Raw genomic sequence first — 288,358 nt, 5'->3', positions numbered from 1 at the left:
TTAATAATATGAGAGGACAATAGATTTTTTAAAAAATGTTTTGTGGACTTGGAAAAAGCATTTGGCCACGTCTCTCAGGGTGTGTTGTTGTCATGTGCCATTGGGTCTCTGTACAACCACAGCAACAGCTTTGTCTGCATTGCTGGCAATAAGTCGGACTCATACCCGGTTTGTGTATTTGACAGCAATGCCCTCTGTTGCCAGGCTTCCACTTTGGTGGCCTCAGAATCTCATATCTGCCTTTTACGGATAATGTGGTTCTATTGGCTTCATCAGGTGGTGGCCTCCAGCACTGCAGGGTTTTGCAGCCAAGTGAGAATTAGAGGGCAAAGTTCTCCGCAGTAAAAGGGTGGAATGCCCACTTTGAGTCAGGGATAAGTTGCTGCCCCAGGTGGAGCAGTTTAGGTACATTGGGGTCTTGTTCAGAAGTGAGGGTATAGGGGAGCGGGAGATTAGATCGACAGACTGGTGCAGCATCTGATGTTGACACTCTACCACTCTGATGTGGTGAAGAGAGAGCTGAGAATAAAAGCATCTAAAGTCACAAGCTTTGGGTAATGACCAAACGAATGAGATTTTGGATACACCCCTTTATCCAAAAAGAAACAAAGGTGTCTGGACTCAGCTTTAGAAACTTGGTGAGAAGCTCAATTTTGGAGGGACTGCCGCGACTCCTCCACCAAGGAGTAAACTGAAATTGTTGGGGCATTTAATTAGGGTGGCTCCTGGGTACCTCCTCCCAGGTGAGATGTTATAGGCATGTCCTACTGGGAGGAGGCTGGAGCCTATCCCAGCTGTCATATCATCATAGAGCCAAGAGGTAGGGTACACAAGCCTGTCATGGAGCCAACAGAGAAGTTCACAAATCACAACTATGGCCAGTTTAGAATTCCCATTTAATCTAACATGCATGCATGCAAGCACAGGTAGAACATGCAAACTCCAGAAAGAAAGGTCCCAGATGGAGTCAAACCCCAAACCCTCTAATAAGCACTAATCACTGCACCACGGTCCCATCCCATTTTCATATCATAAACTGTGAGCATAGCTTTTATGTTGCAAAGGTGAACTCCTCTGGTTGCAAAAAAGCAGTGTGACTGTATAAAGGTCTATAGGTGAACAACCTTTCAGATGCCCTGATCTATGACTTCATTTAGCACTTTCTTGATAAATTTATGGCATAAATCAATAGGTTCATGTCTTACTGAGTAGACCATGTTCATTTTGAAATTATGCTCCCTTTACAGTAAACAAAAAGAACAATAAAGATGGGTATGGTCAGCTTGGGGTCCCAGATAAGACTTCACTTAGCTTCATGGTGGCCAAATTGTCTTTTAAATACAGTCTGTATTCTTATATCTGTTTATAAAATTATTCATATGTAGGCAGCAGTGTAATGCTCCGTTTTAGTTTCATCTATAAAAATTCATATTTGCAAGTAAGATGGATAATATGCTGTATAAATGTTGATTCTGCAACGTAAGCATTAACAGTGGATACACAATTTAGTAAAGAAAAACAAAACAGCACCTCATGTCACTTTAAAGGCAGACATGCAGATGATATTTAGAAAGTGCAGCATGAGCTCTACAGTTCTCTTTCCACTGAATGTAACTGGAGCAAACTAGTTTCAAACCCATCGGAAGCTGGAGACAGGAAAATCCTGGAAACATCCATTTTATTCCACAAGCACATACTGCATCTCCATGTTGTCTCTTTTTTTCCTGCACAATATTGATCCCTTCAACAAAGAGAAATCCTTGACTGCTTACTGAAGCAGAAACATATATTTCCATTTGGGCGCATTACTGTTGCTCTTGCACATGTGCTCCAACCAGCATCCAGAGTTCTGCACGTGTGATTTTGTGTTCAATCACTTTCTCATTCCTGCACATTCAAATCCCAAATCTGCCAGAGGAGGCAAGAGTAGAAGTTGAAAAAGAGGATATGTAATTGTATAACTACGCAGCATTTTAGCCCTCTTCAGTGGCGTTACATCAAATAACTTCCCTCCGACCGATCTTTTTGGCACTCTTTTCAGGACCCCTGAGAGAACCAGAACAGGTGTCTCCAGAAAACCTCCCAGTGTTTCACTGACAGTCGGATGTGTGGATGTGTCAGGTGGGGCCCACAGTTACTTTGACCCATGCTAGAAGCCAAGCGCCTTGAGAAACCGACACTGCATGCATCAGGATCTCATTACTAGCTTACTGTGCATATACACTGTGTCAAATAGGGCTTAGGCCTCAGGCTATGTTGTCACTTTATCTGAACTGTATTTTTCCCCTCTATATATTCAAGAGCCTAAAACATTCATTTAGAAAACCTGATCCCATTATCTTTTTTCATGAGTATCCAACATGTAGACAGCTGCTCATCAAATTTAGCACCTTATTTACTAAATGTCCGCAGCTTTTTCCAAGTCAAGGTTTTTCATGATTGTTCTGCCGGGGCAACTCTTTTGACTGAGACTCGTCACGCAGCTGTTTACTGTGCTCTAGAAAAGCGCTACACTGTTTTCCTTCGACTTTCAAAGCAGTTTGTACCATCACGTGCATATCAAGTTACCAAGCCACGCATCGCACAATCATAAATAAATTCACTGCATTAAAAGGAAGAAGCGGTTTCTCATACCAAGACCCAACACTGCTGGATGAATGAGAAACATATGCTGATAGAACTATTACCTTAAAGAGTTATGCAAAGTGGTTGAATGAGCGTCAATTTGTCGAAGCCAGTCACAGCCTGTTGACGCAAAACGGTTCATAAATCACACGATCGCAGCGATTTCACCTAATCCTCGCTGCATTCTTCATACAGCATGCTCATCCAAATCGCCCCACGCTGCCGAGCCAAAAGTAAAGATCGTCCTGGCTACAAACTTTTGGCTTTGGCCAGCTGCATCAACCTGATTCACTCTTGACTGAGATATTTCAGCTGCGTCTGATTTTTACGAGAGTAATCAATTAGTTTCCCCAAATAAACATAAAAAGGGGAAATAAAGTTGCAGGCTATTTAAAAATTATTCCGCATTCCTAATAGGGTGATAACAAAGATTTTCAAGATTAAAGTTGATGTTTTGTGGTAGGTTGGCCAGCTTTCTCACATGTCAAGGAAGCATGTAGTCCAGCTTCATTACATCTGCTCTTTGGTTTAATCTTGTAGGGAAGCTTTTTTTTCCCCTAAAAAATTATTTTTATAGCCTCTCTGCTTGATTTAACAGTGGGCAATAAATAAGAGAAGGGAGATGTCATGCAAAAAACGTCAAGAGCTGCACTCAAACTCACAACATTGCTCTTGTATGGTCTCCAGTTGCCTGATGTACCAAGAAGGGGCCAAAGGAGGGCAACGTTTAACAGCAACATATAACTCAGTGAATGAAAGCTGACATCTCTTGGAATGGGCAAACTTGTTGTGGTTCGGTAGCCCCGCATCACTTCTTCAAAACCAGTAACCACATATCAGTTCACTTTTCTTCTGAGAAATGGGAAGACACACACACACACACCCCAACACTCTCACACACATACACACTTTCTGGCTGCCTACTTTGGATGAGATGCACTCTGATAGATAGCGTTTTTTGGTTTAGCAGCAAATTTCAAGGCACATGTTTCCACCCCGATGCAGAGTGATTCTCATGTATTCGCCTCTTGCAAGCTGATTTGGCTTTATCCTGCAGTGTTTCTGCTAAGACGGGTGAACCGTTATTTTAGTTTACTTTGATTCGACCGAGGCATCCAAAATGTCTGTCACTGTGAAATAACTAGTTGAAGTGTGCTGCTATTAAGTCCCCATATATTCAGAAATATGTTTTGTTTATTTTTACTTCGCTGCCATGTTTCACCTTCACTGCACATAATGATTTTTTCTCAGACTCTCTCTGCAGAGCTTAAACCCGAGTTTAACACACACATATGGAAGAAGGATTTTTATGGAAACACAAAATGACTGGAAATTAGTCCAATGTGCTGCTTATGTTGAAACCTGAGAAAAGCGTTTCAAGAAAGTGGGAAAAATCTCTCAAAATTGTTGCCTACGAGTATTTTAAATATGTAGTAGTGCAGACTAAGATTCTGAGATGCTTTGCCTCATACTTTCTGTGGTTACAAAGTGGCCTGCGTATCCTAGACTTCCCTACAGCCCCTTTACTCTGCTTGTGTTTAGCATTTGACGATAAGGGACTACCTGAGCCACTTTAATATTTATAAGATTGTCCTCTTATCTAAGTTTTTTGGCTGTAAAGGCCATGTGGATCTGATACATTATAGGACCTTAAAATTAGGGCCAGAAACACCTCATCAACCCACTAGGTTGGACTGTCATAAAACACCATCAGTCTTCTTACCGAAGCTTTGGGTTACAAAAGAAAAAATAGAAAAAAGAAATATATGTTTGTTGGCTTGATGGGTCCATTAAGGATGGCATATCACACTTTTGCAGATTAAATAGAAAACAGATTTGGTATTTATAGCATAGGGAATGACAGGACTATCTATCCTGAGACACTTTTCTTTTCTAATGGAGTCGTGTTTAGTGAATCTTTATTACCCTCTGGTGTCAGCAAGTGGTATTACGTATGTACGTGTATGACGTATTCTTTTTGCGGTTTCCACATCCCAGCTAATCAACAGATGCAAGGATACTGATGGTTACTGCCATTTAAGGAGGATGTACATTGTATCACAAGATAAAATAAGATAGTTGATCAAACTGTTTCACTAACTCATCTACACAAAGGATTTTGTAGAGGGTGTAGGAGCTGTGGCAGTTGTTGGAGGTAGTTGTTTGACTTAAAACGACAACTACAATTGCTACATTTTCACTTTATTCTCAAATAGTGCTTTGAGATTAATCTAAAAATTTCTGTGCTGTGCAGAGCAGCGGGGGAACTGTAGCTGAACTGAGCAGAGAGTCCAGAGTTTGGAGAACTAATACAAGCAGAGTGAAAGAGTGAAATCTAAAGTATATCAGCTGAATCAAATGGGTTTCAGGCATAGGAGCAGAGCTGAGACAGAACAGCAGCAGTGGTTGGGTGGACTGGTGGAGTTGAGGCAGTTGTGGACAAGATGTTAAACTTTCTTCTTCTGCTCAAATTTAGTTTTGTAAGGGGGCTGAAGCCCTGCTGCCACAGGTGACAGGGCAAGGTTCACCATGGAGGGGTCACCGTCGCAGGATTAACAAAGAGAGACATATAAATATTCACATTCACATTCATGCCTACAGGCAATGTCTGTCTATGATACACAGTATGATTTTCTACAATTTATCACAGTTAATTGTAGTATTATCAGAAATAGACTGCATCTGACTGCCAACCTGAGCCATTCAACTGCCTATGTATATCAGATTGATAGCAGACTTACTTCATCTGTTAGGAAAATTTATGGCAGGTTTTAGGTACAATGTTGGTATGCCTGACAGTCTCATTTTGCAACAGAAAAATAAAGTGAGATAACTTTATCTTACTGGATAAAACAGACACTGACGAAGTCTAACTTTACAGATATAACTTGCAGTTTAAAAAAAGGTGATAAATTGCAACATAGTTTAATAACTGTTAAAAGTTGGATGCAAACCCAGAACCTTCTTGTTGTGAGGCGACAGTCCTAACCACTGCAACATCATGCTACGCATGTGCTACTTTTACGATAATAAATTTACTAAAATATAATATTTAATTAAAGTCATTAAAATGTATTTATTATGTTGTCATCAGTGTTAACATAAATTTTTAAAATGCAGGCAACAGTTGGTCTGTTTTGTTCATAAAAATATGATATATTTTACCTTTGTGACCTGTAATTAAACGATATAAATAATTTCTAAAACTAATAAAATCCCTTAAATTTCTCAAATTTATTTTGAGATTGATTTGTTTGTTTGTTTGCTTGTTTTAATCAATTTTAAATCATGCTTTTTATTTGTTTTTGTTTTTAATGTCTCTGTAAAGCACTTTGAATCACCTTGTTGTTGAATAGTGCTATATAAATAAACTTGCCTTGCCTTGCCTAAGTAAACTTATTTCTTCTACGTACATACACTGCATTACCAGCAGGGGGAGCTGGCCGCACGCACTCCATTAGCTAGTGGCAACGAAAGTGATTTCAGCCAATTACATTCAAGGGACGCCCACTCTGTGTGCTGCTAAATGCTACATTAGACACGAGGACTCCTCAACGTCGTTACTACTCATACCCACTCAAATCGAAACAAGGAAGCGATTTACGACGTTTCTTGGGCTTCAGAAGAATTTATCACGTGTATGACGAAAGCGTTGCGCCGCCCATGCCTCCCACGCGCTTCCCGCTTTTCCTGTGACCAAATTTGGCATCAGGAGCTGGAAGGGAAAAGAAGAGGTCTCACTCAGCCCGAGTTTGTGAGACCAACAACAAAAAAGAGTGTAACCGCACCAGGAAATGCTGGAAATGTTGGGATATAGTATCTTTCTGTTAAAAACATTTTGTTTTTTAAAGGTTATATCAGGCATAATAACTATATGAGAAGAAGAAGTCTATTATTACTGCGTCATATTTGTCGTTGTATTAGTCATATGTTCCACTTTATTATGTAGGGAAAAACGCCGTTTCTCCTTCCTGTGTTTTGATTGGTCCAACAAAGAATAGACGATCTTCGCTCGAGGCTGTCTGTAGAGTTTCTAGAAGGTGGCGGAGGTTCACACATGTCTTCATCCCGCGGTCCAGGTTTGGCCGACGGATGGGTGCGGTTCCTCATGCTGAGGGACGTTTCACCAGATGGTCGGGTGGTGCATAGTTCTAGGCCTGCGCACTAACAGCTGAAGGACGAGGGATATCGCGAACTAGAGGTGGCATGGACGCGTAGTGGGATAGTGGTGTTTGGTTGTCTTTTAAATTTGTTCATTTGCACTGTTTGGAAAGTTAGAAAGGTGTCTGAGGCAGGAACTCTCGGCGCTAATACAGAATCAAGGTAAGTGTCACGTGTGTGCAGGTGTGTACATGGGTTTTGTGTTTAAGCAGTTTGGTCATTTTCCAGTCTTAGAGTGTTTCTCTGTGCTCTGAAACAGCCGCTAACCTAACAGTTTGCCTAAGGAAAACTCAGTAAACACAGAGAAGGCCGCTGTATAGTTATGGGATTGACTATGAATAGTTGGTGATACGGTTTTCCCTGTTCCTGAAAAGGTCATGTGTTGTTAGGAGCAAACACTTGCCCTCTGATTGGCTGTTTGGCTCTGGAGCGCATCTCAAAGGCACTATTCAACAGAGGGGGGGAGTAAAAACATTCAAAGAAATCCTTTATGTCAGACTCGATTCATGTTTTAAAAACTGTGAAAACAGAATGGATATATAATTCTTTATTATTCTTTTTCAAACGTTTCTGAAAACGTTTTAAAAAAGGAACTATTAGAAGGAAAGAGTTGGGAAATAGGCTAATATACTGAATCATGTGTCTATGTATGGAAAGACAGTATATGAGACAAAAACAGAGTTGGTACACTTACACAAGTTGATAATTGGTATGATCATCTTTATTCTTCAACACAGCGTGAATGCTTTTATGAAAGATTTCTTGTATTTTATTAAGCAGTCTTCGGGAATAGTTCTTCAGAGTTCTTGAAGGACATCCAAAGCTCTTTTTTGGATGTTGGCTGCCTTTTGTTACATTTTCAGTCAGGATGATCTCACGCTGTTTCAGTGTCGAGGTCCGGGCTCTGGGGAGACCAGTCTCTTGATCGAAGCTGCTGTAATATAGAAACTTCCCAGATGGTACTTCGTTGTGGATCAAAGTCTGATGACACTTTTCTGTCTTTATAATTTAAGTCATTCCTACACCACTGGCGGAAATGCAGCCCCAGACCATGACAGAGCCTCTGCCATGTTTTGCAGATAGCTGTTGATACTCCCGGTTGTACATCTGTCTACTGATCACTGAAACCTCATGAGAAGATCTCAGTTAAAGGGTGGCTTTCATTCTTAAGGAAACAGGGAGAAAAGGACTATAATGTGAATTGGACTGAAAGAAATATGGCAACTGGCCTGATGGAGTGATGAATCCAGATTTGAAATTTTTGGTTCAAATCGTTGTCAGTTGAGGAAGGCCCACATGCATCTCTCAGGTCCTGTGTCTGGTCATTTGTCTTTTGTTTGTTTTTTAAATATTTCTCAAGGACACAATTTTCGAGTACTGTCACTGTTTGCTATAAATAGTTTTTTAGTCCTGTCATTACTTCTTTTGTCCTACACTCGTCCAGTTTTCTCATTTGTTTGTTGATTTTTTTTTCCCTCCTTGATGGTGCAAAGATACTATTTTTATCCCTGTCAAACTGTGTTATCTTTGACATGTTTCATAGTTTCAACAAAAGAAATCGGAACAAATTATGTGTGTTTGCAACAGGCTGCTAGAATCAGAGAAACACGGCACTGGTTCTAGAGTTGGATCCTTTTTTTTTAGTGGCTTGACAAGCAAAAAAACCAAAAAACACTTCTTTTAAAGTGGTCATGTACAAGGACTGAAAAGCCTGGTGAATTGTTGCTCAAAGCTTCTTTTTAAAATATGAAAAGGTCGGGCTACTTGCAAAGTATAAACAAATGAGGTTGGTTCCAGACTTTAGGGCAGTACAATACTGTACATAGTTTCTCTACCTTTGAGACACAAGCAATCAGAAACCAACAAAGAAAAAGAGATGATTTTATTTTATTGTTGTTACCTGATGTAATTAAATGTCTTCTTATGAACTTTTACAGAACATGGGGCTTCTTCAGCTGCTAAAATCCCAGTTCTTGTGCCACCTGATCATCTGCTATGTCTTCCTGGTCAGCGGCCTTATTATCAACCTGTTGCAGCTTTGTACTTTACCTGTGTGGCTGGTCAGTAAGCAGCTGGCCCGCAGAATCAACATCAGACTGGCCTACTGCATCTCCAGCCGTATGTATAACCTTAGCTGTACCATTACAACCTGGCTGTTTCCCAGAAGCAGAAAAGTTTCTTCTTCTGCTTCTGGGAAGAAGAAACCTTTAGTTTCAGTGGTTTCAGTGGTGCTGTTGGTGTGATGTTGTGATAACCTTCTGCTGCACGAGTTCCCAGAACTCTGTACTGCATGGCATCATTTCACAAAAGCAATCCAGGTACCCTTTACTCACATGTACCTGTTTGCGTCTTTGTCCTTAGAGATGGTTGCTATCTTGGAGTGGTGGTCTGGGACAGAGTGCACACTCTACACTGACCCAAAGAGTTATCCACTGTATGGAAAAGAGAATGCCATTGTGGTTCTCAACCACGCTTTTGAGATAGACTTCCTGTGTGGTTGGACCTTCTGTGAGAGATTTGGAGTTCTTGGGGTAAGTGAAAGTAACCCAGAAAACTTCACCCACCCCTCAATTCAATGCTTCCCTCCAGTTCTTTTAATGTGTTCTCAACTTCCAGAGCTCAAAAGTGTTAGCCAAAAAACAGCTGGCTTATGTACCGATCATCGGCTGGATGTGGTACTTCTTGGAGATAGTTTTCTGCAAAAGGAAATGGGAGGAAGATCGAAGGACGGTGAATGAGAGTCTTCAGAAACTGCGGGATTACCCAGAAAACTTCTGGGTGGGTTTCAGTCTGTGGTAATTTTAGAATCAAGAGAAGTGAGAGTGATATTTTTGTGGCCATAATTATAATATAATTATATAACACCCAACTTTTTTTTTTTTTTTTGGCAAAAGTTCTTGCTTTATTGCGAAGGGACACGCTTCACACCAAAGAAGCACCAGGTCAGCATGCAGGTGGCTGAAAGCAAAGGGTTGCCCAAACTAAAGTATCATCTTTTGCCCAGAACCAAAGGATTCTGGGTAACAGTTCAGAGCCTCAGAGGGAAGGGTGAGTGTCTCTTTGTCTATGTATTTAAATGTGGCCACCAGAAAGTACCCGATCAGTTTTATGGGGCGAGGGGGTGGATTTGCAAATCAAATGAAAGGTGGCGATGACTAACCGCCGCGTGTTCCGTGTTGTGCAGCTGCGGCTGTTTACGATTCCACGCTGAACTTCAGAGACAATGAAATGCCGACTTTGCTGGGGCTTCTTAACGGGAAAAAATATCACGCAGATTTATATGTGAGGTAGGAACTGATGTTTCACACACTTGTTGCTTTTCATTTCCTGTGTGCTGGTGTAACCTTCATCTCTGTGACATGCAGGAGAATTCCTCTAGAGTTGATCCCAGAAGATGAGAAGGAGTGTGCTGAGTGGCTCCACAAACTTTACCAGGAGAAGGTGAGAGTCTTAAATATTCTGATGGATGCATGATTTCCAAAAGAGACGCATTAGGTAGAGGTACTAAATCACCCAGTTTCTTATTACTGAAATAGACGCCATACTGATTAAATATGTAGCCTAAAATAAGTGCCTCTTCTTTTTTCTTTTTTTTTCCCCTGAAGGCTGATGCACTGTTTCACACTGAATAGTAGTACTATAAATAAATGGGTGGCTCCATCCTCTTGTAGGGGTATTTTTGGTGCTGCAGGAACTGGTAAACAGTGTCTTTGAAATTTTTGATCCAGCCACTGATCTTGCAGATATGCCCAGACAGCCAAAACCTGGATCTGGAATCAGCTCGGATTTGAATTCCACATGAAAACAAAAAAATTTTGGTGTAATTTAAAGAAAGCAGCTCCAGTAGAGAACACAAACAATATTAAAAAGCTGGAAGCTTTTGCACTTGAGTAAAAGATTAGTGTGAGGAAACATTTATTGCTCACCACAAATGGCATTAGTGGTAAAAATTAACTTTGAGGGTAGGAACAGTTTGGCTCGCGGACCTTTTTATGGAGATAGAGTCAATGTCATTTAACAAATTGACCTATTATTATACACAGTTTTGAAGGTGTGGCGAGCTTATCTGTGGTTTTGGTTGACTGCCATGCCACCTTTTAATTACTTTTCAATCCATGCACTTTATAACTGAACTCTTGAATCTGAACTCGGGAATGTTAAACTTTGTACACACTTGGTCCCATTTTAGCTCTTACTGTTTTTTTAGACACACGGCAGCCACATGGCTTTAAAAGAACCAACTTTAGCCGTGCTTCCCTGTTGTGGGTTTTGGTATTGAGCTGTCTTTGCATTATTTTGTTAACAGGATAGCTTTCAAGAGCACTACGCAAAGACTGGGCGCTTCCCGGGCCCCATAATGAGTCCTCCTCGTCGACCGTGGTCCTTGATCAACTGGCTATTCTGGTCCTGCCTGCTCCTGTACCCTCTAGGCCTGCTGCTCACTCAGCTGATCAGCTCTGGATCAGTATTTACCATCGTAGCTTCCGTGGCTGTCTGCTCTGCAGGTTTGTGTCATCCATTCACAGGCAAGGTCAAGCCACCCTAATATGGCCTAATACGGCCCATCCCTCACTTTAACCAGCTCCTTTTTGTCCAAATGTTACATAAAGCAGCAGATTTGACACCTCCAATGTAAGTCTCCCTCTTTTATTTTATTTATTTATCAGTATTGGGAGCATGTCCATAACAGCATTCAGGCATGTGCTTAAAATATCAAAGTTAGACATCAAGTCATCCACCTGATTCTTTTTTTTTTTTTTTGTATTTTTTCACTGGGATGTTAAATGGAATTAATCACTCTAACAGCACGGGTTTTTCAAGAGCATGTTGCAGTTTCCACAATAAATAAGAGGCCTTGATACAGACTTGGAGGAGATGGCTTAGGTGTTATCAGTTATTTAAAAGAGCCAGTTAATGTGCAACTAAATGTTAACAGTTGTAACACTTTGCTTCTCATATCAAAGTGACAGATTCAGCCACGTCGCTAAATTGTCATAATAAAAACGCTTGATAATTATAGGGCATATGCACCAAATTCAAAGGGAAATTTACTGTGGAAATAAAAATGTCCCATTTCAAAACCTGTCAGCACTTCTTTGTGACTCACTCAAACAATGCTGTAGCTTCTCTGAATCCTGTGTTTTTTTGTTTTGTTTTGTTTTTTCTTCCCACAGCTTCACTGGGAGTTCGCTGGATGATTGGCCAGACTGAGATAAAAAGAGGCTCTAACTATGGGAATAAGGAGGTTTCTCTAAACAACAACTAGTGGATTCTGGAAACTGCCTCTTTTTTATTGCAGAGCTACTAATCTGCAAACTGCCCTCAGGAAAACTTGTACCAACACAGTCCTGCCAGACTGCCATTTACAAGTGCAGACCTGCTTCAAAGCAAGCGCAGACAGGGTAGTTTTATACTAACGCTATGCTACGGAAGGCTGGAGACTGGTGTGAGACACTGGACCTTGGTAAGCAGGTTAAACGAAGGAGTGCTAAGATGAAATGCAGATTAAAATCAGAGTGTATTTGAGTACAGCCAAGACCAACATTTGCTCTAGAAACAAATTGAATTCAACCAAAAGGCAAGTGGACTACCTCTATGATTGCACTGTAATGCACAGATGACATTTAGGAGGTGAGAGAAAATAAAAGTTTTGCACAAAAAAGTGGCCTTTTTGTTGTTTGTACTTAAAAAAAAAAAATGTAGTGAATGAATGGTATGAGGAAGATCAGGGCCTTTGTTTCTGCTTAAATTTGGCTACAATCCAGACAAAAGAACAGGACTTCACCAGCAAATAGTTTATTGTTTAAAAAAAACAAAACACCCTGAGCCTTCAAGTTGATATTTCCTCGTCGGCTAAGGCAAGGATGACTTAACTCTCAGTATGAGAATATTTTTGGAGCATTAAGACATTGAATAGATGCTAAAGCAGCATCTCAACCGCGACTACACTGGACGTAATGTAGAAACTCGTAGTCAGTTTATATTCTTCAAGTAATGAGTGAGATTCACCACCTAAATTACATCTAATTTACACGTGTGGCTTTCTTTTTCTCTAAATAAATCAGTAAGTGAATCGATGTGCCGCACAGTTCCAGAAATATAGTCCGTCTGTTTATATGTTGGCAGTAAAAACAAAAGTTCCAGTAACTTTTTGTTGACTTTCACTATCGCAGTCTTTCCATCTACGGCTGTGTGACAAAGTAATTGAAGTTGGTGCGATTTGCATGGTCTGAGAGGACAAAGCTCAAACTCCATGTGTCTCCTGTTTGCCCACGACCATCATCCTTAGCTCTTGTCCTGACCTTTCGTTCCGCATATGCTGATAAAGAATGAGAAAATGGTAAAAAAAATTAACTGTTAAACAGTGATGCAAGCATCCAGTGAGGAAAAGTAATCATGCAACAAGAAGAAAAAGAGAAAATGCCAAACCACAGAGACACCTGGTGGTAGCGCGCCAGCAGGACACAAGCTAAAATTTCTTACCTGCTGATCCTGATGTCCTCAGGTGCTGGTTTAATGTAAATAAGTAAACAGTGAATCAGTATCTTCAATAACAGAATTAAAAATATTAATAGGGAGGCTGATGCTGAACGCCTCGATTTAGACATATATGAGAAAGAAGTGGATCAGTAAGTTTGGATACAAACTCAAAGCTCAAGCAACATATTAGCTGATGTTATGAAAGATGGTATCTTTGCACAGCTCCATCAACTTTATTTTGGGAAAAGTGACCTACATGTGTAGGCAATGGTTAAATTAATAAATCAGTATGAATAATTTTATACAGGAAATGGTGAGTAAAAATCAAAACAAAGGATGAGTAAACCTCTTGACCTTTGAGAAAAAATCACTTAAAAAATTACTCAATTTGAGCCACTTGAAGCACATTAACACATGAGCTCTGTATGCATCACAGGTCTTTTAAAGTTCACACATTTGCAGGTCAGGCCTCTGAAGTGTTTATAGAACATTTTCCAATGCAAACAAACGTGCCCACAGTCCAGTAGTGATTCATCATAATGTAAACCCATTTTCCATTTACACGATATAAAACATGTAGTTAAACTATTAAAATCTAACCTTAACCTGGAGGAAATCCTCAGAAAATTTCACAGCATAGATATAGGTTGTTTTCTGATTAACTCTTAATCAAAAGATAAGATATGAAACCCTGGTCAAGTGCATAAAACAGAAATCTCTCACACAAAGTAAAAAGCCTTAAAGAACTCCTCATTTCTGTATATTTAACTAAAAAAATTAGGAATGTGTGCAGCACTGTACTGAATCATTTTCCAACATTTGTGGAAACATAGTATATAAGGCAAAACAGAGTTTGTACAATTCCAGCAAGCAGGAAAGTCAATATTCGGCATTACTGCCTTTATTCTTAACATGGCCTGAACTCTCTTATGCAAGCTTTCTTCTAATTTCTTTAAGCAGTCTTCAGGAATAGTTCTCCAGGCTTCTTGAAGCTCATCTTTGGATGTTTCTGCCTTTTGTTCAGTTATGTGTTAAGACCATCGCACACTGGTTCATTAATATTAAGGTCCATTCACCACTGACTTTCACAATTACAGTATTACACAAGAACTGCTGTTGTGTAATTTGACACAACAACCATATCATTTTTTTCTTTTGAGAAACGGTAAACTGTAAATTATTGAATTTTTTTTCTTATTTTTAAGGACATGACTATCAGAAACTGTCCATCTGCTGCAGATAATTTATTTTAGAACTAAAATGTCTTCTTTTGTTCTCCAATTCCCAGTGCATGATATGCCAGTGTTAAATGGCTTGATAAACAAGCAAACAAACAAAAAGCATTCTTGTGGAAATGGTCAGGACCACTAACTGGACTGAAAATGAGTGAAAAAGAAGCCAATGCCCAAAGAGAAACTTTAAAAAACCTTCAGTAAACCTGGAGAACTATTGCTCAAAACCACTTTGAAAAAAAGAAAGCCTGGCTTCTTGCAACCAAAACACAAAGAAATGAGTAGTGACTCACAGCGAATGGTGTCAGATTTCTTTCTTCAAGTTTAATCTTTATCTTTATGTCATAGTGGCCTGAGGTGCTGTCACACCTTATGAAAGCACTAGCCTTGAGCTGATAATGCTGTGCCTCGCCCATCAATCCAGGCGTGTGACATGAAGACGTGGCTGTGTTTTACAGCTTTGATTCGTTCAGTACAGCACAATAGACCTACTGCAGCTGCTAAAATCCCTCTTCCTGTGCAGTATAATCAGCATCAGAATGGCCTTTTGCATCACAAGCTGTGTACACTAATTCCATTCTCAGCTACACAGATCACACTTGGATGTTAGGTGTTGTTGCTTAAAGGAAGACTTGTGTAATTTTACCTTGTTGCAGTAAACAAGTTCAAAAAACAGTTTTGCATCCAAAGACATCAGTTTGCATGACACATGACACCAGTTAAACTACTTTAACAGCAGTACTCTAAAATAAAACCTTTAAAATGATAGCAGGCTTTCCAGCTTAGTGGTGGTTCATGACAGAATGTTCACTATTCCCAGATTGTTTATGGAAATTCCTGTGAATATGGTCACAGGTCTTTGAGCAGAAAATGCTAGCTGTGTATGTAAATCAAATGAATTTAACAAATGGTACTTCCAGTTGTGGTCAGAAATTTATATGCACACGTCATGGGCATGAATGTCATGGTAATTTGGGGTTTTTAATGATTTCTTCGAACTTGTATTTTTCCACAAGTCAGGAAGCTCTTTCAGAGACATTTCTACACAACTGCAGATTCCAAAATCATCAGTTCAAATAATCCTGCATAAGTAAAAGTTATGCAGATGTGTCACAACTTTGTCATGGTCTGGAAGAAACTGTTACCCTTAGAGAGGAAATTGGTTAGGAAAGTTCAAGCCCGCCATGAAACAGAAACTTGTAGAATGGCAGCAGTCACTGTCCAAAATGAAGCAAGTTTTACATAACTGTGGTCTGAGAGGGTGTTTCAAGAAAGAAACCCCTGCTCCAAAATAGACAGATTCAAGCGTAACTGAAATTTGCAGCTGCCCACATGGACAAACCAAATGTTTGCTGGAGAAACGTTTTATGGTGAGATGAGACAAAGATTGAGCTGTTTGGCCACAATGATGAGGCATGTTTGGAGTGAGGCTATCAAACCTAAGAACAATGTGCCGGATGTCAAGCATGGTGGTGGTAGCATCATGCTCCGGGACTGTTTTGCTGGTACTTCCTCAAATTCACCTCAAATCAACAGCCAGATAACTAAAACTGGAACACAGTTGGGTGTTCCAGCAGGACAATTATCCCAAACACACATCAAAACTGGTTTTGGAGTGGATAAAGCAGGCTAACATTAAGCTTCAGGAGTGGACTCCCTAACCTTAATCCTATTGAAGATTCTTTTGACTATGGACTAACTTCAAAGTTGGGCCCGTGCCAGGAAACCAACACGTTTAAATAAAATTTAGGGATTTTGCCAAGAGGAGTGGTCAAATATGCAACCAAAATCCAGAATGCCAGAAGCTTGTTGATGGCTACCAAAAGCCATACTAAGTTAGTTGAGATCCAACTTAGTATGGGACATTTTACCCAAATTTCTGTGCGGGTCTATGTATATATTTGACGCTGTGTAGATTATGGCCAACCCAAAATAATGCACGCAATTCTCATTTTCTAAAGTCATTAAAGATCTATCATTCCACCCTGGAAAAGAACAGTTCAAAGAAACCATTAAAAATCAGAAATTACGACATTCCTATGATGAGTGTATAAACTTCTGACCACTTCTGTAGCTGCTGCTGTCTTCGCTTGTGTGGCTACAGCTGTTTGCAATTGTGTGCTAAACTTCTGAATCAAAAGATGGCTTATTGGGGTGAAATACAGCAAACACTATCATACAGAAAATAAGACTAGCGAATTAAGGTCTATTCTTATCCGTTTATCTTATTTATTCACATGAAATGTAGTTTTCTAATGTCATTAGCTTGAGGAAACACAGAGTATTTATTGTAAATGCAAGGTCAAGGACACATTAAACTGATGGATTATTAAGAGTTGATACAGGCACAGACACAACTGGGTTCTTGACTCTGTGTTTTCTTCATGTATCATAGGAAAAATTCACATAAAAGAAATTTACTGTGGGAAACGTCCTGCGCAAAACTGTCCTCCCTTCATTCTGATTTGCGCATGTGAAATTCTAAATATACTCTCAGCTCCCCTAGAAGTTTGACTGAGACTGGCAGAGGCGCTTTGGTAATACAAAGTTCAACACTTTCCTCCAACTCAGAGATGATTTTACATTAACAGCTACCAGTTTCACCACTTGGGTTTTTCTTGGCACTGGTCTTCAGATGTTGAAAATGTAAGAGGAAGAAAAAGCACAGAGCTGTTTTGCTATGGATAAAAGATGGCATTATGAAATACACTCATGGTTCCACTGCTTGTTCACCAGTTTACATGGTAACAGCTCAGTGCAATTTGCCATGCAGGTCAAGATGACCGAACATCACAATAAGGAAGAAAGGTGATTTCAGTGACTTTTAATGTGGCATGGTTGGTTGTTGGTGACAGATTTGCCGGTCTGAGTATTTCAGAAACAGCTCATCTACTAGGATTTTCCTGCCCAGCCATCTCTAGGGTTTATAGTTGATAGAAAGGCAACAGCAACTCAAACAACCCCTTGTTGCAAACAAGGTATGAGGTAAAGTATCTCTGAATGCACAACACATCAAACCTTGAAGCAGATGGGCTACAACAGCAGCAGAAGACCACACCCCAACCACTCCTGTCAGCTAAGAGCAGGAAACTGAGGCTCTAATTCACACGGGTTCACCAAATCTAGACAACAAAAGTTCGGAAAATGTTGCCGGGTTTAATGAGTCTCAATATCTGCTGCGACATTCAGATGGTAGGCCCAGGTGCATAAGGTGGGGGATATTTTCTAAGCACACAGCCTACCTGAGTATTGTCGTTCCCCATTTCTATCCCCTTATAATGAAAGCACATCAATCTTCTTATGGCTACTTCAAACATGTCACAAAGCCTAAATTATGTCAAACTGTTTCTTTTGAACATGACAAAGAGTTCACTGTAGTCAGATCTCAATCCAATAGCGCACATTTGGGTGTGGTAGGAGGGGAGAGTCATGTCGTGGTTATACAACCGAAATCTCTGAGGAAAATTTCCATCACCTTGTTGAATCTAGGCCACAAAAAATTGAGGTATTTCTGAAGACTAAGTGGGTCTGACCCAGTACTAGTTACTGCTGAGTGTATAACACATAATAAGTTAAAATTTCACGGCGAGAGACAGACAGAACAAATTCTTTAAAAAAAGAGAGTTCATTTATTAATATTGTTTGTACATGGCAAACACTGTGAGAGCAGCAGAGAACCAGAAGTTGTGTGTCAGTGTCTGTGTTCGGCCGTGAGGATGTTTTATGTTCAGCAGCAGGGAGGAAGAGCAGGCCCCGTTTCTCCTCTTCTGTGTAACGCCCTAGTCACATGAACAGCTCTTCACTGGCGGCCAGTAGACTTGAACATTGCTCCAACTTGACATTTTCTCCTCAGCAAAGGCAAAGAAAAATACAATAACAAGAAAAAAAAATCCTTCCCAGTGCCCACGCTTGCCAAATAGCAAGCAATACGATTTGTTGATTACATTTGGATGGTTCATTTCATAAAGGTAAAGCAGCCTCTCCTTCCATTCTGTGAGGCCTACCACACCTTTTCAGTCTCAGAGGGACAGACAAGCGGTAACTCCACTGTCCCCATGGGTAAACAGTTTAAAAGTGCTATAGGTTTTGCCCCACCCCCACCCCCAACCACCTGTCCATTCCCCTTTGTTAAAAAAATGAAAGGAAAAAAACAAGTATTCTTCAATGCCTTTTCAGAGATCTCTTCACCTGTGAGAACAAACAAATGTGGCAATAGGTATTTAACTTTACAATATTGTTTATACAGGAATTAAAACTAATTCTTTTTTCTGTTTTTACAGTATGTACAGTCCCACCCGTCCTCTCTCAGTCCATAGATAAAGACACAACAAATCAATACTATATAGATCCAGTTGTCCTCTGAAATGATACTGTATTACTTCCTCAGTTTAAATCCATGTGCCTTCAGCAGTAACCTCCTGCTTCTCCGTGTCCACAGTTCTCTTTTCTTATTTGAACATGTACAGTAGTGCTTTAACTTGTAAACTTTAAAGCCACACAGGAGGTTTCGTTTATTCTTCATCCGTGCAGACCTGAAACAGATGCGAGGTAGGGGATATAATGTGAATTCCATGGAAATCTTTAATCACAACTTAGAAATGTTTAACCTTCCCAGCATCTCACCTTAACAAATGGGTGGTCAAGCAGCATGCTAGCTGTCCAGCGCCGTTTGGGTTCACTCTCCAGACAGTGACCGAGGAAGTCCTTCCCTTCTGTGCTCAGCTTCTCGGGGATGGGAGGTTTGTGGCCCATGCCCACTTTGTACATGATCTGAAAGTTGTGCTCGTACTCATGCCAGGGCCTCTGCAGACAGAAAAGTACGAACATGAGTTACTTTTTTTACTTGTGGCTTTGAATTTTGTTAAGTGAGTTTCCTGAAGTGGTTTACAAAAAAAAAAAGGTTAAGTCATGCTTAACAAGTATGTTTTGTAGTTTGGGGACAAACATGTCATTAGCAACAGTAACCATGCTCACTTCACTCTGGAAGTGGTTTTTGCACAAGTGGTCACAACTCAGACTGAAACAGCACCCTATAGCTAAACACTAAAGCTGCCAAAGTTGGCAGTTTAAAAACTGTGTAACTTTTCCTAAAATAGGATTATTCAAAAATACTGAATTTTAGACTTTAGACTTCAAAAAATAAGAAATTATGACCTTTACCTCAAACCATGGAGAATGTCATTTTGACGCCATAGAAAATAATGTAAAACCACTACTGCGGCATGCTGGTTTACAGATTGTTTACAGACATGATGTGCTGCCATAACATGAGCTACAGCTACATGTGATTGATACATAAATATGGAGAGGACTGTAGTTAGATAAAAGATGAATAATTGCTGCCAGGCTGAGGATGGGATTTTGAGCCAGAGCAGAGCGGGTCAGAGCGGAGGAGTGAGTGACTCAACATGTGGAGAACCGGGCGAGTTGCTGGCTTTTCTGAACAGCGGGGGAACCCTAGCCGAGTCCACAATGTGGAGAACAAATCTGAGCAAATAAAGAGTAAAATCCACAGAGCAGGGGCAAGGTGGAGCAGTGTGGAGGCTGCATGAGGTTGCATGTTTGGTGGCAGATGTGGACAAGATGATAAACTCTGAGTGTTGTTTTTTTTTTACTTTTCATTTTTTCCACTGTAATAATGTAATTGTTTAGATGTGTTAGCTGTTGTGTTATATGTTATATGCTTTGTTTATTAGTTTATTCTAATGTGTATTTTAACGTTACAATCAATGATCTAAATCATTGATAAAACTAATAAAACCTCTAAAAATTGAAACTTAAAACACTCATTTTGTAAAATCTAAGTTAAAATTAGAAAAGTTAAAATTAGAAAACAACAGCAGTGGTGGTCACTGCCACCAGGATGGCTCAAAATGACCCCTGCGGGCAAGCTCAACATTACATTTAATTTCCTTTCTATTGAAGTAGCTAACTAAAACTTGGAAAAATACCAGAGTGAAGCTTTGAATGTGCGAAAAGGAAAACCCTCTAAAACCCTTTAGCTTGTTACCTTTCCAGTCACCATCTCAATAAGGACGCAGCCCAAACTCCAAATGTCTGCTGCCCGCCCGTGACCTTCTCCCTTCGCTCTGGTGATAACTTCAGGTGCCATGTATGCTGAAAGAATATCAACACATCTGATATTAATAGCAATAGTATGATATAATGCATAATAACAATGCAATAATGATTTGACAGAAATATTAATGCAGCACATGAAAATGTGAAAATTATGTAAAACTGTAAAAATCACACATTTCTACAGGAGACTGCGAAAAAACAAGAACTTTCTGTTATTTAATTGTTTATCTATTACTTTTTTACTTTGGTGCTGTATTAATGGTCATGGGGGAGGTCTTTATCAGAAGCAAAAGCTGCAAAATGAATGAAAACACAGTGCTCTTTCACATTTTTCAAAGCCGTCCAGTGAGCCAGACTGAAGTCTGTGGCGGGACGATTATCATATTTTGACACTGCAGGTTTATTTAATGTGTTACCTGCTGTTCCCAGAGTGCTGTTCACCTCTCCTGGCATTGTGTGAGTGTTGTTTCTCAACTTCACTGAGCAGCCAAAGTCACCCAGCTTAATCAGGCCTGATGATGTCAGAAAGATGTTGGCTCCTGATGGGGACGAAAACAAAGAGGAGGGTGAGGAAACGGTTGCTGATCAAATAAAGAGAAAAACAAAAGTGAGATAGAATAAGTGCATGGCGCTGACCCTTAATATCCCGGTGGACAATGCCGTGTTCATGCAGGACGTTGATGGCTATAGTGATCTGTTTGCTGTAAAGCCTGATGACGTGCTCCTGCAGCCCCAGCCGGGATACCTCCTCCAGAGTGCCCTCGTCACAGTACTCCATGAAGATGTACATCTCCTCCTACAGGTGAGCACACAAGCATTAATACCACACCACTTCCATGTGCCACAGGTGGCTTCCTGAACTGACGCTTCTTACCCGGTGAAGCTCGACTCCGAAGTAGCGCACGAGATTCGGGTGTTTAATGCCTTCGAATATTTTCAGCTCGTCTGCAGTCTCCTTGATTGTTTTGTGATCATTTGGTTGGAATCGGATCTTAGTGGAGGCAAAAAAAAAGAGAATGAGAAATGTCTGTTAACATCAACAGTCACTATGACCTGTTAATACTATTGAATTCCAACTAGATGAAGCGCATACCTCCTTCATAGCCATCAGCTCGCCGGTGTCAACATTGATGCAGGTATACACCTTCCCATACTGGCCCTCACCTGTGATCAAGCACAAAGGCATCACATTTGTGTTTGCACGAGTGTTAAACTGCATCGTAATCAAAAACAGTCACACCAAAGTCGTACCTATCTTATTGCCCCTCTGCCACTTGAAGGTCACTTTCCTGAGCCCAACTTGCATGACGTTGTCGTACGACTTGGGTGTGTGGCACACCTGGCCGATGATGTTGCGTTGCTTCATCACGGCGTAGCGTTTCTCTTCGAACTTGCGAATGGAGAGACGGACGGCCTCCATGGGGCTTTGCCGCGCTGCTGTGTCTGAGAAAGGAGACAGGATTAATGTTTAAACCTCGGAAACATTTCTGCTGTGTGATTTAGTTAATAGTAGTTCTGTGACTTGTAGCACCAGATTTTGGTACCTATCCCTAAATCATCTCACCCTTGGACTGGCTGATGAAGGTGCGGAGCTCCCAGCTTCTGCGTGAAGAACTGTTAGGGTCTCCCTTAGGATACGAAGGTTCTAAAGTAAGAAAGGAAAAGAAAAGAAGATTCAGACAAGGAAGGCTAATATGCAAAGCAGATCAAACACCATAGATCGCTGAAAGTTCCCACCTTCTCTGTCCTCTGTAGGGCTGGAGTGGCGGCTCAGAGACCTGAAATTCAACTCTGCTGCAACTGATGACAGCCGGTCATTCTCATGGAAACTGGATCCTCTGCAAAGACAAAGAAGAAACTGATGCAATGCTGTGATTCAATCAAAAACTACTTATTCAGATGGAGTGTTTCGGTCTGGCGCAAGTTAGTGCAATCTCATCTACCAAGAAGTAACTTTACTTTATAAGCTTTTTAACAGTACACTCTAGATACATTTTGCACTGAATGTTTTCTTTATCTTTAAATAAACGGAGGAAAATGTAACATTTTTTCTAAAGGCATCTTAATTAAAGCATTTTTCCCAGACTTGTGTTCATAATGAAACTTAATACTGTAAATTACATGATTTAACAGATTACTACAAATTCAGAGGGAAAGAATCTGAATTCAGGAGATGTTGAAGATATAGATTAATTAGAGAGGGCCTTATGAAAGCCATTAACAGTTCAGCATTCATCAGTGGCATTCACACTTGAAGATAAGACCTTTAGTATGCATGCTCTGATTTCTGTACTAATGCACCAGGAATTCTAAAAGCAGTCAGTCACCAGCTTCAAAGCAAGACAGATGTGGATAACACTAAAAAGCAGAATTCATAGCCAACTCTTTCAGTGAGGTAGTGTTCGTTTTCACACCATGCACAACAATCACAGCCTCTTCCCTTAATCAGTAGACCTGTGGAAGTCTTCTTTTTTTGGAGTTGTTGACATTTTAGGAGGCTACATTTTAAATCTGTATTTTTTTTATAGCCATGCAAATCACTGTGTATCAAGCCTCACGACTAGAATAATTGTAATCTTACAGGCATGCTATGAATTAATTACACATACATTTAAGGTAAAATGGAAATGCCTTGTTATTTCATTTGATCTGAAGTCAAATAGCTTAAAAACGTAAGCAATTAAACTAAAACAAACAGACTGATCATCTGCATCTGTGATGCCCTGATGTGGAGCCTGTGCGTGATTTTCATTGTACAACAGTCAATCGAATATTTCACAGAATTTCCCAAATATTGTTGGTTTATATGCAATCAGAAGGTTAGAAGTGTTTCATTCTTTACATTTTTTTTAATTCACCGTTAAGGATATACACTGGCAGGACATCACAGATTTGATAAGTGGGTAAAATACTTTTTGGCTCTAAACTCATGCTTTTAAACTCTTCAGTACAGAACTAAATGTCCTGGATCTTGCAGTTAATAAATAACATGAAGCATTTCCTCCTTCCATTTACAGAAGCCTTACAAAAACATTTCTGACAGCTTTTGGGTTTTTTCCCCCTTTTTTTGACTGAGCTGAGCTCTGACAACAGTTTCTTCTTTGGGACGGGGCAAAGCTACCTGACGTCATTGGGGGTGCTGCCGGGTGCTTTGGTGTGGCTCTGTTCCCCTGGTCCCTGAGGGACAGGGCGAGGGCCGTTTGGGAACAGCTGGTTCCGGAGATCACAGGGGAGACTTCGAGAGCTGTGTGGTGAAAAAACAAACTGAGGAGCGCTGCCTTGGGAGGTAAAGTGGCTTGCATGGGATGTGTGTAGATATATGTAGGTGTGTGACTGGGTGGCTGGTTCACGGACAGATATGCACACTCACTCACACACACACAGAGCACACCACACACACCACACACACACGCACAAACAAAGAAGCTCAAATGTTTCACAAGCTTAACTAGCCAGAAAAAACATTAGAAGGTAAAAAAGCAAAGCCATGCAGGACAGAGTTTAAACATTAAAAGAAAAAGTGTTGAAAAACTTAAACTGCAGCCACCCACCTGAACCCTTCAGCATTAGGGATGATCAGAGGGGGGTTTGGTGGATCACTATGGCAACGACCCACCAACTTTACAGGGCGAGGACTATTTCTGGGACCTGAAAAGAAAAACAACAAATGTTAAATTTATTCAATTTGTCCAAACCCTCCCCCCAAAAAACAGATCATCACTGGGTGTAAATCATGGGAATGAGAAATTAGTTAGCAGTAACAAGATATCTAAGTCATGTTTTTATAACTCCAGTGCGAAAAAAGTTGGAACGTTGTATTAAAATGCAATGATTTACTAATCTCATTAAGTCATATTTTATTCCCAATAAAACACAGAAAACATCAAATGTTGAAAGTGAGGCATTTTACTATTTCATAAAAGTATTAGCTCATTAGCTAATACTTGATGGCAGAAATACATCTCAAAGATATTATATTGGGGTGAGAGGTAGAAGCGGCTGGAAAGGTAAGTGGTAATAAAATAAAACAGCTTGAGAAAGCTTTGCTCCTAATGAGATTAATTGGCAGCAGGTCAGTAAAGTATTTTAGAGAGGCAGGATTTCTCAAAAGTGAAGATCAGCAGAGGTTCACCAATCTGCAAAAGACTGTCTACAAATTACAGAGCAAAAATCTAACTTAATGTATTGGAAGTAATTTAACTGATGATGTAATTTAATGTAAACTTGAAAAGACTTTGAATATCTCATTATCTGCAGTTCATAATATCATCAAAGGATTCGAAGGGCACAAAGAGCAAGGTTGACAATCAATTGGATACCGGTAAACTTTGGGCCCCGAGGCCCAAAAACAGACATGATCCTGTCTGGCTGTGAACACAGTTTACTGTACCAGTCTCAAAAGCAGGTTAAAGCTCTAACATGCAAACATGAAGACGTGAACATTAACGTGTGATCTAGAGATGCTTTCGTCTTCTTTGGGCTAGAACTTTTTTTTAAATGAATTGAAGCAAAGCATTAAACTGTTCTGGGATCAGATGAATCATAATGTGAAAGTCTTTTAGAAAACCATGGATGCCACATCCTCTGGACTAAAGAGGAGAGGGGCCATCTGCCTTGTTATCCGTGCGCCGTTCATATCTGATGGGTAATTCCAGCGTCTATGGAACTGGCAGCATCAATGCAGGTTTTGGAGTAACATATGCTCCCATCCATATGACTTTTTTTTCAGGGATATTTCAGCAAGACAATGCTGAACCGCATACTGTAGCTATTACAACAGCGTAGCTTTCTAAAAGAAGAATCTAGGTGCTGAACTGGCCTCCCTGCTGCCTGGACCTTTCTCCAGCATAAAACATTTGGCACACCATGAAACCAAAAATATGACAAATAAGACCCAGGACTGTGGAGCAGCTAGAATCCAGACAGGACAATATCAGACAAGAATGGGACAACACGTCTCTCCCAAAAGTCCAGAAACCGGTCTCCTGAGTTCAGACATTTATGGAGCGTTTGTACAGGAAGAGGGGATGTTATGACTGCCCCCACTTTTTTGATTCATGTTGCTGTCATCAAAGTTAGTTAATCAATTTCAATAAATCTGTGTTTATGAGAAGTTTTCTTTACATTTTACACAACATCCCAACTTTACTGGAATTGGTGGTCTATAATCATATACCACTGTGCTGAACTACTTTACTCTATCAAAGACATACATGTAGCAACATTTTGCTTTATTCTGGTACTAGTTTGCCAACTTCATATCTAATTTTCCAACAACATAACACCTTTTACATAAAAACATTATTTGGTGGTAGAATTATTTTTCCATAAACACTTAATGTGCATTATGTAACAAGTAATGTCATAACAGGACTCCTCAGATTTTCATATTTTTACTCATTTACTTTAAAGAAGTTAAAGTCAACTTCAATTCACACACACGCTTTTTTAATATTCTATGTGAACTGAACCGTAATGTCACTGCTGCTGTGTCTGCTTTGTGTAGCAGTGTCCTCTCCATGGCATCCAGATTGTAAACTTGCAGCGTATAACCTGAAATCAATCCTGATATGGAAGATGCTATCGTGGAAAAGCTTCTTACCAAAGTACAGGCCAGTAACAGGGCTATGGGGTTTTCCAATCACATGTCCAATACATTCATTCATCAAGGCTTGTAAGTTCTGAAGAAACACAACATAAATTTTCAGTTAGTATAAAAATATTGTATTCCAAGCATGCCTATTGTGTATGTCGTAGGAAACTATACTTACCAGGAAGTCATCCTCTGGTAATGCTGATATAAAGGCAGGCTCAATAGCTTGAAGAAAGTCAAAACCCTGAGTCGCCCACCTGTGGAAGCGAAACATTGTTAATCCGTGCATGCAAAAACAAACAACAACAGAATGTTTAGTTAATGATTTATGGGGGGTGGTTTGGTTTTTTTTAAGCATTTAAGACAGGAAGCACTAATATGACAACTGACTCATACCCAGAGTTAAGTGGGACTGTTTTTGTTTGAGTATTTGTCACACTATTATTAGACACTATCCAAAATGTCATGCTTCTGTCAAAGTCTTCACTGCATTAAGAGTGCAAGGTTGCCATAGTAACAAGTCATGGCTCAAAGGAAAAGCTCTTGACAAAGAGGACATCTTTAATGAACATTGTGATTTTTCCACAGTAAATAAATATGGCAGCAGCAGAATAAAAATCTTATAGCTTAATACTCCACCAGTAGGCCTGTCTTTAGCTACAAAAAGCATCCCTGAGTAGCATATTGCAGACCAGAAGACTACCAAGCAGAGCACATACTCAGGAAGGAGCACAGTGAACAATTAGTGTTCAGCTGATAGGAACATCTTACCTGGGTTTGGTGCCCCTGCCACTCTCACATTTGGTCAGGACATAGGTCATCCATTTGCGGGCAAAAGCTATATAACGTTCCCCGATCCTCTGTCTGAACTCTCCTGACATCAGACGCACCACCTCCTTGTGATACTGGAAGCAAAAAAAGAGACTGATAAGATGCTAAACAACTGTGCAAAAGTCCTGAGTCATTCCTTCATTTCTTTGTATTTTGCTTCTAGGGAGCCAGACTACATTACAGTTACATTACAGTGGTTCTCCTGGCTTTTTGAAGGTCTTTCAAAGTTTTTCTTTGGGCACTGGCTCCTTTTTTCATTCATTTTCAGTCCAGTCTTTATGCCTGACCATTTTCAAAGGAAATCTGTTTCGTTATATTTATGAAATGAGTCATAAAAAACTGAAAAATTATCAAAGTACAGTCAAGTTGATTGAGAATGGAACAAAAGGCAGCCAACATCCAAAGAATGCCCTTCAAGAATCCTGAAAAACTATTCCTATGCCTTACACGCTGCATTTCCATGTATGTTTCAATAAATCACTGCTTCTGCTCAAAGCCTTTGCACAGTACTGTATGTAGCTGTACTTCTCAGTTTGAGTGCATTTATGTACTTAAAATAGCAAGCGTGCGGCAACAGGAATTGAGACACAGCATCTGCCACACTTTTCCATTTTTTCCAGTCTTTTACCTCGAAGGCAAAGTTGTAGCCTTGTGTCATCGCCTCCCTGTAGTAATGATTCAGAGTGGCTGACTCAGACTCGTCGATCTCGGCCTTAAACTCTGTGGTAAACATGTAATCTACGCGGTCAATGGCATGGCTTATCTTAATGCATAGCTGCAATGCCTCATTCTGTGAAAGGAGAGAGAAACACGAGAAAAGAAAGAGACATGTTTAAAACCTTTTTCATAAAAATGATTATTAATGCATGTATTTATCATCAAGTCCAACCGTGTGAGATTTTTATTTTGAAAGTAACAGATAAAGTTGCTGAAAGTTTAGTGGCTTCCATTTAGGAAGCACTTCTAAAATATGACCTGAAAATGACTCTGTTTCTTCTTTTTATCTAATGTTAATAGGGCAGAAACTCAGGGTAGCTGATAGCAGCTGCTATAAAAACAGATTTGAAAGTAGGACACCGACATGCACCTGTCTGCACAACAACACAGAATAAACCATGGGTTAGATGTCAAGCATGTGGTTATATAAGCACCTTGAGCTCTTCCAGAGCGCCCGCGATGAGAGGCTGACTCGATGTTTGCTCTCGGTTAGGAGTAAGCACATCCTCCATGGACTGCTGAAAAACCTTTCTCTGAACCACCAGGTGAGCTGACTGCATCACTATCAACAGCATGTTCTCTACCTGAAAGCATATCAAACCATCGTGAGGCACATAAGCGTCAGGTACAAACAGGCAGACGCACACGCTTGCATGCAGAGACTGAATTTAGAAATGCCACAAACCTTCATGGCCCTTAAAGTGTCAACAGTTTCCATCTGTGGGACCAGCTTGAGAAGCTCTCCATCCCACTGAGCCCAGTCAGAATCAGTAGTGGAATCCCCAGCTTTGTGTTTGCTCATGAGCAGGTAGGCCTCGTCCTCAGCGATTTCATCTGGCTCTTTAGAACAGTCTTTGCCAGCTGCAGCATTAAGAAGCTGCAGGATGACGGGTCGCTGATTCATCAAGCCACAGGGGACAAAAACCTGAAGCTCTTCCAAACCCGGTATCTGAACCTGAGTGGGGGGGAGGTTAAACAGTTACATAAATAACCCCAGGGCAGAAGGAAGATCAGAAACTGGGCAAAATAAAATGTAATAAAAGCAAAACAAAATAAACACCTTGACATAGTTTCTTTTCTTCAGTGCCTCGAGGAGACAAGTAACACCGTTAGTGATAGTGAAATCTGCAGCAACCTCCAAGTCCTGCAGAGAAGGGTGCAAACAAACTACGTGTCAAAACACACAATCCCGGTGCTTCGGTAAACAGAGAAAACAGGGTCACAGACAAACTACAAAGCCAGTACTGTTGCATCTTCTTTTTTTCTTTTTAAGTCAAGGAAGTGAATATTCTTTACTTTGTCAGTTTCTCACCTTACGAAGCATTTTGGCAAAGCCCAGCGCCTTAGATGCTCGCTCCCTGGCCTCGTGGAACAGCTCTTTAAGAGACCGACTAGTCTCAACAACGGACCGCCTGCAAAAATCAAAAGCTTCAGAGTTTAAAATCAAAATGCACTGGGACAAAAACATCAATAAAAACTTGACGAAATCTTGAAATCTAACAACTCCATCATCATCCTCACCTGATCTCATCTGAGGCGGTGCTGTCATCTGCACTTTCCCAGAATTCATTATCGCTCTTTTTCAGACCAGCATCGAGGAACTCTCCAGTGGATTTGAGCAGCATCCCAGCAATGTCACTGCAGAGAGCGGAACACTGCTCAGTTTTATATAAATGATTAATAAACTTCTGCAAGCAGGCGCCGTGACTAAAACAAGAATGCGGTCACTCGGTTTTAAAAATGGCACATTTCTGACCGACTGCAGGCTCACTCACCAGAAAAGCTTCCCAGACTGGGCCTCTCCTCCACGGATGTAAGGAGTGATGACCTTGGTGAAGTGCCACTCCTCTTCCAACAGGTTTTTTAAGCTATGAGAGGCCTGAGGCAGCTGCTGCAACATCTGGATCCAGCTGTGCATGTAGTCAAAGTAAACCTGCACAAAAAGCAGCACACGGTGAATAATCACAAACTACAGTTTGAAAACAGAGGCGGGTGAATGGCTGGGAAACTTACCACCAACATCTTGTGAAGATCTTCTTCAAACTCATCAATATTGGCGTTTATTTGCAAGCCCTGAGCGTCAGTCACCACACCATGCAGCATGAACTGATAATACTGCTTCATCAGAAGACCTCCTTTAAGGACCTCTTTACACTCGCGCACCAACTGCAGAGCACAAGCAAACGCATGTAAGAACACTTGTGTACAACAAATGTTAAGGCTAATTGTTCACCAAAAGTTTAAACTGCATGTTTGCAGGCATCACAGGACTGTTGAGAAGTAAAAGAAGAAGTAAAACCGAGGAGAAAAAAGCAAGGACTTGGACAGCTGCTTGCCTGTTTGATACTGAGCAGCGAGGGCTCTCCAGCGGGCCTCTGTTCAAGTCGCAGTTTAAGGCATTCATGAATGACGTTGAGGAGGACTCTACACAGTACGAGGAACGCTGGCCGGAAGGATGGAAGATCCATGTCCAGCAGATCCGCCCAGGACACCTGGTCCGCTCCGAGCTCAGGGTCAGCAGGACCGCTGCACTGATCGTGTCGTGACAGCTCAGGCAGGTAATCGCTGTACAGCATTGGGTCTGGAAAGTCTGCAAACTACAAGTGGAAGAGGAGTGTGAACTTAATTAAGAAAGTCTCGGGGGAAGGGGACTTCTCGTAAGCTCCTACCTGTAAGAACTTCTCGAAATGAGGTTTCCTCAAGTGACTAATTAAATTATATTAACATACAAACAATATAATGAGTTGCTACACTGCTTCTGTGGACAAAAATGCTATTCAGCTGTTTAGAACTAATTTACTGTATCATTGCTTTAACTGGGAAAGAAAAAAACACACACACTGAATTCTACTTTTGTCTGCTCTGTTATTTACAATGGGTTGCAACGGCAGGCAGCTCTGCATGTTTGATTTTTCTCACTGATGGAAACCCTAAAAGGAATTGTTTCTCCACGTGGGGTCAAATCAGGGATCTTTTGCTAGTGCAAAGCTCTATACTACGTACCCATTTGTCTTGATGCATGCTTAATCATCCAGGCAAGGAAATCCCAGAAAGCTGATTCTGTTTATCTGAACGTTACATTTTTAGTGGGAGAAACTTCACCGTTTCTCACCTGAATGACAAAATGTTTCACCCACTGAACAGAATCAACTTTCTGGGTATAGATCCGCTTAGAAAAATCACACATACTTAATAGCAAATACGTTTTTGCATGAATTATGAGGCCACTCAGTTGTCACGTTGCAATTCAGCTCTAGAGTGCAATGAATTAAACTTTTATTCCTTGAAATTAATTCTTGTAAATAATTGATTAAAAACAAAATTTTCATTTCCTAGCGTTTATCTACAAAGAACGTTATTACTGAAAAATGCATTTGATTATCTTGTTTCACTGTTTACAATAAATTATGATTGAACAGATGTTTGGGAAACAGTCTGTTGCAATCCACAGCATGCAAACAATGCATAATATATACCAATATATTAATTGGCAGAACCTCAAAGTATTTTACTTTAAATAAACTAAACAAAGGAAATAATTAGCCTTTCATCAGCATCTGAAAAAAAGTTGGCAAGCAGATGTGCATCTCACAGACTACACTCCTTAAAGGCAGCGCAAATATAATCCCCCTACTTAAAACTCTATACATATGCTAACGACGTGCCAGGTAATGCAGATGAGACAAGTCAGCCCTATTGTTTGTGACTTGACTTGAGTAGGGGGTTTTACCTGGGCCGACTTGTGAAAACCTTTTGAATATTTGGTGTTTACAAGCCATTACTATTCTCAATGACAACTTAAACTACCAATCCAATTTTAGAAATCAATGTACCAGTATTTATCAGTAGAATGATACTGATAAATCTTTTATATCTTTCTAATCTTTTCATCTTTTATATTAAAGATTCAAATGACCAAAACGGTCACAACAGCTTAATTAACCAATTATTTTTAACATACAATGACGATCACACTTCAAATAATTCTGTTGCAGAGCTTGTGGTAACATTAATTTGGTTTAAATTTGTTTAATCATTTCTATAACTTGGTTCTATTTTTATTTTGTTTAAAAATATTTTGTAAACAAGAAAAAGCTCGATCAGTAAAAAATGAAAAACAAACAAAACATCATATCGCTGTTAGTTACTTTTCTATACATCAATTAAGTCATTAACCAGCAGGGCCTGGATAGATGACACACCCAGATGTAGCTTTACTAATGTGACTCCTTTTTATTACCAGATTTCTTAGAATAACAGCCTCACCTCTAGTGCAAGAGTGTGGCGGAGCAGTGCTGCTCTGGACCTCTGAAGAGAGCGATCCATCAGTTTGTGCAGTCTGAGGATCAGTTTACGTAGTCCCATCTGTTTTAGAGCTTTATCCACAAATGGTCTGTAGATGGATGTTGGGCAGAACACCCCTCCTCCCACGGATGCTTCTGCATTTCCTGAAGTAGCATTTGGAAGAAATTCATCTTCGGACAACAAACGGGCAAATTTAGGAGTCAGGGTAGGAGACAACTCTCCCTCTGTGACAGGACTCGCTTCTCCGTTGTCCTCGCCATCTCTGTCCTCGACGTCACTTTCTGTGGTAAAAGTGGTTATCGAGTCGTTCTCGTCGTCGTCGTCGTTCTCTTCATCTTCGTTTCCGCGAGAACAGCGAGGTGAAGGGATCTCAAAGACGGGCCACCCGATACGGGATAAGTCATGGATGCCCAACACTGTGGCCATAACGCGCAGCTTCTGGTTTAGGTCCTGGGTGATATTGAGCCACAGACAGAGCGCCTGCACCCTGCCTTGAAAGTCTCGTGCTGCATACTTTTCGTAGTCCCTTTGTAAGGCCTGCAAAGAGGGGTACAAAGCTTCCACAGACTCCAGCAGTTCCATAACTCGCTTGACCTGCTCAAATGCCAGCCGCTGACGTTGAAGATGCTCCCTGCAATCAGCGCCAGAGCCGAGAGGCTCTGCTGCATTCATTGTTGATGAGGGGCAGGCCCTAAAGCCCCAGGGATCTACTCCACAGTGGTTGGTCTCTGCTACAGTAGGCTCCCTCTTCTCTTCACAAACTAGATCAGGGACTCTCTGATAGTCCTCCTGAATTGCTTGAGACTCTGAACACTGAGCCCCTCTCAGGCTGTCATAGTTGACTTTAAAGTGCAGAACCTCGTTAATGATGTCAGGGATAGCTTGGCGGGCAGTGAAAAGGAAAAGGTCTTGGTCACCGGTGGAACGCCGTGCGTGCCATGCCTGCAGCTCCAGCCAAATAACCTCATTGTTGTGACCCAAGTAAGGCATGTTCTCCAGGCCTCGCTGCTCCTTCTCTTTCCTCTTGGAGGACATAGACGTGAGCTTGAGCAGCAGCCGCAGAGTTTCAAAGAATTTGAGGCGATCAGCAGGACAGTCTGTCCTTGAGGTCTGCCGGTGGGTGCGGGACATATGGGGCATAGACACAGGAAGACTGCGACTGCTGCAGCCCAAACTCAAATAATGTTTTCTGGTTTCCATGAGGGGCTTTGAGAGGGGATCCAGCATAAATGAGCCTTCAAATGTCTTCTTGTGGTCTCTCTCTGTGGAGCGCTGTGCAGACCTCTGCTTCTTGCCCTGTTTGTAGCTGTGCTCCTTAGATGTCTCCACTGCCTTGGAACTGTCCTTCAGGGCAGATGAGCTGGCGTCAGCTGGGAAAAGAAACAGACTTCCAGTCAGAACACTGTGTGTAAAACATGTAATGCATGTAATGTGGGGTTTCTATGTACACATTTCTCTGTAAAATTGATTTACTAACTTACATTTGTTTGGAGACCCCCCAGCGCTCCTCCCCTGACTGTTCCTCAGGTGTTTGCTAGACATGTGTTTCATCTGACGGGCGTTATATGGAGGTGATGTCCCATACAGAGCTTCCTCTTCCTCACTGGGAGAGTCACAGGATTCAGCCACTTCTTGGCTCCGTAGGGATGCATCTTCCACTGGCTTGGCCTGCCTGTCAGGCATGAATGACAAAAGAAAAGACAACACACTGGTCTGAGCTAGATCTGCATATTTAAATTAGACTGGCCTATATGCATAAGAACTGTTACCTGGAACAGAAACTAGATTTGGAGACACAACGACTTGGCATTATGAAACCATTTCATTCATATCACTAGCACGACCTAAGAAATGTGTGCACAAGGTCAAACAGTGCTTGTCTGTTTGCACCAATAACAGACTGTGCAGCAAATCCCCAATACCACAGGAGACAGGCTGCTAAACTGCAGCTAGACTGAACGTCTGCTACTACCCACAGCAGTGTGACGACTTGTCTGCCCTGGAGGGGGGAGTCTCTCTGGCTGCCCCCTAAATGTATAACAGCAATAGTCTGTGCATGACCACAGGCATCCAGGTGCAGGATATCAAACTGTTTGTGTGTGTCTTGGTAAACATATAGCTTGACCAAAAAGGGAGTTATAGTAACCCATCATTAAATCTGTCTAAGTCATACTGCACAGTTGCATGCAAATATGGTTCTTGTGCAAAACATTATAACACCCCCAGGAGATTCCAGTAAATCTTGAGGAAACAATAATATTGGATACCACAGGCGCTTACCAGCATTCTGAAAGGCTGTAGCAGCTAGTTCTGCAGAAAGGAAAGATTACAAACACTTGAAACACTTCCTTGTGGGAAAAAAAAGGGAAAAAGGGGAGGGGTAGTAATGTGGAAGAGCACCACGCCTTTCCAGATTACAATGTCAAAGCTCTGTGCCCTAAGGCCTTTCTGAGAGGTTTTTTTTTAATAGGATTAGAGAGAAAGGTTACAAGGGCTGACCCTGCCAAAATAAAACAATGGGGACGAAGGGGAGGCGAATGAAAATGGGTGATATCTATTATATTTATGCAAGTCACCATGTGTGCCTCTGCTGATCATCTGACTCAAAGGCATTCCCCTACACGTGCCTGTTAGCCTGTGTGCCGGCAGCTTCAAACGGGGGATGGGTGTGTCGCTGTCACCTGGGGAGTGTGAGTATCTGCTGGGAGGGGGGGCTGCAGTTCTTTCACCCATCTGCCCCCCCGGCAGAATGCCTATGTGACTCTCCACACATACACATGCAGAGAGAGAGAGAGAGTGTGGGAGCAGCTGTGGAGCTACATGCAGGCAGACACAGGTCAGAACACCTGCTGAAAATGCTGCATGTGCAAGATTAGCTGCAATCACGAATACCTGTTCTCACAAAACAACCGTCATACTCAGGGTCACTGCAATAGTACAGCCAGTTTCTGTTCATGGAAAATGTCGAATTATTTAAGCACTTAGAAGCTCCCATCTTGTGAAACAGCCTATAAACTCAGATGTTAACTTGTTGGACCTACCAACTTGAATGCTTTAGATATGATGTTCTCGTAACTTCACTGGAATTAAGCCCTTTTGTTTTAAAATATTTGAAATTTTTTGTCAATAACTCTAACAACCCATTAATCTCCGTGACAGCACAACCAGCTTACCTACAACAGTCACAGAACAAATCGCAGATCAACCCTTAAATGAAAGCACACTGACTTCATTATGAATGTACTCTATGAATGTACTGTGAGGGAACTTGTTCTGCAAGAGACGGACAAAACGCCATGCAGTACTTTTCAGTGTGCATGCACAGTAGGCAACTGTGTTCCTTACAATAAAGGCATTAATCACAACAACAGACAAATGAGTTTGGTTTTTGTTATGCGATAATTGAGACAGGTATCAGGAAGCTGCAAGAAGAAAGCAGATTTACAAAAACTGCTGAACGCTGAAGTACACACCATACTCCTGCATTAGTACCAGAACGCATTTAAAAACCTGTTATGCTTCAAAAACTCCTACGGCATGTGTGTGCGTGCGTGTGTCACAAGTGATCAGATTGTGTGCGCATTTGTAAACATTCCAAAGCCTGGATGTGTGTGTGTGTGTGTGTCCATGTGAGAAAGAGGACAGAAATAGTACATACATGTGAGCGAGGGAATGAGACCAAGTTTTAAAAACGTACTCCTCTACGCAGAACAGAGTGATTCAATCATTCAGGAATGAGAGCGGAACCAATGACGCCACTGGGGCCGGTTGTTTGTTAGGTTGCCATGACACGCTTCGAGCACAGGCTGTGCCGTTGCAGGAAGGGATACGCAAATTTGTCTTGTGAATTTCTTAACCTACTTACAGGCTGCACAAAGTTACCAGCATGTGTGTCCTGCAGTTAACCATAGCAGCACTGTGGTCTTCAAGCTGTCCCTGCCTGGCTGCTGATAGTGAATAATCACTGCAGATGGTGTCTGGCTGCTCTCAATGGCTCATCTGATGGCTCATTGGGGCTCCCATAAAGGCCAGTGGAATGCTAAAGCCCCAGGCAGAACACTAAGTGAATAATAAACGGCACAAAAATCGAGAGTCTTTTCTGTATAGTGACTGAAGCAGAGATACCAAGGGCTGCCAGAGTCGCGGGGGGGCTGACCTTTGACACCAACCATCCACACTATTGTACCAGCAAGGGGCTCTCTATTGTATAACGGTGACACGTGGCCCGTGAGGCCCACGGCTGAATACCACACAGCTGGTTAGTGAGCACACTTGCTCACAATGCCCAAACTAAAGGGGACTTTTGTTTTTGTTTTTTTTCCACAGAGAGGAAAAGGAGGAGAAGGTGGTCGGGTTTTTGTAAGAGCACACTTTGCTTTAATTAGGTCATGCTGCCATAACTGATGCCTAACTGGTAGGCTAAATACAGTTTTGAATTACCCCACCACCACTGTAAAAAGCATGCATCTGCGGGGTACTAATTTCAAACCATCGTTCACCGCTGAGCGCATAAGATTAAAAAGCAATTGGTGTGCTCCGTGGAAATGCAGCACACGTGTGCGCAACATTAAGCATTCCTGACGTGCTGTTAACGCCTGATAAACTGGCAGAGCTGAAGCAGCAATCAGTTTTTGCATCGTAAGCTGACAGAATTCAGAAACAATGAACAAGATGTACTTCACCACACCCTTTGCTGGAACAGCGTGACCTCCCAACTTCTCCTGCATGCACTAACTATGCAAAGCACACTGTTAATGCACAACTAAGAAGTTTGATTTTGTCACTAAACGCACTCTGATTCATAGTTCCAGAAAAAAAAGTGAACTTATTTCTAAAACACTGCTTTGATTACTATCTGGACTTGTACTTTGCTCACCACAGGGAACAGTCTCGGTCTAAGAAAAGACTGCACCAGCGGCAGCTAAAGCAGACGCTGTTTGCACACTGTCGGCTGGAGCGCGAGTTAAACGCTAAATGGTGTAATGACATGTTTTTCACCTTATGACGCATGCATTATAAATGCGGTGAAAGCAGCAGTCTGCTCCACCTTTGAAACGTAATCTGAAACTGCAGAGAGAAACAAGCAACACCTCTTTTAGTTTCAAACTTGCACCCTGTCCTGCAGCTGTGCACATTATAAAGCATGTATTCAAAGTAGACAAACATGGTATTCAGCAGTGCTTAATCATTTTTATTACACGGTCGCTCTCCTGCATTAGCAACATCAGTTGCCACAGTTCAGCAGTTACAAAAGTGCTATTGTTTAAAAGGAAATGACAGATGAGAGTGGCAGCCTGTGAGAGTGTTAGTTTCTTTCTCTAAAGCAGGTGTGGGCAAAGACAGGATGCAGATAGGAAATGCTAGAGGATGGTCCATCTGTATTCTACAGCCTGTGCTCCTGGCAAAAGCGAGGCATTAATGAGTTCTGCCCAATGTGCGCCTACGGGGCTCCAGGCAGCTATCTACTGCACATAGCACACCACATCCTGAAATCTCTGGAATGCTTGTGAGCCACAGTGTCTTCAGACTGACTTTGAGAACGAGACATTATTGACAAAGGACCTCTGTACTTGCAAAGATAGGGATAGCCTTCAACTGCAGAGCGAGCACATAACTGATGTTTCTTAAAATAGCTGCTGGTGCGAAACAATCTTATATAAGCTCAAAGAGGTAGATAGCTGAGAAGACTAAAAGCAAACTTATTTGTTGTTGTCTCTTCAGTCTGCAGTTTAAATGTATATGCAGAGCCATGCATCATGGAGCATGCTAGATGTTGAACTAATGTCGCTTCTGTGCAAACCTTGCAGCCTGGAACATGTAAACTCTGCTGTTTACAAGTTTTGCTGGCAGTTTATAGTAGTCCCATTACTATAGAAACAGCAGGAAAGCAAACTCTGCAGGAGAGACAGATTTAGACTCACTTAAAACATTTGTTAACTGGTAAAACACCGCTGAGCGTTTGCGTGAGCTCCACTAGAGCAACGGTTACCTTTTCATGTGCTGGTGCACAAACTAAACGTGGTCTAATAAGCATGTAAGTAAAATCAACATAACCGACATGCTCTCAGCAATAATGTGGCCACTGGCTCATCAGTTTTCTTCATGCAGTCATGTCGGACAGCAATAACCCTAACTCAGGGCCAATGTTGCACAATCACGCGAGCTGTTTGTGTATCCACTTCGACTGAGTGACCACAAAAGCGTAAGGTAATAACAAGTGGCTGCTACGCAATCATTACCGAAATAGCCACCAAAAAGGAAAAGAAAAAGACTGGCTATTTACTCAAAAATGGGATTATGGCAGATGACAAGAGCTGATCCAACATGAAAAATGCTGCTCGCTCTGCCCCCCTCCCAAATAAAACTGCATGAGAGAAGGAGGAGGAGGAGGAGAGGGGAAGACACAACAGCAGATTCCTGAGGGTCTGTCGCCAGCGGTCAGGGGCAAACACTGCGGCATTTCGATTACCAGATGCGCCCATATCGAAATCTCCTGAGACTCTGGTTAAAACGCGGTCTCCTGCGCGATTGCACAAAATATATCGCGCACTAACTTTGCACTTGAGTGCATACAGTACGCCCAAACATCCGCAGCGCGGCACGTTTGCGACATGTTATCAACCGCACTCTTATTCCTGCAGTAATAGTGAGCCAACGTGAAATGCACCAAGTCTGAAAGCGCAGATTCAACGTCCAGCACCGGCGCCGAATGTACCCACTGAGTTAACAATAACAGTGAAGCAACATGCTAGCTACAGTAGCGAAGTTTTTGCTTTTCTGTTACTGGAAGGGAAATGCACAGCTCGGCGAGACAAAATAATAAAAAAAAAATATTCAAGTCTCCTTTAGAGCCCTGCAGTGCAAAACTAACGCAGTTTCAGCCTCGTCAGTTTCTGTCAACAAACTTGCGCCTGAACAATAAACTGACCAGCGGCTAATGTGGATGTTAGCTAGCTGGGACTGTTGCACTGTTATAGCGGTTGGTGATTGTTAATAACGTTACCTCAGCATTTGGTGAGCATTTTTGCCTCTCTCACGGCCAACCGAGGACTGCTTGGAAATAAATTATATGTGGCAAGCTCCCCCGGAAAGTGTTTCTCCAAAAAGTTTACAACTAGTGTTCTGCAAATGCATTAACTGCACGGGTATCACTATTTGACAGGAAGTCGATTTCTGCTGGATGCGCAAGCGCTCCGACTGCAGTGTCATGGCTAGCTCACTATTTGGCAACTACGAAATCCTGGCGTTAAAGTGTCTGTTCAACGAAATCGCTTACCTGCTGGGCTTGTTCCGATCCGGCGGCTCCATAACAAAGCGGTGGCTCCTTATTTCAAGCTGTGCATGGGCTATACCATGTCTTGGCTATATCAAACACACTTTGCACCGCTAAATCTCTGCAAAGGAGGTGGATTTTGTCTCTTTACAGCACTTTTTATCCGCCGGTACAGTCGACTCTCGCTTGTGCGTATGCTGTCGCCATCTTTCCACCGTTCATTGAAGGAGGAGTGCCACAGCCTTGCAGCGCTACGGCAACTCGGAGGGATCATCTTCGGCCATCAGTGCAGGGTCGGAGTGCTCGTTTTTATCCTCAGAGAGCAATCGCAGTTGTCGCACTTACAACAGTCATCACATTGTCACCACTTGACTGATATGATGAATTACACTTGAAACCACTTGTTATACAGAGCTGTGAAAAAAAAGTGTTCATTGCGTGAAAAGACTGTGGTTGCGTTTGGTTATTTTTAATTAAAAGTTCACGAGTGGGTGTGTTTGCGACAGGATAGAAAAAAATAAATAAATGAATTATTATTAATGAATTTCACTGTATCATCTTCATTGTCATGGATCCTGTGTAAAATCTGGTGAACATTCATTTGTAATTCGTGGACTAATTCGAGAATTTACCTAAATAAAGACAATATAAAAATACATGGCTTCCTTTCTTTCTGACCTTTGTAAAACAAAAATTCGTTCAACCAATGTATGAATCACAACACTGAGAATGATTGGATAAGTACCATTGGTTCTTTCTCTTTTAGCAGGAAAGTGAATTGCTGACATTACTGCTGAGATAAACAGCCCTCCCATTTTCCAGAGAAGACTGCAGTGATTACTTCTCTCTCTCTCTCTCTCTCTCTCTCTGTGCGCGCGTGTGTGTATTCATGTGGAGACACTTCACTTTTGCTCTGTAAAAATATTTTTAATATTGATATTTTTAAAAGTATGAATAAGAAGCGCAAGTCAAATCAAGTGCCTTTTGAATTAAGGAATGGCACAGGAAAACATGTTTTAAGGCAAGATAACAATCAGATTAGTCCTCATTAAAGAAGAAAATGGGCACAGTTTCATGAATGAAGTGCTAGTCTCCTTCTTCAGTGATTATTATCTTCATCTGTAACCAGATGAGGGACTAGGCCACCTTCGTGGCTACCAAGGCCTCCATAATCATGCGGTGTAATGAAAACAAAAGTTGTTTTCCTGTGGTTAATCACCTTCTTATCTGTTTAAATGAGCCCTGTGTTTTCTTGAGATAAGAAGATAAATCTCTTGCCTCATCAAAAGAACATGCATGGCAATAGATAATGTAATTAAGAAAAATCATTCCAACCAATCTCAAACCCAAACTCCGTCTGCATCACTTCTACTTGTCCATCTGTGAGAGTACAAGAGCATCTGATAAAGTTATAAGGCTTTCCCCGCATTGTTACTACAGCTTTATTAGCTGGAAGTTTAGTAGGAAATCACTTCAGTGTGAACTGCTGACACACAAAAACGTCTGCTGTCAGGATACATTAAAACACGAGTTATAAACCTGGAGTTGTCAAAATTAGAATCCTTAAATCAGAAACACTAGGCACATCGTTATGTTCTTATTCACACTGATAGAAAACTTCCTTGCTGACCAACTTAAATAAAATGTAGTGTTTATTTTTGCATAGGATTATTATGCAGATCTTAATCTATAGTCTTTGTATAAAAGTTTTCTTTATATGTAAAAAAAGAAATGAGAGTAGAGTCAGCTCAGTTCTATTTTTTTCTCTGGTCTTTGTATTGGAGTGTTTAATATATCTAACTTTTTATATTACTTAAAGTGATATCCTGCTTTTTTGCAACTCATTACTTTTGACTTGCATGAGAACATGAGATCATCTGTTCCTTGTGAATTTAGGAACTGGTCTTACTCATCGTGTCACGGATTTGCTGATGCAGGAAAATAAATCATCTGACCTGAGCAACTGAACTGTAAACACAATATTTATGAGGACAGTTTCCTTATGCTTTTATCCACAATGTTTTTTTTCTTTACCTTTAAAATAAGACAGAATATTCTGGAATTAAAAAAAATTAAATTAAAATAATTAAAATAATTACCGGCAACTGCAGAATTGTAGCAGAAAATGTGATCCAGGACAATCCCATCATATTCTCCCAGTTAGCAATTATACTGTAAAAGAGTAGGTTGAACAAGAGACTGTGTGTGTACCTGAAATGATTAGGATTACACATATCAATCGTCTTGTTTTTTGAAGAAATAAAGGTAACATCTAAAAAACGGTACATTCATGTAATTAGTACAGTAAGTATCTTTAATTTTGTGACAAAAACTCCCAGTGCCACAGTAAATGTTGCATGTAAAATAGGTTAGGTTAAGATTAAGGAAGTTTTTGTAAAGTAATCTGTCTCTAGGGGTGTAAGAAAAACAAACAAACCAAAAAAACCTTTTGTGAGCAAAAGTGTGACAGGAACAAAAAAACCACCCAAACAAACAAAAACACCCAGAAGCTGTTGGTGCTGATATGGTTAAAGAAAACATTTCATGTAATGAGATCCATATGTTAGACGAAATTTTTAAAAAATGCTAATTTTGCAGAAGATCTAATGATCTGTCATTATTTTTACTTTCTCAGTTTTAATCTAATGACAGCAACAGTTTTGGTCGTATAGAACTGAAGAAAGCCCTTCTAATTGTTGACTCTTGCCTGCCACCTGCAGGTCTCTTGCTGGTATGCCTCGCCTCTCAGTGACAATAGATTTGTGCTCTCTGCGTTCTGTTTTTGCAGCCGTGTACCTTGGTAGCCCACTGTTCCCTCTGCTGTTCCAGTATTACCTGGTATGTCATCTAATAGAGTTATTACTGTTTCATATCAAACCCAGCAGCATCTTCAATATCCTTCATCAGGCGCCTGTGGCTCAGGTAGTAGAGCAGGTTGTCTACCAATCAGACTGATGGTTTGATCACTAGTCCATATATCCTCAGGTAAGATACTGAACCCCAAGTTACCCCCACTGCATCCATCAGAGAGTGAGTTTGTGTGTGAATGTAAGAAAAAGTGCTTAGATGTAAAGGAAAAGAATTTTATGATTGGTTGAATAAGACTTGCAAATAGAAAGTGGTTTGAGTGCTCAAACTGAGTACAAAGGTAGTCACTCAGTTTACTTTCTAGCTGATATAATTATGTTATCTACATATTGCTAACTCAAGGCATCAACACCCTGCTGTATTTCAGATTGTAGTTAAATATTTTTATTTTGCAAACACAACATGGAGCCTCAAGATATAAATTCATCTTTTAAATTCATGCTTTATTAGGAGATTGGATGTATGCAACTGTATTCAAGATTCAGTGTGTTTATTGTCATGTGTCACAAGAAAAAAAGGCATTTCTCTGTGCAATGAAATTCTTTCTTTGCTGTTCACCCACAGATGCCGATTAATATATACAATAGAAATAGAACATATAAATACAAATAGTACAAATAAATAAATGAAGACAGAAAAGCAGACAAAATATGGAGGTGTGAAATGGAGATGTGCGCAAAAGAGCTTTAGCTTAATATGCTGGCTTAATTTGCAGGATGACTTGATGTGCAAAAAAAAAATTATTATTACTGTTCAAAAAAAGGTCAGCTGTTCAAGAGTCTGATGGCAGTGGGGAAGAGGGAGTTGTTGAGTCGAGATGTTGTGGATTTCACACTTCTGAACCTTCGTCCTGAGGGCAGAAGTATGAACAGTCCATGTTGGGGGTGTGTGGGGTCTTTGAGGATGGAGGCAGCTCTCCTCTGGACTCTGCGATGGTAGATGCTCTGCAGAGAGGGCAGCGGAGTTCTGATGATCTTCTCCGCAGTTGTTATCACTCTCTGCAGGCGTTTGCGGTCCATAGCAGTAGTGCTGCCGTACCATGCAGTGATGCAGCTAGTCAGTGTGCTCTCCACAATGCAGCTGTAGAACCTGCTGAGGATCTTGGCCGACATACCAAATTTCCTCAGCCTCCCCAGGAAATACAGCCGCTGCTGAGCCTTCTTGGCCAGCTGTGTGGTGTTCAGTGACCAGGTGAGGTCCTCAGAGATGTAGACACCCAGGTACCTAAAGCTGATCACCCTCTCCACTTCAAGGCCCCGGATAAACAGCGGCTGGTGAGGCCTCCTCTTCTTCCTTGTGTCCACTATCATGTAATGTAATTCCTGCACTTGTTACAAAGTGTGCATGACACAAAATCTGAGCCCTCATGCAGGAATAACACTGAGTGACTATCAGAAATGCCAATTTTTAGCTGGGTGCACAGTTCTCAGTATTTATACACTCAAAACTAATTATTTATGCCCAAAATGATGATTTTATGCAATTTAAGTACATGTAAATCTAGTAATTTTTTGCATTAGTACAATGTAAAACGTTAAATTAAATGGAATCGGGGTGCTCTACCGGTCTTTTTTGGATAGGTGGCGCTCTTATTTGAATTTGTGTTAACCTAGGTTAATTGCATAGTCTTTTAATGAATAATTTATTGTCATTCCTCTCCCATCGGTCTCAGTTACGTGATCAGGATCTCTCCTGTTCTGTGGTAAAAAGAGAAGCAATTAAAGATTTAACTACTCATTGCTCAGGCGTTGGAAACAAAGTGAAGAGTTTTATATAATCTGATTTTAAACGGTGTATTGTCTAGTACAAGCAATCCCGCAAAAACTTTTAAACACTTGAAAAACTTGAAAAAAAAATGCTGTGTGACAGGAAAACACTTCGAGTAACGCAAAACATATTTTCGAAGGGCAGGTAACTTTAAAGAAACAAAAGCAGATGTTTGACAGGGTAATCCATGCATAACGACGGTTGATGCATCGTTGTAAACCATACCACACCTTTGACTCAGTGGTAACACGCTGAATAGTATTTTTCCTTTCTATGTCATCAATGCAAAGAACACTCTCCAGTAAGTACAACTGTGATGTAGTCGCCCATATGTATTTCGACTGTATGTTGCCTGATGGTGACTCCAATATATTTACAATGGGACATATTGGACCTGTCACTTCTATCTGACATATTTAGTTGTTATGTCTTCCAAAAATATTATTGTTTCATTTTTAATAACAATGATGTAACACCCATTCTACCTGCATTAGCTTTAACTTTGATATTTTAGGTATTATGTCACCACAAACCTCTGTTCATGTGATTGAGATCTGGCAGCCAGGAGTGGACCAGCAATGGGCCGTCATTCTGTATGTAGGACAGAAGTAAGTGTTGGCTGTCACAAAACTGGGCCAATAATAATTTAGCCGTTTGGGACCTGAGTCTCCACGCCTCAGTTAACCCCAGGCGCCCCCTGTGGGTACACTGGGGCGTTTCTTCGCCTACCCAACATGACAGCCATCTGTGGTTAGCGAAAATATCTTTTCTGACGTCTCTCGATTGTTTTGACTAGAAATCGAAAGACAGGCTCGGCTACCTGAGAGGGGAGAAAGGGGAAGTTCTTGCGTCACACGCCCTTTGTCGCCGCCACATCATTTGATGCCTTCATAAGCGCTTGAAGCTCGGATTTTACCCCACAGAGTAAAAGCTAAACGCTTAGATTAGGAGTCAGCCTCTTAGCAATGTGCCTTTTTGGGGTTTTATCTATCCAAAGGGTCTCCAGTGACGACAGAGTACCAACTCGATACGCGTTTGTAGTATAAACACTCTTTTTGTAAAGGTATTACGTCGAGATTACCGACTGCACTTGAAAGCACCAAGTGGCAGGTTTCAGTCAGGGGAAAGCGGTTCCTCGTTTTGCTCTTTGTCTCTATTACATCCCTGCGTGTAGGATATATGCTGTCAATTTAGGACGTTAGACGGTCAAATTAACACCCGTAGACAAACGTAGCTTAGTATCACACCGGTGTGATACACCTCTTAAAAATGCTCCAGTCTTTAGCCAGCAATTCCTGTGTGCGTTTGATACAGACTCACAAATCGACGTGGTATTTCGTCTCCCTGGTGGTGGGCTACCTCCTCTATCTCATATTCGGCGCAGTTGTTTTCTCATCGGTCGAGCTGCCCTACGAAGACCTCCTGCGGCAGGACCTGAGGACCATTAAGAAGCAGTTCCTCCAGGAAAATGACTGCCTCTCCGAGGAGCGGCTGGAGCAGTTTCTTAGGAAGGCGCTGGAGGCGAGCAATTACGGGGTTTCCATCCTCAATAACGCCTCGGCCAACTGGAACTGGGACTTCACCTCAGCGCTGTTTTTCGCCAGCACGGTGCTGTCCACCACAGGTAGGTCCTGGGCAGGCCGGTGTGATGCTGCAGCCGAGCATGGCGTAGAATAGCGCAGAAAAGGCGCCTGACAAGGCCACACAAACCACGGGTCTTAGTACAAATGGGACTTTATATTTTGAAATATATAATTTATGTGTTTTGCGTTTATGTTGACACTGGAAACCCCGTTTACACACATTAACCCACTCTAAAAGAGCAACCCTTGCTGCAATACACACACACACACACACACACACACACACACACACACACACACACACACACACACAATATATGTATATATATATATATATATATACAGCTAGCGATAGAAATTTAAATATCTTCTTCTAACAGCTATAGCTGTAGAAGCAGGCCTTAACCCTCCCAGACAGCCACACATATTCTGCTTTAGGCAAGTGCATCAGACACGTGGTTTTCTGTCATTTTTTTCAAGGTGTAAGAAATAGCTTTGTTAAGTTAGAAGTTATGTATTTGTTTTCCCAAATAACTTCACAAAGGGCATGCGTGCCTTGCTGATCAGTCAGCGCACAGGAAGAACTTTAGCCTGACAGATTGGCAGCAGTGATGTTACAACATACACGGTAGTAAAGGTACCCTGTGCCCCAGTTGCTTCCTAAATGGGAAAAAAATTATCGTAGTATCTTGTTTTAAGTCTCAACAGAACTGATGACTGTAAACAGGACCTGACTGAGGTCTGCGTTTTTGCCTGCGTGTCATTTTACCATTCAGTGTCAGACACTCCCTGTTATTGTTGGATATTTTCTGTTGCCTTTGTTACCTTACAAAAACACATTACTCAATAGATGTGCAGTGACAGTTATGGTATTACCTAGGGCAGGTCCTTTTCTGAAGTGATGTAGTTACACTGTAGCTGCTAAATAACAAGCGGAAAGTGGAGGTGAACTATTTGGGATTTTTGTCACAAGGAAACAGTTTGATCATTTGCGTGTTGTGAGGCGGTAGTCCTGTGTTTTCAGGCTCTTTTTAGGTCTGGTATGTTTTCACACCATCAGAGATGCAGGTTTTTGAACTGATCACAAGCCAGATGGTCCCTCTCCTCTGTAGTCCAGAGGATCCAGTGTCCGCGTTTTTTTTTTTTTTTTTTTAAAAAGTAACTTTTTTTGTTACGTTTGTTACAAACTTACAAAATGAGATTTGTCTCAGACAGGACCTACTTTAACCTGAAAACTGTGTTTGCAGACAATGATTTCTGGAAGTGTTCCTGAGCAGATTCAGTGATTGTGACAACAAAATCATTCCTGTTTTTATTGCAGTTTCACCTGAGTGCTTGAAGATTATAGAAGTCTGCTACTGATTTGTAGCCTTGTCTCTTGCACACAGAGACTTCTTCAGACTCTTTTGATGACACTATGTGCTGTGTAGATAATGAGATGTTTACAGTCGTCACAGTCTTACGTTTAGGAACATTATTCTGAGATTGTTCCACAGATTGCAGATGCAGTTTTTTGCAGCTTGGTGAACCCGTGCTCATCTTTACTTCTGAGAAACTGTGCCGCTATAAGATGCTCTTTTTATACCCAAGCATGTTATCTACCTGTTGCCAATTAATGTAATTAGTTGGAATAAAATACTACTCACTTTTCAGACTTTTGAGATCTGTTACTGCTATAAAAGTCAGAATTAGCTCATATATATACTTTTTTTAATGAAATAAAAAAAAAATGTTCAGTTATCTTAAATTTAAATTGAAGTCCAAGACAAACTGCATTAAAAAAATAAAGGAAATTTGTTGCATGCCACAAAATACTAAAAGAAGAAGTCATAACTTTTATATCCTCCAAATGTTTGGTTTACTCAGTAACTGTGATGCAGGATGTTCCTGTTAGTTAAATTGAGCTCTCTTCCCATGAAATACAAACAAGCTACAATTTTACAGTGCATTTACGGATCGCCTTTCATTGTAAATATTTGCGTGGTTCTTTCCTGCAGTCACACCTGACGTGGCAGGAGAAAGAACAACAGACTATGATTTATAGCAGTGATTACAGAAGCGTTGCAATCCTACATTATTCTGCAGCTTTTGATGGTCGTAATGTTTTTCCTCTGCAGGATATGGGCACACAGCACCACTGTCAGACGGCGGCAAGGCCTTCTGCATTATTTACTCCGTGATCGGCATCCCCTTCACCCTTCTATTCCTCACTGCTGTGGTGCAACGGATCATGGTATTTAGCACACGGAGGCCGATCACATACATCCACACACACTGGGGCCTGTCCAAGCCACTGGTGGCCATTGTTCATGCCACTGTGCTCGCCACGTTGGCCGTCTCTTGCTTCTTCCTTATCCCTGCTGCCATCTTCTCGGCCCTGGAAGAAAACTGGAACTTCCTGGAGTCCTTCTACTTCTGCTTCATTTCGCTCAGCACCATTGGCCTCGGAGACTACGTGCCCGGAGAGGCTGCCAATCAGAAGTTCAGGGAGCTCTACAAAGTGGGCATCACTGGTGAGTGTCGCTTTTGAGAGTGTTATTAGCTGACTGTCCACTTTGATTCTTATCAGAGTTTTTTTAGTGATATTATATAACTAAATTATTCTGTAGATCTATTATTTTGGTATAATCACTATTAAGAAAATACATTTTTGGATTACGATATCGTTCTTAGCGCCTCTGTTCATAAACTAGGACCTGCTTTGTTTGCACTTAAAAACAGCACTCGCTTCCTAATTAAGCTATAAAGTGAGGAAAGAGCCTCAACAAGTCACACATAGTGTCAGAATGTGTAACATATGCTAAAGGGATAGTCTTTATTTGTTCAACTCTCATGTGGAAATAACAGCTGTAGAATACGGCCAGAGTTTGACATCTGAGCTCATTATCACGGATGGATTAAATTGAGGGTGGTGTAAGGGATAAAACAGCAGATAATGCAGGGCAGCAACAGGACTAACACGTCAGAGGGTGAGACAGGAACTTATGCTGTTTAAATAGACCAGCAGATCAGGAGGGCGTGTTTGGTACGATGAAAGCAGGGCAGTGTTATGTGTGGGTGAGCCAGTTGCCTGCCCAAATTAGCTCACAGGCTTCGCTTCATTTAAATTGCAAATGTGTCAGAACGAATGCTGTTATTTTTCCGATGTGAGAAAAATCACTTTTAGCGGGTTTTAATATGGCCAACTTTGATCTGCCTCTTTGTGACACAGTTAGCTGGGTCTATCTTTGACCTGTTTGTGAAAATTACACCATGCACCGTGTTGTGAGTGCATGCATCAGAATTACAGGCACACACGTTAGGATTTACAGTGCAGCTGTAGGTTTTATGTCATCATCAAAGAAGGGCCATATACACGTGGTGTCTAGGATATAGTTTTTCTACAGTAAAGTAGAAGTAATCACTGCCTTCTACTTGAGTCTGCACATTCAATTTCTTAAAACCTTCAGTTAAAATTGCCAGTTATATGCATGTTTTTTTTATGTGTTTAAAGCCATATTATTCTAATAAACAAGGTTAGAGCAGTTTTAAATCTGGACAATAACTTACTGGAGACAGCAGGAAGGTCTTGCCTGCGTTTTCTGGTTGTCTTGTGCAGGGTATTCTTAGCAGCACCGTTAAAGTTAATAGTAGCTAGAGTGCAAAAAAATGAAACTCAATTTAAACCCATAGAGTCTTGGCAGGGAGTGGGTGCACACGAATGTCAAATGTTACTCCACTCGACTGTCTCCAGCATTTGTGATGTGGGTGTGTGGTCAGAGAGCCAGAGAGAGAGAAAAATAGACGTCAATTTGTAGGCACAATGTGCCAGTCTGTAGGAGGAGACGAGGCAGGAACAGAACGCGTCTGCTTGCATGAATGGCTCCAGACACATTTGTACAACTTCCTCTGTGAAGAATTACATGCATCGGAAGTGATATGACCATAACTGTGTTACTGTTTTGATGTAAGTGCAACAACTAAAAAACAGCAGGCGTTTTGTTCAGTATATACTGAACAAACTACCTCATTTGCTAAAATCTCTTCAGTCTTGCCTTTGGGGTTAAGCAGCCACTCCTTCTCGGGATTTTGCACTATTCAGTGCATTCTGTATATGTGCATTTTGCCCCTACTTGAGGCTGAAGAAAATGCTCTTACTTAAATTGATACAAACAGTAAAGAATAGCATTTCCTACAAATGCCAGGCTCTGTTTTGATATGCAAAAAACCACCAACTATCAATGTTACACTATCCTTTCCGTTTTCTCTTTGTTTCAGTATTCTAAAGCATGCTCCATGTTTTTGTTAACATGGATGGTTTGCACTGCCCTCTTGTGTTGATCCATAAAACAACAGTGTTTATGAGTAAATCCACTGGGTTTGTATCAAGTAGCAAAACATCATCTGCAGCCACCATGCTGAAAAAATATGCTGCATTATAAATGATAAATATGCTGCAGGTATGAGATTAAGTCAGGCTTTAAACCTCTATTTAAATCCAGGGGAAGTGATTTCACATCAGGATTAAAGAAAATGCTTTTAATATGGTGTTAATTACACTAAGCACTGCAGATCATTACTCATATGCCTCCTAATCCCTGCCTGTTCTTTTTTTTGTCTCATCAGTCTACCTGATCTTGGGCCTCATAGTCATGCTAGTGGTGCTGGAGACCTTCTGTGAGCTGCAACAACTGAAGCAGCTCAGGAAAATGTTCTACCTGAAGAAGGAGAAGCCGGTCGACCGCCTCGCCATTTTGGAACACGATCAGCTCTCCTTCACTACGGTGTCCAACGGCGGCACAACCCAGAGCCAGGACAAATCCCAGACGTTTGTTTGCGTCCCGACTCTGGCCTCTCCCAACGACGATCCTATGATCCAGTAAAATTCACTTATTAAGGGATTAAAAATGTAGAAGTGAGGTGGCAAGGCTATTGGCAGAGAGAATGAGTAGATCTTAGCTGTAGGCTTTGTTTAACACTCAGCCCTGCAAATTTTAGTCGTAAAAGAAAAAAAAAAGAGACTTCTCAGATCAAGCAAACGTTTTCCTTTAGTGAACCACAATACTGACAATAGTGTTACGCAGCAGAGATTAAAATTATGTATATTAATAAGGCAGAAAATGAATATTGTAATAGTGGCTATAAATACAGAGGCAGTGATAAAAGAGAAAAAATCCTTCTGCTGTATTTCTGTCCTACAGACGCTCGGCACCATTGAAAGCTGCATTATTTATTGCATATTTAGGAATATTTTCAAAGTTAGGCTTTCTTGAATTTAGCTAAAATGCAGGACAAATCTCTGTTGTCTGTCTTAAAATAGTACATAAACATGTGTGCATCTTGTAAATAGAGATGCTTGACAGATATGTGGAATGTACATAATCAGGTTAATGTTTGAAAATGTAAATGTGCGGTGACACCTCCAATTATTCCACGCCGTGAAGATGATTCAAAGTGATGTTGATACATCTAAAAGGAAACTAATTATTTTAAGCTGTTTACTTGAAAAGTGTCATCACATTTTTATTTAAAAGTTGTATTTTTAAAAGTCAAATTAGTTTATTGCTCGGCACAGTTTGTGGCGCTCCTCGCTGTTGAATTGGCTCCTGCTGAGTTTCAGGTTCCTGTTTTCGTTGCACATTGTGTTTTTCACGATTGATTTATGAGGTTGACATCAGAATATATCCTGAGAACATGATCGTTTTGAGAAAGCTTTTTAAAAAACAGGCTTTTTCACCCCCAGCGGACTTCCAATTAGAAACACAAGCATGTTGTTTCTCTTTTTAAGTCTGCTTGGGTCATCTTCATAGAGGTGTTAAATATTCCGGTCGCACTCCACATTGTCATATTACATCGGGAAAAACATTTGTGGATTTTCTCATGCTGCAGCTCTGTTTGGGAGTTGTTACTGTGTCAAGCACTATAATTTATTGATTCATCTGAATGGCTTAACGTGTGCTAAAGTGTCTGAAAAGGGATGTGACATTAGCCTGGCTCGAACAGAGAACTGCAGAGGGCCGACCCGTGGCGTTTTACCTTCAACAAAGAGAGCTCAGTTTGCACAAGGACCCGAGTACAAGAATTCCTGAAAACCTTAGATTTTTTAATTTTTTTATTGGAAAGACTTTTTTTTTTGTTCATGGATACTTTGTAAAACTTGAGAATTGCTCGAAGCTAGAAAAGAATAGTGTTGAACAGCAAATTTTTTAGCGTATGTACAAAGTTTGAATAAAGTGTACGTTTTTTAATATTAACTGGGGAAGGTTTACAAAATATTCTCGGTAATTAATTCAAGCAATTCACGGTGCAATAGGAAAAGAGGAAATTATGAACTCCACAGTAGGAGCGCAGCTAAATCCCAGTTTTTATCCATTGTCTCAGATTTAAATCTAATTAAGTGACTTTAAATGAGCGAGTTTTAGGACTGAGGGAAAGTGTTATGTCAGATACAGTAGTTTCATGGTCATCATCCGTCCTCTAATCTGTTTGGTGCAAACAGACGACCACTCAAACAGTGACGCATGCTGCTGTAATGAAAAACCTCGTTTTCAATCACAGCACCTCCCGTTTCAGTGAACGGTGACACCGGCACAATCTGTTTTATGGAGATAATGTTCTGACCTCGTCTTTGGCATCAGGTTACAGCTTTTCATCAGGTTTTGAATGTAATGTTTTTTAATGCTTTTTTTTGCTACATGACATTTAAAGCCCCGTGAGAGCGCAGAAAAACTGACTGCTCTGCTGACTCTAATTTCAGTTTCATTTGTTTGGAACAGTGCATACAGGTGTCACGACCTGAAAGATTACCACTAGAGTTGGTTCACTGATCTGCAACAGTGTGTTCTGTAGATCAGTGGTTTTCTCTCTTTCTATTTTTATGCCAGTCTGGTCCTTCATGTGAACTGTGAAACACTGATTTTGTTCAGATTTCTTCAGGAGAAGAAGAACTTGAAACTTGGGGGTTACTCGCCTTATTTTTACTGTAAGATGTTTAATTGCTTTGTAGACAGATTAAGCTAATTGATGCTAAGGCTTTGATCCTACATGTTATATCAAAGGCAAAAGCTGTCAGGTGAGGTAGTTCTAGCTTTGATTCGGGAATAAACATTGTATGAAGGATTACAAATGGAAGTACACTGACGTTATTTATTCATGCTGAGAAATGGCATGTTTGGAGTATTTGTATTCATGAGTTTTTGTAGATATCTCTTCAGTGGTGGATGCTATAGATTCACATTTCTTGTTAAGTATTTTAGTGTTGCAATACTACGATTGTACATGAATACCATTGTGTATCAAGGTTTTACATGAACTTCATTTCAGCATAGGAATAAGAAACAAATAAACTGTAAAAGTGTGTCTTAAATAAAGTGTTTGTTATTAATTAATTGGAGTTCTTCGTTTTGTTTTGTGTCATGAATTGCAAAGTACAGACCCAAAAAGTACAGACCCAAATGCTGGCTCTCAGGATGACACAAGTAATATAAGATAAGATAAGATAAGATAACTCTTTGTTGTCATTTCACAGTCATACTTAGTACAATAGTACAACGAAATTGGAAACTGTCCATGTTGGCACTAAGCACAACTAAACACAACAAAACGCAACACAACACTTTAAAGTTGTGTTTTTAAAAAGTGTAAAAAATGTAACAAAACACTAACCTTTATTTTTGCAATTGCAAAGTCCAAAGCCAACAAAGTTAATAACAAAATCCAACACAAAGTTGGGCAAGTTAACTGAATCTAAAGTACAAAGCAGCTGGTTGAGAACAGTGGTTAGTACTGTTTTGTCACAGCAAGAAGGTCCTTGGTTCAAATACACCATCTGGCCGGAGCCTTTCTAGTTTATTGTCTCCCCATGTCAGTGTGAGTTCTCTCGGGATGCCTCTGCAGTTATTGGGGTTAGCTTAAGTGGTGATTCTACATTGGATGTTGGTGTGAATGCAAGTATGAGTGGTTGTCTGTCTCTTTGTGTTAGCCCCAAAACAGGCTGGCAACTCTCAGCCTACGGCGGCCAGGATAGGTTACAGCCACCTACCCGCAACCCTGAAATTGATAAGCAGAGGCGATTGGATAGCTGGGAGAACACGATGTGACTAAGACTAAAGGGGACACTGACCTCCCTTTACACAAGACGGCAATTAAGGGGGTAAGTGAACACAGCTGGGTAACGAGATGTAGGTGATAGTAATCAAAGACAACGAGACAGGAGAGAAGGTAAAACTAAATGTAAGATCCTAGAAATAAAAAACTGCCACAAGTGACTGAAGTGAGAATGGAAGTGATAACTAAACAGGGAAACAAAAACATGTAAGCGAACTTAATATAGGGGAATTGACACAAGAGGATGGAACAAAAAGCACTGCGGGAACAATTAAACTGTTATGCAAAGAGGATGTAAGAACTTACGAGTAAATTCCCTAAGCAAATACATAAAGTTGCAAATATAACCACCAAGCAAACGGAAAATATATAAATAAACAAAAGTTGTAATAAACTCAAAAACACCTGTTCAAAGACCCAGGACCATGAGAGGCATTTCATGCAAAAGGCTATAAAATTTAAACACAGGAAAATTAAGTGTTAGCTCATAGGAAATGTGCCCTGACACCTGTGTTCTCTTGTAGAAACACATGATTATATGAAGGGGAAATTTGCAGTCAGTTTCTGCTGGTTTTGTGTAGGAGGAATTGGAAAGTAAAAGCAGAACAAATAACCACAGGGTCTTTTCTAGGCTTTTTAAATATATATATATATATATATTGATGCTTGAATGCACCATTATGACCTTAAAAATGGATATGGGTGTTCATCACACTTTGTTTCTGCCAGTAATTCAAGCTGGAGGTGAATACAAGGCTGTGCAGGATCTGAAAGAAGTGATTAATCTGAAACTATTTCTCATTTCAGCAAAAAAAACCCAACAATAGTTAGGCTCCTGGGAAACTTTATGAGAGAAAGGACATTGGTAGCTGTTGAAAGACACGAGATTGCAATCAAAATCTTCCCACAACATCATGCAAAGGATTTGAATTTGCATAACATATAGAGACTCTGGGACCAGACAATATCTGATACAATGAAATATATAAAGCAAACACAGCAAAACTCTTGAAATATTTGTTTTGCATCTTGGTTTGTCCGTGATTTTGTGATGCCCTCCAGCCTCACCATTGATCCTACCTGCATATTATATTGTTTTATTGTTGTTGTTGCTGTTTTTTTTCCTAGCTGCAGGTGGCACATATCTCTCTAAGGAAAGTCAATTTAATTGTGCAGTGCTTTTTGTTTTATTAAGCAGCTGTAAGCAGCTTCATGTCAAAGAGAAGTGTAACCAACTTTGACATGCAGGCACCTCTCACTGCAGCAGCCACTGAGCTGACATCCATGTTATTAACTCTATGAATATAGAATACGCGCTCGAAGCAAGAATTTATTTGAAGCCAATTGTGAGAGTGCAATTATCTGTCTTCAAACTGTAACTGGAATAGCTGTGTCCTATCTATCTATCTATCTATCTATCTATCTATCTATCTATCTATCTATCTATCTATCTATCTATCTATCTATCTATCTATCTATCTATCTATCTATCTATCTATCTATCTATCTATCTATCCGTCTTCATTTTAATCAAATTCTCCATCTCCGCTGTTAAATAATGCCTGTAAATTATGGATGACATTTAACTGCCAACACAGAGAAAACAGTGCTGAATAAAAAGTAGCGAGATCGCCCCCTCACTGAAAATGAAATATCGTGCATGCACAAGCAACATCTGTGCTTACAGCAAAATGAGATTGGAGTCACTCCAGACTCCAGATACTCCAACCAAATAGCTTCCATCTTTGGCTAAAGCTCTACTTTCCCCTCTATATTTGCCTATTACCACTTAAGATGCTTCATCCATTGTCTCAGTTTTTTTGTGTGTGTGGTTTTTATTGCTATTAATTTGTACTCACACTGGCTGCGTCTTTTGACATACGTATAACTGTCAGAAGACGCAGCCGGGCTGTCAGTCAAGAATGTAACGGGGCAGAACAGAAGCACCCCCTGAAGGTTCATCTCTACACACTTGACTGAAGTTTACCAGCAGTTTCTTGTCATTAATATTGCCATTTGACCGTTTTGTTTTTAACATGATTTATGAGCGTACGGGAAGCTGTCTGAGGGATCCACATCCAAACAACCAGATATGAAGTCTCATCCTGACAGTATTACCTATCATGTAAAGTTTGTTTTTAAACAGTCCTCATCTGGTGTTAATTGCACGTCATTTAAGACTGATATGTTCCAGCTAAAATTAAACACTTGTTCTCACATAACTTAAAAGTAAAACTTGTTGTAGTAGCACCCAGTCATATATTGCATACTGCTTGACATTTCATCTTGAGTTTGCTTTTAGAACAATTTTGGTCCTCATATGCTCACAGTGCACTCAAGGGTCAGGCAGGACAGGGGTGGGTTGGGCTAGACTGAGGCGACTACTGGCATCTACCCTATAGCACCGCTTTCTGATGGTGGAGCAACTCTATTTATATCCTGAAACACACGCTCAGACACACAAACACAAACACACACACTGGGACAATGTGAACGCGAGAGGCCTCAAGCACAACTATTCCCCACTGCTAAGTCTGCAACTGCTGTCATTTGCTACAGCAAACACAACATGTTCATTTTACTGACATACAGTGGGTGTTATTTATACTTAAAAGGTACACAAGATTGATTCAACTGATTAAAATCACACCAAGCAATGTCTTTCAGGTTGCAGTTTTTTTTTTAAAGCTGTGTATATGTAAAGACATTTGCAGATTGCTCCAGTTAACTATGTGTTGAATGAATAAGAGGGGAGACAGACTGACAGTACCAGAAGGGAGGAGAGAAGAGAGGAAAGATGCTAATTGGATGATGTAGCCACAGGCGTTTGTTCTCTCGCAGCTATTCTGCAGTGAAAAACTATCTCTGTGGTGTGTGATTTTTGGAAGACATCAAGACTGAGCTCACATCAAGTTTCGTGCAGGCACATATACATATACTATATAACAAACATGAGTGGATGGGGAAAAAAAGCAACCGAGAGAAATTATTTGTAATCTGCTCTGGTTTTCATAGGAGATGAAAAAAAAAAGAACTATACTGGCAGTCGGATTAAATAGATATGAATACCCAGGAAATACAAAGAAACTCTTGGGAAAGCAACAGCAGAGGGCTCACTATTCTGTGTTTTCCTCCTTTATATCCCACTAAAGCTGTACTGAGATTTGATGTAGAGAAGATGCTGTGGATATTAATTAGATGACAAAGGTTACAAAATGATGCATTTAACAACACAACTGCCATCAAAAAATAAGAAGATGAAGAAAGTAAGCTGACAAATTGCCATGTAAATTTCTGATATGATCAGTGTGTCTTAAACTTAACCAATAACCTCAAAATGCTCTGATTTGCAGACTATCCTCACTCCCCACAACTTGCAAAAAAAGAAGAAATGAATAAAATAATAAACAATTGGCTATAAATATGAAGCCATTTGTCATACGCCTTTCTGGACCTGAAGCATGCTGCTAAGTGTTCCTTGTGCGGCATGGGGCGATTAGTTGTGACCAGCTATCAATAATACTAACATGGCTGTAATGGACATAATAATGTGTTTCAGCTGGGAGAGGCTAAAGTTCTGCCATTAACTGAATGACTGCTGTCTGACTGAATCTATAGAGGCATTCGTTTGTTGACTGTATACAACACAGAGGGAACTTTCTGTGGCTACTTTATTCATTTGTTTGTCAGCAAAAGTAAAAAGAGAATATCTAATAATGGAAATCAGGGCAGTTACATTTTGCCAGAAAAAGAAGACGGTTGATGCCAATCTTTTCGTCCCATCGGAGCTGTGCTGTCTGCGGCACACTGGTCCATGATGCTGACGCATAGTAGCATCAGCAGGAACTCTAATCCTTGAGGAATGTGCTTCTTCTCTCCAGCTGTGTGTCAGCCTTACCAGTAATGGCAGATGAATAACAATTGCACCCTAAAGAAATAACACAGGCCTTTGGAACTACAGGGTGCAAGCCAAAAGTTGTGACAGAATTCAGGGTTTTAAAATGAGAGAATATCTTACATCTGCTTTCGACAGGTGTGGGAGAGACGATCAGTGGTCCACCATATTACTTTGTTTTTTTCATAACTTCTTTTCATAGTTATGATTATGTAAATTATATTTTAAATACACCCAATTCACTCACACAACAGACAGATAAAGTCAATAGTTATTAATTAAATGATAATAAATATATTTATCTATTTTATTCATTCCAGTTTTAGACTTAAACCTTCAAGATGATGGCAAATGGACTCGTTCTTATATATTCTAACTCAGCTATTCACACAATCACTTTTTTTTTATGCAAGTGCTTTCTATCGAACATTCACACACATTCATATTCCAGTGGATGCATTAGAATGCACACAGACTGGAGCAGATGGGGATCGAACCACCAACCGTTTGAACAGTAGGTGACATGCTCTAACTCCTGAGCCGCAGCCACACCTGATGATCTGAAATGATGCATGTCAGATTTTGGTAGCAGAGTAAATAGATCACAGAACTCCACTAATGGAGGACAATCTGCTACTTCTAATTTGTCATCTGCACATCTTTTAGGGGAGAGGCTGACTCGGCAGGATTAATGACGAAACAGAAATTGTTACAGCAAAAACTGAGCCGCAAGAAATTCTTCTTGGGAAGAAGGGGCAGCTTTGACTGGATGCAGAGACTGCAGCACACATGACTAGATGTGTTAAGATCTCAGAGTGGAAATGATTAATAACAAAGCACTCAGGGAAACACAAAGGAAATTAAATATGACCACTCGGAATGTGAAAAAGAACAAGGCCTAAGGAGAAAATCGCACATCAGTCCATGCTCCCCTGAGCCTATGCCACTTAAATGTCATGAAAACAACGTTCAGTGCACCACAAATAATGCCTTTCAACAGTAACAAAAACGAGAGACGCCAATGTCAAAATGTCATCTGTTTTTTAATGCTTTTGAGAATAGTGTCAGTGCTACAGTTTCCTGCAGCAGTACATTAAAGGTCAACTTGTGAGATGCCGCCAGCACATCACTCCAGAGAGAGGATATGTTAAAGATAAAGCATATTACAGGAAAATGAGTAGGAAGTTGCATGTGCATTGAAAAGGGTCTCTGTCATCAGAATGGAAGATGAAAAGCTGTTTCTTCAGAGACTGCTCTGCACAAGTTAAACGAGCTTTAGCTCAAGGAGGAGTGGAGAACTTCAGAAGAGATCCCACCAGAAAGCCATATTCAATTACATCACACACGCATTCATTAAGAGACAAAGTGAAAAGTGCAGCGCACCCACTGTTTAGTGATATAAATGATATTTCATCACTGATAGCAAACAAAAGCGGAATAAAAACAAACAGCTTCACCGCAACTGGAAAACAAAGAAAACTCTGCACGGAATCAAAGAAAAGGAACATATTGAAACAGAGAGGATGACGTGACTCTGCTGCCGGGGACACAGACTGCATTTGCGTCACAGACACGAAGGCACGCAAAATAAACATATGTTTCGTGATGCAAAATGCTTTCTGCTTCGATTGTTTGTGGACGTACCAGCACAAATTGCGAAAGCAGATCTGCTCTGCACGACGTGGTCTCCAGCATCCAACAGCACTGCAGATTCATACATAAGAAAAGAGGCGTACGAGACAAAGAACATATGTTTTGTGATACGTGCTGGTTTCTGTTTTGATTGTGTGTTCTGAACGCATCAGGAAAGACTGTCAAAAAACCAGATCTGCTCTGCACCATGTGGTCTTGAGCATCCAACCATAAACAAAAAAGACAAAAGACTTTTAATAAACAACGAGGAAACCAGATGTGCCAGTGGGCAGCACACTGATCCAAATCAAGTCAAAGGAGGGCAGCTGGGATGTTACCAGCCGTGCTTTCTCAAAGCAAGTGAGCGCAGTGGAATCACCTGAAGAGGGCTTGATTGAGCTTAGGAGTCCTATTTTTCTTATGGAATATAGATAAGGAGAAAATTGTAAGGACTGGAGGTGACTAATTTATTGGAACAGAGGAGTGCTGGGGGAACCATTCTGAGACACAGCTCTTCAAGGACAGCCTCATTTGAAACGTATGTAGTTTTAAATGGGGATAAATGTTTCTCATTTCAGCCTCTCAGCAGCTCTTAGTTTGTTTCCTTGAGTCTCTACTGTGCTGCTTTCATAAAAGTTATGAGCCCTTCTTGTTGAAATAACTGTGTAACAGATGATGCCTTCTTCAGCGACAGAGAAATAGATATGCCTGTTTTCATTAGAACAAACCAAAATGCTCCTCAGTCAAACTACAGCGTGATGAGAAATGTAAAATGTCTATAAATCCTCTTAAATGCACAGTAATAAGTGTGACCTTTTTACTGGTTCAGGGTTTGTCTTCACTCTCATCATCGGCCAATCAGCAGTGGCCTGTCGCACTGTTTCCAGGCTGAATGTTGCATTAAATATTGATATCGAGCAGAGACAGGGTTTGCATCATTCTTTTTTTTAATGGTATAAAGCTGGACACCGAAAGAGGAATAACACAAAAGAGTGAGAAAGTAGATCAAAGCTCATAACGTGCAGAACAGAAAAAAGCTCAAATTGAGCTTCTGCTGAAGGATGGGAAAATCTATGACTACTTTTCTATCACTGCATCAGTGCTGCTACTTTTCCAGGAGCACCCTGTATTCAGGGAGAACAGTAATTTTGGATTCAGTGTCCTTTATTTTGCAGTCATTCACAAGGTCCACTGAGAAATGCGCTTTAAGAAAATAGACCTCAGTGGAAAAGAGAAGGTGTAAATTGACAAATTATTAGCTGATTTCCATTTCTCGCTGGCTCACTTGCTTTCTTTCTAGGACACTCGAACAGCGAGGATTCATGATTAATGCACCAGTAACACCTGTGCTTCTCACAATTAAATCTGTTCTCCTGTTGCATTCATGAAAACCACTGCGTACTTTCTAAGAGGATTTCTGAGTCCTTTATTAGGACCACAAACTACAAAACAAAGTTACCACAAAGACTTGTCACTTTAAAAAGGACAAAAACAAAAACATGCTGGGGCAATATGGGCCACCTCACAGCAAGATGTTCCTGGGTTTGAATCCACCAGAAAGCTGGGGACCTTTCTTTGTGGAGTTTACGTGTTCTCCAAGTGATCATGCTGGTTCCTCCCACTGTCCAAAGACATGCATGGGGTTAGGTTAACTGATCATTTTTAAGTGGCGCTGTATGTCTCTCTGTGTTAATCCAGTGATAGACTGGCAAACTGCCCAGGGTGTCCCCTGCCTTTTGTCCAGTGACAGCAGGGATAGGCTCCAGTAACCCTGAACTGGATAACTGGAAGAAAATGGATGGATGGATGGATGGATGGATGGATGGATGGATGGATGGATGGATGGATGGATGGATGGGGGAAATGTGTTACTTAATTTACACACGCATATCCTTATTAAGCCAAAGAAGCTTTTTTAAGAGTAAATCTAATCCACATGTAACATAGGATGATTTAAGGGAGCAGGAACTATGAAATAATAGTAAAACTGTAGATACTTTTTTCATGACTTACTATTCGACGTGTCACGTAGCAACAAAACCCACCACAGACGTCACATATTATTAATGACTGCGCTCTATTAAAGTGGGGCAGCTCCATGCAGGGCCCTGCCACTATGAAGGCGGGCTTTGACATTTAATGGAAGGGAGAAATTGTTAGTAACACCTCTGCTTTTCTTGAAATGGCAGGACAAAATGTCAGCTATGTAAAGGTTGATTGGACCTGCTTTTAGGGAAATAAATAGATTGTTTAAGAATTTATTTTAGCAAAAAAAAAAAAAAAACTGGGCTAATTTTATGTTTCTTGGCCTTGAGCTTTGGCTCTCATTTCAAGACAGAGCCATATTTAGAAAGGAGTGCAGTGCCCTGTAGATCAGGGCATCAATTAGATCACTATCAGAGGTCTGCTGGAGTGGAAGATGGTGTACTGGATAGCACAGAATGACTGCTTTGATATGTACGACCCGCACCTCACAGGGATGGTGTCCACATGATTACGTTTTGGCAAAGACGAAAGTCAAACTGTGAGAATCGATTTGGCCTGGGCTGAGCTGTGAAGTTGAGAGGTGCATTATACAAGATGAACTTGAGCCTCTCCTCCCTAAGGCTGTCAATGAGAGGTGTTGACCTCCTTATCGATGACTCGACTCTACTTTTTTTTTGCCTCAAGTAAAGGCAGGTGCCCTTGCCAACCACCTACCACAACTCTGTGTGAGGTGTGGCTGCATTGATCCATGCAAAACCCATCTTCAAAACACAGCCGGCACGCTGCAGTGAGGAGCTCACAGCATGCAGACGCAATGCAGCGGGTGGAGAACAGACCTAAGAGGTATGGACAACACTACCCAATTTAAGCAAGGTAGAGTTTCAGTCTTCGTGACTGCTGGACCTGCATGTGCTGTTTCAGTTTATTTAGGAAAGAAGAAGAAAATGAAAGACTTCATTTAAACTGTCAGATGTTTAGAGAACGAGCGACATGTTTAGGCTGAACAGTGAGGACGTTTCTCATTTAATAAATCCACATTCATTTTATACCTTGATAGTCAGGACTATTCTAGTAAGCTGATTTGAATTTCCTAGTTGATACAATCACCATCAGTGAGCAATTATCTCACTGAGTATACTTCTGATTGGATGTAATCAACCACATCAGACTGTGTTTGATTCTGTGTTTGTGAAGATAAGCCATATTTCTCCTCTTTTTGAATTTCTACCACTGTTCACTCAGAAATTTGAAGCGTAGGCCTTGCTATCGCCTTAAAACATTGTTGGAGATCTTAGGTAAAGTACTTATGAATAATAGAACAAAGCGAACCCCAGAGGCTTGTCAAATCCACAGTAATAGTTGCTGGACAAGATAGCCTGGTAAAGATGTTGGCAGCGTGCTAAGAAACATCTTGAACAGCCTGGACGTGTGCAGCTTATATTTCTGTGACAGCCCAAACATTCAAGAAGGAAAATTCAATCTATCCACTGTACTGGAAAAACAATGCAGGAAAGAAAAGCAGTACTGCGGGAGAGTGACTGAGACAATGTCAGATTTTTGTGCATTTCTGTAGGAAAAACACTTTTGTTTTTGTCAAGACAGTTGGGTTGATTTATTATTATTCTGCTTCACTGTCATTTAAAAAAAAGCTTCAGAGGAGTTGATAAGGCTCTGAGACAGAAATAGCTGACACAATTAGTAAATACAAGAAACACTTCACATTTAAAGCAAGTTTATTTGTCTATTTTTCCATCTTGAGCTTGGGGAGACTGACTGGTCCTGTTTAAACTATTTAGGGGAACTGTTAAAAAAGGAGAGACTAGTTCTAAAGTATTGTAGTTGCTACACCCTGTAAGCTGCAAATCGTGCTGCAATGTACAGCTGCCACACTTCACAAATGTCCACTCTGCATGTTCCACATGATGATGCTTCCCGTGAATCCGGCAGATGACGCTGTTGCTGTGCCTCCAGGACTCGGCATCATCCAGAGCGCAGCACTGCCTTTTAATGTTGAGACAGTGTGTGCTGTAGAAGCCAGGCAGGCATATGTTTGTGGTGGTGGGAAGAAGCAGGACGATGCTGCTTGTTTCCGTAAGCCTTGGTGAGGATTTGGATTCACAGTAGCTGCCCTGCTGCATGGCCCTGAGGATGTACGGCGATGGAGAGGGCACTGTGTGGGACCGGGTCGGACGGCCCCATCGGGACTGTATGTGCTACCTTGGACCTCCTACCACTTTAATGCCGCTGTAAGACATTTAAACTTTTACTAATGCAGTGAAGCCAATCGATAGGAGGCAGGACGACCTGTTGCGCACTTGATTTCATAGCTACAACTATCAAATAATTTGACTTTATTTCGCTGAGATGTAAAAAATACAAAAACAACAACATATCCAAATCCTGATTGATGCTTTATATTTAACTGCTTTTGCTGCCTCGTAGTAATTGTTTGGAGTCGTATTACAATTCTGCAATGGTTATACGGTCTGTGCTTTAAGAGATGTCTGCACAGGGGCAAATTTTCCACACCAATTTTCTCTGAGTGGGTCAGTAAATCATGTTTTGCTGTCACATTATGCCAGTAGAAGCTGTCAGGTCATCGTTACTTTTTGCGAGGTACTCCATACAGCAGAGCCATAGTAGTGCAGATTTCGACCGTTCTTCTTTGTGGTGTACAGACGGCACCAAGTATGCATCTCCTTTGCGTGATAAAAGCACATTTGTTGTAGGGTAGGCGCAGTTTTGTGGTCCAGTGCCTACACGAAGCTGTCACAAATGTCCCTTCTCCATCTCTACAAATCACTCGAGATCGATTCATTAGTTTCACACTCATATAAGTCTATAATAGGCGCTGCACAGTGCATAGTATACAACAAGTGCAGGAGCAGTCACTCTTGCTTAGTGTCTTCACAGTGTTGCCGTGCGCAGGGCCACTGAAGGATGATGATTTCTGTACTGTACGAAGGAGGCGTTGCAGCGGCCCTTAACCCCGGTCTCCGTGGAATATGCAACACCGACTTTCCTGTTTTACCCAAGGAGAAGTCTTGCATCATCGACTCATATACACGCTTTACGGACCCATTTCCCTTTGCCAACTGGCCTCACTTTGTCTCAACACCCCTTGTGCTCTCTTTCCAGCGGGATGCGCAAGTCGCCCGACGTGAGCCCGAGAAGGCTTTCGGACATCAGCCCTCAGCTCAGGCAGCTCAAGTACCTGGTGGTTGACGAGGCTATCAAAGAAGACCTCAAATCCTCCCGCTCAGTTGAGGACATCAACAGCGCGTCGATAGAGGAGCGAATATTGCGCATCACCGGATATTATGGATATCAGCCTTGGAGTGCAAGCTACAAGAGTGAGTTACACCTGGAGCTGTTACATTTCTCTAGCTGTCATGAATGGAGGGGTTTATGTAGTGGCCAGGGAGGTCAGGTAGCCCAAATATAAGTACTACCAGATTATAAAGTCCTTCTTATCTTGGACACTGGCTTGGCTTTCAGACTATGCTAATGTTGAGTCTTGACAGATTTAAGATGAGCCTGGTGTGTTCCCTTGAGTCCAACCCTCTGCTTCCCTTATGGTGACTCGGAGCTTGGTACTATAGCATGCCCAAGCACTGTACAATATGAGGCCTTCACAGAGAAAGCTCATCAGTCGGCATCTTCGTTATTATTTACACTAATATGTCAATGCAGTTTTGTTCCATTCAGAGAATTAACTGTTAAAGTCTGTGTTTCTGGTTGCTGCAGAAGGCGGAGCTGATGTTTGCTTCAGTGGAGCTGGCTGAGCTTGAAGTCAAACAGGGAGAATTTTGCTCAGAGCAATTCATTCTTTGAAGAAAGAAAAGTTGCTAACGTGGCTTTTATTTTCATCTTTCATTTCCTTCTCTGCATAGCTTCACTAGATTTGCATATTTTCTTTTACACAGAACATCAATTGCTTGTAACTGCTCTATAGCCTGTTACTGATGATGGCTTGATGATGTGCTGGATTGCAGTCTTGCTTCTAGCTTCACCTGCTCTGTGGCCTCCTGGACTTCCTTGGCATGGTGGTGTCATGACAAACCAGTTTCTCTCCATTTATCTTAATGAATGTTTCACTGGGGGTGAATATTTAGTAGATAACATTATGCTGACTGACACCAAATAGCTGAAAGGCACTTTTTTGCAAATTTCACACGAGACTGCAATATAAATCAGCTGCAAGGCTCCTTTAAAATTCATAGACCTATAGCCACCCTGAACTCAGAGCACTATAAAATTCAAAATACAGCTTCTCTTCACATTCAAATATATCCTTACAAAAATAACATCTATATAGTATGAAAAAATTATGCATGTTGATCAAAGGGAGCATGTGAGATGCTTCAATGATTCAAATAAAAAGTTTCAGGTAAATAATGGAATAAAAACACAGATATCAATAACTGACCCTAAGTAAATTATTTTTTAAAAAGCCCCACATTTTCTTCATAAAATCTTACCATCCATCCTTCCATTTCTTTCTGCTTATTCAGTTCATGGCTCCAGTGAGCGTGGGGTAGGGGGGCACCGAAGCCTATCTCAGCTATGATAAGGTGAGAGGGCAGGGTGCATGCTTGAACAGGCTGCCACCTTATCACAGGGCTAACATGCAGAGACAGAGAACCATTCACACTCAAATTCACACCTATAGCTAATTTAGAATCACCAATTAAACTAACCCCATGCATGTGTTTGGCTGTGGAAGAAAGCAGGTGAAAACCATGCTGAACATGCAAGGCAGAACGGCAGCAGCATGGGTTCAAGCCCAGGACTTTCTTGCTGTGAGGCGACAGTACTCAACACTGTGAGTGCTAACCCATACCAAGAGTAAACAAGACAAAAGACAAAGCAAATACAGAGAAATATTGGTCTTTAGAGCCTTATATGCATATAGCAGCAAGCAAAAGTCTCAAGCCTCCCATTATTTCTTCTTCATTTCAATAATTTTGAATTTATCTTGTCATTTTTAAAGTGGTCTTCAGCAATATTCTTCAGGATTTCTGAAAGTTTTTCTAGGGTTTGGTTTTGATTGTTTGCTTGTTTTTTTGGACATAGGCTATTATTTGCTCAGTTTCAGTCTAGTCCACATATCCAAACATTTTTTTTTTTTGTTTGCCACACTGACCTATGAGTGAATAAAAAAGCACCTATCTCAAGCGATGAACCAATTTAAAAAATTGTCTTTAGACACTTTGTTTCTAGCAGCCTGTTTCAAATCACATATTTATATAAAACCCATTTTGCAAGCAATGTTTTTTGTGTGCAGGTGACTTAAATACATCATTAAGAACTATGATTTAAACAATTTCAGCATTTCATTCTGCTCTATACAACTGTAGCTGCATAATTTTAATGTAATGTAATTATAATTATAGTAGCTGTTCTGGAACGACATCACTAAAAATAGCTTGTTAAACTGGAACTGTTTTTATATCAATTGATTGGTACCACAAATTGGATTCTTTTAGCTTTCTTCTGTTTCTAACAAAGCAGTCCAAAAGTAAAATTATTACAGGCCAAATCAATACAGCCTTCAGATCCTCTGAGACCACCGTGTCGCAGGTGTTTTTCGTGGGGACAGAGGTCCCGCTAGCCATCCTTTGCACACAGCTGCAGGCTACGTGTTGATCGGAGAGCAGCTCAAAATCTGTAGCTAATCGCTAAAGAGTGGAGGACTGATGCTGAAAGCAGCCAATTTCAAGACAGGTGGGGGGACTGAGTACATCTCAGCAGAGTGCAAAGAGTTGCCTGTTTGTTTCATTTACCACCAGCCTTACCAAACTGGCACATGTGCTCTTTAACACAGGAGTGAGCAGAGAGAGAGAGAGAGAAAGTGGGAGCTAGTAGTCAGGCATGACTCAGGCTGGGAAGGAAGGCTGTGTGTGTGACTTAATGGATAATAGCAATATCCTGAATATGAGTTTGCAGGGATCACACACATGCAGGATGCTGTAATAGCCCTCTGAGCATTACTGCATGTGCAACAGAGCACAGCATGAAAACCTTGCTTGTTTTTCAGGCCTGGCTCTGAGTTACTTTCCTGTTAGTGGTGTACATGCAAACTCACACTAGACACATTAATCTAGTGTTTTGCTTTTGATGTGTTAGATGCACGTAATTTAGCTTGCCAGTTTATCTCTTATTAGGGTGTGATGGAGCTACAGCCGGGCTGTGTTTAACACGTGTTGATGTTCACACTTCATGCTCATCTGGCTGCATACCATGTATCTTGAATCTCTTTTTAATTAATGTGGCATCTTTCACTTTAACCTTTTGACAAACACGGAAAATACCACTAATCAATTCCCCTCTTAGCGAAGATCAACAAATCGTTCCATTTTCCCTGCTTGGGATAAAAACACACATACTCTGGCCACAGATGGAGAAATTGATGTCTGGATCAAAGGAAATGTCACTGGTTACTGGGGAGAATATATTAAGCCGCGATATCTAAAGTCAATACATCATCAAAAAAATCCCAATTTTTCTATGCCTATGGTTTTTAGTAGGAAGTCCATATAATTGTGTACTTTGTAACTCAGATTAAAGAAGCAGTTACTGGACAGCACAGAAAGGAAAAAGACACTTTAACCAACTTCCTTTGCCACAAAGTAGAAGAGCAAATGTAGCCTCAGTGCTGCAGACATATCTTTTGACTTACCGCACTCATTTATGTGCACCACCAAGGGGCATTGGTTCTGCTGACTTTGAACAAAATGTACATTTATAAAACCTGCCCTCATCATGATTAATTAAGCGTAACTGAATGTCCTCTTCTAAGACTGATTAAAATTTTGAGTGAAGAGCGACTCCCTGAAGCAGGATAACGCTCAAAGGTACAAGAAAACTTTATTAAGAGAGTATCATCACTTTCTTCTTTACTCAGGAGCTCGCGAAACACACGCTAACAAAAAATAGACATATTTTACCACTTAATACCATTTAAACCATTTTAAACTAATTGTTTTTGGGCAGTTACTTAAACTTCTTTCACCTTTGCTGGATATATAAAATGTGCTAAAATGTGAAGTGGTAGCTTTTGAACATGTTGAGGATATTTTAATGCGCCATCATAAAAAGAGAGTTTCCTTGCTGCTGCTGCTCGCTTCAGAGTTTTGCTAAGACGGGTTTTCCAGGCATAAGTTTGGTCTGCTCGTCACACTTCATCCCCACAGAGAGAAGTGCTGTTCTCTAAGATTAGACCGTTTCTTTTTCTGTGTAATTGCCTCCTTTGGTTTCTCAGGTTCCACAGAGAAGGGAACAATTTGTCAGACAAACGGACTTTGTTCTTTCTTCTAATATACTTGCACTATCTATCACAAATGTAGTGTCCCCTCTGGTGCAAATTTAGAGCTTCACGAGGCATGAAATGAGGTTGGATTCTATTTTGAGATCAGGGTTTGGGCATGGTGAGACACAAACGCTGGAGCAGGTTGGAGAAAGTGCAGTCTATACGCATATACAGATTTGCTGCTCGCAGTAACAGGACAGCTGGAAGGGGTGGGCGAGGTGTGGCTTTACTGTGAGAATGACTCCTTTCAACTCTCTGGAAGCTGAAGGGAAAGATGGAAATAGTTATGCAGATGCACTCTCTCACCTGCCCAGCTGCCTATGGATGAATGCAGCTTGCACACTAGCTTAAAAACTCCTAAAAGACAGCTAAAGATTTCCTTTCTACATTAGTGTTCAACAAATGATGGAAGGCGTGAATGCAGTAAATGCAGCTTCAATCAACTAAGCAAAAATAGACATAGTGTACTTATCCATAGGTTGCAGCAATGTAGGGACCAGACTTTGATATTAGCTGATATCATCCCTGTTCATATTGATCTATCTGTTAATGAGAATTTACAGACTTTGTCATTTCACCAATTTTTTTTTGTTGGAAACATGTTCAAAGCTGCTGTGATGAAGAACTGACGCAAGAACCAACAAAAATGTTAAAAAAAAATAAAAATAAAACAAACAGGGGAAAAAAAATTGGCATTGGCAACTCTCCGTCACATTTTGCACGTCAGCAGTGATGTCGCCCCAGAATCAGTTCAGTCGAGCTTTTTTTTTTCTTATTTTAATATTTTATTTCTTGATTTTTATCCTCCCAAAGCATACACAAACACACCGACACTACCAGACACTAAAATATAGGCGACTGAAGATGATGTGACCGCCACGACAGTATTGACATTAAAGACATTATTTCATTTTTTAAGGTGTCCAAACCCTCCTGGCCATATGTTCAATTCAATTCAATTCAATTCAATTTTATTTATATAGCGCCAAATTGCAACAGCAGTCGCCTCAAGGCGCTTTATATTGTACAGTAGATCCTACAATAATACATACAGAGAAAAACCCAACATTCATATGACCCCTATGAGCAAGCACTTTGGCGACAGTGGGAAGGAAAAACTCCCTTTTAACAGGAAGAAACCTCCGGCAGAACCAGGCTCAGGGAGGGGCGGCCATCTGCTGCGACCGGTTAGGGTGAGAGAAGGAAAACAGGATGAAAGACATGCTGTGGAAGAAAGACAGAGATTAATAACAGGTACGATTCAATGCAGAGAATCAATCACTATTAACACATAGTGATTGAGAATGGTGACTGGAAAGGAAAAACTCAATGCATCATGGGAATCCCCCGGAAGTCTACATCTATTGCAGCATAACTAAGGGAGGATTCAGGGTCACCTGGTCCAGCCCTAACTATATGCTTTAGCAAAAAGAAAAGTTTAAGCCTAATCTTAAAAGTAGAGTTAGAGATGTGAAAAAGTAACTGTCCCCTAAACCTAATAACTGGTTGTCCTAACCTTGGCCTTATCTTTTTTGCTGAATTGTTTGAATTCAGTCACATTGGAGGATTTTTCAGGATGGACGGCTTGTTTAAGGTCATATCAAAGCAACTCAATCACATTTAAGGTCTGCCTCCCAAGCCTTCAGTGTTTTGAACCATTCACAGGTGGACTTGCTGGTTTGTTTTGGATCATTATGATATATATTTAGATATACCATCTCATTAATCCAGTGTGATAAGGTGCTTGGAGAGATAGACTTCCAGTTTAAAAGAATAAGCCACTTGGCATCATTTCTAGATGCAGAGCAATCTGGATGTCAGGTTAAGAGTTTCACCACAGCATCCAAAAACTGCCAGGTTTTGATCAGATTTAGTTAGTCTTCATTTTTATGTAGAAGTCTGGTCCACAGCTGAGTAGAACGGGTTTAAGGTTTTGTCTTAGAATTTTGAAAGGTAATCATTAGCTGGAAAAAATGAATAAATGAAAACAGATTTTTCTTATTTTATTCTCTGTGCCAATTGGAACTATCACTGTGAAACCTCAGCTTTCTCCAATCCTGTAGCCCCTGTTCAGGTCAAGGGACTCGGCGCACAGAGCAGGCACGGGTTGTGATCGTGTTCATTCGAAGGAGAGCATCTGTTTACAGATTCACTATTAAATTTCTGCCTGTTCACATGCAGAGTCATCCACAAAGAAGCATAAAGGGGTAACAGGAAATGAGAGGGCAGCAGAGCAGTGCTTAGGTAAACATTGGGTACCCTGCACAGCTTCTTCTGTGAACTATTCTTCTTCCTTCGTGCATTCATTATTAAAACACTGCTACATGTTTTAGTGATATGCATAACATAGAACACACTAAAAAAAACCTAGATACCCAGAGGACTTCAAAATCATGATATATTTATTATTTTATTATGTAAATGGTCTAACAGTGGAGCATGTACAGTATTTATGAGTTTGAAGCAACTATTAGATCGTTTTGGTGCAAATGCCATAATCTGACATGTTGCTACAGTGGGATTGTTGGCACACGCAGTGGGCTTTGCTACAATTCTGGGTATTTAAGAATCTATAACAGTGCAGTCTTACAAATTACCAAAGCAGCAGAGGCATTGTGTTTGCAGGAGTACCAGCACTTAACAGCAAATTACCCCGCTCGGCTCTCAGTCAGCCAAAGAGACTGAGAAATGAAGAGTAAAAAGAACTGGCTCACTATTCAGTCCGAGAGACATGTCTGACAGTTTGTCCTTATTTAAAACAAGCTATGTGTATTTTTAACACAGTTTTTTGGCCTGATTCTGTTGGAATATATCAGGAACACATTTTTTATTTTGGTCCAACATGATCTAATTGGGCTACAGCCAAAAGTTTCAAATTGCTGTCCCCGAGTAAAACAATGTCCCTACTGTGTTTCAACAAAACATACGTTGACTCGAATGTTTCTAGTCTTACGTTGCGCCCAAGTGCTGCAAGCAAAAGCTCCCCTGAACAAGTGTATTTTTGGCTTTTTACCATCTCCAGTATAGTAGATGCAGCTCCTCTTGCGTAACATCGCATCCATAATTGAGGAGGATGCATAGATCATCACACACCTGCTCCTGAAGTCCAGCTTGTGCTTATTGAACGGGTGGCGCTGCAGTTCAGCTACTGAAGAAGCACTTTGAAGATGGGGAAAAAAAAGGAAAAAAAATCCAATCTTGTCTTTGCTTTCAGTGTCATCCAAAGTGGTGCAGATTACTGCAGAGAAGTGGTGGATGCAGAGGAGTAAATGAGTGTGCAGGTCCAGTGGGTTTTGACATAGTATAGTGTTAGGATTTGGTGCTTCATGCAGAGGGACTCAGAGATGAGAGAGTTTCGAATGTATTGCATGCATGTGCGGTGTAGCTGTATAGCTGTTGTTGTTGGTGCTTGTGTTTTAAAGAATTAATCCTGACGACAACAACCCAAACTGAAGTACAGCTGTAGTGCTCGGTTCTCAGTGCTCGCCCTTCCTTGTAATGGAAATCCTGCCAGTTCAATGCCAAATCCGTTCTGCTGTCACCCCTTTCTTCTTCTCACTCCTTTTATCTGCTGTTAATTAGAAGTTGGGAAATGATGACTCCTACCTCTGCGTAATTAATCCAGGGTCTGCTGTGGCCCTGCACAGTGCATCATTGTCTACGCTGGCCACAAAAGAGCAGTGGCTGGGAGCCGGAAGAGCAAAGTGTAAATGGGGTTGTGCAAGTAATTAGGAGGCTTATTTTGGGCAGCTTGATATACAAGATGAATACAGATGGCAGCTCGTAACACCGATACACACAAACACAACGGTTCAGTAACTTCTCCAAACCACAACATGTTGATACATTGGTCTTGTGTTTCCACTCACTCTGCTCATCGCCTTTAGACATCATTAAAAAACTGGTGCCTCATTAAAAAACAAGACTGGAATTTAATCTTGATGCTTGGCACAGATGTAAGAGTCAAGAGTGAAAGTGTGGAAAACTTAGAAAGGAAGAAGTTCCTTCTATATGTCAGTCCTGTGGTTCTAGGGAGCAGTGTTATATCTAGTTATAAAAAGTCCTGGACTGTGTAATATCCTACGGCCTCTTTTCTCACCTCTTTCCATTTTTCGGTCACATTAAACAAAGATTTCTTTAATTTTCTGCCGGTTTTGCATGATCACCACATTATCCTCCCCAGTGCTCACTTTCTTACTACAGTCAGGCCTAAGAGTGCCGTAAAATCCAGCAATGACTCGGAGAAGTTAGTTACATACTCGGAAGAGAAGTATGTCTCAAAAAAATTCAAGCTGGTTGCAAAACAACTAACACAGTTGTATTTTTATAATCTTTGGAATATTTTTAAAAAATCCAATCTTTTTTCGAAACACTTAGAGACACAAACGTGCTCGTACGTGCTTTTATTTCTTCGCGCCTTAGCAGAAAATCTGTTGAACGACTGCAGCTGGCAGGCTTTTAACTAGAACAAAGAGACGGGATTACATCACTCCCCCTCCCATTTTGGTGTTTTTACGCTGTCTGCCAGTTTGTTTCAGAATCAATTTTAATACATTGATTATCTTTGAGACCCTACGTGGCCTTGCTCCCAGCTACACGCCTGACCTCTTAGCAACATATGCACTTTTGTTTTATTCTGTTGCTCCTATAAAGCACTTTGTCACATGGATTTTGAAAAGTGCTATACAAATAAAGTCATTATTATTATTTTTATTTATTAATTTGTTTTAATGGATCAAACAGCTATGTACTATATGAACTGCAAAATTTAGATTTTATATAAAAGATAGTTGTAGTCATCCTGACATCACCCACTGGTGGTCTAATATGTTAATCTAGCATAGAAATATATGAGAAACGTGTTTACTGAGGCAATAAAGTGAGATCTAATGGCTTTCTAACAAAAAACACATATAACTGTGCTTTCGCAACCAGATAAGTGCTCTCTGCTGCATATTAGAAAGAATGCAGGTTCAAGCCGCTTGCACATTCTCATTGCATTTCATTGCTTTTTTTGTACTAGCCATGCAGACTATCTGCCTAAAAATGAGAGGAAAACTAAAGTATCAACCAACTAATAAACATGGTTAAAAAGTTATTTTCCTGAGGATAAGAGAGGTAAAAGGGAAGGATGGATTGTTAGAAGTGGAATCACAAAATAATAAATATATTTGTGTATGTACTAAAATACTGCAAGAGTTTTGAAAACCTTCTTTTGTGAGTATAGTGGCCTAAAGATAATACTGTAGATAAATATATTACATGTGGAGGTACATTTTTAGCCAGCTTCCAGGAGCAGGACCACAGCTAATACTGTCATAAATCTATAAATGCCTACTTGTCCTGCACACCTGCTTAATCTCAGTTTAGAGTTTTCCTACCTTCCCCCTCCCTGACTCTTTTTTTCTTTCTCATGGGGGGATTCCCAGCAACACTTCGCAGCTTCATGCATCACTTCTCAGCATCACACGAAAGTCTGCTTCAAAGATCAGCTGTGTGCGAACATTAAGGCTTTATCAGTGAAAAAACATGCAGTAATGTGTGTCATCTACACCAAAAACACGGTAATTATTAAATAAGCAGAAAATGCAAAATGAGTCTGTTTACCGCCAGCGAATCAGAACAAAGGGCAGCGAATCTGCTGAACACTGTTGTGAGCACACTATCTACACACTCTGTACAGTTTCTCCAGGGTCAGCGCTCCTCTCATCTGCATTAGTGAGTCACGTTAACCAGAGGCACACAGCAAAGAGCTGATGACTCATTTTCAAGTTCTAATTTGTGTTTGTTTTAAACCTGATACTTTGTCCCCGGGAATAAACACCGATGTTGATAAATTGCATAAAGTATTCCAGCAGGATAAAGGGACAGCTTTTAAAGGTCATAGCTGATTATGATCACTTGTTGTTGATGTAAGCGAATAGTAATGTTGTGCTTCAGTGTGCTAAACTGATGTGTTGCTGCAGATATACGGTCAGTATTTAATTGTTTGTTAGAAATGGATACAACTTTGTTGATCATTAACATCGGGCTGTGAGACTGCATCATTGCAATCAAGACTGTGTGAATGGACCGGTTCTTATAAAGCGCTTTTCTACTCTACTTGAGCACTTTTATACAACATGTCTCATCCACTCATTCATAAGAATTTTTTTCCTATCTAACATTCACACACATTCATACATAGAGCAGTATCTGCACAGGTTCTCTTAGTTTTGAGGGCACAGTTACATCAAACCTTATTATACAGATTAAAAATACAGTATTTCATAATGGATCTATAGTTTTTATTTGGCAGCATTGCTGATTTACAAGCAACTTAAAAATGCCCAGCGACTGAACCAGTTATTGACTGACCTTAGCTGTGGCATTGACACACTCGGCATCGCTTTACCATACCAGAGGGCGTTATATGTTTGGATTACATACGGTCCAGATACAAGACTTTGCTGGTAGCAAAGATGCACAAAGCCATGGCCATATAGTTTATGGTGCATGATTATCCACAAAACTAAAGAACCTTTTAAAAAATGCACTATTATCTATTTTCTGGCACTGTAGTCATGCAAAATCTGCGTACACCTCTTTCTTATTTACCTATTTAATGTGTCTGGAAGTTATTTTTTATATATGTTAATGTATTTGTTACTGAAGCTTTGTAACAGAGCGAGGGCTGCAGTTTTATTGGACAAATGCCAGTGATATACTCTTGAAACTTGAAGTCCAGCCACTCCCAGCCACAAGTTCATCTGGCTTAGTATCTTTACTCTTAAAGAGAAACTGGTCTGTACCATCACTGCTGATCTCAGCATACAGTATGACACTTGAATGCATGTTCTGTGGTCTTTTGCAAGGGAAAGAACAGCCATGAATGCTGCAAGGTCTGGTAAACAGACTCATTTGGCATAATGTTTATTTATCAGCTGGTCTTTGCTGTGCTTTCTGTTGTCTTTAAAAGATGGCAAACAGTTAGTGCTCTGAAGCTGGAGGGTTGTAATCGTGCAGCCCGGGGGGAAGCAGGGATAAAACATTACAGTGAAAGCACAAGGAAGCTGTTGCAACTGACGGATAATTTTTCATGCTAACACTGTACATCACTCTTCACAATGAAGCAGCTTCACTCTTTGTCACTTTTCTTAATCCCAGGATTAATGGGCTTGTTTGACATTTTGGGAAATTTGCATACTTTTTTTTCACCTAGGCATAAAACCCCACATTTTCCTGCCTCGGTGTTTTGTACAGATTTGTTTACACAGACATCACTTTGGGTAATCCTCTTACCTGACTCTTAGGAAGAATGCGAGTAAGCACATTTCACCAAATGTCAAACTGTTCCTTCCAGTGTTACCTGATGATACTCGATGTGCAAGCTACTTGTGAATGTGTGAGACAGACTTGCTTCCTAAGAGAGGAACAAAAGCCACGAAAAGCCTGAACAGATCTGTCAGAGAAAAAGAGCGTGCTTTGGAAGAATAGCAACAATAAAGACTAACAGGATGAATCTATTTCTATATCTAGATGATAGAGACCTCCTATACACCCTGCATAACGTGTGATAGGCCACGGGCTATGATAGGCCAGCTAATGGGTGTCTCTGCAAGAGAAAATGATCACCGCTTATCACTGGTAAAACATTTGACAGCTGATTCCTTTTGTCTAAAATTGTTCAGAGGGGAATAATCATCAGTGAGCACTGCACAGGCAGCGCCTTTAATCTGTTTTGAAAGCGATATTTTGGTTTTATGGCCTGCTTAGAACAAGATCTAATTACCGTATTACAAGTTTGGACTTCAACCAGCCGAAAGGTTCAAATTAAATAGAAGGATGGCAGTGGTAAACTGAAATAGATAAGATTATACAGATGTAATACCACATCAGAATCACACTTATAAGGAGCACGCTGCTGTCAAGGCAAGTCTCTCAATCTCCTCTTCCATCTCACAGATTATTGGCATGCTCGCAGGAGTATCACTAATGAGTGAGTGTAAGCAGTTGATTTTCTGTGGACTCTAGAAGCTATGAGCCACCAGACATCCAGCTATCTCCCTGGTTTCTCGCTGCTTGAGTTCCTCAATGAGTTTCTCAGTGATGAACGATAGCCCCATGTAAGCTTCGAAAACTCCCCAGATGACTGGTTTTTATGAGTGTTGCTGTGCTTTAAAGTCTCAGTGCAGTATATTAATACATAATTGAAAGAAAATGATCTGTACTGTGATTATAGCAATATCAATGCATCTCAGTTTTCTTTAAAACATGTAGAAAGATTCAGTTTTATGCAAAGTCTGCACAGGGGGGATTAAAAAAGTATCTTCCTGATTTGGTTCAGATGGTTTCATCTGAACTGAAACTTTTTGGTGTCTTCCAAGAAAGTCAATTTTCTGTGAGAAACACTCTTCTATAGCATAATGGGAGGATTTAAGTATTAAATTAAGAGGTCTGTAATGGAGCTGTAGTTGGATGGTGAGAGTTGCGATAGCCGAGGGAGCGAATCTTCCCCATGCATGTCACTATAAGTCATTAATATAGCCTTCCAGCCCTCAGCGTACAAAGTATCCAACGCTGGGTCAGGAAATCAGGCAATTAAAGGAGCTGCGGACGTGGATCAGAACTGACAGCCAATGGGGGAGCGCAGAAGGAGCCGGGAAGGCTTAAACCTCCTCTACCCTCAGGGAACTGACTGGTCCACATCTCTCAGCCCACTACATGTACAGAGCAGCTACTTAATCAGAATGCTTATTCAAATCAAAGAAAGCAAAAGCCTCCATTTGCCCAAGCATCACACCGTCATTTAAAACCAGTACTCTGACAGATCAGTTCAAAGGATGAAAACTGTGTTGAGAATTTGCTGCTATTATTGTTTCCTGATCAAGAATAAATATGGTCACATTTAATGAAATGTGCAAAAGTTTCACGCCTTAATTTCTTTATATTTTGTTTCCACGGAGTCAGACTATCTTGTAACTTTTTAAAGTGGCCATGAGCAATAGTTCTCCAAGCTTATAGAGGGTTTTTTCCACATTTTTCTTTGGACATTGGCTACTTTTTCACTCATCTCAGTCTAATCCTTGTACCTGACCATTTTCAGAGGAATTTGAGTTTTTTTTTTTTCTTTCGACCAATCTTGTGTCTACACCTAACAGACAACTTAGCAAAGAATCAGTGTTAAATTGTATATTTAAACACTTGCAAACAAGCATGTTTATTTAGTGAAGCCTATGAAAAATGACAAAGATAAGACAGTTTAACGGGCATGAAGGAGAGTCCTAAAGAATGATATTAGCGAAAAGCTTCATATATTGGCGTGCCATGTGGACAAAGGAGAAACAGCAGATGAACAGTATCTAAAATGAACTCGAGAAATACGCGGGACACGGGACCTGCACGATCCAGGGATCTGGCCCTTCAGTTGATCCATCTACTGTTTGCTGAAGCTTCGTCAGAAATGGTCTCGAGTCGTTCTTAAGGAAGGAAATCAGGGAGAAAAGGGCGAGGTATTCCAAATTACACAAGAACTGGATGGAAATAATAGTCTTGTGGAGTGATGAATACCAATACGAAATTTCTGGCTCAAATATTTGTCAGTATGTATGGTAGATTTTTCCCCAACACTAAATGGAACACCACCTCGAAAGCATTTAATTGGCAACAGCTTAAATTTTCAGCATGGCAATGATCCCTAACATACTGCCAATGCAGTAAAAACATACCTGGGGAAAAAGAAACACAGTGGAGCAATGGTAGTGATGGACTGGCCTCCCTGAAGACTGCTTAAAGAAACTACAAGAAAGCTTGGCTAAGAGATTCAGTGTTTTTGCCTTATTTATATGCTGTATTTCCATATAGGTTCCAGCAAAATGCTGCACCTATTTCCCATTTTCCTAGAGAACTTTAGATTATATCAGTTTAATAATTTGTGTATTGAATTAGTGAGGAGCATAGTGTTTATGACAGGTTATTGAGTTTATTGAGTTGTCTGCTATTTTTAAATTAGAGTTTTACATTTCCCCAGCTTGAAAATGATCATTTTATATCCCGGCTAAATGGCGTAAATGGTCTGAAACGCAGATAAGCCCTGAAATGCAACGCACCTCTCTTTCCTTTCCTCAGCTTGAATCCAGGGTAATTACTGCAAAGAATGAAACATGATATTTTTCGCATATCTTTCTTACGCTACGCTTATAATGAGGAGACTTCCCTGTAATAAGATCTACTTTCAATTGAAGGATGAATTGCCTCATTTAGGAAACTCCATCAGCAGCTGATGAAGAAAGCAGCTCCTCCATAAATGCTATAACACGCACACAAAGCTGTGCATTTTACAGCTATGGGAACACAAAGGCATCAAGCTCTATTTTTGTCCAGCACTGACTGCTCACTCACTGCCTGGCTGCTCTCAGTGTTTGAGGTTGGAGTGAAAAAGGGGAGCTGGAGGAGAAAAAGAGTGTGAATATTACACTGATGACAGCACGCACACCTGCTGGTCTTTTGAAGGCTCTCCAAACACCTTCTGCTGTAGTGGATGGGATGATAGGTTTTGCTAGTGTTCAGAAAACCAGTTTGATCAGTGGTGAAAGCGATCTAGCTGGACCCGGCAACTAATCAACACTTCAAAGACAAAGACTAACAGATCAGAAGCTAAATAATAAATCTCTTTTTTTCGTTTGGCCTCTAACAAGAAAACACTTTTCCCTCCCTGGGAAAGGCTATTATATTGTCGCTGCTGCAACTGACAACTGTTTTTAACTGCTGCTTTCTGTTGTTTGAGCCTGTTCCCCGTCTTTGAATTATTAACCACAGACGATAGAGCCCTATGCCCAGTTTTTGTGAGTCTGTCAGGCTCAATTACATTCAAGCAAATCACCAAATCTGGGTGTAATTGAGGTGTAGAGTCTCAGGTGTATTGTTTCACTGTTATTCACCATTCTCATTTTGTGCCGAGGATGCGCGCACAGCTGTCGGGAGTCTCCATCGCGCCATTTGGAACAAAGATGAAGATTAGTTGAATCCCTCATCTAAGGTCTCATGTTAAAGGCTGTTTCTGTAGGAGCACCGAGTGAAAGTTTTCAACAGGTTCTCTATTTCATATGCAGGATCCTGGGCTTAGCTGCTGATTGTCACTGTCATTTAAAGCTGATGTGCAGGATATGACTGGCAGCGAGCCAGGGTGTTTTCTGATTTGCATGTTTGGGGTTTGATCACCTGCCTATAAGTGTTGAGGAGACATAAATAACTCCTCACGCCTTCTGCAACCCTTTTAATCGACTGTGGTTTCCCAGTTTTTCAGTGCTGCATGTCAAATTAGAGAGAGAGGGTAAAATGCTTATGCTTTATGCTTGAGGGATCAATAAAACTATATCAAAAGTTCTGGGGATAAAAGACAGTCAGCGAAGCCTTATTTTGAAATTCGACTTGCCAAACTCTATTCATGTTATAATGAATCTTTTATTCAACTGCAACTTGGTGTAAAATAACCTTCAGCGTGCCTGTACATGAAAGCTGCTGAGATACATGAAGATTCCTCACATATCCAGGGTGCACCAGTTATATCTTATATATCCATAATGTACTTGTTATTTATTTATCACCCTGTTATGCAGTTGATATCTCTTATTTTTTTATTATTATTCTATTTTTTATAAGCAAGCCCATGAAAAGGTGAATACAAACATGAATTGTCTCTGGAGCTGCAGTGTGATATTGCTTTTTTCTCTGTGCCAGACTGTGCCGGAACCATATGTGCAACATTTGATTAACATCTACTGTGTCCAGCTGTTTAAATTAAGCTTTCTGACCTTTTAAATACATTTTGCTAATACCACATTTGGCTGCCAATCGAGTAACATCTAACGTTATGCTCTTTTTTGGTACTGAAAGCTGTAAGGTTATCGTTTTTTATATGTATATAATTGTTTTCCATTTATAGAAACTCATTAAAATTCACCTGTCTCTGTTTTATTGTGTCAATCTGGAGTCTCTGTAGCCTTTATGTCACCTCACCTCAATGTCTGGTGGAAAAGAGAACGAAACACAAACCCTCAAATACAAAATTGGAGTGATTGCCTCACAGCATGACAGAGCTTTAACCATGTCCCCACAAAGGACAAGAAAGTGAGTACAGAGAGCTGACATGGCTTTTGTTGCTATTTTTACCTGCGTGTGCGTGTGTGTGCATGTGTTTATTCATTTAGGATCTTGTCTTTTCTTCACCGTGTGCTAAAGGTGTTTATTGGTTCTTACATAAGTGAAGTGTACAGGTTATATGTGTGTGTGTCTCTGTCTGCTATTTCCTGTGTATGTGGGTCACTTCATCACCTTTCGTTACTGCTATTCCACTTTTTTTCTTCCACTGCTGGGCTGTATTTGGATTTCTTGGTCATTTTTCATCCACAGCTTGAGCAAGTGTCATTTATGTATCAGCGAGTAGACGTGGTCACAGTGCCTCCTGCAGGCGCGAGGAGCACTTTGCAAAGTGGGGATGTTACTGAGCGTCTAAACAACTGTTGTCAAATCAATTATCAGCAGGCTATACCCAATATTTTCAGTTCATTTATTATTTATATATTATTATTATATAGTATTTAAAAATACTGCATGGCAACATTATATACAAAATATGCTATTTGGTGCATGCATTTAGAGACTTAGCTTTGGCGTAAGAGCTCATAGCCTTGAAATAATATTCATTTTTTTAAACAGTTTTTTGCTTAATAAAGGCTCATGTATAATAATGTTTTAGAATTTCATGCCCACACTTTTCCGGTTTGGGTAACAGCCTGATATGAATGCAAGTGGCAACGAGAAGCTTTTGGAAATGCTGCCCCGTAATTACAGCAATTTAGAGCAATCTGAATAATTTCAAGCACTGTGGGATAAGTGCAGTAAAAAGAAGAGCAGCTTCAGCAAAAATAGCTGGTGACAGCTCGGAAAATGAAAACGCATTAAAGGATGTTTTTTTCTGTTTTTTTCTCTTTTTTTTCCAATTAAACACCGGACGGGTTTAAAATAAAAATCAGTTTAACATGTCCCAAAGTTTACTTTTTTCCCAGCTAAGCTACCCAGTAAGGCTTAGAGGTGTATTAATCATACTGTAACCTGACAACAGAGGGAGCCAGTGCCATTTAGTGGAGGTAAAATATCTTTCTCAGCAGACATAAACCGTCTCCTAAGGGAAACTTCTCACTCTAACCGGTAAGCGTGGTACAAGGATTAGAGTCTCTGCTCATGTAGTGTGTCATAAGTTAAATAACTTCCTCGAGCGGAGGAAGCAAATACAATCATGCAAATGATGAAACCAGAGCTCGTGGCAGTGGTGAGGTAACCTCAAACCGAGGTACCCTGCTCTTTTCATCAGTAGCTTTGTTAAGAAATGTGATGAAGATGGCAGTTAGAGACTAGGACGATAGAACCGGATGCTGAAAGCCATTAAAACAGATGCACAATGTTTCTGTAAATGAGAATAATAACAGTGATCTCATTAATAATATTAAGCTCAACCCTCAAAAATGCCTTCTTTACATCCTGCTTAGTGGCCACACACCTGAAGCAGAAATTGAAGCTGAACCAACATTACGATGCCTACTGCAAATCTTATATCCTGTTCTTGATTTCAGTGATGTTTGCCATAAAAAGATGAATGCTTGTTTTATTTCTGTCACTGTCTGTCACATTTATTATACGTGTAAATAACAGATGGATCGTTATGTAGGTGAAACAATATCAATTCAATTCAGTTCAGTTCAATTAAATTTTGTTTTTAATAATGTCAAATCACACCAGCAGTTGCTGAAGGTGCTTTATATCGTAAGGTAAAGAATCTACAAAATTATGAGAGAAAACCCCAACAATAACATGACCCCCTATTAGAAATCACTTGGCAACAGTGGGAAGGAAAAACTCCATTTTGAAAGGAAGAAACCTCCAGCAGAACCAGGTTCAGGGAGGGGCCATTTCCTGTGAGTGGTTGGGCATGAGGCGAGGGAGACAGTGTGTGGAGGAGAGCCAGAGATGAGCAATAACTAATGCTTAAATGCAAAGTAGTGAAAAAGGCTTGGAGGGTCAATGGCTCAGTGCCCTCAGCAGTCTAGACCTATTTCAGCATAACTAAGGGAGGATTCAGGGACACCTGACCCAGCCCTAACTATAAGCTTTAACAAAAAGGAAAGTTTTAATCCCAAACTTTAGAGAGGATGTCTGTCTCCTGAATCCAAAGGAGAAGCTGTTTCTACAGACGAGGGGCCTGAAGCTGAAGGCTCTGCCTCCATTTCACTGTTAAATACTGTAGGAACCACAAGTAAGCCTGCAGTCTGAGAGTGGAGTGCTCTACTGAAATGAAATAGTACATGAGGTCTTTAAGACAAGGCAAGACCAATTATGTATTAATAAGGATAAGAGTCAAGTTATATTTACAAGTAACCTTCAATATGCCTGCCTTAGCATCAGTTTAAATTTTACAGCCCTGCTAACTGGCATAAACATGTAGCAGTGGCCCAAATCCTTCGTGTTTCACCACTGCCCAGTGTGCTGGGCTGTTTACAGGATTATAAAACCTTTTGGTGTTCGTGCACAGCTGCACCACAAATAAGACTTTTACACTTCACATGTGGTGAACTTGAAACATCCTTAATTAGGAAGGAGAAATGTGCTGGCAGGAGCTGATTCCTCTGGTGGGATGTAAATTTAATGGAGACTCACTCTTCCTGATTAAGCGTGGGCCACCGGGACAGAGTGTGATTACAAGTGCTATCACTGGGTGGTACAACTTGACGGCATTTAAGAGATGCGGACGGACTTTATTAGCTGTGGTTGTAATTAAGAGGTAGTCCCACATTTTAAAGTGGCTCCCCGTCTGGCTCTCTGTCTTCCGACAGTGTTTTGAGTGGTTGGAGGTCATAATCTCTTTGACCCGTTTACAACCTTTGCAAAGTGCTAGTCAGACTTTTTATTTTGGTTTGCATTAGATTCCAAATGTTATCAAGCACTAATAAGCAGCTGAGAAATTAAACGAATAAAGTAAATATATTTTAATTTTTATGAAATTTGGCAGCTTTGATGTAATCATAAATAGATAAAGAACTAACCTGATAACAGGATAATAGGATAATCAAGGTCATATGTGAGAATATGGGTTATTAGTTCTATCCGTTTTTGTCAAACTCTATGATTATTTTCTCCATAACTTCAGTAAAACAAATCATCCTGCCAGCAAAAAACCGAACTAGTCCACTGAAGAAAGATGTTGTGTTTGCATACTCTCAGACTGCACACACATTGCTACTGTGGGGAGTGCCAGACACTGTGGATGGCAACACCACAGATGCTTAATTATATGGAAGCGCTGGATCAGAATATTATTGTTTATTCTATCATGAAATATTTATGGCGCTTTTGTCCTGCATAGAGAAAGAAAAGCAATAAGACTGCAATGCACCGAGGCAACAAGGGATTTGCGAAATCCATTAAAAATCATTTTGAATTTATGTATTGTGTAAACACATATTTTCAATGATTTTCAGCCTGTATTTTAACAAAAATGTCCCTGCAGCTGTGTTATAAGTTACACTATGGCAGCAGAGATTTATAGTCCCAAGAGTGTATCTCAGATTATGTGAAAGACCAGCGCGAGCCTGTGCTCCAATGTAGCTCTGCAGTGTAACAAAAACAGGGAAAGTGGTTTGGCAGTGGTTTTCTAATTCTCAGGGGACCCCACTAAGGCCATTAATCCTATGAATTGCCACTGTTTGCGGTACCTCGACAGCCACTTGCCTTTAGAGATGAGCTGTGTCTTTCTCTGAAGATGTAAAGGACCTCAGAAGAGGGAAAGTTAATTTGAGTTGACCTTTCCGGTGCTGGGAACAAGCTGTTATTTAGGACTCTATGCCACAACCTCATCTTCTGTTTCCACACCCTGGGAGGTATTATTGCATAGCAAGACATGCTCTTTCAGGTTTGTAATGAAGTCCCAGCCTCTATGTTTGCTGCTTTGCCCCGTATTCTTCTCTGATAATCAGGAGTCAGAAGTCACCTGGGAGACAGAAATGGGAAGATTTTTTTAAAAAAGGAAACAAAGAACGAAAACACAGCCAGTACTTTACATCAATAATAATGAGTCATTAATATTTATGGCAACATTAAATTTAATTGTCCTATTTTATGTTTGTTTTGTATGTGTGTGTCTATACCCCATTATCTTTGGGTGTACTGTGATTGTGCTTGATCATTTTAATGAAGTGGAAAAAGTTTGCAAAAAAGTGAACCTTTGGAAATTATCCAGTTTACTGCTGAATCATGAACCATCCCTGTGATGGCATCTAACACAGCAAGTTTAACTTGCAACATTTTCCACCTTTTTCCTTTACTTTTGTTGTACAGACATTTAACGACATGACTAATCCTTGATATATATTTAGGAAAACAAGTGCAATTTCAAAAGCATGTCTCAGCTTTTCTACATTATTAGGAAATGCTGCCGTACTAAACCAAAGAAACATGTCAGCGCAGCTCTTTTGGCTTAAATGTCAAGAAATAAAAGTGCAAAATTACAATACTGGCAGCTCATTCAGTTTTTATTTTCAGTACTTTGTCCTGTAATGAAAAAAATGAAGTTTTCTGTTAATTCACAGGAAATGTCCTTTTTCATTTTTATTTTGAGCTACTAAGGTCACAAAAAATGGACATTTCCCATGGTAAATGGTAAGAAAATGGTTTCTGTTATTTAATGGTTTATCTGTTACTTTTTTACTTTAGTGTAGTGTACCAGGATGTGGCTTTTTGTCAGTAGGAAGATTGTAAAACTGACCAAAATAAATTGACAGGCTAGTTCTGGCTTCTGGGTCATGTGTTTAATAAAATTGCATAATGAACTGCATCACGTCCTTGAGGAGGTGACTGGGCGCCTCCAGTATTCCCTTATTTCAGCAAACTGAGGCTTTCATGGTGTGAAGACAAGGAATTGATTTGTTTTGAATCAGGGTTTGCAGTGTCATTGGATAAGGAAATGCCGTTAACAAATCTGTCAGTGTCTGGCAAAGATGCACTACAACAGCTTGGACTGTCTGTAAGAAAAAAAAAAGCTGTGCACAAATTAATCTGGGCACTTTTACTCATGCTGCCACTGTTACTTTATTTAGGTCAGACAAGAAATCATTGAAACTTTTACTCTTGGACACCTTTTAGTAGTCCGAGTCAATCATCTTCCAATATCAAGTCCAACTTGCAGCTGAAGTACTTGAATGCATTATCAGTGAAATAGATTTCCACACCACCTCATTTTACTCCTTCCTATCCAGCTCCAAGTTTACACAGTCTGGAAACTGTAAAAGGGGTGAATACATGTTATATCAAGTAGGGAGTAAATATCAAAAGATTTGCTTCTTGTTTCATCTTAATCCAAAGCAAAAACTGCCCTTTGATCATGAAGGTAGGTCAGTTTTCATGAACTTTGTTCCCCAGAGATTCTGCTTCAAACTACTTTCCTGTTATGATTTTTGCTGGCTACAAGGAAAACTTCTAGCTGGATTTCTGTGTCTTCCTAGCATAGCTGTAGATGTTTTCCCCAAGGCCACCACATTTTTGGGGGGAATGCAGTATCTCATTTCTTTATATTTTTCTTCCAAATGGTGACTTTTTTTTTCTCTTTTTTTTTTTGTAATTTTATGAAGTGGTAACCCCCCAGACTTTCTAGAAGCATTTGGAAGTTTTCCTTTGGACATGCTGTTTTTTTCACTCATATTCCGTCCTGGCTCCTGTACCTGACTATTTTCAGGGGGCACACAGTGGCTTGGTGGTTAGCACTGTTGCCTCACAGGAAGAAACGCATGCGTTTGCATCTTCTCCCTGTGTCTGTGTGGGTTCTTTCCAAATACTCGAGCTTCACCCAAAGAAATGCATGAACTTAGTTTAATAGCTGATTCTAAATTGACTGCAGGATGGATGGAAAGGAACATAACTCAAGGGGAGATCTGGTGTTGTGCATATATATAACAGGGAATTTAACAAAGAACCAATTTTAATTAGTCACTTTGTTACCAGCAGCCTGTTGCAAAAACACTCAGTTTGTTCCAATGTCTTTAGTAGAATCTACAGAAAATGCCAAAAGATAGCACAGTTTAACTGGCATAAAATAGTATTTTTGTACCAACAATTGAAGAGCTAATAGTTAAAAATTGGCATATCTTCACATGGTGCACTGTGTGACCTTCAAAATCAGACAACTGAAAGATAAAAAAGAAGTGGCAGGTCTAAGTAACAAGTGAACAGTATCTGAAAGTAACAAAGAAAAAAAGAAACAGGAAAACGTCCAGTGAATACCTGACACAGGATGTGAGAGAAGAGGGAGAAAATGCTGAGTTATGCCAAATTACGCAAGAGCTAGATGTAAAATCCTTGATACATCCAAATTTAAAATGATTGTCAATAAGTATGGAGGAGTTCAGGAGAGAGGTACAACAGTGACTGTCTCCTATGTTTCAATAATTTGCTACATGTATTTCCCAATTTCTTAGCAAAATATACAAAAGTGAGGGGAGGCTCAAGATTTTTGCACACTACTGTATGTGTTAATGTTGTTTTAGATCAAATATTTCCCTGATCTTTCAACACACAGTGGTGTTTGACCCTGCTAAACTGTGTTGTTTGAGCTGGAAAATGGCTACTGTAGCTTCCCCCATTATTCAGCATGAATAAACAAAAGGAAGAAAAGTACAAGCCGCTCTTTGGAGCACACTAGAACATTCCTGTGTACATGGAAGAATAATCGCCTCTCTTTGCGGATCTGCTTCTTTTAGGGATAAAAAGGATTCATACGGTTGTGTTGGTGCAGGGACAGGACCTCAAAGGATTTGGCTTTTTACGTGCCGTTACAGCTCATGCACACTGATTGCTGTAGATTGTTTGTTAGAGAGAGGGAGTTGTCATGTGGTGTCTCAGAGCATGGACTGGTTTGATCCTCCTCCGTGTTTGCAGATAAAAGTCTGTGAGTCACTGACTGGGATCTGTTAATGATCTCACCCACTCCACCTATTTCCACCTCCCTGTCTTTCCTATCGGTAATAACATGTATACAGTCTCTGAATCGTCATGTCTTTAACACACAAAGGTACCGAGAGCTGAAAACATCAGCTCACAAAGACATCTGGCAGCTGCAGAGCCTTAAACACACACACCACAAACACACACACACATACACGCTGTGGAAATTTTTACTGTGACACACAATAATATAATTCACAGGTGACATGTTTATAATGTTTATCCATCAAGCATCCTGTTCTGCTCTTTTAGTTCATTCACGGTGAGCTCTTGCACTTCATCCATTAGCCCTCATCCGCTCTCCCTGACATTTCCCTTTTTCAAACCCAAACACAGGAGGTGTGTGTAGCAGTGGAAAATAGTAAAGGATCCAGTGGATCCAGTGCAGCATTTCCAGTGGTTGCTGAGGGATGCCAGAATGCGTCTGGGCAGAGTGTTTTTAGAGCTCCCTGTCCTAGTTAGTCACGGCCAAGGGATTGTTGCTTGACTGTGGGTCTAAAAAGTGAATTATTCAGCACAGTTTCCTTTAGCTGGATCACACTCACATATGAAGAGCCTCTGCAGACACACACTTGTATGTCTACAAAGACATTAACTCTGATAGTCACAGGGATCAGAGGCACTCTCTGATAAGTATGGAGCTGGATAATTTGAACCGCTGACAGCTTTTCTCTGATGTATCCACCAATGGTTGCTCAGGAATAAAACACAAGCAAAACATGGAATGACATGACACAGATACACCGAGGCACAATTTCAGCTGACCAGCTGCTGCAACGGTGCCTTGGACAGCTTTCAGTTTAAGAGAGTTATGAAACACACACACAAGTCTGAACTGTCACTCCAGGCTTTAGAGCCAAGTTTTGTCGTTGATAGATCAAAAAGACAAGAGTCCAAGGAACTGGAAATGGTTTCAGCGCCTCTCGTTCACCTGAAGAAGAATCCAGATATCCTCGGCTCATTTCTGTTATCAGAAGAATGCAAACGGTGACGTCTTTATCAAATCATAGATGTGACAAGCACAGAGAAGAAGTATTAGGAGAACAACTTAGGTCACTCAGTTTATTTGTACACCTACCTGCTAATATGCTAATGATATGCTACAATATAATGTACAATTTATTCATGGCTATGTAATAACAGGTGCAGCCCATGTGCATTTATGTAGGTATCACAATGGTCTTAGTTTTCTTAGGTGGACGCTGATATGTCAGCTTGGTATCAGTGCAACTTATTAATTATTAGCCCTGACAACACCAATCCACAATAAGCTCATCAGTATCTGGATGGTTGGGAGATGGGAAACTAGAAAAGAAAAGACTGGGTGGGTGCATTCCTCCTAAGAAGTTTGCAGTAAATGCAAAAACATGCAATTCCCTGTGCAATTTTGAGATTACATAACCTTAAAGGCAATTCACAACTAAATCACAAATAAAAATCATGAGCGTGTAAAACCACCGCGTTAAAAGCCCATCAGCAAGCTGTATTACAGAGATACTGGAAGCTTCATTAAGCTTTAATTGTGAGGATTTTACTTCATCCAGAGGGGAAAAAACATCATATTATTTCATTATAATCATGAGCTATAGTTGCAGTATTTATAGACTAAACACACCCACATCAGCCTCCCACTTAAACTGTACTGGTCCCATCATATCTGTCACACAGTCCATTTATAGCCCAGAGTTTTAACGCACGCCTCCGGGTCAGCGACTGCGTCTACTCACTCCCATGCAGACTTTGCTTTGTCCCGGAGGGATCGCGGCTGCTGGGAGTGTGGGAGGAAAGCCGAGCTTCACGACGAAGGGTGGTGGGTGGATGGGCGGTGGGACGTGGTTATGAAGCTGATTGCTGCGTGACGTTGGCGAATTGCAGCAATCTCCAAACTGTACGTGAAGGAGAGACCGGCCAGGACGCACTGGATACAGCAGATCTGGGGAGGGAAGTGGAGGAAGGGGGTGGGGGGATCCGACAGAGGTACAGAGAGAGAGAGGGAAGAGGGAGAGAGAGAAAAATTAAAAACAGGAGGTTGGATGGATGTGAGGGGACAGACAGCAGGACACCGGCTCTAGAAACATCAAGGGTCCCATCAAGAGGTCTGGTGTCTGCACCAAATCAGCCTCAGGGATGTAGTCGAAGCGGTTCGGAGCTCTGCCCATCCGAGCTCATCATCATGAAGAAACACTCTGCAAGGGTTGCCCCGCTGTCCGCCTGCAACAGTCCGGTGCTCACCCTCACCAAAGTGGAAGGTAGGGAGTTCCGTTGAGACCGCCTGTACCCCCGCAAACTGGGGGCTGCCGGTGTGCCTCTGACAGAGACCGGAGCTCAGCTCAAATATTTCTGTTCACGAATCGTTTTTTGTGTTTTTTTTTTAAGACAAGGATCAACTTTAGAAAATCTCACTGTGAGTAACACGAAGCGACGGGAATCAGTCAAGCGCTCAACTTCAAATCAATGATGCAATATTTGTGGGTTGTTTTGACATCAAAGCTCAAGATCCATTTTCTTTACATGAGTGATGTCAGATGCTTCACTTGGATGTTAGGCTGTTTTATTTCTCTCGTTATACGACAACGATGACAAATTTGTTCCGTTGCGTTTAAATGATTGCGTTATTGACGCACTGATTTTTGGGAATGAGCGCAACTCGCGAAGGCTGTGCTAAAAATTTACTGGTCCTTGGGGAGGGTCTTAAGTTGTTATTGCAGCAGGGATTCCCCTCGCACTCTCCCCCGTGTACCCATCATCACAGGCTGCAGGAGTCTCTGCTTAAAATGCCAGCGCATAATGCCAGGGCAGCTGGGACATGAACCCAGCAGCAAGCGTGTTATCGGTGCTCCCAGTAAACGCTCCGTGGCAGTGTCCTTCAGTCTTCCTCATAGCTTGATGTTGGGTCTCACTGGGTCTCCCCTGTCTCGTCTGAAAATCCCTCTGATCTGCAGGAGCCCTGGCATTTCCTGCTGACATCATTAAGAGACAACACCTCTCGGAGTTCTTGTGTGTGTCGCGTGTGTGTGTCTGCTGCACCATTCTCAACACCTTCTTGAAAGAGTATAGTGTGATAGTCCCTTTGATGCCTGTACAGTATCCCTCCTATGATGTTCTCCTCTGCCTGATTCTTGTGCAAAGAGCTGATGTTATGCTCCCCCCCTCATCTATTACTCGAGACTACTGAACATCAGTGTTTTTGCAGAAAAGATGTTCACCTTTCAGCTGGATCAAATAGAGAAATAACTGCAATTACTTTGGTGAGTTTCATAGAGCATCATTATGACAAACTCACAACATGAAACTAGAACCTCAGAGCTTTTATAGACAAACTCATTGTGTGACCATGACGGGTTTGGTGGCGGCTGTACTTTTGTGCAGTGCAGTATTGAAGCTCAAGGTGACTGATCATCAGTGAAGCCACTAAAAAAAAGCTATTAGGTTACATAAAACACATAAATTTAAGAGGACAGTCACATAAATACTTGTTAAACTGTTTACCTCTCTGCCTCTGTCACGCAGGACTCGAGTTGTTGCTGACTCAGACTCTGTCTCTGCTCCTGTTGTTTGGGAGTTTGCTATAGTCTGGAGCGTTAATGTGAAACCATCTGAAAATGCTTCATTATTCATAATCGATCACTCAACCAGCAGATGGAAGGTGAGTGGCCAATTTTTATGCAGGTTTTTAAATGGACATGGATGAAATCGACGCCCGAGGTGTTTAGTCTGCATTGCATACACTCAGACAAGGCGCCCCGGGTAACTTCAGAATAATCCGTGCTGCTGGATTACCAAAGATATTAAGCTCATTAGTGTAAATTTCAGGCTCGACGGGTTTTATTTTCAGAATAGCTGGGATGGCGGGGTGTTATTTGACAAGCTTGTGTATACAGACTTGACAAAAACTCTGCTGTGACACGAGGCAGCGGGGAGAGAAAACGTGCATATAGGCGTCTTGTGTTGGGGATGAAACGGTATTGTAAATTTTTGAGGGGAGTCAAAGCGGTAAAGTTTGTGATGTGAGCGCTCGGCTGCTCGTTTTTAGCAGCTGCTTTGAAGGAGTGGTGGTGGTGGAGGAGGGGATCACAGGGGGCCACAGCATATCAACATGCAGCTTTTCAGAGTCTCTCATGCTTATGTAACACAGCACTGAAACCTCTGTTCTCCTCACTAACAACCTGCAGCAAACTGTCAAATACTTTCCCCCCCCAGTCTTGAATTATCAGTGGTCTGTCTTTTCTCTTCTTTTTTGTGTCCAGTGAACAGGCACACTTCCACGCAGTGTGAAGCAACAAGTACAGTATCTGATTTGAACATGAAATTAAATTTTTTCTTACATTTATTGCTTGAATTGATACATTTACTTGATAGTAACCAATCTGTTCTTCATCACAAACCATTCCATAGTCATCCTATGATCTCCTCTTTGTTGGTTGACTCATGGTTCTGGTTCTACAGTTCAATGTTGTCTCTTACAGCTTTAATTCATTCCTTTGGAGTATTTACCGCTTCCTCTGTTTTCTTCTCATAGACAATAATTATTATTGATTTCTCTTTTAAACGTATTTCTATCCATGGCGTCTTTAGGGAATGTCTGTGTGGTCCCTTTGTCATCAGAAGCAGGGGTAAGAAGTTCATAAACGTCCCTTTAATCTCAGCAATTTAATTATATCCTCTGAAACTGAACAGGCATGTTTTCAGAGTGATTCAGCACACATACACCCCCCCGGGAAGCTGGTCACCAGCTGCCGTTATGGGCACACTAAATCTTTCCCAAAAGGCTTCGTGCACTTTGACCATGAGTTTCTGTATGTGTGCCACTCAGACGATAGCAAATTAAAAGCCTTTGTATAGAGAAGTAGACCCTTTAGGTTAACTTGATTAAAGCAGTTGGACGTTTGAGTGCTGGAGAATGTTAGGAGTTCTTATTTTGACCTTCCTGCTCTGCTTTTTTGTGCCTGTGCATCTCTATCTGATCCAGGTATATTCATACGGGCCAACTTTAAAACATAAATGATTTGGATGATTCAAGACAGAGAACATAAAAATCTGAATTGCAATCATTGCTCTACAGAAAACGAACACCGCATGTTTGCTTCAAGGGCAGAATCTTGAATCTTTTACTCATTTGCATGTGTCTTATTTGTATGTAAATGTGCAGCAGCACCCTCAGTATGGAGATCAGGCTACATGTGCCAGACAGAGGTCAACATATTGCATGTACATATTGTGAATGTATTAGATACATCAGTTAAAAGCTTACTGGGAGTATTAGTGGGATTCGTCTTAGAGTTTCTTCCTCAGCTTCATTAAATACTTCCAATTCATTCTTTGAGCATAATTGGAGTTGAAATTGTTGGTTGTCAGAGGAGCAAAAGTAAATCTTGATCTTCGTGCTAAATGTATTTTAAAAGCCAGTGAAATGGGTCTTGATAAGTGTGCATTGAATACACAGTGACAGGGCTTTTGTTTTATTAAGAGGCTGAGCTTTTGCTTAGGTTTATCAAGTACAGCATGAGTGTGTGCAGAGAGGGCTGTGAGCTGAAGCCGAACGTTATTGGAGGTTTGCTGCACGACTTCTTTTCTGTATATTATATTTGTAATTTATATAGTAAAAGCAGTGCGTTTAAGCAAAGCCCGCTACAAATATGTGTAAAGACGAAGCTCCTCAGCGGTAATCCTAAATCGAGTGAGCTGATCCAAAAGCTTTTCGGTAAGAAGGAAGACTGCCTGTCTTCTCCAAATACACAATGCACCCAGCAGACTAGATGCTACAGCTGTGGTTGGGTTAACAGGCTGTTTATGACAAAAAATTTAACAAAAAAAATGTAAAAGATTATATTTATTTGAGCCATTTCGACAGAAATTTGAATACTCGAGTGTGCAAACGTGCGTTTCATCTCTGAAAGTGAGTAAGCAGTTAGTTTGTTGAACATACTTTTTGATGCCATTAAAAACGCAATTGCCAAACTGCGAGTGTCTCACAGCAGTGACACAATAAAAGGGTTAAGATGTGTTAAAAAAGCTGCAGTCGTGACTCAGGTTTGTGAAATTTGATAGAGTCCCTGTGTCATCAGTTGCCTTGGGGTGCAATAGAGGGAGTAAAACCACAGTTTGGGCAGACACTCAGCATACACCTGCCGTGGTTGCTTTTCCATTACCTTAACAGGAATGCTGTGGCCAATCTTTTAAATATTGATTTGTCGCGGAAAGTGCTGGGACTCTTGCCAGTCTGTTAAACTGCGGGTACATCATAGTGCATTCACTGGTATAAGGCACTGCAAGCGAGGGAGGGCTGCTTCAGAACGGGGGGTTATCCTGTAGCGTACCCGATGCCAAATATGATTGCTATTACTCTGCTGCAAAACACAGTGCGCAGACCTGCACAATCACTCTCTGCTTGCATGCACGCAGTGTAACCAATAAGGCATGAAGGGGGCTGCAGCATTGACCTGTATCATGAGCATCTGTTGAACCAGCTGGGCAGGTCAAGGCAGACACAAACAACAAGTTTGCTCCTCGGTGAGGAAGTCGCCGTGCTGTCCTTTGAGGTTGAAGGAGAAACCGAGAACGAAGGAGAGCAGGATCAGTAACAGCTGACCCACCCTTGTCTGCCCTTCTGGGCCTTTAGTCCCCTCAGCCCATGTGGTCCTACCTATCAGCTGGTTGACGCAGCAGGGTGTGTTTTCCGCCTGTCTCTCTTTTGTGTTATTGAGTGGGACAGGCTTGTCAGATGAGCCTGCTCTGGTGTGTTGAAAGGGCGCTGACTGACAGCTTGGCCTGACCAAGTTGTCACAGTCAAGTATCACAGACTCCCACTGTCTGTCAGTCTCTGAGGCCACAAAGACAGTAACTGCTGTCTGTGTGCTGCTTGTCTTTCTAGCTGTCTCTGCGATTAAACTACCATCCTTCTTTATAAAAGTACAGTTAATGGCTTATTTTTAAAAAAATGATATGTATATATATAAATTGCCTTTTTTTCCCAAGCAAAAAGAAAACAGTATTTCTAAAACACTCTGCCTCTGACTTATGTCAGACCTGACAAACCAAATAAGTCAACATGGATCTGAAGGATTTATTTTTATTGAGGTATTTATTGAGTGATTGATGCTGTGTGACAGCCATAAACCAGTTTAAAGAAGAAGAACTGTGATTTTCAATTTGTTTGCTTATTTTTTATTATTATTTTTCAGAGAATTACACAAAAAATGTGAAAGGTTCAGTTCAACCTACTTAACGACACTTCAGTCATACCTTACCATGCGGGTAACTTTATTTAAAAATTAGAGATTTTCTTCCTTCAGCCTTGTACAATGACGCTAAAAAGTAAAAGTGTCAAAATTAAGATGATCTGACTCCTTAAGGTTTTTACACAAAGACTTCATGCTGTAATGTTTGATGATGACAAGGTTGGCTTGAGTAAGTTGAACTACTTAATTTGTATTCATCACCAAGCAAAACCAAAGACAGTAAATAAAAGGAGAAGAGTTTCTCTGAAGTGTGTGTGTGTATGATTGATCTGTTTACCCTCTTGAATCGCTGAGGCAGAGCACTGCAGAGCACTCTTGCTCCCGCGGAGGTGTTGCCAAACAGACAAAACTCTCCTACCTCTGCGTCTCCCCTTGTTGAGGTCCCAGGTAAACACTCCCTACTGTTGCACCCTGCCGCCCTGGCAAACCAGCCTGAGCCTGACGCCACTGTCGCTGCTGCTGCCTGCAAGCAGCTTTGTTTGGCTCAGGGGGAAGCGGGGCAGCAGAGAGTGCGGTCCACGGCTTGGGCGGTGGCCCGTTCAGGGAGCAAAGACAGGGACGTATCGAGACTTTCTCAGCCTGTCACGGCCGGGTTCTGTGAAGTGTGAGAGCGAGCAGTCAGGCAGGGCTTTGCTGGCACGTTTGGGATTTGCAGCTATCAGCAGGAGAGATCTGCACTGCAGAGACTGCAGAGGGAGGGAGGATAGCAGAAGTGGGAAGGCTAGCTGGGAAGCAGGGAAGCACAGACTTATGAGGGAGAGGAGCTGGAAAACTGGCTCGTTAGTGGCAAGATTAATCTCAACATCCACTGGAGTCCTTTGCCTTTACTGGGAGAGGGATGTATGTTCAGTATCCGGCATACGAGGTGCTCAGTGAACTAAAATACTTCAGGCAGATATATGAGCTTACAGCACAATGATTGATTTACTGTGCCATATTTTAACAATTAGATAGATAGATAGATAGATAGATAGATAGATAGATAGATAGATAGATAGATAGATAGATAGATAGATAGATGCTAATAGGCTATTAGTTTACCTGTGCTTATTAAATCCTATGATTCTAGCATGCTTTCATTCTACTGAGCAGTAGGGATGACTGTATCTGAGGAAGCAACAAGAAGAAGCCATACACAGCTGTCAGAGCAGATCACAAGCTGCCCCTAGAAACACTTTCTTCTTGTCTCCAGCAATTTTGCAGATGTCGGTTAGCATCCAATGAAGTACATTTGGACATATAATGGGATGAAATGTAGACATTTTCATCCAGGGTTTAATTTTTCTATCACAGTAATCTAAAACTAAAACTAATTTGCGATCCAGTGCACGCGAAGGCTGAGATTAATTATTAAAATGTCAGAAATGCACTGTTCCTGTGCTATAGACAGCTTAGTGTGACAGACTCACCTTGACGGTTGACATTAGATTATGAATTAAAAAGGTGAAGAGCTTTGAGTTAATCATTTAACACTTTAAGAAGACTCGGTCTGAGTATTTCATCTATGGTCATAATAGCTTCAAATGTCATTAGCGGAGAGGCCCTTCGATTTTGCCGGTCCACTCCATCGACTCAGATCCAGCACACCGATGAGTTCACTCGATATGTTCGTTACTGGCATTCAGGGTTGATAGAGTATCATTGGTCACCGTCAGTCTAAGTGTAAAAGAAGTGTGCTCCGTTTTAAGTCATTAGTCTGGGAAGATATCCTTGCAGCTCTGCATTTAATTACAGGGGCTTTAATTAGTATTTTATTGCATGATACATTTTTATTTAATAAGAGACAGAATATTGTATTTAAGACACAGAACATTGTATTTAAGTATTGTGGTAACTGCCACAGCCTGGAGTACAGGCTGTATAATATCACTAATGTTGTCACTTCACTAAGTGTGCCAGAGCTGATAATGCTTAGCTAGGCCCCAGAGTCTGCCTGGGGGCTGATTGGCTTGGCCCATTATCACATTTGGGAGATTAAACTGCGGTGTAGTCCAGAGATGTGGTCAGAGCCACAGGATGCGGGACGGAGGCCCAGGAAGGACACAAAATGAGCAGCACCAACAAAGAGATGACCTTCAGAAGAAGACAAAGAGGCCTCAGAGCTCAGAATAGAGAAACTTAATTCTCACCCCTGTGCACAAGACTTTGATAAACATCCATGTGTGCCTGTTTCTTTTTTTGGCCACTGCTGATTCATCACTTCATTGCGGTGACAATGACAACGATCTCGAATCATCTTTAGTTTTTTTTGTGCCTCCGTGCTGTCAGATCCGTCAGTTGCTTTCGCAGCAGCAGGGAACATTGTTCAGGTTCCTCTAACAGCGCTGCATCTTAACTCCATCTCTTTTTGACGTTTGCGATAGATAAACAGAACGTGAATCTCTCGTGCAGTCAGTATAGGTAGCCCGGGGAAGCCGGGGCATTAGCATAAGAGGCGATAGTCATCAGGGGAGTTAATCTATGGTATGATGAGACCACCTGGAAAGGTCAGAGTCAGCTCTTCCAGTAGCAGTGAATTGCCTCATTGGGTGTGATGGATGACCCCTTACACAGCTCTTTTGCAAAATATGCAGGTTATATTAGACAAGGTGGTTTTATTTGTTGTTGTTTTTTATTATTACACAGATCACATTCACAGAATGGCAAACAGTGCCGCGTATACAGCAACAACTGATACGGCAAAGCTACAATATTATGAGAGCTGAGTGTCCTGTTGATGCCGTCAGACAATCATTTCCACAGCGTAATCAAATCAAGTTAGATTTATTCTTCCCTCACCGAGGCCCTTTGAAGTGCATTCAGTATTCCAGTCAACAGCATACAGTGCAGTGATGAATTGGCAAAAGGCTCCCCGCAGCACATCATTACCACTGGAAACACCATTAGGGAGATCGCTCATTTTCAACATTTTGGAAGGTAGGAAGCGACCGAAGATGCATGATGCCTATTATGCAGCTGTTATGAAGTAGAGCTGATATGAGGTTGTGCTGTTTATTGTGTTGCACTCTCACTAAACCGATTGCAGAGTTGCGGTCATGTAGTTTTGCTCTAGGTGGTGCGGGTTTAGCTACACGGTCAAAAAGACAGCCTAAAATGATTTTAGGAGTCAGCCAGTGATAAAGGGAGGGAGTATGTTCTGTTTGTTTGTCTGTTTGTTAGCAGTCCAGCATCCACGGCTTCAGCTGACTTAAGTGTGGTGAAGGGTCAAGGTCGCAACAAATGTGAAAATCAGTAAAAACTTTATGTTATTCACAATTTTTTACTGATTGTCTTTGAACATCACAACAATATTATAGGCCTCGGGGGACGTTAGTACATAAGTTGGCTAAGCGTTTGACCTTGACTGTGGTTTTTGGCTTTCAAGGTCAAAGTTGACCTTTTAAAAAAAATTCAAGAAACCATATTGAGTAATATATCATATGAAAGGGCATGGAGAGGGCTGTACGATACACTTTTTAGTTTTTCAATTTGACGCCATATAATGTCACAATCACGCCATAACAGGCTGACGTCAGCATGAATAAAAATATCATCGGGGGGAATTATGCTATCTGAGTGCTCTTGTTATTGTTAGTTTTAGAAAGACATTAATTATCAGTACACATCGAGTGAGAGCTTATCTGTCTAAATTAACCCTCTTAATGCCCAGTGTGTCATATTTGATACATGAGTTTTTGTTCTGTTTTTAAGCAATAAATAAAAAAAAAAAAAGGTCAAAAGTAGCGAATATGATGCAATTAAAACTCATATATGCAAATTAATATTAACCTCCTAAGACCCGAACTCTTCCATGGCATGCATTTTTAAATTCTCTTTGCTATTTGGGCTGTTTGGGACCTGATTAATGTAAAAACAAAGAATTACCAGATTTTTTTTTTTACACCTGATTTTTGTTTCTGAGAGAAATGAGATCCACATATGAGGATATTCGCTTTAAATTTCGATAGAACAGTGGCAGTATAATGTCCTCGTAAGTGGAAATCAGGTCCTTGTAGAGCAAAATTTTGTATTTTGGTCAAGACATCCCAAAATGTGATGTCCACATATGTGGACACCAGGTCCTAGGAGGTTAATACATTTTTATTTTATTTTTTTAAAGGTTCAATAACCCTTCCCATCTTCAACAAATTTGAATTTTATGGCAATTATTTAATTGTTCTGGCTTTAACCTGTTAAGAGCTGCCATAAATGTTGCATTTAACTGTCATATTTTTGTAAAACACTGTGTGTCATATCCATGATCATGCAGCAGTGTCTGAACTTTGTAGAGGACACAAAGTTTGTAAGTTCAGTGATTCGAGAGAACAAAATGATCTTGGTAAGCGAATTGGTTTTGAAGCACAGAGTGGGTGAGAGTGGGGCCGAAAACTGTACACCAACACTTCGCTTCAGTTCTCACATTAGTGAAGAAGTATGGAGGCTATCAGGTTTTGACAAGAGAAATAGAAAAGTTAAGTGTTGCGGTGTGTGTCTTTGCACGCTAGGGCAAACACACATGCCGCTGCAGCTCATGCGGTGGAGAAGAGGTCATCTTGGATTGGATATCACGTCTGCCCTCATATGCCCTCTGTTTCACTGCCGCCTGTCACACTTGATCGCCACATTTCTAACTCGGATTGATTACCTTCAAGTTCAGTTTAAGTTTGAAAGCAGCTATTTTTATCCGGAAAATGATGACAAGACTGGTGTGATCTGGAGTCAGTCTCTCAAGCTACTCGCTCAGATTTGCTGCAAAAGATAATATACTGTATCCACATGATGCTTAGGGAGAAAAAAAAGCCACAACCTGGCAACCTCTGAAGGCTGTGACAAAAAGCACTTTATGTGACATTTTATCAAAATAATTTGATCAAATCAGGTGTAAAAGTAGGCATCAGTGAAGCAGGATGTGCATGGGAGTGGAAATAGTGTGAAAGTGCTACAAGGCGGTGGAAAACAGCATGAAAGAACTGAAAAGAAAGTAAGTGCACGCAGAAACTCAGACGCCAGGCAGGAGAGAAAGAATCAAGTGCCAGCAACGGTTTCATAGTCTGGAAACACCAGGCCCAGATGTTTCCATTTGGCATTGATGATTTCCTGCCCACCAGGCACCTAAAACACATGCAGAGGAAGAGGAAGTTGAGAAAAATTCAGTAATAAGCAAGGACAAATATGTTAAAATGTGTCAACTAATGAATGAGCGTACAGGTCTGCGGTATCGGTGTGTTTGGACATCAGTCTGTCATGTATGTGTCCGTCTTTAGGGGAAGATCGCTCCAGAGAGAATGTGGTGGGCACCACAGACGCGCAGTCGGCCGGTGCTGCAGGAGCAGAGTCCGGCTCCAGCAGACGGCGGCTTCACTGCTGCATCCAAGTGACAGCTGTACAAGTGCGGAAGGCTCTATGGGGAGTCGCCATGGTGATGTGCGTGTGTTCCTCCTGGGCAGGCTCCACCCAGCTGGCCAAGCTGACCTTTAAGCAGTTTGATGCTCCCTTCACCCTCACCTGGTTCGCCACCACGTGGAACTGCCTCTTCTTCCCCCTCTACTACATCGGCCACCTGTGCAAGAGTCCGGAGAGGCAGACAGCCAGGCAGAGGTTAAGGTTAGAAGACACTCTCTCCTTTAGAGCAAGCTCCATTAGAGGTCCAAGCACTAAAGCTGCTGTCACATTACGATCATTCTTTTTATATATATATAAATCGGCTTTTGTGCTCTGACATGTTGTGATCATCCTTTAATCTCAGAATTTTCCACATATCCTCCTTCATTACATCCATGAATCTTCTCCATGATCTTCTTTCATGGCATCTCCATATTCAGCATCCCCTTTTTGTTCAATTTATGGGCTGGTCCATGGCAGCGACACCAGCCTGGGTGCTGTAACTCTGTTATAGCTTTAGCCAAGACTAGTCGTCCTGTGACCAGTCTTACAGATGGTGAATTTTAGATGAATTAACACTTGTTTGACAGCTTTTGATGCACTTAAAGTAGGCGATAGCAGTAGGTTGTCATCAATTCTAGTCACTGTTTCTCTTTTTTCTGTCTTGCCTTTCCTGGTGCACATGGACTGTGAATAAAGTCTGTATACGGGTCTGTGCCCCTAACCGGGCAAGCACAGTGACAGCGGAGGAAACAAACGATATAAAAAAAAACCTTAAGTGACTGTAAAGTGCAGTACAGGCTCTCACACAAATTCTGACTTCAGTCAAAGGGCATTGTTTCTTTTCTAAGGTCAGAGACTTCAGCAGTTACAGTTTTATAAGACAGAACAGAAATCAATTTTTGCAACAGCAACAGCAGACCAGATTACAGCACAGTCATTAAAAATCAAATCAGTAAAGTTTCCTGTCTTTATATAGATAAAACCTACAACCTTTAAAAATATTATCTCAAGTCAGACCTGAGGGGTCATCAGATCATTAACAAACAATTACACAAACAGCAACCAGCTGAGCCGAGCAAAGTTGGGCTTCGAAATTTAAATGTCAGTGAAATTTTTGCCTAGCATCAAAAAATGAAGGAATATCTGATTTTTAAATTGCCCAATATTGGTATCAGTATCTGTATTAAAAATCCCATATAAGTTTTATTCTCTCTTTTTATTTTCTATCCATTTTTTCTAGTTACAGCAAGTATACAACTAATCGGGATTTACCAAAAAATCCATTCAAAAGGTCAGTTTGATTCCCCAACGAAATTAACCACCACGTAACATCTAGCAGTGTACCAGTGAGATGATAGAGATGTACTAATTGAATTTTTTCAAACACTGTGTGACAGTTTCTATCCTCTTTGTATTTGACGGAACAAACGCCACATGTTCAGCCTGTTTCACCAGCTGCTTACAGTTTATCATTTAGGTCCATTTTCAGTCTCGCTGAATAAGCTAATTCTGTTTACCTTCTGTTTTTGCTTGTCAGGTAAACACAGTTATCCTCTCTTCAGATTTTATTTGCAAAACGCCGCCACATATTTACCTGTTTGGAAGAGCAGGCCGTGCCATCTCACATACCCTGCTGACGAGACTGTAATCCTAATTGTGTTACAGTGGCTTTCACAGCTGAAGCAGTCCATTAATCATGGTCTTTAGACAAAAGTCTTATCTCTGCTACCTGCAATGCTACGTTAGTGCAAAGAGACAAAAGAGAGCGGTAGTTTAGAAGCTGTGGTGTGCTGGTGAGCTCGGGGGATTGGCTCTGTATTTCGGATGCTCCTCTGTGATGTAATCCTTCCTTTTTTTCTAAAGGCCTACATGAGGATGTGGGTCTCCCACTCCTCAGTTGGAGCTCATGTGAACTGACTACAAATTACAATACCATCTTCTGTGAACCTGACAGTGCAGAGAAATAGAAACCAAAGGATAGCTTCGTGACAGCCCGCAGCCGAACGAGAGGCAAGGACATGACTTTAGCAGTATATCTGTGAGGAGAGGATTTTAGTGCACTCATCACCCTTGTTGTTGTATAGACTTGATATTTACGGACAGATCGTAGCAGGAGTGGAAGGATTTATCTCTTAACTCACAAAGTGTCATTTTGCACATTCATCTTTTAAATTCAAGCTTGTAGTTTGAGACCCTCTGACTGCTCTTGGGTAATATGAAACCCTGTTAAGTCAGTTTAGATGTAAGTATTAAAGAAGGATGGATTAACTCCGTTTGTGCCAAATTCTAAAGAAACCAAATAAAAGTTCTGTGCAGGCACTAGAAAGTGATACTAAATCATTCTGGAAGTGCAGCGCTTAACTGTTTAATCCACGCGCTGCTAGGTGTATTATTATCTGCTGCTGCAACTCTTTGGCAGCTTTGCAGAGGTTTGACGTATCTTAAAAATCACTGCAGATTACAGTTCACAAGTACACAAGTGCAGGAATAATGCGTGAACACAGTCACCGGTTTGGCTTTAAGGTGGTGTAACCAGTGTCTGTAATTAAAAGCTGATAAATTGGTTGTCGCAGAATTAGTGTCGTGTCCATAGAGGTGGTTTGAGCAGTGTGTTCTTAGTGCAGACTCAGCTCTCTGGAGCTGATTCATAGCAGCGCTGCTCTACAGTATGCAGCAGGACACCCTGGCAAATATGCTACCTGCCACTCCTCACTTATTGCTGCTTCATCACTTTTCACTGAGCCAGATGCGCTCAGGGCAAACGGTATAACTCTGTAGAAATGGTAACAATAGCAGACCGGTGTGGGCGGAGTCATGCAAGTTGGCGGTGAAACAGAAAATTGTTGGCGTCACAGCAGAGCAACGTAAGGTCTTACTCAGCAGACGATGTAGTAACACGACAGAGCAGGACCACTATGCAGTATTCTGATACTGATACATAATGTCATGGTTTGGTTCCTCTGTTGCATTACTGACTCATGCCAATAGCTTTTGGACCGTCAGCTTTTATTCAAGGGTATTTTCATCTAGCGTCTTGAGCGTAGTTACAGCGCCTGAAAAACATGAATAGTGCATGACTAAGCCTCATGCAGAAGCACTTAAAGATTAATCATTTCTTCAACATAGCAGACTGCCAGACTGACTGTTAATCATACATCTCCAGATTTAGTGTTTTTTTCTCAGTATTATCTGTGAAGACTTCCTCACACAATCATGGTATGAAAGTACACCTTGTAGAATTGCTTTTAGCAGCAATAACTTGAACTAAACATTTTCTGTGTGACTTTATCAGTCTCTTACCTTGTTGTGGAGGACTCTTGGCCCACTGTTGCTTCAGTTCATTGAGGTTTGTGGGCATTTATGCTCAGCTCTGTTAAGGCCCCACCACAGCATTTCAATCACTCTGAGGTCTGGACTTGACTGGACCATTGCAGCACCTTGATCCTTTTCTTTTTCTGCTGTTTGCTGTTGTGCTTGGGATCAATGTCCAAGTAAATGACCCAATTTGGGACATGTATTAGTTATCAGACAGATGGTCTCACATTTGACCGTAGAATACTTTGGTATACAGAGGAGTTCATGGTCGACTCAACAACCACAAGGTTTCCAAGTCCTGTGGCTGCAAGACAAGCTCAAAACACCACTCCTCTACCCCCGTACTTGACAGGTGGTTTGAGGTGTTTGTGCTGATATGTGCTTGGTTACTACTAAACATGGTGCTGTGCATTATATCCAAACATCTCCACTTATCTGTGCACTATCATCTGTCCCACCATCCTTTTTTTTAGTGCAGTTGTTCTGTAAAACAGGGAATTAATAAACTGTCCAAAGGACATTGTTACAGAAGTCTGGTGGTTTGTTTAGATGCAGTTTTGCACACCTAAGCTGTGGGGTCATGTTCTTTTTGTAACAAAGAGGCTTTCTCTCCAAACAAACCATAATTGTTCAGTCTTTTTCAGATTGTAGCATAAACCTCAACATTTAACTAACTCAGACCTGCAGATTTTGAGATGTAGCTCCCAGAGTTTTTTTGAGGTTTCTCTGAGCATTGCATGGTCTGACCTTGGGGTGAATTTGCTAGGATGTCCGCTCCTAGGAAGACTAACAGCTGCCTTGAATATTTCCACTTGTGAATAAACTTTCTCACTGTAGAATGAAGGATTTAAATTGATTGCCAGCAATAGTTGCTTCTCCAAGATCGCTGCTGATGTCGTTCCTCTTTGGCATTATGTTAATACAACCTCTTAATTCCTTCGGAAGCAATAAAGGTGTAGTTAGTTTTTCACACACATCTTCTACATTTTAGCTCAACTTTAGTTAAATAAATAATGTCATGGTGTTATATGTCATGCTTTGTAATTCACCTGAGGTTTTATTCACCTAAATCTAAGACCAGATGATTTTTATCATACATAAAACCTTAGAATTGCATGGCTGTTATCTGAGTCATTACAAATTTGCCTGAGTTATTCATCACATGCATAAGTCACAGCAACATTTATTTCTGTCCCCATTTTCCCTTCATGTTTAAGTCCATACGGAAACTCATACCCAGAAGCTGAACTCCCAGAGTGTCCACAAGTAATGCTGAGAACGGAGGAAGATGAAAGAAGACTTTTCTGAGTACATTAAATACATTTCTGCCTGTTGTCACTATGAAATACCAAATAGCTTTTTTCTTCGATTTAGTCATTCAATATGTCCTGTTGTAGCAGCAAAGATTATCCCATTTCTTTGCTATACTGAGACATTTGTCAGATGTAACCAGACAAAACACCTGAGGACCAAACAGGTTGTTTAATTTCTTAATGGGGACAGTTGAATATTTAACTTTAATGCGTTGTGGCAGATCTTAATTTGCAATTAAATATTAAATCATTCTTCTAGTAGGGTAGCATTGGTCCCACGTGTCTATAATGTAGGACAAACATAATTTAGATGTAACTGTTGAAGTGGGAATTACTGCAGTCACTCATTGGCATTAAGTGTGTTTTTCAGATTGTGCTGTTTGTGTTCACTGGTGTTAATTGGTCCCAGAGTGATAATACTTATCAGCTTTAAAATCATACTACATTTTTGGAAGGTTAACACTCTTCATTTTGGTCGTGCACAGGGAGTGCTGCAGGTTTTTTGGTGACGATGGCCTGACGCCGAAGGTGTTTTTCACCAAGGTAGCTCCTTTTGGCCTGCTGTGGATCCTCACCAACTACCTGTACCTGCAGGCCCTCAGGAAGATCAACACAACAGATGTGTCAGCGCTATTCTGTTGTAACAAGGCCTTCGTCTTCCTGCTGTCATGGATCGTGCTCAGAGACCGCTTCATGGGGGTCAGGGTGAGTATATCTGCATGCGTGTGTTTTTTTTCTTCCAAGGGAAAATTATGAATCTTTAGTTAAGATGTCTAACTCGAGCACAGGACACAGAAAGCAAGGATTTTCACACTGTCCCCTCTTGGCTTGTAAGTTTTATTTGCAGTAAACAAGCTAATAACCAAAAGCGTGTCTTTTGAATTAGTTTTGAAGAATAATTTACTATGTTATATAAAGTCGCCATATCCAACAAGATATTTAACCCTTTGTACTTAATGTGGCAAGAGCAGTAATCACAACTCACCCCCCAGACAGCCAATGAATCATTTATAATTACATCATTGTAGGTGGGATGAGCACATCAATATATATATATATCAGTATTATATGTTGTAAAGCAGTTTTGCACTATCATCTGTCCCACCATCCTTTTTTTTTAGTGCAGTGGTTCTGTAAAACAGGGAATTAATAAACTCGAGTTTCTGTTCGATTTTTCATCAGTGGCCAGATTTGGTAATGTTATAACATCTGCTCAGGCTTTCATTGGGTCTTTGTTGTCTATGAGAAGCAGTAGATCCATAACAAATGACAGCAAAAAGGAATAGAGGGACACTGAGTGTAATTTAAATGATTGTAAAGTCTAAATATACAATACCGGTATATTTAAAATCTTTGCTTTTCCGTGGGTGTGCATGGTGAGCTGCGACGAATGGCTTTAGTCGCTCGCTGATGCGGTTGTGAAGAATACTGCAAGCTGCTATCAGCCTTCACTCCCACGTTTAGACGGGCACTGCACTCGTATATTTTTTGGTGAGATGTTTGAGCGTCCCATTTATCTTGAATCTCACTGATTATGACGAAACTTATTTAAGATAAGAGCGTGGCCAGTATTGGCCTCACAGGCTGACTGTCACACGTTGATTTATGTGATTTATGACTAGCTCCACCAAACATTTTTTTTCCTTCCTAGATTGAATCAGTTTGATTATGTTCAGATCCCCAAAGATACAAAAGTATCCTGTTCATCATGAGACACGAGACAAGATTGGGGGGGGGAGGCAAATTTTCATTTTGTGTAGCAGGAATGTTCTTTCTTCTCTCTTCCTTACAGGAATGTAAATGTCAACAGGGTTTATCTTGTAAACCGATGCACAAGTCTGGGTCCTGATCCCAAGTTTGATATGGACAGATTAAAAAATTATCTTTGTTTTTCTGTATTGTTTATTATATTTTGAATATTACAGTATAATCTTATGAAACCTACTCTTTAACATGACTCTACATGAGATGGCAACATACCTCTGATTACTTTATGACTGGACCAAAAAGAAAATAGGTATTTTCACCATCTCCATATTGGCATTTGAAATCATACATTACAAGAAAGGGGTAAATCCCTTGGAAAATCTAAGGACACTTTATGCTCTGTACATTGACTGTAGGCCCACCCTAAAGCAGACCCTGATTTATTCTCCTTTTGGCTTTTATCAGGATCATACTTTCCGAGTCTTACTAAACTTGGAACAGATGATTGACACTATAAACTTATCAGGAAAGTGTTTACTAAGGTTGTGATGTCATAGATGTTTACTTTACAACCAGATTTCTTTTTGAAACCAGAGTTGCTGCCACCTACTGGCAGGTTTAAGGCAATCCTGCAGTTTTACCTTCTTAGAAGCTGCGCTCATCTCTAATACTGTCTTCTCTGGTTAAATGTGCATTTAAGTTTCATACTAAACTCAGTTTTACACTTCATCAGCCATCATGACAAAAAAAAGTCTCTAATCTGCAAAGAAATGCAAATTTGTGATGACTTGCTTTGACTGAATTTCCATTGGAATCTGTGAGCTACACACACAGCACGGTTGAGTAGAGAGCAGGTTATGAGCACCACAGGATGATTACCTACCAGTGATCACAGTGTCATTCAAATGTGCTTCCTGGTCTGTGCATGTGTGTGTTCGCCGGCAAGTTTGTGACTGATAAAGACAGAGAAGCAGGGCAGTAAGGGGTTACTTACCTTTGTGAATAAAGATATCGGTTTATCTCCTCTCACTGTATGCCTCAGATGCTTTCACATCTGCAGCTGTCCTGCACTTCGCACGATGCCCCTCCCCGCCCCCCCTTTTTTCCTCTCACACACTCACAAGCACCCCGTCTCTCCCTTGTGTATGCCCCGACTCGTCACCCCCATTATTCGTGATGAAAAGCCTCGGTAAGAGACAAGTACAGTAATAGTCCCGCTTCACTCTCGCTTACACACCCTCCCCTCTCTTGCTCTCTGTTGCCTGGTAGTAAGGATTGCAGTGTTTGGATGTCTGCAGTAATGCAGGGGAACTTGAACAAGTATTTCATGAAAGTGAAGGAGGAGAAACAGAAAGGGAATAGGGAGAGCGTGATGAGGGGGATGCTACATCAACCTCGTTAAACAGGGAGGTTTTTTTCAGTGGTACTTTGTGGATAAAACCGATGACTAGCTCCGCTCGGTGTTGGCAGAATGATCAAAGAAATCAGGGAGATTTTTTTTTCTTTGTGACCCATGTTTAGATTTATGATTTGTAAAAAGTGCAAGGTCCACGTGCTGCAGTTACGCCACCGTAATGGCATAAGCTACCCACCGGACTCATCGGTCACGCCTGCCCATTGCAGAACAAGTTTGGGTGAAGCCACAGTCCTTCCTCCCTCTGACCCTCCACATTGTGCTGAAACATCTTAAATTGTTGCTGACGCGAGCAAATGGCCATTTCCTAAAATGAAAGGTGTAGCAGTGACTGACAGGCAGCCTGCAGTGCAGAAAGAGACATTTAGCCAGACTTGCCTAAGGTGCTTTGGCCAAGCAAAAACACGCGGCTCATTTATCTTCCCGACACCTCCTTAATGCGGTGCTAATCCACTCAGCTGGGCTGCACCGTAGCCCCATCACTGCTGTACAGTTCTCACATATACACTATGAACATATACCCCAGACAAACCAGATTTTAATGCAATAAAACACAAGAGGTTTGCCTTTTACGCATCACAGTTGACCCAGAGCAGGGTGAAGCTGATGGATTCTTGCCATCTTGAAGCTGTGATAATTGCAGAGGCAGGGAGTGGGTGAGAAAAGCAGGGGCCGCTGGACTGAGTGGTGTGAGGGGGGATTTGGTTTGTAAACACGATGGCTTTGTAACGGAAATCAATGTCACACAATCAAGCCAACACTGTAAAAGCTGCCTGTCCTGTGTTGGAAGCGCTTACAGGGTGAATCTGAGATCAGGTCCTTTCTGCACTGCACGTAGAAAACGTAAATATCAAATGAAAAGCTTGTTTACTATGAAATAACAACCCACCCAGTAATTAGGCTGCTTCAAGCCTGGTTCTGTGAGGCTTGTTATTTCTGCACTGAATAACAAAGCTGAGGCCATGTGGGCCTGCTGTGTCCCTCCGCGGCAGTAAGGGGATAAGGTGCCTTTTTCACCAAACTGTGAGCAGCATGTTGTCCATCCTTCACTCACTGATGCTCTCTCTTTCTCTCTCTCTCTTTCTCTGTATAGATAGTAGCTGCTATCTTGGCCATAGCAGGCATCGTAATGATGACCTATGCCGATGGATTCCACAGCCACTCGGTCATCGGCATTGCTTTGGTCGTGGCCTCTGCTTCGATGTCAGCGCTCTATAAGGTATTTGCTGTGCGATACTGCAAATTTTGGTATCGATGTGATATCAACTAAATCCAGGGCCAGCATTGCAGATATCGATACTTTTAAACTATAAAAGCAGCTTATGATTTATGAGATGAATCATCATCAATTTGCAAATTTATTTTCCAGAATAATTAAGTGATATAACAAAAACACACCTTTAAGCTATTCGTGTATATTGAAGCTGCCTGTCAGTGTGCTATAGACTATACACAAAAAGGACATTTTTCATATCGCATGTTTGAGGTATACTTTTCCACACAATTCAGTGGGCTACATACTGAACTTCGAGGACATTCTTTTATGCTACTATCGATTCGATACAATGCCAACGTTGGTATTGATACTATCGGTATTTAGATCGATCCGCAAAACCTCTAGGATTTGATTGCATTTCGTCAGTGCGTATTGTACCGCTGAGCATAAAGTTCCATTGTGGCGCCACTTTTATTCACGGTGGAATAAAAAATAGGTAAGCATGCTGTATATATGGACACGTCTCTGTAAGTTGCCCTGTCTAGCTCCCTTCTAATTATGTAACCAGGTGGCAGAAGACAGAAGGGGATTATGTAGTGTGAGACTCACCTGCCAGAAGTACGCGATACCTACGCATTTGGTTGCAGGCCTCAGGCTGTGTTACCCTGATCAAGGGGGTTACAGGACAGATATTATATAGCTATGTTTTGACGGGGTCTGGTCTCCTTTGCCCTGCTGTCTGTGCCGCCCTAATGTGATAAACAGACAGCAGTGGCCCTGGGCCAGAGACATGGCAGGTACTTGGCAGGCTTCGCCCTCTGTAATATACCTCAGCTCCTGAAGAGGGCAGATTCGATGTATGCATCACTCTCCTTCCTCTTTATTCTCAGGTGCTCTTTAAGATGGTGCTGGGAAGTGCCAAATTTGGAGAGGCTGCACTCTTTCTGAGCATCGTTGGAAGTACCAATTTTGTTTTCGTCAGCTTTGTGCCAGTCATGCTGTATTTTACACACGTGGAGTACATCGAATCACTCAGAGACATCCCATGGGCCTACCTCTGTGGGGTCGCAGCCCTGCTTTTCGGTATATGGCGACAGAGCAGTAATGTGCACCGGCTGGTTGTGTAATCTACAAATAGCAACATTCTCATTGTGTAGTCCGCTGCTGCTCTAATTCTGCTTTGTTCCTGCAGCTTTCAATGTCCTGGTGAACTTTGGCATCGCGATAACATACCCGACATTAATTTCCCTTGGCATTGTCCTAAGTGTTCCTGTAAACGCCAGTAAGTCTCTTGGCTTTCCTCTAAGAGTGCTAGCTTTTTATATCTGGTCAGCATTTAATATTTGATGGCACTGGATTCTCCCAAAAGTTTCCATCTATATTTGATGAAAGACTCCATTTCATTTTCAAACCAGGCTCCCTCTCGATGTACAATTAACCATTTTTATTTGATAAACACACAGTTACAATTTACATTCATTTACATAAACCCAGTTGTTTTACAATATTTGCAAATTCCCTTCTATTGACACAGTACCTTTTTATTTATTTATTTATTTTACAGTGGTGGACCTCTACACGTGTGAAATTCACTTTAACTCGGTGCGCCTCATTGCTGTGTTCATCATTTGCTTGGGTTTCCTAATGCTGCTGTTACCAGAGGACTGGGACCAGTGCATTATCCAGCTCAGCCAGAAGCTGCGCAAACGTGACGAGCCAGCAGAGGGCAGCGGAGAGGCAGGAGCTGGCACAGGGCTCAACTGGAGAGGGAGAGCCAGGACCTCCATGTCAACATATGCACTTTGAATATATGAAATATCATCACACAAACACATATACATGAGGTGGGAGGGAAATGAGGGGTGTTAACCCACGTGATCTGCCTGGTTCCTTGCCTTTTGGACTGCCCTCTGATCTGCAGCTTTTCAACCGAGGGGGATGATGAAGGAGGCACAGATTGCGTTTCATTCATTTGGCATCATTCCTGCTCACAAGTTAACCAAGTCGGTGCATGGACTTATATCATTTTTAATCCTTAAAATGATCAGGTATAACTGATTGAACCATGCGTTAATTTTGCTGTACCTCTTAATCATTCCTCTGATTCCTCGCCTCTGGGAAGACTCGCCAACTTGCCTGATATATTTCAGTGAGGAGGAATAAAGGGGCAGACATCTCTCAAGGCAGCCCTAACACCTTGTAGACCAGCTGGCTTTAACATGTACACATTTACACACCTCTAAGATCCAAAGAAGAATGCCTACAAAGCTGAATGCCTGAAAACAGAACACGAGGCCCGGTAGCCTTCTGCGGGTGTAAACTTAGTGACAAATACCTGCCTTTTGTGCACTTGTACATAGCTATATTTCACACCTTGGATGTCCCAGAGCTGTGGACCTGTGAAGCTCATCTGGTGTGAAGGGACCTGTCTGGACGTCTGAGGATCAGTCTGAGCTGAAGAAGCTTTCACAATGTGTCTCTCTATTCACTCTTAGAGAAGAGGTCAGTTTCATTTCATCCGCACTGATTGGCTCCCCGTGGTTATGTGCTTTCCTTGGGCTAGACTCTCACTTCTGTCAACACTCACTCATTGTTCGGGCCCCACAGTTTAGTCACGCGATATCTACATTCGCTTTCAATGCATTATATCATTGAGGTGTTTGTCAAACAGTGGGATTGCTTTCAATCCATCCACAAAGCAGTTGCCTAACATTTGCTTTATGTTGCCAGCACACCAGTAGGAAATAGCGTGAACATTTTATTAACCAAGCATTTTAAATAAACACATTCAAATATTGTTAAAAGCTTTGATATCTCAAAATAAGACTGACAGGTTAATGGAACTACCCCTTTAATTACTTTAAACACAGCTATCTCTGAGCCTCTCTTTTAACATTTTAGTATCATATGCACACAGACAAATGTGCAGCAGTTCAATTACATCGTTCCATTTCGCGTGGGAATTACAGACTGTAGAAAACTGTTCCACTGTGGCTTGAGAAGAGGAGTGCTGACACACGGCTCTTCTAGTGATCAAAAAAAAGAAGAAGAAGAAAAAAAGAAACCTTTGTCTGCTTTCGTTTATCACATTTCTGAGGCAAGCATCACAGCCACCATGGTGTGGTTGACCCCCGAGAGAAACTGAGGTGCACGCCTTGTAAAGCAACGGTGGAAACTCTGCCTTGTTGTGAATGTACGAACATCACTCGACCACACACGCTCGCAATGTGCTATCTGTTTTTTACAGTGCCACCACAGACTGCTGCACAGAGACTGTTTAATACTATCCTTCTTATACTCATCTGAATGATTTTCTTTTTCCTTCTTTCTTTATTGAGACAAACTTGACACATATTTGTTTGCATTTGGTTGCCGACTTAACCTTGAGAAGACAGCGAGTGACGTCTTGCAGAACGAGCATGCACGTACTGTACGAGCAGATGCAGCCGAAAAAGTCCACTTCACTGCCTTTTCTTTGTTTCGCAATAGAGTACATTAGCACTGTTTCCCATTGTCATTCTGTATGACAATAAATAATAATAATGTATTCCTCTGGAATTATTGCTAGACATAAATGTAAACCTTTGTAAGGAATGACGATTTTTACACTGAGATGCAACATATGATTATCACATTTGAGGAGGAGATGTTCCGAACATGAATAAATGACGGGTTTATTAGAGCTACTGTTGGGTGTCTTCAAGTGTAATCACATGTACTATATAAAAATATTTCTTTTCAATACATTTCCTTGTCGAGGTTTTTTTTTCTTGCCCCCTCTGCAAAAAATGTACAATTCATCAAGTAAACAACTGAGTGACAAACCAAACAATTTGGCAAGGTTTAGCAAGTGTTGGGTGAGACAGCACAATAAAAATTAAATTTTTTTTTTTTTTAAAAATCAATGAACCTGGAAACCAATTTAGAAGCACACTGCTTTTTATATTGTTGTTGTTGTTGTTGTTATTTATATAAACAACTGTAGCCTTGGTTACAAATCAGTCTGATTTGAGCTTATAAGTCTGAGTTATCCAATAAAGCCAAACTAGAAACAACAATTAGATTAACATGCAGGTATCTGTGGAAACCTAACCCAAACAGGCAAGGAGGAGATGATGCAGACTCCACACAGAAAGGTGCCCGGGACCTTGGATTGTCCAGTGACTACTTCCATTTTTTTTATTCTAGGACAAATGAATTATTTGTTAGCTTTGATATTTTTTTTTTACTGATCTTCTGTGATAATAACGTCAGTTTGCTTGGGTTGAAGACTGGTGGTCAGACAAAAACAAAAAAAAGGAAGATTAATCAGAAATTAGGTCAAACTGGGATGGAAATTTCCATTTTTCTTACATTTTCTTGACCAAACAATCAATTCATTGCCGGATAAAATAAAAATAATAAAATAGTTGTTAACTGTGGTCTCATGTCTGATGCCACAGGTATCCTGACTAAGCAATATCATGCTCTACTCTCACTGTTATCTGGCCATAGAAAAAAGTGGCCTGCCGCTCCTCGGTCACAGCAGAAAAGGGTAGTCTGCTGCCCTCTTGTGGCCGGGAGGGGACCTGCAGGCAGTCTGCTCTCCTGTCACTTGCTGCATCTTGCCACGTAGACCTCTTTTGAGGATGACACACACTGCACAGATGTTTCTCAGGCTGATGATTGAAGTCGGTGCTGACAGTGAAAATGGAGTGAGAACACAATGATCTGTTGCTCTCAGAGCTGGAGGCCAGCCCGGGATGGGTTGTGGTCAGCGTGCTGGGCTCGCTGCTCCTTCCATCGTCTCCCTCTGGTCTGAGCTCATTTCCCCTTCCCACTACGCTCCCCAGACGAGTGCTTATTTTTTGCCTGAGTCCCTGAAGAGCGTTTTGGAAACGCTTGCTAAGCAGTGCGTACAGTAGAGGATTGATATCAGAGTTCAACAGCACCAGCCAGTACGAGAAAGTAACAGCAGAGTTTGGGACGAGGGTGGACTGGCCTGAAATTGCAGTCTCTGTGGCCTGAACAAGGGCCACGCTTATGTAAGGTGTCCAGCAGAGGAAGAAGGCTGCGATGACCATGAAGAGCCGGACCACACCATGGTGGCTGTGATGCTGCTGGGAGTTCTGGAGAGGAACTTGGGAGGCACTTTGAGCCAGGAAGGAGAAAAAGCGCCTGGACGCTGACCTTCTCTGCTCTGTGGTAGCTTCAGGAAGAGCATCGTTGATATAATCTTCTTCCCCTGTACCAACTTGAGACACAAACTGTCCACTTATGTGGTAGATCAGTGTCGATGGGGTGTGGTGGCACCCGCTGTGCTGATTGGAAGAATCCCCAGGAGCATAGTCTGGGAGATTCCTGCAGCGCTGCACGGAGTCCTCGAGAGTGTGGATCCTCCTGGCGTGGCTGCGGGCCACCTTGACAATGTTCACGTAGCAGAAGAGGATGACCACTGCAGGTAAGACGTACGAGAGGGAAGCCATGAAAGCGGTGTAACTAGGACTGCTGGCCCAGTTCACTGCACAGCTGTACATGGGGTCCACATAGCTGACTGAGCTCCAGCCCAGCAGTGGGGGGCAACTGGTGGCCAGCGCCTGCAGCCAGATCCACAGGACCACAGCACAAATTCTCCACAGGGTCCAGCGGGAGGTGTAGCGCAAGCAGTCTATGATGGAGTGGTAGCGGTCGAGGGCAATGGCAGCCAGGGTGAGTACAGAAGCTGTGCAGTACACAGAGGAGGTGTAACCCACATACGAACAGAGGTCCTGTCAGACAGAGAGACACAACCTCATCATACGTGCACACAGTGGAGCAAAGCAAAAACGCCGTTTCCGGCCAAAATGTAAATCATGCTAGACTGGACACGGGTGATGTACCGTGCAATCCACCCATCCACGGTTCATGACGGACAGAGCAACAAACGGCATGACCCCGATGCCCACCAGGAGGTCGCTGATGGCCAGGTTCATGATGAGCACCGACGTCACCGAGTGGAAAGTTTTGGTTGCAGCCACAATAACAATAACAAGAATGTTGCCTACACAGAAATACAACAACACAAGCACAAACACGCCGTGACACACGGGTCAGACTAGTGGGTGGATATTTAAAAAAGTATGTTTTATTTGGGACCCAGACAGAGAGGCAGAAATTAATTAATTCTAATTAGTGGATACTACAAGCACTATGTTAACAGAAGATCCTATAAACACCTAAAATACTGAAATGCAGGTAAATTAACCTTTAACAAATCTTTAAAGCTCTACTGTGTCAATCAATGAATTGTTCTGGTACTGAAAGTGCTTTTTTCACTTTATGGATATGAGAAGATCACAAAATCCTGTATCTTGTATCAAAAAAATTGTAGTAATTAAAATACCTTAATTGGCAATTAAGTATCAGCAGATGAGTCTGTACCTGTCACAGCGCCCAAACACATCAGCACCATGAGGATCTCCAGGACCAGCTGGGTCTGCTTGGACACCCCCAGCTCCGAGCCTTCAGTCCAGTTTGCACTCACAGTAGTTGCTACCTGCAGGAACAACCTAGGCTCCAACCAGGAGCCATCCAGATCGTCCATATCCCAGTCAAATAACTGCTATCCTCACATGATGAGTCGAGTTCAAGCCCGTCTCGACAGAAAAATACACAACTGTTATCGCATGTAAGCTACTCCATCTGCTCCTGCTCTGCCCGGAAGGTCTGCAGGTTTTAAGGGGAGGGAGGGGGACCTATGAGCACCTGCTGTACCTTATTTAACTCTTTCAGTGCTGAATTTGTTATAGAAAATCACAAATCATTAAATACAGGTCAACATAAAAAACAGGAGTCATGTTTATTTATACATTTAGAAAAATCCAAGCAGTATTTAAAGATTAAGTACATCTCATTGAATACTGGCATTATAATTCAGTCCCAATGCTCCATAGTCAGCCTCCAAAGGGGAAAATTTCCATTGATGCTTTGGCTCTTCTAACACAGACATTGTCTTCATTAATATGACAGCAAGCAGAGTGGAACATTTAGACATAATAGCCAGGGCTGATCTTTATTCATGACTCTCATTAAGGCCTGAGAGCAGCGCCGATGGCTCCTGACCACGATGTCTCGACAGAAAGCCCTTGAGGTCATGATGTGAAGAAGCTTTACACCTTCATTTAAAGTCTCCCCAGGAAATACTTTTCTCAGGAGATCGGCAAGGGAGGTCAGCATCAGGTGTCTTCATCAGCTGCGTTTCGAGTCGACCTCTGCCGAGCCAGAGCTGAGATGTTGTCGCGTGTATTCCCAGATTAACAGGGCAGCGCTCACGTGCACGTTGAGTGAGCGGATGATGCCTTGTTGAGGGATCTCCACGCACACGTCCAACATTTGGAGTAAGTTGGCAGGAATACCTTCACGTTCATTGCTAAAAGGAAGAAAAATAAAGAGGGGAAAAGAGTGAAGAATGTAACAAAGCATACATAAATATCTACTACTAAAATTAATTTCATTCAGATGAATCGTCTCTAATTCAATTCACATAAAAGGAGAGCACATAAATCTTTACTCGAATCCAGATTAACCTCTTGAGAAAGGCCACTCACTATATTTTCAGCAAGTGGAGCATTTGGGATATGCTACTATCTTATAACTAAATTACACCTCAGTTAGAGAACTTGCAGCACATCCTTTCCACAAAAACCTCTGTGAAATCATCCTGTGCAGCATGCAACTAGTGAGTATACTATTCAGTTCAATTTTATTTATATAGCGCCAAATTACAACAACAGTCACCTCAAGGTGCTTTATATTGTAAGTTAAAGACCCTAAAATAACAAGAAGAAAAACCTGACAATCAGTCGATGTCCTATGAGCAAGCACTCATAGAGAAGCGGAAGCGGGAAGGAAAAACTCCCTTTTTAAAGGAAGACACCTCTGGCAGAACCAGCGGTTCAGGCTACGTCCACACTAGCCCGTATAGATTTGAAAACGGCGTTTTCGTCTAAAAACGCTCCGCGTCCACACTATCGTTTTCAGTCGTTTTCAGTCGTTTTCACAGAGTTGTGCGTCCACATTGAAATGGTCGAAAACGCTTACGTTCCAGTACTGCGCATGCGTGAAACGCAAGAAGATTTGGCCTGCCTCATTTAGTCTGCCGTTTATTTACTTTCCGACTCTTTGAAACGTCGCGGCAAAATGTCGAGGAAAAGCACCGAGTTTTTTTAAATGGACTAACAATGAGGTGGAGTTGTTGCTGCGAGTAACACAAAAGTACAAAGTTGCAAAAGCGAGTGAGAATTAAACAATTTGAAGAAAAGCTATCTGAAGCATGTACAAACTGATATTAATCTTTAACAGGGCTGTCAAAATTGAGAGCAAACAAAACAACTGCTGTATAATGCCCTCCGCTATCTTACTTTAATTGGTCACATGACTGTTTTCGAAAAGGCTCCGGGTTCGCTGTCCACACTGCGACGCGAAAACGGCGTTTTCAAATCTATCCGCTTTGGAGAGCGTTTTCCTTGACCGATAACGCCGTCTCAGTGTGGACGGAAGGCCAAAACAGAGAGAAAACGATGCGTTTTCAAACTAAAACATATTAGTGTGGACATGGCCTCAGGGAGGGACAGCTGCCTGTCATGACCATTTAACAAACCAGAGATTAATAACAACAACTGATGATTAAATGTAAGGTCGTGTCTACTGCAGCTGATGCTTTTTTTTTAAACTTTCCTGTGGCTTTATGACGCTACCCATATCATTTCATTTAAGAGCTCTTACCAGGATCAGCCTTCACTTTCTCAAGTCTTTACAATTATGAGTGAAAAAGCTCTTAATACAGACAGCTAATGAGTGCAAGTCCAATTCAAACTGTAATCAAATGAGCTCCAGCAATACAGGCAAAGCAAAGCAAACACAAAGACTTAATGACTTTGACACCCAGTCTCTACTGAGGGTGCTGCACAGTAAGAAAGCGTGATTTGATGAGCTACATTTATCTTCGCTGTGAAAGTGGGTGACATAATAGCAACCTGATGAGAAATTACAGCTTGGCCATGCTGCGCTGAGGAGAGCGCAGCTGTGAAAGCACTCGCATGGGTGCTTAAGCTAACAGCGCTGCTCACACCTCAGCGCCTGAATGGTGGGGGTGAACAAAACCAGACACCCACACAGAAGCCAGCACTATTACTCTCTCCCTCTCTGCCAGGGCAGCTGCACCGAATGAGGCTGACTGCTAAAAAAAAATCCTGTCACGCAAGCTTCTAATGCCTCATTTTGCTACAAACTGTAAAAAAAAATAAAAAATAAAAAAAATACACGCACCGACTAGGAATAATTAAATTTTGGGCCAAAATTAAGACATTTGTCAATCATTGCACCGCTTGTGCTGTTCTGTATAATTCATGGCTTTTCCTCTGCTTCTCGGGGACAGCCAATTATATCTCAGCATGCCCAGACAGGTACACAATTGAGAGGAGATGTGCAAACCCCACAGGGACGCACACTAAACTGGCGAGATAAAATGAAATGGCCTCGTCAGCGCTAACTGTTATCTATGTGACAGTCACAATGGCATGGGAACACTGAGGCCTGCCTATGTTTAGGCACAGCTGGTTGGGTTTAGGGGACTGAATGATGGAAAAACACCACACAGAGCCTTTTTGGACTGTGACAAAATTAAAAGCTGCCGTACCCTAAAAGCAACAGGGTCTTTTCAGGGAACTGGTACTCCTGGAGGCTGTGACTGTTGGCTGTCTGCTCCACTCCCACAATGCAGTAACCTTCACTCTTCTTCACCTGCAAGAATTCAGTCAGCTCCATCGGCTTCACCTAAAGGACAGAAACAGCATAAGATTTTAGACATTGTTTACACAAATTTTCTTTTAAAACAACAATTCCAACAATCAAGGTGTGATAAACTGTCCTTGTATATTTATAAGGACGGACAGTAAATTCAGCACCCTTCTGCTACAGACTTTCATGCTGTGATATCAACAGCAGATTTTTCTGCTCCTTACAGTGGATTAAAAGATGTTTCAGACCAATTTCGCTTTTCCTGAGGAAATGCACCATTCGCCTGGAATTAAATTGAAAGCACTTTTACATTAATACCAGAGGTTAATTGGTCTGGAGAGCCAACTTGCATACAAATCTTAAAAAGACTCGAGCTCAGTTTAGAATGTGAGCTTCTATGACTTGAACATCATCCCAGGAGCAGGATCAATACTGCATCCTCTCTGAGAGGAGCTTTGTGCAATTTACTCAGCTGGCCCAGAAGATCTATTAGGAACTTAAATCACTTTTTTATAGGCAAACCACCAAGCTGCTGTGTATTCACAGGTTCTACAGTAAAGATCACAGACAGTCGTGCTGAGAATGATCGAGCATTTTTAATTTTCAGCAAAAGTCCAAATATTGTTTCCTCCAGGGAATGATGTATCAAATTATCTGTGACAGTCTCCAGTTTTGCTGCTTAAATACAATAATATATTCTAATTCTAACATATATGGCAAGCACTAAAAAACCCCACCAAAACCCATCATAAGGCAACAAAGAGCTTAATGATGACAAATGGTCTGCATGTATACACAGTGTTTTTACCTTAGAGCGTTCCCTGTGTTTTAGTCACACTTTGTGCTGGGTTGCCATCAAAAGCAACCTGGAGTTCAATTTCTTCAGGATATTTCGATAAGATTTACCACTTTATCACCCGACTCACTGCTTCATCGCAGTCAGTCACATTTTATTACACTGAGCCTAGAAGTTACTACTCACTCTTTATTGTACTCAATATAAAAAAACATTTTTACTTTTATTTAGTAGTGCTGTCAGAGTTTTGTGAACCACTGTTTAAATTAAATACATGTATTAAAAAGACCTCTATATTCAGAGTGTTATGGTACATCCATCATTAAAATTCCCAAACAGTACAAAAAGAATGAACATTTTAGACATGTGGGCCTTTAAATACAGAGCTACTGTAACTCTGAATAATGCACATCTACTGATTAACTGAATAAACAGCATCTATTTCTACTGCTGTCTGGATATTCTGTGTGTGTGTGTGAGAGATCCTGACAATCTATTTTAACCTTAATCTAACCATGTGCACTTCTGATCGTCAAAATAAGTTTATTTTCTGCACATCACCTCTAACAAAGGAAGCCACAGCTCAGCTGAGACGCTCAGGGACTGGAAGTTTTTGTCATTCACGTGGCGGAGGCTATCCAGAACCAGAGCACTGGCACCGAATATTTCACAAGTCCGGCAGAGACCTGCAGCGACAAAGACCGTGTGTTTGATTTGGGTGTTTTTTTTAAATAAAAATGCTCCATGACATCCAAAGCACAGGAGGTTAATAAAAAGACTGTTCCAGTTTTGAGTTTCCTAGAGCACCACTGTGTGTACAAAGAGATGCAGATTGAGTCTGGGATTCAAAGTAAAACATTTACAGAAGGACCAGGCTAACAGTCTTTCTTGCATTACACAGTATCAATATTGGCTTAAAAAAATCTTTTTCCTCTATAAACAAATTCTCATTGTGTTCGTGCCTTATCACCTGACACAACAGCACTCGAGTACACTTGCAGAGAACATATATTATGTGCTTGATGAAGGCAGGTGTAAAACCGTGTAAAACCAGATAAGATGGTTCAAATGGATGTGTTTCTCTGTTCTTCTATATCATTGTTACGAAACAGAAATACACTGACATTGTGTAAGGGGTTTGTGCAGGGGGAGGGGCTTCCACACAAGGTAAAACTGAGAGCAGAGATCCAGGGAAGTGCAGAGTCATTTCAAGTCATTCTGGAAAAGCAGCTCTCATAATCTAGCTAAAAGGAGTTTTCAGTTGTGGTTTTGCAACTCCTGATTGGCTGCATTTAGGACATAAGGGCAATATGAGTCACTTGTAGTCATGCTACTCACCACCTCAAGTTCTCAATCTGTGGAAACTGCAGCAAAATTGTGGTGCTCTCAAAATAAACAATAGAAGTAATAAAGGTGGTTAAATGGTTTATTATTTAACGGCTCACTTTGTGTTCACTAGCAGCAACACGCACATGTTGTGTGTATATATCTCTACAGCTGTCTTTTATGTCTACCTACTGTCTACATGTGAGGTGTTCAGGGGCCATCTGTAAATTGTAGCTGCAGAAAACAACCCTGCTTACTCGCTCCCTAAACATACTAGTGACCAAAAATGTACAATAATGCATTGATGTGTGGTGCTCCTGACCTCCCAGATTGGTGGGCTTGTCGATAAGAGAGGCCACAACCAGCAAGGCACCGTGCAGTTTTCCCAGTCTAGCAGCCCTCTGTGGTGGAACCAGCTGAAGTTCAGGCTCCTGCTCCTGGATGCCCAGTCTCCAGGGCGTGATCTTCTTTTGCACCTCAGCCCAGCGTTCCTCCTTATCCTGCTCACCTGGAAGACATAAAGCCATCACGGTCAGTAAGAGAAACCTTATCACTGACTGGTGCTTAAGAGTGTTACTACTACTGCTGCTGCTGCTACTGTACTTCTGTCTTGCTGGATCCAGTCTCCAGGTTGAAGCTGGTTCAGATCAGGAGCAGGATTTCTCAAAGGCAAAGATGGACCTTCTGAGAAATATGAGAGTTTCTCAAATTTCCAGGGTGGTATCCACTCATCATCAGCCAACTCAGATAGACTGGGAAACGTACAGAATATTGTCTAGGAAAGCAAAATAAGAAAAAAAACAAGCATGTTAGACTGTGTTACTATATTTTAGCAGGATTTAATTGCAGAATAGCGTACCTCAATACTGTAATCCCTGATTGGATGAAAGGCACCAAAGAAGAAGTGCTCCTGAATCCTCGTCCAGTTTTTGTTGGCATTTCTACATGTGAGACAGCAAATATATACTAAAGCATATTAGCCTGATGCAAAGAACAAAACCTGCCAACATTTGAACCACTCTGCTCTCACCCAGTGCTCTGCATGGCTTCAGCCTGGTTCAGACAGGCCTTGATCACAGAGGAAAGCCCCTCTAAACCATCTGCCTCTTCCACATGGTTTTCCGCCAGGCTCCACACCCTTTTCAGAGCCAGTAAGGCGTACAGGCGCACGCTGAAGTTATGGTTAAAACACGACTGCAGGGTGACGTCTAGTGCTTTTCGCAACTGCGCCGCCTTAAGAAACAAAAGAAAAAACATAATGTGAATACTCAAGAGTTGATAAAAAAAACAAATACTGTCTGGGTGGGAAAAAATAATTACAAATACTACCTTTTCTTTAAGATTAGGAAAGATGACACTGAAATGTACAAGAACAGATAAGAAAGTGCAGACGCTCGTCTTAGTCTTTTCGTGATCCTGCACAGAAACAAGCACAGGAAGTGGTTTATAATTTAATTTAGAATTAAAAACCATTCACTCCAGTTCTACAGAGTTTGAAAGAGCTGGAGCTCACCAGGCTGAAGCAGGACCAAAAGCTGTCAGTGTGTTGTGGATATTGGACAAGGATCAGAATCATCATCCATTCGATCAGGTACTTGACAGAAGCCTGGTTACTGCAAAATCCCGCTTCAGACACACGACCCCACAAAGTAGCAACAAATTCCTGCAAAGGAAAGCGCAGTCCCTCACAGAGAGGAGCAGTCGATCCTGGAAGATTTAAGGGGAGTGTGTGACTATCTTACCTCTCGGAGTTTGGGCAGCAACAGCAGCAGTGTTTGCCATACTCGGTTTTTAACACGATGTTGCAGGGAGTTGCTGTAGTAACGCACTTTTGACCTTGATATATCATTATCCTGCAGAAATGAAACAAAAATCATGGAAAAGGATGCAAAGTGGCTGTAACTGCTACTTCGCCATTTATTTAAAAGAATCAGGAGCTCATCTGGTCCACAATCCATCGCAATTCCCAGGTTATTGCCCGTAAAACGACAAGTGTCACCTTGATCTTGAGCAGAATTTGGGTGAACATCTATGAGATGATCATCGTGTGTAACTTTGATAAAATTATGACCAAAACTGTGGGTTAATAATTCTTGTGAACTGTGAAAGGATGGACGGTTAACAAATCCTCGCCGTGGAATAAGCTCTAAGGCTAATTCTGCATTCTGATTTTCTTTGAAAGCTGTGTAAAGACTTTAACTTCAATTTAATGCCTGTATATATTAATTTGCATATATTTGTGATCTCCAATCAGTCACAACTGATGGATAAAGAGTAAAAAAAAACTATCATCATACAACGATCCACTTTGGAAGTTTGATTGCTGGCAGTCATGTAGATCTGGAGTCCCACCACACCACAAAAAAAACCACTGCTGTGAACCTGACAAGGCCAAACGCACCTTTTTCAACAGCTCCATTGCTACTTCCTCCATTAGTCTTTGATGCTGGAGATTAGAAGAATCCAGGTGGCACAGGAAAGCCAGAACACATGTGCGAGGCAACTGGTCATCTCTGTTATCACTGGAAAATAAAAACAGTTGTTCAGCTGTGGAAACATCCACACAGCAAGAGAGACCTCTAGTGGCACTATTTTAAATCATATCAATAAGAAGTGAGTTTTCACTGAATTGTTTACCTCGTTACTGCGACATTAGCTGCACACTTTTCACCAAGTTGCTCCACATATATTTGGACATCCTGGACGAGTCTTGGAAAGAGCATGATTAAATAATTAAAACAGCTCTAAGAAGCTAGTAAATAAATGTGAAAAATGCTGCTAAGTCTTACCGTTGATCTCTCCTGAACACTGGACCGTAAACACAAGCTTCTGTAATTATGCTGATGTGGTTGAAAATACTAGAAAACACCGTGTCGGCCTGGTCACCGCTGCCTCCACCTGCAGGCAGCCACATCTGACAGCAGTGTTGAAGCAGCACGCCAAAAACTCCACTCTTTGACTGAGACAACTCCATCAGATCACAGGCGATCTAAAAACAAACACCGCCACAACATATATTAATATTTAATTATTGAAAATACATTTTCAAAGTCCAAATTTCTGTCTCGCTTCCTTTCCTACTGTGAGGTGAATCACCTGTTTCAAAGCGTCCGCCAGGGTCGGAGACTGAGCTTGTGTCAGCTGAAGCAGTTTATGGTGGAAAGCCGTGGAGATGAAGCCTTTAAGTGCCGGCCAGAAGTCATTGGCATTAGTGCTCAGGCCTTGTACCAGCTCCCAGCTCAGACTCACAGCCTCCACACACAGGGCCTCTTCATCACGCACTAACTGGAATCAAATGTCACCACAACAGACGCACCATGAAGAAATTGCTTCATTGGCAGTTAGTTTACAACAAATTATTCACATAAAAACTGGAAGAAAAATGACTGAAATGAAATGAGCCTCACTTGCGGCAGGACTGTCTCCATAAAGGTGAATACAGGGAGCACCAAGTCACTGGGCAGGAGAGCCAGGGCCTCCACACTGCAACTCAAAGCAGCCTTGAGAGTCTCGGCTGCTTCTACAGACTCGGGAATTCCAAAAGCCTTAATCAGGAAATTCAGACAAATCCACTGGTCTCGCATAAAGTTGGCAGAGAAGCGTCCCCAGTCCTGTAGCAGATCTTGAACTTCCAGATCACTACCAAAAGAAGAAACAAGCCCATCGCTCGTTACGGCAGCCGAGAACTTATATTCATGTGAATTAAAGTCTTTAGTTAGTTACTTTAGTTAAAAAACAAACAAAAAAAAAAATGGCTTCCACAAACCAGTCTATTGTCTCTGGTTTCAGCAGACGTTGATTGAGATTTCCTAGAGATGTCTGACTGTGTGAGGAAGGCAGCTTTGGGCTGTAGAAGTATTCATTCAGTGATTTCAGAGCAGAAACTGTCTCTGGTTGCTTGTCAATCACTTCATGCTCCATAACACCACACACCGTGGCCAGCGACGTCATAGTAACTGCTCTAGTTACCTGGTATGCTAAAGAGGGGACCTGGCAACAACAATCAATGAAACAATCAAAGTGGTGACTGAAATCCCTGCCTAATGTGAGAGACATTAAAGTTTAGGTTGGTACCTGCTGGTCTGGTTCTCGCAGGACTGTGAGGCCATACTTTATCAGTTTAGAGAAACCACTGTGGGGAATCTTGTTGTGGTATTGTGGCATAGAGCAACACATGACAACCAGCTGCCTCAGGACATAAAGATAGAGCTCTGCTCGCTCGAGATCAAACACCTGTTAAAAAAAACAGACAACATACGTGCAGACGTCAGAGTTGGCCACCAGAGGCATCTGTGTAATTGGACTGAGACTGGCCTGCTTGACTTGCTAAATACCTCCTGCAATTCCCCACACAGCCGCCTAAAGATGAACTCCTGGATGGGATCAAGAAGCCTTAAAATCGCCATCTCAATAGATACCATCACATTGTCCCCTGTGAAACAGAGAGAGTGGTGGAATGTAATGAACGTGACTGCGACGGTTCTGGCCAAAATACTCAAAAAATAAAGGGATAAAATCAAACTATAAATCAATATAAATGTCCAGTGTTTCCTAATAAAGAGGTAGCAGAGGTACTGGGAAAAACAGCTTAATAATCAAAGGCAGTGATATCAAACTCATTTCCCATCGCACGCCACATACAGCCCACTTTAATCTGATATCATAAATGTCACCAATAGATGAAAGAAAAAGATAACATATGCAGATCTCTCACCATCAAATAAACGGATGTAAAAGTGACATTTACAAGGACGTATGTTTTACAATATAACACCAAATAATAATTTGGGAGGACAGGTTTAATGATTTGTTCAGTGAATATAAAAAAAAAAATCAGATGGAACAGCTCGGACAATAATTCAGCGCTATCCTTACAAACCTTGCTCCGCTCCGTCCTGTTGACTCCTTGGGATTTCTCCGAGCTGGAACAGTCTGAGCACCAGCTGCAGGCTCTTGTCACTCTTACGCTGAGGCAAGTAGATATTGGTGCTGACTCTGCTCAGGGTCTCCAGCAGTGGTGATAAAAGCGACTCCAGAGTGTTGCTGATCTCTGCCCCAGATTGACTCCTCTCCATGTCCACACACAGCAGAATAGCTCTGGCCAACTTATCGGCCTCTCTGGAGTCAGGTAACCTCTCGGTCTGACCTGGGGAGAAGATAAAAAGCCTTAAAATATACACACATCAAACCAGCAGATACAGCGACTGTATGACTTCAGACTCACCTGTGCTAGCTGGGACTCGAAGATAGGAGACTATTTCGCCTTGAACATAAGCGCTTACGGTTTCCTTACTTGCTGAAGCACCAGTGCAATCTTCATCTGTAATCCTGGGCTTGAAACTGCCTTCATTTTCCAACAGCCAAGCACACAGCTGCAGTGATGCCCCAACATGTAGGATAATGATTAGGTAATCACAGTTTGCAATCTGAATCATGTTCCATTGTTGATACAGCGTACCTGCTTCCAAAGCTGCGTCCCTCTACACAGCGACTCGTCTGCACGGAAATGTGTCAGGAAGCTAAAAACATCATCGAGGGTAACTTCACTCTGACAAAAAAAAGCGCACAAAAGCTCAGCTATTGGACTGAATAACTTAAGCTATAGTCTTACAGAAAATCTAGTAGATGAGATCGATAAAAAGAGTAAATTAAAGTAAACACATCCATGTGATGCTGTCATGGCAATATAGACCAAAATATCAGATTTTTTGGTCGTCGAAGGCACAAAAGCTTGATCAACTCAGTACTTGGAAGATGTACCTAATAAAGAGTCCAGTATTTTGCATTGCACTTCTGTCTTACCACAACTGTGAGAGAGAGGGCACTGTTAAGCAGGAAGCACTGGGCAGCTCCTCTTAAGAGGACTTGATGAGTGATCATGGTGCAGCGCAGGATGTCCCTGTACAGACAAAAGACACACAATGACCACTTTATTAAGTGTCACCAGCTTCGACACAGTATGTCTAAGTGTAACCACTGTAAGTTACCTCAGAGCAGTGAGCCCGCTGGTCCCCAGCAGTGGACTTGGGGGAAGTTTGGACAGGGCCTGACAGAGGAAGAGGAGGGGAACTGCACACCAGTGTTTAGAGCCCAGCTGCTGAATCAGCTGAAGCAAGACACAACCTACAATGTGAACACAGTAGTCAGAGGTGGATTTAGCAATTTAACCATGAGCTGTGAGAGGCCTTTGTTTATAAGTGTTCGCTGTGGCTTCTGTGACCCTTTACCTCTATGCTCTGTTGGCAGGCTACTGAAGAAGGTAGCCAGAAAGACTTCGAGTTTAACCCCCAGTTCGGGACAGTCTCCCACACTCTGACCAACTGACCTATATGTGGAAAGAAGCTGGGTTAATTAAGGCTAGTGCAAAGCAGCACTTAACATAATAATCCCTGCATTACTATTATTTCCAATTGTTAATGAATGTTAAAGTCTCACCTGTGGAAGAGGGATGTTTCAGAGAGAACATCCATAAAGGGGCCAACGATGAACTTAAGAGCAAAGCAACAGAAGAGGAAACTTTAATGCACGCTTTTAACTTTGTACTGAATGAAAACAATCAAGAGCCAAGGAACAAATTAAGTCTACCTGAGAAAAGGCCAAAGCAAAAGTCGGCTGCTGAAGAACCCGGAGCTCGAGCAGATGACACACTCCTTCTCGCATTAAGGATTTATTCTCACTGTGGAACATGCGCTGGTACACACACAGCAGCCAGGAGGGGTGGAAGAGTCCTTGACCTGAAACATTAGAAACAAACTACCACTCTGAGATCTTTCACTCAGTGAGAAAAAACTGACCAAGGGATTTTCTACTTGACTTATGTACTTCTGAAAGAAGATATAATCAGTTCAGCCCATTTCATTCACAGAGGCCTAATAAGCTGGAAGAATCGCTACATCGAATCTACTTTTAAAAGTCTGAAGTAATGTTTTTTCCTTGCCTTGATCATCATTCGCTGTTGTTTGGATCAGTGTGTCTATCCTGTTTAAAACTGGCCGGACCACGTGAATCTGCAGAGGAAGAAGAGAGGAGGAACAGTAAAACAGATGTATCGAGATGCCCTCCTTGGAAAAAGCAGTCAAACACTGGTGCAGGATATCCTACTTGGTTTTCCTCCAGAGTCTCCATCACCAGTACGTAATCCTCCCAGAACTCTCTGAGCAGCTTGCTCTTGCTGAAAGCCCATTTAAACAAGTTCTCATCTGCAACAGTTTAGAAAAAAAAGTTGTCTGACAAGCCATAAAATAACAGTAAACCTAAAACTGGCCTAATGTCTGCTTTCAGTGTGTGTGTGTTTTTTTATACCTTCCCTTGTTGCAGAAAGAGGACAGTCTAATCCATCCTCTTCAGACAGGGCTGCACACCTTTTCAGCAGGAACAGTGCTCTCTTTCGTGACACGCTGTCTCTGTGGATCAGTCCATCCTGAACCATCCTCCAGAACTGAAGGGACAGACGAGGGTCGGGGTCAGAGCAGCAGGAATTGGGGAGGTGGTGGTGAGGTTTAAGGAGGTGGTCTGACAGGGCTGTCAAACACAGCAGAGTCCGCTCTGTAACCGCAGGAGTGCGGTCGGTGGAGTGCCAGCTGCATAGATCATCCAGGATGAGCTTGAGGATGCTTATTAACCGCTCACTGCTGAGGCAGTTCAGCAGACTTAAGATGACCCTGACTGGCTTGGAGACCAGTGCATCAGGGAGTGTCCTGATGGAGGAGAGACTAGAAGACACGGTGGTGTGTGTGAGCTGTTCATCTGCTGCCAGAAACGGCAGAAGAGCAGCTACCACTTCACTCGCAACCTCCACACTGAGTCTTCCCGGAAAGGTCAGCTCTTCCTCTGACAGATGGAGTGAGGGCAGGATGGACTGACAGACTCGCCTGCACACAGCCTCGTTACAGAGAGGTACACTCACACTCAGTAGTCTGCACGCAGCTGCTGTGCTCTCCCTGCACCGCACACCTTCACCTGCTTCAGCCGAAATTCTGGAGAGGAAAGGCAGACACTTGGTCCAAAGGACCGACTCAACTTTATCTAAAACACAGCGTCTCTTTGCATCTGGAAACGAGGTCGAGTCCGGCTCGGTCAAAAGCGGTCCGAGTCCCTCAATGAAAGCTGTCAGCGCCTCCACCCGCTCCGTGTCTGGCCACGACTCACTCGGCCAGGAAAGAGACTCAAAAAGAAGGTCGTAGTCAGGCGAGCTGGATAACACTGCGTTAATTAAAGCGGAATACATTGCGAGCGTCTGTTAAATTGCTAGATATGAGCATAGCAAGCGAGCTGCTACCGGCTGCTACCCAGTAGCAGCACGTTTTGGTAAAACAGAACGTAAACTTCCGCAAACGTAATTCCCCAACTCTCGCGAGAAATGTGAGGCAGAAAAGAATCTAACGCTGAAAAAAAAATGCAAACTGCTCAAATTTAAATAGAAAATTAATAGTATATCGGTGACACAGTACAAAGAAAACGTTTTGGTTTATTTTAAGAGCGTAAAGCATTTATTTTCACCATTATAAAAGAAAAAAATAGTGCTTTCAATAATATGACATTGACTTTATACTTGTTCATTTTACTGGCATTTAGTCAAAGTTTGTGTTTAATGACTGGGAACCTCATACAGGCTAAATACAACAGTTCATTTGAACACAATAATACAAAGGAAAAAAAGAAAAGAAACAAATGCTCTTTGTTCGTGGGTTACATAATACAAAAATACTGTAGCTTCATTATACATTTATTGACAACAGTGTTTCACAAATAAAAATTTTTCTATAGTAATCATCACAACAGAAGGCAAACAGATTTGGAAAGCTTTGGCTGAATACACTGAGCTGTAAAGAAGTTCAATTTTCCACATCAGTAGTTACAAAGCTGTAAAAGACATGGGAGTGCACACTATACAAAAGTATGTGTTAAAGTAATAAAAAAAAATGAACAAGATAAAACAAATCAACAGAGCTCAAACATGGCTATAGATAAAATGAGTAAATTTACATACAGAGAGGAATGCAAATCATGTCTTATGGCTGTCTGATGCATAAAACAACTGCATGGCTGTAAAATTATGCCCCTGATATAAACCGATTCTGCCACTTCAGGAAATGTTTAAACAGTGTGAAATTTACAAAAGACAAACTTGATTAGGCACTTTTCAGTTTAGAAAAGCTGAAATGTAATAAAATAGTGCAAGTAATATATACAAAATATACAACATTAATAAATATGAACTGCTTACTACATGAAATGGTGCTGAAGTAATCCACAGCTTTTAAAAGAAAGATGTGTCTGGTGTTTGAAGCATACACATCCATCTTTACAGAAAAAACACGTGCTAGCAACCTGTGAATTAAGTTGCACTGTACAGACAGAAGGAGGACAGGTATACTTGTCAGCACTTGATGTGTTCAAAATATGTATTCCATGAACTGTTCATCGCCCAACATGTCCAGGGAGAGGCAGTTGGTGGACCTGCGGCCATAGAAGGTAGGATTAGGCTGGGAGTGCAAGAAGGGGTAATAGCTGTGATCAACCGTGGTCTTTGTGTTTGCTGAGGCATCTGGTAGTCCAAAGGTGTAGCTGTGAGAAGAATCAGGTGGCACTGCTATCCCCAGGGGTGCAGGAGGAGGGACGAGGCGGACATCATCTAGGCTGTGGCTGTGCCGATCCACACAAACTTGAGCTTTTGATTTCAGAACCTGAAAGAGAGTTAAGAACAAAAAGTAAGCCAATGCATGAAAGAGGCCAAGGCAACCAACCAAGGAAAGAAAATATGACCTACCTCTTTTAACATATCCTTGTTATACAATTTCCCACCATCTTTATCACTGTGTAGAGCACAGCCTGTGTTTTCTGTGAAACACACAGCATATGGTTAAAAACTTAGCAAACAGCATCTGAGCGGAAACAAACAAACAAAAAACTCAACTGTTTGCAGGGTTTAAAATATTTATACCTGGTGAATGATTCTTTGAACAGAGTTCTCCACAATCTACTGAAACTCCTTCCAGAAGATCAGCCAGCTGGAACATCTCATCAGGATCATCCACAAGAACCTCGTCTGGACTTTGGACCCTGGTCTTGATCTCTGGACAAAAAAAAAAAATTAAAAAAAAAAAATTAAAAACGTTTTAGAAATTTCATAAAGGGGTGCCCATATAACTCACTGGAATATTGCCTGGGTTTGAATCTGACCCAGGTCTTTTAATGTGCATCATCTCCCCATTGTCTCTGCCAGCTTTCCTGTACTCTCAACTGTCCTGTCCTCATAAAGGCCAAAAAGTACAGTGCTTAATTTTATTAGACCACCACCAAATGAAAGGTTTATACCACAGTTAAACATTAATGTTAATTCAGGGCATTACCAAAATATTTCTCATCTTTCTGTAATGGTTAATCCACCAATGTGCACAAGCTCTTTAACTGAAATGACATTTTTAATGCTAAAATATTTCATTATCGTTATCAATGAATTTTCAAATTTAACCCCCCAGAAAAACAAAACAAAAGACAGTAAAGTACAATATAATTTTTTTCATTCAGATGCTAATGCAATGCTAACATGTTTACTTGCATTACTGAAAAGGAAAATATTTTTTGTTTAATGTGTTGCCCAGACTTAAAGGAAATTTCATAAAAAAAATAAAATAAAAAAGGAAGAAAAAACCCACGGAAGAAGCAAAGACCCAATATTAGATAGGACATTATAATGCTTATTAAAACACAAATAAAGCACAAGTTTTGAAATGACAACTCCATATTGTTTACTGAGCAATATGTTTTGCATAGCCAACAGCCTAAGAATGTGCTGTTCAATTATCACAGTACTAGTAGCCACATTTCTCTTAGCACCATTGAAAGGCCTGACCAGATGGAAAAGAGACAGCAATGATGCAAAACACATGCTTAGCCAGTTTTATGTACGCAAAGTCAACATTTAAATTTCAAATTCTGTAGTCCTATGATCCCACTACCAGCATGCGTCTTTGAATGAAACACTGAGAATTGCACCATACTTAAGAGTAACAATGCTGCTAGATCAGGCTAGCAGACTGGAAGCATTGGTTTAATTCAGAAATATCTACAGAGGGATGAACAGATCCTGTGTAAAGGTTTCATTTAAGAATGGTCTCACCTTCCTCTTGCCACCCTTCATCTTCTATTCGTGCTTTGCTGCTTGTGTCAAATCCTGAGGTACAGGAGCTGCCTCGGCTGGCTGCTGAGCTGAAACACTTCTCAGCTTGCCGATGACCTTCGTCCCCCATGGAGACCATCTCTGCGCAGATGCTGTGTTGGCGAGCATCCGCCTCAATTCCAGAGCTGCTAGTAGAGTGTCGGGAGAGACCGGGACTGCCTTCACTTCCTTGAGGATCCAAATCCAGATCATCACTGATGTAGGACTCTCTGTAATGCTGCTTCTCTAAAAATGAAAAAATAAACATGTTTCAGTGTTTTTTGTTTAAAAAAAAAAAAAAAAAAAAAAAAAAAAAAAAAAAAAAACACATCTAAGAAAGAACTAGCATCCATCTTGTTTTCAGAAATTGATATAAAGTACTAAAAACCTAAGTACTAATTATTACTATTACTATTCTATTATATTACTAGTAGTAATAGCAGCCAATAGTGACTTTATAGAAGGTTTTTGTCAGTACACACCAAACTTCAGCTATAAAATCAGAAATATAGTTATATCTAAAATACTTAAGACCCATTTAAGGCATCACAAAAGTGCAAAAATATTTTCTAGTGGAATTGTTACAAATGTGATTACAGAACAGTTTTGTTCTTGGAACAAAGTTTAAATTTACTAATTAACCTCCAGAAGCTACTGTGACTACAAGGAGCCACCAGCCAAACTGTGCTCTGTTACTTTTCTTATCCTTTGACATACTTTCCCCTCTCCTACCTTTGCTCTCCTCCAGCTGGTGTAGGTGTTTGAGGACAGGTTGAAGGCTGAGGTAGAGCTGATGGCTGTTGCTCAGGTGCAAGAGGAGGTGGCGAGAGCGGAAAGATGAACCAGTGTAGTAAACCAGCTTCCTGGCGGATGGCAAGCCATCTGGCTGGATCTCGAATTTCTTACCCTGAATGATATTACCACATTATACACAGTGTAAAAAGCTAGGGCCCATTAAATAATTACCAGAATTATACTTCTTCTTAACAGAGAAAATGAGCTGTGTGTGCTTACCAGGAAGGTAAGACGTCCTACATTTGACCAGGGAAAGTCATACATTAGCTCAAGTATGTTGTTCACCTCCTGAGAATACATAAACACACATACACTTCATTTACAAAAAACAAAACAAAAAACCCCCAAAAGATTTGTGATTGTATAATCTACTTTGATGCTTTTAAAATTACAGATCAATAATCAACTGTCTTTTGGAGCCATCTGGACTCAAAAGAGGCCAAAGGCTTCTCGAGGTATGCCACGGTCTGTTGGCTTTGAAATCAGCCAGACCTGGAGTGCTAATCCCCCCCCAGATGGCCCCTGACAGACAGATCAAAGAACTGACAGTCATGGCAGGCAGCTCCTATCTCCTGATGGACTGCTGGCGGTGGCAATCCCCCCCACATTCCTCACACATCTAGTCACAGGTTTTATAAGACTACAGATACAAAAGAGCGAATCCCTGAGCGAATTAAAATGACTTTTCGCTTACATACTGTGCACTAATAATACGCTCACACATGCACGTACCTGATAAACTTGCATTCCTCGCAGGGTCAGACCAAGCAATGCTGTTCCCCTCTCCTCCCTCTTATCCTGAAAAAACAAATGATGAGCTGTCAGAGGCAGTGTGTCCCAGATAACACAGCTATTTCACTGTTACGCCCTGCTCATAGTTGGCTAGAAAATATGAGTTGTTATTAGCAACAAATTGGAAGCAATAGCAGATTACGTAATGGATGGGCCAGGATTCAAAGTTTCACTCAGTGGATGAGTGCTTTATAAACAGGGAGGACAGGAACTGGTATAGAAGAATGGTTATATAAGTGCACTATAGCCATTTGTCCAGAAATCAAATGAAGCGAAACAAAATGTGCTGGTGTTGCATTTGTTGGGGTATTTGGGTCAGAGGGAAGAAATATATGTGGAATAGATTCAAAATGAGCTTTGCATTTAAAAAACTAGTTTAAAATCCATGAAAGTGAGATGATTAGATTGACTCATAACCTTTTGCAATCTGTAAAACGTGACAGGTACATCCTCCAATTGGCATGCCTCTTTGATGAAGTGGAGCATTGCATCACGAGTAGACATGCCCCACAGCTCCTGGTGTACCTTTGGCCCATGGCAGTGGAGATATTTCACTCCACGTTTAGCTATAATCTGAAAAAGGGGGGAAAAGAAAGAAACATTGGCTTCAGAGAGATGAAAAGGCAAAAACATTTCCTCATATTTCTGCTGTGGTGATACCTACCCATGGGGGAAAGTACTCCTTGGGTTCAAAATAACGGGAAAGCTTTACGCCTTCCTCCAGCACTGGGTGGTCGCCAAGGTCAGCCTGCAGGGCGTAACCCGCCAGCTGGAAGTAGACCTCCTCCTGCTGACGACATTCAGAGCGTAGCACTCGCTCCCGCAAGTCAGAGTAGTAAAGATGCCGTGCCTTTCGCTCACTGGGGAAAAAAAAAAAAAAAGAAAAACGCACCCAAAAACGAAAGGGAAAGGCAAAGTTGAGAGAAAGTAGGACGATGTTTAATGGGGAGAAATAAAGCAAAACAGAAGCATCCAAGAATTAAAAAGATGCGTGTAGAATGTAAACAGGAAGACTTACCAAAAAAGTCTACCATTCTCTATGTAGTACTGCACTTTAAGGCAGAGAATCAGAGGCAATGATCTCTTCTGCAATCCCTGTAAAAAGAAATATGTTACAGTAGAGTTGTGTTTTGCTGACTGCACTTGAAATAAAAAGCTGTACCATACAGGCCAATTAAATGATGTGTAGAGAGTGCTTTAGAGAGTGGATCAATGCCATAAACTACAATACCTTTCCTAAATCTTGGTTCCATTCCTTAGAAAAGTACTTATTGAGCTTCTCCTCCAGGTCTAAAAATATGTGCTCATTGTCTGGTATGGAAAAAAAGACAATCGGGAAACAAGGAGACAGTTAGTAACCAAACAAAACAGTAATGTAGCCAAGCGTAAAATTTACTCAACAATGGGATTCATTAGGGTGTGAGGAAAAGGCTTTTGTTCTTCTACTTTTCAATGGGGCTACAAGAAAAAAAAAAAAAAAACAATGCCAACATTAATGTATCCATTTTCCAACTCCAGCATCAGCAAAGCAGCACAGACCAACCACTGCTGGTAAGAGCTGTGGGATTCTTTTAAGATTGTGCAGACACTTGAGGAGACAGGCAGATGCATTCAACAAACAGATTATATCTATATACACTGCTTTGGGTCTATCCTGCAAGCTCCCTGAATATAAGGCTGTGTTAATGCTGTTTTAATCACCAATTCATCATTGGGCCAAAAACCTGTTGCAACCCTTTTCCAAGCACAAAGATGTCGTATCAATCTCCGCCTGGTTCTATGAGTCATACCACAGGAATTTTCAATTTGACCCAACTTATCTCTTCAGTTCACCCTTGTGTAGCCAAATCATGCCATTTCACAATTTTTTCCTTAAACCACTCATCTCATTCCCACTCTGACTCACTCTAATTTTTACCCTTTGTTCAGGTCTTTGAGTAAGAATTGAGTAATACTCTCTCCCTACCTCTTATTCCTCCATTGCTACCCTCCTCTTCCCATCATCAATCCATCCCTCCACAGTGAAGCGGAGGAATGCAATTGTGCATTCCAGGCTTAATGAAGTTAATATTGCAGGAATCCAGGACTAAGTGATCGCTGACCCAACACCACAAAAACAAAAGGCTGCTTGTTCAAGTGGTGAGCCACACAAGATTACCAAAGCATTTCAATCTATTTGTACAACAGGAACGCTGGAAAACAGAAAGTTTAGAACTTTGTTCAGCAGCTAAAGTGGATTACACCATTCAATTATGCAGACTGGGAACCCTTTTTTTTGTTTTGTTTTAAATTTCAGTGAAATGGCTTCCTGGTAGAAGCGTTTCCCCAACATTACGTAAAGAAGCAAAAAGAGTAAAACTGAAGTAAAACATTATTGTAACCTAAACATGACCCTCTTTAAAACCCTATATAAATACCTGCATCTTCTATAACTACTGTGTGATCTAGTGTGAAGAGTCCTGTCAGGTTCGCAGGCTTAAGGGGTTCAGTGGGGATTTAATTTACCTTTAACTACTGTCAGGCCAAAAAAGTGAAGCTCTTTGATTCCAAGAAGCTCTGCCACACGATTCAGAACATCCTGGCCTGTGGACTTCAGCTAGAGTAGAGCAAAGAAAAAGAAAGTCTGTAAGTTTCACAAAATACAAATCTTTATCTAACCGGGGCCATCTGTAAAGTCCTCTTACTGAGCAGATCCTCTTAAGAGCACATCAAAAAAAAAAAGAAAGATATTAAACACTCACCCCGACAGTGATGTCCAGCTGTTCTTTGTTGGGGAGCAGAACACAAATAGTTCTCTCCTGCTTTAGTGATGTGGACATGATCTCTTGTGCAAGTTCGTGATATATGTTCTGTCGTTAACACTCAAGTCTTTGGGTATCTTTACTCTTCACTTTTATCTCTTCCAGGACAGTTCATCCATATTGCATCTAAAAAAAGATAGATGACAAAAGAGTAAGAAAAGTAAAGAAATGAAAAAAGAAAAACATGAAAGTAAAGTAATTTGAATTAAAGAAATAATCGGTATGAGTGTCTCTGAACCAAACTAACAAAACTGAACAAATTAGAAAACCCCAGGGAGACGTTTGAGTGAGTGAGTGAGAGATCAACAAAACATGAGTTACATCGTCTTAAAAAATCATCTTCATGGAAATGTTCCACAAACGTGACAATCGTGTATGACTGAACTTGCTGATCCACTCATTTTTCGATGATCTCATAGTAACAGCTCATTCTAATTACCAGTCATTAACTGAAAGCAATCAGATAATCCTCTTGCATTTGTTCCATTCCAGCAAAACGTGCTAAAAATGAATTAGAATATTGCTCATTGTGCCTTATCAAACGCTACAAATAGTCACAGGGTAGGGCACTGGACTATCAACCTGAAACATGCCCCTCTACGCTGACCCTAAGCCCCAACTGGTACGAGGCTCATCTGATTAACGTCTAAGAATCAATTAATCAGGTTAATTACTGCCATACGCCACTCAGATTCCCTTAAATCCTCTGAACGATAACCAGTTTAACAGGAAGAAAAAAAAAAAAGTAGATATATGCATCACTGAAGGAGGAAGAGGGGGGGGGAATCTTGTGCAAATTAACTTCAGAAAAAAATGGCTTCTTATGTCATACTTCTGTCTTTTACACCCTTCACCCTCCTTTTTTTGAGGTGTGGAAGATTGTACATTCAAAAGCACTTGATGCAATGGTGTTTATCTGTGTTAAATGACGAGAGAGACACAAACAAAACAATGTATGAAAAAAAAGAAAAAGAAAAAAAAAAGGTGTTGTCAGTGTACAAAACAAGTTGTGGGAACTCTTGGCTTAAAACATTTGTTGTACCAAATATGATTTATGGGCATGTTCAAACACAGCCCCACTGACACCTGGGTGTCAGCGCAACAGACAAAATAAACCTGAAATACCAGTAGCTCCAACATCTGACTTACTATTGACAAAGTCAAATGAAATTGTACGTTTATACTGAAAATGTAGCGTGGGAAACAAGTACAAAAACTTCACAGACGCATGTACATTATCATGCATGCAAACATGTGTTACTTTAAAAAAAATATTATGCCTTTTGGGAGTCTTGGCTTGAAGTTAATTCACAGTAAACACACCAAATCTGATCAGCCAAATGAGCTATACCACTGCAAGCAGTACAATGCTGCTGCCATTTATGTAACAGACTATAAGTGAAACAGATGCAAGATAATTAAGCAGCCTTAAGCAATAGGAAAACACAGTTAAACAAAAAAGCAAGCTGTAATGTTGAAGACAATGGAAGCAGAGGCTGCAGATCATTGCTTCACGTATGAATTTATAAGAGACATGTGACGCAATCGCTCTAACAGAAATTACGCTAATCTGAATGTTCTTGCTGTTTATTTGAGCACTGGCTCCGTTTTATAGTGTTTCAACAGCACATACACAAATCATTTGGAGCCTTCATATTTCATGAACATATGGTTGAAATAAGAAACAGGTGAGCAACTACCAAAATCAGGTTAAACCATACAAATGTGACCCATTTTATCTACATAACCTACACTGCATCGTGTCAACAAAACACATTTACCATCAACCCCAAACGGTGCCACTTGAAATCTTCAGACATCCCCCATGTTGCTGACCAATGTGGAAACTGGCATCACATATGAGCAACCATCTGTATGCTTTAATTCCCCTCCAAGATTGTTATAATCCCTGCGTATACTGCTGGCTGGTGGAAAAACAACATCCCCTGTGCAGTAAGCAAGCTTTCTGAAGGAGCAGGGATACTCACTGCCCGCTAAAACCACAACGCAGGGGGGTGGGGACCCCCTTTACACGCATCCCACTTTATGAGTAGCAGTTTGGTGGGACTAGTACATATTTCTTATGACTGAAAAAGTTCTTTTTCCCATAAAAAGCTTAACAAAGTTCACCAACTGCTCGCTGATAATGGCCCATGAGCATTAAAAATTGCATCAGAAGGGTCCTCAACGCTCTCCAGGCAACTTAAAGTAGCTAGCAGTCGTTTAAATATAAACCTTGAGATGATTACACATATTTATGAGTTAGCTACAAATCAGTACAAGGCAAAAGTAGCTGACAAACAATTTATACCATTTACGTCTATTTTTCCCTCAGAGAAAACGTGCTTTCGGCCGATAGTTTTAACGCGCAACAAGTGCATCACTAATAAGTCTGGCTTTTCTTTTAGCTACTTAGGTAAAAGCGCTAAATTACTTACAATCACAGTATAAGAGATGATAGAGTTCAACTTTCAGTCGCACGGCTTCTCAAAACACATTTCTTCTGTAACCCACTTAAAAACATGACCGACGCAAGAAGCCCAAACTGCCGTTCACCTCCCTACCCATTGCGTGTTGTAGCTTCTTGAGGGCTTTGCTCAACCATCCCAAGCCTGGAACGTTTGAGCCAAACCATTTTGGATAGTTGTGGGGGTGCACTGTTGTAATCGAAATGTTTGTAAAACTTTCACTTCATAGTTGATGAATATGCGAAATTTTGTCACGTTTATATTTTCTAGATAAACAAGTTTCTATACCCATATGAACCTATAACATTCCTACAGCGGGTTGCAGTTGGATACTGTTGACTAGACGGGGCAGACTCCCCCCATTTTGTGTTAGTGTAGTAAGACGTGCTAATTAGAGGTCCCAAGCACTGGCTTTGAAAACAGGAGCTGCACGACCTGTATATAAAACTTTGTGCAAGCCTAGGTGTTAAAACGGTTCAAATACCTTTCGTTTCCGACGTGTACTTCCACTGTTTCCTGCGAAATTAATATGTTGTGCATTAGGTGCGCCCAGAAATCACGTGACGTGAATGTGCATCATCCCGGTTAGTGAGCCGCGTTGAGTGTATCCAGGGTTTTTAAATGGGGCCCTATTTAATCAGACTGAATAGCTGATTTTACGGTTCAGGGAACTGCGGACTGAAATGACATTCTGTTTAAATGATTAGAATCTACTTAACACCACTTATAACGGGTATGATACATTTTGTCCGAGACTTTCATTTTTGTAGAATAAAACTACTCTAGGAATAACAACTTACTTACACAATTAAACTCCATTAGCAAAAATTCACAACACGCCTAAACCTTCTGGGATAGTGCAAAAACCCTACTCTCACGTCTTAAGAACAGGAAGCATTAATATTGTCACTTGTAAGTTTCAGATCAAGGCACACAACCTGTGGATCAACACACTACACAAGAACCTCTATAAACACGTCAAACTGTGATGACACCGCCATCTGCAGGCTAATTGTTGGCACTGCATTGAATACGATCAATGAACACAATCGAAAAAGAACAAGTTGCACATAAATGTTAAAATTAAAATAATATGCTACACAACCCTACTTTTAATCAAATTTAGCAGATAAGGATGTATTACTTACTGATTGACATTTCAGAGATTTTGCCTACATGCACCAAATGCTTAGGAGTGACAACGCTCCCAAATCCTGAAATGAACTCCAGAAAAAAAGACAAGTCGTATACCTACTTCATAGTATGCATATTTAATGGTACATTATGATGATATATAAACAACTGTCCAAGAAACATTTCTCAGTTTCAACCAACACTTCCAGTTTAAACATAAATAATCACCAAATGATTAACCAAGTGCTTTCGATAAAATGTTCATATTACCAACACGTGCTTTTCCTGAATCATGATCATTGCTTAAAACCCCGTAATCAAATGTCATGTTGTCGGCAAAGCTTTACGCTCCCAACGCCAGGCTGGGCAAATGTGCAGAATGCTGTAACTGTTAGAGACAGCATAAAGATTTCAACCAAAGCCAAGGCTGAGAAACAATCCTATTTCAAATGCAATCTTTGCCATTAAAAATGATGGAAAATTGTTGATAAAAAAGTAACTTGTACAAATGACCATTTTCAGTACAAAAGCTTGTAAAATGTAGTTGTGGTGCAAATCAATGCAGTGTCTCTTAAATTTGGTGGAAAAAAAATCATTTGCAATGGTGAGGACAGTACGTGCAGAATTGACTTGGGCCAGCTCACCAAAACAGCCATTTCATTTTTGTAGCAGCTACATTTCCAGTTCAGCATCTAAAATTAACTGAATAACATGGAGTAAAACAATGTTTTAAGTAAAAACAAAGCACATAAATAACACTGAAAATATAGCATATGAGGAGGGGAAATAATTTAACCACCCCTCCAAAGAAGAAAAAAGAAGAAAAAAAAGGAAGTAGTAGAAAAATAAAAAATAACAAGATCCATAACCACTGATTCCAACATCATCAGACAGAAACCACAATTTTCCTTATATGAATAATAATTAAAAAAAAAAAACGTTATATGCATTTAAAAACAAAGAGATAATCCAGATACTATAATCAGAATAAAATTTAGCTGCGTTGAGGTATACGCTCCACATTCCTCTTGTCCAGCCAAATGTCTGAATCTGTCGCAGTTCTACTGAAAGAACTTGAGGCCTGCAACAAGGAAGAACTTCTCCAGGAAGATCTCAGAGTCGAGGACAGCGATGTGAGCAGCCCGGCCAATAAGGGAGTTGGCTGTGTTGGGCAGGGCATGAATGACATCATATCGCACTAGATTGCAGTCTTTGTTCTGAAGCACTGGCAGCAGCAGGTTTTCAATCATCTCAGCATACACAGGACCTGGTGTAAACAAGACCAAAGAATTTGGTTATAGTCATTTACTTTTAAAAAGACAGGAGAATCATAGTGTAGAATCATACACTGCTCAAAAAACAAACAAACAAAAAAAAAGAGACTGTAATGGAAGAGACAGCAAACCTTCCGGCAATGGCACATATTGATGTACCTTATGAGAGGATTTGGACTAACATCTGTATCCTCATGCTACCAGTAGTAACACTGACCCCAGCCAAATGCAAAAAATGGTAGGAAAAAAAAAAAAGAAAGTCGGAAAAGAAGAGGGAAAAAATGTCTCTCCTCATCTTTAAAACTTAAAAACACTCCCTTTTAGGGGTTGTCTCATTGTTAGCCCTCTGGGGCACCTGTTAATTTGTTGTCAACACCAAAGCAGCTGAAATTGATTAACAACACCCCCCCTGGCTAGTTAGCTGACCAGATCAATATCAATGTCACAGAAGTTTAAATGACTTGATGCTCTGATTAAAGAGTGTTCCTTTAATTTTTGAGCAGTGTATAGATTAGCATTAGTTTGCCAACATCAATTATAAATCATAATTTATTCTTTATTGCTTTATGTACAAAAAAGACAAGTAAAGAAATAAAAGGAAAAAGGATGTAAAAAATTCTGAAAATGAGGAAGAAGGGAGAAATCATTTGAGAAAAAAAAAGAAAAAAGGCAGAGCCAAAAATAGTTTAGTCACTGTCTAAACACACAACCGGAACTGAAGGTCACACATTCGGGGGAAACTACACTACATGGTTGAACAATAAGTGTGCAGTGTAGTTGTATGTATAGCTTGGTGTGTCTGAGCCTTTAAGACTCAGCTTTTCAGGCTTTCTTACTTTTCTTCTGCATTTACCAGACATCTTGAACTTGCAAGTCATATCAGTGCACATAGCAAGGATCTTGTTTCAACCCACCTGTTTGTTTGTCCTTTAATGCAGTTTTGCACATTTCTATTCGAGCAGAATGATAGGGTACATAGCGATCCTGCAGTGACCCCACTAGCACCACATTCTTGAAAAACTGCAAACCTAGAATGATGTATGAGTATAAGGTTTATATATAAATCTGATCTTCCAAATATACAAGCTAAAACACATCTGGTTTAATTATTTTAAAAAAAAAAAAAAAAAAAAAAAAAAGCTTACCAGATTTCTTGCTGAGCTTATAGAGGAAAGTTTGGCGAGGATCAGAGTGATCACGACATGTCAGCTGCAAAAGTGACCCAGACTTTTTCCACTTCTGCATGAACCAAAGGCCTAAAAACAAAGTTATATTAGTTACTTAACAGGATCCATCAATATGACAAAAGAGACAGAACACACACAAAAAATAAATAAATAGAAAACATCAGCTACCCATAAGCTGACTAAAATATGGAATCTCTGAAAATACAGTCAACTCTTCTGACGTTCACCTGTATTCACCAGAGCAGAGCTGTTGTATAGTGTCCCCAGGTGAGGCCCAGAAAGGGAAAGAAAAGTGTGTAGCTTGTTCAGGTAACATTTAAACCTGGGTCTGGTCAGAACTGAGCGGACTATGAGGTTTCCCAGCGAATGACCGACAAAGCTGCAAAGGATACATCGATAAAAAATAATAAATTAAAAAAAGATGTAAAGAGAACAAACAACATTAAAATGGAACACTTTCATTGACATACTTTGACAGCATTAGACATGCTTTTGGAAATCAGTTAATTGAATCACCAACTTAAATCTAAGTTCAATAAAATACAAGCAATTTCTTAATAATTATCTTATGATATTAGATTTGGATTAACAGAATGCATTACCTTATCTTTGACACTGTAAGGTTGTATATCTGAATGTACTGGACTATTTCATCCAGCAGTCGGTCCGTCATTGACTCAAAGTCAGCAAAGGTGTCATTCTGCAGATAAAAATAGTATTAAATAAACAAGGCAATGAAAATCTGAAAAAAACAAAAAAAAACAAAAAAAAACAAAACTATTTTCCAGGTTTATTTTCATATCTATACCTGATTCCTCTCCGACATTAGAAAGTCTATACGAGCACCAGGCAGTCCAAGCTCCAGGTAGGTCTTCACAAGTCTGAGGTCTGCACTGTTACCTGCAGCAATAAAGGGAACAAAATGCATCCATTAATTTTTTAATTAAAAAGCAAACTGATTTCAAAAGCAACTCTCAGAACATTTTCTTACCGTCCAGGCCATGGACACAGACTATGAGATGGATGCCTTCTTCACAGCTTTCATCTTCCTCCATGCTGAAATAGGGCACAGTGGATGCCAGCTCAGGCACCTCGCTGTACAAGAAACCAGGAAGCTTTAGCTGCTTCATTTCTTCCTTGGCCTTAATAAACCTGCACAAAAAACCCCCAAAAGCCACAGGTGGATGAATATTCATCTGTAACGTGTGAAATTTGACAAGTGTGTGCATGAAGACATTAAGTGATATTTTGAAAAGAAAAAAGATGACTCACGCTTTCATCTGTGGTGTGGGTGCGCACTCATACCACTGCAAGCTTGAAGAAAGGGAAGTGGCTGAATAGGGAGGTCTTCCGAAGCTATATCCAACACTGCTGGTGGTTATGTTTGAGCAGATCGGAGCTTTTGATAAATCTTTTGTTTCATGAAGGTAGCCAATGCCAAGTTGTTCAAATGAAAGATTTGTCTCTTGAGCAGCTGCATCCCCAACCTGCTCATCATCAGCAACACCATTCACAAAAGCGTAGCCGTCACCTTCCTCATAGTAACCATTCTCTATCATCTCATGCTCTGTCTCATCCTCATCCTCCTCAACCTGTGGTCCTGTCTGAATTCCCAGTGTGATAGCAGATGTTTCTATAGGGCTGATCTCAGACACATCTGTGCTAGAGCATGAGCCGAAGTAGTTCTCAACCATTCCACGTTTTACCAGGTCAGTGCTACTGGTGGTGGCAGAGTTACTGGAGGGGCAGGCTGTATGAGGTTCACTACGGGACTCCTTATATCCAGAGCTGGCTGCTTCCTGTAGTCCCAAGTCAGAAATACATATTAATTTGGGGTCTGTTTCCAAATCCAAGGAAGGCTTTCCAAGTTGGGAATCCCCTGTAACAGTGTCAGGTTTGCAGGCAGCATCAGGCCGTCCGCTGATATCTCCAGAAAAGACTAAACTCTGCTCCTGCACCAAGATGCTCGATTTCCTGCCACGGACTTCAGCTCCACTGGAGGCCCTAGAGGAGCCTTCACCTTCATCATCTGAAGGCAAGGAGTTGATGGAAGTGAGAGATGACTGGACTCCACTGACAGCGCTGATACTTTCTGGGTACAGAATTTCTCCAGCCCCTCCAGGCTTCTGCACTGTGCTATGCTGAACAGGGCGTGGTGCAGAACTCTGGAGGGCCCTCTCAGGCTGTGGGGCCGCAGCAACACCAGATTCCCCAACACATACACCAGCACAGGTGTTTTGTCCTAGAACAAGCTGAGTGGCAAAGGAGCTGGGCTCACTTTCAATGCCTGAGTCTGAGAGGCGAGATGAAGCACTGGGGGCTCCTCCGTCTGTTAGTCGGATACAATCACTCTTTACCTGTACTGAGACTACACAGGACTGGCTGCGCTGTGCCGTCTCTTTATTTGGCCTTTCAAATACAGATTCCACAAAAGACTGTTGTGAGTCACAGAGGTCTGTCTGGGTAATCTCAGGAATATTACTGTTGACTCTTCCTTCAGCCTGACATGGTAGAACCATTACTTTATCATGTTGGCATGGGTCCTTGTTACTTCCTTCCACCTCATTTTGTTTTAGTCCAGCAGACCATTGTGGCACCTTTTGGCCACTGTGGTCTTGTTTGTCTTTTGGAATCGGTTGGTTACATGTAGCAACAGCCCCAGTACCCGCCTGGGGATTACTCTGAGTGTCCAAGATTGTAGGATTTGTAAAAATACCTTTCTGACAAGCAGCATTAGTTACATTATTGTCCACAACAGAATCATCAGCACGGTTTCCAGAATGTACTGATGTGACAACAGAGTCAAAAACAGAACTGGCATTAGTCCTTAAATGACTAGTTGTGTCCCCCAGTAAAGTACCTTGTTCCTCAACTTGGTTAAGGGCAACTTCCCCTTCTTTGTACTTTGAGCTGGTGGCACCATAGGGAGCTTTGAGGTTCTTATAGCCCACCAAAACCACAGAGTCTTTAGAGCCTTGTCTAATCAGCTTCTTAGAGTTTTCAGCCTTTGAATTTTTCTTCAGTTTGACTGACTTGCCTTTGGACTTAGGTGGTGGATCACAGTTGTCAGGCCAGGGATTATCCACAGGGGCACATCGTGACTCAGGTATTGGGCTGGCTGTTGCACAGAGGTCCTTTGCATTAGGCTTGTCTGTTTTAGCAGAAACTGAGCCAGTCCTTGTATTGTGCATGCCCAGCCAGGGTCCATCCCGATCTTCAAGATTCAACCAAGTTAAACCAAAACAACAACAACAACAACAAAAGCCCAAAAAGGACACAAAACAAAAATATAAATATATTTAAAAATCAGAAACATACCTAATTAAACAAAATAATGACTAAACAACAAAACAATTTTACTGACCTTCAGTGATAGAGTCCAGGTATCTATCCTCAAAGATGATTGGTAGGGAGCTAACATCACCATCCAGGTCAGCACATTCCACTGGAAGTGGAGGCAAAGACAAGAAGTAGCTGGAGCTTTTGACCGCATTAGTCATCTGTTGGTGACTGTGAGCACTGAAGGAGGGAGCAGAAAGAAAAAGAAAAAAAAGCAGACAACAACTCAGATAGAGAAAAGTTATAGTATGTCAGGCAAGTAAGTACTGGTCCAGGCCTGATAAAAGGAATGCTACATTTCACAATCAAGGCACGCATGCCAACTTGACTTACTGTAACTCCTGATATGCCAGTGCGGATTGTCTTGGATGTTCAAGACAAAAGAAAGCCTCAGCAAACCGCCTTACCTGTAATAACAGTATAAAATAAGAATTCAGTCTATACTGTGGAGGTAAGAGAATAGTTCTGGATCAAAACAGTAAAGATTATCACCACTAGCAAAATGTTTAGTAGGTTTAGAAAGTTGAACTCACTCTTAGTGTATGATGCTCCATAGCTAGTATGGCAGCAACATGCTCCTGCAGGGACACAACCTCTAGGAATTGTCCCCAGAGAGCCATGAGCAGAGAGCAGAGTTGAGCCAGGTTCATATTAACTAGTTCTGCCAGCTCATCAGGTGACTCTGCTTTTTGCTAGAAGTACAAACATACAAGTCAACCAACAGGGGGCTCAAGTTAGCAATAAACTAAAAGCAAGTTTCAAAATGTACAATCACAATATACTCAAAAGCTATACAAAATATGCTCTATTACTTTTAATGCAGAGAGGGCACAACTATCTGGGCCAGACTTGAGGGAGCAAACTACAAAAGACTGGTTATCTGATCTACATAAATATGAAATACTTTCAGTTTCAAATGCTATTCAATCAACTCAGAAGCAACACAATGCTTGCTCACAAATGCCACAGACACAATGGTATCTTAATAATTTGCTGACACACCTTGAGCCATTTGGTATAATAAAAGATTCCCATCCTACAGCAAATAAAGCTTTCTATGCAACCCCCCCCCCCTAAAAAAAACAAAACAAAACAAAAACAAAACACACACAACAGAAATGAACAGGCCTTACCTTGACTTGTTCACATAACTCAGTCAGACGGGCCTCTAAGTCAAGTTGTTCTGAGGAAGCAAATTCAACAAATTATTTAATCATACACAAATTTTCTGACCTTGTAATCCAACCACATTAAGAAAGTTTTATCAGAGAGCACTCGTTTAAGAAAGTATTTTTAAATGTGTTAAGAAACTCTTTGTCCAAAGCCTGGTTATTAAGGTGGAAAGAAAGGATGAGTATACAGAAATTAAAAAGATGACAGCAGCTTATTTTGCTTCTAAAGAATGGGTTATACAGAGGCCATGGCGTTTTCAACAAGGAGGAAAGTGAAGTGAAAAGAAAAAGCGGGAAAAAAGCAAGCGGAGTTGAGGTACAGTACTTTGGGACATACCTATGTAGACGTGCCTTTGACTTCGGGGATAGGGTCTTCTGAGTACTCGCTCATAAAGGACTTGCATGCTGGGCTTGGCTAGTAAGATTGCACATATAGTCATGTTTAACCTTTTTCATTATTTTTCCCCCTAGGATGGGTTACTATCTGCCAGTTGTGTGGATTGGGTTTCCCAAGCCATAATTACAACAGTGAGTTGTGTCTGGCTTTAATCTACTGGTTAACAGACTTCTCTACTGGAAGCAAGTGTTGTAAGTATAATGAACTAAGATCACCTGATTAGATATCTAAAACAACTCAGTAAGCTGCTTGTGCAGTCTGTTTACAGGGCTTAATGTGATAATGTGTAGGGGTCAAGTGAAATGATATGGCCTCACAATAAACTTGGGCACAGCAAACACAAAAGAAAAACAAAACAATGACAATCCACTGATTGCAAAAAAATGATTAAGAAGCTATAAGTATTATATTTAATTGTGCGCAACTCTGAGAAAATTGTTTTTTTCCTCAGAGGCTATAAGTTTAAAAAGTGTGCAAAAATAAATACAAATTCTTATTTAATTAAGTCTTGTATTTAGGGATAATGCATTGTTTTACAGCTTGCAGTAACAACACTGTTGATGCTGATATTAATGCACAACGCTGCATACCTAATTCCATACGATGAGAGGAGGGCAGGTCCTTAGTAATGGAGGTGAAGTACCCAAAGAGGCCCTGGTAGGCTATTAGGAGATTGGAGCAAAGGTTATGGTGCAGACTGAAGGCATGCTGCAGACACTGGTCAGATACCAGGAATGTCCTGCCCTGAGGAACAAAAATGGTAAAGAAAAGGCAATAAAAAAATAATAATAACTCTGTGAACATTACTATTACCTTAACATTGTAGATAATTCGCTCATTAGCCACTGCCAAAACAGAAACTCTTGGACATAGGGAAAAAAATATACATTTGTTGTGCCCATAAAGAGAATTTAGAGGCACCTGTTTTTTAGGGTTTTTTGGTAGAGCATTTGACTGATGTATAACATCCCCACAGAATTATTCTAGAAAGAAAATGATTTAAAAATGCCTCATTACTCTGGTGTTACAGTATCTCCACAGAGCACTGTGAATCATAACAGATTATTCTGAGTTACTTCCAGGCATTTGTTTTACTTATAATAGTTACTTTACAGTGGCTGCTGTACACCTTGTTGTGAAATGTGTCGATGGGTTGTTATCCCCATGCCGCATATTAGTGGAGTGATGAAGGGAACTGCAAGTGTTCTGCCTGGACGACTCTGGTATAGTTACACTAATGAATCTTAGAAAAAGCTCTAACAGCCCACCTATCTCTTATAACAGATAAATGATTCCTGGGCATATGTAAAAGTAATCTGATACTTTTCTTGTGCCCCATTTATCAACGGTTTGACACGTCTTCAGCATTTTAAAAACAATTTATGCAACACACTGGTCTTCTTGATGTGTAGAGCTGTGAAATTCACCACTGTGTCAACATAATAATCAAAGTCTACATTTTCCTCCTTATAAGAGTATAACTAGGGTTCCACAACATATTGCACACTGAGTACTAGATTGCAGTCATTTTTTTACTTAACTTAATGCAGTCTTTGTGCTATTTGTGGAACAACACAATAGCACAAAAGGCATCTTTTAGATCAACTCTGAGGTTCACAATCATCTATAAATAAAGCAAATATTTCCAGATACATTTGGTTTGCTATAAGAAGAAACCACTTACATCTGGCGATACTTGCTTGACATAAGTGCTGCCAAACACGACGTTCTCCAGAGGTGGGATGACTGAGTCTTTGCTCTGTGCTGGAGCATTGCGGTTAAGCCATGTAGATTTGACGGGTCGAGGTAAACTAGGAAAAGAGACGCTGAAGTCAAACTCATGCAATCACCACAAGATTTTAGTAAGCTTTTGACTACTTTACATTTAATTCTAACCCAAAGTCATAAGTTATCTTAACTGCTTCAAACAGGATCTTGTGGCATGTTTAAAAACAATTTTAAAAGGCATTATGTTGAAGTTTGCTGCATACAACAAAGTCAAATGACATCATAAAATCATGTAAACCTTCAAGAGCTGTGCTTGAATATTCAGTAAGGTAAATCACCCCTTGTCTGACCTGATAAGGGGCTGATGTAGTGCCACAAGGGAGGCATGGATGGCTACCGAGATGACAGACAGGTGGAAGTAGTCAAACATGACATTGATGTGTTGGTGGATGCCTCGCTGAAGGCTAAAGTGCAAACGAAGTGTGCGACCACTGATATTCTGTAGAGAGTTTGGATCATCTGGCCTGCAGAAATTATATAATAAAGAACCTTAGAAGTGCCTTATTTGCATAAGAGATGCAAATGTCAAAATTATAAAACACTGTATAATGCACATGAAATATTTCAACACCTACGTGTAATCACCATCTGTGAAATATAAATCCAAGAAGAGCTGGAAATCCATATCATTGAGGGACTCTTCTACCTGAAGAGAATGAAAAACAGTAATTGGTGGTTAAATAGTGAACTTCAAAGCCTGCGTGCAAAAAGCAACATATGTGCCGGGCTGATTTGAAGCTACCAAGATGTTTTTTGTAATTTGATGGTATCAACTCTAATAGGCCTAATACATTTTGAAACCGTTTGTTTGTTTGACCTATCCCCCAAGAGCACACCATGTGTCAAAACAGTTTCTGCTGTTCTAGCAGAATGCACTAAACTCCACATATCTGTTTATTCACTGGAAAAGCAAAGTGGCACAAAAACCTTAGAAGCAATTTCAGAGAAGACATTCATTCTGACAGCTGCACTGCTTTGGGTCAGTAAGAAAGAAAAATCACTTTGTCTCCATTTCTGTGATATTCTGCAGACGCATCATGCTCATACTGTACTGCTTTTGGCTGAAGGCAGCATCTGGACTTCCAAATTGTGCTCCTGTGTCTGAAGGAGGAATTACCCAGCATTTCTACCAAAAACATGTTCCACACTAACTCTTTAGATTTTACTTTACAGTTAGGACAATGAGTCTATGATTCCTAATTTGACAAAAATGTTTTTGCCTGTTAAGACCATTTCTTTAATATAAATGCATATTAAATTAACAAGACAAAATTTGTTAAAAATGTTTTATAACAAGTTGACAACCTCTTTGCATGTTTGTTGCACATTTATTTTGATTTTCCTCTCTGCAGGGAGGGAAAAAAAGAAGAAAGAAATCTTACTCAACATCCACATTTCAGCTCAAACAGTTTTTTTCCCTTTCCTGAAACACAGAATAGGGAAGCGCAACTCCAGATGGTAGATGTTTGTATGGAGGACTCGCTCTCAGTTTCATAAACCATAGACACAACAGTATTCAATACAGAAAAACAAGAAACCTTTAACGCTGACTATATTTAGCTGTGCAACAGCCGGTTCTGCTTCATGTGACGTATTGGCAAATACACTGTAAAAAATAAATGCCTTGTATAAGTAAAAACAACATATTTATTTTCTAAACGTACCCTCTTTTCATCAAGCAGCATCATCACTTTGAAGAGCAGGACATCATTGACAACAACCTCTTCATTTTTATACAGGATCTGGAACGTTTTGCTGCAGATGACGTCATCTTGGACTGATGCAGGAAACGCCAGATCAGAGCCTAGACAAAACTATGATGATTAATTGCGTGTCCAAGAAAAATTATCATTAAAGAATTATAACCTATCCTGCCCTAACATAACTATTTCTAAAGATAATAGTGTTTCTAAAGATAATAGAAATACTAACTCATTGCATGTAATGGTATCTCTACAAACTACATTGGAAATTATGTGACAAGATATATCTTATGTCTGTAGCTGCAGTGGCAGATTTGGTCCTAACAACAATTTTACAAAATAAAGATAAAACTGAAATCAAAACACCTATCCCCTACCGAGGATCCTATATGTCTGACACAAATGTTTTGTATTAAACAACAGTTACATTTTAAGGCAGATAAACAAAACCTTAGATAAACACTGAGAATATAAATGGTATAGCATACACCAAGTCTACCTGACTTTTTAGCAAAAGTTAATCAACATCACCTATACAGTTACAGGTATAAATCGAGCCCTCTGATAAGAAAATTAGCCATGTACTACTTAATGCATACTGCAGGCTACCAAAGCCTTATTTAATGGCTTTAATTAGGAAAAATCTGAGAACAGTCACTGCTTCGGGTTTACCAATATTAATGCAACCTTTGAATACATGTTTTAGTTACTATATCAAATTAGGCAAATGTATTAACAAAATATTGCCTTTTCATGACAGAGACATTACAGACCACATTTTGCTTCCCAATCAATCACACTTTGTCTTTAGTATTCTGCATGATGTTATCATTCATCATTTACATACCACATTTTAAAGAACTTACCTCCTGGGTGAAGTAGACTGGGCTCAACCTTGTGTGGGACGCGGGGTGGCACCTTAAGACTGGCACGCAGCTGGTAGAACCTGTAAATACATATAAATCTTTTACGTCTTTCCCCGATAAAGATGACATTTGACAACCTCCCCTGCACCCGACAAGTTTTGATATCCTAGCTGCACAGGCAGAGACCACCTTCATTAACGTCTGATGAACACCCAGACATTTTCTTCTATAAGCAGGCCGGAAATATGACAACGACTGCTCAGTTCAGCAAAAAGATTCAGGTTTTTAAACCTTTAAAAGCCCACTAGTAGTAAAGAGCTAAAATGAAGACATCCATGAAAGACAGCTCTACGTGCTTGGTCCTGAACATTATTAGACACGCTGTAAAAGGGGAACAAACCGCACAGGTTAGCTACAAGTGCTTCAACTTGTAAAAGGACACTTCACCTCTAATAAATGAATAATGAGCACTTTCTTTTGCAGTCACTCATGTAGTAAACCTAAGCTCTTAAAGCACTGATGAGTCAGGAGCTTTGGGCAGGAGTTTTATCTCAGCACTGGGACATATCATTACAGTGCTGTTATAAAAAATAATTTCCAGATGTTAAAGATCAAAACTGCAGCTTAAACAACACAAGTCACTTTTCTTCCTTCCTTATGCTTCCATTAAACGTTGCACAGTGCTGGACGTCTACAAAAAGAAAAGAATGTCTGCATGGGGTGTATTATTCCAAACTGGCAGGATGACGGAAACTTTGGACACCATCCTGCCCAGAGCCACGAGGAATTGTATTAGGGACCAGGAAGTAACAGCTCAAGTGAAAGGGGAAAGTTGGACTGAAGCTTCCAAATGAAGACAATAAAAGCCAGTAAGTGGTTTATTTAGAGCAATATGTGCTATGCTGCTAAGTGAGCTCAGCCCATAAAAATGATAAATGTATCTCTTAAATCTGACATGATGACCTCAAGCTCTGCCTTTACATTACTACTTAGATCCAGTCTGGCACATACATAGTATGCTGTAGTTAAAACAATGTATTTAACCAAAAATATACAATCACCAATTTCTAGAGACACCAAATATTGGTATTTTAATAAATACATTAAAATACTTAGGGGATATAATGAATAAGAGGGCTCATCTAATGCACCACCATCCCGACATAACTTTAAACAGGAAAAAAAATAAAATCCTCCAACACTGGACACAAAGCTTGATAAAGCTACGTCCTAATTCAGAGCAAGCAGTGGCTCAGTCACACAAGTAAAAATAGGACAGCAACCTCCTTGAATGCCCCCCCCAAAAAAGTGGCTGCCTGATTATAGATTCTTTTCCCCTCCACATTTTGTGCCAGATTAATAAGTAACATATGTTACTGAAATACTCATAGTATAATCACTTATACTGTGACTTTGCATAACTGTAAAATGTTAAAAATTGTAATAATATCATATTGTGGGGTGATTCCCACCTCTAATTAATTTGGTTTCTAAAATTATCACTAAATACAGCCAAGTAGCCAACCTTGCCAGATCAAATGTTATTCTGCTGTACCACAGTCAGCTATCTTTTACAAAATTTAAGCACATTTGCAAAAACAACATTATTTGTTTTTGTTTATTCAAGTTATGTTTGATTGTTATTCACAGCATGCTATATTTAGGCATCCTAAAGCATCAATGCTCATGCTTCAATTAACGGTAGATCATTTAACTATTTTACCACGCCAGCGGCAATATGATAATCAAAATGCAAATTCAAATTTAATGTGTTAGAAAAGAGGAACTCCTCCACATCTGTATTCACATGGTATACTTCACTGCATGGCTTCAAAAGTTACTAAACTTCTTTACTGAGTACTTTTTACAAACTGTAAAAATTACAGTTTAAATACATTTACAGTATGATCTTTATCTCCATTATCACTGTGGTGTAATAACAACAATTATCAAAACAAAGAGGTAGATTTACATATCTGAAAAAGTATAGTCAAGTACTGATTTGCATATTCTGTACTGTCTGTACAAGAGCATTTGTGAGTGCCCTGAAGGTCTGAACAACATTGCCAAGCGTCCTACATTGGCTGGGACACTCAGCGAACACTTCCTGATCCTCTCTAATGCAAACTGCAAGACAAAGCTTGTTCGGGTTTCTTCAAAAACATTCCAGCACAGTTGAACAATATTTAGCATAACACATTGTAAAAGTATATAAATATATTCTGGGGAAATCCATGTCATGGATAAAATCCCTCTTAGACTCATGCCAGGAAGAAAACATGGAATTACTTTTCCAAACACTCAGACAAAACTCACCCTCTCTGGAACAGGTCCACATTGTAAAACTTGTGGAGCTCCACAGAGAACTCCACTGTGGCCTGGACTTCAGTCATCTTGGTCTCTACAGGCAGAGGTGCCTTACATCATCTGGGATACACCTGTAGGCCTGCAGGCAAAAGTAATCAAATTAGTCATTTTAGTTCCAGCAATCAGGTTATTGCAAAACCTTTACACTTGAAAATACAGTATTTCCACAGAGTTAAACTGAATGAGAACTTCTAAAAAGCTGAAAAACGACTAGGTTTATGAAAAGAAACCCAAGGTCAAATCAGTTAAAAGAAAACATCACCAGCAGTCACAAGAGTGAGTTTAAGAATATATAACAGTTGGGTTCATTTTTAGATTAGTTATTAGGGCATAAGGTCTAAATTTGGCACACGAGGCATGCTGTCCCCTGGGCCTAATTAGTTAACAGCCCATAACAATTATAGAATTGATATGACAGGATATGAGAAAATACTATTAATAACATTGCACAAAATAGCCCTGAAATACAATATTACCAAATGGTAGTGTTAGAAATACACACAGACCTACTTTAGACCTTATTTAAGACAAGGGTGTATAGTATTTCTGGCCGTAGCTGAGACAAAATAAAGCTGGCAAAAACAATCATGCAGACGCTTGCTAAATTAGTCATATATTAAATTAATAAATCATCCACTGGGAGATATAATAGCTGTTCATGCCAGTGAAAAGAAATGAGCTACAAAAGACCACCATGAACTTGATCGGGTTAACACAGATGCCTGACAAGATCCAAGGTTAATATCCCTTTCTGAATTCTGTTGCTTTAAAAACACAAAACAACAACAACAAAAAAAAAAACCTTAAGTGGGCAAAACACAGAGGACATACAAGGACACCGTCGGGTAAATTTGCCTTTGTGGTCATGTTTGTTTTGGGTATCAATTCCCTTTGCAAGCCTAGCATAAACACTTTATGGTCATACTGAGTTTGCAAGTCGACTGATTAACTAGTTTGTATGAATCGAGCAGCCAAATGCAATTCATACCAGACTAAATTAGATCAAATCAGTGACTGCAGCTTTTGTTAAGCTTTAGGTAACTAAGCTGCAAGACCTATAATAATGTGATGGAAAACTTGACATCGTTACCCTGTCAAACAGTTCCCCGCTGTGTAAGTGTTTCAGTACAAACACTTTGATAACATTATGGATTTATGATGCATTGAAAGTTTGGTATTGGGATTGTAGCAGCAACTGGTCTATCAGGTTTAGTCTTTAGACAAAAGCCCATCTCCGACAAGGTCTGTAAGCAAAAGTTATCTACGTGGAGAATACAAAAGATTAAGTAAGGCGTTGACCGAAATCCTGAAGCGTTGCTGTCAATACACCAAACAACCTGCCAGTGCGAGCTGTATCCACTGAAACGTTTGTTCAAACGTAACAATAACACAAAACTGTCACTTTTAGAACAAAAAAACACCACCAAAACAAAATTACACATTTCCCCGACCAACAACCCGGCGATTGGTGATAAGACGATGTCTCCGGCACTTAAGAAAATTTAAGACACCTCAGGGAAAGTAAAATCTAAACATCTAGTTCTGTTAAAATATACATGACAAGGCCTTAAGACGTCGGTCGGCTCGATGGTTTCTTCTATTACAGAGCCAACAGCTAAAACCCCAAACCAATACAGACAATGAAATAAACAGCTGTTTAAGTTGTAACTTAGCGTTAAGATTTAGATGCTATAACTAGAAGGAGTGAGGCAGCAAAGGTCTCTAGCTGAAGGGTAGAATCTTTGCAAGGATTTCATTTCGGTTACAGGTGGGAAGCTAACAAAACATATTTCCCCCCCAAAAGGATCAGAAAATGTTAGGAAAAAATCGGCAAAGACAATACACTTTAACAGACCACCCCCCTGAAAACAGTCTCCCTTGACAGTGCCTTAGCTAACGGTAACACTTAGCAGCGCTAGCCACCCACTGAACAGTTGCCACCGGGTAACATTAGCTGCGCAGTCAAGCTAACGCTACTCACCATTTCGCTGGGAAGCTAACATTAGCCGGCTAACCAACGTTAGCTCAAATTTCAGTCCTCTCGCCGTCCTCTCACAGTGAAGTGCGGACAGAAAACAATGCCCCGCTGACTGCTTCTCCTCCCGGCCCGGTCAGCTTGATAGAAAAATTGGCGTTAAAATGTTACACAGCGTCACTCGTCCATGTAGTTATGTCTGTGAGCAGTGTTTGCTAAGCAGGGAGCTAACTGTGCTCAATCTGAAGAGCTGACAGCAGACGCTGCTCCAGCTGTACGCCTCTCAACTGCGCGTAGCTGCACATACCGGAGACGCAGCTGACATGCAAAACTACTACCGTTAAATGGAACACCGAAAAGTTCAACAAGCACACAATAATAATAATTAAAATAAGAAGAAGAAAAAGATTTTTTTTCCAAAGACGTATGTTTATTTATGTTGTAGAACTTTTGCATAACACTGTCACTTGTTTTTAAGTCATAATCAAGCCTGTTCATTGTTCTTGTGACCACATCCAATTCACTTATTTTAGTTTACTTTCATTTAATTCATTTTATTTTTGATAGCCAATGTCACAAATAGAGGTGCAGACATAAAAGCATTTTAGGAAATGTGGTCAGTTACATGTACAAAAAGACATTTAAACAAGCCATCCGAAATACATACATACATAAACAACCCCACACTCAGACTTACATATAATACAGAGGTAAAGGAAATAATTCATATATAAAATCCCGTGAAACACCAAATGCCAGTGTGATTAAAAAGATATGCATATAGTCTGTGTCTGCAAGAATACCAAACATGGCTGGACTCTGTAGGTACAGGTGGTATTATTAAGTGGAAGCACTAGTTCGATGTTAAAGAAGATTTTTTGTTCTTTAGATTCAATAAAAAGTCCAGATTAGGTTGAATCTAAAGGTCTCTGACATGATTTATGTATGCATTTGTTTAATTTATTTATCTCTGCTGCTTTGGTTTCTTCTTCTCAGAAAGCATGGACTCTGAGAAGAAGAAACTGAGAAGAAGAAACTCGGACTCTTACCTTCCAAAAAGATCACATCACTGCTGTGGTCTGATCACCAAGCCCAGATCTAATTTAACTCATCAGTGTAGAGTTCACTTAGTATATATCACTTCAAGAAGTCTTTTTTTTTTTTAAATGACACGACAGAAGGAGGAAATGTGGGGGAGAAACACAAATTCACAATCAACAGTTTCATTTCTTATTCATAATCACTGGCAATCTTGAAAAAAAAAAAGATCCAGTTTCTTAGAAATCCACACAAGACATTTCTTAGGCTCTGGGTGTTATGACTACTGTGAAAAATGCAAGTCCTGCACTTTATTGCCTTCTTCTAAGAACAAACACAGCTTGAATACTTCCCTGGTCAGAGTCTCTTGATTTTCAGTTTGGACTGTACTGGAAACAATGTCGTCTGAATACCATGCAGCCACAGAGATCACAAAGAATGCAGTCCCAAAAGTTCAGGGGAAATGATGTCACCACAGGGTAACATGATCTTTTTCATAGTCAACTACATTTTATTTAGCATACACAATGATGCTCATAGAATTACAAATGGGGTACAATACTGAGGTTATATATGCCTGAAGTAACATTAAAGGCCTAAAATAAAATCCAAGGTGGGTGCAAGAGAACGGTGAAGTTGACACTGCAGAGACTGTTGACTCACTCCTGCAAATAAATAACAAAAGCCAAGCTTATAAGAGACCTCTCACTGAGACCCGAAGCTATTTACTTCTGCTGACTGAGCAACACTTCAGCGTTTTTTGATTTTTTTTTGCTCACTACTGGAAGAAAATCAGAAAATAAATCCTGCAGCAGGTAATTTTTTTAAATGGGTGGAATCGAAAGGTAAACTTTTTACTTAATTGCAACAGCAAGAATAATACGAGTTGTGTCTGGCTGTGCTGTCAGAAACCTGAACCAAGGATTTCTTCTGATTAACTTCCAGAAATATCCTGCTCTATTCATTGTGCTGCTGCTATGTGATCCCACTGTGCCTCTGCACTGGACTTCATTCCCAGAGTAAGTAATCTTCTGAGCTGTATGGTGCAATTGCTGATAAATCAATGACACATGAAGCTGGCATTTCATTAAAAAAGAAAAGAAAAAACAGGAACAAAGTAACAAGATTACCAGAGCAGTGCATCGCCTCAAATATGAGTCATGTTCGGTATCTGTCAACCGCAGCATACTACACATATTAATCATTAGTTTGTGCTTGTGGCAGCTGTTCTTCTTTGCTGAGACTGTTTCTCTGAGCTGCATGATCTTCTTAACATGTTAAATAATTGTCACATTTTTGTTACTCTAAACAGTGTGGTCTGAGTTTATAGCGCTCTTTTCTATAGCCAAAAGACTTGGACACCCGCATTTATTTTTATAAGTATCAGTAAATCAATAAATCGACATGTATTGACTTATTTCATGACCTTCTTTCCCATTAGGTTTACACTATTTGTTTTCCTTCCTCTCTCCATATGTCTTCCCTCTTTACCGCATCCTGTTCTTATCTATATTTTATGACATATATCCAGCATATGGGTATGTGTAGAAGCACTAACATCACTTGGTTAGGAGTATTTTTTGTGCAAGTACATATAAATGTAGATTCAAATGTACACTGAATTCTCAAAGTATGTTAAATTGCCAAATATATATAAGTGTAACGCTACAGCATCAACCCAGAGTTATACATCTGGGGGGAGTGAGGTGTTTTATGCAATGCTGAGACTCATGTTGGCAAACAGAAAAAGGAAAGATTCTCTTCACGCTCGAGGAAAACCTTACCCTTTCTGCACAGATGTGTAAAAACAGGCAAATCTAGAACTGAAGTGTTAAAGAGAATATGGCAAACAGCCAGAGATAGTCTAATATTTATTCAAGGCACTGGTGCTGCTTTCCAAACACTGAGCTTTTATTCCCTCCTACAAAACACACACACACACACACACACACACACACACACACATACACCCTTTGACTACTTTCTCTTTCCTTCTTGCAGCTGTGAGATTTTCATCTCAAGTTGGTATTCATTTGGAGCAGCAGTCCATGTGCCCTCAGATCAGCATTGGGGAGGATCATTTCCCAGGTGGACTAAAAATATAATACAGATGAAGTAATGTTATTGTGAAAAGAAAAAAAGAGTGTATAATGAGGATGACCCCAACATTTTCTCTGTAAAGAGACATTAAAGGAACACTTTAACAGCATATAAACAATAAGGACTATTGTATTGTAAGCCGTATAAGATGTATATTTAACCACCCTTGTGTCCTTCAGGATTTTATATCATGTCACAGTTCCACATTGCTGAGTTGGCAAGAAGGGGCACTGTGAAAAAGGTGGCTGGACCATCTCCTCAGAATGTTGCTTATCAAATAGGCCCAGCATTCAACTTCAGAATCAACACAAGGTAAGGTGCTGTGCTTTGAAATGTGTGAGTGAACACCGACACCTAGTGGTTTATCTGGTTTAACGCCGTTTACCCTGTCCATGGTCCTGACCATCAAAGGCGCGATTACTTGCTCCACCCCTTTCCTTTTGTGACCCATCTTTAACTTCCACACAAATCACACACAGAATAAAACCTTCGTGTTGCAAGAAATGTCGATAGGTTTTATTTTATAACAGAGTCATTAATAACAGTCTAAAAAATCAAGAAAGTTCATACATTCTGATCGATCCGCTGATTTTTAATTGAAAAAATATATATATATATTCTGAGGGTTTAATAACTGTGCACCCTTTATGCTGCAGATCAGCCTATCCGCTTGGATTGCCGGAGGAGTTTGCCTTTGTGGCAGTGCTGCGCATGAGTGGCAGCACCGTAAATCAAAACTGGAATATCTGGCAAATGCAAGATGTGAACGGCGACGAGCAGATGGCGGTCAGACTCAACGGGGAATCCAAGTCGTTGGAGTTTACTTTCACAGCGCTAAACGGAGGGAGGCAGACTGTCGTTTTCAGCCCCCTGGGGTTTCTTTTCAATGACCAGTGGCACAGAGTGTTCCTGGAAATCAGCAGGGACTCTGTGGCCCTTTTCGTGGACTGTGTCCTGATCGATTCTCAGGATATTCCACCCAGACTAGAAGTCAGCCTTGATGGCTTCACGTTAATAGGAAAGCTCAAGGATAACCCGGTGGTAGCAGTTCCGGTATGTCTCTTTTAGGACTAAATTTAGTACTAAAGTTGATGGAATTCGCCCACTTTCAGACCCATATATATTAGGGAACAGTACTTTAGGATTCAACACCATAATTGGTCTTAGACCTAATATATTCATAATGTTTCTTATTTCATTACAGATCATTTCCTTTTCTTTCTTTCTTTCTTGTTACTGTGGGCTATGCTTCAAGCTACACAAAATATAGTATGGCAGATTGTTAGGTACATAAAAGACACACTTCCCTGATACATAATGACTTTTCATTATTTATAATAGAAAAATAGAATTCATAATTAAAGCCTAAGGACTGTTTTGATTGACCACCCACGTGACCCCAGGCCTACACTTTTTCAAATGTCTTCATTCTGATTGTACAAATCTTTTGCGTTTATTCCCATAAACTTCAATATAGTGACATTACAACTTAAATATTTTTCAAGTGATTGCAGCGCTAAAGCTTTAACTATGAAAACAACAACAAAAACGCCCCCCCAAACAGTCTTTTATTTATATGCACAGGAGTTCTTCCTTCCGGGCGCAAGCAAGGTTTTCCAGCATCCTGTTTGGTAGTCTTGGTCTCCTCATCCAAACTTTACTGATTATTATTATTATTATTATTATTATTATTATTATTATTATTATTATTATTATTAATTGTTTATGTTCGGATATGCTCCCTGTCCATAAGCATGAACGTATTCGATAGTTTTAGTTTTTTGGTTTTATTCTTTAAATATTTTTTGTCTTATCCTAACTGACGATATATTATTAAAGGGCCTAACCTTTGGGACACAGACTGTACTGTACTTTCACGGTATTGTGCTAATTAACAGTATTTTTTTTCCTATTTCTCTAGTTTGAACTGCAGTCAATGCTGATTCACTGCGATGTGACTCGAGCCCGGAAGGAAGAATGTTATGACCTCCCAGCCTGGGCATCGGTAAGAATGATCAGTTGTAATGAAGAGGGGGGAATGGGCCATTTGCGCTTCACAGAACAAGTTGCTGACCACTATTATCTCTTTGTGTCTTTAATTTTATTTTATTTTTTCATTCTTATATAAAGATAAACGGTAACACTAAATGTTGAATAAAATTCATTTTGGGTCGTAGCAGAGGTTAAATAAACCGCTGATCCTGCCTATTGGTAGTGTCTGCAATGTAGCCCCTCCCTGTGGTGTTCCCCTGCAAACCCTCCAATCACTTCCTGTAACCGGTCATTGTATGAATATACATGAGCCACTGAAAGCTATGGGACCTTTGGCTGTCTAGACAGCTCTAGCCAGAGTCAGTTGGGTTGTTTTACAGGGGGCTCCTTCAATCCAACAAACCCCAGAGAAAGGACTACAACTTTTACCTTTCCTGCACAGGGGAGATCATGACAGGGGGCCAGCGCATTAAAGGGCCATTTCTGGTGCTGCTCTTGCAGCTTGTCCTTATTTGCTCCTCTCAAGTAAGTCTCATTATGTTTCTCTCTCTCCCTGTTTTCTCTGTTATGTCTCTAGACAGATGTGGCAGAAGTGCTGGTAAGTTCTTCTGCAAGCATGCATGTCAAACAAAAAGTTAATTTACCTGCAATTATGCTTAGACTGGGATTTCTTTCTTCAGTTAATTTGTTTGAGCGTCAGTCTGTTGTGGAAAATGCAAGATGTTCAGCTTTCATTTAAATTGGTTCTTTGTTTTGTCAGCTACTGAATAATTTAAAGCCGAAATTCTGTTTCAGTATTTCAGAGACAGTCCTGTCTATAACATGGCAGTGCACCTGTTCTTGCTCTTTTCATATTGGCTTTTGTCAGAGGGACAAAATTGTTGGGTATTTATCAGAAACGTAATCAGATATTTTCCTATTACATTACAATTAATTTCATTATACATAGAATAACCAAGGACCCCCTGGCCCCCCTGGACCTGCAGGTGTCCCTGGAATTGACGGCATTGCTGTAAGTGCTTATAGTTTTTCACCATTGTCAGTATAATCTGTCAGACACTTTAAAAATAGTTCAGTGTTTGGGACCCTGAAAGTATTAAATCTCTTTTGTTTCAGGGAGAGAGGGGAGACGATGGCGAGGACGGTCCTCCTGTAAGTATTACATATAGTGACAGATTTAAGTAATTGCATCAATTGTGTGTCTTTTTCACTGAATATCTGTAACCTTTGTTAGGGACCCGACGGAGATGCAGGTAAACCTGGATCTGGAGGATTACCTGGAATTCCTGGAAATGATGTGAGTGAAGTATATTTTGTACTATTAGGATCAGTATTATTTTATAAAGTTATCAAGAAACCCTGAAACCTGCAAAGGGGGTGGGACCACAAGGTGTGTTCCTCCTACATTATAGGTCATGTTTGCACATTAGACTTTTGGAGTGACCACTGAAATTTTAGATGTAGAAGGGGATCTTAGTGCATGTGTGCAAATATTTGAGGAATTTATTTGACAGGATGAACGAGTCCCAGTTTCCTTCGCATCACGGCCTGCATGTTTTAGGTTCCTTTCAGAGTTTAACAGTGGGTTAGGAAAACACAAAAGCCCATATTATGCTTACATTTTGGTCTTTAGGTGAATTCACTTTCACTTTAGAAGTTTAAACAGACCAAATCAGTTACTTAATTCAAAATATAAGATAAAAAAAAGTCACTGCCTATATAGAAACTGCTCCCAAAGTGACAAACAATAGGAGCTTTGTTGGCAGGCCACTGTTGGTGTCTCCTGTTGAAAATTCTCAAAACAGTGTGGAATGATTTCTTTCAGTGCCGTGTTTGAAAAGAGCCAGAGGAATGTTGCAGTCCTAAAGTTTTGCCCTCTGACCTGGCGCTTATATTTTCTTGTGTGCTCGATAATTTGAAAACCCTTTTGTGGACGCAGCAGAGAAGCGTGAACTAAAATTCTGGGGTGTTAAAGTCAAGTTATTCCCACGTCCGACAGAATAGAGCAGAATTCCTCCCACACAAGTATTTTGATGATGTAACATATGGGGATCAGCTGATCAATTTGGAAATATCGACTGGGATGGTGGGGTGAAAGGCATTTCCTTTTGACATCATAAGCAACGTATTTAAATTCTGAAAGTGTCTTTTCAAATATTAGAGCAAAACAGGCACTTGATTTGTTTTGAGATTTGCCATGATGTGTTAATTTCACTCGATGACTCTTCTCTGCAGGGTTTGACAGGCCCCATTGGAGATCCTGGGCCTGACGGTCCCCCCGGACAGAAAGTGAGTGACTAATGAGCCTTTGCTTTTCTGCTTCAGAGACTGTCAGTGAAATGGTGCCAAGCTGCTGTCCAGCCTTTTGGCATGGCAGAAAGAGCCGCAGTGCATAAACCAATTCCTCATGACAAATGAGACTTAATCCTGCAAGTCTTCTGTGTAATCCCCGTGAGGCACGAAGCCCCAACATCTTTCCTCATTAGGCTAAACATTGCTTGGCCGAGTGGGCCCAGCTCAGTCATGTGATGAGCTGAAGGAATGTTAATTTGAACTGTTTGCAGGATCAAATAGCTCAGTTTTACCTGAACATGGAATTTCATACCTAATTCTGAAGTTTATGTTTGTTTTTTAGGGGGAACCTGGGAAACCTGGACCTCGTGGAGCAGCTGTAAGTAACATTTCCTCTTGAACCCTACCAGTCACAGGAAATAGCCAATCAAGGCCACCTGGAAGTCATATGATATAGAAGCTGTCTAAACTTTAGTGTTTAAGTCATTGTTATGTTCACCAAACCCTGTACATCACTCTGAATCATACTGCACGTCTCCTCAGGGTGTTGGGCCAGATGGAACCCCTGTAAGTAATTTGTTTACACAACAAATACAAGTTCCTGTAATTCTAAAAGTTTAAATTATTTTGTATTCAACATGTGTCAATAATACTGAATGGTCTGAAATGTGAGCAGGGGCCACCGGGACCTGGAGGACTTCCGGGTGAATTGGGAAAAGCTGGACCACCTGTGAGTAGAGGCAGAGAAAAAGGACCATTGTCGTTCTTTTTTTATTGAGACAGTGAGGAGGATACAAGAGGATACAAGTATCCTCCATGATTACAAACTGATAATATAAAAGAAGAAGAAACTACTGTTACAGCCATTTCCCTATTCACAAGAAATAGCCACAGCAGGTAGCTCCACATGTTTGATCTGGCAGCCCTTACTGATACATCCTTAAAAGGATTTTTGCATCCTTCCAGGATCTCACCAGGGGTCTTTAGCTTATTAGGCAAATGCGTAAACCACCAAAAATACATAAACATATAAAAGTTGCATTGTACATCTCTACACCCTGTAATGTCAGTGAACCGACAGAGGTACGATGTGTTAATACCCCTATAAAGAGACAAAATACATATGTGCACATGCAGAATGCATTCACACTCACACACACTGTTACCAACCTGAAAGTATCATCTAATCAATTCAGTTTTCTTTTTTCTACAAATAATTATTTTGGCTAAAAAAAAGTCAACCCCCAAAAATGTAAATGATATTTTTCAATCAAAGATGGACTTTTGCCTTTTTAAAAAAATCATAATATACATTTCTAATCACAGTAAATATATTTTGTCCCATGAAACAGTACATTAAATATCCAAAGGGAAAAAAAAGATCAATCCACATTCCTGTGACCCAGCTGTGCTACAGTTTATTTTGTATATACCAATATGATTGACACAATCAGAGTCAAAAGTGGTTTAAAAATCCCTGTTAATAGTTTTGTAGTGTTCTGTAGATAATAATCCACATCTTTTATTCTGAAAATCAAATTGTAAGATGGTAATGTTGGTTTGCATATGATTAAACTTCAAGAAATGCCTTGCTGTACTTTTATCCTCTTGCATGTTAGCAAATATACACCATGTGTACACCTTCCCTGTGTAGACTTGATGTGTTTACACCTCTTATCCAGGGGGCCATGGGTGTGAGAGGGCCACAGGGACCTCGTGGACCAGCAGGGCCCAGAGTAAGTGATTTTAGGATGTGATGAAATTTCCAAACTTTCTAGAAGTACATGTTAAAGCCATTAGGTTTAATTGGTTAGCTGCCATCAATAAACACTGCTGTCTTTCTTTTAGTGTATTTACAAGCTCCTCTAATCACTGATGATGTTGAATTATAAAAATGTTAACTGCAGTTTTCACTCCATTTCAGGGTGCTTCTGGAGTGCTTGGCAGCACTGACCTGGTAAAATTACTTTCCGTATTCCTTGTTTTGTTTTTACACTAGTTTTTAGGAATACTTTCTGACTTTTATTGTGTTGCTTAGTGTCCCAACTCCTGTCCACCTGGGACCTCGGGACATCCTGGTCTTCCTGGCATGAAGGTGAATAGAAGTCACTTTTGTTTGCTCTGAAATCACATTAGTATCCCAAAATAGTGTTGTTGTTTTTTTTAATAGATCTGCCTTGTTTCTAGGGCCACAAAGGTGCAAAGGGTGAAGCAGGAGAACCTGGGAAACAAGGACACAAGGTAAAATATGTTAATGCTTGCAAACTGAAATCTACTCCACGACTATGTCTAGCCATATGAACTGATATAAACAATCGGCACATAAACAAAGTGAATTTATACTCCTATAACTGTGTAAATAATCACTGAAAACATCGAATTTCCCCCCGCAACTGTCACAACGTTGCACATCAGGGAAAAAAATACGCGTGACTTAAACTTTAAAAAAATTGATTCCCGACACCACTAGACAAGGATTATTTGTGCTGCTCAATTTCAAGAGGAAGTGATACAAGCTTGTGTGTAATTTCTCTGACTCCTTGTCATGCACGAGCGATGATTTATTCAAAATGACGTTCAAGCAGATCTAGCTTCTCCCTGTAATGTGTCCACGCACTATATAAATGGAAATGAGTCTGGGGCTATCTCCCTTTATCACCCCCATGCCAGGATATGATTTACTGTCAGCTTGCACTCCTTCGCTGAGAGTGATTTTCTCCTTCACTGAAAGTTTCATTTGAGATGCCTTTTGCCTGCCTGCAATTCACACAACTCTCACACGCAAAGATATTTACAGTTAACAACAGAACAGCACTGTGCGGGGCTTTAAGTGTATTATCTCACGATATTGGTAAGTAATGTTGAAGTAGAGAATAAGTATGTGTTGCGTTTATGTGGAAGAAATGGGCATGATGTAGAAAACAATGCTATTTATATAAAAGCATGGGATGTATTTACATTTGAAGTCAAAGAAGACAATGGTAATCTAAATTTCATATTACATATGACCCGACTCCAACCTTCACCAACATGAAGACTATTGTTTCATTCACTCAAAAAAAAATCCAATCACCAGAAAATCAAGACATTTTTTGAATGATTTAACAGTCTAGATAACTTTTATCTTCTTCTTGAAGAGTAAGAATATTGTCCAAATAGAAGAATATGAATTCTGAATCTTACATCAGATGGTAGTTGATCAAGCACTTCTAATTCCTCTCGTAATAAAAGCGGCGGCTGATCTGTTTGACTGCATTAGTTTCGGCTTGTTATGTAACATTTCATTATCATCCATATATTGTTTACATATTTTAATTGCTGGTTTTGATTCGCATATTTAAAAGAATAAATTGCCCTTTTTAACAAGAGAAAATGTGCTCCGCTCTGGTCCTGATAAATATCTGTCTTAATGGATATGCTTTCTCGGGTGTACCACAGAGGCAGCAAATATATTATTTGTAATTTGCAAAGCTGGGGACCGGTTAAATGCTTGTCTGGTTTCCCCACTTGCAATCCATTAAGAAGTGGGTATTAAACACTTTTCAGAATGGCTGCCCCCATTTTCTAATTAACACACAGTGGATAAGAGCAACATCAATTTGTTTTTTTCTGCAAAAGAAACACGCTGATAGGTTGCCAGTGCCATCACGGTTCACAGTATGCCCACACTCTTATAACGTAGTTAAATTTGCAGCCCAATATTTCATCTGATTAACTAAATATTGCTTTTCAAATGATTTTCTTTCTTTTTTCACTCATCGAGGGCGCGGAGGGCGAGCAGGGAAGTCCAGGGGAGGTTGGAGCCCAAGGACCGAGGGTGAGATACGGTGCTTAATCAGTGAATTAAGAGTCTTTCAAGTTACAATTTGTTTGTTACTGTTTTGTGTTCTGTTATATGCTCACAAGGCATCTGCTTAACCTGTTTGTTGATCCAGGGACCTCAGGGAATTCGTGGAGCTATGGGAATGATGGGCCCAAAGGGAGAGAGGGTAAATGTTTCTTTCATTTTTAAGCCCACGACACCATCTATGTAAACAGTAATTGGTAAATCATTTAAATAAACCCTAATTTTGAAATTAAATATTCTTAAAAGATAAAATATAAGTTCTGGAGAAAATATGAGTTCATTTTGAATTTGATACCATGAGTTCATTAAAAAATGGACCAGTAGTCACAAATAAAGTGAAAAAAAGTTGAGCAATTAAAAAGAGATGAACTTATTTGATTGGCAAAAGAGCAGTAACATGATCCATAAATTGAATGAGTCCTGTCTTGAATAATATTGTTGAGGGCACTGCATTAATAAAAAGACATTATTCTATAGTGTAGATGCTGCAGTCACCCACAAGCACTTATGAAAACAGTTGGCAGTAAACACAATTTTATTTTCTTGCATCCATAAATGCAAAGTGAAAAGATAGCCTAAAAAGGGATCCAGAAATGTTGTTCAATTGCAGTTCATTTGAAACAAAATGATCAATAACTATCCTGTGGTTGGAATATATTCCTGAGCAAAAGGACCGTGTGGCGTGTTATTAGCACTTAGCTCAAAAGCCAGCATTGGTTATGGTATTAATGGTGTGACATGGGTACAATTGATGGGACATGGGTAACTTGCAGATCTGTGAAGGCACAATTAGTGCCAAATTATATTTCAGGATATCATATGTTACTATTATCAATATTATCATATTTTATGTGTATTGTCTTGCTTATTTCAGCAAGACAATACCAAACTACGCCCATGTCTTACAGTAGCATAGCTACACAGTTAAAGACTGTGGATGCTAGCTTAACTGCTTGCAGTCCAGACTTGTCACTGATTAAAAACACTGTGTTGGTTTTATAATATGCCACATTATAAAACCAAGACAGGGTTAACATGACCTGCCACAACATTTCCCAAACACATTAGCTAGATTTAAAATTCAAGATTATGTGTTTAAATTGTTTTCTTGTTTTTTTTTTTGATAGTCTGTACAGTATTTTATTGTACTTAAAATATCGTAAAAAGACTTTACTAAAAAAATAATCAAGATCAATAATGTTTAATTCGTAAAGTGTTGTAATTAAATGATATTAATACCTATTTTGTTCTCTGGCAGGGACCTCGAGGTCCTGATGGAGATCCAGGTCCACAGGGTGTTGCAGGGGCAGCTGTAAGTTTGTTTCAATGTAAATACATTTGTGGTTCATAAAGTTACCAAAACTAGAATGAGAGGCAGAAGGTTCATGCTCCTCTTAAGTTGAACTTGGGTTTGGGAGACAAGTATCCACTCTCCTTTCATGATTAGGCTTAAATCTCTCCTTTTTAATAAAGCTTAGAGCTAGCATTGGATCAGGTGACCCTGAACAATTCATTAGTTATGCTGCTATAGACCCAGGCTGCTGGGAGGACTTCCCATGAAACACTGAGCATTTCCTCTGGACTCCCCCTGTTTTCCCTCCTGATTTGTTTATATGCAACTACTGAATGTCATTACCTTTAGTCTACTCTTTCTCATAGTTTGCATTTTGTCCTGTTTGTTCTCCTCGGTCTCTTCGTTTCCTTTTTTCTCTCTCTTCTTTCTCTTAACCCTCATGTGGTAAATAGCTGCCCATTCCTGACCCTAGTTAAGTTTCATCCTGTTAAAAGGGAATTCTTCCTCACCATTGTCCTTAAATGCTTGCTCGTTGTAGATTGCCTGAATATTGAGGGGTCTTTTCCTTGCTATATTATATATAAGTCCCTTGGGCAGACTTGTTGTAAAACGGAGCTACATAAATAAGATTGCTTTGAACTAAAGATGACATGTAAATATAACCTGACAAACTTATTTCAGGGGGATGTAGGCCAAAGAGGTGCTATGGGTGAACCCGGGCCTAAAGGCGAACAAGTAAGTAGCAGCACTTCATCATCACAGATATGAATATTTTCATAAATAAAACATAAGAATAACTAGACTGTTTGTTTACGGCCAGTAGAAACTGTTGACTGTTGGGTTGCTTTGTTGTTTAGGGTGCTCAAGGACCAAGAGGACTCACAGGCGTTCCAGGTCCCAAGGGCGAGTCTGTGAGTGTTGGATCAGTGATGACAAATAATCCTGTAATTATCAGATAGTGCACATTGTGAGCAAACCATGCATTGTTCTTTCTCTCCTTTCTCATCAGGGCTTACCAGGTGTGGATGGTCGTGAGGGTATTCCTGGAATGCCTGGAGCAAAGGTTTAGCATTAATTACACTGTTTAATAGTTATAACTTGTGTTATAACTTGCAATATTATAGAAAGTACACATCTATTTTTCTTAGTAGATTAATCTTTTCTCTGTTTCCCTGTAGGGAAGTGTTGGGAAGCCAGGCATCCCTGGAGAGGTCGGACTTCAAGGGCTTCCAGTGAGTATGACCTCTGAACTCAAACTGTCACAACTAAGTCATTTCAACAGGTACAGTTTATCTAAGCTCACCTATTTTCTCTGGGTTTACATTTCAGTAAAGAACTGTTGGGTCGCATCTTATAATGATATTACACAGTGCGCATATAGTGGACGATGCTGTCAGGTAGTGATTACTGTCATCCTCAGGCACAAGTGCCAGAGCAGAGTTTTGATGTGTCAAGTTTAGGGAATTTATGAGAATCATCTTGAAATTTTGAATGATTGCAAAAGCCTTATGAGTTCTTATCTTCTTATTTGTGTCAAAATGTAATTATATCCACTAATCCAGCTTTTATCCTCTCTTACTGTTATGGTGATGTTCATTTTAAGAATGGTACATTGCTCCTCTGGTTGAAAGCAGTTTTCCTTTTCCTAGTGTCGTATATAAATGCATGTCCTCTGTTTTTAGGGTTTGCCTGGTGTACCTGGACCAAAAGGCACAAGTGGCCCTAAGGTGTTTTTCCTGATCAATATATTATAAAAACAAAGATTTTTCTGTTGTTAATTGATTTCATTTATAAATTTTTCTCCTAAATTGTTATTATCTGAAATAAGCTTTGATGTTTCTATATAGGGAGATGCTGGTAACCCAGGCCTTTCTGGAGCAATAGGATCTGCTGGCAAACCCGTAAGTATGAACAGGGATTGTGGAAACATCAGTATAGCTAGTATCACCTCTGTTATGACACTGTATCGTGTTACTGCAGGGTGAGCGTGGAGAACAGGGAGAGCTGGGATCTGTCGGGCCCATTGGTGAGCCTGTAAGTGTTTTTTTTTTTTCCCAAGAAGAATTTCCGTTATGCTTGTGTTTTAGATTTAAACTTTACTCCATTTCATCTTCTTATCTTCTTTTTGACCTACAGGGAGATAGAGGACAGCAAGGTCCTGCAGGTCCCGCTGGAAAGCCAGGTCCCCGGGTATGTTATAAAGAAAAATTCATTAGACTGTAATTGTTAAGTGAATCATTTTGATTGGGAAAACATTTATTCTTTTTAGCTTATATTAGCTTACATTCTTACCTTAATTGTGAAAATGCATCACTTTAAAAGGCCTGGCAGCCAATGTGTCCCCAACAAACAACAACAGCAATCAGTAGAAAAGCTGGCAGACTACATTCCTTAATTATCTATATCTATTTTTTAAAACTTTGAATGAAAGAAACCAAAAAGAGGGAAACTTCAGACTCTAAAGTCCTGGCTGTTGTTTAGCTGGAATGTCTCAGAGAATAGATAGAGGCCGGATCTCACACAAGGTCTATTTTCACAGTAAGGGGAGACCAAGCAGCGGGCTGAAAGAGCTCTCTGTTCTCCTGACATTCCTCAGAAAGCCGGACGGTGATCAAAGGGAGAATGGCACACACACAAACACGCCGGAGAGAATGACTAGCAATGCTAAGCTTTACGACAGTTACTTCTAAGCACGGTGCCAGGGGGGCCTGTGCTGGACATTTTTTTCTTTATCCTTGCTTAAATGTTTCGACTTCACCGATGTACATATTTATTTTTTATAGGGACCCAAAGGTGACCCTGGTCTTCCTGGTCTCCCAGGTCCTCCTGGTCTGCCAGGAATAAAAGGAGAAAGGGTAAGTAAATAAAACAGTCAGACAATTTGCTTAAAAAAATGCTAAAAAGGTAAAAATGGAATGAATAATCAACAACAACCAGCTGATCGGCTCCCTCTAGAGTATATAAATGGAATATTTTGTACTTCTGAGTTTTGCACGGTGTCTTCATCTGTTTTTATAAATTACAGGGAGATCGTGGAGAACCAGGACCCAAAGGAGAGCAAGTAGGAATTAATTAATTCTCTCTTAACAGGAAAATACTGAATTTAAATAACAAATGGGTTTCTTTGCATAGATTATTTGAAAACTTTTTCCTTTGTTTTCACAGGGAGTTCAAGGTGATGAGGGAAATCCAGGAGAAAAGGGGGATGTTGTAAGTTGTTACACTAGCACTAACAGAATAAATCTGACATATTTTACACGTGGACTCTTACCAAAGCACGTCTGTAATGTTTCCAACATTTGTGTTTGTTATTTTTGTCACAGGGTGACTCGGGAGAACCTGGACCTAAAGGAGAAGTGAGTTTAAATTTGTTGTTTTTAACCTTTATAGCATCACCGTTTTCCTTTTGTGCCAAGTGACTGACAATGTGCTGAGGTTTTAAAATGCTTCTAGTCTAAAGCTATTGTCTTTTTAGGTTGGTAACCCCGGTGAGGCTGGCAGAATAGGTCCCGAGGGAAGTCGAGGACAGCCTGGCATTGAAGGACCACCTGGCACACCTGGACCACGGGGCATGCAGGGAAACAGAGGCCCACCTGGAGTCAGAGGAACTCAGGGTCCTGCGGTAGGTCCAAGAGAAAGTAGTTACCACTCATGACCCAAACTCTCGGGCCTAAGGCTTACAATTAACTGTAAATGTAATAAATAAAATAGTCAAATTGTAAATGCATAAATAAATACATTTTACTACATAAAATAACAATTTTGTCTTATATAAATGGTTTTCATCAGAAGTGATGTGAACCCAACTGAAATTTCATTATCTGTCATTTGTTTCTTCAAGTGGTTTCTAAAATGATTCAAGGATTTGGCTTATGTGTTACAGAGTATGCAAACATGCCACATTTTCCACAGCTTTAGAAAACAAAACCACGATTAATGCATATAATGCAATGATTTCAGTGTATATTTAATGTTTTACTTTAAAAAAAGCCAGAAAGAATTCTAGGTATAATTAATAAATGAATTAAAAAACAAGATAATACTATTCAATAACTTGAATAAAACTTTAAAGCTGTCAAATGATAAATATATAAGATGCAACAGACTTATGGTGGCCCTGAGAGGTCAAATGAACTGCAACTTTAAAAAAAAACAACAGCGAGTGGAAACAGTGGAAACAGGCATGTTTCTGAGGAAAGAATAATGTGACATGCAGAAGTTGACAGAAACGAAAGCATGTGAATAGTGGCACAAAAATAACGCCATACTGAGACGCTTAAAAGAAGGGGAGGATTCATTTGTGCTGTGAGGTATAATAAGATGTAGGTACTGTGTGTTTTACTCACATGATTCATTAAAATACTGTAGCTACATGCTTTCTATTAGCCGCTTACTGTTAGCTTGTCACGCCTGCAGCTGTTCTGTCACGGTAATGTTTTTTTAAAGTCGTAATACTTTTGACCTCCCAGCGCCACTGTACCTGGGCCTAGATTTGAGGGTCGGGCTTTGTTGCTTTGAGCTAACGGCACTGCGTCATCATGCCATTCATTTATTTTTTAGAAATAAATTTATGCATGTAGGTATGTATTTTTAAAAAAATGTATTTAGGAAGTGATTATATAATCTCACATATTTTTTCCTCAGAATAATAATAAACAGGTTAATGAAAAAACACATTGTAAAGCTTTAAGTTAATATAGGGTTCATCACAGCCATACACACTTTTATTATTTTGATGGCTTTGATATACTTATAATACTGCAAAATAAATAATAACACAGACGAGTGTCATATAGCAACAGTGAGTACACCAAACTCCAAAATTCAAGATGCTCCTGAAATACTGTTTCACTGATATCTTAGAAGTTTCTGCACCCACCTGATACTTCAGTCTGCATGAAGTGAATCCCCACTTGCCCCCGGCTTGCCGGTGTTCTGGCATCCCTCTACAGGGAGGTGAGCAAAAGGAATGCTTCCTTATCAAGATCAGTGAAATCCCAAATTCAAATTCAACACTTGCGCGGTTGTAAGGGGAACACTTGTATCTCCACAAATGTCAACTTTTCAAGAGAGGAGAAAGTAAGCCTCGTATTCTGCTCTACCGCTGTGCACTTTGTGTTTGTTAATCCTGTTATATAAGCCTAAGAACAGCAGTGTTTTCTCAACATAAAGAGGACTTAATAATCTTTCATTTTAAGCTAGTCTGCTTCACTGTTGAGCCTCTGCATTAAATGCCTTAAACTCTGTCATGAAATCTATTAAGTCGTCTTTTTCCTTCTTCCCTTCTAGGGTAAACAGCCAAGTGATCAGCACATCAAACAAGTTTGCATGCGAGTCATGCAAGGTAAGAAAAGATAGGCCTTTGACCCCATTTATCACTCCCCCGTGCCTCATTTCATGACTTTAATACGTCCCAGAATGCCTCATTACACAACCACACACAGAGCCACGGCTGCATTTTCTCATTTATCCGGGTGGTTGCTGAATACTCTGAAGTTGAAAAAGCGAAGGTCTCATAGCCAAAACATGAAATAAGCTTCAGCCTTTGTTTATTTGATGGATGAAAGATCCCTCCTCCGAGTTTTAGAAATGTTTCACCGAAGTCACAACCTCTGTTCTCTTCATTCTTTTGCTCTTATGTCTTCACAACTCATCTCCTATCCTCATGACTATTTTATACCCGATGTGCTGAAAAATTAATTTCACCTCCAGCAGACCTAGACTCCTCTGCTCCAAGCAAAGAGTCTGCCTGGGAAGGAAATCTTAAAAAAAGAAAGAAAAAAAAAAAAAAGAGCAGTCGAGCAGCTACAGCATGAATTTTCATCAGGAGCCAGAAAACTGGAATTTTAAGTGCAAAATACCGTGCAGAAGGGAGCCACGGGAGTTTAATATTAGATCCTTTGCACCATGAACATAAATTTTCTGTCACTGATTGCTTGAAATAAAGAATATTATCTCCTTTCTGCTCAATTTACTGGTGTCCTATGGAAAAAGGTTGAAAGCAGGAAAGGCTTGAGGGATATCATGACCACACTTTCACCTCCATCGTGTCCAGTGCTCAAGTTTAAGAGCTGCCACACGAGAATTGTTTCGGACCTAAGTGTGACATCAGTTTTTAGAAATGAGCCTTCTGGTGACAAATGATTTATTCTCAAGTGTTATATTGAAAGTTCCCTTGATAACTATCAAATGAAGCTGTTGAGAAGCATTCGGTGACTGTTTTTCATCTAATGGTTCATCATCTTTCTGTTGCGCTTCCACAGAACAGCTGGCTCAGTTAGCTGCTAGTTTAAGGAGGCCAGAGTCTGGCATTGCTGGTTTACCTGGAAAACCCGGGCCACCGGGGCCTCCTGGTCCTCCAGGAGACAACGGCTTCCCCGGGCATGCTGGCTCAAGAGGCCTTCCAGGACTCAAAGGGCCACCAGGACAGATGGGAGCAAAAGGACCCAAAGGTGATGAATGCGCTCTCCTTATTTGCTTTTTAATTAGACATTAAACAAAACAATGGCACAGTTCTTTTTTTCTTTTTGTTTTTTGTAAATAAATCCATTCATTATATAATACGTCTTACAGGTGACATGGGAGACAGAGGGTCCAGAGGAATCATTGTTCGGGGACCGAAAGGTCAACCAGGACCACCTGGACTTCCTGGTGAGTACATTTTTATCTCTGTATGACTATCATCATGCACAATTACACATTACAAAAGTTAAACAACCTAAAAATAAAATAATAAAGCCTACATTGCTAAATCTAATCTATTGAAAAACGTTATTTTCTCCAGGCCATACTGAGCCTAAAGTGATCTGTTAATTCCACTGTGAGGACACCCACACACACTGGTCTGATAGACTAATGTGTTCAATGTGTTCATGCTCAAACTAATATTAGAAGTCTTAGCCACACAAATCACCTGGAGCCCTACCTATGTTTTGGTCTTTATAGTAATTTTTTATTATTAATAAGGAGAACTCCTGATGCTAAAAAGTACATTTGGGCCAGCTTGTACTGCTCAAGCGATTTGTTAGCTTTACTGTTAGCCTCATTTTACACAGAACCAGGTTTATGGATTTTGCTTTTTATCGCTCGCTGGAAAAACCATTAAGAAATGAATTTCTTGAAAGAGTGTATGGACCGGAAGAATGATTACAGCAACCAACAGTCTTTTATAATAAATCATGTGTGTAGCTGTTACATTAAGGATAAATGTTAACCTGTTTGTTAAAGTCAGCAACTAAGTAAAGCATATTTTGTCATCACAGGGGAACCGGGAAGGCCTGGCTATGGCCGTGACGGTCAGGATGGGCAGAGGGGACCTCCTGGCATTCCTGGACAGCTCGGTGTGCCCGGGCCTCCCGGTCCAGCCGGTCCTAATGGTTACTGTGACCCATCAGCCTGCAACCTTCAGGCAGGAGCTGCGCAGCAGTCCTTGGATGTGAAGGGACCTGCAGGAAACTAAGAGACATTCTGGCAAGGAACAGAAAGACTGTCGAATTATCTCCCCTGAGCACACAGCATTTTTCACAGTTTCTTCCCAGGGTCTCTAGCTGGCACAGTGCCTTTGATTCGCTAACCTCTTGTCTTGCGAGCATGTTTTGTGCCAGCCACATCTCCATCAGAAGCAGCCAGCCTCTTTGAGTCGTGAAAAAACACACACATATATATCTATATTTTTTTATGCGCTGCAAAAATCTAGCCTGTTCTGGTGTGTTTTTTTTCTACCTGAGAGATGTTTTGATATATTCAGGACTGTGCTTCCATTTCCGACATATAAAAATGACCAGAAATGGTTGTTTATCCCACTCTCCTTGTACCTCTGCCTGAATTTTCTTTTTGTGGTCTCCCTTAACTAGTTTTCCGAAATAAAAGCGCTTCCTTTTCCTCCACTTTTCCCCAGAAAATCTCAAATAATTAACTAAATTAAATCAGGATGAGGATTTTTTTGGGGTGGGGGAGCTGAGGGTTTCAAACCATCATGGTCTCTATGAGCTGATCTTCCAAAGATAACCTTTCCGATATCCTCTTTTGAATATATAGTTTTGCATTTCTGACTGCCTTTTCAGGCTGGCTGTATGGTGTAAATCTGTAAAAAATGAAAAGTGGTTACTTCTATTCCCTACAAACCCCCTGATGTGAGATGTTACCTCATTGTAAAGAATGACAACAGAGCACAGCTGTGCATATGTGGGAGTATGTTTGAAGGATGAGGGAAAAACCATCATCAAAGTAAGAAATACACAGGACAGCATATGGAGTGTTTAATTTATTCTGTATACCGGTGTGATTAAAGATAAAAAGATATTTTGTAAAGAGTATCAGGAAATGATTCTTAACCATTTTTCCAAGAACCTTGGAGTTAAAAAAATAAAATAAAAAAATACAAATGTCACAACTGACTAAACAGTCTCACAATCTGCCAGCTGTTTGCACCTTTCAATCACATCACCAGATCCTCTGCAGCAGATGGCGCTTTCCCAGTTACACAGGTACAAATTTCCATTTTCTTCTAAGAAATAAGCACTTTTCCTCATAACATAGTCAAAAATCTCCAGAGCAGCTACTAAATAAATGTTGCAGTGACAATGTTTGCCTCAGTTGTTTCTCTGATGTCACAGCTACTTAAATAAGTTCAATTCCAAACTAGTTTTACACATATCCCTCGCTATTAATGCTACCACATTTAAAAAAACATGTTGAAATAGTAAACTGGCTACCACCCCACCCCCCAAAACAAAAGAACAATAATTAACACAAACAGCTTCAGTTTTGTGAATAAAGTTTTATTGAAAAGAAGTGTAAGTGCAGAATATACAAGGAAGTCACGCACTGAATAACATTTATTGCACACGTGTAAGGCAGATGCCATTAATCAGTGTAAATGAAAGAAGCTGCAAAGAAGGCTGTAAAGTATAACCTCTGATGCCTGGTAACCACCCACCCCCCCACTCCCTCTTACACTCCCCCAACAACAGGAACATCACTGCGCCTGTTCTCTGTCAGCACGTCAGCTGATAACAGGACTGCAATATGTGTGTCTTTACATAGACATGAGGCTTCATTTGCTTTTTCAGTTAAAAGGCAACAGTTGTTTTGGTATCTCCCCCCCAACAACAACAACAAAAAATCTAATCATGTAGTTGTGGTAAACCAAGACTGAGGTAGGTGTTCAAACAAAGAACAAACATTGAAGTCACACGGCACAACATGAGCTTATAAAAGAGCAGAGATCAGTTTCACTGAGACCAGCAGGCAGACATTTTTAATCCTAGGGACCACGCTGAGAGTCTGCTACATATTACATCTCATTACAGGCTTTGCTTACAAGATTAGATCACATGTGGCAACCGGATCGACTTACATTACTGGAGAGAATATGCAAAAAAAAAAGAGGGAAAAAAGAAAGAAACACGTGCACGTATGAAAGCGGTGTTATTGTTTTAGGACGCTTCAACCTTCAATGACTCCGTCCACGAGTTTCCTTTCATCTGACATTTTCCACTTAGAACAATTGGAGTAATATGAATGGTTTCAAATTTCTAGTGAAGTGAGCCGTGTCATCAGCAGCCAATTTGTGTCCTCCCTACTTATTATGCTGTTTAGCTAAACTGAAGCCACAAACTGGTGCACATTAATATCAATTGAAGCTAAATTCAATATATGGAGGGAGGTGCTCTCATCAGCACGCTGAAAAAGTTTAGGTCACATTCGTTTGCTGATGCTGTCTCATTTGAATCTCATCAAGGTCAGTGTTATTGTCTCTGACGGGAACCCATTAAAACCGAATATGAAAATTACTTTGATGAAAGGACAGGAGCCCCTAGAAGGAGGGGATTTTATGTGGCCTACAAAAGCAAAGAATAATAGTTTCCCATTCACATTAGAAAAGCAATGAAATACATGTCCAGCAGGGGGCTCTTTCAACTCACAAATGAAGTTTGTGGCAAGCGTTTGATTCAGTACTCCTCTAAAATTAAACCCACTCAGTCTGATAAAATTTAGCAGAGATAAAACCAAGCTGGCATGCTGAGAAAAATGTAAAAAAGGGGGAAAAAAAGCTCTCCAGATACTCTGTAAGATGTGAGTTAAAATTTACATGTATAAGAGAAGAATAATGACTGTGAAGTACAAAGGGAAAAAAGTGTCAAACAGCAGATCTTAAAGGAAAGACAGAAAGAACCGAGCTCTTAATGTCACAAAATTTCAGATACACACACAGAACGTTTCAAACATGAATCACAGCAGGACTCTTTAAAAGTAAAATTAAAGCCTTTGCATCAAGCTCTAATTAAACAGAGCTCAAAATGAAAACCTGAGGAAACCAATATACACTACAGGCTAATTATCTTTTTCTTCTACACAAAAAAGTTATTGTTTAGTGAGATTATAAAGTTTGAAAGAACAAAAACTTTTTAAAGAAGTGAATAAACTAAAATCCAATGTGTAAATGCTGGATTTTTAAAAACATTTCGTCATCCTTAGCGTACTTAAGTTCTTAAAATGTGTGTTTCTGCACAAGATCTACACTACAGTTACATGGCCTGTTTAATGCACAGGTTTCAAAGGTTTCAGAAAATTCATAGCACATAAATAAATCGAAACTCCAGTCTCAAAGCTCCCTGAAACCCAACTGTTAAAAACACCACGGTGCGATTACAAGAAAGTTCAAGTACATGAAAAGTTTGATGCGTCTGTTAGCTGTAGTGTAGTATTCTGATCTCCTTTGTGTTACTGAAAATCAAAAATATACATAAAAACCAGAGGAATTGTCATACACGACACCTTGTAAACAATATGTGTTAATAATTTGCAGCACTGTGTGACAGGAGAGAACCTTAACGTGTTGTTACAATGACAAAAAATGGATGAAAATGATGTTTTCAGGTCCCTTAACGCACCCCATTACACAAGAAAAATGAAAAGGAAAAACAAAAAAAAAATTGAAAATACACAATATTTACAGATTAACTCCACAGTAAAGGTAAATGAAGGGTCACGCTACAATCACTGAACACAAACGCCATTTAAATTACATTCATTTCATGTGGAAAAAAATGATGTAAAAGGCTAAAAAAAGAAGCTCCAGACAAACAGTATCACTGAGCTGTTTGTTGGTTTTGTCTTACAAAAGCTTTGGCAATCCTCGCTGACGAGCGCTCAGTTAACTACTCGTGACTTGCAGAAAACTGGAAGACGCGTTAACCGACAATTATACGGCAGCTTCTTTTAAAAGTGATCATTGTACACGACGCAAACATGTCACCAGCGACTCCATTGGGATTATGGGTAATCCGAAAATCCACTTTCTAGTAATAACGTTACTCAATATTCATGCTACATTTCGTACATTCATTATTACCATTTTGAAAATACATTCTTGCAGAATGCGGCTTAAAATAAATAATTTCTATATCAGACACGTTGGCTGCACTTTGGTTACATAAGGCGCTTCATAAATCTGCTATTTTCTCACACCTACACGTACAATAAGTACATTCGCTCAGCTAATCTGTTCCTCAAACACACAGAAACTCGTGCAAACACGCACGAGAACACAGAAACATGAGATGTACCTTCGGTTGGCACAACAGCTTATCTGAGTGCGAACAGAAGAGTGCATAGACATGCCCATTAAAGAGGCAAACGCATAATTAAGATGGTGGTTTTTTTTCAGACAGGAGTCATTTCATGGTCTTGAAAGACATGAGAGTTGACAAGGAATGCATCACGTCACAGTAGAGGATATGAAATTTCAAAAAAGGAAAATAACTTAAAAGTACTGCATTGCAAAGAGATTTCAGCTGTATTCAAAACAAACCCAACAGCAATCCCAGAAAAACAAAACCCAGACAGCATCTGAGTGTTTTAGTAAAGTGAAAAAAAAAAAGAGGTCAGCGGTGAGTCTCTCTGACTTCCCCTGCTGTGTGGCTGCAGCACTGAGCTCAGAGCCGGATGGCTGTCTTCGTAATAGCTCAAACCCCTCTGCTGGGCTCACAAAGATGGAAGAAGACAGTTGCTGGGGTCGCAAGTACCGGGGGGTCCACGGGGCCCTGGAGAGCCAGGAGGGCCCCGAGAAGAGATCCCAGGTGGGCCTTCACAGAGAATTAGAGTGCATTAATTACGGCACCAGGCTGCACTTTATCATCATTCAGAAGAGCTTTCAATTAGTGATAAAGCAGGCACATGTTCCCCTCACAAACACTCACAGCCATTCACTGTCCATACAGGCGAGCTGTACAGAATTACAAATGGAGAGTAGCCAGCTGTGAACATTACAGTGCTTCTGCTACATTTAGATCATCGCCTGGAAGTCCCGCTCTCACCACTCACACGGACCTCGAAATTGCACGGAGTATTAAAAGTATACTATCTCCAAGTAAACAAAGCTACACGAGTTAAAAATTAGCAGTGAGGTAAGATAAATTCATTGTACAAACACATGTACAAATATGTTTATTAATGTTAAAACAAAGACAAAGAAACCCCTTCCATTCACAGAGCAATCTGCTTTGTAAGTATTTCCAGCCGCCAGCTTTAACCACCAAGATAAATCACTATTCTCAAGCCATTTCTTGTTAAAGTTGCATTTTCCCATTTCCTTCGACTAACGAGCGGGCTGGCTAGCAGGGCCTTTTTCTTTATTATCGTGAATGTATTGCAAGTCCTAAATTGAATTCACCACTGGAAATAAGCATCGGGGAATTGTGTATTCTTATTTTACTTAAATGCATTTTATTCTTCACATAAGTTACAAGCAAAAAGGTTAGCCAATGTATCCTAATAGGGTAGTGTTACCTTTGTACACATGTTTAGAAGAATTAAAACAAGAACCAGGCAGATTTTTACCTTTAGTTTGTTAGCAGACATAAATGTAAATGTAAGTTCTGACAGTCTCAATACTGTTTGTATACATTTTTTATAAACCAATACCAGTGTCTTTGAAATCAAGTGTCAAGCAGACGACAGTTCCTATTGAGAATTATTCATCAGCATTTCAAAGCACAAGAGATAAAATTTCCTGCTTAGTTAATTTAGTCAATATTTGATCAACAGAAAATGAGTCAGCCATTCTAAGGTTTGCTGCTTCCAGTTTCTCAAAGTGTGAAAGACTAATTGCAAGGCTAATTAAAAATAAAAAACAAACATTAGGTGCAGCTTCTACACGGTCTTTTTATTTTAGAACATTTTAAATTGTATTTAATTTGTTTAGTTTTAAAATCAATTTAAAAAATCAGTCTGTAATTACAGTCGCAGTTCTTCTTTACTTTCATTTAATTGAGAAATGCTCCTCTGATGTAATGCAAAGTGGGACTGCAGTGAGTATCAATAGATCACTATATAGCTGCATTGGAGGATCATTCAGAACTGAGGACATCTCATTTACAATTAATGAATTCTCCAGTTTCTCTGTAATGAGAATGGAGGAGAGAGGAAGAACACATTCTCGCTCTCTGATATGGTGAGGTCATCGCGGCCGATGAGACATTAGTATCTCATGTTACTTAGCAACAGCTTGCTGAAGTGTCAAAGCGGTCTGCATTGCTTCATGGTCTCTCATATATTGTTCATATACAAAAACAACACCAAGAATAACACCTTCTTTCTCAGAAAGCCTGCAAAAAAAGACAAGAGACAAAAACAAAAAAAGCCCTCCACTGCAGTCCTGCCACAGGAGTGTCCATTACATCAGTCAACCCATTCACAGCTCGAGGGAGCCTTGCCTCCACTATAGTTTGTACAAAGAGAATTGCAGGTAGTGCCTTGTCCCTTACCTCCCTGCGAAAACACAACTTGCCCTTTCCATCAGAGCCACATCCATCTACTGCTTAAGTGCTCAGACAAACTATCCACAGTATTGTGGCGGTGGAAAGATACAGGAAAAAAAAACCCTAATCATCTAAAGTACCTTATGTTCCAGTTTGTTAATTCTCTTTGTTAATACAACAAGTTTAAGTGGCTTTGTACAGCTGATAGTTTTACCCTGCTAATTTGCCACAATTCAGAACTAATGCACTCCAATGGCAGCACCTTCAGGTCTAATTACCATCAGAGCACATCAGGGAACGAACACGTGGGGGCAAAGATAGCAACTACAGTATGAGGTCACTTCTCAAAAAAAAAACCAACAACAACTTGAAAATACTGATTGATTAGAAGTGCCTTGATTCATCAACCTGTGGAGCCTGCCAGACAGATTTCTTACCCTTTATTTTATATATTTATTATATTATAACTGATAAATCAAAGTTGTGCAAATTTCATTTATGTGACTCACATATCCCAGTCGGAGTCTGAGGGGAACCTGCTCTATGTACGGCTAGTGTCAAGAATACCGCCAGGAAAACCAGAGGAGTGGGCCAGCTCGTTGATAGCAGTTAGTTTAAGCACTTTCAAAGTCTTCCCGAGACGTGACTACAGCTTAACTCTAACCCCCACCAGTTGAGCTGCAGGTGCTTCTTATAACTGTGTGCCTACAGAGATGATGTCTTTCAAAAGCTGTGATTTGTCCTCTCCAGTGGAGCTACAGCCAAGATATCTTTCCCCTGCACATGCATTATGCACATACATACACTCCTACAGTCACAGGCTGAAAATCAGCAAGTTAACCCCACTTCTGATCTTCCATCAAGATATGGTGAGGTTTTTTTTTTTTTTTTTAGTTATTTTGCACGACAAAGGACATGCTGACATCTTGGTTTGTCTCCTTTTGTTCACGGCAACACCAAGCAGTTCATTTTATAGAGCGGAAGTCATTTTCTGCCACCGCCAAATTCATCCTCTATTGGGGTCCTATTTATGTTGCAGGAGCACAGGGGTTTTTTGAGAACATAATGCAATCTAGAAGCCAAGTTGACTCTAACATGCTGAGAAACCAAATGAAGGCTGAAATAGAATTAAAGGTTGGAGACTTGACTCAGCCCTGGCACATTTCTTTCCTTCTTGGGGGCAGCAAAAAAAAGCCTGATAAATAATGGCGAAAGGGGGGTGGTCAATGTAATGGTTATTCTTCCTGATCATTTTAATGCCTGCGGTATAATTAAAACACGAGGAGGGTAATTTTCAGAAGTGCCCTCATACATAGGTGCAAATAGCATAGTTCCTGCCATTTTATTAGTATATGGCTGATAGTTAGTGAGAGGTTTCAATTAAAACACTTTCTTGTCTGAAAACGCAGGACTGTGTCAAAAGAGGCAATCAGTATATAATGAGCTATGCTAAATCCAGTTGATGACTGTGGCTTGAAACAATGTTGATAGAGGTGAAGGGGAACAAAAACAGTAACTCTGCAGTCCATAAAACTAAAACAATGAGCTTAAAGACCGTAAAATGCTCCATAGAACTGAGGAGAACAGCAGAGATGGGTGGTAATTCTCTGCATGTTCAGCACTATAATTGACCCTTTTGACTTTACGCATTGTCCTTTGTTCCAGAGTTGCTGTAAAACTGCTGGTGATGGTGTAAGGTATTATATGGATAAAGTCTCCAATGTAAAAAAAAAGCCAAGATGCCTTTCTGGTGACTTTTTGGAAATCTTCAGGATTTAGAAAGCCTGGAGAACTATTGCTCATGAACACTTAAAAACATGACCAGAAAGACTCATTGGAAGCAAAATACTAACAAATGAGGGGTGGATAAAGACTTTTGCACAGCATATCAAATTAAACATTCAAACTAAAACGCCTCTACTTATAAGGTGTTCTTACCTGGTGGCCCCGTGGGTCCTGGATCTCCTGGTAACCCCAGTCCAAGCTGGCCTCGCTCTCCTTTCTGACCCCTGATTCCTGTGGACACAAACACACACACACAACACTGTGGCTGAGAAAACAAATACTACAAACTTAAAGCAGTCCTGTTGTGGTGCCATCTCTACACAGTTTGCAATACAGTTAGTAAGATTAGTACAAATGCCATAGCACGTCAAAGTGTCAAAATGAGGACACACTTGTGGAACCTTTATATTTGTCAACGGACTCCTAATAACACTGCACAGCTTCTAGATTATGTATAATGAGGATGACAGCAGTGTCAGGTATCAAGTATGCACTTATTTTGAGAGACGCACCCTTAGTAGGTGAAGTGGAAACAGACCACTGCATCGTGGATTTGTGCAGCTTTCTAACAACAGCACACATCACATCTTTGACGATTTCAAAACAGAGACAAGAGGCTTTTAACAATCAGAGATCAGACACGTGGGTCACTGGGCATTCAGAGAGTGAAAAGGTAGGCCAAGTCAAAGGTGAACTCTGCAAACAATCGAAAGCAATCGTGGCTATTCATGACAGACGCTTTACTCTGATGCTCATTATGTTCACTCTGTCCTATGCTGGAGACTGGCTGCTGCCTGACTACCTCCAAGAAAGAACACAAACCGTGAGCATGCTCAGTGTGTAAAAAGAAAATTCAAAGCATTCGCGCATCTTCAAGTCAGACCAGGCAAACGGTTGCTTTTAACTGTATGCAAACAATCATATTATTCAAGGGCTTTTTCACTGCATGCAAAAACCAGTACGTCTACAGTTCAAAACAGTAGCATACCAAGTAAGAATTTGAGAGGCTGCAAAAAATATTTCCCCACGAGGCACTTAAAGTAATGGAGTCTCACAACCAGTGGCTGCATGGAGTGCATCAGAAACATTGACAGGAGTATCAAGCATTGCACCGCTTGGCCCAAAGGGGAAACGCTTCAACGCTTACATGTCAGAGAAAATCTCAGAAAAAAGGCTTATGAATGCTCCAAAACTGAATCTCAAAGAAATAAAAAAAAGGGGGGCTATCCACACATTGCCACAATAATGAGACTTCTTTCAACACTCACAGAGCCTGGGGCATTCATTCAGGGAGGAGACGTTCCATGGAGAAAAGTGCACTGTACCTTGAGCAAAAAAATAAAAAATAAAAAATTCTGAATAGCACACAGGGCAATAAGCTTGGGGGCCACGGTGGATTGGTGCACTCTGATAAATCGAAAAATGCCACACTGCGTACTTGGTTGAAAACAAATTGTGTCTTGGGGCACTAATGGACAAAGTAAGTTAACAAAATATAATACTAGCAAACAGTGGTTTTTCATGCTTGATTGAACCTGCACCTGTTGTACGCTGTTGTAAACAATATTAAAAGACACATCTACTTAATCGTACCGTGTCTTACAAAAAAAGAAAGAAAAAAACCCCCAACTTTCTTTCTATTTACTGATATGTCCATCTCGCAGGAAGACCAGAGCAGCTTTAAAACAGAGTTTACAGACACGTTTGTTTCACTCAGTATAAATGTTACACAGAATGCATTGAAATACAAAACAAATGTTAAAACAAGAACACAAAAAAAGAAGCAAAATTGATGAAATATGCACTTGAACACAATGGCTTTCATCAAAGAGAAACTTTGTGAAGATCCCAAAAGTGAACGATGAATCACAAATGAGCACTTAATTACAACAAAGTAGGAAATAAAGAAATGGTGTTCTCCAGCATGAGCCCCTATGGGTGTTCTCTTAACAGCTTGAGACTTTCACCCATGTGAAATCACACCAAAGACAGAAGAAAGGAAGAAAAAAAAAACTGTGAACTCAACAGAGGGGTTATTTTTCTCCATAAACAATTCATTTCGGCATATTGGAGAAGAAGTCAAATTGGATATTCCAGAGGAGCACGGTCTCCAGCGGAGGATGACGAGAAATAATGAGGAAATATTACCCCAAACTCTCAAGGCCCAAGTCAACAAAGAAAAAAAAATTAAGAAGTTGTTGAATTTCTGAATTATCAAGGGAAATAACTTTCCTCTTTGTTTTCAATAAATATTTATTGCAAAGCTGCATTAAAGATCACCTATAAAACACTTTTTTTTGGAAGCGTAAAAAAACAAAACAAGCAAAACAAAGTCCAAGACGTGTAAACGCCAGTGGCATTAACACAGCACAAATATTTAGAGTTGAGTAGCTGGCTAATTTGGAGACATTCATGAATGAAAGCAGCGCTTTATATTATAGCAGTGGGTTAAAATGTAAATGGTCTTGAATAATGTGAGGTAGATAACAAAGCTCAAAGAGAAAGGCCAATGCAGCGGTGCTTTTGATCTGCACCAACGCAATCAAATCACTCCTCCTCTTTAAAAGTTAAGATACCATAGTTCTGCTGCGGACACAGTACAAATCTAAGCAAGTCTGAGGTACAAAGCCTGCACCGGCAAACCATTAGTGTTGTATGAGCAGTCAGAAATTTGTATTAGTTTGATAAAAGAATGTCAACCCTCTTTCCTGACTACGCTCTTTTTGCATTTTAGGGGCTTTCTTTCCTGGAGTGAGGTATCAATACCGAGGTTCTTTCCTGTCCACATTGATAACACTTTCTCTTTTTCACAGCCAATTCTTCGTTTGTCTTCATATTTCCCAGAGAGCCGCTGTGCACCACACTCCCGGCCTTTCCTCTGCTCCCCGCCCCTCAGTCTGCATTGATATATGGGTCTATGCAAGAGAGAAATACCCATGAATCCGCACAAAATGCAAGTGTAAGCCCGACTCTAATCCAGCCAGTCTCCAACATTTCAAATCAACATCACAAAAACACGAGATGCCAACCAACAGGGTGCATCTCACAAAAAAGTTAAGCTTTCCTCTCTAAAATATAATTGGCTAAATGTATGGTTCGGTAAACCATACAGTGTGTTTGCTGAAGTAATTATAGGAGTACATATATAATTTCTTTTCATTAAAGAAATTAAGGTTAATCATGTTTCATTAACAGCAATCAGGTTTTACAAGTGTTATTTCTATTCATTCATTCATATTTAAATTATAGTATTTTTCCAGCAGTGGTGTTAAGGTGCAGCCGTTCCGCCTGCCATCCTACCAGGAGGTCCACGCTCTCCTGGTGAGCCCGGTAATCCATCCTTTCCAGGAGGTCCAGGAGGTCCTTGGATCTGCGACGCTAAGATGCCTGCAGGTGTCTTCTGTAGCCCGCCGTTGCTAGAAAGCTTCTCTGTGAAGCAAGAGAAGAATGCTTAGAGGTAACACAACACAAAAAATAAAAGTACTCCAAACTAATTAAAATAAACTCTTCTTTTTTTGTTTTTTTACCTTCAAAAATCCTCGATACTTCATTTCGGATAAACATCCGGAGTTCCTCTGTAAAGCTGGAGTCATCCTGTGAGCGGAAATAGTGATAAAGCGCTCACTATTTTAACACACAAAAGAGAAACTAAAGCAATTAAGGGACAATAAAAATAAAAAGATACAAGTAAAAAGGATAATTAAGTGGATATCTGGAACGTTTACTAAATAAAACATTTCTTCTACGCAGATTGTTCAAACCAAACTTGACAAAAAGCAGGGCAGAGTCATTCAGTTTAAATTCAGCTTTTAAAGCTTCCTCCTGACTTGAAAGCCTACCTTGCATTGCAGTTTAATATAACGTCTGAACCCAAACTCAGCAGGCGAATATTAAATTTGGTATTATAGCTTTAAAGTGGTGTTACTTTATTTCCAATTCTGAAGTAATGCACTGCCTATTTAGACTGAAAGTACAGCTTGTCACACTGGCTCTATTTGCCTCCATATGTATGGAAGGATAAAGAAATTATATACATGCATAGAGCACGTACACACAGCACACGCCGTGTGAACCTTTCTCAGCTGGATTGTTGGTGCTTTTTTGTGCCATACCAGTTAGGACGCCAAACAATAGTATCCCTGGACCTCGAATCTTTGCATTCAGAACAGTTTTTCATCACTGTGAGTGTTATATAACGGTTGTGGCTGCATACAGTAAGTGTAAAATGTCTATGACAGATGGAGGTGTTTTCGCTGCTCTGCAGAGCTCCAGGCACGCCCACATATCTGTCTTTCTTTCTGTTTCCGTCTCGCTCCCTCTCTGACCTTCTGTTGCGCCTAGATGATCAGGAGTGGGAAGCACTGAGCAGAAAGAGAACAGCAAGTTCCCGTTGCACTGCCTTGTTTGATGTTTCATACAGAAAGCTGTAGCTACACCACTTTTTTTTTCCCAGTGTATGAGAACTGAGGTGGTAACTCGAAGGAGCGAGTTGCCCGGTAAAGCTTTTTAATTATCTGGGATGGTTGTCTTTGTTTACGGTGAAAATTTTCAACTCACCAGGAGGCTTTCACTCCCCAGGAGTCCTGGAGGGCCGGGATCACCTTTTTGCCCCTGGGGTCCGATGGGTCCGATTTGGCCGGGCTCTCCTGGGCGACCCCTCTCGCCCTGAACGCCTCTTTCTCCAGGAATTCCTGGATCACCCTGTAGCATTAAAAAAAAAGTAGCAGCTCAGATATATCTCACCTGTGTATGATGCTGAGGCACCAAACATGTGAATGTGCTACAGCTACCACTCCTGGCTAGAAAAAGCTGCATCAGTGTCACTATAATCTTCAGGTCCTGCTATATCACTTTACATACTGTGCACAATTTCTCCTAATGTGTCCAGTTAGTTACTGGTCCTGGGGTTCTGCTGCCAAACACAAAGCTAAAACCTCATTTTGCATCCTCTATTAAAGGCGTTTGCAACAGATTACTGTGGAAGTGTGACCAAGCTTTTGCAAACACAATAGCAAACTGCACTGAGCGTTAAATGCCTTTATCTAGCGCTTATGTGCTTGTGGGGATTAGTCATATTTGTGCTGAAGTGAAGACTTTCATTACTATTCATTACTATTCATCAAAATCTTTTTGTTGTGCGTTATAGTTGGAGTCACAAAAATAGCTTCCTTTAAAGAAAAGAGGAATGCTTACACGCTCTCCTTTGGATCCTCTTTCGCCTTGTCTACCTGTAGCTCCCTTAGAAAGGAAAAAGGAAAAATTTTTTATTTGAGGTCTTTGTTGAGGAGTAAGAAGAAAAAAAAAGGCAGTGAAACAGTAAAAGGAAATTATTCTGACCCTGAAACTTTTTAGTAGCTGCACACAAAGCATTGATGTTTGGGATTGTGTAAGGGCGCGAGCAACACTCAATCATTCTAATATGTTCATTTGGAATTTGTCCATTTGAATTTCTCTTAAATCCACTATAAGCGATGTTTGCAGAGGATTCTTATGAATTATTTGACTTTGAGGAATGCACGCTTTTCAGATGACGCTACATTGATTGCGTCTTACTCAGCTCAGGCATAATTCCTCCCCGTATAGTGTTTCACCTTCTGCAATGTCACGGATCCTCTGCATCACTCCTGGTTTGTATGACGAACGCCTTCCCACCAGCTGCCTCTACTGTACAGAGGAGCAGGGAGAAGATACCTGTCTCTGGTTTCGTGTCACAACATCTTGTGTCTTCCAATCCCTCTCTGTCACTCCTCATTGCTTCCCTTTACTCTGCTCACGGAAATACCTTTGGGAGCATCTTTGTATCAATTTCCTGCTGGATTACAGGAGCCATGCAAAAGACAATCTGGCATGATGTGGTTTTTAAAGCGGGCATCGCTTTGTGATGCCGTTCTCCCCTGCCTGCTTTAATCTGCAGTACTCTGTATTCCCCGCTGCCTGATGGGAGGCTTAAATCTATCATCTTGCCCACTGAAATGTGCTTCCCTGAGCATTACATTAAACCTCAAAGCAGTGTGCAAGGAATTTTGCTAAAGAAGGCAACAGTGCCATCTGCTAGATGGCACTGTTGCCCCACCAAAAAGTCAGGCCCGTCTATAGAAAGGCTCTGTGTGATGCTGAGATTATGAACAAATGGAAGGCAAAAAAAAAAACCCAATAAAGTACTCGGGCTGTCATTAAGGTGTAAGGTGAAAAAAAAATTGTAAATCAGAGCAAAGCTGTAATAATCATAGTCAATCGAGTTTGGGTATTAGATTGTATAATGTGCAGTGAATGGCAATTCAAGCCCATACTGTGAGACCATTCTGTGTGATTATGTAGTAAACAGTGTAGATTTGATCAGGTACATAAAAGTAGACTTTTATGCATATTTATTTCCATTTTGGCCAGGTTCATCAGGCAGAAAAATGCATATTTAATCTGAAGCGTCTACTGCCCTCTATTACAAACATTTTATCATTGCCTGAAAGCATTAACTGTATAATGAGGGTGAAAAGACTAAAAGTCAACAAAGCCTTAAATCTGCAGGATTCCATTTAGTTTTTTTTTTTAATCGTTAAAATCTCAAATATGCAAATAGCTTTAATGCAGTCAGCATGCTGTAGCTTGAGGGGGGATAAAAATCTGCTGTGCCATCTTTCTGTAGCATGGCTGATGTAAAGCACTTTCTATAAGGGGATTTGCAACGCGTTCGCACAACTCACCTGGTATCCTGGAGTTCCATCTTTTCCAGGTCTCCCCTGCTCAAGGAGCGCAACACAAACAAAGACATTTTGTATCAGCTCCCGCCTTCGATTGGATCAGCACTGTTGCACTCCTAGTAATCTCCACAGTTAATGAGATATCTCAACCAAGGGATAATGATCCTGATTGCTGCGCGAACATTGTTCCATTGTGCGCTTACAGGGAAAATTACAGAAACCATCTCTGATGGTAATTATGTGGAGCAATGTAATCATCTACAGGACAAGCGGAAGCTAACATATGTATTTTATTCATATTGTCCTTGAATCGTGTTGCTTTTGTTCCAGACACACACTACAATGGTAAAACAACTATGCGTCCATGTTTTTAATAGCACTGTTTCTAGTGTGGACATTATTGGAAGGTGCTCTGTCAACATCTAGTAGTGATAATATAAAGGGAAGAGCGACAGAATTCATGTAGCATCCTTACAGGAAGACCTTGGGGTCCCTCGGGCCCAGGGAATCCTGTCTCTCCCAGCGGACCCCTCTCACCCTGTCACAGAACAGAGACAGCCAATGTGTCAGTCGGCAGTGACAAAGGAATGACGCACAGATTGACAGCTCAAAGAGAGTTAGAGGCTCAGGCTCACCGGCTCTCCTGGGATCCCTGGCTCTCCACGAGCGCCGGGCTTTCCCTGTCAATCACAAGTATGGGAAAAGAACAGACCGTGTTTGACAGGTCCTCGATAGTGTCATATCTACAGCACCCCTGTAACCTTCCATTTAAAATACAGAGACCAGCATACCAAAGCTGCACAAAAGAAACCTTCCCAACAAAACACTGCACAGACAGACTGCAGATGTAAGGCAGCATTATTAATCGAAATAGTTTGGTGCTATAGGAATTGAGAGCTATTATTTTGTCTACTTTAAAAAAACATTACTGACTTGTTGCCAGGAGCAGACTTAAATAACACAAATGATTGATCAGAGAGATGTCCTAAATTAATTTTAAAAAATGGAGGACTTACTGGAGGACCTGGCATCCCTGGTGGACCAGACAAACCCATATCCCCCTGGAAGCACAACACATATTAGGTAGATAATGTACACATAACATAAAGAATACTATAAATCACTGTCACATCAAGCAGACACACAGATAGTGGTATCAGAAACTCTGTATAATGAAAGCTGCTGGGCTGCTATGTGTCTGGACAAGTGCAATGCAAAAATTCTGAAACACTTAAAAAATACTATAAATATCTCCTCAGAAAAATCACACACATATATTTATTATAAATGACTTCCTTAAGAACTTAGCTCTTCTTCATATTTCAACAGCAAATGCTTTGCATATGTCAAACCTTTGACAGCAGGCCCTGAAAGGATAAATTACTCTGGATGTCAGAGAAACTGAAATATTCCACCCCCATCAACCTTCCACAAAACACACAGTCACACACCGCCAATCAGTGGAAACATTTCTGCACAGGAAATGCAGGAAGTTGTGGAAAGTTGCCTGTAGGACTTTTTTCTTTCTTAATGAAGAAAAATTCATTAAGTAATTGTGCAAATTATTAATTATTACATGAATACTTTGGCTCCAGCTCAGAAAAACGTGGAATTCTCAGAATTTAACAGGCGGTCATCGTGAAAACTTTGAATCTTGACGTTTACCTTAGCACCCGGCAGCCCTTCAAGCCCAGGTAATCCCATGGGCCCTGGTTCCCCCTGTGAGATAAAAATACACCAACTGTTATGTTAAGACAAAAAAAACAAACAAAAAAAACAAACCTCCTCAGTTTCTCCTTTTTCCAACCAAGAATGAGGTTATTTCTGTCTCACAGTCCTAGAGTGAGGCTGGCGATAAGCTACTGGAAGGTAACAAGTGTCATTATAAAGCGACCATCATGCATAAATGAGCAGATATAGATCAAAAATGCATGAAGGCGAGTAAATTAAATTCTGCAGGGGCCCAGATTTTACACATTTCCCGTTCTCATCTTGATAATCTCGGTCAGGTATTGAGAGGACAATACTTCAAATGACCTAGGACACATGCTGTCACACCTTGAAGGCTTTATATCCATTAGAAAAACGAAAGCCATTTGACAATCACAATCACACCTGCTTTCTTCACTAAAAATAGAGAGCCATTCCCAGTGCTAAAGCAAGTGATGGCCTCTATCCACCTCATCTTGCTCGCGCTGCCATGGAGAAATGCCATTACACAGAATAGAGGGGCAACCGGCACTGACACAGACAGATTGTCCAGGTAATTGTCACACATGTAGATTGTCACAAATACGTTACTCAGGCTACAGGAAGAGCGGGCCAGCCAGAGGATCAGCTGTGAGACGGATTGGGGCAATTCCACCAAGGCATTGGGGACGCTTGAACAGTTTATTAAAATGTCAAATTAACATGCCAGTGAAAAATCACTGTGAAACAAAACAAACAAACAAAAAATAAAGAAAAATTAAAAAAATGCAACTGGGCCCGAGAAAAATTGATGATTCCCATGTCTGTGTGGAAAGTTTTCAGGTGTCAGAGTCAGGGGGGATGGGCATTTGAAGTGCAGTGAGGGTTTGTGGGTTCCCACTGGCAAGACAATATGGTACAAAGGTTTCATATTTGTAGGAGTCGAGATCATTTTTTTTTTCTATGTGTTGGAGTTCTTCTGAAAGTGGTTAAGTGCTCGGGCTTGAGGCTGTATTGACTTATTTTATCCAGTAGAAAGCCACAGAAATAATTATAGCAAGCAACTGGCAACTCTGACTTCTTAGTTTTTTTGCGAGGAGCACAAAAACAGCCAAATGCCTCAAAAAATATAGCCCACGATGAAAAGCTTCAACTTACTGCAGGTCCTTCATCTCCTTTGGGACCCTTAAAAAAAGAAAGAGAGGGAGAGCGGACATATTACCCCTGTGAATGTGACAACTGCTTCCATAAAAATCATAAATATCATCTTTAATGGCATGTGGTTACTGTATGTTATTGTCATTTAAATTTATATTAGTCATTATTACTTGCCCTTTCTCTTATTTTCTGTGTGTAAATCATGCTAACAGTGTAATATTGTCTCAAGCGCAATTAAAATGATCAGGATCATATAATCCAGTCAAAAAGGCTTAAAACAACACCAGCCAGCAATTTTCCACATTAATAAACACAAGCAATTATTGATGAATTGGGCCGCTTATCCTCCTTAACACTGATGAAGATGCTCCTTTATCGATTGCTCCTGTGGTGCTGTTGGCCTGTGATGGATGCAGTACAGGGAGAAGCATCCTTAAGATGTAGCTATGGCTCATGTCCATTGTGCACCGGGGATAGCAGAGTGTCTACTTTTTGTCACCACCTTAAGTGTTCGTTTTGGTGGATGGATCCCTGCAGGGCCTGTGACTGAATGTCTCTCAGGACTGGACAAGATTACAAACTGTCTGATAAGGAGGAGCAGGGGGAACCCGATAAGCAAATCGGGTCACTTCGGTTTGGAACTGTGCAGAGCAGCCGAACTTCTAAGTCCATTTTGCATTTCAATGATGTTGTGTGTCCTGGGGTGGATAAGAGGCACCTGTTTGAGAGTCAGGAAGCCTCTTGGCCTTCACCAACCACCAGATCTCAATGAGCATGATTGACTGTGATATAAGAGCCTTAGAAGCCAAGATAACACCAGAGGGCTGGTCAGGTTATTTGTTATTCAGCTCTCCCAGGCTCTGCAGCTCAGACAGTATCCACATGCCTGTTTGCTAGTGTTACTCCACAATTCAGTGTAAAGGATTTGCTTCAGGCACAACAATGATTATACTTACCGGAGCACCGGGAGCTCCAGGGGGTCCTAAAATAGCTCCACCGCTCTGCAAAGAATTTTTTTTTTAATGTTATGACTACATATTTACAACACGGGCCAAAAACAACAAGCACAGAATCTTTTTCTTGCAAAATTGACTTAAGGCTCTGCACAGCACCATGCATTCAGAAGATCACAATGACAATGATCTGAAGTTTTTTAAAATCTTTACCTGTGGCTTGTACAGGCTGCCCATTCCGTTGCCCTACAACACAACCCAGAGTAAATCAGACATCTTCTCTAAGAGGCTCTTTTCACTGTGAATGTAAGTTCTAGGCACCGGGAGTCCTTACAGAAAACTGTACAGTAGGTCTGAAGCAGTTATACACTGCTAAGCCCTTAAAAGCTACATGAGAGAGATCAATAGCTCACTTGGTGATTACAGAGAGAGAAAGGAAGAGAGTGCGAGAAAGAGTGAGAAGTGAAAAGAGGAGAAAAAAAACACAGAGAAGCGTAGACTTAATAATCCTTGAGCCAGTCGTAATTCCAAAAAGACGAGTGCCTCAGAAATACAAAAGAGCACACTGATTAAAAAGATTTCAGTATGAGAACTAGGTAATCTGCTCTTCTAGTATAGTATTAGAACATATAATGATGTTTTTCCCATGATAGATTGGTAGAGGGCAGCTATTGTAAACGTAGAAGGAGTCAAGGTTCTCATTTAGAAGCAAGTGAATACCCGTGCCCTTTTCAGGCCACTGAGCCATCTCTTGTCCTCCCAGACTGCAGTTTATGAGACCAGGGTGTGAGGGGAGGGGGGCAAGGCAGGTTCAAGGGGACAGCTGATGAATTATAGATTTGCCTTTGGAAGCGCTTACTCACTTTCCTTTTAAAGGAAAGAAACATGACTCAATGCCAGCGTGCAGGTCGTCACGATTTCATCGTATTTGTACCTGTTTGTCATTTATGCTTTTCCTGATACAATAAATACTGTTAGACTGAGGAAACATAAGTGCTGAGGACATGCATTTAACTCGCTAACCATAAGAGTGTTTCCAAAAGGATAAAGTGCCAGTAACAAAATAATGTCTAATCTATTACCCTAATGTAGGTTTTGAGACTTATTATCAACAGATAGCACTTGTTGAGGCACCAGGAACTTACCGGAGGCCCTGGAGGCCCTGGTCTACCTGGAGGTCCTTCATTTCCCTGCCAAACACAAGCCAGAGGAATTTTTAAACATGTCTGTGAAAATGCAAATGTTTATCAGGCACAGTCCCATGTTAATGTAATCTAGTGAATCTCATTTGCCAACCCTGGGAAAAAAAAAAAAAAAAAAATCTCATGAGACGTCTATCTGCTTTTTAGCACTTTGATACATATATCAAAATTTGGGGAAAATCTTAAATTATTTAATATTTTCAAGTATTCATCAACTGCAGTTATTTTGTTTTTCTGTTTTATGAATCTGTCTTTAAGATTCATGATACCACACATGGAGACAAGAGGACAGTGCAATTTCATTAATATACTCTGTCAAAACAATTTACCGCAGGCTTTAAAGCAGTGGCTGAAAGCCTGTAAGCACTCATGTAACCAGCAGGTCATTTACTGTGTGCTCCCACTGACAATACACTGTATATAAAATCCAGAAAGTCGTGCACTCTGCCTATGGTATGCTGAAAAATACAGAAATAGTAAAAACATTACTTTATCTCCTTTGGGTCCAGGCTGGCTCATTGGACCTGGTCTACCCATGAGTCCCTGCAAACAGAACAGCACATTTACTTTATAGTATGAAACAATTAAAGAGATTTTGCATAATTTTAGACCACATGGAGGACGGATTTTTTACCGGGGCCCCTGTTCGACCAGGCACACCTGGTAGCCCTGGTGCTCCTGAAGGCCCCTAGAGGAGACAAAATTAGTTATTATTTTTTACTGGGGTTACTGGGGGTGGGGATTTGTGTCCAGGAGCTTACTATCATCAAAATAATAATTACATTAATATTTTTCTGCATCACTAGTGGCTTCATAGTGTAGTGGTTTACACATGTGCAGAAATAGTCTCTGATTTCTGCGCTTACTTCATGGATTTCGGGTAATAACTTTCTGTAGTTCTGAGTTCTGGTTCCTGCCTAGTTCTGAATTTTGATTTGTATTTCACTTCAGTTGCTACTTTCAGTTTGTTAATTGTCTGTTTAGTTCTCTCAGTGTTTCCCAATCTGTTCCTCCTTCTGTCTTTGTCTTTCTGCATTCCCTGAATGAGCTCATTTATGTTTTGTTCATCCGTCTTGTTTCAGTGTCTCCTTGTTACAGCTGTGGCCACAGAGAGCACGAAAACTGACTTCTGAAGTCCCGCTTTGAAGCTTTCAGATGAACGTTTCTACCATCACCATCTTGGTTGCAAAAAAACAGATGTGACAAGAAGGGGTGGGTCTGACTGTGAAACCACACACTCACTGGCTAATGACTTGTGATTTAATTTGCTAGCCAATGCACATGTGGTTACATAGTATAGCAAATGTCTCCAATTTGAAACATACATGGCCGAGATTTACAAAATAGACTTAATTTTTTATTTAGTATGAATCAGAATGAGTGAGTAAGGCCATGAACTCAGGAGGAAAGTCTTTCCAGAGGTGAAGACGGAAAAACATTTCTCCATAGACTTCACAAAGTCTTATTTTCAGCCACAGCTGGTGGCCTTCACATAGAATGTAGATTTTGGGCACTTCTGCACTGGCTTCATTTTCCTGACCTGGAAGCTCTTTGTGGCTTGTTGTCTGTTGTTTCTCATTCTAATTTGACTTCCTGTTTGTGCCCTAACTATTCTCACCTGTATTAATTATGTTCAGCTGTGTCCTGTTCCCCACTAGTCTCCAGTTTCCTATCAGTGCTCAGTGTGTGTAGATAGAGCCATTCCTTCAGCCTGTGTATCCTTGTTGTTCCTGGCTCCCTGTGGTTTTCTAGGATCTCTATTAACTCCCTGTTGGATGTAGTTATTGGACTTTTCTGTCAACCTAATAAAAGGCATGCCTTTTGTTATTTTGTCTACCTTGGAGTTCTCTGTTTGGATCCTATATTGTACGAACACTATAGTGCTGATGGAGAGTTATGTGGCCATGCTGAACATCAGCTGTGCTGCTCCGAGCACATCAAGCATATATTCTTAAAATGTGGATAAATTAAATTATTGGTCAATGTGGTGTCACATCTGTTTTGTTAAAATCTATGCTACATTTTAAGGATGAATTCAAAAGCTTTTCTATACACTGTAATGACTTCTGAGCTTATGCTTGTATTTTCTTTCCGTTAGAGCTTATCTGAGCATGCAGAAGCAGCAAAACATCACATTTTCTACTGTGGGGCACTTTATTATGCAACAACTTTATTAATTTATTTGGCAACTAGGCCCTATAGTGTATTGTTTGCTATATTTTAGAGATGCCATTGCATGCATTTCTTTGATCACTGAAAGAAAAAAAAAAACTGCTATCTGACCAAAACATGTCTTTTATTGAGCTGTTATAATCTAGTAGCAAGTGTGCCTGCTAGTAAAACTCTTCTGCCATTGCAGTTCAGTGCTGAAAGCTGACCTATGGGAAACTTCTCAGCTGCTTTCAACACTGTCTTTTTTTAAATGAACACACACAAACACGCAGGGCAGGCTTTGTTCTTCATAAAGTAGTTCCTTGGAGAGCAAGAGATAGGGCATAGTGCAAATGCAGCTCTGCGGATAGCTTTTGATAGCTTCTTTTGAAAACAGACTCTCAGAGCAGACAGACTTTAAGATGAGGCCAACATTAGAATATATTTACATTCGTTTGAAAAACCTCTTTCTCAATGTCACGGTGACTTCTGACCTGGTTAGATAACCACTGGATTAATTTGTTTAGATTCAACTTTTTCTTCACTCACCTCATCACCTTTATCGCCTATAGGGCCTGGGAACCCTCTCTCTCCTTTTACTCCCTGCAGGAAAGCAGAAGCAATAAAGTAGGGAAAAGTGAATGTTTTTCACAAGGAAAAAAGGAAGAAAAAAAAAACCTTAAACTAAAGTCTGATGGGCGTAAACTTCAAAATGTATCTTCCAGCACACAACTTGAAATTGCCTAGCCTGTTTCACCATGGTACAAGACTGTATCCATAGCAACAACTTCTGCAGTGAAAACCTAAGTGTGTTCAGAATAATAGGAGTTGTGGAACAGCTGCTTAGGCTTTCAGGAATAATGCAAAAAGAAATTTATGAAAAGCTTTTTTTCAGTGTAAATCTTTGTCTAGCAGATTAAATGCACATTTAAGCAAACAATATCATAAAATAAGGCTATATCTTCTACACATTTTTGCCATGCTGATAAAATGGGTTATTCATATAGTAATATTTTTATAAAATCTGTTTTTATTTCACTAGTTTACGTTTGACATCTTCTTGCCTACCTTTGGACCTTCTTTTCCCGGGTTACCCATCGGACCTCTGACCCCAGGATCTCCCTGTTTGGAAAAGGAGTACATAATGGATTTGTGTTCAATAGCGCATGCATGCACTCAAACTATTCATGAAGGAGCACTGAAAGCATGATGTGCAATGCAAATCAAAGTCACATTTTTTTTTGTAAATTGTCTAAATTGTCTGTTATGCTAGTGAGTCACTTGTACCTTTTCTCCCACCAAGCCCTCTACGCCTTGCACTCCGGGGGAGCCCTTTTCTCCCTTCTGTCCAGGCAGCCCTGGGACTCTCGTCTGGCACACACTGCAGGCATTCTACCAGCGCAGGCAAGGCAGGAAGCAAAAGTGGAAGCACAGATAAGATTTCATCAGGCTGAGCTGGAACACTGTATTTTCGCCCTTTATTATGTCACATCCCCTGGGTGGAGGACAAGACCCCAACTGACATAAAGTGTTCTCAAAATGTCCACAGAGCAGAAATAATGTGAACCCACCTAGAGTGCCTCCAAGAGTGTCTCTCACTGAGGTGAGTGGTGAACTTTGTCAAACTCACTGACTGTGACATTTAGGTGAGAACCTAAATATCACTGGACCAACTCCATTGGCACTGCTGCACGTTGTGACTCGGACTTACTGTATGTGCAGCAGGATTAGTGGGCTGTTGCAATGCTGTATTTGAGTATTTTAAAATGAGTTTACTCGATCTTGATAAGGACTTTCCAGATATTTTGCTCAAGTGACTTCGAGCGGTGCTGCTTTACAGCTTTTACTAAGACCATTTTTACATGTGGATACTGGATTTTTTTTGCCAGCTACATACTTACAGTGCACATAAAATCTAGAATGACATTTCAGCACTGACCCCAGAAAAATGTATATTGTATCACATCTCATCTCACCGTGTCTTATTGCATTACATTGTACTGTACTGCCTTGTATCACATCCCAGCCTAAAGAACTGTATCACATCTTATCATATCACAGCATATCGTATCATATTACATCACATCGCACATATTTCATCCTATTGCACTGTATTATATTGTCCATAATGCATCACATTGCATCCTATTGCATCCTATCATATTACATTGTATCATATTGCATCATATCGCATTGCACTGTATCGCATCTTGATCTATTCTAGATACACTATAGACTCTACTCCTAGCACAGAAAAGAATTAGGACGTTTAAGTTGGAAAAAGGCAGTAAAAACAAATGCATTTCAAAAATAACAACAACAACAAAATCTCACTAAATTTGAAAAATAAAATGAAAAGCCATCGTTTCAATATTGCCATTTAAGCCTAATCTTCAAAGACTTCAACAAAATGGCAAAATAATAAGAGCATGCTGTTACTGACATGAATGAAAAGAAAAACAATACCCGTGTTAAATGTGTTTAGCGCTTTTTTTGAAGGTGTCATCGAGGTGTCAAAAGTACTAATCACAGCGGCATTACGTGACTCTGATGAAGGCTGTAAACAGTAGATGAATGTAACGGAGCACTTAGTGGACAAAATAAGTTGACTCTGAAGGAAGGGTAGACAGAAAATAATAAGTCTGCTGACATCTGGCTTTATCTATCAATGATTAATCATGTGAAGGCATAATATATTTATTGTCAGAGCTGACATATGTTAAGCATTAAAAAGAAAAAGCTTTAATTCGTCTAAGTGCTGTCCTGCAGGTAACGACACGAACTAAGGTGACTAATCTACGTCAGTGGAAAAAAAGAAACGAAAATTGCATTGATTTTGACAGAGTGTTCGCATTATGAAAGGTAAAAGCTACTAAAGGAGTACTTGATCCCATTTTAACACTGTACTATAATCTCAGGAGATACTGAGGAGTGTCTGGTATTAGGTTTAACTGTGTAGTCCTGGTCCACATTCAGCACTGGTCAGAAAAGGCTGGGATCCTGAGCACTGCTGTAACAATATATATTCCAATATATGAGGAATATGTTAGAAAACAGTTTCAAAGTGCTGCCTGTCTGCTGATTTTGGGACAAACTTATATAATATGTCCCAATAGTTAACATTCTCTCAGATTTACATATTGAGGGTTAAGGTTTAAATAATATAGAGAGGAGACAATTAAAACGGAGCTAGGGCAGAAGAGAAGTCATTTTGCGTGAGTGTTTTGAGGCTTTTGGGTCAAGTGGTGACACATTGTTTGAATGGAGAAGTGCTATTTAGCAATTATTCTTCTGTAAAACTGTATACAATACATATCTGAAGCCGATCTTATCTTTTGAGACAGTAATCTCTTTATAATCTTGTTTTTCACTTTATTTGCATTGCACTTGTGCGATATTTCAATATTTCATTGTCACACTGAGAGGCTTTACTAAACATGTTGTCACACTGTGCACCTCTGGTGAATGAGTAATCCTGGCTTTCTCGTGAAATTGTTTTCCTTTATTTTCTGGATCTCCTTCTCCCAGTCATCCTGATGAAGGCACTCAAGGGCTTTCTCACAATATCTCTCTCAAGTGATTGCATCCATGTATTAGTGGGATAGCACTGTTTCAACCCGGCAAACGCTGCTCATTTTAAATACCAACCCTCACGCTTTTGCATGCCATTGTTCTGTGAAAACAATGCAATTATCATCAACTATGGAGATATAAATACCTTAAGCAAAGCACCCATGTCTCCAAAAATCGGCAGGGCAGTCTGTTAGGAAAAAAGAAGCAAAAAAAAAAGAAAAAAGCCTTAATTTCAAATCTCGTCTCTCTTGTTTTTTGAGATTTCTGCAGTTGTTTATTTTTGCTCGACTGCTTCTTTTAATAAAACATCACAAGGCACATAAGACCGACTTACATGCCTGGAATGCGATTTTTTCCTTGAACATATTTAACAAAGTTTGCTTTAAGTGTTTCATTCTCAGTTTTATCTGGATTGCTTGAGGAAACCGTTTAATAACTTTGTTGTCTGGAAGACATGATCCGCGAATCTTCAAAATATTGTTGTTCTCTGAAGCTGAGAAAAAAACAACATTTTGATGTGAAGCCCATGTATTTAAAAAAAAAACATAAAATAGTATAAATGGCTTTCATGCATCTTTACAACGCATGAATATAAATGGGCTAAAATGCAAAAGTTTCAAGGCTTTGATGCAGCAGCGGTAGGAATGGTGAGGTACTCACACTACAGCTATTAGCACTATAGTAAATGCTCCTCATTTGAAACTCACAAAGACACAAGAAAGGAATAAAAATATGCTCTAACAACAGGGGGCCGCCAATTTGTTGTAAACTGGAACATTTTCCTGAATGTGGTGTCGGTTGCTGAACACTAGAACTACAGCTACTTATTATCCTAAAACTGGAACTACAGTCTGAATACTGAGGTTGACTTTAAGGTGATCTCAGTAGGTCTCATGGCTGATCAGTGATGCTGAACCGCAGTAAGCAAAACAGAGATTTTCTTACTTACTGGTTCACCTGGAGGTCCGGCAGGCCCCGGTGGACCTGGCCTACCAGGGGAGCCCTTTAATTGAGACAGAAAAAGGAGTTAACAGCACTTCTGGTTACGATATGAAGCACACAGGCAAGGCTATAACTTTCAGCTTTCACACTCTTCTCAGTTGGTGGGGATTTGTGTCCAGGAGCTGTGATACATTGTACTTGTTCATCCACAGTTGGTAGCTGACATTCCTCCATGCTTCTGGCCATCTTTTATCTGTAAACGTGCAAGGGAGTGAAAAACAGTGGAAGGACAGGCTGCTCTAACTCACCTCTCTTCCTGGAGCTCCAGGGGGGCCAAATGGACCCGGGGGTCCACGAGAGCCCTGAAAAATACCAAGATAGAGGCTAGCAGTGTTGCCCTATACAGTCAGCCACACTTAGTGTTAATAGTGCAGTAACAAAATTGCCAAGGAGAGAACCACGGCTAATTGGACGAAAATTTTTAAAAATCAACTTCAACATCTTGTTTTTGTGTTGTGGATACAGAAAATTTATCACACACACCTCAATTCCTGGCTCCCCGGGGGGTCCCATGGGGCCCTAAAAACACATCACACATCTTGTTAACACCACCTGCTCTCTAGCACCCAGGATCCAATAAAGGAATTGTGTTAGACACCTTTTGCTCTATTGATTCTCTGTCTACAATCCTGTGTTTCAAAAATGAACACAGACTCACTCACTGTCAAATCTGAGTTTCAAACTAGCACCCCAGAGTGTGCATGATGAGGCGAGAGAGCAAGTAATGACCAGTGTTTCTAATAAAAACACATCTCCAGTATTCAGAGAGTAGCCCATTCTTTCCACGCCTAAGACAAAAGCAGGAATCTGAATGTTTCAAGGGTGCCACTAAATAATAAATGGTTTGGTGCTCACTGACCAATCAATACAACATCATACTCACAGGTGGCCCTGTAATGCTCTCCCCAGGTTCGCCCTTTTCACCATGGTCTCCGGGCAATCCCGGGATGCCTCTTTCACCCTAACACAAACACAAGGGAGTGGTCAGTGATGATTTAATGATGGTGAATCCAGCTAAAGGGAGGGCTGCTGCATTGCTCATTAAGTATTCAAAGACTGCCAGAATCCATTTCCTGTTATCTTGTGTCTCTTTGCTTAAAGGGTAAAGAAAGAAAACATAACCGCGGTGAAGGCCGTTATCATGCAGATTTTAATTATGTCCATCATTTTGCCTATGTATGATATATAAGATACTCAACTGTGCAATTATGTCAAATCCACTGATATTGATAGTACAAAGTGATCAGAAAAAAAATGAAATCTCTTTGATATCCAAGCATATTATGACAATTTCAGTGATATCAGTCATATTAGTGATTTCCAGCTGGTATTAGATGCACTTCAGGAGATATATCTTCATGTTAAAAAAAGTAAATAACATGGAAGATGATGTAGAGCAGTAAAAAAAAGTCTCCAAGAACCTCAAAACTTTATTGTGTAATGTTTAAGTGTAATCCAAAAAACACCATCAAAACAAAATTAGTTTGATAATAAACTTCAAGGTAGGTTTGTTGGAATAATGCGCTCAAGGAAATCAGAGAGAATGGTTAAAACGCAGTAGACCAGAGGCCAGTTTTAAGGAGAAGCTGTAAAGCAGTGTCCTTGAAGGCAATGTGTTCAAAAAGCTACCTTTCAACAGGATAATAACCTCAAGCATACGGGTAAATTTAGCAAAGAATGGCTCAAAAAGAAGAAAATTAAAGGTTAAAGAAGGGCCTGGCCAAATAAAAACTACACACAAGATCCTATCAGAATGTCAATGGAATGCTTATGGAGGGGATTTAACTTGGCACTGTATGCAAGAGCAACATTTTGCAAATGAGGAAACTTTACATGGAAAGGTGGTCAAGAAGTTGAGTGAGGCACAGTACGACCAGGAGGACAATGATGCAAAACACACTATAAGAAGTTATTTGAGCTAAATGGGGCAGCGCTACCGCGTAAAGCCAAGGCTGTACTTACTTTTTCCCACAGAAGAATATTGCATCAATAGATCTGAACAAAGTGTTCAGATAGCCACACAGAGCCCTAAGGTCTCAGCCTAGGATTACATAATGTTACATCATTACAGAACATGACACATGTAGTCAGTGTCAGGTTCTGTAGAACAAAGCAAAGTGTGGACGTTTTCATTCCTGTGACACATTTTCAAGCTCATGCTATCCTGGAATTCGTGCCAGGTAAGCTATTTGTTACAACTTCTTCTTTTTTGGAGTACAATTCAATTTATTTAGCTGAATTTTTTCTTTTTCACTTTTTATTGCTTATTTGCTGATGTTGGAGGACCTACCTTAGGTCCACGAGACCCTCTAGTTAAAGGCAACCCGTCCCCCTGTAAAAACAAAAACAAAACAAAAAAACAAAGAAGACTTTAGAATAGAAATTCACTGCACACTGATCAGCAATTCTCTTTGAGAACTGAGGTAAGGCCTGAGAAGCAGCCCTAGTGCTTTAATTCAAACAGGAGTCTTGAATCAGTATGAGCTACACACATTACAGTGTTGCCTTATGAGCACATGTTCAATACTGCTTACAACAATTTTATTAGTTTCACTGTACAGATGCAAGGTGATAATGCCGTACCACAGAGAGGGTGGGGGGTGGGGGAGAAAACAAAAAACCTTGATTGGAATCGAGGTGTGGGCATTATTTACTGTACCATCCAGATGAGACATTGATTTCTGTGGTCAGCATGTATTCGTGGTACAAGTCCTACATTGCACAATGTAAATTAGCTGGGCAGAAGCTGGGTTTGAACCAACACAGCAGTTCTTACAGTTTTGGGGAGAAATGGACCAGTTCAGTCAAACGTAAAACACTAAAGTTTGGGAAGTACAGAACTTTTGAAACCAATGAGATCTGATGACATTAGTGGGGCACTTCCACTCTACTGAAACAGAACTTCTCCCTCAGTATGTGAGAGTAGATCATAAATTTATAGAAATTTATATAAACAGCATGTTTAAAGTACAAAGACTTAGTTGGTCATTATTCAGTTGAAGGCAAGCTCAACAAAGTGTGTGACATCTTAGTTCAGTGGTTTATACATTTGCCTAACAAGGAAACGATCGTGGAAGGAGACTCAGATTCCTTTGGGGTTGTGTCAGGAAGGGCACTGAATACAAAAATCTGCCAAATCAAATGTGCGGCGCTACCTGCTGTGGCGACCCCGTATGAATGAAAGTGGCTTTGTCCTTAGCTGCTTGAGCAGGCTAACTCATTAAAGATATGTTTTGTTTATTTCCTTTTCCCTTATCTTTGTCTTATATGACAACGTCCATAAATGCTGAGGACATTTCTTCCTACATCTCCACACACTAATGATATTTTCAAAAGACAGAAATATGTCTGCTTTAAATGAAAGCCATTTTTCTTAGTTTAGCTTTTTCACCTATTGCATACAACACTATGAGAGGTCATTTTAACGTGGTAAACACCCCATCTTGACACCCACAGCCGTGTTTTTCAATCCCTTTCCAATTTTCCCAGTGCAGGAGAATGTTAAGAGGTTTAAATACGTCGGCCTGAACACAATCTTTCCTTTATTACTCTGCTCACGGTACCCTTGGCTTGCTTGATCAGTAGGTCTGCTGTTGGGCTTAATGTTCAGATTGGTGTTTCCACACACAAACAAACACGACTGTTTAAAGCTGCAGAAGCCCACAGGTGATTGAGAAGTGCGAGTGCCATCAACCGGGATTGAGGCTGTGGCTGCACATGCACAGCCTCTTTGGTAAAGCTATAATGAACATTTCTATATGCAGAGCCATGTCCATAAAAGAAACTGAACAGCTATGTGCTCCAATTACGAGGATAGGTGATTATCCAGGATGGGGATATGTGATGGTGGACTATCTAATGATATTGCTACTTCATAACATCATTGCATCTGCGCTGCTGGAGGACCTAGTTTCTTTAACTTGCCTGCTGCTACTCTAGCTGTTTGCAGGTGATCTGCATTTCTGAAAGTCTGCTGTGTTTCATCTGCTGTTTTATTGTACTGCATTAATGGTTTTTAATGCTGTATCCTGTGTCTTCAGGGCTGAACCCAACAAGGTGAGGTTACTGTCTACACTTGATATAATACCCACCATATATCCACCCCCAGGTTCGCCAGGCTCACCCTTAGGACCTGGAGGTCCTGGTGGCCCGATCATTCCACCAGAGTCCCCCTACAGACAGAAAGACAGAGGCTATTTAGAAATTTCTCCATAAAAAAAACATTAAACCAGCCCTGTCTTCTTAACAAGCCAAAGAAAGTGCAGTGTTAGTTAGACACAGTGAGGTGAAAAAAAGGATGAGAAGATGCAAGGATGCACATGTGAACGATGTCAACACCAGCGCATCATGTTAGTGGGAGAACCTTTTGTTTTGCATATTTGTCAAACTCACATGTTTCAAATCATCAAAAAAAACCTATCCAAACCCACCTGACCCTATGTGAAAAAAAATAACTGCTCCCCTTGTTAAATCACTTCCACAACCATGTTTGACTGTTGCTACGGTGATCTTTTTATGAAATGGCATGTTTATTTTATGGCAGATGCAAAGGGACTCAAAGCTTTGAAAAATTTCAGAGAATGATTTTCCTCTTAAATTTTAGGGATTATCAAGATGTTTTTTTTCTTCTTGGTCAGCAGTTTTCTCTTTGGATCTCTCCCACAGATGCCATTTTTTCCCCTAGGCTCTGTCTTATTGTTGAAACAGGAAGTTTGACCTTAACTGAGTGAGTTACTTTGCTCCTCATCTGTTCTTTGCTATGCCTTTGCTATCAACCTCAACAGTGTTTTATTGATACTTATCAATTTTTAGCATGGTGGTAATGACTAGCTGCTGCAAATTAGCATGTCAGCATTGTTGGGTAAAGACTGCCACCATGCTTAGCATTCATATAGCTGTTCTTTTCCTTTTTTGCTTGTTTTTGCAAAATACTGCTTGAAAAATGAATGAAAGAATCATAGCATTTTATTGTTTTGTCAATAATATTAGCAGCTATTACTGCTCAAGAGACAGTCTTGCACAGTAAAGTCCTATTTAAAAAAATCACGATTGCTTGATTGATTAAGCTGACAATATACTATATTTACTAGTTAGCTTTACAGTTCCTAATAAGAATATATATATGTATGTATGTATAAACATTGTTAACTGCTGCATCTGCTAACATTTTTTACTCTAAGCTACGCTAACTGCCTTTTAGCCCCAGCCTCATATTTAAGCCACAGACGCTGCTTATTTTTTTCTCCTATTTATTCATAGAGCGCCACATGAATGAAGTGCCTCTTAGATTGGAGTCAGTATAGCAAATTTGACAAAGGAGGATTATACAATGGGAAAAAAAGAGGCTTAAGCATTTTATGTGAATGAATATAGGAGGCTTAAGCACTCTAGGTCTATTTCTCTGCTCTGGAGAATAACAGAGTGACTCTGGTGGGTGGGGAGAATTGAGTGCATCTTCATTCTTTCTGACAAGTAACAAACTCCATCAAATATGCATGTCAGCTGCACACTTTTCCACTTTTCTAGTTTGCCACTTTCAGCAAAGTGTTTGGAATATAACTGCAAGAAAAAAAACAAACATTTGTGTACAAAAACAGAGGAGTGAGAGGCACCAGAGACAGGAACACAAAGTTACACAATGACTGAGGATTGGACGAAGGGCAAGTAATCTTTGGGCAAAGGCATCTTTGCAAGTTGTCTGGCATGTTGAACCTGTAATAAAACATCATAGCTTCATTTTTCTTTGCTTTCAGGTGAGGACTTGATTTGAAGTTTACCTACCTTTTCTCCTTTCAGTCCATCGTTCCCAGGTACCCCTGGCTCCCCTGGTGAGCCCTGTAAATAGTGGTGAAAAGAGACACATCTATCACCGGGCCTTCATCTTCTCACACACATTTATCTCCTCCTCCTCACTGCTTCAGCAGGCTGCTGTGTTCCAACATAATTTCCCTTAGCCAGGATTTATGAAATGCCTCTTTTCCCTCCCTGCTTTTGAATAAAGACAGATGCTCATTACCGAAGCAGGTGTGGAGAACAGATTGGGCCTCTGCCTCCGTTCCCGGTATAAAGCGCTTAGATTTGCCTCTTTCCACTAATTAATTCTTAAATTTGATTACTGATCGTCTGTGTAAAAATTCTGGACTTTTCTCCCCTACTTCTTCTCTATCTCTGCCTGCTGAGGTTTATCTATTTATCTCTCTATTTGGCTGGCGGCGTTAAGAAAGAGGACGATACGGCAAGGTGACAGATAAGGCGATGAGAAAAAGGAAGACTTGACATGAAGTGCTGGTGTTTATGATGCCAGGACACTTACTGGCTTGCCTGGGAGTCCTGGGGCTCCAGTGGATCCAGGAGGGCCTTGCTTCCCCTGGAAAAACACAAAGGAAAACCAACACTATGGATATTCGATTCTCTTTGTTTGGTTATAGATATGATTTCTGGGCTTTGGGTGTTCTTGCCCAGCCCAGCTACAATGCAAACACTGACTTTCCAAAGAATTTCATGAAACGTTGCCTTTTTAGTGTATGTTGGAGATCCCATCGCGACTGAGCAACAGTATATTTGCATGCATGCGGTATTTCAAGTTAAACCTACGCTGTTATTCTGTAAACCTTCTCATATTCACTTCCATTTTGAACTGTATTGTTTTTATATATGAGGATGATGTAAATGATTCACATGTTACCATGGAAACTGAATTTTTACTGTATCTTGGCTTTGATCTCACAGTACATCTTTTACAGTAGCACTGAGACAGTCTTCTTAATTAACACTTGATATCATCATGAGCATTATTCAAAAGACTTCATTTACAAAACAGGCTTAGAAACACCAAAACTGCAGATTTTGAGTTATTTAATTTGGACTAAACTCTGAATTTCAGTGCATTTTATTTTATTTTCCTTCCATCAATGACCAAAACCTCAGCAGCCCTTGTTATTCTGCTCCAGAGTCAAAGCTATAATGGCCTTTCATGCCTATACGTGTATCGTTTTACCTTGTATTTAACACATTTTTAGACATCAAAGTTTGACCTACTCTAAATGGCACAGCACCCCAGAGATAAACACAAAGCCTCACCTCTGGTCCTTGATCTCCCTTTAGTCCTGGCGGCCCCATGTTTCCCTGTTAAATCACCGAAAAGGGTGAATAAGACGCACACGGGAGGTAGGAAACTGCAGGAAAAACATCTTGACCTCTGTGCTTTGTCATACAGCGCTGAGAGAAAAACTACATAGATTTGATTTCTTTCTGAGTTCAGTGTTCAGCAGAACTTTTGTGCGCTCCATGAATGTTTTGGAATATTTGGTGAAACCTAAACAACAGAAAGAAACTTTGTGCAGCACTGTACCCTCCGGTAACAGCTCAATAACAAAACTGGACTTCGTAGGGTTACTGCCAACCTAACAAATATACACCTAAGAAAGGATCCCTTCTAAAAAAAAAGAATCTGACAGAAAAATCAGCAATACCCTGCTGCGACTACTGGTGCACAAACACTGTGGAGAGTTACAGAGAGTACTACGTTGGACAGGAAGGAATTTTGTAGGCTTATTTTCTTGGCAGTAGATACTCAAGTTTTAGTGCAAAGGCTAAGTCTTTGATAAGTCACCTTGAAGCCTTGCGGTCCTTGAGCGCCTCTCTCCCCCTGCAGAAAGTAAAGGAAACAGAAAAACATCCGTTCTCAAGATGTGTATAAAGATCCAAGCCATTTCTCTGGCTGACTGTGGTTAAGGTTTAAAAAAAAAAAGTCTTCAAGGACTTTCGTGAAGTTAGCATATGATGTGAAGGTTAAAACACAGAATATTTCCTTTGCCAAGTTAGCTTTTTTCTTGCACTGAGAATGTGAATATAATAAAATCAGCAGCTGCTGAGAAAAAAAAATGAGTGTGTGAAATTTTTCTCTTGCCTTCATACCACGCTGCATTTTTTTTTAATGTTTGCACTGTTCTTCTGGCTTTTTCAACAAAGAAACACCGAAATATGATTAATGTGGCAAGTCTCAGCTTTAATTTGACTCCGACTATGATGTGACACTGTTATGACACAAACACAGTGCTCAGTGTTTACGGGTTGATTAGTAGGGGGCTGATACACTCGGTGACCGGCTGCAGTCTCCAGGCCTTCCCTATACTTCCACTTTCCTCTTTGAGTGGTCTCTCTGCTGATAGTCTGCTATCCAGTCTGTTCTTCAGCAAGCAGATTGCATCCTCAATCACACTTAGATTAGAGTATTTGACTCAGTCACTTGAGAATAGTCCCACTCTTCATCCTGAAAAGCTCTCTTTTACTTTATGTTTAGGATGTTTTTTCTGAATATTAACACACATAATGCTCCTGTACGCACTGTTACTTCAGAACTGCTACCTTGCTTTACACATGAGGTCACATGACCTTTGGTTTTTGAGCTATTCCCTTTTTCTCCCCACTACATTCTCCTCTTTGTAACATTTGATTGAGGTTAATTTTGTGTCATTTTGTGTCATTGCAGAAAATTGTTCCACAGCTCTTGTAGCATCCTATTGTTCTTTTTTTGGTCTTGTTTTTTTGTAAATTGCACACTTTTCTCTCCTATTTGCAGGGTTACCATGGTTTTGCATCCTGTTTTGAATCCTCTGAGGTCATGCCGTCTTAATCACTGACGGGGACACATGAATGCCGACACACAGAAAACATTTCTGACTTGCCGTGCAGTTACAAATGGGCTTTTTTTTTTTTTTTTACCACAAAAATATTTTTCCCAGCCATCAACGATATTTGTGTACCAGTTATTTTCCCACTTTCTGCTGCTTCACGGCAAACAACCTCTGACGCCTCTCTGACCCTCTTTATGCCTCAATCTGACAGGCAGCTCCACTCTTCCGCTCTTCTGGGCGTGTCCACTTACTTTTGAACCCTTCCATTTCAAATATTTCACATGTGATTCTTTCAGCATCGACATAAATATACTTTAATTAAGGCAGAGACTTGACACTTTATTATAGATTTTCTAAAACTTGATGCACTGACAAAGACAGTCTGATTTTAAAGTATCACTTTTCAGGCTCTTGATGATATAGACTGCATCTCTGCTTGTGATTTGTTTTTTTTCTCTTTTCATTTAGCTGACTGTCTTTTGATGTTTTGGTCAATAGCTGCATCAGTGGCCTTTTGTAATCTGCTTGCTTCCAGTAGATGCGTCTGTTGTTTTGAGGTCCAAACAATAATTGCATGCCAATTTATTCAGCGGCTCACCTTGTGCTTCTTTACAAAGCGCAAGGATGAAATTCAACTCAGAAACTGCACAGCAGGTGAAGTCCCATTGTTCTTTCAAAAATCAAATGTCAGTCCCGCTTTTGTTGACGCTACGTAAGAAATTGGTGTTTTTCACACTGTGGTGTTGGAGGCAATGTCTGAAACCTAATGCTTAGTTTCCTGTTGTTAAATTGTCTTAATAATGACAGAAAATCTCACCTCATCTCCTTTTTCTCCCTTTAGGGCTCTTTCCTTCATTTCGTCCTTAAAAAAGAAAAGAAAAGAAAACAAAAAAAGAACAGGAGAAAGCAGATGACTTTAAAATTTGACTCTACCATACTTTGTGTGCAGTGTGAACAAGAGGCTCGAGGAAATAAGACACTCTACATAAACATTTCATGTTCGGTGACATAAACAGCTGCTTACAGTTCCAGAAAGCTGTCTTAATCCATGTGCTGTCATCACCTAGGAGTAATGAAAAAGACACAGTGTTCTCTAAAAAGTTCATTGATCTCACAATTAGTGCAAGTGAAAACTGAAATAAATAAATAAAATGAAACAAAGTGATTTGAGCTACTGAATATTTTAAGAATGCATGAGTGGCAGCTTCTATTTAATTCACAAATGGCTCTCTTGCCACCAGTCTGAACCCAGGTAAGATAAGAAAAGATTAAATCTGTATTTTTCCTTTCTCTTTCGCGGTATACTTTCAATACAGCTCAGAGATGGGGTGACAGTGCGGCTGGGCAGAGCCTGCTACAACAAAATTAAACGAAAAGCACGAGGTCAAGACCACTTGATGCACCGAAATTAAAGTCGCAAATCAAAGTGTTTGTACGGAGCTCCAAGTTTCACATTGTCGCTTAGACCCGCCATTAACGCACTCCCCATCAAATCAGATTACAGTTTGAAATGAAAGCGCACGTGTCGATACACCTGTGAGCGAACTGGCTAAACTGCTGACAAATTGAAAACAAGTAAACATGCAAAAGTGTGACTCCACAAAATCCTTCGCTTTGAAAAATAAAGATGTTTTCCATAAAATCCAGTTTCACAAAAGACCACAATTGCCTTTCAGAGCATGCACACGCCGGGGAGAGGTGGCACGGTTCAGCCGGCGATGATACGAGCGATTGTTTCAGTTGGATTGCTCACAATCACATTTCAGTGCTGACACTGGAGACATTTACTGAAGGCAGCATCCGCAGACCTATCTGTGCAGATGCAGATACAATCTGGATATGAGCTTCACCACAGAAATGTTGGTATAAAGTGGACAAAAGGTTTTAAAGTGGATCTGATGTTTCAGGCCTAGCGCATCTATCTGCAATCATCAGAACTCATTACGTCTGAATGTCCTCAGGCCTCTTGTGTTAACCATGTGTTTTGTGCCTGTGTGCAGTTATAACCTGGTCATTCTTGCAAGATTTAATGATATCAGAAGCAAGACGAAACAGGAGCAATCTGGGGACTAAAAGCCATATCTGTGTGGGGAGATTTCTGCATGTGCCTATAGCTGACATCATTTTCATTAGTAACCGGACTGTTTCTCATTTAACTTTGATCGTTTTTTCCCTCTCTATCCAGCTGTTACAGCTGCTCTTATTTCCTTACTAAATGTGTCTCTAAGCCTTTTGGAAATTTTGTTGCAAAGAGGCTACAGACCTTGGGGTGCTTTCTCTTCCTTTAGCAACAATAGTCAAACTAAGATTTGACAATGATACTGAAACCTCTAACGCATCCCTGCGCAATCAGTCAACCTTCAACTTGCATATTCTCAATGTCTTTACTCATTGTCATCAGCATGTGACTCAATTTCTGTCCGAATTTTTACTTCAGAGCCGTAAATAACTGCTCTACATAACCTGGCATAACAGATTCAGTTTAATAGATTATAAGCTCTATTTTAAAGGCGGGGACAATAAAAAACAGCACAGTCTCAGAGCTAAAAAGACTGTTTTGCCACTTTAAGGACATTGGGGGAAGTGATGACCATGCATGCCTGTAAGCACACTGCTCCTCCCTGTCACTAATAAACACAGGCACAAGAAGGTTTATGAAGGGAGGGTAATGATCTGAACCCTCGCTTCTGCTGTGTAAGGGAAATCAATGTTTAACTGCCAAAATTATCTGCCACGGGAAAGCAGAGAGCACAGACAGAGCCTGGTACTAAATATTCAAATAGCCTCATTTATCAAATGACTAATGTTTTCCTCTCTGCCGTGTGCTCTAGTACACATCTCCTATATCCTGGGTGGCCCACACCTCACTACGCAACAATGAACACAAGTGTGTATTTCTGTTTCGATAGAAAAATTCCTAATCCATGAGTAGAAACAAAATTTGGGTAAAACAAAAGAAACAAACAAACAAAAAATAATAAGATAACAACACTTGCATTGACATACATTTTTATCAAATGACATTTTTGTTGGTTACACAGAAACCAGTGAAACCAGCAGAAATTGACTGATATTTGTTCACTCTATAATTAAGTTGTCTAATTTCCTTATGAATCATTTGCTAACGAGCAATCAAAGTGAGAACAAGAATCAAAGCCATCAAACTTTGTTTCCAAGCTCACGTCTAAAGCCTTCAGAAGTTCAATAGGAAGCAGATCTTCAGAACAAAACCCATTAGGGCCGAGTCATCTAAATGTCAAAGTCTTTTGAGACACAAAGACTTTCATTTGATACTTTTTTATCCTTTTTTCTTTCTTTCCTTTAAAAAAAAAAGGCTACAAATAGTTGCTGCCTCCCTTTGGAGTCATTACTGCCGCCTCAGAGATCTTTACCTGATTCGTCACAGTGTATTTTTGTCTTTAAAATGTCTAAGCAATGAGTTCTATCATGCCAGCGCCACCCACTCTGTGTCACCTTCAGCGTATGTCAGACATCCACTGTGACGTCAGTGTTTCTGTTTCTGATCTGCCTTTCAGCTGAAACTGTCGCGCAAATGGAAAAAAAAGTAAGATTGGGGCTTGTAATGGTTTGTAATTCTGTAATTTAAAATTATGAGCACCATGAGCGGGCCGTGTACCGCGTGACCCCCATTACTTCACACGACAAAGACTTCCAGGTGAAGGATTTTAACATCTGACGAGTGCAAATGCGTTCTGTTGATGCCAGACACACAAAAAGTCACAGTTCGTAGCTTTTCAGCGCCGTGAAAGCTATTCCGTGCACAATTCCCAGATATGCATGTGGTTTATAGTTCACAGGGAGCTGCCAATTATCAGTGAATTCATTCTGAAAAAAAGAGGAAGCTATTTCCAGAGAAATTCAACATGACTAATCTCATCTGCCTTAAAAAGGCTGCCCATGTTTGGTGCCCTTTATCAACACTGATCCCCTGCTCATATTAAAAAAAAAGAAAGACAGAAAAAAAGAAAGAAAAAAGTATATATTTAATGATAGAACAGAGCTGGAGGACTGTCAAAGAAAGGAAATTGGTTACAAGATGACATGCCACCATGGTCGAGGCGTGACTGCAAAGGTAAACACTGCACCGCTCTTGATTTCTTCTCCTCGGTTCCCAAATTCTATTACGAACAGCTCGCTGACGTACAAACATCGGACATATTTTTGTGTTCGTCACAAAGAAAAAGTACAAACAAATGCTTTCGTGACTCATCCAGCACGGTGTGTTGTCTCTCAGGATGAAACCTAAGAATGCCATTTCATGCCAACTCATAGTAAAGACTATTTCTGGGTTGCATAGATTTACTTACAGGACCGGGAGGACCAGGAGGGCCGACATCACCCTGAAAATCCAACAGAAACATTGTATCAGTGGCTGCTTATGACGGTGACAGAGCGACAAGCTGGCAGTGACAAAAAAGAAGGAACATAAAAAAGCACTTGAGAAACCAGTGCTGAAAGCAAGCTGCCACAGGTTACCTGGAACAACTACATCAATAGGTTTAAGAGCAACAGTTAAGAAAGCAATAACATGAGCAGTCTTTGGTGAAAACACTGCCACAGCCAAAAGACGAGCAGAAACAAAACACTCAATAATTCTCCTTAAAGAGCGTGCTGGGATACCGCCTCTCAGGTGTCTCACACAGAATGCTAATTAACGTTGTGTATGTCCATACCATGTAACCTATGAGCATTGTAATGGGTTTATTAAGTGCCCCAGGGAACCATTTAATTTGGCAAAGCATGTGGGAGCGTCAGTTCTTTCATTTGCAATTTACAAACTGTAATTTTTGTGGTTGTAATAGAGCAAAAAACCCCAAACAAACACATGTTGTACCTTACCACTTTTTTTTTAACATGAAAAGGTTTCCAGAGATTTAAATGTCAGTTTAAAAATACCCACATCTTACAAGTTAAAAAAGTCACACAACTCATTTGTGGCACGGCTCTTGGGATGCCAATGTCAGTAAGTCCATCGCTTTGGTCCAGAGAGAAATACCCCTGTTTGATGGATTGCTATGAAATTGCACAGAGGTATGCATTGTTCCCCGATGATGAATCTGGCTGACTTTTGGTACTGTAAGACTTCGAGAAATATGGTTCACATTTCCATGCTGCCCGTACCATATCAAAAGACTCTGGTCATCCTTTAACTGTTCCTCTTGGAATACAAGCAAATGTTTGACTTTTAGTGCAATAGCTTGACAGCACTGGGATGGACAGCCATACAGTTGGCCACATAGTACCAAGTTTTCCTCTACTGTCATGAACAGCTCATGTTTTCTTCTTCTCCTACTAAAAAAATTGCACAAAGTTTCACGTGTCTAACATTTGTCCTTAGACCTTTCGAGCATCGTTTTAGTTAGTTGGATGCCCATTCACAGTCCCAAAGGAGCAGAGGATCAAACTGCCAATACAGCCTACTGAGGCCAGGCTGCACCTCTGACAGAAATACCCCCACCTGTATGAACTGCTGTGGAAATTTTGAGTGTGATAAACCTAATCGAGGAGTTTAATCGTTTTGGTGATTCAACAACTCATCATCTAGCACCACCAGCATCAGACCAAAACTTCAATTTTCCCAGCTATCTAAAATAATATGCAGAACACAGCCAGAATTACACATACTCGGGATCAACATGACAGCACTGATATAATGGAAATGTCAGCAATTTAGCTCCAGTCTCACACCTCTGCAGGTATGACTGCTTTAGAAACAAACGCAATCAACTGAACTCCACATACGTCTATTCAAAATCAAGTTTTGCATGCATTATAAGCTGTACCTACCTCTCAGTGCCTACCTATTGAAATTACAGAATGCAATCATTTTGAATGTATGTAAAGGAATTGGAAAATAGGGCAACGCGGTAAAAGAATTTGTTGTGTATTTGTTAAGTTCTTACAGTTTAAAAGCCAGGAGCTACTGTAAAAATGTGTAAATTGCTCTGTCTGCTTGAACAATAATACTTCATTCTTCTTTAGATCTAACTTCCTGCTTAGTGACACATAAAGAGGCACACTGAGATAGATAATTAAAGAAAATACCGTACAGATGCCACTGAGAACTCTGGTCCTGGTTTGTTTGTCTTTACCGCAAGAGATTTCTTCTGCAAATTATTGCTCTGACTCTATTATATTAATATGTAGAAAACACAAAAATACACACATACACACTCTCACACATACACACAACCTGTCAGTGATGAGAAAATGAGCTGGACCATGCTTAGAGGAGCAAATGATACAAACAATTGCAAATGTAAAAAACAAACACGCACAAGAAGCAGCTTCATTATTTGTTGGCAGATGATTTTAAAGATCACTGGAGGATAAACGGACTCGAAGAAGAAGAAGACAACTAACTCAGGAGGTTTAGCCTCAGAGTCTCAGGGAGCAGAAACAGAGGGAATCATCATATTTGACACTTGACATTGATGTGACTTACTTTTTGTCCTTTCATGCCACCGGATCCCTCGGCACCTGGCTGACCCTGTGGGAGAGGGAGGGAAGCCTCGGTTAATGACTCTGTAACGCAGCGGCATTGTAAATGTCAGTGCAGGAAAATACGTACAGGATCTCCTCTTTCTCCTTTCTCCCCCTTTTCCCCCAGGACTCCAGGCTCCCCCTTCTCCCCCTATATGAACAGAGCAGATCTCTGACAGTGACTGACAGCCAAAGCAGGACGAAAAGACACAAAGACACAAAGCTCTGAGAGTGAAACTTAGGTAAGGACAGTTGCTATGAATAAGTAATCAGAAAAAAAAAAAAAAACCATACAGTACCGTGTCATCTCAAAATCAAACGAGTTTGTAATTATGGAAGGGGCCAAAAGAAACACAGTGGCACAAGCTTCATGAGCCTGTGGCGTTATGTTAGACTTGCAGGATAATGAAAAACTTAATTCCCTGTTGCACTGCAGCACTTTCATGATGCCGTTCCCCTGCCTGCCAATAGATGGCACTTCATGACTGCCAGTGAGCTGTCCTTGAAGAGTTTTGACAGGATTTTCTTTCTGTCAGTTATGTGGCGAATATGCTAAATAAACAGAACTCTAAGACAAATGTGCTCCCTCCTTGGTCAAGACAGATAGTTAATGAATAATTTGTGATAAATATCTTTTTTTTTTTGCAATCGTATACACATAGGAACTAGCTTTCTCACAATCTGCATACATTCAGCACCTACTTATGACCTTTATTGCTCATATTTTTTGTCATGAAAAGTCTTGGAGTATTGATGCTTGGCTACATTTAGAAAGTGTGGCAAATATGTTGTCCGTGGCACATGTGTAAAGATTTGTAAGGACTGCTTCACATACTCTGTGCAGAGACATTATGGAACATCTGTTTACCAATCTCATACGACAAAAAGACATCTGAGAAAGTTTGCAGCACATTTGTACGCTCACTAACAGAGCCTGGACGCTAACAGACAATAATTGCCATTCAGTCCCCCCCCCCCCAGTTACTTCGACTTGCTAATGACAGCCGTGATACATTCATTTAATGAGACATAGTCAGTGTTTCCTCATCCAAATTAGGAGCTGTTATTAAGTCAGCAGTGGCTGCAATGTATGAACAGATGGATTGTCTTATTAATATTTTAGTCAGGGAGGAGGAACAAGTGGCAAAACTGACTTTGAGCACTAATTTTTTGCAGCTTTATCAACTATGCGGAAACTCACCACACTACTGCGGAGACGTTGCAAGAAAATCAACTATATGAACGTTAGGAGGCTGTAAAGTAGGCCGCCAACCCACCATGCTGCACACAGAATTGTGGAGGTAGTTAACGGGTGAGTTATGACTGACATTCAGTGTAACACATAAGATGGAAAAATATTGTTACCCGAGTTGTCACTTGTACACTGTAATCTGGCGCAGACTCATGGCAAAAAAGAAAAAAGAAAAAAAATTCTATCTTTATCTTTGTTTGATCTCCACGGAAGATTATTCAAAGTCAATTTACTGGCAGAGGTGTATGTAACAAGTTAATAAACCTTTCAAACGAGATTAACTGCGCCACAGCCAATATTTATGTAGATTATGACTGTATTTATACGAAGAGAAAGCCCACCGTGTATAAGACAGGGAAGCGCTCCACCTGTGGATGTCTGCGGGTGATATGTTGCCTCTGAGAAACCTTGACTCATCAAACTGCAATTAAGCCTGTCTTGCATCCCTCTATCCATCAATATCTGCAGCATTCTGTCAGAGCCCATTTGAGACTGTCAGTGGGAGACGCAGTTATGGAGATGTAATTCATGAGAACACCGTCTTCCCAGCACATCATCCACTGCAGACCTTTTTTTTGTCTCCTTTAAAACATTCACCCGCTGTTGAGTGAGCGAGCGAGCGAGCGAGAGGGGGCTCAGCTCACGCAGATGTTGCACAAGCTGCAGTTTAGTCTAACTTGCGTCTATTTTGTCCAAGTTAAAAAATGCACAAGGATGGCACTGAGAGGTACGGAGAATCCCCGGCGCTGTTCAATTATTGCTGCTCATGAAAACTGTTACTTTTCATTCCTCTTGGAGGTGCGAGGGTTTATCTGCTCTCGCGTATCGTCCCGGGTTTGCTTAAATTTCTTTAAATGCATTACAGTTCTGTTTTTCATTATGGGAGATTAAAACGTGCAGTGATTCTCTGGGACACAAGTTTCCTTGTCAGCCACAGAAAGCATAAATTTATAATGATAAAGTGAAGACATATCTGTGATGTAGGGGCATGACTGATTTATGGCAAGGGCAAGGCTGGCATGCACATTTAATGGAAGAATTAGAGCACGGGAACAATAGTGCTTAGCAGCGTATGTCTCATCTAACATCTACATAAGCATTAAAATGAATGCTTTAATCATGTCCTTTAATCAAAATGTTACGTTTAATCTAATCGCAAACGTAGCTTTAGTCTCCTGCGAGCGTTGTCCCCTTCAGGTGTAACGCTACATTTAATAAGAATTCATTTTAATGTTTTAAGTCAGAGTGGGCCTGCAGGTCTACTTTCTCAAGCACTTGTAAACTTGTAGCACACGCCATAAACCCAAATGCTCAAAATTAAACAGATTAAGTTCATATTTAAGTTCATATTTGCTCATACTAAAGTATGAGCAAGAAAGCCAGGAGGAAGGTGAGCAAAAGGACGGAGCTACGCCTGTTTTAAAATAAAAAATGCTCTGTGTTGAGTTATAACTTGCTCCAGTTGTTTCAGTTACCTTTGTGTCAGATTGGCAAAGGTGTGACACCATAAGTGAAGTGATATGTTGGGGGAAATGCTCTGCTGGGTGTGAAAATAAAGACCTGTTTGTCTCCATTGAGGTTTTGCTAGATTATAAATAATGCTTATTCTGTTACAGTGTGATGCTGCTTAAGTCTGCATACAAAAATTGGAAGGACACAAATAAATGCCTGGTTAAGGTAACACGAGTGTCTGTAAGTCAACTTATAATACCTGACAACTGAAGAGACGAGTCAAAAATAAGTTCCTTTTTTCCTGTCAGCACCAATGGAAACATTTGACTTAAAAGTCTAGAGTCAAATAATCAGGACAGAATACTGTTTATTTTCTCTGTCTGAATCTGTTCTACAATAATTATTTGTTACTGTTTTTTGGTTTTAGCGAGTCTTTTTCTTCTCTATGTTCAAACTTTCAGGATGGTTTTTTTTTTATCTAACAAAGGGTCTCATTAAAGAGAAGCAGCATTTGAAAATTAAAAAAGAAAATTCTAAGACAACAATCGCAGGGTTATTTTCATTTCCGCCAAATAAAATTTGGACTTCTGTATAAACACTAAAGCTGCAACTGAGCAGCTGGTTGGTCAAACATGAAAACGCCTGTCAGTTGATTCACATGAACCACAATAGGTGCTGCACCTCCATCTGTGGTATATCTACTGCAATCCCATTTGTTTTGAAGTATAATAACTGTGTCCTCATATAGACAACTTTCTTTTTCAAGGTTGGCCAGCTGACACTTCTCCTTCCTCTGGGCAGAGGGAGCAGGAGGTTTTCTGCGGCCCAAGCTGACACCACCGCAAAACCATACACCTATACATCAAATGAACAGCTGCGGTCAAGAGGGTGTCCACTACACAATGGCTTTCACTCTCAGCATGATCACAAGTAGGCCACTGGAGGCTTGGCGGGTGGTGGTGGTTATTTTTTATTTTTTTTGAAGGAAGCAGGTTACAAGAAAGACAACGGGAGGTCTGGTACAAGTTTTTTTTCCTTTACACTGCGTATGTCATGCAGCCTCTGGTGAGCTACAGCACCCCTGGGCTTCATGAAAATGATTGCATTGCCTGTTTTTTTTTTTTTTTTGCAAAAGCACTGTATGTAATGACCATCTGTCTGTTTGGCGTGAGAGCAGTGAGTCATGCTGGGTTGCACTGCAGGAGATGCAGGGTGGGAACAGCTATTTAACTTGCACAGTAGATAGTGTACAATTGACTGAAAGGTGCCACCTCTGAAGACGGATATCTGCTCTCGACTATAAACACACACACAAAAGTCAGTCAAGGGCAGAGCAGACTCTACTTCAGGTTGCACATACGTCAGACTTGTCCGGATGAGTTTCTTGGGACAACAACTTTGGCACATCTTTATACAGACAACACTTTGCAGATGATTAAACTCCTTGGCTATTCGGGAGGCTGCTACAGTGAACACTGCTCAGTCATCTTGGCAATTCACACTTGCTGGAAGTGAAGGTAAGGGCCAGTTTATCAAAAGCGGGAGACACCTCGAATCTACTTTAAACGCCGCTTGTCAGTATTTGTTTTGTGGTGAAAAATGTTTGGGTAATACCTTGGCACTTGCTCCTTCGGCAGCTCCTGCGGGACCCTGCAAAATAAGAAGACAATTATATGAAAACTCACACGAGCGCCGCACATGTTATTCATCACAAATACATAACAATCATAACCCTATCCCGACCCTTATGAAGATATAAATTATTCCTGCAAATATCTCTGTGACAGTGGCTTTCCATATATTATATATTTTTTTAACCTTTGCACTGATGTTGCCTTTCATAAAGACATGGCCGGATCCCTCTAGTCGGCAGCTAATCTTTGAGTGCGTCTTTGTTATGCGCCTTTCACAGGCTCCCCTGTTGTCGTCAAATGCTAATTTGACTTTGAAAAATAACCGCTGCCTCCTCAACTGCGCACACACGTCCTGCTGCCAATGGACAGGAGAGAGTGATGCCCTGGAGTGTGTTTTGAATAGATGATTTTGCCCCTGAGATCTACCTCAGCAAAACAGGTGACTCATAAATGCCAATACCGGGGGACGGAGGCAAATCTGGCACATGCGAAGGGTATCATCAGGACATTGCCATTTAGAAATGTCACACCTTCTCCATCCTGCCTTTCTTTTCTCCTACGACTTTGTGTTCCACAACTTTGCGAGTTATTAAAGAAAAAAAAAGAAGAAGCAGGGGCTAAAATGAGTCACATGTGGGAGACACTGTTTAACAGTGAGTGGCTCAATTATAATGAAGATAATTGAACCTGGGCACCGGTAACAGACGCAGCACAGAATCTCTCTCGATTTGTGGATGAAATAAAATAAGACAAACCCTATGTCTCTGATCAAGAGTGTAATCAAGGCAATCGTGCATGAAAATAATTGGACACCCAAAACATCAGAGTTACACAATCCCCAAACACTCCTGTTTGTCCTGGCGTCAGAGCAGTTAAGCATCTGACAAGCTGTCTCCTTTAACGCATCACGGTGTTTGTGACCTTTAGTGTGTGGGTCACTACACAAACACACAAACGGCGTCTGGAATTGGCTCGGTCGCCTAAGGAAAAGACCATATTTCAAGGAGTCAATGGGCCCTCTAGGCAGACTTGTCCTACTTGTCAATACAAACATTCTAAAGTGCTACCTTAATATACCCCTTGTGGTTTGGTGCTGATAATGTAGCCTGTTTGTAGCAGTATGGGAGAAGATTTTGAGCAGATCAATAAAGCACGAGAATGCATGAAATTAGTTAACATAGATACTTTAAGGAACAATGTCGGTGTAATTGCTCTTTTTCGGGGCAGATTTTGTATTCTGCAGCGCTGGCCTTATTGACTGTTTGTTTTAATATGCTTTTGTAGTTGTAATAAATTTGTAACTTACTTAATGTGTCTGACTTTAGTTGGATATCAGTAAAAAAAAAAAACAACCCTTTTTGTGATCTCAGGAGAATTCCCGGTCTAATAAAGGTTGAGCCGAACTCTGTTTTCACTGCTGGTAATTGGGTGTTATAGGCAGACAGAGTAGATGTGCAAACCAAACAAATGATCTATTAAGTTGAAACGAATGCATTTGGATATTTTCAATAGTACTATAGATCTTGACCTTTTATGTAAAATCAAAAGGAAAGAGCCTATGTACACAAGTGAGAGTGGCAGTAGATAACTTACAGGCGAGCCTCTGGGTCCAGGATCTCCAGGTTTTCCTCTCCGCCCCTTAGGAAAGCATAGGAAAAAAAAGTGGACCAAGATGAGTCAATATGCAATAACAGGTGTGGCTGGGCATGCATGCTGCCAGCAATTAAGGCTAGACAGCAACTCCTGTCACAGTCTCTAATTTGCTTTTAATTAACAACAAGAAAACTGCTTAATTGCTGCACCCTGTGTGGCCTGCTACTCTTTGTTCCCTCCTTTGGTTTACTGTCTCCTTTCCAGCTGTGCGAGTCCCTCAGTGCATCAATCAACCCGAGGAGTGAATACAGCAGCAAACAGGACAAGCCAGCCAGCGCTGTCCAGTGTTGCAAAACAAAGTCAGAACAAAGCCACATTTTGAACCATTTTGTTCTGAGTTGTTCTTGACATTCTCTGAATAACAACCCCCCCAGCTCTCTGAGAGTCTGCGAGTCTTGGAAAAAACTGAAATGTAAATGAGATGTAATGCTGAATCTGAACCAAACCAAAGTTGGTTTAATTTACATCAAGAGGGTTTATGTCCTAGTGAGAAAAGAGGATAAAGCTCTGTGGGATAGAACTGCAGATATCCACTGGCAGAGCATCGGTGGCTCTGTATTGAGGATTGCATGAAATGAGCGCACATGCACACAAAACCGATGTAAAATCGACTTATTTAAGAGATGACAATACTCTGGCGGCAATCAATGGTAGAAGTGTGAGACAATGCAGAGATCTGTAATGAGGCTAAACATGATTACATCTTTCTAATTTGAGTGTCATCATCTGACACAGTGTTGCTATGTTAATAATATCGCAGTTCTCTTCTACTGTATGTGTCAGTACGGGCGACGCAAAAACACTGCTCTCCTCTTCCGAGTTAGCAGCTGGGTAGATCTGTGGAGAGGAAAGGCTCAGTGGCTGCTGAAAGAAAAGTTCGGAATCACAAAGCAACGCCTCCGACGCTTCCCTCTGACATTTCATGTGTGCGTACTTTGATTATCTGGGTCGAATTTGACATGTACGTTTGCCTGCAACAAAGACAGAGGAAGAAACTTCACTGAGAGCTATTGCTTTTAATCATCTGCCTGTGCGCTAATGCTCCTACTCTGTGTGTGTTTCTCTCTCAGATTACAGGATTATGAAAAGGGGAGAAGACAAAGTGTAGTACAGTAAATATTAAACTTAATAATGGCACAGTAGAACCGATGTGTGCCTCCTCTCGGGAATTGTGTGCTTTCCTCTGTTCGTGCTGTTTGATGTACCAACAAAGCTCTGGCCAGCATCTTTTGATCATCAGTGTTAATGCATTTCTGAGGCTACTGTACGTGTGCTTTAATGTGAACGTGAACGAGGGCTACATAGAGAAGAGGTGGAAAGTTGAATTGCCTTGATGGGAAGAAACAGACTCTTTAAACCTTAAAATCCTTTCCTTCAAATGACTGAGATTATATATTATGTTGGAATAACCTCTTTGAAATGTAATTGAGGCTGGTTTCCTTTGTGGCAGAGTGGCAGCCGAACCATTCGGTAAGGGCTCACGCTTTAAGATGCAGATTCAAAACTGACTTGTATAATAGACTTCTATGTGTCACATTACAGCATTTCTGTGAGGGTGGATGGCGCTCATTTTTCACACTGATAATTCCTCGTCTGACACTGCATCACTGCTACGACTGCAAAAAAGATCAGACTGTTTGTTCTAGCTCTCTGTCCCCGCTGCTGCCCTTTCCCCTCTGTTCATAACAACAAAAGCAGATTACACATATAAGTAATTTAGGTAATGAATATTTCATACGCTATTATTTCAAGTAGGTCATGAATTATGCAGTTTTCCAAACTATTTCTCCACATTTGCCCTTAAATCCCTTTTAACTCCAAAGTACACACTAATTTTATGCCCATGTATTTGCATATGTTCATCAAAATAAATAGTGGAGCTCTGTATCTGAGGTTAACACCATATTACCAGCAACTTTCAATCAAAAAAAGATGCTGGTAGAAGATCGCAGGAAGATCAGATCAGGTTGCAACCAGCTAAATATGTCTCCCTCACCCAACCTTTTTCCTGTGTATAAATAGTCAATTTATAGTCACAGGTGTTTATACGCTAATAATGACTGAAGAATGGCATCGAGTGTGAGAGTAAGGGAAAGTTTATAAGATGGTAGATGACCTGCTATGACGCATGGAGACAGCTCTACTAACAAAAAGTCAGGAGGCAGAGGTGGAGGTGACAGAGTTGAAGACGTTCAGATTTTCATCTGCAGTGACCAGAATGGACAGGATTAGAAATGAGTGCATCAGAGGGACAGCTCAGGTTTAAGGAAAAGGTTGGAGGAAAAGGTAGAGAGGCGAGGTTGAGACGGGTTAGACATGATAGAGGAGGGAGTCAGAGGACGTTGAATATGGAGGAGCCAGGTAGAAGAAAGGAAGGCCTCAGAGAAGGTTGATGGATGTAGTGAAGGAGGACCGTAGAGACAGGGTGAGATTTAGGCAGATGATCCACTCTAGCGACCCCTTAATGGAGCAGGTATTAGAAGAAGAAGTAAAAGAAGAAGTAGAACAAGAAGCAGAAGAAGTAGAAGTAGTAGAAGTAGAAGACGAAGTAGAAGAAGAAGAAGAAGTAGTAGAAGAAGAGTATACACTAATAGAAGCCCAACTGATTAAGCAAAAACCTGATAAATCACATCACATTTGAAGACAGGTCAATATCAGTTAAAAGAGATGGTATTGGTAGCAATATGGATGATCTACTGGTGTATACTTAATAACTATAAATGTAATACCCCCCCCGTACAGAGCAGAGGAGTGTCCATATAAAATACTTGTACAGTGGACCTGTTTTTTGTGTGTACATGCTGCAAGACCTGAGAACAATCACAGCTCTTAGAATTCAGTCTTTTTGGATCTTTTGAGCTCCTTTCTCTGGGAAAGAGCACAAAAGAAATCTTTGTGTGCAGTAAATGAACCATGAGATGCCCAGATGGCCTTCAGCTGACATTTAAAAACAAACATGTAAACAATGGTAAAGTGGCAGTTATTTAGACGACAGCTCGTAACATTCATTGGTGGTGTCAAATTAAAAAAAACAAAAAAACAAAGAAAGGAGAGAAATACTAAAGGTGTGTACTTCTTGTTTACCCTGAGGAAGTGTCCTGAAGGGCCTACTGGGCCTTTGAAGCACACCTACTGAATACTGACATTATTTTATACACAATACAATAAATTATACTGTCCTCTGGATTGTATTGTGCTATAATGAGACTACCATCAAAGTAACTCGACCCTAGTTTAGTAAAAGGCAGACATCTAATTTAGCTATGTACAGATAAACTCGGGCCAGGATTTCTATTTTAGAACTACATGTCGCATTTCTTCTTTTACAGTAATTTAATATTTCTAAACACCTTCAGATAATCTTTTTCACGACAAAGTGATCCATTAAAACGACTACATCAGGTGACCTTGGGACTCAACTGATACTTTTCTGTCCAGAGGACCTCTGGTTAGTAAATCTGTGCACAGTGACAAGAAATAATTAGCGAGGAGCACAGCTGTCATCACCGTTTGCACTCAATTGACTCTCCAAACTGAAACACCTGCCAGTGACACAGCACTACAACTACCTCCAAGCAGGCATGCTTTTATTAAGACACAACAACCACAGAGAGTTTATAATTCTTTTTATAGGAGTAGATTTTTAACAATGTCACCACCTATTTTTATCTTAATTGGTCAAAAAAATATTATAGAACACATTCAAGTGTTGTTTAATAGTCTAACAAAAACTCTGGATTCACAATTAAAGCACATTTACTTTAGTCAAACTTTCCTAAAAGTTTCTCATGCTAAGAAGCTAATCTGACTCTACAACCACCAGCTTTGTTATAACTTAAAACAAAAAAAATTCTAATTTTACATTTGATGCTAAAAAATAAGTTTTTTTTTTTAAGTGTATTCATATGAAGATTGTTTTCTAGATGAACTGTACATGATCATTTCCCACTTTTGTATAAAGTTTGCAACTTTATAAAGTTCTCTTATTGTTTTAGACTCAAATTAGGAGGAGAAAGGCCAAAAGTGGAGAAAGAAAGAATGAAAGAGATAAGGAAAAAAGCAAAGCTGTGACACCAAAATCCAACAAAAAGCATTTTCACGAAACACCACCTGTACGCCAGTACCATATTAAACAATGCAAACACAATAATTATAAATTCAACAGAGTGACAAGCGTGCAAGAGCAGCCAGCAGTGTCTTTGAATCTTTTCTTTCAGCTAAGCCAACCTTAACTTTCTCATTTCCTTTTGTGTTTCTCCATTCCTAATTTATCTCTCCCTTTGTGTACATCATAATTCTATGACTCCCATCTCATCCCTCTCTCCCGCTTTTCTTGTCAGCTCTCCTTCCTTTCCTGTCTCCTGTCACTCGCCCCGTTTCTCCCTCATCCAACTTCCAGCGCCTGTCGGATCACCCTGGCAATCTCTGTTGCTATGCAACGCTCAGTGTCCTATAAATTTGACAACATCCTAGTGCTTGATTATTATTTGAGCGCTGCAGTGTGAAGCCCTCCTTCAGGTCATTGCAGTAGATTAGAGGGAGGGAGAGACAGAGGAAGGCAAGGAAGGAAATGAGGGAAGAGAGGGAGGGAAGGAGGTGGAGGAAGATGAAGGGATTGTGGAAGAGAGGAGAGGAAAGGAGAAGAGAGGAGGGGGAGTCAAAGACGAGTTAGCTTTTTGAGTTAATGAAAGATAGGCTGGCACGACCAAACACATATTCACATGTAGTATTTATCTGCCCCACTCTAAAAACCTGCAAACCATAAGTGTGAAAAGCAGACCGGATTAACTACTAATTCAATAGCTAAAGCTGGAGTGGGCACACATTTGAGCTGAAAAGAGGAGACCTCAGTAGACTGACAGCATATTTTGAACTCCCGACTTAATCCACATGGATCCGAGCCTTGACTTGCTTCAAGTCTGCTATGAGTTGTAAAGTGTAAAAGCAAAGCACAGACATGGGGCCCGGCTCAGTCCTGCTATACAAGCCCCAATCTGAGAGCAAAGTCAACAGCGACAGTGACACACAGCAGAGACACTCCTTTATGATGACTCCATAATCCTTATCCCAAATGTCAACATGTTCTCTGAGACATTCCATGTCTCGCAGCCCATACTGGGATAACTCAGTAGTATAAAATAGAGAAAGCAGAACGTGTCGCATTTCTTAGCAATAAAGCAGATATACCATCAAAAAGTCTCATAATCCACCTGACAAATGACCCTGCAACGAAGGGTCAGTAGATAAGCTGAAGAAGCCTTCAGAAATGACCTGACACACAGTACAGAGAGCCAAAATGATGCTTTTTTTTATAAGCAGGGATAGATATCAATGCTAAAGACACTTTATTTTCTTGTATTATTTGATCTCTAGTTTACTTCTCAATGTAAAAAGATAACTAGAGTCAGTTTAAAGCCTTCTCCTTTAAATGGTTATACATCTGCACGAGTCTGTTTCTCCATACATCCAACCAAATCTTTCACCAACCTGACTTTTGGCTAGTTAATAATCAGAAATGTGGCTTTTCATTGATAAGTTTGACATATATGGCACCATGGGACCTTAATGTCCTGAGTGGGAAACTGTCTGACATTGCCAAGCCAACTTGGTCTGCAACAATGTTATGTAGCTCACAGGAGAGATGACCTTTTCTTAACTGAAAAAACTCCCATGCCTCTCCCACTCTGCCTGAGCTGAGACCTGTCTCCCTCTGGGGACATGTACTCGGGCCTCTCGAGCCTTTTTTTCTAAATGCTCTGCTGGGTTTAACACGAGCTGACTGTTTAGCTTATGAGCAGCAGCTGCATTAGCTTAGTAAATAAATGTCCAGAAAACAGTGAAAATGATAAATTGTCCCACTATCCTTAAGCTGAACCGATCATCCATAGGACAAAGAGCAGGAGGCTGGCTGTTAAAAATACACATGATGTCTTTTTAAGGGCCACCCCAGAAAAAAAAAGGGGGGGGGGGAGAGAGAGAGAGAGAGAGAGATGAATGCTCACATGCTTCATGCGACCACAAAAACAAGTTAGAGGAGGCTTGCCTGTCACAATATTTATTCCCCAATGAAAATGCTTGTCGGCTCCTGGCCTGTGAAAGATGGGGAAAGGGACTGACACATGCACATGCATTTGATCCCCTCAGTCCTTTGGTCAAACCTCATGTTCCTTAGCAGCACTTACTGCATCCCGATTCAGAGGAGATACAATTTTAGCACTCCTGGCAAACGCTAATTTATTCTGTAATTAATGGCAAAATGTCATTCTGTCCCCTTGAAGGTATTTTCTCATCTCTCATTTAACAATTTGCAGGATGAACCACGAGAATCCGCATAAGCTAGAAAAACAGCAATTTTGTGCAGGGGATCTGTAAAACATGGAGGTTTTGCAGCAACGCTGTGAGAGGTTCGGTTTAATTTTTTATTTTTTTGAAAATGTGTGTCAAAGTGTTGTGATTTTGAATTTTATGTTAAGTGTAAATTAAATCAAATGGCCACATTTGCATTCTCACTGATCACACGTGCATTAGCCTAAGCACAGGTGCTCTTAGATGGTAGTTTCAAAATAAAAGCGAAAAAGCTGGTGAAAAGGAAACATATTCAGTAAATTCCCAGCACCTATAGAGCTAAATATCCTTCACTTGTCCAAATCTTCACCAGACCTATTTTCACTGTGTCAAATCAGCTATCAACCTATGTAAGGCAAATATCGATCATGCTGCTTGCTTGAAATGTCACAAAACATGTTGCGGAGAACACAGCCCCACCTGCTTGTTATTAAGGATCCAATTAGAGACAGACAGTGCAAATTCCTTTTCTTTTTTTTTCTGGCTACCCTCGCTGGGTGCCATCTTAGGACACTGCACAAGCTCAGAAAATGCCTGGGCACTGGAGCTTGCAGAGATCCCTTGCACTTGGTAAAAGCCTCAATAAAATAGGATTTGTTCCAGTTGTTTACTGAGGGTTAAGAGGAGCGGCCGGGGCAGGAAGAGAACGGCAAAGCCGACAGCTGCCTGGCAGGGGCTCAAATGCAGCTTAGCATTTTTCACCATTCTGACTGGCACACAATGCTCTTTTTAACTCCTAGCCATCTAAATATTCAGGGACGTATAAAGAGATGGCTGACACTGCAGCCGACTTAAGACACAGCTCAGCTGGCCAAGATTGCACCTATAGTCTCTTGGCTTAAGCTTTCCATGAAGGCTTTCCTCACAGAGACTCAATCATAGACCCCGCGTGAATGGCTATTTGTACAAGTGCCACTAGATGGCAAACTAGTTTCATCACAAATGTTGTGCATGGCAGGGGACAGAGCCAATGAGGAAACTGTAAGTTCTCTCTAAGAGAGGATGGATGTCCTCAATGCATGAATGTATGATGTGTGTTGGGTAACATCCCTAATTAGGCAGTCTGGCAATTAGGCACTGAATACCGTAAAAGAGATTTTTCAGTGGAGGGTTTACAAAGATGAGAGAAGAAGGAAATGGACGAGAGCAAGAAGCTGCATGAGAGCCAGAGAGTGACAATAATTCTCATACCGCATTATGCCTCTTTTCAGCTGCCACACAATGGAAGGGGACACAGGTGGCACTACATGGGTACACAGTCACAGAACGCAGCATATCATTGGGTAAAATAACTATTATAGAGCTATTTCAGCAAACACCCAGCTCTTCACCACCACACAGTGTGCAAACACTGGAGCCAAAGGCAAACAGAGGAAATGCAGACAGTGGATGTCTATGGAAACTAAGCCCTGGAAGTCCCAAAGAGCAATCAGAAACATCTCTTTACAACCGCCACATTTATACCATATCTTCACAGATGAGTTTTAAGAGCTCATTGACTTTAACAACTTCTAGGAGAGGAAAGAAGCTTGATGATATTATCTGAATTTGCATTTTTATGCGGTGAAGAAGTGATGATAAATCTATATTTAACTATGAGCTCAATTCCCCGCCGATCCGCCGAATGTCTGTGCAGCGTTTCCGCGCAAGCTGGTTGCCTATTGCGTTGGCTCCTCGCTGGGACAGCAATGCCTCTTGAATGTTCTCATCTCCTAATGGATGCTGTTATTAGTCTTGGCTCTTTCACAATTTCACAGTCTCATCTGGACTTTTGGCCGTATTATTCATCCAGAGCAGATTGCTCCCATCCTATGTTTACAGATACTGAGTGTTTCATTAATGCATTATCCAACAAGTGAATAGCAGAGGCTGGAAATCTACTTTGAATAAACCCCGGTTCATTTTACAAGCCAAATATTGGAGGTCAGAGAGAATACACTGTGCAAAGATCCACAGAGCGCTCTCCCCGGGTACTGTAGCCTTCGGCGAGTCTTATACTTCATATCACTTGCCACGCATAACAGATTACACAAAGGTCTCTCACATTACCATCTGTATAATATCAGGCCACTGTCAATACGCCGCTCCCTGGCATGCCATTAAAGTGGACGCAGATGAATGTATGTACGTAAATTGGTTGCAGGCAGGAGGAGAGTGTGGGAAATCAGAATATAGATGATAGGCTGCAACGGCGTGCTATAAGCGATGCAGCCTCCCACTACCACGCCTCTGTGTTCTGCAGTGTTCAGGGCAACGCCCCCCTCCCCACCGACCAGCCTTCGTCCCTCTGCGCTCCAGCTCTCACTGACCTCCTCCCTCTCCTTGGCCAACATGGCCAAAATGGCTCCTAGATAGCAAGAAATATCCTTTTAAAAGTATTTACATTCTTAGAATTTCTCACACTACTGCAGCTGACCTAGCATGTCAGGAGGTATCTTTGCATATTGCCAGACTGTTCGGAGCCAAGAAATCCCAGTTGTTTGGATAACTTAGCCATGAGATCACGCTGTCACGAGGGGGTAAAATCACCTCGTGTCTACTTACTGTACATACCTCAACAAGTAAAGTGAATTCAGTTCAGCTGACCCTGTTTTATACATGACACTCCAGTGGCGGTGCTATGACCTGGCAGACACTGAAACAACATTTAAAGATGCTTGGAAAGCATTAGACACAGGCCTTGGGGGGCTCGCAGGCCATGAAGAATTTGAACACTAAAGCATCAGGGATACATATATTGCCTGCAGCGTCCCTGCTGAGCGGTACAACTCTGTCTTCTAAAAAAAAAAGTTGTAAGGCTGTAGATCTGTGAATGAGGGCCATGCTCCAGCCAACTATAGCAAGTCTATCTAATGCTCAGAGGATGCGTTGACCTACATTACCCCTCGTTCAAGATCAGCTTTTCACACCTATTCCTACACACATCGACTTACGGGCACCCACAAAAACGGGCGGAGAATCATTAGAAAAGCCAGCGAACAAGGTGCAATCAAAGTGGCCCTCTCAAAGACCTGCCCCCTGTATTCGTCCCTGTAATTAATTGGCCAATTAATGTGTGTTTATTCTGGACACCCATGGATGTAGCCAAATTGGGGCTCTTTGGGAACGACGAGAGTCAGACAGATAAATCAAAGCGCTGTGCATCTGTCCTCGCATGTGCCAAACGCTTCCCCCTGTAACCCTCCTCTTTCCCAACAGGCCCCAAATGTGAGACCTTTTCAGAGCCAATCAGGTCAAATCTTTGTTTCATCCTCCCTCCCAATGCACTTGACATTGACAAGATTAATTGCCTTGTGCGCTGGGCAAACGTGTTACCCCCTGGTGCAGTACAGGTGTCAAAAGCGCGGCTCGCCGAATTTCCTCAGTATGAGTTTCAACAAGAGAAAAAGGAGAATAACCTGTTTCACTTTGCTCGACAAAGGGTTAACGAATCCTCACCCCCTCACCACCCCCACCCCCCTCCTTGTAAAATCACACAGGGTGTAAATCTGGCCATAAAATCTCAGCTGTGAGCCCTGCTGACCTGTAAATTCTTCTCTCTGTTTCTCTGCCACCGGGCTCCACCGGGTCAGGCCAAAACTGTAACTACATATGGACATCACGTTACCGCGTTTAAGCACAGCTGTGAAGTCACACGCCATCGCTGTGGTCACCAACTGTACCCCTGTTAGTTTAATATACCACATGAAGTTGGTTTATGGTTAAGCAGAAACCGAGTTCCAGTAAGTTTAACAGATATAAACACAAATCAGTAGGCACAGGAGTTTCTTTACGTCAAAAATATGCCCCCAAAATGTCATAACAAAACAAAAAAGCCAGTAAATGTATCAAGACGACACATTGTTGCTTCTGATTTATCATTTCTTTGAGTACAGTTAAAGTTTTCCCAGTAAAAATCTAAATGTACACAGATCAGAAACATACCAGATCAAATCCCCATGAAGGCAAAGCACGGCAAACAAAACAATTCACAAATTGTCCTCTCGCATTTAAATTTGAGTCCACTAAGCAACTCTAACCTCGCCTTCTCTGAGAAATTAATTTAGCGTATCATTATTCGGTATAGTGAACTGGACAACAAAGAAACATGGCTCCAATCAAATAGTTGCTGTAATTTCATGCGTTTACTGTTTCACCCCAATCAGTGGCAGCCTCCCGTGGAGAACTTCTGGCAGGAAGGCTGGTATTCTCACCAGGGACTCGTTACTTAATAATCTCACGCTGCAGGTGCTCTGGTAGAGGTCAACAGTCTGTTACAGTGGCTGTTCATGTCTGCCTCCACCTATGAAGCAGCAAACCGCTGCCAAATGTTTCAGTCCCCACAAACTGAGCCATTACTCCTTCCCTATCACTGTCACTGCCTGTTTGTGTCTCTGCAGACACACCGACTGATCGAAATGAACCTTAGCCAAGTCCATTAGATACAATATGAATATTATATATGTATGCTGGAGTGGCTCAATTATTTCAAAACAACATTTGCTCTGTCCCATAGAGGAGAAGCATCTAAATTACAGTTAGAGCATGCATTTGGTTCTCAGAGAACAGCATACTCATTCAAATTAGGTTAAATGACAAAAGCTATCAACTGTGCAAGGAGGATACATAGATTTAGTTTTAAAATAGATGAATGCTATTGTATCTAATCTGGCACTAATGGTTTGACCTCAGCTCACCCACATAAAGCCTTTTAAAAAGAGAGGACAAGCAAGACAGTGGTCCCCAATCTTGTGTCAAAAGAAAATGACCGCCAGTTTGGTAGCAGATAAAATGACGTAAGTGTAAGATTGCATGGCTTTTCCCTCGTCTGGGAGAAAACATTTGGCCTGTAATGTACATCTAATGGACTGACACTCTTTGAGACATGTGTCAACACAAGGGTGAAGAGGAAAATATGGAAAAAGATATGCTCGTGCCTTTGGTCGGGACTTACAGACAGCTGTCTCAGTCATTCAGCACAGGGCATGAATGGAAAATGTAAGCATGACTATCATTTCCAAAAGACAGCAATTACGTCCCTTGTCTGCAGAAAACTGGATCAGTCCATATTTCCAAGCAGAGACAAGACAGATGATCTTTTCTGCTGTTTTGACAGATTATATCCGCGCTACAGTAAAGAGCTCAGGCAGCTGCCACTGATGTTACTTTTTCAAGATTTTTGACACAAGCGAAGGACTTAAAGTGTTTCTGCAATACAATTACTGACGTGCGCTGATCTGAGACTATGATATCAGACGATATGAAGTGATGACAGCTGACGGATGTGATACAACAGCAGCTGACGTTATGAGGTAAAGACTTGTATCGTTTTACAGATCGCCATTAGCTTAAGGATTCTCTTAACTGCGAACTTGTCTTCCAACCCACTAACCCAAGTAGTGAGCATCATCTTCACACTTAAGCTGTTATCTAGTTTCACTTGACTTCCGATACAAGGGTCAGAGGTCTAACTACTCTCAGGTTCAGAAACCCAACGCTCCATCCTGTTGCAAGTCTGCCGTCACAGGATTCAGAAGTATTAAATCCAGTTTTATAAAGAACATTACTCAGCAAACAACAAGAATATTAACTTAAAAACCATTTTTACATTCATGAGGATAATTATTAAGGGGACAACTGCTGTAAACACACAACAACTTGGAAATAAATAATTAATGATCTGGTGCACACTGTAATTAATACCCACGGTGGTTCTAAATGCACAAAGTCATAAAAAGAGAACTGACTCAACAGAGGATGAAAAACCTGTTAGTAAAATCAAAGCCCTGTCATCTTACAGCTCAACTCTATAATGTTTCTTCAGCAGGCATCAATAATCTGACTGGATTCTTTTATCAGCGGCACTGATGCGCCACATCATAGTATTTAGTGAGACACGATTCCTCCCGGATTAAAAGTCGCACTTTTAATGGCTTTTCCCTCCACCTGATCATCTTGCGTTGCCTGCCTAGCAAAGACATCTAGGTGTTTTCTTCATTTGAACATTTTGTCCTCTCTTATCTCCCTGACATATGTGGCAGGTATCTTCTGTGGCACAGTGTCGTCCATCCACATTTCCAGCTGAGGTACACGGGCACATGAGAACAACTATTTTTGCAAAAATAGAAACAAAAATAATCAATAACTGAAAGGCAGTCAGCTGAGAAAACCCCCCTTACCTCATGGTTGAATCTTAGCAGCACACTACCCACATCGCCTTACCTCATGCACAATAAAAGACGCCTACATGTTTCTTACTGAGCTGCTAGCCCACCAGCTAGTTATCCATATACTTAGTAACTGTGTCAGGTAGTTCACTGCCTAAATAAGAGCAGCGCATAAACAACCAGCTAACTAGATTTGAATATACAAACGAATGAATAAATGAGTAAGAGGATCTTGAGTGCATAATTCATTTGAAGAGAACACATCTGTAGACACAGCAGTTGCAATGCTCTCCTTCCTCTAGGGCTTGCTGGAGTTTCATCATCTCTGCACTGGTATAGCTATGTCTAATAAGAGCAAACATTGTGCAGCGCATCTGTCAGATGTGTGCATTTTCTAAAGCAGGAGACTAGGAAACCTTGACACAGTACAAGCGCTCAGCTTATTACAGGAGGATTTCAAATACTCTGTATTTGCAGTATTTACATTCTGCAAAATGCATAAAAGGAAATAACATGTTGTCTGTCAATAAGGGAAATTCAATGTTTTACAGTGCTTACCAGTAGTTCCCAAACATTTAATCAAAACATATGACTGTGCCGTATTTTTCATAGAAAACCCAAGAATCAACATGACATTTGTCAGTGACTTCATGCAGGATTTAAATGTATTTCTATATACAGGTACATTTATACTGCTAATAAGGCTTAATGTAGTGTTAGGCATGGATTAAACCTCCAAGACCCACCTTGCACAGGGGGATTTCTTAAGGTGATTACTTATTAATCCACAGGAACCTACTGAGTTACCCAGAGACCCATGTCAGCTCTGAACCAACTCACAACCCTGAGCCAACTACAGAAGCAGGGCATGCTGGGAAGTCTTGGCACAACATGAATGAGCCGTGCTCACTCTGGTGCTTCTATATGTGTTGATGTTAAGGATAAATGTGCACTGACCAAATGTGGGTTTTCAGATCTATTTTGAGCAGATGAAATGATGGCGTTTGTTACTTTTACAATTCTTCCTGACTTTAAATCATCACTTTTTTATGCATTTAAAACTTTACTATACAGTCACGTGAAGCAGACTTCTCTCCGACCTGCACACAAAGATTTTCCCCCTCTGGTTCCTTTCTGCATGCATGTCTTTCACCTCCTCAACTTCTGTAGGACAGAGCCAGCCTATAGTGACAACCCAGCGCTTAGCACATCATTACAGAGTGTGATGAATATTTTAGCAGGCAATAGTCAGTGGGGGGACATATCCCTTTTTACAGGTGCTCCCTATCTTCGTTTTTGATCGGCTGTAATGTACCACTGAATCCCAAAGTCCTACTCTTTGCCTGCTATTCTGTGTCAATTCCATTCATAATAGATAGAACCAAGTCATTCACATTACCATTAATGGCGATGTGTAATGTAGGGGCACTACATTCCCATAAACTCCTAGACATGGTTGGACTGGCTCATACCTCCACCCTGACAAACTTAAATAGCTCTTTACCATGTTAATAAGGTGAAATAAAGACAGTTAGGATCACAGGGGTCTGGGTGACTGATATCAGTTCTTGCATATGTTGCTTTAAACTTCGGAGAAGGAGCAACGCAAACGGTATTCTTCCTCTTCTCCACCACCACAATGCCCTCCACATCTCCTTCAAGTAAAGCTAGATGGCTTAGAGTGGTTGTATTTTTTTTCAACAACAAATTGAAGCAGACAGTTTGAGAGATGGTCTGGCTTGAATCTAAGGCTTTGTGAAAGCTTTCCACTCCCGGCTATTCTATGAAGGTTGCGGGGCGGTCAGTCTACATCAAGATATTCTGCATCAGTCGTACACCAGCTACGGCTCTCATAAAACCAAAAGTTGCCTGCGTGGACGAGAGTTGCTAATTAGACGAGAGTCTCCGGCTGTATCAGTAGGCCACTCGCTGGCCCCTGATAATGATCCATGCCCAGCTTCCTAAAATAGGAACGTCAAACTGCAGAAGCACAGGTTGGTCAACAACTTGGATTCCATGTGACTCCTCAAGCTAAAAATAGGCAGAAACCTTAGCGTGTTAACAGTTCCCGTGAAGTCAGGCAGTCATCAAAGACAGTAGTTCAGGACGGTATCTTCAGCAACAACAACACCAGAGAGTCTGTGATCGCCTGTTTAAAGCCCTATGGCAGTTTTACCTGTAAAATCTTCAAAGAAATAGCTAGTGCAAAAAAATATTATGGGGATATAGGAGATAGGGATATAGGAAGCGAAGAAGCCACAACATCAAACACGGAGAGACTCCCCTTTTTCTTCTAACCCAATTATGATTGAATGAAACTGTATTCCAGAAGAAAAGCACACACCATAATTGATGTCTCTGACGCTCGGTCCCTTTGACGCTGAGCCACTACTTAAGTCAGGCTAGGTATAAAATAACACAATGACTAATGAGGCCGAGGAAGCAAAAGCATGAAAAAAACAGCAACAACAAAAAAAACATCTGCACTCACTGAAATCGCTTTCGTTGACCGTGACTTCTCTCCCTCACAATAGAGTCGGATACTTTATGCATTGTGGGAAATGAGCCATTGAGAAATAACACGGTCGATGATAGGTCATAAATTTATAATGGTATTGGAAGACGTTTTGAGTCGGAATGCATTAACACACAGAAGGGTGGAATTTTTGAGATGCTCGTGTCCAGATGTCACGAGTATTGTGCATCATCTTGGGTTTGCCTTAATCTGAAAAGAACATTTGCCTGACCTACTTATGAGTGCTCTACAGCTGAACCTGCTATATATTTTATGTTTTGCTGCAGTGAGCCGAATGTTTTCCCACTGTTTTATGACCATTCTCTGTAAGACAAACACCAACACCGAGTGGCATGAAGCAGCTATTTTTTGATCACAGGCGAGTGTGTTCGCACCGAGTCAATAACGGCACACGCAGAAGGACATTCTCTCCACCTGTGCGCGAGAGCTGCCTTTCAGCTGTGATGGCAAGGAAAAATAACATTCTTGCTCTTGTTCAAGCTTCTAACCACAGTATTTTATGTTTATCTATTATTAATATCAGAACTTCATGCATGAATTAACAATGCTCCAAAACAATTAAAGTATAATCAACTGGAAATCACCATATGCTCCCACGAAGACTGAAATTTTGTGTTAAAAAGGCTTTGAAAAAAAAATGTATTTGAATAAAAATTGTATTAAGTGCACATTTTTGCCCGCAAAATCCTGACACTTATATTTCTAACCACAGTTATTAGAATAAGAGTTGACAAATCAACTGAAATATATAACATTTCAGTTGATTCATTAATGGATGCTGTGTCTGTCTCAAATCAAGCTGGCTTTTTTAAGAAACCAAATACTGTCACCCAATGGGACTGAACCATGTGTTCTGCCAGTGATATTATGAGTATGTGTGTGTGTGTGTGTGTGACCCCTTGACCAGTGAGCCCATTCATTAATTGTCATACAGCTAGCCCACACCAACCCGTCTCCTTTTGCAGGCCCATTGCAATCCCCTTGCCACAGATCATCTTTGCCTCCTCTAAAACAACAACAGCCGTTCAGCTGCTGCCTGGCCTCTCCTCAGGCCAGGTCCTCTCAGTCAGTACAACCACAAGCCAGGCCACACAACTGGCGATCTGTCTCTGTTTACTCACCCTTTTGCCCTCTTTCCCCGGTTCCCCTGGACGACCAGGCACTCCAGCCGATCCCTAGGGAAAGGACATCTATCATGGTGAAAAGGCTACTACAATTGGCAAAGCAGAACGGTACTAGAACTTGTTTCTTGCAAAAACTGATGCAGACAGATGTTTGTGCCGCGAGTTCTCAACAGACCAGTGGATTGCTAGTGGGTTTATTTACAGTGATAGGAAATACAGCATTAGCTTAGTTAGAACTGCATGAAGGATAGAAGACACTAGATAGTGCTGTAGCTTTCATTCTCACTTCTGAATGGCTTTTACATGAGTAGTGTCTCTTGAACAGGTAATTTGCAGCCTCAGTTGATCAGATATTCATTCCATTACTCTACAAAGTATCTTGATAAGAAACTATTAGCAAGTTAATCAAGGTATCTGCTGAGCAATGTCTTGTGCAAGGGCATGCATATGGTGCTTCGGTAATTGGCTGCTAAACCAAGTAGCTGTACTTTACTGAAAACATGCTATGTGCACCTTCTGCAGCAGCAAATTCAAGAACAATATTTGTTACCTTCTCTCCTTTTTCACCTTGGAGACCCTGAAAACAGCAAATTGTGACATTTATGCTTACAAAAAAAATGCAAGTAATGACACAATAGTACAGGATGCCTCAGAGAAAATACAATTAAGTAAATTCAAAGTACCTGATCTCCTTTCAGACATTCTTTCTCAGCCTGTGATTCAAAGAAATTGTATTTAAAAAAAGGACTTCAGTCAGTTTGAAAATGCAACATGATTCACACAGTAGGGGACAAAAATACATGCCACACAATTGTTCATGACATAATTATCCTTGACCAGAATGACCTGTAGAGAAATGAGGGCATGACTGCAACAACTCTCCTGACACCCTGCTGTTCACTGTCAAGAAAGGCCAAATGGAGTCGTCTCAGAACCAAAACAACGCCACGCACCACATCTCCGCTTTCAAATACAACCCAAATAATTGGTGTCGTCTTTCAATTGGCATCCACAAGTCAAATACTGTTGATTTTCTTCACAGAGACAGCTGCACAGATGGACATTCATGACGCACATCTTTCAAGTCAGTCAGACGCCTCATCCAAAGTAACAAAAGAAAAAAAAAGCTAACGAGAAGGCTGACAACTCTCAGACTTTTGCAGCTGTGTCCATAAAAAGAAAGCCAGCTCTGACCTGTGACACTCTCAACAAAACATGACTCAGTCCCCTGCAGTTGTTTTGCTAATAAATCAATTATTCATGTACAATGGTACAGTGGTCTTTGCTTGGGATTGTTAGCACAGAAGCTTGACAATGGCTAACAAGCAGTACAATGCAAATCCACTGGCAGCACGTCTGCACTAAAAAATTCCTCCCAACGTTTTCTGCTCACGCTCGCAGACCAATTTACTGGCATGATGTTAGAAAGTTTGCTAAAATCCTGTTTGCCTGTCGGAGAAAGACTGTTGCTTTGCTTGTCCTTACAAATGGGAAATTAGCATTAGAGAATAGCTAATGAATGGTGGCAGTGTTCTGTGGGCATTGTAAGCACTTTGGTGACATAAAAGGGGCAGGCCAGAAGCAGTGGGACAGAGTTTTTGTAACAGACCAGTGCTGATTAAAACTGGCAGGCTGATCCCCTCATGATATGCACATAATTAGCTAACCACCCGCAGTATACCTTTACTCTGTATCAGCAATCAACTCCCTTGCAATAACGCATTGAGCCTACACACTGTGCCCACACACTCACAATACAGTTAGATCTGTAAGTTTTTGGACAAAGACGCATTATTTTTTTCTTGTTGTAGATTTGGCTCTGCACACCTCTGCAGTGCATTTGAAATCAAAGAAGCAGTATGTGATTGAAGGGCAGACTTTCAGCCTTAATTCAAGGGTTTTTTGTTTTTTTTTTACAAAAGGATTGCATTAACTGTTTAGGAATTAAAGCTATTTTTGCTCCCATGACAAAGCAGAACTTTCACCATTAGCCGGAAAAAAAAAAAAAAAGCAAAATAAACCTATAAGCAATCCAGCAAAAACTTTAAGGGCGGCCAAATCAACAGTCTGGTGCATTGTTAAGAAGACTGAATGCACTGACCAGCTCACCAACAAGAGAAGACCTGAAAGACCACAGAAGACAACTAAAGCGCACAATTGCAGAATGTTTACTTGGTTAAGGACAAAAACTTCACAGCATCTAGCCAAGTTAAAAACAACCTCAAGGCGGTAGGACAGGGGGTCAGAGAGGGCCGGAGCGATCTGGAATGGCGATCCAATACCTTCGGTTAATGAGCAATTAAATCTGATCGGCAGGTTAATGCATATTACTCTTGAATCAGTTATTTTTTTTGTGTGCAGCAGTCTTGCCTTGCTTTCGGTGAAGGTGCGGCGATACTCAGTAATATGCTCAGTAATAAGAAAATAATGACATCCCACGGCCTGCTTACACCTTCAATACATTCTTTTTATTCTCCTTTTCATCCCAGAGATGATTCATGGTGCACATGTAAATAAAGTTTCAATTGCAGTACTCATCATCTATCTAGTGTTACACAAGAGGAGCCAGCATAAACTGATTAACATTTTTCTGTAAGTGGTAGGTAACAGCTCAACAAATATCACAAAACAAACACACTGCATCCACACAGTTTGTCACAAAATGTGTCTGCTAGGAAAAATGTACAGCTCCTGTATGTCTTAGGGAGAGGAAGTTCATGCGCGGCACTCGGGGACTGCGAAAGATGAGACGAAGATGAGAGATTATTCTCAAAGGTAAGCACTGCTCAGCAAGTCGAATTTTATGAACTGAAAATTTAAATCTTGCATGTAACGTCTGCATTCACTTGAGTTCTTAAATCAGATATTCAATCCAAATGCGACATGCTGCAGAATTAGAAAGTTTTTGTGAAATTGCTTGCAAAACAAATTGAAGCAGGCCAAATTTGTGTTACTCAAGCTGATTAGTTTAATTCACTGAATACTGAGTGAATCTGTATTGAGTGAATATCAGAGTACCAGCACAGGTCAGCTTGGACAAGAAAAATATACTGGAATTATTATGGGACTGATTTCTAAGTGATTCTTTTCCCTGTCTTGCACCACCACATCCAATCTCAGGGTTCCCCCATCTGCCAAATCCCACTAACCCTCTCAAGTCTACAACAGGGGACAAAAGCACTTGTTGCTATCAAGAATGGGAACATCAGATTAGTCTTTGCTAGAAAACATCTACAAAAGTGTGCACAGTTCTAACAAGAAATAATAAATAAACAAATATTTGGATTTATGGATCCAGAATAATGGAAAGAAAAAAGCTATGAAGAAGGAGAGAAACACTGTGTCAAGATTGATGGAGACACTGTTATGGCATGGGCATGTGCTGTATGACTGCCAGTGGAACCGGATCACTAGTGTTTAGAGATGATGTGACTGCTGATAGATGTAGCGGGATAAACTGTGAAGTGTACGGGGATATACTCTCTGCTCAGATTCAGCCAAACATTGAAAAAAAAACCTGATCAAGCAGAACTTCACAGTGCAAATGTGTAATGATCCAAAACACACTGCAAAAGCAACCCAAGAGTTTCTCAAGGCAAAGACACTGGATATTCTTCACTGGCCAAGTCTGAGCTCCATATAGATCATGCTTTTCAGATACTGAAGACAAAACTGAAGGCAGTAAAGGCCTACTGGAGCTTCTCAGTGGAAGAAATATGGCATTTGGTGATGTTCAAGGTTTCTAATCACATCGTGACTGTCTGATTTAAAATCTACTGTGGTGGTGTACAGAGGCAAAACTACAAAAACTGTGTTATTGTCCAACAAATTATGGGGCCACTTGTTCGTACTGTAGGTGACTATACAAGTAAATACACTTAGTGTATATGTGGTCTGCTACGGCTTCTGTTTGGTTGTGAAGTGGAACTGGTTTCCAGTTTTATGTTTTCTTTCTGCTAGATGTTGCCAAACAAGAGAAATATACAAGATGGAAAGTCGTAAACCACGGTGTCATTTCTCACGGGTGTCTGTAAATGCACAAAGTCTGCAGGGACAGATACCATTCCAGTAAGTGCTTGTCTCACCCGTGTAGGATACAGCCAGTGACTACCTGTCAAACTCCACACCCAGCCCGAGGCTTGGAGCTCCATTCTTCTCTGCCTGGCTGCTCATGCCTATCCTTTTTGGCTCCAGTGAAACCGCCCACTGAGCCCTATCTATCTGCTCCTCGTTTGACCCATTCCCAGGCGACGGTAATGTGACACAGAGAGCGTTCACCGGAGTGCCCCACTTTCCATCTCTGTGGGCCAGATGTTTTAACACTATGTGTAGAGCCTGCCAAAAGGCTGTGGTATTTACAAAGCTCGGTTTTGCCATTTCATGCATCTCATTTCATACCCTCATAAGTACATTTTAACATCACCACTTTATTTGAACACACACACACACACACACACAGATGGCATAATGAGATGTAAATGAAGAAGTGTGAACTTACAGGCAGCCCTGGAGTTCCAGGCAGACCTGTATCGCCCTGTAAGAGAAGACAATAATTAAAAATAAATAAATAAATAAATAAAATGCGCAGCATTAACTCTTTATCATACTCAGCTAAATTTATAAAATCTTTTATTGACTGATAAACATTAAACCTAAAGGCCATCTATCATGTTTGTGAGAAAAAACCCTGAAGGTCAGCTCAAGTAAGATGACATTTCATAGCAGGAATATTCAAATATAAGCGCTATGTATGGTAGAAGGCTATTACCTGGTATTTACACTATGTCCTTACATGAAGCATGTCTGATGACTTTCACACTGGCAGGTGGGCCATTAAATGTGACAGGCTTTAAAACAAATGCGAGCACACTACATCATGAGAGAGCTTTGCAGCATTAACAAGGGGGAGGCATGATAACACTGTTCGGTGACTGTTACATACAGGCGGTCACAAAAAGTCATATAAGGAAGGAGAAAATGCCTTCTGATGCCAACATAATCTAGTGTAAGCAATGAGCTCACATCCTTTTTTGCTGACTGTCTTGTTTTCTTCTTTTTTTGTCTTTTAAGATAAAACTTGTAGATCACTGTTCACTATTACTGCCATCCTACCCCCTCTTCACAGCAGTCCCAACATTTATAAAGCACTGAGCTGAGAAATAGATGACTTTACTGCTGCCAATATTCTTTTATCAGATGTGCATGAAAGGAAAAAAAAGAAGAAGAAGGTGTTTGTAGTTCGTATCCATTTTGTTGTCTAAATGAATGTCACAGCTAAAATATGCCTGCTATGGGATATTCAGGGGACTCATTACTTTATGCTTCCAAATCTGCCTCTCTCTGTCAGCTTCCATACAAACAAACACTCTCTCCACCCCCTCTCTCACCCTCCCATCCGGAAAACAGGATAAAATACGCTGTGATTCTCTGTTGTCTTCACAGAAACACACAGACCTCATTATAACTTCAAGGCTGGCAGACAGTGCATTGCACCTACAATTATGCGGTGAGTTCTACCAAAAGGCAACAACAACAACAGCAAAGAGAGAAAAAAAGGGGAAAAAAGCCCTAATAAGGGAAGAAAAATAAAAGAGCAAGAGATATGGCAACTAATTACAGGAAAAACATTCCAACTCATATATGGGAAATAATCCCACTGTGGCATGAAAAGAAAAGTTTAAAAAGACCAATATTTTCCACATCACTACAAGAGTTAATCTAATTCATGTCACTGATGAGAACAAGGTTTTGCATCAAACTCTTGTCTTAAACCCCAGACTTATGGAACCAGCTACAGCCACCTGTGCAGGGCATACCTATGCAACTTATTGTATTCCTAGAATTAAAAACCTAATGTCAAATACTATTCCTATGAGTAGCCCAGCAAACTGCAGGCAATGGTATGCATTTCCCATTTCATCTCTAAGCTTCAGTATCAGAAAAGACCTGTTTAGAAAGGGAAAGATAAAGGGATTTGTTGGGCATGCCCATTACAAAAATATATCACTTTGAATATATAAATACTCCACAAATAGAGAGAGTGGACCATTTTCCCTCTGCCAGGATAAAAGCTACTCTATACGACCATCAATAAGGTCTTGCTAAGTTATGAAAGCCATAACAATACCCTTTAGTTTGCCATGTTTGGAGTAGCAATTCACAGCAGCACTTCAAACAGATGGACAGCCACATTATCGAGACTGCAGCTCATGAAAGTAAAGCAGATTCCCTGATGACAGAAAAGCAAACTACGAAAAAGATTATTGTGCTAATGTTTTCCAGCCCAGCATGTACGGCAGACTCACTCACTTTGGTTCCTTCGGGACCAACTGGACCAACTGGCCCTGAGTCACCTTTCAAACCCTGGGGACAAAAAATATGCAACACATCTTTTCTTAATTTTTCCTTATAATGAGAATTGTGGAATTAAAAAAATGTAATGAAAAATACCCCGAATGTGTTACTGTATGTCAGTATGTTGACACTCAGAAAACAAATCTACCATGCAGATGTGAGATTCTCATGCCTGTCACAACTGGTCAATGAGAAATGAGCAGGTGATGTCAGTCACAGGACACTCCATGTAGCCGAATTATGGTGAGACGCTCATGATTAGCTGGTTACACTGTCTCTACCCCCCCAGCCCTTTCCCTCTGTGTTCCCTTGTTGCACTTAGGTTTAGCAAGGACAGTGTCTGTCATTGCTTTTAAACCTCGAAGCAAAGAACCTGGGGGTGGGATTGAACCAACGCAAGCTCGGGGCAAAGTCAAACCTTTCGGTGGTGAACTGTAAAAGTAGGAGGACGGCTCAGATGAAGAGTGATAGCTGATGAATGAGGCTTGACACATATTGACAGGCTAAATTTGCAGCGAGCCTTGTTAGGTGTGACACATTTGGGCCAGTAGCACCAACTCTTTGAAATAGGTTAGGGGGGAGCAGGGAAGATGGGGAGCGTGAGCGGGCTGTAAAAAGACTCAGAAATACAATAATTTGTCATGGTTAAATTTAGAGTCAGATAGGCTATTAATAGTGAATTATATATCTGGAGAGGATGATTACCTACCCTTATCACATTAAGTCTTGCTACCAGAGACATGGCAAATTCATTGCCTGTTCCCTGCAAGCCTTGTCTTCAGCCGCACCATTCAGAAAATAGACGCCTTGCTAACAGTGGTGGAAAGTTATTTTCTGTAAGATAATGACAGCTACAGTGAAGCCTCCCTTTAAGTTGCACTAACAGTGAAATGACAATGACGTGATTTTATCAGACTGCATCAATTTATGTGGTCCCTCAGCCCACATGCACTGTCAATAATAGAACAGCTGTCTCATAGTTGCACATGTGTGAGCTCAGTTCTTTATTTAAATCAACAGCCTAACCACTTTGCTGGGGCAATCTGACACAAGGGAATGCAGAAGCAAATTCCCCTCTTCAATATTACCAGAGCTGTGGCAGAAATTAAAGAGCATCGGAGCGCAAGGCTCATTTGATAACGAGGATGAAAACAACTGCAGATTCTGTCGATATGAGAGGACTTATTACAATGAAACGCCTTTTGTAATATAAACATGTTTTCTTGTTATTGTGATCTGTAACAGCTATTTTAGAAAAGGAACCATTAGGCGGGCATTGCTGCTTTTCACAGCTCTGTGTTTTTGGGTTACTGGGAAATTTTACGCACATATCTAACATCACATCACAACACAATATTTGCAATTTGACAACTTCTTGTTGAGGTCATTTTTGTTTTTGAGGTTTAAATCTGGGTTTGTTATCAAAAGAAGACGATTTATTACAGGTTTCTAACTGACAAGTGTTGTCAGGAGATGTTAGAGCTGCGGTTTGCATGGCTCTGAAACAGTAAGCTAACAAAAGATATTTTAGTATAGCTGTGCTTCATTCTAATTATCAGCCATTTGTTATCACTCCTCCATACAGCTGAAATCTATATGAGCGCAGGACATTATAGCTACGGGCAATTTTCTTTTCAGTTGTCTAAAGTTGAAGATTGACTGAGACTGTTTTGTCAATCCCACACTGCTCATTCCTGTAAGCCACTATTAAAAGATCATTAGCAAGCTCTCTAACAAAATGTTATCGCCCTCCTCTTCATTCCCATAGAGGATCGCTCCTAACCTTCAGACTCAGACTCCACCCTCACTCACAAAGTTATAGAAACATATTACTTACTCCTGCCATTTCCAATAAATTTGTACATTTAAATTGAATAAGACCAATATATTGGCATATTTTATGACAGTGTCCCAGACTACTTTGTTCGACTTTTTCATTTTGAATTGAAATGAAGGATCCAAAGCTTTCCACTACACTGACACAAGATAGCAATGGATTGCAAGTTGTTAAAAGTGCATCATATAATGATGTAGCATGTCAGTAAGAAGTCTAAATAATCATCAGTTTCACAGGCTTCATAATGATCTTACCCATGGCATGCCACGCCACACAGAATAAAATTCCAGGGTTTTAAGTTTTGTATTTTAGGTTTTCTTTTAGATTGGTATGTCTATATTCTCAGCTAGTTCTGGGTTCACTAATTGTAGAATTTCGAACATTTTCCTAGTTTTCAATCTATTTTTCTGGTATTAGTATAGCATTTTAGCTATCAGCATTTTGTTCTGTTATGATGTTGTTCATTTTGTATTCCTGATAGTGACTTGTTTCTTGTGTCATCTGTTTAGATTTACTCCATCCCCAGCGTCTTTGTCTTGACTGCTGTCACCTTTTTCTTGTTTCACAGATGTTTCCAGTCCCCTCAGTAATCCTTGTATAAATAGCAGTATCTTTCACTTCTTCCTTGTCACGCCGTACTGTGTAGTTGCCTGTCTGTCTCCCTGCTGAGCTTCCTAGATTTTCGGCTCTCGGGATTTTCAACTCAGTTTTGCCTCTGTTTTAGATTTATGTTTCTAACTTCACCAGCTGCAATAAAGATTCGCCTTCCAGTTGAGGTCCGCTTCTGCCTGTGAGTCCTGCATTTGGGTCCTCAGACTTCAACTTCTCAAATATATAACATCATTAAGCCAGGGAGTGATGCATTTCTTTAATTCAACTTTTCAGGATTTGAGAATTTCTTTACAATAAAAGGGGAAAATTTAAAGGCTTTTAATAGGAATTGTGGCCTTCTGCTGCACTTTTTTCCCAATTGTAGACACAAAACAATGTGTTTACTAAAGAGCTGACAGGGAACTGCCATAATTCAAACCGAATAATACAAGTGGGATAAGCTTCTGTAAAGTGGTGAGCTATTTTTCCAGTGGCACCACATGTTCTTGTCAAAAATTCAGGTCAAACAAAAATTGAGTCAGCCCACAAGTCACTCTCCCACCTTATTTTAAATTATAGTCATTCACACAGTCAAACTAAGCTCTGCAACTGCCATAGCCAATCTGTGAGCTACAAAAATGTTTCCTTCTGGTAAATATTTTTAATTAAAAAACTTAACAAAGTAGCTTTACAGAAAAAAGTTAGAATGTCTTAATTCTTCTAAATACTAAAAATACACATTGTAGTAAAAGACACATTGGCTTAGAATGTAAATTTGCTTGATAGAAAACTTGGCACATCTGTGCAACTGTTCAGATGACTGACCTATAAAGGTTTATAAGATATGCACTGCAGGCCTACACATCATCTGGAGAACAACCAGAGCAATTAAAAAGTGAGCCTTCATATTTTTTTTGGATGACGTTTTTGGCAGCCTTGCAAACTTTTCGTTAAGCGTTTTTCCCAAATGTACAAAAATGAAAAGATGGGGAAAAATTTACCAATTAATAAGCTTTTTTCTTGTTTCACATTTCCCTACAGCCAATCAAAGTACAATTCAGAACTGTACTTTGAGTCTGTTGACTAAAGCTTTGGTATTAAATAGCCATAATGTGACCTTGCGGATTTCAAACTATAGCACCAGCACCTGGTGCTTTAAATTTACAAGAAAACTGCAGAGAAAAACAGGAAAACAAAATACAAAAAATCCAATAAAAATATGTACATATATAATATCATATTTTTATGTTGTAGTAAAGCTACTTTTTGATATTTTAGAAACAGTATTAATATTTTTGTAACACGCTGGTTTGATAACCATTAAGAATTAATAGAAAAAGGTTTCAGTTACCATAATTCCACTGTCTCCTTTAGGATATCAGAAGTTCAGATCAACTATTTTAAATAATCTCTTTCATAAAAATAGATATGGAACCACTTTTTCCTAAAGCACTCAGCATAAATCTGTTTTTTTGGTGTTGATGTTGTTGCTGTTGCAAACACTGTACGTTTGAAACCTACCAGTTTTACACAGTTTTCAGCATGTAAAGCTATCCCAGAACGCTCTCTGAGTAAGTTAAATGTCAGACACAATACGTACGTTTGTTAATAGAAAAATGGTCAAATCAGATTCAGCACAAAAGTGGTTAAAAGGAAAAACAAATATACTAGTTTGCCATTTGAATCCATACGCCTATATTTCTTCATTATAAGTCTTTGCAAGAATGTGCAGTTTGAGCCATTCATGTACACATTAATTACATGAAATATCTCCAACAATACGTAAAGTGATTCCTAAGAACAAGCCCGTTCTTGATTTATTTCAAGGAATGGATAAGATACTAAGTCAAAAACAAACAATTAATTAAAATGCAAATCAATGAATGTAGGCGTTAAAGAAGCGGTACTTGAGCGATTGTTCTGAAATAATGCTGTTTAAAATAATCTCGGCTGACCGTTGCTAAATTGCTACCTGAAGAGAGAGCATCTAATGACCCCTTAAGAGAAAAAAAGTGCATTTTTATTTCTTTTTTTATTATCCTTCCTTCTACACTACAGCCTGGTTAAGAGGCTTCCTCTCTATCTAATGGACTCAGTCGTGAGCCCATAGGCTTAATTTAGGTGCACGATGACAAAGAGCGAGATGCAGACTTGAGGGGCCGGATATATTGTTAGCTTCTGTTGCAAGCTTGGGGCTTTGTTGCATTTACAGGGAAGGATAAAGGAGGCAGAAGGGGCTGGGAATAAGCTGGTGCTGACTGTGTGGCAGTTGTTCCTGCAGCACGAGGTCAGAACACTGTGGGGAGCTGTGTACACTTGCCTGCTAATTACACACACCACTGTGTCTCTTTGCTCAGGTAGCGGAGGGGCCACAAGACAATCTGGCAACTCCCCAGCACAAGACAACTAAAGCAAGCAAATAAACAGAGCCAGAGAAGTAGGGATGAACAAATGCGGTCTAATTGTGTTTACTTTTACCTTTTACCAACTAGAGCAGCTGCAGGTCGGTGCCCTTGTCTAAGAAGCAGGAGAATGATTGCAAGTTCTAACTACTGTAAACAACTTAATCATCACAAACAAGGTTTGGCCTTATTGAGTGAAGGCTAAATTAAAAACTATAGTAAGTATTCTGAATGCTATGGTGGGGAAATGCTGTTACACCGAATGACAGGCCTTTAAAGCTCCATGGAACAGGATCTGTAAGTAACATAGATATCTTGAGTGCTGGCCTACAAATGCCATGGAGGTTACAGAAGGAAATGCCTTTTGTGACTTTCCCTTTGCTCAGCAATGCACTACCCCATGCATTCTGATATAAGACTAATCACACTGGCATCAGGCTGTAGCACTGACAGCTTCTACACTTTCTGAATTAATACAATTTACCCAGGTAACCCAAACAGTGGCTTGTAGTGCAAGGATATTAGACTACACTGTCACAGATCATCTAGAACAAGGGATATCATGTTTCATCGGTGTGACTAGTCCCTTGTTTTTTCCTATGACACTTCACTCTTCAGCTGAACATCCTGTCTCCACGAATGTAACTTGAATTACCCACAAAGTAACACGTCCCATCCCATAGGAGGTGTATCTGCAAAATGATACCGGAGCACATGCTCATACACAGAATTCCGGCTTCTCGGGTGTCTACTCTAGCTTTAAATAACACACCAGCTTTAAAAATGGGATATGAGCTAATTGCAGTAAAAGGACAGATCGGGTGATGAAGTCTGTCACAGTAGTGGTCAGAGTAAATAGGTTAACTGAAATCATCAAATACATTTGTGCACCATAAACAGCTTTTAATTTATTTACATTAAACAGACACCAACATCTTCTGCGTTGTTATTAAGCAGGGAGTATGTTTGCCATGCTCCCTGCTTCTTACCTTCTAAATAAGCAGAAACAGTAATTACAGTATATTCATTTAAAGTGACATTATAATACAAAGGACAGCATTTATTTCTCCTGTTGGGGGCTGTTTATTCACTACAAATGACGATTTTAGGACTTTCGAGTCTCTTAGCACTAATTTCTGTAAGTGATTAACTGGAAAGACGGCCCAGCTTTATTGCAGATTTATTTAGTCGATGAGGCTCAGCTTCATCCTCTCACCTGACACTGGGGATACTGGTTTTTAATCCTGTAATGCTCACTGCACACTGATGAGACATGGGGATAGTTTAAATCCCATCTATTTGTCTACAGTGTCCTGCCATCATATTATTCGAAATCGAATGCAAGTGTTAGATCAAGAAGTCAAATGACTCACAGAAAAAGCATAGCTGTGGGAAAAAAGGGAAAAACAAATCATGAAAGCTTGATTCGTACCATAATTTATTCTCTTTCTAGAAGGATACGTACTGGAAACATAATCCATTGTGCTGACGTTGATGAATGGCTGAAACCTGTGTTTATTTGAAGAAATTATCACATGACTGCATGTCATGTAGAGCATTGGAGTCTCCCAGCTTATTGTCTTGCTTTAATGACACTCGGCATTGCTATTCTGGTTCACTGTCACTCGCTGCTGTCTTCAGCACCAAGTTTGAAAGCTTACTCTGTTGTTATCTATGCTGCAATAATTACAGATGACGAGCTAGTGGCCATTTCAGAGCACGCCGATTGAATAGGTAAAAATCTCAGCTTAAAACAACTGCCCGTCAACTGGTGGTGCAGGAGGAAAAAATATCGTTTCAAGGGTGATGATATAGTATGTTAAAGGATGTGGCTACAGCACTGCCCCAAAATTTCTTGTGCAAGGAATCGAGATCCTAGCTTTCTAGCACAAATTTGTAAGTTTAAGTAAAGTGGGGCAGAAAAAAAGCAATTTAGTAAATAAAACTGTTATCACTTAATTAAAAATAAATACTCAAGGCATTTGGCTTGATTTAAAGCTGTACCCACTGCAGAATAAGTTCTCTATACACTCCAGAAATTTGCTGTTCTCTAAGGAACGCGTTGACATTTTGGGAAAATAGACTTGTTTTCCTCTCCCAGCATCAGATGAAAAGATAGATGTCAGTGTCATTTCTGTGATTTTCTACAAAGACAGGTCCAAAACATGTTTACGGACCTCAGCTCAAAGGCAAACCCCAGGTGCCTCTTGGATGTACTAGCTGCAAGCTTGCCAGATAACAAGATACAGCAGGTCGGACTCGTATCTTCTTTTTCACTTTTGATTTAGCTAGAACAGCTGTCTTCAAGCTAAGCTAGGCTAAGCACCTCCAGGATCCATACGTTATTATCCATAATGGGCATCTGAGATGCTGGACCAACACGCCTGCTAGAAGCAATGCTTCACAAATAGGATCTCAATTTCTCAACTTTTTCTTTGTTTCAAATCACTCAAGGAAGTAGGGCACAGTATAATAAATCCCTTCAGCGCACGCATGAAAAGCCATTTGAGCATGACCGAAGAAAGCCCCGGCGCCTAGGGATGCACAAAGATCAAAACAAGTCACTTCTCTAGGAAAACATATATCCTCACACCAAACTAGTGGCAGAGTAGTTTACGACTGAGCACCACTAATAATGACGCCTGCCACCCAAAGAGAGAGCGAGCAGAGGGGAGCAGGATCGCCTCTCAGCAGACCCTTGGTCCAATCCTGTCAATGTAGCAGCTCACTGCACTTTTCAAACAGCCGATAGTGACATCAGTTCCAAAAGGGACAAAACAGACTATCTCGTCAAAGCCAATCCTTCCTATTTGAACCACTTCTTTAAAAATTTCTTAGGAAATAATATAAACAGTAGATGGGGTTTTTGTGGGGGTTTTTCACGTTTACTGTATGGCATCCAACCACACAACACTGTGTTTTTCTCCTTAAATCAGGAGAAGCGTGCATCATCACATCGGTGTCTGACAGTCTGAGAACTTACAAGAAACAGGGAGGTAATTCTACCGGATTAAATCGGTAAATACTCTTTTGGCTGTGCACACTCATGTTTATCCCTGTTTTTATTTTTTTTTATCCACGTTCTCTCTCTGTTATATGGCAGATCACGGGTCCACAGCCTGCAGGGAGGCTGATTTCTGTGGCAGCTGTTTGTTGACTCAAGTGGGAGATGGTGATGAAAAGAAGTCCCTTTATTAAGCCACTTTAAACTGACCATCTGCACAGCTTTCAGTACATCTACTGAGATTGTGCTATGTGAGCAAACAAAAGCAGTATAGCAAAAAACAACAAAGCGAGAGAAAAAAAAAGAAAAAAAACACGCTTTCATTTAATTTATGCTTTAAAGGAAGGAAAACAGATTTGCTTGTGGCTAAAAATGCTTAATAAGATCTAAGTGGTGCTGTTGTTGTTTCTTTCGAATGGATATGTATTCAAAACAATTATCATTTAATAGTGCGCCTTATCAGAGTGTATATTACATACATTAGTCTAATCACTGCAGCCAGATTTAAGAGCATGCAATAAAATGTAACCTAAAATGACACAGAAAGGGCTTACAGTAATTTGGGAAATGAGTTTAGTCCATTAGTATGTCAAGCCTATGGCAGCATATCAATTCATTTCACTGCAGAAGGACAATGTCGGCTAGAGCACTCCTTGCTCTGCTTCAGATATGACAAGCACCTGAAAACAGCCACACAGAAAAACTCTGCTGCGCTCCTACCCCCAGGTCATCACACAGAAAATGAAAAGCCTATAAGAATTGATTCCCTGACGAAACTAGACCTGGTTGATGTGCTAGGTATGGAATATATGTCTGCTGAAGATAGTGGTACTTACTTTCTCTCCATCGATTCCCTTTTGCCCTTCTGATCCAAGTTCCCCCTGCAATGACAAGACTGAAAGTTAAAAGGTGCAGAAAAGACCCTTGAAAAGTTTATGCTTTCATCTTTTTTTTCCCACTCTGACACCCAGCAGCGGTAAAGTAGGGTTAAGGAGACACATGGAGGCTCAGAAAAGATGTTAGCTTTTAAAAGTTTTTAGTGTTTCATAAGTGGCTGATGAGACATTTATTGCATAAGCTAGGGAACACATTAGTCCACAAATACTTTTAATTAAATCATTAAAGAGTTATAGTGCTTTCATTTATCCCTATAAAAATGTAAGTATAAGGTCCACCCCTCTCCTTCCCCAAGGGACGCCACACTAATTACACCACTGTACAGATGCACTGGGTGGTGTATGATATTTATCATGTGCTGCTCTGGAGTTATTGTGTGGATATTAATACACTCACATGAATACAAACAGGCAAAAAAGGAATAAAGTTAAATACTGAACTTCAAAGAAGTTCTAAGAATCTAAGTTAAGGATCTTGGCGATGGCAGCAGAAAAACACACAAGAATTTATTAAGGAGAAGAAAGACCACACACCACACATCCAGGAGTCGCATGCAGTATCATTTGCTACTAAGCTCCCTGCAGCATTTCTGCTTCAGGAAAGTCTATAACATGTGTGGGATTATTTGTAGTCAGTAAAAAAGCTGTTAGGGGCTTATTTCCACAAATATCTTTCTGATCAGTGATTCTTCTCAGGCTGCCCAGCCAGTGATTTTGTAGAACTGTGCCAGAAATGTGTGAGCTGTCTTGGAACCTCTTGGCTCCATTATGAAAGTGTAACCTATACAGTTTAATGACCTCAGCTGGCCCATAAAGCTCAAGCAAACTGCAGTATTACAGTGTCCAAGGGCAACCATATCATTACTCTTATAATGCCAACAGCTGCAGGAATTGTTGTTCTCACATTAAGATGACCAAAAGAGTCTGAAAATCTGTGTGTCTTAGCTAAAAGTGCCCACAGCCATCTGTAGACATCTCCGAACATGCAGCATGTTCAGAGCATATGCACATACCGGATGCCCACAGATGGATAAAATGGCGAGTATAACAATAGTCCACACACACAGGTTTCAGTAAAATATGTCTGGGTCAGGAAGAAACCTTATTGATGCAAAATTGAGCAAAGTTACAAAACACTTCAATACATGGCACTGTGCATTAGCATCTTTATCAATACTACTGCTACGGCTGGTGCTTTTCTTGTGCACTGTTGTGTAACAAAATAGCTTTCGCTGGCTCCTGTACAAGTGGAGAGAGCCGTGCCATTAAGTGCTATTCCTTATTTCACAAATCAAGGTTCCCGAGCAAATAAGTCGTCCCACAGTGAGCTTAACGGATATAGATCCAGGATTAAGCCATATTCCACATTCAGGAATAATCCTGTTAACTGACGATGCATAAACAGCTTCCACAACGATCTTCGGTAAAATCGATCCCTAAATTCAATGTAGTATCTGGTGGATATATGTGTGTTTTTCTTGTCTTGTTATGCATTAGCTGTGTTTTTCTGAGAATAGAATCAAAATCCCACACCCCCTCTTTCCACTCCATGATATACTGCAAGGTATTCTCAGTGTAAGATATAGAGACAACACCCTTGTACCAGCATTACTGTAAGTAGTTGGCTGGCCTCCCAAAGCAGAGGAGATTAACACATGCATCTGAGATGCCACATTTGATAGTCAACAACCTAACTGATGACAATATCACACAACACAATATGCAAGGGAATAAATAGCAACTGCAGTGAAATAAATTGCAAACACGGTCATTTTCTCAACCCTTCGGGAACGAGACTGGACTAGTAAAGAACAAAACAAGCGCTGTGTCAATCTGAAATGTCATATGAAAGATATCTGCATTTTTCTTGCCCTCTGAAGTTTCCCGTGAATTGCTTGTCACTCTTGAGTCCTAATTTTTACCCAGGGAGGCTGTACATAATTACATGTTTTCACAAATGCGCATGAAGTTATTCAAGTCACTTGTTTTTCACTCAACAGTGAAGGACTTCATTAAGAAGGTGCAACTGAGGCTCACACATGCAAGACATCTTCTGAGGACAGACAGCCCAAACATCTAGCCGGGATTGCGATTGCAGTGGCAAGGACATGATCTCTTGCTGGCGTCCCACTCGGGAAAACTGCCAACTATGTCCGGTGGGGGCACACGGCCAAGCTAGAAATGCCGCTGGTTGGACCTGAACTTTGGATATCGGTAGCAGTACCGAGCAGGCACCCACTTGATATTTAATTCGATTTTGATTTTGCTTTGTTTTCTGTGTTGCTCTGATGAGGTCACCACAAGCAGGCCAGTAAATCAATCCAATAATGTTAGAAAATAATCTCAGAGAGGGGCACTGACAGATTCCATAAATCACTTAATCAAATGAGCCATCTGCTATTTAAGCATCTGTATACCATACAGCAACACAAACTCAATTTGTAACTAAAACATATCTTTAAAAAAACCAAAAACGTAGAGCCCGTGTTCCTCAAAGCTTTAGTCACAAGTGTGAGGGCAAACCAACACTGAGGAGTGTTAGCTTTGCAAGTCATTCAGTGAGTGACCTACCTTGGGTCCTGCGTTTCCTGCGGGCCCAGCCTCCCCTGTGTTCCCCTGCAACAGGAACAACACAGGGAACTGTTAGTGAAAGGTCTCTCGTTCACACATTAGTGAATAGCTTTATGAACACTTGTCATTTCATCAACGATCTCGCTCCTACAGCTGCTCCAAGAGTTCTTGCTGACACACTACCTCAGCAGCTGCAGATCCGGATACTGTTTCTCAACAACTGGAACGTGCATATCTGAACCCCATTAGGAGTCATCATATTGTTTTAATTGTATTATTTTTAGAAAGTTAGACAAGACAGGGCAAAAAAGGAAGAGAAGTTTAAGTGTCTTGAGGGATATACTTTTATAGACAGTAAAGACAGACTGGAGAGAGGATAAAAGAAAGGGGTACTGTCCGCAGTGCTGCTAAGAGGAGAGGCTGGACTGTTATTTAGCAAATTAAGCAAATGCAGAACATGCTGCAAGCTAAGAATCTAATTAAGCATAATGTCCATTCATTGTGACATCTTCATTACGAGCCCTGTTTGCTGGCTCTCAATAGGTTTGTTTGGAAAGTACAAGAAAATGTTGCTAACTTAACAAATGAATTGCTTTCTAGGCTGGAGGATAAACGATGAGCCTTATTATTGCATCCATTATTCTGAGCATGTCCACTCTACCTTTTAAAAATACAAAACATTTGATAATTCACTGGTCATGTGAACAATTGTAGCATGTTAAGCATTCATATTAGGCGCAAGACATTCATGCATTGTCTATGGTATGTACATTTCACAATGCTGTCACCCATTCATTCTTCACCCACTAAAGTTTTGTTTTTACCCACTGACACGAACCTTTTAAAAAGCTAATAATAGTACAACACTGATTATTACAATAGGAGCAATGAAAGGTTTTGACAGCCAATCAAAGACAAGTGTTAGTGAAATAATAAACCATCTTGAGTGAAATTCCTATTATAACTCACTTTAGAGGTAGAATGGGTATAAATTGAATTAGGGGGTACTAATTGAAAACACAAGCCATAAGGGCATGAGAATTGTAAACGGTGCAAAACAAATTATGGGTATTGTAAAAGGGAAAGAAGTTTTAATTTCGCCATTACGCCTCTGTTTTATTTATTTATTTATTTTTTGAGGAAGTACATGCAGGAGCTGTAAATCTAGTAATACCAGGGTTTATGTGCAAGGCCATAGAAAATGGATTTCCTTTCAAGTAAGCTGCATTCTTATAACCCACTACTTATCTGTTTAATTTCCTGAGGGATTCTGGATTAATCATAGCAGTTTAATCCCTTTGCACTGCATTAGAATCCTCCATCAAATTCTCACTGTAATGCGGGATAGTACTTTCTGTCGGAGTAACACAGCAAAAGTAATCCCCACCCATTTTCCCAAGAAACCCTCTGTGTAGGTCACGATGATTGGCCTGCACTTCTCATTTTGGTTGTTTAAATGTTCTAAATTGCCCAGATGTCTTTGATTAATCTCTACAAAGTCAATCTAAATTGTTAGTAAGTATACAAACTATTTTTAATCTTATACAGAAGGAGAATCTCAAGTCTCATAAGATTACCTCAATAACAGAGTTTTCTATAACTTTGTTACCTCTTGTTAAATGTATTGTAATATAAATCAGAGTTTCTCAGTGTTTAATTGTCCCATGAATACTGGGCTAGCAATATGACATCAACATGTGGGTCTTGCCAAACTAAACAAAGCGTTTAAGAAACCTATAGGTCAAGTTTTTATTATACTAATGTATAATTCCTTTCATAATTTTCCCATGATCTGAACATAAATTCCTATCTGGAATCGTGGAGGAGCTAAAGATTCCTTACAAAATCCTGTCAGAGGCAACAATCAGGACGGAGAAGCTTGTGTTAAAAGCACAGAAACACAAAGGTATCCTGTATGCAAGTCTTTACATCAGTCTTTACACAATGTGTAAATGTTGTACCTCCATACACAAAACAATTTACTTTCATGGCACCAACTTTGTAGTGTTATATATAGGAACAAGCAAATAATATAATAGGAAAACAGTTGGTGAGATGAACTATAATAAGCCGTCATCACATGTGATAAATCTAACACTTAAGAGCAGATAATAATTTAATTGCAAAGTGTGGTGGCATCACATGAAGCAGCACTTTTTTTCCCCCTTAAACAGCATGTGGCGTATTGTTGTGCACGTAACAAAAAAGCAGAAAATAAATTGCTTAGGGAAAGGTACTTTTGCATTTTAAAAGCCCCTAAAAAAATTAGTTTGGTGAATATTTATTCAGTTTTACAGATATGCACAAGTCATAAGTAATGATGTCTCTTAAGACTGAAGCTATGGAGCCAAGGATTTGTAAGTTGGTAGCTACATCTCTTCAACACTTGCACTTCTCCCTCGCTTCCTTTAGGTTTCCATAATGAAAATCATTCTGAACCTTTGAAGCAGGCAAAGCCCTCCACTGCGCAAAATGAACTATGATGGCTCAGACTGCACAAACACTGCCCCATTGCTTGTGAAAAATCACACACTGAAACACACAACCTACTCTATCTCATAACAAATGGAAGTTCTAAATGTTGGCTTAACTTAAAATAGATTTTTGTAAATTGGATATTGAGTTTGTACAGAAATGATTCTCAGAAAGCATCCTGAATGTGGTCTGACAACGCAAACCTTCAGCTCTTCTAAACATCTAGCTCCTGTAAGTCCACTCCACCAGGGAGAAACAGGTAGAAACTGGCCTTAGAAACTCAGGGATCAATGAGAATTAAATATAACTTAGAAGAAGTGAAATGCTACCATAATATACCAGACAGATGAATCTACAACAAGGCCAGTGTAAATAAGATAAAATAAATGAATAAATAACTATCAAAGCATAATTAACATTATAAGATCAAACTGCCACTGTTTTTCCCTCACTTGTTTTTGAAAAGGAAAACCAGTTTTGCCCAGTAATCAGTTGTGATTAAATATCTACTGGTAGTCTTGATGATTCTGTTCCAGCTTGTGTAGAAAGGTTAGCTACTGTCAGTGAATAGAATACAGTGTACACTGTTTGACATCACATGTAGATCAGCCTGACAAATCAGAATCATAACTCTTACAGTTTCACAAATAACTTGCTAGAAATCACATGGGTGACCAAAACTATTGATCGTCTGTCAATGTGTGGTTTGTGGACTAATTAAAACTCCAAATTAGCTACATTAGTATATGCTCACTGGCAGCTTGATTAGCTACACAGTGCTAGTACTGGGTTGGACCCTTGTGCCTTCAGAAAAGCCTTAATTCTTCACGGTATCGATCTAACAGCACAATGGAAAACTTTAACATAGATTTTTGTCCATATTGACACGATGACATCACTCTGTTGTTGCAGATTTGTTGGCTACACATCCATGATGTGACTCTCTTGCTTTACCACATCTCAAAGGTACTCTATTGGAATGACATCTGGTGACTGTGGAGGCACTTTAAGTACATTCGAGTAAGAGAATTCATTGTTATGTTCAAGAAACCAGTTTGAGATAATCTAAGCTTTGTGATATTGCACATTATATTATATGCCATCAGAAGATGGGTACACTGTGGATATGGTCAGCAAAAATGATGCCTATATGGGGCTGAAAATGTACCAAGAAAATATTGTCCATTCATCACCAGCCTGAACCATTGATAAAAGGCAGGATGGATCCATGCTTTAAGTTAGTTATTCCAAATTCTGACAATTTTCCAAATGTTGCAACAGAAACTCATTAGACCAGGTGACATTTTTTATATCTTCTATTTTCTGATTTTGGGTGACCCCATGTGAATTGTAGTCTCAGTTTTTCTGTTTTTTAGTTGAGTGGTCCCCAGTGTGGTCTTCTGATGACGTCGCCCATCTGCTTCAACGTAACTTCAGAGAGTTCAGAGATGCTCTTCTGCACACACTGGTTGGTCAGCTTAAAGCAGTCTGGCTATTCTCCTTTGACTTGTGAGATCACCAAGGCATTTTGATCCACAGAATAGCTGCACACTTGACATTTTCTCTTTTTCAGACCATTCCTCACAAATGCTGTAATTTTTTAAGGGTTTACAGGATTTAAAATCCCAGCAGATGAGCAGGTTCTGCCTGTTTGGCACTACCGACCAGATCTCTCAAACCAACAATGTTCAAAGTAAATTAAACCACCTTTCTTCCCCATTCTTATAATTAAGTTCTAACAGCAGGCTGTGCTGACCATGTCTGCACACCTAAATACACAGATCTGCCATGTTGCTGCCATGTCATCAGCTGATTAGATTTTTGCATCATTAAGTGGATGAACAGGTATACCTAATAAAGTGTCCAGTGTGTGTATCTTACTGTCAGTACACAGATGGTTTAATGCTGCTATAGCTGAAGTATTGATTTCAATTGTCATCTGCATATGAACAAGCATTAAACTTGAATTGAAGATTATATTTTTATTGAAAATGTTTTTTGTAGCTCTGTGTCACACTAGAAACCTGTCAGTGTGTACCCCAGCGCTCACCCTACGGGAGCGGGGATAGGCACCAGCTCCCCCGTCCCTGAATTAGATAAGCGTAAGAGAGTGGATGGATGGATGTTTTTTGTGTGTTCTGCACTTTGAGCAGCTAATTTACTACATCATAGCATGAATAAAAAGTGATTGAAGAGGTGAATAAAAAGATCAAGAAAAAAAGGTGAAAATAGAACTACACTAGAAATGTAACTGAAGTGTGCCTGGCTCTTAGTTTAGCACATGTATAAGTTTCTATTCAATGTGGCTGCTTATTGTCTTTCTGGCAAAAAAAAAAAAAAATCACATTTATCTGATCAGCAGTCGCAACAGCTGGTCTAATATAACTACCAAAAAATCACCAGGGTTCTTTTTAGCTTCTGCTTTTAATAACGGTGGTGTGTTAACTGACTGAACGAGACGGCTTAGTCATGAATGTGTGGCCCCTGATCATGTCTTTGCTTAACGCCATTGATTTAGTGTTCAAGCCAGTAATAGGATTTGTTATAAATTTTGTTGTTCAGTCAGTAAACAAATCTTGCCAAGTATTGATTTGTTGAAAACCTGAAATTAGATTTCAGGTGTTAACAGTATGAGTAACTGAGTCATAGCGCACAATGTGGCCTGCAGAAAAATAATAACAATAAAAAAAGGAAGGGCCCTGGGTAAGAAGCATGTTCAAATTATTGTGGATTCATTTGTAGAGAGATAAAAGAAATGTGCGAAAGTGCTATTTGGACATCATTTAGGTACCAGGTTAACACTTACTGGGACATTATATGGCTATTTTTTGATGTAACAACAGCACTGACAACTTGCACAGTGCCTGCTATACTGCAAACTGAACCAGCAGCCTGTTACATTTTACCCACTTTAAATACCCACACCAATTACCAGAAACTAATTAATCACCAGCACTTCAACCACATTCCAAATGCACAGACACATTACAGCTTGAGAACCGATCTCTGCTGGGTCATTTAAGAATCATTAGAGGCCAATTATAGCACATCAACATATTTGATTAGAGCAACCTGTTTTCCTTTCCTTCTTTCTTTCTTTCTTAAACAAAGCTAGTTTAAAAATGATATTTAAAATGATCTCTGGCTATTTTAAACATCAGCTAACAAAATAAAAAGCTCAAAAGTTAAAAGGATTAAGCATCCATGTCTTTATTATTTATTATGTATCTGTTCTAACAATAACAGATGTTCAGTGTCTCCAGATTTCCAGTGACATTGTGACAACTGGCATGCAAAAGTGACGAAATATAGTCCTTTGTACTCTGCAAGAAAGAAAAACAATCTATAATCATATGCTTGCACACAGGCAGTACATTTTTGGTGCTGTTCAAAGGATTACCAGCACTAATCACGATGCCACTTTAGCAGCAGTAACAACTCACGGTGTAGAAAGCTCAAAAAAGCCCAATTACAAATTCCAGAGTTGGATGCTAAAGGTATAAATGATTTAAAATGATGCTTTTGTGCCTTGCAGAAATGACTGGTTTTCACGGAACAAAAACTCTTACAGTCATCCTACATATCTTAATCCCACAGCCACATCATGGTAATTAGGATACTGACCCCCAAAAGCCATATAGTCTTATCAGGCGTACAGTACCACCACCTGCTCGTCCCTGTGAATTCTTTTCATTCACAGCTTTCTCCCTTTTGTCACTTTTTAACCTTGTACAGGCAGCTAAAAGGGGATTTGACTCTCCAAACAATGTGATTTGTCTAGGGAATAATAACACTTTTTGTCTCGGTATTTGATGGTTCCTTCATGTTTTTCTTGTCCTCCAACTGACACGACACCCACAATTTTCAGTGACTGGGCATTTACAATTTACATTTCCACTTGTCTATTGAGCTGTCATGAATCTTTTTTTTAAACTACACCAATTTTCAAGTGATTGAACAAATCTATGATTTACCAATTCACACTGCTTGGGATATTTGGGAGAAAATGTGAATGCTTGCAGGTAATTGCACAGTAGCCTCTCCAAAGGACCTTGACTGAAGAACATGGACTTTGCTCGGCATTCCAATATAGACATTCCCCTCTGAAAGAAAGCTCTATTTCTCTTCCTCTAACAATGAAGTATAAATGTGTCCTACGGGGACTTGCTGTCTTTCTTGACATTTAGACCTTGTAGCTGTCCTGGAAAACCAGCAACACTGCCCAGAAAGCAAACCCACAGCTGCAGCTAAGAGTATCTGAGAACAAAACTATGGTCATTTGCAACAAAGGTGCTGAACACAATGCTGGCAAGATCAAGTTGAGACTTCTGTGAAATCACTAACATCTCCTGAACAACTCCATTTTCCCTTGAATAGATGTCAAGACAAACGCATTTATCAAAAAGCACTAAAAATCTGGCCCTTACCTTTTCCCCTTTATCTCCTTTTTGTCCTGGCAGTCCAGCTACGCCTGGAAGACCAGCATCTCCCTGTGCACACATAACATGCAGGACTGAAACTATATGTAGACACATTTATATCAACAGCATGAATCTTTTAACATACAGTTGCAGTCAGCAGTTTACTTACACACATCGTGGGTATGAATCCCATGGTAATACTGGGCTTTTAATGATTTCTTCGAAATGTTCTTTTTACCAGGGTGGAAGAATTGTGCAGCATACATCTTTAATGACTTTAAAAAAACAACAATTGGGTGCAAAAGTTTGAATTTATTTGGGATTTTCTCCAATTCACACAGAATCAAAGCCTACACACAGCCTCAAATATCCACAAATAGCCACTTGATTAAATGTCCCTTAGGAACTTGCACCTCGACCAGATGCTTTTGGCAGAATCCTGACTGGTTATTTGACCACTCTTCTTGGCAGAATTGGTAGAGTACATTTAAAGTGGTTGATGTCCTGGTACAGACATAGTGTTTAGGTAGATTTACAATAAGGCTGAGGTCGGGGCTTTTGGGAGGCCATTCCAAGACCTTAATGTTAGCTGGCTTTATCCAAAACCTTGGACTTTCCCATTTTTGTGGTATTTGTCCGTTTTTTTATGCTGGCAAAGAGAAACTACCAGTTGTAATCAATCACACTATTAGTGAGATGTCAATAGGACTTGGCTTTGTCAAGTCAAAAGACACTGTAAGCACCACCTAACCCAGATTTGTGTTTTGTGAATATATTTATATATTTGAGCTTGTATGTATACTTTTCACCTTATGTGGATGAAAGAAAATCCAAAATAAACTGAAACTTATGCACCCAATTCTTGTTTTTTTAAGTGATTAAAGATATATGATGTACAGTTATTCCAACTTGGAAAAAAGAACAATTCAAAGAAACTTAAAAAGCCCCAAATTACCACGACATTCACGTGCATGATGAGTGTGTTTAAGCATCTGACCATAACTGCATTTGAAATAACAGAAATATTACTTCTGTTTTGCCAGTAAAGAAATACAAGTAATATACTGCACCTGCAGTAAGTGATGATGTTTTTAGTCATATGTTACTTAAAAATATAATCTTTTTTTTTACTATCCGAGTATATTCCAGTATCTCATATCTATTTCCACTGATAAAAGACATCACCTTGCGGCTGTACCGTCTTAGTTTGTTATTGAAGGTAACATTAATATCTGCAGGTGAAAGAATTCTTTACAGCTTCACAGATCTATTGCACAGTGCATATTTGCCATGCTTGGGAGAATTATAGCTGCATTTGTAAATACATTTGGACTGTAATGTGTTTGGTTGGCATTGCAGGAAAATAGTTTTTGATATAAATGGTGTTTAACCGTCTCTAGAATGCCCATATCGGATTGAGTACACGTGGCGTCAAATCAAATGCTGGCTCAGTTTCAACAGCCATTACATTCACTCAATTAGAAGCCCCTGTTGGGTTGAATTGAGTGTACCTTTTCAGCTGGACAGTGGCATCTGTCAATGGACTGTGGGGCTGGCTGAGACAGCATCAAGGGGATCTGAGCTGTAACCAGGGGAGGGGCAGTCCCATTAAATGTCCTCTCGGCTCCACACTGGATCAATACAGAAATTTCACTACTTAGACGCTTTCCTTTGTGTTCTTGCTTCAGGGCAAAATAACAAATCAAGCCACTGTCATGTGCAGCACACTTCACCCAGATAACCTTTTTATGCTTATGTGAAGCTTACAAACTGTCATAAGCGCTTCTCAAGGTTGTGAGAATTCTCTAAGAGTAACTTTACACTGACATGGCAGGATGCTTAGGGAGAGATGCAATGACAAGAGTTCAAAGGTCACGCCTCCATTTGGACTCACCGTAACATTAGCTCTTAATGATTTTATGATGATAGAAGTTCTATCTTATTACATTTCTAACTGGGGCTGCGCGTTCTTGTGGATGACACAAAAATCTTCTTACACTTTTATGTAATGGTTAAAGTTGAGCCGTACAGTATGTGGCACACGATTACCAAGAAGCTTAAATGTCTTTCACTTTTTTAAAGAAAAAAAGTCACCTAATTGATTTTCTTACTTGTGAAATGCATAACAAAACACAAATGTCTTTTTTTTTTTACAGCTCATTACCCTTTAGTCTTTATTGTAAATAAAAATAATAATAATAGTAAGTTCAGTTGTTTTCTGAGGCGTTAAAGCATTTTACCTTTGGCTCCTGGAGCTCACAGCAGTTTTCCAGCTCAGCTATGTAAGGGTCACAGTAGATTAGAAATTGTTTCAGTTCAATCTGTGGAGACAATCACAGCATTATTCAACACTTTCGTCATCTCGTCATGCTCCTCTTTTAACTGACAAATGTCCACACTTCACTGGCTCAGACAGCACAATTTGTTCACTTGTCAGCTACTGTAGCCATAATGTCCCAACGCTGCAACTCCTGTCGCCTGCAAAACATCTCCAAAGCACCACATTAAAAACATAACATATATTTTTAAAATGCTTCAACTTCCGCATGACTTGCAACTGGTTCAGAGGAGAATTTGAAACCTATGTTGTTGGGTTTTTTGAGGTGTAGTTACTTATACTATTATCAGTCACAAAGGATAAAAAGTCAGCTGTTAATCCTTCTTAAGCCAAGGTCTATCCAGAGGCACGGCTGACCTAATGGCAAGGCGACCTTTTGTTGTTTTTGGCACTTTGGCCACCTCCGGGGCTGAAAAATGAAGCCAATACAGAAGTGCCAACAAATGCAGTTCACTGAATAGTCACTTCAGGCTGACTCCAAAAGCAACCCAACAGACTCCAGCGCTAAAGTGCCTGACTTGAATAAACATGAATAAACATGGTTACTGCTCAGCACAGTAAACATGTTTCTTCTCCAGTAGTGCATTATTGAATAAAAGTGAACAAATATGCTCTTTTTAACTAATTTCCCACTTTTGTAAAAGCTGTACAGGAGTTACTTTGTTTATAGGTCACCCATTTGCATTAAAAGCGCTGCTGCTGCTGCTTGAAGTGACAGGTGGGTGCAGACTAGGCTGCTAGTTGTCTGCTAACTCTACTCACACAGGTGGACGTAACTGGATCTCTGGACTGTGTTTCTGGTGTTAGTAGCCTTTGGATTATTTTTAATTCATTTATCTGAAAAATGATATGGCTTGCTGTGTGGTTAAACTTTACTAAAAGCCTGTCCAAGAAGTTTTTGCTCCAGTTCTGTTGAGTGAATTTCATGTATTTTATCTGTTTGTTTAATAGCAACCCAATCGTCTATAGATGTAGCTTGCTAACCATTCTTGCTAGTGCTAGCTAAAAAAAAAGGCTCCCTCCTCTCATGCAAATGATTAAAAAAACAAGGTGCCGACAGCCGAAAAACAAGCTTTCAAAAGGGGACATTAAAAGCTTACACTACAGTAGAAGCATCCATCTATTATAGTATGGTGGAAAAGTCATGAGCCACCCCTCATTTTTTCGTTTTGCTAGGAAAATTGGAAACAGGTACAGTGATTCATTAAAAAATGTGCAAACATACGTGGAAATATAGTTTATAATGCAATATATTATTCAAATGAGCTGGAGAGTCAATATTTGCTATGACTACCACTATTATTATTTAATCTTCAGCACAGCCTGAAGTCAAGCTTACTTGTAATTTGTTGAAGTACTGTTCAGGAATAATTCTCCAGGCTTCGTGAAGGACATACAAAGCTCTTCTTTGAATGTTGGTTGCTTTTTATTATGTTCTCATTCAAGATCATCCCACATCATCTCATATCATCCCAGTACTTTTCTGTGTTCATGATTCCATCAGTTTTGACAAGATCCCCGACACCACTGGTTGAAACTGTTACAGAGCCTCCACCATGTTTTACAAGTGATTGTAGACATTTGCTGTTGTGCTTTTCTGCAACCTGCTCCATAAATTTGAACCCCAAAAATTAAAATTTGGATTCATCACTCCATAAGACCTTTTGCCACTTTGTGGCTGTGTATGTAATTTAGCATAGCTAAGCCTTTTCTCCCTGTTCCTCTTCCTTGGCCATTTCTGTTGAGGCTTCAGTGAACCGTAGATGGATCAACAAATGGGCCAGATGCATCTGTCAGATCTTTGTTGCTTTCCCCCTCTATTTCTTAAGGGCATGACTTTCAGATCATGTTCATCTGTTGTAAATAGCTGTGCTTTCCAATTGTCCAGTTTTCTGAAATTATCTGGTTCTTTGGGAATCACCTTATTGGTGCAAAAACAATATTTATGCCTGTCAAACGGGACTATTTGACAGGGATTTTAAATGGGGGAAAAATATGTGTTTGCCACCAATCTGCTAGAAACAAAGTACCTAAAGATATTTTTTTAAATTGGTTCTTTCCCAAATTGTCTATTATGTGTAGACACAAGATTGATTTATGATTTAAGTGTCTTGACAAGTAAATAAAAAAATCCCCTGAAGTTACAAGGAGTGGACTGAAAATGAATGAAAAAGTATCCAATGTCCAAACAAAAACTCTGAAAGACCTTCAGAAAGACTGAAGAGCAATTGCTCGAGCCTGTCTCACTGGGAACAAAATATAAAGAAATGAGGAGTGGCCCAAGAGTTTTGCACAGCACTGTATGTGTTGAGTCTGTCATGAACATATGTAAAAACTGAAGACTTAAACTGATTAAGACGCACCTGACACATGTTTTGAATGTTGTTTGAAAGCAGTAGGGGGTGCTTTCATATTGGATAAGTGAACATATTGAATAACAAACTGCTAAATTTGCAGTTGAGAAAAAAAAAGTGCTCCACACATGTTTATCATGGGACATACATCTACAGGCCGTCCATCCTCTATTCGTGTTGTGATCAGTGTGCGCCCACTGAGGTCAATGCTGGCCCTCTCATCAGTCGCTCTTCTTTCTATTAGCTTGCAGTCCATGTAAATGGAGACGGCGTTGGTCTGTACAGAAATGCTCAGCTTGTGCCACTGGCGATCAAACAGGGCATGGAGGTCACGGCTTTTAAAAGTGTAGCGGAGAGTGTTCCTCAGCAGGCTCTGGAAAGAAAACTCCACCACCTTCTTGTCGCCGTCAACCACAACATTTACCTGAGATGTAAAGAAGAGGACTGTCACCACACCATATCTGTGTACATACTCAAACTATTACACACAATTAAAATATATATTGGCACTAACCTGACTGCCTCCTGACTGATCAAATATCTGCCAAAGATACCACCGATCTTTTTTTGTAGTTCTTCTTACCCGCCAGATGGAGACAAGGGAGTACTCACTTGGAAGCCCATTTGGAAATATCAGTCTAAAAAGAACATCAGGAACAGTTACATTCCAACAGAGCACCAATATTAAATTTAACTTTGAAATAGTTTTAAAAAAATTGAATAACAGTGTCCGGTTTAATTTTTCAGTGCAGAATGTAAGGCACTTTAAAGCTTTCAGGGACTGAATAATGAACCAGCCAATCAGCTTCAGTGATCAATATAATTTCAGTATCCTCTTGCTGCAGAGACATCCACATAAATAAGCCTGACAAACTTAATTCCATTTAGCTTGATGTATTTTATACAGGCTTCCCTGTCACTCAGATGGATGAAAGCATATAGACATTGATCCAAAGTCACAGAAGTCAATCTTTTACCTCGCTGACATACGACGCACACGCACAGTTACAGAGGGTTTATGTCTATGACCTCAGCCACTCTGTAAAGTCAAATAACACACCTTTCCTTTCCTCCAGCAGAAGAAAAATGCACAGAAAAAAAACTGGAATATATAAGAAAAACAATATCATATTTCAAATCATACCCACTCCCAAATGATTTACATCTTATTCACTAACTCATTGCTCAGCCCACACCCTCACTCTCTTTCACTATTTTATACGTTGTGCTAAAAAAAACAAAAACAAAAAACATTATATCCTTCAAAATACTATAACCTATAACCCAACTCCACACTCAAATTAACAGCCAAAAGTGGAAGAGCATAAACATAATAAATCAAGATCAGCAAAAATAATAATAATGCAATGATAAGGTCATTGAGAAGGCAGAGCACAGCCTGGGGGAGGAAGCGAGAGAGAGTGTTTCCTCAGACAGGTTGGAAATTAGTTTTCACTCCAATATATCATCTCCTATTCTCTCAGAGCTTCCTACCCTCTTCTATTGTGTCCCTTGAATTCTTTGAGATTTTTTTGGTGTGCACGGTACATGACTAAAATGATAAATGCGCCAAGTTAAAGCTCCTGAAAAATCAAATGCTTCCGTGAGGGGCCGAGGACTGGGAAGGTCATTTGTTGCCTAAGGGCTAAAGGATTATTTCAGCAGCAATTCAATATCAAAAGTGACGTGGCAATTTATAAAAGTGAGATTCTGAAAATAAATGCAGTGCAGAACATTTTAAGGCTGCACATACAGTACCTATTTGTACTAAATGGATTACACATCATTATTAAGGAGCAAGAAACATCATGAAATAAAAGAGAATTCTTATTTGTACCACACTTCACACCCTTTTTCACAAAGTTCTTTCAGTGGGCTGGCACAGTTCTCTCTGAGAGGCTAGAGGGTTAAAGGTCATGACGTTGTGTTGACTGCTATGGCTAAGTGGCTAAACCTGGAGTTCAGGGTTGGTTACCTTGACCACAGTTTAATTATTTGGTAAAATGCTACTCAGCATGATTTAGTAGGTGATAATGAATGAATTAAAAAAGCAAAAAAAAAAGAAGATTTCCATTTATTTCTACTGGTTCACTGCCAAAACAGCTTTTTAAAATCTCTGTATGTGATTACGTCAACCCTGACCTCGTGTTGACTGCCCCGGTGGTTAAGTGGCCAAATGTGGAGCTCTGTGTTACTTGTTTTGACATTGCTTGTCTGATTCTTTGGGAATGTGCTACTCTGCATGACTTAGAAGGATTTGCATTCAATTTCCCTAGTACACAGGCAAAACACTTTCACAATATACTGTAAGTGATCCTGCCAGCATTTTCTTTTACAAGTCCCATTTGAATAAAAATAATTTGTATTGGGAAATACACTTTGGAACAAAAAGAAATGCATTCCAGATCGCATTCATTAGTAAATCTTTGTTTCAATGCAAACCTTATAATGACTGTTTACTATAGGCTTGTATTTTACAGTGTGAAGAAGTAGGGTCTGGTTTCAAGCCAAAGCAATGGAACGTCCATAGCAGTAAGGGAGAGCAGAGGAAAAACACCTCAGAGTATTTCAATAGTTTTGTGTGTGCACAACCATAATAAGAGAAGCACACAAGATCACGCAGAGTAACACCCTGACACAAGAATTACATTCAGAGCTAATTCCATTTTTATAAGGAGTGATCATGTGCTTTCTGGAAACTGTCACCACTCTTGGAACGTGCTTTTGACTGTCTGCGTTGCTTGGCTGACACAATGGTTTGACAGAATTATCAAAGCAACACCACTTTTCTGGCAGGCAATCTTATGGAAGAGACTTAAGTAAGAAATTCTATCCAGGAAGAGTCTTTAAACTGAGCTGGAGGAATCAGATTGCTACAGCTGAAACAATCAAATCTCAAATGCAAGCCTAGTTGGCTCACGTCCTTATGACTGACATTCAATCTCTGCGCAGTTCAAAGTTGACTTAACCGTGTCAGTTTTTACCCTAGATCCATCATTCAAGCGCCAAATGGCTATTACTTCTTTTTCCCAGCGTGAGCCCACCTTTTGTGTTTACGTTCGGTAGAAGAGTTTTTTTTACTGCCATGGATTTGATCTAGAATATGGACATTTTACTTTGTACAGCTGAGGTGCATGAAGGTAGCTAGGTTTTGTAAGACGAGCTCATCCTCATTCCTATGGTGTCAAAGCCACTAGCGTCCCAGAAGTATCATTTGGCGTTTGTGGTGTTGTGGCAATAGTGAAGCAGCTTCTTGTCCAAATCCTAACATATGGACACTTGGTCAGAAGTTTAATGCACTGGCTGTGCTTAAAGCACAATTTACATGTAGGGCAAAGGTACTAAATGGGAGTAATTACTAATTACATGGTTTTGATAGCTCTACATAACCAAACAGCAAGTGAATGTGAAAGCAAAGAGGGCACTCTGCAACTTCCCTATTGGCAACCCAGGTAGAATGTAAACTAGTAAACTAGTAGACCACAGTAAGCCTGTATGATGAATAAGCTGCCACAACAGTTACAAATTGCTAAAACTGTGGGTTGCTAAACAAATCTCAGCATAAGCTACATTATAAAATTTTGCAGTCACATTAAAAAGAAGTGCTGATTAAATTCCTGTTTTGCTTGATTTGCATTGTTAACAAAAACACCCCAAAAAAGCTACAGTACCTGCTCGAAAGCAGAACTTGGTACCGATTTGAGCACAAAAATGGAGTCTATTGCAAATTCTACTGAAGCTTGAAGAGCTTGAGATGCTAAACTATGTACAATAATATGTAAGACAGACAGCTGAGAATCATTTAAACATATTTAAAATGTAGTCCATAGACCAACAAGCATTTCAGATGTGAGACACAAGTTAGTATATGATCCAAAGAGAGCCAGAGCAGACATAAATAAGCTATAAATATGCTGGGAGCAACTGCAACACTCTGCTTTAATACTCTATGGATGAATATGTGTTGCTTTTTGCCGGGCAAATGTGCTCCCTCACACAAATGTTCCACGAGTGTGTCAGCAGTGATCTATGCACCGTAATGTGTATTGTGCCAAGGAGTGGGCAGAACATCAGCCATATCTACGCATCTATTGCTGCATATGCTGCGAGAGGAGTGAGCAATGTTTTACTGGCTGTGGCAGGGGCACTGGGGCCTCCTGCTTCGTGCAATTGCCCTCGCTTTCCCTCCTCAGCTGACATGCAGTATCACCTGTCAAAGTACTTAGATAATTGGATATGAGAGGGATCGCAGTCCTGCCACTATAACCAATGACACTGTCAGCAGCGTCACCGAGAGGCAGCATCTTCTTGCACTATGGGCCCAGACTGAGTGAAGGGCTGAAGTGAATGTATTTTCAGCTGGTTGAGTGAACAGGGAAGCAGATCACAAATCACCTGGCTCAAAGATTTTTTTCACCCAGCCAGGGAGGGAGAGGGAGGCAGTAAATGTTTACAGTTGCATATAAAAATACTAAAAATATCCTGCCCTCCTGGAAGAATGACAAAGTGTTCTCTTTCACTGTTACAACCCGAGGACACAAAACAATGAATATCTCAGGATTCATTTTTAAAACCTCAGTATAAGTTATGCAAACCATCGCGCTTTCACTTATGTCCGAGATCTCATGTGATACAAATGTAAAAAGGGCAATAGGCTTTTATAAATACTATAAAATATGATGCTACTATACATGTCACATCAGCAGCAGCAAGGTGACACCACATCATGACCCTGCCAGATGACCGGGGAATAAAGGTCTTCAGTAAGTGAATGTGTCATTTAAATAGCCATTTTAATATTCCTGTCTTATTATACAAGCTTGGGACTTTTTTTTCCCATTCCTTTATGTCCCAGTTTTTGCCCTTATGAGATTTCAAGAATAAAATGCAATATATATTAATTCTGTTCAAATTATTCCCCATCTACCAGCTCACCTCACTGCTTGCCCTTATTAGCCAAGGCAAATAGAACTATTGCTCTGAGCAGGGTATATCTGGGTTGCCTCAGTTCAAGCCTTCTGTGAAATTCAGTTATGGCTACACTATTTATTTTTATTTAGATTTTCTTCAGCCAAATCCAAGAAAGCGAGCTCAAATTCTCATTATAGCCACCACAATAAAGACACACATTAGCAGTAAAATATCATAAGGTCCTGCAATATTTGAGTTATAAGAAATAAGCAGAACTTTATATTTGGAAGATGCACATGAAGGAGCCAGAGAGCAATAGCCTGCAGCTCAATACTGATCACAGCCTTGGACACACATTTTTATAGCATGGTTGCATTGTGAGGTTTTCTCCCAGTGAACAATGCGAACATAAATAATGAAGAATGTACACACACATGTACCCCTAGCACAGATGTGAATGCTACCTACTTTGTTGGCTTAATAAGTGGACTGCTTCCTAATCGAAATGATGGCAGGTCTTCTGCGATTGTTCCCTTTCGGAGAAGAAACATTTCTGTGAGATCAAATCCTGCGGGACAGGATTACAATGCGTTACTAGATTTGAACAAGCCGATGTCTACATCCCCACAAAGCCACCGTGTTCATTCAGTACCTACCTGTGATTTCCAGGGGACGATCTAAAACATCAGAAAACCTGTGTTCCTCTACACTCAGAGGGGGACATGAGCCATCTAGGGGAAAGCAACCGAGAAATTGTTTGTGTTGGGTGCAGATGTTCATTTATATTTTGAAGCACTTTTGACTAGGATTACGGAAAAGACAGTGAATCCATCACAAAATAATTTCCACAGTGCATTTCTTGTCATTTTTAAGGCAAAAACTTCTTAAGGCGAAAAAACACATCAGACCAGAAAAATCAGTTAAAAGTTGTTTTTGGTTTTTTTCTGTTAATCTTTAAAAGTTTTGCTAGAACATTAAAAAAAAAAAATATGAAGAAACGAGAGTGTCAGATCCAATTTCGAGACATGGCTAGACCAACTTCACAAAAAATGAAATGGAGATCAGCTTTATGCATTTTGATTGTTTTGTAACATATTTATCAATCAAAAGTTTGGATTCAAGTAAAGTCATTGCAAACAAAAACGGATGGAGATGGATTTGGACACAGACAAATGTCTATTATTATAATAGAGTCTAAATATTTCTGTCTACATCTTCTTCAAATTGACATTAATAAAAGATCAGAGTCCAGAGCTAGTAGTTTATTCGTAAAATATCACCATCAATCATCTTATTTTGTTAAAAGGAATATGCTGTTACGAGCAAAAAGTTGCAGACAACAAACACATGTACCTGATTGTTCGCTCACTGCCATCCCCAAAGCGCAAGGAATGGAATTTAAAGTCCAAATGAGAGCAGTCCACCTTAACAAGCAAATCATGGCTCTGGCTCTAGAAAGCAGTCCACCTGAAAACCTGGATGGAAACAGCATGGCTTTAATTTCAGCTTCAGTTTAGTTAAGTTAAACAATGGATAATACACTGTATTACAGAGAATAGCCCAAGAAAACAATGAGCCCATTTTATTATAAGCATGCTATTATGTTGGGTAACAGTATCTTTTAATTTATTTGGATTCATTTAGTAATCTAGTGTAGAAAGTTGTCTACATTCAAGTGAGGAAGAAATAATATACATACATCTGTCACATTTTAATCACTTCTTTTCATTATTAGAAACATGACTGCATTATATTATATGCAAGTTGTATTATTGCAGAATTGAATTCAGCACTAACATGTGCCTGATTTTCCTGCTTTACCTAACTCGCTTGTGCATTCAAATCTCCCTAAAGCCTTACTTTGGATTTATTTCCGTCACCATGGTGAAGCTGGCGAGTTGTTCGTTGTTTTGTTCTAATTAAGGTTTTCATACAGTGATGAATTCAGATGTTTATACCGCAGCAGTGTTTACGCTTAGCTATGTTTCTCTTTAAGTTCTGCTTACCCATTGAGCCAAGCTTCTCCATTTACAGCTTGTAATTCATTCAGTCTGTTCATCTACTCTCCTCTTTTTTAATCAATATTCCAAATTATATTTACAGTATGTGTGACAGTAATTGTACGATGGGTTTTATATGGGATTGGCTTCTTGATCATATTGCCACAGCCTTGATCTTTTATTTATGTAGTACTCAATCAACACTTTGTTCTTCAAGGATATCACATGCGAGTATCAAACCTGGAAACCTCCAGTTACAACTAAGTCCCCTGAACCATTTCACTATGCTGCCAAACAAAATCTTCTGGATTGCTCTCGTGCCATTGCAGAGGCGCCACACATTTTTGGGGTAGTCACACTGGATGGTGAGTGTTTGTTCCAAAGTACAGTCGGTAAAGCACCCTCAACTTTAGTGGGCTTTTCAGACTAACACTTTTAGAAACGACTAGATTGCTCTACCTGAAAAACTGGTGCGCTGCTAAAATAATGTTGACAGATGAACTCAGAAGGTAAAAGAATTTCGCATGGCTTTTTCAAAGACTTTCAAGGACTTCAAGTTGTACAAGTTAAAAAGAATCTGAATAGATGCACTTGAGGTACTGTGCATGATAAAATCTCATGTTTTATTGTGCTATATTAAAATTATGCATTAAAAGTATGAAGTGACCTCCTAATGAATAAGCAGTTTGGAGGATTTTAAATTTGTGGCAGCATAGTTGCAAAGACTTTATCTATTTCCATAATGGATGACAACTCTGAAGACATTCCTAAAAAAGATCTCAAAAGGCCCTAATACAGCTGCAGCAAATTAAAGTAATTCCAATATCTATCTTACAAAAAAGGCAATAGAAAGGAGTGCCATACATTTATATATACATACATAATTCCCATCCACCCTTCAAGCCTTCCCCCACTTGATCATAAAGTTTTACATGCAGGCCTACAGTATCATGGCGCTCGGTAATGAAGTGACCATGCCACTTACTACAGCCCGTCTATGCAAGCGTCACAGGCAGCACAGAGGTATCACATTCCGTGTCTGCGTGGAGGAGTAATATTATTCTGGTCATTTCTGCAAATGCATGCAACAGACGCGGCTCTGCAGGCGGACCCTGCTGTCGCAGTTACTCCACACCTTTACACATCGCAGTCATATTATCGAGGTCTGTGCGCGAGTTAAGCTGCAACTTTAAACCCACACGCTACCCCCGGTGCAGCAGCATGGTACACAGCTGCTCTATATCCGCATCAACTAAACGGACACAGGGGCAGTTTAAGGTAGTTACACGGAGGCTATGAGCCCGTATGTATCACAGGCACCAGGCAAAACCGTGCGCACTAAAGTTGTTCGATCCATCAGTCATTCAGCCACTTTCGCTCAGAGGCAATAACTCAGTGCAACTATGCAATATTCAAAGAAGCGTGTTTCTATGCGCGACCGCTGATTGGCTGTGGGCTTTTGAGCATTTTTTTTAATAAGTATGAAACGTAGCACTTGATATTCGTTCAGTGTTTAGAATATTACGTAATTTGCTGTTAACAAATAGGCAAATGTGGTGCATGTTTACTACTGCAGAGCTGCAAGCAAATCAGAAATAAGCCGATTCTAAGGCATGGGTCCCAGCACAAGTTACACGGATGAAGCCGGGAGTTTAAGTAGGAAAACAAATAAATAAAATAAAAAAACAAAAACACACTTTCATGAGAAAACATGCAAAATATGCTCGCTAAAAGGGGATTTTCAATAAATTCACAAGCTGATTTCTACATTAAGCCGTTTTTTTCTTCTTCTTTTTTAAAATTTTCGTTTACTATGAAATTAATTGGATCTATAAGTACTTACAGTATCTGACAAAGTTTCCTCTAAGGCGAAAACAGAGAAAAAAAACGCGACAAAAGCATAGTCCATGTGTGGATACGACCAGTCCGATTCCGGATTCCAGGACTTGGAAATAAAAGTCACAGTGGGATCGCCAGCCCGATCGCTGTCCTTATTAGTTGCACCGAGTGGCCCTCCCACTCTGTCATTATTACTGAAATGTTCACTGACAGAGAGTTCAGCAAACAAGACTAGCACACAGTCAAACAGCTTTGATATTCAGTAAAATAAATGCCCGGTTGCAGTTCAAACAAACTGTTATTAAAAGAGCCAGGTGCGGGTATTACACGGCGTTTGATGTATTATGATTTCATCAAAAATCCCCAATAAAGACCCTAAGCATGTGGCTTTACTTGATAGTAAGGTACTTTTATATTAGCAGTAATTAGAATTATCCAAGTCAAGCTTAAAAGTAAATATATGCAGAATACAAAACGTGTTAACGCGTATTCATGCTGATCCACGCTTACCTGGCTATTCATCAGTTTATAAAAAAGACGTTATGCTTTATTATAATGATGAGCAGGTTTAATAAAGGCAGCTTTCAGGGGCAGTCCCTGTGCTACAGCAACAAACTCAATCCACATACTATTTTAGTTAGAAGACCCAAATGCCATGTTGCAATACTATACTGCTATATGGTAGCCAACAACTTATGTTTCAAATGCAGGTTTGACAGGCTTGTGAGTGTAGACTTTATCCAAAACCTAGTGAGGGTTTGCTCATGTTTACCACTGTCTGAACAGAGTTTCATCACATCCATATTATTGTAATCTCTTTAGCAAAAAGAGCTGTTTTAGTTAAAAGTGTTGGTTGAATTAAAACTACTTGGTATCCTAAAGTTTTGCTTAAAGAAAAAGGTCAAGGCACCTGCTCAATACAAACAGGTGTTCAAGATCCACACATGTAATTGTTTAGACAGATGATTTTCGTGCACCCTCCCCTTCACCACAGGGCCACACACTCCGAGATACACATTCAAGCATTGTGCTAAAAAGAAACCGAGACAAGGGCTCGAAAGAAATGAAAATTCAAATGAAGCAGATGGCCATATTTCTTTGTTTTAGCACAAACATTTCTTTAGAGCTCCTGTAGTTCTTTTTATTTTGAATCACTATAAGAACTTTTCTCATCTCATGCTTAAAAGTGTGACTTGGTGTGTTAGCACTGGAGTCACAAGAATCCAAATGTTGGAAAATTGTTTTGTGACTGTTAACCCCCCTCCTCCGTCCTTTTTTTTTTTTAAAGAACTGATTTATTTTTAATCAGAAACAGGCTCTGTACCACCTCCAGTGTATGTGTGTGTGTGATCTGGGTAAACTTACTCTTAAAGTAAAACCAATAAATAACGAAATAATGAAAATGACAAGGAGCCTTAATGGTCCTTCAGGATACACTGCATTTATCAGAAATACACTATTAAAAGAGTTTGCATCAGTCAATTTGAATGTAAGCTCTTTGTTTTTAATGTTTCTATAACAATATTGTATTATTTATAACAATAATTTGGTCTTACTCAGGAAAAATGGTTGTTGCTGTGGTAACCTAAAGGTGTTACTACTGGCAAAGCATATATACATTCAACTATTCCACAATTTTTTTCTTTTTGGACTGCACCAGTTGCAAATAAGATTGCTTAAGTTTATGTATTGGTAGAGCTGAGAAATACAATCCACTGAGTCCTACATCTATTAGAATAAGGAAATAATACCGTTTACAGTTAAACAAATATGTACATATACATAAAACGTAACTTTAAATATATAGAATTAATTCACTGTTAATTACTCAGGTAATGTCTGGATTGCATACCTAATTATTGGCCAGATTAGAGATCACAAATGAGGCCGAGAACTTTTAATAAAAGTCCAGCATATTCTGTTCCACAATCTGTGCTTGCAAAGTAATTCTCTACTCGCAGTGCTGTGAAAAGCCAAGCTGTTGCTGGGTTGCTGCTCTGTGGGCAAAGACAGATTGCGTGTGGTGTATGAGATTGGGATTTCTCTTGTGCTATCCTAAAATCCTCAGTAAATCATAAGCTGTCAAAACTTTTCAGAAGCATTTCTTTGGGAGCTCCAATGAAATCTGCTCATGGTATTGTCTGCAGATTATCCAGAGTAATCGGGACATTATTTCAAAAAGACACATTGCTGCTGATGTTTTTCTTTTGTCTGTGAGCAGTCCATATTAAATTCTTGTCACCTTTCCTCTAAAGCATTACTGAGGCAAGCACAGAATTCTCAACAGGTTCCCGGATATCTATCTATCTATCTATCTATCTATCGATCTATCTATCTATATATATATCTATCTATATATATATATATATATTTTTTTTTTTTTTTTTTTTTTTTTTCCTCCATTAAAAATTGAAAACCTGAGGTTTTGCTGTAAGCAGACACCTGGTCATCACTTTGGTCATCACGTTGACATTTATTCCCATTTAATATATCTTCTGTATAATTTTTAAAGAATAAAATGCATGCAACATGAACTGAGATACATGAAAATAAGTTATCAGTTCTTAAGCAGAAGTCACTGTCATTTAAAACTTGGAATACAAAAGCAATGTTTTTGTTTTTTTTTTAAATCACAAGAGAATATCCCTCTAGACCTTCTTATAGTTCTGGGGACTTGCCCTTTGAAATATTTTTTCCTGGCATTTCAGCTTTAATAGACAGTCAGGAGAGTCAGATAACAAAGGAAAATCGGGGGATGTGGCAAGCAACAGATGCTCATGCTGATTCCGATCCCAAGATATTAGGTTTACATGTTTAGTGCCCTTAAAAATAATAATAATAAAAAAGATTCAAAGACATTTGACAGAAAACGCCCCTTTAGAGATTTTTAACCCTTGTGATTTCCAGAGACCGTGTGCTCAATTACAGTACATGACCTAATCTACTGTTTTACCTGCAAGAGATGGTGTGGGTGGTTTAGGAAGATGACAGCTGAAAGCCATTTCTGACTCATAAAAATGATTAATGTGTTATCATAAAAATGCAACAACAACAAAATGATAAACTAAATTTGTCTTTTGTTTCAGTTTCAGTAATTTTTCATATCAGATGAGAAATAATGTTATCAGTTGCAGCCTATAGCCCCACAACTCACAAATTCTTAAATTTTCACCTAATGATTGTAAAAACTTTCACAAAACTTCAGTTTAAAATGAACAGAAAATAGGAACTGTTAACAACAAAGGTTCTGGTTAATTGCTTTTACTTCATAAAAGAATTAAGAAAAGAAAAGATCCACACCCATATCATTAATTTTTTAGGGTAGCTAGCCAAAAGAAACTACTAACGTTTCCACAACTGTATATTGCCTACATATAATCTACACAGCTTTAAGCATAAAATCGGGCAATTATACATGGTGTACCTTGTACTAAGATAGACTAGCTAACTACAGTAACAGGTGAAAACTCTCCAGTCTCTAGCTTACCCTTCACCCTTTCACTTTCTTTTTAGCTTTGAATAAGCTTCTTTTGTCAAATCCCTCCAAGTTTTAACTTAGAGAATTAGCGAGCTACCGTTGGTTGCTAACAATGACAAGCTGTGTAAATAGTGCACCCATGCCCAGCGGTCAAACGTGCTGCTTGAATATATCCTCTTATGTTCCAAGAATAAGGACTGAGCTGGCATAATTTTACCTTTTAATATTATCTAAACTGAAAAACATGCACTCAAATTGTTAGCAAGACTTATACAGGGCTAGCTTAGAGTTAGCTATAGAACTTAGATCATTAGCATTTCTTTCCTTTATTTTTTGTTAAGTAGTTAGCTTATTACTTGTTAAATTATTTCAAAAGATTGCTGGTGATTAAGGCAAAGAAATTTTTCTCAAGAATAGGAATTATATTATTCTCAAATTCATTTAATTGTACAGACTATACATTAGACAAAGTGCGGGTAAATGATCAGGTTTCAAGGTGCTTTTACTACTAAAACATGCTTCAATATCTTTAACAAATCTGGTCACCATAACGTCTGTATATGCTAATTAAATTAAGGAATACATCTAACCTTTAGTAAGCTTAATATTAGTATGGTTAAGGACATTATTTTTTTCTTAATTTAGGTAGTGTTTCATTACTCATTTGAGGGTGAAAAAAATGGGGGGTTATTAATGGCAGAGCAATAATCTTACCAATTCGTCCTTTGCACACATATTTACGTGTAAATGCAGTTTGTAAATAAAACAACACAACAATTTACTTCTTGTAATCGTTTTCTGATTTGCCCTAATACAATATAAATGCACTGAATTTCAAAATAATCTTACAGTACTCTCCTCTTTGTGCGTACGTGTTTCTGCCTGTGGCTGTTTTCATAGATATGCACATAACCTCAGCAAATACTATTGTTTTGTCAAGCACCTGTTTGCTTTGAATATAATACTAATCGCTGCTCTGAACCTTCATTCATTTCACTCTTGTTAAAGTGATTTAAGCGCAAAACACCTGCCTGTTTTACAAGATGATTAACTAAATTGACATATGGCAAAGCACCAGACAAAAACAGCATATTGTGTGTCACTAATCTGTATGCAGACATAACCATTGATGTGTACCTTTCACGTGCACATAAAAATCACAGAAGCTATTAAGGAGTGTGTTTATCATTTCTGAGAGCTCACCTGGGCATGAAAGCTTCCAGTATGCAGACAAAAAAGAAAATGAATAAAAAGATACAATAACGTGTCAGTTTTGCCTAGAGCTATAGATCTGTGGGGTATTTTTGTAATATGATCATATAATTGGCTTGTGTATTGAAAGTAGTGAAAGAAAATCAGTTGGTTGCAAACTGACTGTCTGCTGTCTGAAGTTGGGCTTTAATGTGGTACATACAACCAGTAGGCATCAGAATTTTAAATTAACTACGCCGATGTTATTATTACACCAATGGCATTGCTTTTGACAAAAAAAAAATTAAACACTGTAAAATATTACAGTGTATTGCACCTACTTTGTTTGTATGTGCAACATTCTGCTTTGCAATTGTGCACTTTTTTTTTTTTTTTATATGTCTGTATTGTGAATTTTCTACAGCCACTGAGTCACTTTACATAAATTTGCTTGTGATGGCCAACTTTATAATTTGCAAATGATACACACCCTCTGTCTAGGTTAGAGTAAGGTAAAGACAAGAAACACTCAGCATTATAAAACTGACTATACACGCACATGCATTCTGGGGCCACTTAGTACCAGCCGAGGATCATTTAAATGCTACAGCCCACCAGAGCTGCTGACTATGTCTATCCCTTTATGACCACAGTACCTATCTTCTGTTGTCTGCTTCCAGAAGGATAATGAACCATGTCACAAAACTCAAAACATCTCAAACTGTTTTTTCGAACCTGACATTGAGGTCACTGTACTCAAATGGATTTCACAGTCAGCAGGTCTCAATCCAACAGAGCACCTTTGAGAATAAAGAGAAGAAAAAGACCTTGTTCATCTATTATTACATAAACTTGATGAGATTTCCCATTTTAAATGGACTCTTTCATTATAAATAATTTAAGATTTTTAATGGAATATCTATATTGGCATACAATGGCCAATATCCTGCGTCCTAGTGACACACTGTACCTAATGCAAGTGCGTCATAGTAAAAGACTGATCGATAACAACGATAATAACAATGTGATTAGTCAAATCAATACATATATTTTGTAGAACAAGTTTGAGAAGATATTTTTTAGCACAGCTTTGCAATTCAGGGGGGGAAAGACAAGAAAATACAGCACTGACTAGAAGAATGACTTTAGGAAGTTAGGTGAAGGAATACAAAGAGCCAGAACACCTGCAAAGAAGAAGGCGGTGCTTGATGAATGGGACAAATGCAGTACTTTGATCCAGGAGAGTAGATGTAATGTGTGGTTTTTTCAGTGTTTAATAAGATTTAGGCAACAAAACTATATGTGGTCAGGTTAAGAGGTCAGGAAATAACGCTTTTTAACTTTATGCCAGAAGATTTCAGAACAGCTGCCTTTAGTTATTCTCCAAACGTTTCCCTCAAGTTGTAAACCTATGACCTCAAGACAGCATGGCTGGTCTATAGCAATGAGAGTGATGAAGCGACACTGATAATAATTTAGCAAAATAACCAACAAAGCTATAAGACCATGAGCTCCACCTGTTTTCTGACACAATAAGGAGGAGACTTCAAAGTTTATAGGGAAACAAAGACTATTTTGGCAGCACGCCTTGTGTTCTTCAGATGAATAATAAATGTCAGAATCAGAAGAAAGTGGATGATGGGTGAATGTGATGCTATAATTTAACTGAAGCTGAAGAAAAAAGGGAAAAGGAAACAGCTACTATTATAAAATCACAATACATATTAAAAAGAAAAGTCTACTTAACTGACAGAAGTGTGAACAATTGATTTCCTTTTTTCTTTTTTCTTTAAAAACAAAACAAAACAGCAAGCCCACTTTTAATAGAATTTGGTAGATGGTCTCCATTGGGGCACATTGCCATGCAGCACTAAATAAAGGCATTTGCAGTTTTGAAATGTTGCATGAATTAAGCAGACCTATATACCTTCACTGTGCAAGTGAATAATGGGTAGTGAAAAATTTTCATTAGTTTAATTAAAATTCAGGGGCATAAATGAAGCTTAGATATAGGGCTATTGATTTTAGTGAGTTGAATTTATAAGTGTCCAAACCAGTAGTGACCAACTAATTAACTGGTAAGAATGTTCTTCATTACAATTAGTTGCAGGCTAATTTCCTCAATACAATAGATAGCTGGTGCTCATAGAGATGTATTATTTTCACTCTCTGAAACGTTAGAGTCTCAATGTCACCATAGGCTGCTCCAGTGTTCCCCTTGCAAAAGTAATTACTCAAGTAATAATTTAATTTTGCTACAGTAATTCCATACACGGTGAAGCATGGCTGCACATTCCTTCCCTATTGTAATTTAAGAAACAATATAGCTCATAAATGGAGTAGATTTATTTTACCTATTGCACTTAAAACTGTGAAAAGGGAGCCAGAATGAAAAGATGAAAAGATAGCATGGGTTTCTGCATGCAAAATAAATTTGATAGGAACCGAAAGAAATAGTGAGTAGCCTGGCAGAAAAAAGAAAAAGAAAATCCCGAGCACATTGTCACAACTCAGAGTCTAGAGTCTGGAAAAGTTTATATAGTCCCAATACTGCATAAGTTTGGAGCCCACAGTCAGCTGTTTTGAAAACGTCAGTGACATAGCTTTGAGGAGGCTACAGCTCCTCTAGTCACTAAAATGAAAATAAAATGAAAAACATTGTCTTAAGTAACACCAGAAATAACCAGTTGTTTCTGTTATTACACAGATATTAGAAAAGTAGCTATTTGCTGTATGTATTTCTGAGGCTTAGGTGAAAAATTCAACAAATGCGTCAGACACATAATACAGACCAACGTAAGCGCCTATATGACGGTAATGTACACATTCAAGTTACCGAAGCCAAGAAATATAAAGATTAAGGTAAGCACATCATAAAAGGTACTCATCTGGTGAGCTACTGATCAGACGTATACTGTATACTGTAAAGTAATAATCAAATTACTTTGATGGAGGCTAATTAGCTATATGGATCTTTACTGAAAATACACTTAGCTTAGGGAATACTTTCAGCACAGTGACTATGGTGGTGTGGAGAACTGCAGTGTACAACTAGCAGGTATACTCCAAAGATAGGCTCTACAAGAGAATGCAGCTTCAGGTGCACTGCACCCTGATTTCTAAAGCCACACTTCCTCCCGTTCAGCTAATTTAATGCTTAATGAACCAGATAAGTTTTCCAAATATACTGGACCAGTCCTGAATGTAAATTATGCCGCATATCAGTCTGAAAATGCACCAGCTCATAGCTGCTATTTGATACTTTACAGACAATTCTTTGTACCAGAAGAGCATTTGGAGAGAGAAAAAGAAAGCAGAGAAAAATAAAAAATAATGGGATACAAAGAAATTATATAATTTCACAACAATATTTAAATGGCAGTCTCCCAGTTCAGCTTACGTGCCATAACTCAAGGTTGAGACAACTGGATAGCCTATTTGCCCCTCAAGTAAGCCAAAGTGCCTGTGTGGTTGCACCACACAGGGTTGGGTTGCCCCATAAGCTAGCAAAAGTGTTACATTTGTGGGTCTTAACGAAATACATTCAGATTGTTAACATAACCATAACATAATAAGAATAGAGGTGTTACTTGTTTTTTTAAATCTTCCTGCTAGAGCAGGATACTGTATTACATGAAGTAGGCAAAGGAATATGAATATGAGAGGTTAGAATGAAAATATTTCTGACAAAAAGAACAAATAACTAGCAAAGCTTCATGGGCATTTAAATTACTCTAACTATTGCAGACTGCCTGTGTTTGTTTCAGTGATGAAACACACTGCGCTGGAGTTATATAACAGCACAGATTCATTGCAGCCATTCATATTGAGATTCTTCAGCATAATGCATCCTCTTACCTCTTGAGTGTTTGGTGGTTGATTTCCTTTCAGGACATCACAGGCCAACTTGAGATTTTCCCTTGAGAGTGCCTTTAAGAAGATTTAATTGTATATAATGGTGGAAAGTAGTTGTTGACTGACTGACCTTCTGCTAATGAGACAGGTATTGTGTTGTAATGAATAATCTCTGGTAAGAAGGTTCTTGTGCATTTCTGTTTTACTGTAAAAAATACTCCACTATATCACAGGAAGTTACTTTGTTTTGTTTTAAACAATTGATCGGCTTATAAAATACTGAAGGCTGTGAACTTTTGCATTATGGACAATGAATGCATAAGCTATTATAGTTAGAATAGCCTGACCTCGACTTCAGCAGCATTAGCAATTCTGCTTTCAGGCAATATCGATCTAATAATATACAATCTATCAAATGCTTGACATTACTTAGTTTCCCTTTTGCCGCCAGAACAGCTCTGTTATGTCAGCCCACAGACTTTGGCCCTCTGGCAGTGTTCTGTGGTGTCTGGCGCCTGATTTTGGCACCACATCATTTGGGTTCTGTAGTTTGCTGCAGGAGTATGTTGCTGTCGGAGAGTGTCGTTGCCATTGGGGTGTGGTTGTTTTTGAAGCAATGTTTGGGTGTATGGTGCCTGTCAAAGTGACATACAACTGCTTAAAAGTCTCAAGCTACTCCTCATTTCTTTCTATTTTGCCTCCAAGGAACCAGACTTTCTTCTAAATTTTTTAAAGTGATCTTGAGCAGTAGTTCTCCAGGACATTTGAAGGTTTTTCAAAAATTTTCATTGGACACCAGCTGTTTTTTCACTCATATTTATGCAGTATTAATGCAGTATGCAGTGTGTCTTTAAAAATTTGGTAAATGAAGGACAAAAACAGAAGTGGCAGGTCTAAAAAAATATCTTCACTAGATAAAAAGTGAAAATCATGCTCTTAAGAAACAGGAAATTAAACTCCGACATAGGACCTGAGAGATGCATCTAGCCCTTGAGTTAATCCATCTACTGTTTGCTGAAGTCTCATCAGAAATGGTATCCACGGAAAGTTGGCTGTTGAGATTCCATTCTTAAGACTGGGAAACAAGCATCCCAAACTATACAAGAACTCAAGAGGGACACTGGTAAGTGTTGACAGCCTTCTGTAAAATACTGTGGAGGCTCTATCATGGCTCTATCAGCCAGTGGTGTTCAGGATCTTGTCAAAGTTGATGGACTGATGAATGCAGAAAAATACAGTCAGGTAAACGACAGTGACCCCCAAACACACTGCCAATGCAGTAAAAGTATACCTGGAAAGAAAAACACACAATGGAACAATATCGTGGATTGGCCTCCCCAGAGTCTGGACCTCAACAATTCTTAAGCAGTGTGGGATCATCTTGACAGAGAACAGAACAAAAGGCAACATCCAAAGAAGAGCTTTGAATGTCCCCCAAGAAGCCTGGAGAACTATTTCTCAAGACTACTTAAACAAATGACAGGAAAGCCTGTCAAAGAAGGTTCAGGCTGTGCTGAAGATTAAATGTGATCATATTAGATTTTCAAGTTCACTAGAATAGTATAGACTGCTTTTTGCCTCATATGCTGTATTCCTATTTATAAGAGCAGCAATTAAAAAAATGCTGCCAATATTTCCCATTTTACTACCAAAATATACAAAAATGAGTTAGCTCAATACTTTTCCAAAGTGCTGCACATTAATGTCAGAATCCAAGTCTTGCGGAACATCGCAATGTACTGTAGCAAGATGATCAATGCTAACCCCTTTATTGTTGATGTAAGCCATAAATAGCAGAAATAACAAAACGCCAGAAATTCAGTTAAATGAACATTTAGTTGAACATTCTGTCTTTTTAAAGTTAAAGGCAATATTTTTCTTGTTGAATACTTTTTCCCCTCGCTGA

At 40.2% G+C, this 288,358-nt stretch overlaps 11 protein-coding genes across 17 annotated transcripts; 5 read left to right on the top strand and 6 right to left on the bottom strand.

The window, feature by feature from the left end:
* The first annotated feature begins 6,580 nt into the window (after window positions 1–6,580).
* On the top strand, window positions 6,581–12,436 carry agpat4 (1-acylglycerol-3-phosphate O-acyltransferase 4 (lysophosphatidic acid acyltransferase, delta)). Of its 3 annotated transcripts, none has more exons than XM_063491566.1 (10): window positions 6,581–6,948; window positions 8,724–8,904; window positions 9,148–9,317; window positions 9,403–9,564; window positions 9,681–9,834; window positions 9,971–10,073; window positions 10,152–10,227; window positions 11,093–11,291; window positions 11,400–11,418; window positions 11,961–12,436. In XM_063491566.1, the coding sequence occupies exons 2-10, from the start codon at window positions 8,727–8,729 to the stop codon at window positions 11,995–11,997; spliced, it is 1,098 nt and encodes a 365-aa protein (XP_063347636.1). In that variant the 5' UTR covers window positions 6,581–6,948; window positions 8,724–8,726; the 3' UTR covers window positions 11,998–12,436. The 3 variants fall into 3 exon arrangements, with proteins under 3 accessions (XP_063347636.1, XP_063347635.1, XP_063347634.1); XM_063491565.1 differs by having other exon boundaries at window positions 11,397–11,418; XM_063491564.1 differs by lacking the exon at window positions 11,400–11,418.
* Window positions 12,437–18,605: 6,169 nt separating this feature from the next.
* map3k4 (mitogen-activated protein kinase kinase kinase 4) lies at window positions 18,606–39,796 on the bottom strand. 3 transcript variants are annotated; one of them, XM_063491283.1, is made up of 27 exons: window positions 39,302–39,796; window positions 33,507–33,697; window positions 31,987–33,395; window positions 30,057–30,317; window positions 29,734–29,886; window positions 29,496–29,653; window positions 29,242–29,358; window positions 29,033–29,132; window positions 28,781–28,864; window positions 28,406–28,675; window positions 28,155–28,304; window positions 27,632–27,793; window positions 26,944–27,077; window positions 26,351–26,429; window positions 26,182–26,260; window positions 24,131–24,227; window positions 23,701–23,823; window positions 22,317–22,417; window positions 22,144–22,224; window positions 21,831–22,022; window positions 21,673–21,743; window positions 21,454–21,570; window positions 21,216–21,375; window positions 20,996–21,118; window positions 20,509–20,615; window positions 19,122–19,301; window positions 18,606–19,030 (listed from the first exon to the last, which is right to left on the bottom strand). In XM_063491283.1, the coding sequence occupies exons 1-27, from the start codon at window positions 39,331–39,333 to the stop codon at window positions 19,010–19,012; spliced, it is 4,752 nt and encodes a 1,583-aa protein (XP_063347353.1). In that variant the 5' UTR covers window positions 39,334–39,796; the 3' UTR covers window positions 18,606–19,009. The 3 variants fall into 3 exon arrangements, with proteins under 3 accessions (XP_063347353.1, XP_063347354.1, XP_063347355.1); XM_063491284.1 differs by lacking the exon at window positions 39,302–39,796 and adding an exon at window positions 39,029–39,207; XM_063491285.1 differs by lacking the exon at window positions 23,701–23,823.
* Window positions 39,797–44,527: 4,731 nt separating this feature from the next.
* kcnk1b (potassium channel, subfamily K, member 1b) lies at window positions 44,528–52,848 on the top strand. The gene is made up of 3 exons (XM_063491944.1): window positions 44,528–45,557; window positions 47,634–48,029; window positions 50,122–52,848. Exons 1-3 carry the CDS (start codon window positions 45,203–45,205, stop codon window positions 50,376–50,378), a joined length of 1,008 nt encoding a protein of 335 aa, XP_063348014.1. The 5' UTR covers window positions 44,528–45,202; the 3' UTR covers window positions 50,379–52,848.
* Window positions 52,849–63,175: 10,327 nt separating this feature from the next.
* Window positions 63,176–112,800, top strand: slc35f3b (solute carrier family 35 member F3b). 2 transcript variants are annotated; one of them, XM_063491353.1, is made up of 8 exons: window positions 63,176–63,360; window positions 64,253–64,467; window positions 99,934–100,273; window positions 105,168–105,387; window positions 108,897–109,022; window positions 109,910–110,102; window positions 110,212–110,301; window positions 110,584–112,800. In XM_063491353.1, exons 1-8 carry the CDS (start codon window positions 63,251–63,253, stop codon window positions 110,823–110,825), a joined length of 1,536 nt encoding a protein of 511 aa, XP_063347423.1. In that variant the 5' UTR covers window positions 63,176–63,250; the 3' UTR covers window positions 110,826–112,800. The 2 variants fall into 2 exon arrangements, with proteins under 2 accessions (XP_063347423.1, XP_063347424.1); XM_063491354.1 differs by lacking the exons at window positions 63,176–63,360; window positions 64,253–64,467 and adding an exon at window positions 89,434–89,701 and having other exon boundaries at window positions 110,584–112,799.
* Window positions 112,801–113,470: 670 nt separating this feature from the next.
* On the bottom strand, window positions 113,471–115,581 carry LOC134640427 (5-hydroxytryptamine receptor 1D). Its single transcript, XM_063492225.1, has 3 exons — window positions 115,419–115,581; window positions 114,878–115,038; window positions 113,471–114,766 (listed from the first exon to the last, which is right to left on the bottom strand). Exons 1-3 carry the CDS (start codon window positions 115,579–115,581, stop codon window positions 113,471–113,473), a joined length of 1,620 nt encoding a protein of 539 aa, XP_063348295.1.
* Window positions 115,582–115,811: 230 nt separating this feature from the next.
* tarbp1 (TAR (HIV-1) RNA binding protein 1) lies at window positions 115,812–129,199 on the bottom strand. The gene is made up of 29 exons (XM_063491947.1): window positions 128,200–129,199; window positions 127,999–128,096; window positions 127,835–127,904; window positions 127,483–127,631; window positions 127,333–127,385; window positions 127,125–127,222; window positions 126,885–127,020; window positions 126,700–126,796; window positions 126,356–126,445; window positions 126,122–126,269; window positions 125,777–126,043; window positions 125,232–125,329; window positions 124,972–125,130; window positions 124,664–124,887; window positions 124,305–124,536; window positions 123,994–124,182; window positions 123,687–123,886; window positions 123,535–123,606; window positions 123,299–123,419; window positions 122,640–122,750; window positions 122,411–122,560; window positions 122,227–122,313; window positions 121,928–122,130; window positions 121,757–121,838; window positions 121,501–121,672; window positions 121,220–121,405; window positions 120,133–120,257; window positions 118,675–118,811; window positions 115,812–116,406 (listed from the first exon to the last, which is right to left on the bottom strand). Exons 1-29 carry the CDS (start codon window positions 129,122–129,124, stop codon window positions 116,226–116,228), a joined length of 4,860 nt encoding a protein of 1,619 aa, XP_063348017.1. The 5' UTR covers window positions 129,125–129,199; the 3' UTR covers window positions 115,812–116,225.
* Window positions 129,200–129,378: 179 nt separating this feature from the next.
* zgc:172136 (uncharacterized protein LOC566376 homolog) lies at window positions 129,379–139,014 on the bottom strand. The gene is made up of 14 exons (XM_063491895.1): window positions 138,885–139,014; window positions 136,387–136,572; window positions 136,151–136,241; window positions 134,877–134,956; window positions 134,664–134,740; window positions 134,310–134,505; window positions 134,063–134,218; window positions 133,586–133,651; window positions 133,073–133,141; window positions 132,791–132,965; window positions 132,020–132,304; window positions 130,841–130,972; window positions 130,667–130,737; window positions 129,379–130,583 (listed from the first exon to the last, which is right to left on the bottom strand). The coding sequence occupies exons 2-14, from the start codon at window positions 136,462–136,464 to the stop codon at window positions 130,293–130,295; spliced, it is 1,767 nt and encodes a 588-aa protein (XP_063347965.1). The 5' UTR covers window positions 136,465–136,572; window positions 138,885–139,014; the 3' UTR covers window positions 129,379–130,292.
* A 1,164-nt stretch (window positions 139,015–140,178) lies between these two features.
* On the bottom strand, window positions 140,179–156,383 carry fam135a (family with sequence similarity 135 member A). Of its 2 annotated transcripts, XM_063491414.1 has the most exons (21): window positions 156,123–156,383; window positions 154,091–154,220; window positions 151,775–151,854; window positions 150,870–151,009; window positions 149,781–149,851; window positions 149,496–149,669; window positions 149,102–149,228; window positions 148,008–148,161; window positions 147,358–147,435; window positions 146,982–147,031; window positions 146,382–146,540; window positions 146,182–146,255; window positions 145,874–146,028; window positions 143,782–145,723; window positions 143,501–143,661; window positions 143,318–143,409; window positions 143,112–143,209; window positions 142,737–142,888; window positions 142,468–142,578; window positions 142,237–142,350; window positions 140,179–141,315 (listed from the first exon to the last, which is right to left on the bottom strand). In XM_063491414.1, the coding sequence occupies exons 2-21, from the start codon at window positions 154,165–154,167 to the stop codon at window positions 141,110–141,112; spliced, it is 4,215 nt and encodes a 1,404-aa protein (XP_063347484.1). In that variant the 5' UTR covers window positions 154,168–154,220; window positions 156,123–156,383; the 3' UTR covers window positions 140,179–141,109. The 2 variants fall into 2 exon arrangements, with proteins under 2 accessions (XP_063347484.1, XP_063347485.1); XM_063491415.1 differs by lacking the exon at window positions 147,358–147,435.
* Window positions 156,384–158,688: 2,305 nt separating this feature from the next.
* Window positions 158,689–161,531, top strand: LOC135933748 (collagen alpha-1(IX) chain-like). Its single transcript, XM_065471900.1, has 6 exons — window positions 158,689–158,692; window positions 159,156–159,242; window positions 159,434–159,566; window positions 159,911–160,307; window positions 161,176–161,259; window positions 161,484–161,531. Exons 1-6 carry the CDS (start codon window positions 158,689–158,691, stop codon window positions 161,529–161,531), a joined length of 753 nt encoding a protein of 250 aa, XP_065327972.1.
* Window positions 161,532–161,582: 51 nt separating this feature from the next.
* Window positions 161,583–177,250, top strand: col9a1b (collagen, type IX, alpha 1b). Its single transcript, XM_063491971.1, has 32 exons — window positions 161,583–161,771; window positions 162,196–162,258; window positions 162,363–162,398; window positions 162,481–162,543; window positions 163,482–163,535; window positions 163,882–163,917; window positions 164,082–164,105; window positions 164,215–164,268; window positions 165,221–165,274; window positions 165,463–165,495; window positions 165,577–165,633; window positions 165,726–165,779; window positions 167,302–167,355; window positions 167,474–167,527; window positions 168,644–168,697; window positions 169,361–169,414; window positions 169,537–169,590; window positions 169,689–169,742; window positions 169,858–169,911; window positions 170,362–170,406; window positions 170,527–170,580; window positions 170,660–170,713; window positions 170,816–170,869; window positions 171,463–171,534; window positions 171,705–171,740; window positions 171,845–171,889; window positions 172,003–172,035; window positions 172,155–172,301; window positions 173,969–174,023; window positions 174,943–175,131; window positions 175,253–175,330; window positions 175,942–177,250. The coding sequence occupies exons 1-32, from the start codon at window positions 161,697–161,699 to the stop codon at window positions 176,136–176,138; spliced, it is 2,040 nt and encodes a 679-aa protein (XP_063348041.1). The 5' UTR covers window positions 161,583–161,696; the 3' UTR covers window positions 176,139–177,250.
* Window positions 177,251–177,549: 299 nt separating this feature from the next.
* Window positions 177,550–278,025, bottom strand: LOC134640357 (collagen alpha-1(XIX) chain). The gene is made up of 53 exons (XM_063492094.1): window positions 277,933–278,025; window positions 275,443–275,564; window positions 274,746–274,820; window positions 274,558–274,657; window positions 269,693–269,816; window positions 269,327–269,602; window positions 266,727–266,807; window positions 265,998–266,117; window positions 264,493–264,555; window positions 257,591–257,635; window positions 254,960–255,004; window positions 244,434–244,469; window positions 240,619–240,648; window positions 240,486–240,512; window positions 239,933–239,986; window positions 223,725–223,769; window positions 222,112–222,147; window positions 217,882–217,944; window positions 217,756–217,800; window positions 215,618–215,650; window positions 212,314–212,352; window positions 212,107–212,151; window positions 210,266–210,301; window positions 209,734–209,778; window positions 208,967–209,020; window positions 208,435–208,488; window positions 206,745–206,825; window positions 204,944–204,985; window positions 203,537–203,614; window positions 203,137–203,172; window positions 202,902–202,955; window positions 202,601–202,654; window positions 201,797–201,838; window positions 199,366–199,470; window positions 199,147–199,200; window positions 198,628–198,681; window positions 196,562–196,615; window positions 196,417–196,470; window positions 195,871–195,915; window positions 194,939–194,971; window positions 194,729–194,773; window positions 193,773–193,799; window positions 192,591–192,644; window positions 191,942–191,986; window positions 191,561–191,605; window positions 191,401–191,463; window positions 190,929–190,964; window positions 189,421–189,465; window positions 188,785–188,928; window positions 187,755–187,821; window positions 187,528–187,656; window positions 184,381–184,458; window positions 177,550–180,768 (listed from the first exon to the last, which is right to left on the bottom strand). Exons 2-53 carry the CDS (start codon window positions 275,528–275,530, stop codon window positions 180,668–180,670), a joined length of 3,324 nt encoding a protein of 1,107 aa, XP_063348164.1. The 5' UTR covers window positions 275,531–275,564; window positions 277,933–278,025; the 3' UTR covers window positions 177,550–180,667.
* Window positions 278,026–288,358: the final 10,333 nt, after the last annotated feature.

Source organism: Pelmatolapia mariae, linkage group LG13, assembly GCF_036321145.2.
Source record: "Pelmatolapia mariae isolate MD_Pm_ZW linkage group LG13, Pm_UMD_F_2, whole genome shotgun sequence".
NCBI classification, from domain to species: domain Eukaryota; kingdom Metazoa; phylum Chordata; class Actinopteri; order Cichliformes; family Cichlidae; genus Pelmatolapia; species Pelmatolapia mariae.
The sequence above is the reverse complement of the archived record's forward strand: the minus strand, read 5'-3'. Positions and strand labels throughout refer to the sequence as shown.

Bases quoted from the DNA above. Each gene is read 5' to 3' on its own strand.
- agpat4 (XM_063491564.1), top strand. From the start codon at position 8,727: ATGGGGCTTCTTCAGCTGCTAAAATCCCAGTTCTTGTGCCACCTGATC. The intron at 10,228-11,092 runs GTGAGAGTCTTA...TTTTGTTAACAG, and splicing joins ACAAACTTTACCAGGAGAAG to GATAGCTTTCAAGAGCACTA. The intron at 11,292-11,960 runs GTTTGTGTCATC...TTCTTCCCACAG, and splicing joins CGTGGCTGTCTGCTCTGCAG to CTTCACTGGGAGTTCGCTGG.
- map3k4 (XM_063491283.1), bottom strand. From the start codon at position 39,333: ATGGAGCCGCCGGATCGGAACAAGCCCAGCAG. The intron at 33,698-39,301 runs GTAAGCGATTTC...CATGCCTGACAG, and splicing joins GATCGGAACAAGCCCAGCAG to GCAGGCCAAGCCAGTGGAAG. The intron at 22,023-22,143 runs GTGAGATGATTT...CTCCTTTCTCAG, and splicing joins CTTCATCAGCCAGTCCAAGG to ACACAGCAGCGCGGCAAAGC.
- kcnk1b (XM_063491944.1), top strand. From the start codon at position 45,203: ATGCTCCAGTCTTTAGCCAGCAATTCCTGTGTGCGTTTGATACAGACT. The intron at 45,558-47,633 runs GTAGGTCCTGGG...TTTCCTCTGCAG, and splicing joins CACGGTGCTGTCCACCACAG to GATATGGGCACACAGCACCA. The intron at 48,030-50,121 runs GTGAGTGTCGCT...TTGTCTCATCAG, and splicing joins CTACAAAGTGGGCATCACTG to TCTACCTGATCTTGGGCCTC.
- slc35f3b (XM_063491353.1), top strand. From the start codon at position 63,251: ATGGCCCTGAGGATGTACGGCGATGGAGAGGGCACTGTGTGGGACCGG. The intron at 63,361-64,252 runs GTAAGACATTTA...CTCTCTTTCCAG, and splicing joins CCTACCACTTTAATGCCGCT to CGGGATGCGCAAGTCGCCCG. The intron at 105,388-108,896 runs GTGAGTATATCT...TTCTCTGTATAG, and splicing joins ACCGCTTCATGGGGGTCAGG to ATAGTAGCTGCTATCTTGGC.
- LOC134640427 (XM_063492225.1), bottom strand. From the start codon at position 115,581: ATGGACGATCTGGATGGCTCCTGGTTGGAGCCTAGGTTGTTCCTGCAG. The intron at 115,039-115,418 runs GTACAGACTCAT...ATTTCTGTGTAG, and splicing joins GTGTTTGGGCGCTGTGACAG to GCAACATTCTTGTTATTGTT. The intron at 114,767-114,877 runs GTACATCACCCG...TCTGTCTGACAG, and splicing joins GTGGATGGGTGGATTGCACG to GACCTCTGTTCGTATGTGGG.
- tarbp1 (XM_063491947.1), bottom strand. From the start codon at position 129,124: ATGTATTCCGCTTTAATTAACGCAGTGTTATCCAGCTCGCCTGACTAC. The intron at 126,446-126,699 runs GTAAGACAGAAG...TTTTTTTGTCAG, and splicing joins CCCTCTCTCTCACAGTTGTG to AGTGAAGTTACCCTCGATGA. The intron at 126,270-126,355 runs GTACGCTGTATC...GCATCACTGCAG, and splicing joins GGACGCAGCTTTGGAAGCAG to CTGTGTGCTTGGCTGTTGGA.
- zgc:172136 (XM_063491895.1), bottom strand. From the start codon at position 136,464: ATGTCCACATCACTAAAGCAGGAGAGAACTATTTGTGTTCTGCTCCCC. The intron at 134,957-136,150 runs GTAAATTAAATC...TTTCCATACCAG, and splicing joins TGGCCTGACAGTAGTTAAAG to ACAATGAGCACATATTTTTA. The intron at 133,652-134,062 runs GTTATGAGTCAA...TTGTTTTTTCAG, and splicing joins CGTTTTACAGATTGCAAAAG to GATAAGAGGGAGGAGAGGGG.
- fam135a (XM_063491414.1), bottom strand. From the start codon at position 154,167: ATGACTGAAGTCCAGGCCACAGTGGAGTTCTCTGTGGAGCTCCACAAG. The intron at 143,410-143,500 runs GTAAGAAAATGT...TTATTGCTGCAG, and splicing joins CTGTGTCCATGGCCTGGACG to GTAACAGTGCAGACCTCAGA. The intron at 142,579-142,736 runs GTGAACGTCAGA...CTTTGTTTTTAG, and splicing joins CTCTGCTCTGGTGAATACAG to GCCTTTGGTTCATGCAGAAG.
- LOC135933748 (XM_065471900.1), top strand. The intron at 159,243-159,433 runs GTGGACTAAAAA...TGTGTCCTTCAG, and splicing joins TGGGGAGGATCATTTCCCAG to GATTTTATATCATGTCACAG. The intron at 161,260-161,483 runs GTAAGAATGATC...TCTGCAATGTAG, and splicing joins ACCTCCCAGCCTGGGCATCG to CCCCTCCCTGTGGTGTTCCC.
- col9a1b (XM_063491971.1), top strand. From the start codon at position 161,697: ATGACAGGGGGCCAGCGCATTAAAGGGCCATTTCTGGTGCTGCTCTTG. The intron at 163,536-163,881 runs GTGAGTGACTAA...TTTGTTTTTTAG, and splicing joins ACGGTCCCCCCGGACAGAAA to GGGGAACCTGGGAAACCTGG. The intron at 170,714-170,815 runs GTAAGTGTTTTT...TTTGACCTACAG, and splicing joins TCGGGCCCATTGGTGAGCCT to GGAGATAGAGGACAGCAAGG.
- LOC134640357 (XM_063492094.1), bottom strand. From the start codon at position 275,530: ATGATTTGCTTGTTAAGGTGGACTGCTCTCATTTGGACTTTAAATTCC. The intron at 240,513-240,618 runs GTACTTTGAATT...TGCTGTTTTCAG, and splicing joins AATGTCTGAAAGGAGATCAG to GGTCTCCAAGGTGAAAAAGG. The intron at 212,353-215,617 runs GTAAGTAAATCT...CATTACTCCTAG, and splicing joins CTCCTGGTCCTCCCGGTCCT to GTGATGACAGCACATGGATT.